At 41.9% G+C, this 262592-nt stretch overlaps 3 protein-coding genes across 7 annotated transcripts; all 3 read right to left on the bottom strand.

The window, feature by feature from the left end:
- Positions 1 to 36902: 36902 nt before the first annotated feature.
- On the bottom strand, positions 36903 to 58092 carry LOC139668243 (opsin-5-like). The gene is given in 7 exon segments (XM_071547768.1): positions 36903 to 36966; positions 38554 to 38789; positions 42197 to 42531; positions 45215 to 45385; positions 50129 to 50248; positions 57787 to 58017; positions 58020 to 58092. Coding segments are annotated over 7 exon segments (1230 nt in total).
- Positions 58093 to 102685: 44593 nt separating this feature from the next.
- ADGRF4 (adhesion G protein-coupled receptor F4) lies at positions 102686 to 115646 on the bottom strand. 3 transcript variants are annotated; one of them, XM_071548245.1, is made up of 9 exons: positions 115430 to 115646; positions 112202 to 112303; positions 111355 to 111391; positions 111051 to 111211; positions 109764 to 110051; positions 107724 to 109088; positions 106295 to 106336; positions 106156 to 106215; positions 102686 to 103676 (listed from the first exon to the last, which is right to left on the bottom strand). In XM_071548245.1, exons 2-9 carry the CDS (start codon positions 112280 to 112282, stop codon positions 103671 to 103673), a joined length of 2040 nt encoding a protein of 679 aa, XP_071404346.1. In that variant the 5' UTR covers positions 112283 to 112303; positions 115430 to 115646; the 3' UTR covers positions 102686 to 103670. The 3 variants fall into 3 exon arrangements, with proteins under 3 accessions (XP_071404346.1, XP_071404349.1, XP_071404348.1); XM_071548248.1 differs by lacking the exon at positions 106295 to 106336; XM_071548247.1 differs by lacking the exon at positions 111355 to 111391.
- A 2220-nt stretch (positions 115647 to 117866) lies between these two features.
- CD2AP (CD2 associated protein) lies at positions 117867 to 217996 on the bottom strand. Of its 3 annotated transcripts, XM_071548242.1 has the most exons (18): positions 217742 to 217996; positions 184175 to 184335; positions 163688 to 163841; positions 158898 to 158998; positions 152270 to 152390; positions 149782 to 149966; positions 146247 to 146355; positions 142348 to 142439; positions 139831 to 139935; positions 137436 to 137472; positions 136998 to 137060; positions 133469 to 133628; positions 131534 to 131676; positions 124384 to 124496; positions 123781 to 123867; positions 122967 to 123148; positions 121279 to 121342; positions 117867 to 120164 (listed from the first exon to the last, which is right to left on the bottom strand). In XM_071548242.1, the coding sequence occupies exons 1-18, from the start codon at positions 217743 to 217745 to the stop codon at positions 120123 to 120125; spliced, it is 1923 nt and encodes a 640-aa protein (XP_071404343.1). In that variant the 5' UTR covers positions 217746 to 217996; the 3' UTR covers positions 117867 to 120122. The 3 variants fall into 3 exon arrangements, with proteins under 3 accessions (XP_071404343.1, XP_071404345.1, XP_071404344.1); XM_071548244.1 differs by lacking the exons at positions 184175 to 184335; positions 217742 to 217996 and adding an exon at positions 178863 to 178970; XM_071548243.1 differs by lacking the exons at positions 184175 to 184335; positions 217742 to 217996 and adding an exon at positions 178711 to 178821.
- Positions 217997 to 262592: the final 44596 nt, after the last annotated feature.

Genomic DNA, 262592 nt, shown 5'->3' with positions numbered 1-262592 from the left:
ATTACCTGCCAAGAACTGACCTGCACATTTTGGGTGCCTAAAGAAGCATCAGATATTAGAAAAGTTTGAGTATATTTTACTCTGCCATTTCATTCACAACCACTTTTGGATTTCTAGCTGTAATTTACATTTCACTTGAGGATGCTGCAGTTGCACTGGTGGATTTGTCTGTATTTGTCCTTTAAAGGAATGCAACTAATTAGTGTTTTATCTAGCAGGCATCTCAGAGGCATGACTACAGCTCACACAGACAAATCTGAGTTTTAGAGTATGGGATGCAAAGAGAACATTTCTGAGAAGCTGAGTTAAGTGCCTTAGTAAGTCGCTTGTGCAGAAATCTCTGTTGCCCTCAGTACCAGTAGTAGCTTTGCTATTGCTGTTGAAACTAAATGGCTCCCATACCCATTGCAGCCCCCTGGGTTTGGACAGTGATCAACAGGGCAGGACAGGTCAGAACAGTACCCCTGTGATCTGAATCAGAAGGAGGTGGAACAATCATCCCTTGACCACTGACAGTTAAACCACCATTGACAGTTCAAAGACCATTCACTTCTTCAATGAGAAACAGCCACAGAAATTGTTATGTGTAAGACTGATCCAGGCTAAGTAGTTTTTCAACTACCATGCAATGACCAGAGACCCACTGTGAGATGATGTGTCTACAAAATTCCACTACATGGAAAGAAATTGTTTCTTGATATTTATTAGTCTAGTATAGTAAATTTACCAATCCTTTTGGTCTAGACTTCCCTGATATAGTATTGAACAAAAGCTTGACCAGGTCTGCATAACATGAAGGCAGAAGTCTTGCTGTACAGGTCATACTTACTGAAGGAGTTAATATCCCAAAAGGTTTGCAGAGTATCCTCAGGGCTTGCTGGATCCAGGTCTGGTTTTCAGCAGACAGTTCAGGAAACAATTTTATGTTAACAGATGATGTGCCTGAAGGTAGCACTGAAGAATGGGCCCAGGGATGGAAAAGTACAAGACCTCATATCGCACTAGAAGTTTCTTCATCCTTTACACAACTGGAGCTGCCCTTCTAATTATCTCGATCTGGGACAGGTTAATTGGAGCCTTCCTGGACGTGAGTCAGTCTCACACGTTTTCTGCATCTTTGCTAATTAAGACAATTTTCACCTTTTATATTTGCTTTAGTATTCAGAGCAGTTTGCCACAGGCTAATTATAATCATCGAGTGATGGTTTTAAAATTTAATGTTTGTGATGACATTTTATCACATTAAATTGGAATCCCATAATGCTTCTTGAGCTATGATAGGCAAGGAGGTCATCTCTGTTCTGGAAGTTATCCACTGTGTGATATTGTGCTGATATTGGGCATTTTCATTCAGAACCATTGCAATCTCTCCTATTCTTCAACAGAGGACATTCTGTGTCCAGCTGATTCCAGAGGAACACAAAATTACTGAGTTCAAGATCCAGGGTGCAAGCCCTTTATCTTCATCCTATAGATGCTCTTTGTGTGATTGGAGAGAAACCCCAGATATGGAGTACTGAGGGGCTGGAAGGAAGAAACCAAGGCAACATACTCTTCTCATCATTTCTCCTCCATTTCCAAATCCTCAGCATTTTAAAGGGTCAATCACTGATGTGGTGTGGAAAGTCTTCAGTCCCCTTGAGTGGAAGGAGCAAGTAGAGGAGCTCAGTCTCATCATGCAGCTGTGGTTTCTTGCAATCAGTGCCACATGACAGCTTACAATAGCTTTTCTGTGAAGACAAAGGCTCTTCCAGATGCTCTCAGGGACTTTCCAGCACTGATGCTTCCCAGGAATAACTTTTAACAGTTCAAAACTTGGCACTAAAGTTCCGAAATATCTTCTTTGATGTGTGGCTGGAGATTTACTGCTTATCATTCCAGCTGCAATCACTTGGCTTTTGATGTAATTTTGAAAAAGCTGGAAAAATCAAAAGCAGGCATAAAGTAGAAGAATCATCACTGATTAATGTAAGCATAGTTTACTTAGACTCATCCTGCAGTGTGCAAAGGAATACATTTGCTGGATTCAAAGTCTGTGCAAACCTATAGCCTTGCAGAGAGTCTTTCTGCACTGAGTAGTTCAGGGATGATGGGAAGACAAGGCAGTTTGCAAGCACAGATGCAGAGCTGTGTCAGCACAGCTCTGGGCAGGAGCTCGTCACTCTTGTTTCAGAACAAGGCTGTGCTGGGAGTAACATACACCAGCACAGCTGTGCCACTTTCAAAACCAAGCTAGTACCTTTACTCAGATCCTCTACAGCTAGCACTGGTATCTATAACCTGGCATAGCTTTACAAGCACAAACATTCCCAATTTTACCCATATCTTTCAAGCACAGGCCCACATCCCACTGGTGTCTGTAGGAGAGAAGGGTGTGCTTATGAGTTTTGTTCATTTTGTTCACACAGGATTTGAGGAGTTTATTGAACTGTAAGTTGCTGGGTATTTAATTTCTTCTAAGGCAGGAATAAAGACCACTGGCAGATGGGATTTGCTTTGTTCTTGGTTTAGGAAAAAAGCTACAAAGCTAAAAATGAAATTTAGCAATGCAAAGAATCAGCCATATCATAACCGTGCCATTGCTTCTTCTTGGCTCCTTGTTAGAGCATTAAAGGCTTCTGGGCACAGATGATAAAATTAAGGCAATAACTCAGAACAAATCTGAATTTGTTGATGTGGCATTTTTTCAGCTCATGTGATGCTGGAGCCTGTTTTACCAGATTTTGAGAGGGACTTGAAAATTTCTTTCTATAGTGGTTTTTTGCAGAGGAAATAATGTCAAATAGAATGATTGAGTCACTATGACTATAAATTTGAAGCTTATGGCTTATGACATCATATACATCAGGCTGGTATTTATTCTATCTTCAGATAAGGTAAATATGGCTCATATCTCTCTGTCTCCGTTCTTTTGTTCTGTGAAGATCACAGTCTCTTCTAAGTAGTTGGCAAAATATAATCCCTTGAGTGTCTGTGTGTGGATCAGCTCAAATTTTATCTGATTTCTTTAGTTTTTAGCCAAAGCACCATGAGATTTTGGGAAGCCAATGTTTCTTATGTCAGTTCAAACTCATGTTACTTAAGGAATAAATATTTTGTTTGAAGGTAATGGTGTCAGCCAAGCAGAAACTGCTTTGAAAAAATCCCTGAAAAATACTGCTAAGCATCTGCATTTTAGGACATCAATAAACTGTGCACCTGTGACAATACAGAACTGTATTCTAAAAACCTCTTCAGGTCCCAGCATGTTTAGAATAATTTCAGAGTTATGCAGCATTTTCTTTCAAAGATACTTGTTAATACCTCTCAACAAATGGCTGGAAGTTCACAGTCCTCATCATTTTCTCAGAGTGTATCTTAAAAGAAAACATCTCTGAAGGAGTCCAGAGCCCTCAGAGTATTAGTAAATCTACAGTAGCAAAAGGGAAGGGAACACTCCCTCCCCTTCTACATTTATAATGTCTAACTCCAGAAAAAAAAAATTAAAGAAAAAATAGAAATTGAACGAAATAGATCTATTTCTAGACCTTTAATTTTTTTGTCCTTTCCCTTCCTGGCAATTATCCACGTTTTGGAGATTGCAGTCATTTCTATTGGCATGAGAAATCAATAAAGAATTCAACTATTTCTTCAGCATCCTCTTTCACCTATGAGGCATGTGAAAGACACAAGAGGAAGCAGCTTCTCTGGCTCCCAGAAAGCCTCCTCTTTTCCCCTGATTCAAACCAAGAAGTCTCCCACTGGCATTTTTCAGAACTATGCTCACACTCTGGCTGCAATCTTGGTTATTTTTACATTTCCACTTTTCTGGTGTGTTCTACAGGTTTCTTACCTGTCCTTCCTACACAGAGGTCCAACCACACCAAACTAGTGAAGCTGCCCTTTCCCACAGATCCCATGCCCTCTGGATAATGTCACAGGCTTGTGATGCATGGAGATGTATATGTTGTTTCAACTCCTTCGCTCCGCAGATGAGCTGCATATTTCATTTTACTTTCTCAGCTTTTTTTTTACCCTTTCTCCTGAGACATGTCATGGAGTGACAGAATGGTTTGGTTGGAAGGGACCTCAAGGATTATCCTGTTCCAAACCCCTGCCATGGGCAGGGTCACCTTCCCCTAGACCAAGCTGCTTAGAGCCCCATCTGGTTTTTCCTTGGATACTTCCAGGGATGGGGCAGCTGCAGCTTCTCTGAGCAACTTCTGCTAGAGTCTCACCACCTTCACAATCATTTCTTTCTAATGACAGCTCTAAAATATGACTGGGGGTAAGAAAGGCAACAACACCAGCAGGTCTGGTGGTATATGCTGTCATCAGGGGTGATTGTGCTCAGCCACAACACTTCCTTGGCTTTTAAGTCAAAGCAGAGCAGGATGTGACCTCTGAGAGCTCCAAATGAAACTAAATTCAAAGTTTGATATGTACAGGCAGCTGACACCAGAGTTGCATCTGCAAAGTACTGTGCTGCATCCACTAGGCAAAATAATTAGTCATTCATTGAAATCCTTTTTCTGCTATCAGCAATGTTTCAGCTTTTGCTGTAAATTTTTAAGATTTTTATTAAGATTATAACTGTGATCATAGAAGTGCAGTTAGAATGGCACATATTTCCCACCCATATTCAGCCACAGAGATGACAGACACCTTTCTAAATGAGAAGATATCCATTTCTGCACTGTAACATTAAACCTCTTCCCCAAATCAATTAGTGCATGGATAGAATACTAATGAAGGTGATACCATTTTTTCTGACATTCCTATAATGGAAAAGCCTCAGTTTAAAGAGAATATAATTGGTAACAACTGACAGCTTGGTAGCATATGAATTTTGTGTATGGTAATTTTCTGTATGTTATTATTCTCTCATTTTTCAAGCATTTGATTCAAGCCCCTGACATTTAAACACTGGTGGCTCTGCTTTCCTTAAGACTTCATTGGGACATACAGGAAGGTCTCTAAATAGGTTTACCATATTATTTTGGCCAACCAGTTATAAATAGCTCATCTCTTTAGCATAAATTTGCACTTATATTCTCAATCAGCCAAGTTTCTATTTTTAATGCTTCTGAGGAATTCCCAGAGGAACAGCTCTTTTAAGACTGCAGAACTGGAAGGGATCTCCTGCTCATAAAATCTAACAAGGAGTCCCTTGACAGCTGGTTCCTGAAAAATGTGATTCATGTGCTGACTTGCTAAAAATAGATGTGGCTGGACCAAAAATAGAAGTTCCAATGTAACAGAAACCCTCCTGACACACTGCCAAAAGTATAAGCAAGCTCCATAAAGCACTAATGACCAAATGTCTACAAAAGTCAGGAAACAAGGTAGAATTTTTAAGGGATCCCTAAATATGGTGCTTGGCTCCCACTGGGGCTCAGCACTTAGGATTTTTTCAAAATCCAGCAGAAATGTGCTTTCATCATTGTAAAGGCTTTGAAAAGCCTGGCTGTACAGCAGCTTTGAGATTGCCTGGTTAGTGGAGCTCCCTAGACTGAGAACTTCAAGAGGCCCATTTTTCAGAGCTTGTATTTTCATCACTTTTGTACCCTGTAAGGGATATCTAATCAAGGACTTAAAAATCCTTAGATGTGATTGAATATCCTGAGCATCTTAATGTTAATGGGAGAATCCAAAAAATGTGAACTTGCTTAGAAATAAAACTAGAAATAGAACCTTGAAATAGACCAGATAAGTTCCACTGCTCTTGAAGAGAGTATTGAAGGAGGAAATGGGAAGCAAAGCCAGTTAAAAACGCATTCATCTTTTTTAAAGTCATTAATTTTTAATAATGGAAGATATAGGTTTCACTATTGATGGAGGTAAAGTCAACTTAAAGAGGTATTTTTAAATCCTGCCAGAATCCCTTTGATGTCTCAACCCTCTACCTTCAACAGCATGAAAGAAAAGCTCAATGCTGTTCCCTAGACCCACACAAAGAGAGACATCAGTCACACTATATAGAGCTCTAACCAAGCTGACCCACTTGCATGGTCAGCTCCTCAATAACAGTAAGTCTGTATTCTGGAAGATAAATCCAGGCAAAGATTGAGTCCTGATTGCATCATAGTTGAAGTGTTCAAAATTAAAATATTTGGGGAAAATTTCCAGACAGTTCTGTGGAAATTGCATGTATGTGGAATGGAAGCAAGGCACAAATGTAGTTGAGAAGGAAGCACATTGAGGCAGCGCATTGGCCTCCTCCCCTCTGTTCTGCAGGTGGCCTGAACTGTCCTGACATCTCAGGTCAGACAGAATGGTTCCACAGATCTCACTAGTGATTTGAGAGCACTCAGCTTGAGCCACAGTCTTTGGGTTACACCTTAAAATGACAGAATTGCTTGTCCAATAAATTAATCATATACATACTGTCATTTCTGTCATTCTCAAGTGGAGACAGTCTGGACCTGGATTTTTGTTTCACTCACTGCAGCATTTGGGATTTGGTGTAAAACTGTGCCCTCATATGGTTTGTGCTTCTTTTCTGAGGCTTGGGAACAGTTGTACCTCAATGCTTGTTGTCAGAAACTGAAAAACACATAAATAGGAGCCGAAATAAGATTGTCAAGTCACTGAGCACTTTTAGCTGAGTAAGCCTGGAAAGAGACTAAATGTTTCCCTGTGAGCCACAACCAGATACATTTTAATTAGCACAAAATGAAACAAGATTTTACTTTTTAATTAGATGAAGCAAGCAGAAGAGGCAAACTATTTCTACACCAAAGGACCGCTATCAAAAAATATTTTTATGGCAATCTCATTTGTAATTAGCAGTTAAAAATGAGGGAACTGTGCAGACCACAGGGATCTGAGAAACTTGACACCACAATAAATACATCCACAAGGTTGTAAGGAATGGCACAGAGAAAATTTGTGATGTGCTGTACTGCTCATGGATTATTATGTCCAGATACCATTAATTTTGCTATGATCAGTGGGAACAAAAGAACTCGAAATTTCTAGAGTATGTGAGGAATCAGATTTGAGGCTTTAGATAAGGGCATATCAGAAATTTCTTTTTATGTCATCTTAGTATCTGACGGACTGACATTCCTAGAAACATAATTCCTTGGTGTAGCCAGAGCAGAGATAAAGCATGAAGTGCAAGATAACAGTGAAGAGTGTATTGAGGCGGTGAAGGGAGATAGAGGAGATAGCAATGGAATAGAGGAAATTGTCAGTGTTAATCTGCATGAGCAGCTTCTTGAAGGACTTGTAAGGAGTTGTGCTGAGTACACTGAATTATTTCATCCTGTCAGAGATTATGTCTCTGAAAGATAATCATGTGCTCCTCGGTGTGCACATCTCTCTGCTTTTGCATATTGCCCACGGTGTTACCTCTGTGTGAAAGCTTTTGCATGACTGTAAGTGAATACTCTGCTAACTCTGAAACAAAATACTCCTGGTCAAAGCAGGCTTGCTTTGGTACTTGTTGAAAACTTTCTTTCTGCATAGAAGGACACAATTACTTATCTGCTGCCAGTGTGGACATTTATTGTCCTTGTGTACGTATTTGCACACGGTCAAGGACAATTCTCCACATAAAGAGATGCTGAGTAAGGTTTTTCCTGTATGATGGGTTTGCCATCATGTCCTTCCCAACCCAAGCCATTCTATGATGACATTGCACTCAGCAACAGAACTTAACGAGTTTTGTCTGTGTAAATTTGAAACAAATGTCAAACAATAAAGTGCTCACAAGTGGGAAGACTCCTTAACTGAGCTGTTGTCAAGTTCTCGAGGCAGCAGTGGGGGTTCTGCTCCCCTCAAAGCTGTTACTCATGAACAGAGCTGGTAAGATTTCCCAAATCACACACAGAGAACTGACTCCTCAACATCAGCTCAACATTAAACCCTGTTTGCTGATGATTTTCAGTATCTTCAAGAGCAAAGGTCTATTTCTCCACCAGGTATTGGTCAGGCTGTACAGCCAAATGGCACATCTCATGGGGTGCCAAGGTGGGAGGTCTATAAGTCTCCCTTAAGAAGGGGGTCAGAGAAGCATTGAATCCCAGGGGAGTTGTGTTGGCATTGAGGGAGAGGTAGCTCAGCTTTGAGCCAGTCAGGCTGCTGAAGGCAAACAGAAGGCAGTGTGCCATGACAGGGAAATATAGTGTAATGTCCCAAGGACAAGAACTGAAAGGATTTCAGTAAGTTCAACAAACTGAAACACAACATTTTGAGGCAAAAATATTTAAATGCTTCATCCCATTTCACACACACTGAAATGAATAATTTATAAACCCATCTCTTTCAGGATTTAGCAATAAAATTGGTAATAATAATTACTAAGTAGTCGAAACCAATAGTCAAATCCAACTTTTCATGCCATTTGTATGAAAAGCAAGTGCTGATAAAACAGCATTTTGCAAGGACAACAAAGGGATTTGTGCTAAACCATTAGTTGTGCTGCAGAGCTTGCAGGGCTCTGCTGTCCAGGATCTCTTGAAACAAAAAACCCAAAGACTGCATCAAGGCAGCTACAGGTTTGGGGAGGGAAGGTGGAGAAAGACACACAGATTTCTGTAGAAGAAATAATGAAAAAGTGTCAGTAATAGATGCCTATAGTATTTCCCCCACTATCCTACCTATGTGGTATTGCTCCACTGCTGGTAAAATTTAACAGACTTGCAACAGATTCATTGTGCCAAAAAATAAGCAGAGATTCAGCCCTCACCTCTCCCTCTTACTTTCAGAATTGTCTTAGGTTTCCTCTTGTGGCAGGTGGAATTAGACTATGCTCAAAACCAACAACAAAATTATAGCAAAAATCAAGGGCTGGGCTGCTATTTCTTCTCCGCTTGAAAGCCTGGGTGAGGAATGCCATGTGCTTTCCCATCTGTGCAGAAGTTTTGCTGATTGCTCTGGATCAAAATGTAAGGGAGGAGGGACACCAGGGACTTTACTTCAGAACAAAATGTTGCACAGCACAAGCAAGAAAAGTTGCACCAAAATTTTGCATCCCTATTCTTGTTTTCCATTGCAGGGATAAATAATGGATGAGCAACCTCATGTTTTATTGCCAAATGTAAATAAATGAATCATTTATTTTATATGTGTGTATATATATATTTAAAGAGCTGTCTGTAATCAAATGGTAAATTTTACTGGCTCATGACCCAGAGTTTAGTTCATGCTCTGTGAAGATGTAAATTTACAGGATGAATCAGCAGAGAGTTCTGCTTTCTCAGCACAAGCATTGCAAAGGGCCGTGTCTCGTGCACCATTCAAACACCTCGTTTTCTGTTTCTGTCTTCCAGCATTTCCCATTATTAATTATCACTGAGCATTAAATTGTCCATTTTTAGTAAAATCCTTTAGATTATGCTTTTGTAGGGGCAGTGTGTTGGTTTAACAGCTGTTTGTGAGGCTCTTTGCACACTTTCATGCCATGACTGTTGCTGGATTATATGAACACCCAAGATTTTGAGTCCTGCGAAAGCTTATGAGAGGATGAGTTATGTGACAGCTTTTAAGACCTGAGTCCTTTTGGATAGAGGCTCCCACTTTGCTTATTCTGCATGTCACTTGTGCTGAGGGTTCCTCCACAACCTCCTGGAACTGCTGGAAGTGCTCCCTTTGGCTGCAGCAGGTTTGTGCAGAAGGACAAGAGTGGGCTATTTCCAAAAGTGTCAGTACAACTTGACTGAAATGTAAGTGACTTTTATACAGTGGTAGATGGATTGAGCAGTGATAGGAGGACAAATGCTAGAACAATTCCCAGGGTAATATCACCTCAGTCAATCTTATATTTTGAGACCAAATCTTTCCCAAGATCCATTCGGTTACTGATGATATTTTCAGGACAAAGAGGAGATAATGTCATGCTTTCTGAGCTATTTTATTTTGATACTTTGTTGTTGTTTTTGAATTTCAAGACATAAATTAGGAAGGGAGGCTCTGTTGCATTTGTTACAAGAAGATACCTTCTGAATTCCAAACTCAATTTCATAATTGAAACTGAGCACCAGCTCAATGAAGTCCAAACTTCAGTCTCATTAACCACAAAGGTTTCAATGTGTAAGTTTTATCTTACACTTTCTAAGTAAACAGCATTTCTAGTTATGAAATATTCAGTATTTTGAACCATGGAAGGGCTGGAAATGCATCCATGTGTTCAGCCAAACCACTTACACACCATAATGTTGATTCTTTTAAGGATGATTAGCTGAAACAAAAAAAAAAAGAAACAAAAAAAAAAACAAAACAAAAAAAAAAAAAAAAACAAAAAAAAAAAAAAAAAAAAACAAAAAAACCCACCAAACAAACAAAGAAAAACTCAACCAAACCAAAACAAACAGATAATTTCATTCTATTTTCCGGACAGAATCTTCTATCCAGCTGTGTTTTCCTAGCTAAGACAAATCCATCCTCCAGCAAATCATGTGGTTTGGAGCCTCTGTGCAATTTCAAGGTGTCAGTTTCCTGAAAAGTATTAAAATCAGACTTTTCAGTATGTTTGAGCTCAACAACCTCCCGGGCTTCTGCAGTTAAACTTTGTCTGACCTTGATCTATGCTGGGAAATAAGTGATGACTGTTTTTGAAACTTTCAACACAAGGATATAAGTATGACACAAGCCTCCAACATTAGAGCCTGGGATTTTTCTGACCAAAATAAGGACATTCCTGGACCCCATGTTTTGGGCAAAAGACAGAAGCAGGCATTTCCTGGGCACAACCTGTTGTGTCATAACAAAGGTGAAAAAACCCAGGAGAAATGAACTGTGCTCTAAAAGTACCTACTTCTTTCTGCAGGTGAGGAAAGAAGCTTGGCAGCTCTAGTTCATGCATAGATGGACTATCAGCTGCACTAGTTCATGCACAGATGACATTGCAGATGTGAGGTAAGGTGAAGTGAGTGTGATTCTGAAGGGATTTCTTTTAGAACACATCTCCTCTGAGGATGACAGCCAGGAGACAGAACAATGGGTACAGCCAAATATCTAGCAAACTTATTCCCAGGGAGTAACAGGAAAACTACAAAGATCAGATAAGGCACAGCCTGAGACCTGCCTGAAGCCTAGGAACAAGAAGAATGTTTTTATGAGCTCCAGGGGGCTTTAGAACAAGCCTGCTGAGAGAACAATCTGAGAATGTGTTGACAAATGTACCTCAGAAGAGGTCTGGATATGTACAGGGGAATCAGCAGTGAAATGTCTACCAAGAAGAGCTGCATTAATGCTATTTCATTACTGATCCCAACCTTAGGATGACAACAATTAATTATTTTCATTAGGGCTTGCATTAAAATCCAGACTTAAACCTATATGTTTATTAACTTGGTGGGGAGGGGGCGAAATCACAGCAAATTATCTAGACAGCATCTAAAAGTTGGTAATTTAACAGTGACTATTTTAGACAGTGTAATATACTTGCTCAGTGTAGTAATAAATTACGTGCAGTTTGCCAAGTAATTTACCCAGTCCTCTTCTCACCATTTCAGCTTCAAAATGCTTTAAATAAACTGTGACATTGTGTAAATGACTGTGTATTTATTTAACTGTTTCTCTTAGACACTAATCATGCAAGCGAGAAAATACTGGGTATTAAATGGACTATGCAAAATAGATGCAAAATCCAAGACTTTACACTCTGTTCTGTTAACTAGATGTGAACGATAAACTGGCCATAATTAAATGAGGAACATAAGGTGATGTAGATACTGTATATTCATTTTTCATATGAGATTTCATTTCATTGCTTGGACACTTCTTTCCAGGGAAGCAGCTGCTTTGCAAACAAACTCTGGGTTTTTTAAGTATCCTCCCTCGCATGTCGGTGCATGGTTGAGTTAAGTAGTGAGCACATCATTTAATGCAGTTCTATAAAAATGTCCAGGTTACAGGGTTGCACCTTTAGTCAAAGTCTCTTTGTGTCACTCCCATGTGAATGGAGCCCTACAGTGTCCATCTGGAGCATCCTGATCCATAGGCATGCCCACACCTCCCAGGCAGCACAACACACCAGCACAGCATTAGAGCACTCCAGTGCAGAACATGTATGTAAACCTGCAAGCTTTACTGTGTAATCAATTTAATGTTTTCATGCCAATTCATACTTGGATTTTTCTTTTTAAAAGGACAGTGTTATAACCATCAAATTTGCTATGTGCTCCCCTGCAGGTTGTTGTTTTGCTGAGATTAGAACATTAAAATTCCATGTATGGGTTTAGATCCAAGCCTGATGCATTTTTCACTCCTGGCAGTGAGAGTCATAGAAAATGATTAATAAATCATCAAATATTAATTCCATCTCTTCAAATCATAAAAGGCTGCAATATACATCTATGATTTTTAAATAAAATTTATGACTATAGGGTTTTTTGTAATAGGTAACATAGTGGGAAGGGGGAGAGATAATCTGATGAATGCTGTTATTTATTTTAACTTTTATATTAGGTTCATGAAAAAAAATATTCTCTCTATAACCTACCGAGATTTATCAGCCTGTGAAATTTTATAATAAAGACTGATTTTCTAATTAAAGATTTGTCAAATAAAGAAAAAAAAGTGTGCATTTATTATGTCTTTGGGGAACAGTCATGTGAAATAAAAGGCTTGAGCTACTTTTGCAAAGAGCCATGACAACACATGTCCTTGCTCTGTGCACATCCATTCCCAGTGCTCTGGACTGAAAGCAGTTGTCAGTGCATGTGGATAAAGCAGGGCCATCTCTCTGACTGATTAACCTGGCATTAATTTCGAATTTAGCCTACTGTCCTGGGTTGAGCTGGCAAAACACCAACTGTCCAGGACAGAGTGAAAAGGGTTCCCTCCCCCCCAACTAGCCAAGGGAAGAAGAAGAGGGAGAGAGGAAAAAAAAACTTCTAAAACCAGGTTTATGCTGAAACTAACTACATGTATTTATACAGAGAACAGAATATTAAGAGGAAACTACAATATAACACACACTTACACAAGTTATGCATATATAACAAGGAATAACTCCCCACTCCCCAATTAATACAAAGACCATTACTCTAAATTCATAAGCACTCCAAAAGACACTCAGCAAGAAAGAGAAAGTATAACAACAAAATATTTCTACTTCCCTGAATGCAAACAAAATGCAAGCACAGGCAACAGGAGCAGGGCCCGGCATAGTAGAGGAGCTGCCAGATGTCCTCCTCTTAGTGCAGCCATGATGGAACTGCCCAAGCCACTCCCACACACTGGATTTTACCCCCTTTGAGATGATGTAGTATGGTATGGAATACAATATTATTGGCTAGAAGAGGTCAGCTGTTAGCTAGCTCAGCCCAGCTTAAATCAGCTGACAATCCTAGGCCTAGCTGAACTTTAAAACCTAAGTTTAGGCCCACCTGGCTAAACCCATAACACCTACCCATTTTTTGATACATGTGCCTGGTGTTCTGGAAGCAGCAGAGCTCTGCCAAGGGATTATATCACTGTTACACTGATGTATGGCAGATTATCCCACCCTTATCTCTCTCCACCGACTGCCCAGAGAAACCAGAAACACAAGGTTTGTGCTGCAATTTTTGCTCCACATGAGATGAATCCAAGCTCTGGAGTTCCATGAGTGAGGTGAAATTCCTCAACAAGTCCTGCCAAAAAAGCAACATGCCACATAAGCTTTCTCATGTGGGAGGGACTTCTCCCTGCCATCAAGACAAAGTTACTGCACACCAGGTACAAACTAAATGTCTGGAAGACAAGATTCAAAACCCCTAACAAATGCAAGGGGGTTTATGTTCTTATTTACTAGAATTTCTCTTGCCATTCTTGTTATCCTTGCAATCACTCACACCCTCTTTGAAGGTCACTATGGTCCACATAGTACTGCTGAGAGCAGGAATTCCACAGAGCATAAATCATCTGAAAAAAACTATCCTATTCAAGGGTGTAAAAATTTTCCACTACTTGATTTCTTGTTGGCCTTGTGCTATAGATTTCTGTTTTGTTACCCCTAAATCAGTCATTGCTCTGGATACTCTCATCATGTCTCCTTTTATAAGCAAATTTAATGCTGTGACATTAACAAACCACATCAGAAACAGCCTTTCAGTGAGATCACATTAGCTAAAAAAAATTTCAAATTCCTATTCCTTTCTTTCCTTTCACTGTTATGAAAATTCTCATGCCACTCCTGTGGCCTGAGACAGAAATGTGTTTTTCAGAAGCACCTGTTTATTTCAGAAATCTTTGGCACACTGGTATTTTTGGCCTTTCAGAGGAAGGTTAATCCCATTGTCTACTTTTTGTTTCACTTTCCCGTCCTCTCTGCTCTTGTTTGCTTGGCTTTTGAAACAATCAGCCTCATGCAAAAGGCATCTCTTTGCAGACACAAATAGTCCACTAAACCCATTTTGAAACACCTACGATATCTTATCTCTGTAAAAGCAGCACTGAGCAGTGGACAAAACATATTGTCTGGAGCACAACGGGCAACAGCTGCAAGGCCGAAAATCAGTTTTCTGACATCCTTTCCAAATTAGTACCTAAAAGATAATTACAGCAGCTCTAAAACATTTAGGCCATTTTTATACCATTTAAGCTTTGGTACTTCCTATTTTTCCTATTTCCTGTTCTTGCCTTTGATTTCACCTTAACCAGATCACTGTTTTGCAAAGAGCCCATCAATTTTCTTTGGCAATTTGTGAATAAAGGTGAGAATTTTTACAGGTATCTGTATAGAGACTGTAACTGAAAACCTCCATCTGTGAGGAAAACAAGTTCTCAAAGGGTGGGATAAATTCTCTTGCCAAGAAGCTGAACCATGACTGATTTGAACTTGATCTCTGTTGTAGCTCCATCCATGTAAACACCCAGGCAAGAATGAATATGGGAATGATTTCCCTCTGCAAATTTTGGTGTGCTGAATTCTCTAAGTTGGTCCCTCAGTCAAGTGAACTGGTTCCCGTCTTGTCTGTTTAACAAGTAGGGGGAAAGTACACTGTGCTTGTTTAAAGGCAAACCAGCAGGGGAAATGAACTCACCATGAGAGAGAGATTATGAGTCAAACCTAAAATTTAATAATAATATTACAATAAAAACACTGACACAAAAGAGAAATTGCTTTCAACTAACAAAAACCCAGCAGTATAACCCAGTGTCCTGGGGCACAAACCCAAGGGGGTTTGTTTGCCCTTGTGCTGAGACCCCTGTGGTTCCCCCAAGTCCAGAGCAAAAGGAAATGAAAAACCTGTTGGTGCAGGCGAGGGCTGTGGTCTGGGTGAGAGCGGTGATCTCCTCCTGTCGAGGTCCTGCTGCTCCTCTGGATCCGACAAGAAGTTACCAAAGTCTTCTCACCCACCACTTATGTACCCTCAGGGAGCACCCAGTCCCTCCCCCTGGGCAGGGACTCACACAATGGGTGATTGACTCTGGGAGCCAGGGGGTGTTGAACTGTTGATGGCCCATTAGCAGCTCCGCCCCCTCAGGCTGAGTGTGAAGGTGCCAATGACTCCCTGGGCAGCTGCTGCTAATGGCCCATTGTCCTTGGGGAATGAATAGAGGGGGTAGAATACACAGCTTTGATCACCTCCACACAGTGTCAACTGGTCCCTCCTGCTCAACTAGGACATACACAAACAGGGTTATATTTGAATAATTTGAAGTTTTATAAGTCAGTCACTTTTTACCATGGCAAGTGAGGAAGGATTTTGCAGTGGTTGCAATCCTGCATCTGTTGTTTCCACTAGACATGAGGCTAAGGGGCTAAGCAAGGACACACAGCCACTGCCCAGACCCCTGTCAGCTGAGACAGCCTTCAAAAATGGGGTCCTCTCCTCACACAGTGCTCTGCATTCTGCATTTATCAGTGTCAGCATGAGTAAATGTAGAGAAAAATTAATGCAGAGCATTTGTTTTCACACCAAAACACCCTGTCTTCAGTAATAAGAGTTGCAAATGAAAAACTGGTTCAATGAGATTGCTCAGCACAGCTTTCTGTGATGACTAAATTCTCTGGGATCTCCAAAGGATCCTAAAATCCGCATTTTTCCGCTATACATTATGTTTAAATATGAATTTCTAATCAAGATATGCACTCTCCTCCTGGTATATATAGAACAGTCCTGAGTTAGTAAGAAATAGCTTTCTGCTCCCGTAAAAATTGAGATTCTTCTCTAGTGGGTCTTTAAATCTTTGTTTCAGGAATTGATCATCCTATTTTGACATCAATGGCCCATACTGAGGTTATTGAGTACAGCAATTTTACAGCCAGCTCCTCTGTTTTTCTTCATGTTTTACAATTAGCCAAAGTTTTAGCAGAAATATCAGCTGGGAAGGAAGTCTCTTGTCATTTCAGATTCATCAGCTGCAGAAGTCACCAAGAAAGGTCAAAACCAAAAGCAAACATATGTCTTCATATTTACATTTAAAACAGGCAGCCCAAACTGCAGAGAGCTCTTTGCCTTTGTTAAGCACAAACAAAACGTTCTCAAGTAGTGAAGTGTGAAGGTGACTGGTAAATCAGCCAACAATATTTTTTGTTAAGTGTTTACAAAAAACAGAATTTAGGACAGGAACACCACTTGTCCCCTGAGAACAGCCTTACCCATGATTCCACCTTGAAAATGGCTCCACATCAAGAAGAAGAAGAAGGAATCTATCTTAGCACCTTCATTCCTTTGTTTCTATTGTTCATCTAGGTGCCAAATCTTCCTTTTATTCCTTATTATTTTATCTCTGAAGACTAATCTTCCTTCTAGGTTGGTGACTTTTTTATTCACTTACACAATATTTATCTTGTGTCCCAATGTGTAGAGCTGCACAGGTGATAACCCAGAGCAAATGTCATCTATTTACCTATTGGGTTTATATTTTAATAATTTTTATTACTTTTATACCTACTCTTTTATTTATTTACTTATTGGTTTTCATATAGATGATCCTCAAGCCAAATTTCACGAGTTTTCTGTTCACATGAAGAAAAAAATATGCATATCTTTCATGACTTGAGATCAAACTTGCTGATGCTGTGCAGTGATCCAAACACTGACTGAAATATATTTCCATATTTTTCTCTTTGTAGTAGCAGAGTGTTATGGGTTCACCTAGGTGGGCCTAGATTTGGGCTCTGAAGTCTGGACTAGGCTGAAGCTGTCAGCTGACTTGAGCTGGGCTGAGCTAACAGCTGACCTCTTCTAGCCAGTAACTTTGTATTCCATACCACATTATGACATCATCTCCAGGGAAGTAGGAACCAGTGTGAGAGTGGTTAAGGCAGTCGCTTCTCAGCCCTCCTCTGGAGAGGACGCACGATGCTGTCCCAGGGGGGATGGAGAGGACCAGGCCCACCACTGGCTCACAGGGTATCTCAGGAAAGTAAAATGTGTTGTTCTGGGTCTCTCCTTTCTGCTTGGGTTTGTCTCCCTGGGGAATAAGCTTCTTCTTAAGTAATGTGTAGTTAAGACAGTAGAATTTGTGTGTTCGTTATGAAGTTGAGGTGGGGAACTTGTTGTTGCAGACTTGTGTGAGTGAATATTTGTACTCTCTTCTAATTGTCTCTTTCTTTCTGTGAAAAATATATGTCGATTTAGTATAAATGCAGTTTGAAGTGGTTTTTTCCTTTCCCCTCTCTTTTCCTCCCTTTCCCTGGTGTTAGGAGGGAGGCTTTTCTCTCTGTGCTTGGGGGGGTTGGCAGTTGCTTATCTCAAACCAAGACACAGAGCCTATCGGTGAACCACTTGCACCATGAGAGTTACAGCTGCACACTGTGTGTTACATAAGGTGGGCTCTGGCTTCTGGACACAATGAGGGATAAAAATGGGATGTATTTGGTCCAAATTTTACTATGTAGTGCCCAATCACAAACCTCCCCTCCCAGTACAATAAGGACATTGCCAGACTGGGGAGATCCCGGTGAAACGTCACTGAGATGCTCAGAGAGCTGGAGATAGAGATGACAGGCTGAAGGAGTGGGGTGTATCCAGACTGTTATAAGGAAAACCACAGGGCAGGTCTCATAGGAGACTTCCACAATCTAATTTGGCTTAAGGAATACAGATGAAGCCGGAGTTTTCCCAGAGGACAAGTGATAATGGGCACAAAACACTTCAAAGGAAATTTTGATGAGATACAAGGTAAAAATGGTTTCACCATAAGGGTAGCCAAATATTCAAACAGGTTGCTTGGAAAACTCTTGTAATTCCCATCTTTGGAGACACTTGAACTCATCTGGATGTGGAACTGCTCTCTGAAACCCAACTGACCCTGAACCCTATTTGAGGATGTGTTTGGATTACTTAATCTCAAGAGATCATCTTCCTCTTCCAAACAAATTAATCTACAATCTCCATAGATTTTCTGGTTTAATACTGTAGAGCTGTGCAGATTGTGCCAGTTAACTTTTGTGGCAGAAAATGGACATTGACACTATTTAATTTTAGTACAGATGGAGCTTTTCTGCTCAAAAAATTGGGCATTGTGGGCCAGAAGTTTTTCATTGTAGTTCCATGTCTTCTGTGATTAATCACAATGCCTATATTTGACATTGCATACACTTATAGCATATATATCTGCATCAAGAAGTCTTTGTGTGGAACAGGAAGTGTTTTTTACATTATTAGGCAAGGCTTTTTCTAATTTTGTTTCCATTGGAAAAAATAATAGCTACTGAAGGAAAAAAGGGAAAAAAAGCACAAAGGCTTTCATAAGTGCTGCTTTCTACTTTGGAAAAGAAAAATGAAAAATCATGAAAAAAAAACAGAATTCAATATATAACCCTTATTTAGAAAAACTCATGAAAGCTCTACCAAATTTCGGAGGTTCTATTTTTAAGTGCAGCAAGGTCAGCTAATGGGTATCAACAAACTCTGATACATTCAACAAATTATATAAATATCGAATTTATATCCAACTGATGCTGTACACAAAGTGCTTTTCAGGGCTACAGGGTTCTGAGATCTCTTGCACACATTCCATTGGAGTGCAGGTAAGGAAAGCAGAGCTCCAAAGCCTATCCCAGAGAAGTCCTCTACTTCTTGGCACAAAGAACTGAGACAAATCTAACAAAGCATCAGTGTAGGTTCATGCACAGCCTATATGTAGCTTTTTATTAATTTTCAACTGAATCAGTTTTCGAGGTGGCCATGAGAAAGTTCTTCTCCCATGTTCCTCTGTTTTCCTCTTTGCTGCTGTTGAGATTGGTGCTGAATTTACTTTGCTTTCCTTGGGGAGATCTGGATCTACCACGTGTGCAGCATCTTCAGTGCTTGAAGGACCAGTAAATTCTTTCACATGTATATGAAAAGACATCCAAGTGACCATTCAAGTCTTTTCCTTCCTAATTAAGACCTGAATCACTGAAGTAGTTAATACATACAATAACCTTTGTCCTGTGCCTTTACCCCCAAGGAACAATGACTGTGATTCATAAGGTTCATTATGTGCTATGTTTGGCACATTGTCAACAGTGCTACCTTTTAGAGAGCCAAGATAAAGGGTAATGGAATGGAAAATTTCCTTTTATCCCACAGCTAGGTCAGTCTGGGTGTATTCCATGTATTAGCTTGCAACAAAAAGGCAGAGTGTGTATCTCCAAGTCACATGCCCCTTGGGAATTTCTGAAGGGAATGCTACCGACACAAAGGAAAAGGAAACAAAGTAATGTCCAGCGACCTGAAAGAATTAGCTCTTTCCTTTTTAGTTGGCCTTGCCAGGTTCTAACTAAAAGCATTATTCAGTCAGATGCTGTCTTCCTTTCTAATGCTAAATATGTAGGTTGAAAAGTACATATGGTCTGGAATTTCAGGGTAAGTAAAGTGTTCATATTTAAACTGCCTGCTAGAAGCCAGCTTGACTGTTACTGAATATAAATTCAAGAAGTCAACAAATAATTTTTATTCTTCATGTCTTACACACCCGAAGTTTTCTCCAACATAAATGGAAGGTTCTAGGTTAGGTAGGCTTGGAGGCTGTAATCAGTTGTTGTTTTCCAGGATTGAGCTTTAGACAGAAAGCTTAGATCCTTTGTGAGAATGAGAACTACTGAAAATAAGTATTTACAGCAATCTGACATTGTAGACAAACTGCAAATTTGCCATTGCTGCATGATCAAAACTGGAGCTGCAGGCTGTATGGATACATTAGCTGTTGGATTGTCACCAGCAGGTTAATTTCAAGAATTGTGAACAAAAGAATTGGTGATGAACAATGATGGTTTATTAAACTCACTGGCAGAAAACAATTGGGGAAAAAAAAAACTCACAACATCTTGAAGAGTCTCCATCCATTAACACTTCTATTTCAGGAACCAGATACTACCCATCAGGAAAAATGGGATCCAAGATCTTGCCCTTGGTTATTTTCCTTTTACTTTGTTGAGTTTGCTACAGGCAGTAGCAGCATCACACTCACTCTTTGAAAAATGCTATTCCCTTGTCTTCTCTTAAGCTTTGTGGTAAATTTTCTGCCTCCCTGTCGCTCTAAAATAATGTGCATGGCCTCAGGAATGTCTTTATCTCATTCCTGCTATATGCTAGGTTATATTCCATTCAGATGGCCTGATCCATATGCATTTGTATTTCCCAGCTAATTACATTGCTCTATTTGTATCATTAGTTTTATTGTCACTGTTTCTAAGAGGCTTCTCCTGCCTATTTTCCAGGGTGTTTTTTTATTTTAATTTTTCTGAGATACCGAGAGGCAGCAAACCTCTTCTGTTCCTAGTCATAATCCCCAGTTACTGAAACCTTTAGGCTTTCTCATTACTTTTAGGAAAAAAACATCTGAAAATCCTTTCTTGATACCCTATAGCAAAACCAGGGTTTTCCCCATATAAAATTCCTGCACATGAGGCATTTGAAGGTTACCCCTGGAATTTTAAATGCTGAATATGAAGCGCAGAGAACTTGACATCATAAGAAATCTTGTTCCTCCAGGTGCAATACCACGTCAACACACTTTTGGGCAGGAGCAGTTTGTCTGTACCCAGGCAGTGCTCTGTCACCTTCTCAGTTCACATCACCACCACAGAGCAGAGCCATATTCTCACTTGCTCATATCACTTTGTCCTAGTTGAGCAGGAGGGACCAGTTGACACTGTGTGGGGGTGATCAAAGCTGTGTATTCTACCCCCTCTATTCATTCCCCAAGGACAATGGGCCATTAGCAGCAGCTGCCCAGGGAGTCATTATCACCTTCACACTCAGCCTGAGGGGGGCAGAGCTGCCAATGGGCCATCAACAGTTCAATACCCCCTGGCTCCAGAGTTAATCACCCATTGTGTGAGTCCCTGCCCAGGGGGAGGGACTGGGTGCTCCCTGAAGGTACATAAGTGGTGGGTAAGAAGACTTATGGTAACTTCTTGTTGGATCCAGAGGAGCAGCAGGACCTCGACAGGAGGAGATCACTGCTCTCACTCAGACCACAGCCCTCGCCTGCACCAACAGGTTTTTCATTTCCTTTTGCTCTGGACTTGGGGGAGCCACAGGGGTCTCAGCACAAGGGCAAACAAACCCCCTTGGGTTTGTGCCCCAGGACACTGGGTTATACTGATGGGTTTTTGTGAGTTGAAAGCAATTTCCCTCTTGTGTCAGTGTTTTTATTGTAATATTATTATTAAATTTTAGCCCTGACTTATATTCTCTCTCATGGTGAGTTCATTTCCCCTGCTGGTTCACCTTTAAACCAGCACACACTTCCATAAGAAACCAGGGGTTTTTTTGGCCTAGTGCTGTGCAAGGAAAAACTCAATGAACCGAATGGACTGTTTGATTTGTCCTTCTATTCTTCTGACACCAGTAATGGATCAAAATGAAATGGGAAAGACTGAGTGACTTAGAAAAACTGCGCTCATAATGAGAAATGTTTTTTTGGTAAAACTCATGTGCCAAATTCATCTCACTTTGTGTAAATTGCAGCTCCCCTCCAAGAGACAGTCAGCTGTCTCCATCTGTCCTTCAACATCCCATTTGCAGAAGCTCATGAGGTTAAGGGGAGTATCACAGTCAGGCCATCTGCCTTTGGCACCTTCTAAGTCACCACCATTGTGCTTCATCACATTGGTCCTATATAAGAGATCTTAATTTCCATATATGCAGCCATAAACCTGAATTTTCATAGAATATTGAGTTGGCATAACCCATAAGTATCATCAAGTCCAATTCCTGGCAGGACTACCTAAAACTAAACTATTTTCCTTCAAGGCACTCAGGTTTGAACTAAAGATATCAAAGAATGGGGAATCAACTCTGTCCTTCTGTTATTTGTTTCAGCTCTTAATCAAGAGCAGTACTTCAAACAGATTGTCCTAGCTTTTCTTATATTTCTTATTTATTTTCTCTATTTGTATACTGCAAATGCAGTCTCCTCTGAAGCATCTGTTAGACTCAGTAACTGGACACAGTAATTACAGTGACTTTGCTCTGGGATGGAGGAAAAATGCTCACATTCAACTGCTTCTGGAAAAAGCTGCCTGTTGCCACCCTGATGATTAAAGTGAGGAGCTGCCACTGCTTAACCTGCTGGTGTGTCTTGGTGTCTCTCCACACCAGAGTGCAGAGGCAGGTCAGACTGGCTGATGAAGGTTGGCTCTGCCCAGGACATGTACCCATGGTCTCCTCTCTCAAAGTAAATCCAACTCTCAGTTGAGCTGAAGCAGAGCCCCAAAAGCATTGGAGACTTTTTCTGGCTTTGTGAGTATTGCAATGAAACCTCCAAAACCAGAAATGGCATGTTCAGGGAGATCTTGAAAATGTTTACTGGAAAATGCTATCATTTTATTTGGATTTTGCCCCAAATTTCTAGCAAAAGTAGGGCAAGCACCCCAAAGAGGATAATGCTAGTAACATATGCATATTAAATGTAGGTATTCCAACTCAGCTTTTGATCCCATTTAGTTGACATTACCTTTAAGGTCAATGTTAGAATGAACACAGTCTTCACTGTGGTATTCCTTGAAGTTTATTTATGCTTCCTTTGCTACTGGCATGCACATGGTCCCTGTTAGCAGCAGAGGAGGTAAGAAATCTTCCTGTGTTTAGCAAAAGGATTTTTTTTAACAATAACTTTCCATTCTTTAGCACTTTCATAGGCTTGAGAGTCTAAATTCTTCTCTTCCAGAAACACTGCTTTGCCAAGTAAGCCTCTTATGAATACAAATCTGTCAGAAGCATCACACTATTCCTAACTCCTGCTGAACTTGACCTCATAGAAGCACTAGGCTTGTTTGGTATATGAAAAGAGAAGAAAAACCTGTCCCTTCTGAGCTGCCCCAAAACTTTCTTTCTATTCATTTGCCACCTTTAAACAAGCAAAGGAACTTTACATAGAGGTAAACAAATATAATAAACCAATCTCTTTAAAGATGAATTGCCCCTTCTTTTTATTTTTTTCTTTTTGGAAGCCTTCAAAACTGAAATTCTAATAAACAGCTCTTCATAACATATCTACTGTCACTTTTTATTTGTCTGAATCATATTTTCCCATTGGTATATCTTTCAGCATTTACCCAAGCCAGAAAAATTCTACTTACTGACATAAACAGGCTTGCAATATTTAAGTAAAGCATATAAGCTATTTAGAAAAACCAGGCTGAGCAGCAGCATTTCAAAAATGAGACTATAATGTAATAAAAACATTATCCTGGCTCGTGTCTGATCAGGGAATAAGAAAATGAATGAAATATTGCAACAAATGAGGACTGGGATAATTTTCCAGGGATGGGAAAAATAAAAGTGGAGCTAGAGAAGAACAGAGCAAAACCTTCTGAAAAGGCCATGTTTGACTACAAGGGTTTATGGCTTCTCTTCTTATCCCAATGAAAGCACTCCCCATGCCAAACCTGAATGGTTCATCAGCTGTCCACTAAACCCTTTTTCTCCAGAAGACTTAACTCCAGTTACATGCCCATTGTATTTCCACAGAACAGATTATCCAGGTTTCAAATGGCAGAGCTTAATGCATCCCTGAGTGTCCCTGTCACTGATGTTAGCAGCAATAAATGTGGCAGACTGGGGATATATTCCCAGCAGAGCTGTTATAGTGCTTAATATAAGCCCCTATATGCCTACCTGTATGGAAACAAATCTGTTACTTGATGATGTCTCTTTCTACTCAGCCATTCAGGTGCAAACCTTTCTCTTGCTGTCCTTCTTTGGTGAGATACAGCTTTTCTGTAAGTAGCACTGCAGGGTTGACTTCTTTCTTCTGTTTCTTCAACTACTGAAGCAAAACCTCTGGAAGCAGCAAGCTCTAGCAGCACAAATGTGTGAAGTTTGATACTCAACATGACTTTTATTATGCTATACCATGCCTTGATACCATACAGCCCTTGTTGGTATTAATCCCAGCATCACCTCTGGAAGGTTGTTTGTCTCAACCCAATCTCCATATACAGATGAAAGATAAATGAGTGACAGGAAACTGTATAGTTACCCAACAGCATAGCATACTATGGCCCAATCTAACAATATAAACAAGTCAAACTGACACTGAAACTGAGAGGAAGCTTTGGGATAAAGGTAGTTCTCTGATGAGATGGAGACAATGGCAGCTAACAAACAAAATACAGGGGTGTTGGAGTGCAGCCAGAGCATTACTGCGCTGCAGATATTTTTGCTTGCCTGTCTTTGAGAGTCATTGTGACCTTGGAAGGGTTTGCAATGCCATGAAGCCTTCCCACCCCTCCAGCTATGCACAAGGGGAGAACAAAGCAGATGTAAAGCCAGCTTGATATACTTCTATTTCTGCTAGGTAAAGGTCAGTCAAAGTATATCCAATGTTAAGCTTGCAATCATGTGTCCTGTGCTCTGAGGTTTCTCTGTCCATGTAGTGCCACGGCAGTGCTACATTAGCAGAAAAGATGCAGATGGTGAGTGTGCAGCTCCTGCACATGCACAAATACCTCAATCCAGGCCATGAAGAGGTGTGACCAGTGGATAAGGAACTGCATTCCACTCTTTTAAACCTCTAGTCTAGTTCAACACACCATGGAACTTGGCAGCATCATTTTCTCACTCTCTTTTCAAATGTGACATGACTTGCTGTCTGCTCAAAGATGACTATGATTCATTAGGGCACCACTGACTACCAATTTCTATGCAAAACTCCACATCTAAAAATCAAGTGCATATTTCACACCTCTGGAATATTATGCATTGGATGAGAAGGAACAGGAATAGAAAATGGCAAAGTTTCAACCTCAGACTTTCTTATTTAAGCTGGCTGTTTTATCTCTGAGTCATTCATGAGGCCTTTAGCCATTTTTCCATCTCCTTTCAATAATCATCAATAAGACTTTATTTTTTTTGTTTATCCCCAGATCTACCCTACTGTACATATGGACAGAGCAGCAAACTGCTTTCAGCTAGAATATAATTTTCTTCTCTTTTTCCTCTTTGTACTTCTTTATTTTTCCTGCTGATTTTCTTCTTTATATAATAGTTGTTCCTGTGGATTCCTGAGCACAAAACTACATCCTGTGGCTATTGATTCATACAAAACTCTAAGCACCTTTCCAGGAACTCCACTAAGGGATTTTAAAACCCACACAATTATTCCAGGAGAAATTCTAAGTATCACAAGATTCATCTCCATTTAAATGACTGAATCCCTTGCTAAAAGACTTTCTTTCACCATGGTAAAGAAGAACAGTTCTAGGAAATAATTCCAACAGAGACTGATTTCATAGTTTAAGATACTGGTCCCTGAGAGTGAATTCAGCTCAACCCAAGACAAGACAACATCCAGAGAAGTAGAAATTGAGCCTCACATCCATAGGAAAAAAAGTTTGAATATTGTTTTGGGACAGAGCTTTCAAGTTTGCAGTCTTATTCCTCAGACAAGAGCCCCATTTGCATGAAAGTCACCTTTAGACTGAAGAGGAGAAAATATTTATTGGAAAGATACGGGCATGGAGTCCCAATTCCTACTCCTCAGTCTCTTCAGAAGGGCAACTCCCTTTGTTCAAACAGTTAAATAGCAATTGGGCCAGAGAAAAACAGAGAAACTAACTCTACAGACATATGATCAAGCTTCTTTGAAATGCAGTAGACTCTGATTAAAATCCCTTTTCCTAATGGGAGGGAAGGGACACTTGCACCTTCACCATCCACTTGTTCTGTGTGCACCCTACACTACTCAGTATTCTGGAACCTGAATAAAGCTTTCAAAAGTCATAATAGAAAATGGGGGAAACAGTGTTATTACACTTGCTATTTAAGTGAGGTATTTAGGTAAAGAGAAGAATTTTACTAAAGTCTGACATTTGACTCCCATTGGATTTATGTAGCCTTTAAGTCCATCACTGCTTTCCTTCTGACAGTCATATTTTAAGAACAAAGAAATTCTGGAATGCTATTTTTAGCCAGTACAACTGGAATCTAAAGTCCTCCCTATCCATCAACATGAAATAAGAATTAGAAAAGTCAAAATATAAAAGATAATGCTCCTGAGGAACGAGATCAGTGAGTGACCCACTTCAAACTTTGTCCAATTGAGTCATTCCCCTTTATGAGTTCCATGTTGTTCTGTTTGACAGTTAAAAGTAAAGAGGAGTTGAAGGAAAAAATCGAATGCAAAACTGAATTTTTGTTGCCCACCCTGAAATAACCTGAAAGGGAGATGCCTTCTACCAGGTGAGTATCCATCTGTTTGAAGCAGCAGGTACCTAGAAGATAACTTGCCTTCACCACACCACCATACTTTCTCCATTCTGAACCCCTGGGAAAATGGCTGCAAAACTAAAGGTGGGTTCACACAAATGTGTTTTCTTGTTACACAACAATTTTATGAACCTAATTCTGGCCCAGCCAGATTGCCACATACCACAGCCCTGCACTTACAGGGACTGCAGTTACAGACAAGCTGAGGTTTTAAACACTCTGGAGCGGTCCAAACCACTGACTTTGTGAGATTTAGGGTTCCTTCATCACCATGACATAGAAGTACTCATGGTTTACAGTATTTTATTTCAGAAAACCAAAATCAAAAAAAGGAACAAGTTTTAGTTGAATACAACAGTGAAACCAGTATTTCATATTGAGTTTCAAACCCCTCTTTCATTGTTAACTGCAACCCTGGTTGTTTTAACATTCACATGTAGGTGTTAGATGCATCAGAATCTCTTCCTTTTTTAAATCCTAATTAAATTCCTCTTTTATTTTCAGCTTTAGCTCCAGAAAAAGCTTACCATAAGCAGAAAGCACCTCACTAATCTTCAAATCTCCATGGAGAGTGCATCTGTTGTGGTGCTCCCTCTGATCTTCTAGTTTTCCTACTGATCTAAAAATAAATATTTACTCATAATTTGTTTTAAAAAACCAGTTTCTTTTTCAAGATATCAGAGTAACAGCTATGAAAGGAAGGAAGAAAAAAATCTCTTTATTCTGGCTTTGAAGAAGGCTAATAGAAATAACACCTGATTCACTAAGAGAACTATTTTTAAGCCATTTATAAGCATGACCTTCAAAGAAAGACAAAAATCCTTCTTCCATGGCTTGAAATACCTGTCGTTGGATCTAAAGCTGCATCAATTAAATCAAAGCTCAGTACCCTGTTTTGCTGGACCCATAGGATGTATGGAGAAGCATCCCTCCCTGGGGCCATTAAAGCAAGTCTATTCAGGAGTCCTTGAATGCTTTGTCACCTCTGTAGAACCAGACCCTGCCAGGAAGAGCTCCTGTGGCTCCTACAGAAAAGTCACTTTGTCCCTTTGCCTGATCACAAAGTGCCTCTGCACAGTCAGGCAGTGGCACAAATTGTGCTGCAGGATGAGTGCTCCCCCACCACTTAATGATGTGCTGCCAGAGCAAAGCATGTCCTTCCCTTTTCCTCATGCCTGATGTTTTACACTGGGATGTTTCATTTGGTGCCTTCCAATTCCTGTTCCATGAACAAAAAACCTGTACATCTGTTTCTTTCATCCTTTTCATGCTATTTGTGGCCCATCCTGTATCCTATCAGATCATCCCTCTTCCAAAGTGAGTCCATTTAACCTGCCATTGTGCAGGAGCTGTTCCATGTTTTTTAACAGGGTTTTGCTGCCCTTCACCAGATCTCTCCCTCTTCCACCATTTCCTCTGAGACTGGGCACTGGAGCTGTGCATGAACAGTACAGACATCATGTGCCAGCACTTCTGACAGCAGCCTGGCACTATTTTCCAGCTCAATCCCTATGCTTACAGTTCCTCCAACCACGTTTTTTACTGTAGCTGAGCTCACTGTGTAGGCAGAGTAAAATAAGACTGAAACTGCCATATCCAGTCAATTCCACCCAGCATTCAATTTGCACTGGTGTAATCCCCTGTGGTTTCTGAGCCTTGACTGGACAGATTACAGACATCCTCTGCTGAAGGGGAGAGGATGAGTCTGGGAGAAAACCTCTCCCCCTGCCCACACGGCTGTACCTGCTGCCAGCACTGCTTGGCAAGGTTTTCCACCGTGCACCTGTTGTCAGATGAACAGAGAAAGGAAGACAAACTCCTCTCTCCAGTTTTCAACTCTCTTCAGATGTCTCAAAGGAGAACATGGCAAAGCTATTAGTAAGGAGGAGAGTATCTTACTTTCATGCACTATCAGGAAATAGCATGTTAAAAACCTGTCCATGTATTAAACCACTGGGCCAGGATGCCCAAACCATGGCAAATCCCCAATCTTGATTTGTAGGAACCCTTGGCCAGAGCTACCAACTGTCTTTCGTGGTCACGGGGACAGAAGGGAAAAAAGGCAGATAAAGTATTTTTTTTCTTTATTTAGAGCATAATTTTAATCAGAGTGGTCACAAATAATTCCTTAAGAGGAGGCTTGGGTGCCTCTCATCACCCTGAAATTGTCCTCACACTTTTTTTTTTGCAGCTACACAAGTCATAGAATCATAGAAAGGCTTGGGTTGGAAGGGATCTTAATGATCATCTAGTTCCAAACCCCCAACCACGAACAGAGAGATTTTTAGTAGACCAGGTTGCTCAAAGCTCCATCTAGCCTGGTCTTGAACACTTCCAGGGATGGGGAATGCACAGCTTCTCTCAGAGACCTGTTCCTGTGTCTCACTATAGTGAAGAATTTTTTTCCTAATCTAATCTAACCTTACCCTCAGTCATGGTAAAGTATTTTAATACAGACATGTGCAGGTTATGTCTTGCACTTAAATGTTACCAAAAGCAGTCTTGGTGTGAAAACATACAACTTTATGATGAAAACCCAGAGAAAAAACTACAGTAATAGCATTGATCTAGTCTCTTGCTTTATTTGAAAGCAGATTCAGACAACAAAGTGCAGAAAATAAAGTCTGCCCATCATGTCATCCATCTGGTTGTGTGTTTAAAGGAATGAAAAGGGCAGAGAAAAGTGCCAATCACCACTATTGTTCCAGTACAGTGACAGCAAAGTGTCCTCTGATGTTAAGTGCAGCCAGCAAAGGAGGTGCTTTACTGCTTCATAACACAGTGTTATATATTAGCAACATATTAACTCAGCAACATTAAGAAAGCTTGAGAACTTAACAGTTATTGACAGGTTCGCTCCATAAATTTTCTCTTCCATTGGTGATTGCAGTTCCAGGACGTTGCACTGACACACGTGTTGGAAACATTTATGGACACAAACAATTGAATTTTATGCTGTGATTTACAAGACTGTAATAGTTTATGAACTCTCCCACCACTTCGACCTCTGAGGTTCATTAATCACCATACTCAGATCCTCCATTACACTTTGAGCTCCAACGTACTGAAAACATTCAGTAAAAAGTATTCTAGAAAGTTCTGTATTAGCTTCTTTCAGCTTTGAGTGTTGCTTACAACATCAACAAGCCATTACTGACACTTCAGCTGAGTGGTCCAGTAGGCCTTTGGGAAGGTCAAGTGTATATTTTAAGGAATATAATGAAGCAGAGCACGGAGGAAGCTGAAATCACTCAACAACAGGAACAAAGAGGCCTTCAGCCTCCCTCATCTTTATGCTACCAGCAAAGTAGTGCAGTCAGTAGGACCCCTCAGCAAGAGAGACCCTCTTAGCTCAAGCTAGTTATTTACATCAGAGCTGGAGAACCAAATCCCAGACAGTGGTCAATACATCTGGGACATCTTGGGTCCCATAAGACTGAAAAGACACTTTCTCATTTTATTTCTCTCACAGTTTCAGTGCAGTACCCTGATTTCAGTAGGTTTGCTCCTGGTTTTTCTCATCCTTAATTGAGAAAGAAGTCCAGCCCCTTCCTGCTTTCCCTCTTCCCTGAGGATCCAGAGTCTTTGTTGTGGCATTATAAACCAGGTGTAGCAAGGCTGGTGAGGCTGCTGGGGTGGGAGACATGCAAGGGCAAGGAAACACAAGATGCTTATTTTATGTAAGAAACTGTAAAGAGATGTGGACTATGGACTTCCAGACAGGTGTGTGCCTATTTTCAGCAGGAAGGAATCTGACCCCCCAAACAGAGGAGAAATGTAGCTAATACACACCTGTGATTTCTTTCTCTATGATACCAAGCATAGACCACTATCAGGACATCAAATGTGAATACAATTCTACTGCCAACAATAAATAACAGCATACATACACAAAAAATTACACTTGAAATAATTTCTTAATAGGACACACCTTCAGTAGCAGGAATATAGTTCTGTACAATTAATACACCTAAGCTTTGAGATGGCAATAATATTTTAGTTATTTTGAGTCAGTATCACTAAAAGTCTATTGGTATCTTTGTAAATTTAACTCTATTAGAGATATAATTCCTAAGAATGAAAATGTAGATCACAAGCCTCTAATAAATGTTTTCCTGAAGGTAATTTTCTAATGTAATTTCCCTGTGGTTATTCGGTACATTTTCATTTAATCACTCTGAGATTCCAGATTTATTATCTCATTCTCAAAAGCTCGATGGCATAGCTGAAAATATTTTATTCCAACAAATTGTCTATGGCAGTAATTACAGCACTTTATTTCAGCTTGAACTGCAAATGTTGCTGAATGATACCTCTCTGAAAAGCTCATCTAATAACTGCAAAAGCAAAGCCACTTCTTTCATAATAAAGTTTAACTTGGCATCCACACATGCCACTGCATTGCACCAGCTTTGGATTTTGAAACCACTTCATTAGAAGTGAAGCTTCAGTCCATGGCAGGTCTTTTGAAGCTGGTTTCAGTGTAAACAATCCAGCTGTTAGTACAGTGAGGGCAGCACTCGTTGCTCCAGCAGTACAGATAGGTCCTAAGGTGAGATACTACCAGCATTTAAATTAGGAAAATGCTCAGAAAACCAGCTATCAGGACTAAATAGGCTGTTTAAAAGTATTTCCAGTTGCAAATAGTTTCTGTTAGTGGATTTGAAAATCTATTCTTGAATCATGCCCTACCTTCTCCCCTTGAGAACTCTTCCAAAGCCTGAATGTTCCTGTAGTTCAGAAAGTCCCATTCCAGCTTTCCAGGCTTTAAATTCCAGATTTGATTTCTCATTCCATCACCTTCTGAGACTGTGAATAACTCCCTGCCTTCATTTACATTACTATTGCCTTGAAGTTATTTATAGACTGATATAATTTACTCTCAGACCTTTCCTCTTCTAGGCTACTTAGTTTAACCCTGTTCTCCTCTCCTCTTAACTTCCACTGCTTATCCATGATAATTTTTTTTCTTTCCCATTACACATTCCCTAAAGCTTCCCTTAGCTTTGGGGACCAAAACTGCAGACAGAGAGGCAAGTTCTCTATACACTGATCAATCTGAGAAAATGGCTTGTAATTAAGGATTGAGGACCTTCAGGTGCTCCAGAGGAACACTTTCAGGTGTTGCAGACTGACTCTGTGAATGCAGAACCCTGTGGTAAGATTCCTTTCTGGATTTGCAAGATTGGTGCAGAAAGAGCAACTTTCACACCAGTCTCTGATTTTCAGATGCTGAGCCCCTGTGTACTCGCTTTTAGAAATCAAAAATATCTTCACATCTCTATTTTCATGCTTATTTTCTGCACATATGTATTTCCTACGCATACTTATTTCCTAAATATTTAATGTTTTCACTAATGTAAGAATACAGCTACAAAATAAAGAGGCATAACCAAGGAGGTGAAGATGATTCCAGGCAGTTACAAAAGTAGCCCTATCACTGCAAACACTGTGTGCCAAGTAAAGGGGAATGCGAGTCACCCTGAAAAGCAAAGCCCATAAATGAGATGAAGGTCAGTGTGGAATACAGAGTGGCTCAGACTCATAGTAAACATGGTGATGATAATCATGTTGCTCAACAACAGCTCCCCAGGAGTTCTATTTTCAGGGGCTTAAATGTTCTCCCTTGAGGCTGAAGAACTATGAAGACTTGTGAAACTTGGGAAGATGCAGATGTGGAGGAAACCAACCAAACATCCATCTGTCTTGGGAGGAGTGAAGGAGAGAAATGGGTATTACAGTGAGCACTATTTGTTACCAGCTCCTTACCCAGGGCAAGGCTCATCTGGGAACATCCTGAGCTGGGAAATGTTAGCTAAAAAGATGTCAAAGCAGAATTTCTGATTTATCTGAAAGCTCCCTGGTGGAACAAAGAGATAGAAACACAAACATAAAATAAGTAACGTAGAATTGCAGAACTAAGTGCCTGGTCAGAGCAATTCATGTTTATTCTCATGACCAAGAACATCCTGCACACTGGAGGTGGAACAACTTCTAAGAGATACTGTCAGCCAAGAGAAAAAGTTCCACCAAAGTACCCAAGGCATTAACATTCTGCCTGTCATTTCATTAATCATACTCTTTTTCTATGAAGATGTATCAATTTCCTCTTTTGCTTTCAATGCCACATAGCCAAAAATCTTCTGCTATCAGCAATCTTGTACTGTGGGCCATAAATATTTTTAACAAACCAGTCATTGGGTTGAGTTTTTTCCCATTTTTATTACAGGTGTAGAAATAAATTTTGCTACAGTTGCATTCACCTGCATGGACAAATACTCTCTACTCTCTTCTAAAACCTCTCAATCATAACTTTTTTTTTTACTTTATTTATTTCATTTTTTTCTGTCTTAAAACTCCCTAATTTCTCCTATTTCAAGAGTCTCTGCAAGTATTTTAGATCTTTATATGTATTCATTGTCAACAGATTTCCAAGCCTGAAGAAGGGTTTATAATCATTCTTCATCAATGATTGCAAGTAATCAAATTAAAAGTTTCCATATCCACACGCTTCGCATAATTTCACTATCACCTCAAAATACAGAGTATTACTCTCATTACTCTCTTACTCTCACTGGGGAAATCTTCTGTCCAGGTCAGCTCATTATCTAAGTGGAGCCTTACCCTGGGTCAATTACTTCCTTTAAGTCACACACAGTGAATTCAGATGCAATTTTGCTTCTTGCCAGCTCAGTCTGAATGTGCACACAGGCTACATAATAAAAGGGTCTCATTTATAGCTATTATTCTTGATGGCACTGTTTTCATTGAAAAATATGTAGTTTAATGTTAATACATAAAAAGAAGAAGATTTCTTAATATAACAAGGAGGTTGAAATATTGAAAATGCAGTAAAGAAATCTTCCTTCAGAGTCATATTCCTTACTCATTTATCACAACGAGTGGGTTTTATATCACAAAATAGCATAATTTGAATCTTGTAAAACATTTAGAAGATTTCTGGATAAGCAAATTGAGAGATTGTCTTTTGATGACCTCAGACCAAGGTTACATATCTGAGTTTTTTATAATAATCAATTATCAGCCTCAACATACGAAGATGAGAAAACACTGCCCTGAGCATCAATGTCAAATTATTATCTCTAAAACCATCAGGTTAAAACCTTCAAATCAATTCAAAGTTGACCTTGAAAATTTGAATCCATAATAAGACCCCGTATTCCTCTACCAGTGTGATCCCAAACAGAGCACAAACTAATTTTATGAGCTGCTTTATATAAAGGTGAACCAAGAAGGTGCTCTGATTCTCTTTTATCATTGAATCAAATGAGGTCCATTTGCTCTTGGGTTCAGATTCTGCATTTAAATTACAGTACTGCATGTTGGAATGTGTGTCTTGCTCGATTCAGGGAAACATCTTTCACTTCAACACATGCTCTGTATAAACATGTCTCTAATTCCTGCTCTAGTTGGAGTCCTGAACTTTCCTACAAAGCAAGATACTATTCAATAGTGGTAAAACTGAGTTTTCAGGCAAATAGTAATTATGACCTTGAATAAAAAATTAATATATTTAAATCATAGAAAAATAAATATCTTGAAGTCATATGAAACATGTTTCTCATTATTCTGGAAGTTCATATTTAGAGTTTACTAAGCCTCTGAACTCTTCAGGTAGCACATGTATCTAACACATTCTCTATAGCAGAATTCAAATATTTTACCATCTTCAAAAATACAAAATTCAGCCCTACAGAAAGTGTGTATCCATTTCTGAGATGACCCAGCAGCAATTCTGAAGAGAGGACATAATTTTGACAAATAAAGAGAAAAGTTTCCCCAATTTAAACTAGAGGAAGGTTTTAATCACAAGATTTGTGAGTTGATCTACCCTGAAATCTGGCCAGACTGGGGGGGTAATTCCTCCAATCTTGCCAGCAGTGTTGCTCCTGCTAATCTGCATTTATAGGGCCAGGGCCTATATGATTTACATCAGACTTTTGTTATGATAAATACCTATAGATACAAAAAAAGGTTTGCCTGGATGAATAAAATAATACAAGTTGCAGGAAAACAGAGAGAAAGTTGTCAATGGCTTTGTAACTGTCCTAGTTGAGCAGGAGGGACCAGTTGACACTGTGTGGGGGTGATCAAAACTGTGTATTCTACCCCCTCTATTCATTCCCCAAGGACAATGGGCCATTAGCAGCAGCTGCCCAGGGAGTCATTATCACCTTCACACCCAGCCTGAGGGGGCGGAGCTGCCAATGGGCCATCAACAGTTCAACACCCCCTGGCTCCCAGAGTTAATCACCCATTGTGTGAGTCCCCGCCCAGGGGGAGGGACTGGGTGCTCCCTGAGGGTACATAAGTGGTGGGTAAGAAGACTTTGGTAACTTCTCATAGGATCCAGAGGAGCAGCAGGACCTCAACAGGAGGAGATCACCGCTCTTGCCCAGACCACAGCCCTCACCTGCACCAACAGGTTTTTCATTTCCTTTTGCTCTGGACTTGGGGTAGCCACAGGGGGTCTCGGCACAAGGGCAAACAAACCCCCTTGGGTTTGTGCCCCAGGGCACTGGGTTACACTGCTGGGTTTTTGTGAGTTGAAAGCAATTTCTCTTTGTGTCAGTGTTGTTATTGTAATATTATTATTAAATTTTAGGTCTGACTTATAATCTCTCTCGTGGTGAGTTCATTTCCCCTGCTGGTTCACCTTTAAACCAGCACATCAACCAAGTCTGCAAGTATTTTAAAGGATGCCTTCTCTGGATGAATTCATGGGCACAACTTGCAATCATAGCCAAGAAATAAGTTTGTCTTATGCTGAAAGGTCTATAGAAGTGGAAGAATCAACTTCTGGGGGAAAATTAGCACAAAACATTGTATAGGTAACATGGTAACTCCTGGTACCTCTGCAACTTCTCTTAGTTGTTCAAACTTCTTTTGCTAAAACATTGCAGGGCAGGAAGGAGAATTTTCCTTTACACAGCCCAGGAAATTCAACAGAATTTTAGTTCTGCTACATGGTCTGAATATGATTTGAGAAAATAGCAACTGCAGAATGAGAGTGCTTGGACATGCCAACAAACATCAGATTAAACCTTTATGATATTATTGTATAAACCAATATTAACATCACCACGGATCAGCTGCAAAACTTCAGTTCATTATAGCAAGGAACATGTGCCAAACACAATTTTGAAATAACAGTAGGACAAATTAGTGTTAAACAGGAAATATTAAACAGGAAAACAGCTGAAACTCACAAATGCTTTCTTTCTTTAAAGGAACAATTCAAAAAAAGCTTCACCCTTGCAAATTTCTTTTTTAGCAGTTGGCACAAATCTGTGTGGGAGACTGTCTGATTTACAATTATCTTATTTTTAGTAGAACCATATCCTTCCCAAAGAAATGAAAAAGAAACATCAAAATCATTATTTTAAGCACTAAAAATGTGCTTATACTGGACTGGTAATTTCTGATCTGTAGTGATGCCTCTACCTTCATATAAATCCAAAGCAGAAACAGATGCAACACAACAATTTTTGCTTCCTTACTCTGCAGATCTTTAAAAGACACACTGTTTTTCCACTGAGTTCACTAGAAACTTAACAGGCTTTGTTTTGGTGAGACTGTCATTCTCCTAAATTGTTATTAATCCTCATCCTTCTAACACTTAGTGCTGAAAAATTACACTGCAGCTGCACTTGAGAGACTCCTCTGTTACCAACGCTGTGATCTTCCTCACAAGTACTTCTGATCTTAACGAAAACGAAAATATTTCTGAATATTGACTGAAGTCAAAGTGGGTTTAAGATAGCTGAAAGCCACGTGATTTGGAGAGAAGCTCACCAGGGATAACCAGGGCTAATGTGTCCCCAGTGTGTAATTCAGAGCCCTTGTAAGTGAAGCTCTGATTCAGATTTGTCCTCTAAGGAATCCTGTCTCTCATGCTCGAGTTCTCCAGTGACTGCAGTAGGAATGTTGGGAGATTAGCTTTGGCAAACTAAAACTGGCCTTTATGAATACTTTCCTTCCCATAAGAGAAAATAAAATATCCTCAAAACCATCACTTCTGTTAGAGTTAAAAAGAAGAAGGAAAAAAAAAGGCATTTTAAAGCATTTGAAGTGAATACAAATTTTTTATCTAAACAAAATTTCTCTGTTTCTTCTTCCTCTGAGTACTTAAAATATTTGCCCAACTTTAATTGCACTGTTTTGGTCAGGATGGAAAGAACTACATTGTACACAGGACTAGGGAATAAAATAAAACTGTCACCATGCTTTAATTAATTTACAGAAAGAGGAACTTCAGCCAGTAGGGTTGTTTGTCATCAAGTTTTCATTTGCTGTTTGTGAAACGAGTTTTCATGATTCCAGCTGGGTTTCATTCATCGCCACCGAGTCTCTGTCTGCAGATATGGTGTATGTCCTGTGGGAAGGAGGAGGTACAATGATCATTTTGTTCATACCAAGCTGGAAATTAAGTTCCTAATTATGGGAAGAGGTTCCTCCTGATCATTTTACTCACTGCACAGGCCTAGGAAAGCCAACTTGCATTCAGGATGAGAGACCAGGGGAAACCTTCAGAGGGATATCATGGAGGTTAAACACCAATCCAGCCACCAAAGATTCTCTGAAGAATACTCTGGATTTGACTTCCATTTGACTAAAACTGCAGAAGGGTTTTGGTAAACTATAAATTCAGCATCTCAGACTTTTACAGCATATATAAATGCTGTACATTCTGCAGATGGGATAAATCTGAGTGCAAGGTCCTGGAACGATCTGCTAAGACATGCTGTGGAAACTTGCTCGTTCCGAGCAACACAGAAAAAAATGCTGGAATTGGTAAGGAAATAACATGAATGATAAAATGGTCCTCATGACACTAATAAGTACATAGTGAGGGACATATATTTTAGTCTTTGAAGAAAATTACTGGAATTTTACTGTTTCACAGTCACTTATATGTGATATGGCACTTGTGGTCTTTGTATCAGTCTATGCTGATTAACATCCATCATTATCTCATTGTTCAATCACAGAAGTGAGGTACTTGTCTGGTGTAACAGAACTACAAGCACTTTTCCTCCAAATACATAATTACTGTTTTCAGGAACTCCACTCAGGTTCAGCATAAATTTTGCCTGAAAGTTTAAAGATCTTCTTATGAGATCTTATTCCACTTTGATTTGTCTTGTTTGGGGTGGAGTATTTTAATGTTATTTGTATCTACAGCGTGATTAAGGAACTCTTGTCTCTCCCTGCTGACTCTGTGGCTGAAAGGCATAGTGTTAACAGGTTAATTATATAAGGAATTAATACAATTCTCCTCCATTTATTTCACTGGCAATACAGGTCATCAACATCTTCTGGAGGAAACTCGTATGATGACATGAAAGAAAAGGAACAGGAAGACAGGGTTAGTCTAAAACCTGCTAAAACCAATGGGACTTTTTTCCAAACTATATCAGTGGAGTTGCAGCTGGATATAAAAGTAAGGACTGTCTCCTTGCTTCTCTTTATACACCTAAAGTCACTTTACAAATTCTCATTGCAAAGAAGACCCCAAATAGGTCATGGTTAAAAATAAGAAATAAAGTTCACAGAGCTGTGATTCTTGGTATATCTTAGCTTGGTACTTTTCAGACGGGCAGTTAAATGCCTCCCTGACATCTGATCCCATCAGATCTCGGAAGCTCAGCAGGGTCAGCCCCGGATTAGTACTTGGATGGGAGACCTCCTGGGAAATGCCGGGTGCTGTAGGTTCTAGTCCTGAGGACTTCACTGGCACTGTCCAAGCTCGCTCGGCCGTGGCAGATGAACCTCAGGACTGAAACGGTGGGGCCAGTTCTGCGCACGCTGAGCCTCACCTAAAATCCACTGCGCAGGCTGGAAGGGCTCACCCACGTGGGGACAGCCCTTCCCAAGTCTTCGTTCGTGAAGTTTGGCCATACATACACTTTTCAGAACATTGTGTACTTAAAGGTATCCTACTTCTCAAAGAAGAAATTACCTCGATTTCTTCAAAGAGTTCTTCGCCTTCAGTCCTCCTGACCGGCAACAGGCAAACTTACAATCGATGACCTGGTAGATGATTGGGTTGTACATGGCTGCTGACTTTGCAAGCAGTGTTGGTACCACTGAAAACTGAATGGGAACTGAATCCGGCTGTCCAAAGGCTGACCAGACGGAGACCACAGCGTACGGGATCCAGGCAAGGAGGAACCCCGCGCAGATCAACATCGCCACCTTGTGAGAGGAGGAAAGAGAGGAAGGGGTTTATCCAGCACAGTCAGGCTCTGGCAGCACAGCACAGAGCAGGGCAGAATGCAAGGGAATATGCCACTGAATGGAAAAGAAAAATGAAAACTTGTTTCAGATAAATTTACAATATGAGAAAATCTGTCACACATTTCTCTTTATCTAGTGCCTGTTTTATTTTCACCTGACACAGAGCAGTTAATGAGTCTGTCATCACAGACCTTTAAAAATGCCATAAAATCTGGCTAAAATGAGGAAACTAAATGAGATCTCAAATAATAATAATAATAATAATAATTTGACACTGGATTTAAATTATTTATGGAGGAGAGTTGTCTTGGTTTGAGATAAGCAACTGCCAACCCCCCCAAGCACAGAGAGAAAAGCCTCCCTCCTAACACCAGGGAAAGGGAGGAAAAGAGAGGGAAAAGGAAAAAAAACACTTCAAACCACATTTGTACTAAAACTACTACATATATTTTTACAGAAAGAAAGAGACAATTAGAAGAGAGTACAAATATTCACTCACACAAGTCTGCAACAACTTCTCCACCTCAACTTCTTAACGAACACACAAATTCTACTGTCCTAACTACACATTACTTAAGAAAAGACTTATTCCCCAGGGAGACAAACTCAAGCAGAAAGGAGAGACCCAGAACAACACATTTTACTTTCCTGAGATACCCTGTGAGCCAGTGGTGGGCCTGGTCCTCTCCATCCCCCCTGGGACAGCATCGTGCGTCCTCCCAAGAGGAGGCTGAGAAGCGACTGCCTTAACCACTCCCACACTGGTTCCTACTGCCCTGGAGATGATGTCATAATGTGGTATGGAATACAAAATTACTGGCTAGAAGAGGTCAGCTGTTAGCTCAGCCCAGCTCAAGTCAGCTGAGAGCTTTGGCCTAGTCCAGACTTCAGAGCCCAAATCTAGACCCACCTGGGTGAACCCATAACAAGAGTCTTTGAAAAACATAGAATTTTTCTTTTAGTTTAATATACAGGTAATAGTAGAGCTGCAAATGTTTTTGAAAATCTTGGGAAAAAGACCTTTTGAAAATTGGGAGTTTAATTGAGAGTGAGAATGCTGGCACAATGTCTAGTTTTCTTTCTCCTAAACCATATCACGGATTTGTACCCCATTACAATATGTAGAGAGTTTAAAAAAAAATTTCTAGCAAATATTTCAGTTCTGAAAAACACATTTCTGGCAAATTAGTAAAGGAATTCCTTATAATGTGAGGAAATGTAACTGTTATGGATTTGGCCAGGTGGGCCTAAATTTAGCTTTTAAAGTTCAGACTAAGACTGAAATTGTCAGCCAACTTGAGCTGGGCTGGGCTAGCTAACAACTGACTTCTTCCAGCCAATAATATTGTATTCCATACCATACCACATCATCTCAAAGGGTGTAAAAGTGTGTAGGAATGGTTTGGTCAGTTCTACCATGGCTGGAGTACAGAGAAGACGTGCCACATTTGCTCTCATCTGTCAGGCCCTGCTCCTGCTGCCGCTTCTTGCATTTTGTTTGAGTTCAGGGGAAGTAGAAATATGTTGTTATACTTTCTCTTTCTTGCAGGGTGTCTTTTAGAGTACTTATAAATTTAAAGTAATACACTTTGTATTAATTGGGGAGTGGGAAGTTATTTCTTGTTATACTATACATAACTTGTGTAAGTGTGTGTTACATTGTAGTTTTCTCTTAATTTTCTCTTTTCTGTATAAATACATGTAATTAGTTTCAGCATAAACCTGGTTTGAGGGTTTTTTTTTTCCTCTCCCTCTTCTTTTTCCCTTAGCTGGTTGGGGGGAGGAAGAACTCTTTTCACTCTCTCCTGGACAGTTGGCGTTTTGCCAGCTCAACCCAAGACAGTAACCACAAGAAAGTTTAGTATAAATATGAAATAAAAAGTGTTTGGGGCTAGAATTTGCAATTTATGTACTTACCTGAACCAGCCTGTCTGCATTCAGTCATACCTAGTATTGCCTAAGATGACATCAGGCAATAATACAATCTGAACACCTGCCATTACACCTCTGCCATTGACAGGCTATTACTGCATCCAGCCTGGGAACAGCACTTGTGCACTCATTTGGAATAAGGCAATTAGCAGGATTGGAAAAAAAAATCACCAGAAAGCACAAGGATTTGGGGATATTACATAACTTTTTCTGTAGCCTCTTTTTTTGTTGTTGTTGTCTGTCACTGAAGGAACAGTGCATGTGAGCCAAGAATCTCAAACACAGCCTGTTTGTTACAAATTGTGCTGTGGAGTCAAATAGGTCACAAGGGAAACTCATTTGCCATTCTTATATTTATCCCAATATTATGTTCCCCACTGTAAATACAAGGCAGAAGGGACAATTATTAGTGTTTCAACTCAGATCACAATGAAGTTTTACATGATCCCTCCAATGTGGCCAAAGTAAATCTACAGCCTCAAATCAAAAGTTTCCATTGTTCTTCAAAGGAAATTTGCTGAAAAAAACACAAGGAAACAGCGCCATATTGAAAGACCCTTTTGAAAGGAGGTTGTACCAGCTGTATTGCAGCACTGACCCTGCAGGTACCAGCTGAGATCCTCCAAGATGTTTAGACATAATGTTCCTTTATTGCTTTATGTTATATAACTTTCAGTTCAACTCACAAAAAATGGTAATAAAATTTGATCAGCCAAGCAAAAGTTACTGCTTGTCTCTCTCCTGGCAAGGCTTACAGAGGCTGGCAAATCTTTTACAGCTGGGGATTCTGGTTTTGTTCAATACAAGTCTCTATTTTGAGACATTTGCTGGCACAATAACCAGTAATAAGGATCATGGCTGTCACCATTGCCAGAGAAAATAAATTTAATCAGAAAGGGAAAAGAGGATATGGTCTGAGATGCAAAATTAATCTCAGCACTTCAGTGTTTTTTTTATCAGCAGCTCAGGAATGAACCTAAATGATAAATTATTTGCATGAAAACAATTGCAAGGTCACAGGACTGATTTTAGTTTATAAGTTCATTAACAGAGGAATGTAAACTATCTGAAAGCTTTATTTCCCTCAAAATCTGCTCTTTATCTGCTTTCTGTTATAATTTCTGTGCACCTCAAACTCCTTGAATTTATCTTTACAACTGTTTCTGAACAATGAGGATGCTTTATGGTGGGAAACAGGGCCACAGGGAGATGATATGACTTGTAAGGTCGCAAAGGAAAGCTACCGCAGGGTTCAGAGTGAATCCTGATCTCAGGGACTTGAGTGCCCTAATCACAGAATTATCTTCCCACTCCTGTTTTCCCTCAGTAACAAAGGAGAAAGCTACAGGAACACATTCAGAGCATCATATTATTGTCTCCAAACCTGCTTCTGTGACCCAACAAAGCAAAGTGAGGTCAATGTTCCTACCTACCTTGGTCAGCTTCATTTCAAGTACGTGGCTGTTCTGAATTCTGGTATCGTAGTGAGCGACCTCTTTGTTGGACGATTTGACTTTTAAAATTATTTTGACATAGGAAAACACAATTACTGCAGTTGGGAGCAGGAGGCAGAAGAAAAGAATGCTCAGAACAAAAGCCTGTCCAGCCACAGAGGCCTGTGCCAGCCACCAGTCCAGAGTGCAGGAGGTTCCAAAGGGCTCGGGGGCATAGCTCCCCACCCCAGCGAAGGGCACTGTAGCCCAGAATGTAGCATAGGCCCAGATAACTGCCAGACAGATAAATGCATGATGTCTCTTAAGCCACGTACCTGCAAGATAATTCAAGAGTTACAAGCTCTTGTCCAGATGTATTTGGCACAATTGAACACAATATGTCACATGGAAGAGTTCAAGGCCAGGCTGGTCATAATTTTGAGCAATCTGGTCTAGTGGGAGCTGTCCCTGCTGGGGGATGGAACTAGGTGTCTTTAAGGTCCCTTCCAAACCAAATCATTCTGTGGTTCTATGATTCTATGAAGTACAAGTTTGCTCAGCTGTTTGACAACAACTCTGTAGTGTTCACCTTGACTCCTTCCAGCTATTCATAAGTGACCCTAAGCAAGTCCCTCCGGCTTATGTTGTGCCTCATGAAGACACACTCCACTTGTAGGCTCCAGCAGACTTTATTTCAGATCTTTGCTTTAAGTTGTGATGATTTGCAACTGAGAAGGTCCAAACTAAAGCAATACAACCAACCAGCTCAGCATCAGTTGTGGGAATCTTGTATAGTAATTTTGGAAATTGCTTTGTTGTCTCTAACAGTGTATTCATAGTGTGTTGTCAGGTTGAGGTCATAGAGGTTGAACCCACATGAAGGACTAAATCTTTAATTTAGCTTGTCAATTACTCATTATGAAGGTTCACCCACAGCAACTGTTAAATGCAACTCACATTATTTCTTCTTCTTTATGTCATATATTACCTGGCTCAAATTCAATCTCAGGACACTTCTCAACATAAATCATTAACCCAAGTGACTGAAAAATAAGGCTTTACAGGGGGAATAAGATATCCAAGACTTATTTTTACCTTGTCATTCATTTCCAGTACAGCAAATCCTGTCATAAGTATCCATTATAGGTGTTTTCATGTATCCTTGCCCATTTTTTAAATTAATGCTGATTTTATTAAATGCATGCCTGGAGCTGTGGAATGGAATATCGCCTTTCTGCTCATCTTGCACACAGCTCTAATTCATCTAAAAAAGCTTCAGTTTACAAGCTTTCCATCATCACATATGTTCAACAGGTTGGACTGGGATAGGACTAACAAGTTAATATCTGTGGTTTATTCAGAAACTCAAAATATGATGCAATGCTCCTTCTGGTTTGGAAGCTCCAACTTGTTTGCAGTCCCTGACTCACAGGGGACTTTTCACTCATTTCACACTAACATTAATGAGCTTTCTTTCAGAATTACTTAGAAAAAAACCAAAGCAAAGAAACAACTGTAATTTGAATGTGACCAGTGTCCTTTCTCAGTTGATTTTATGTTTGCAGGTCACTGGAAGGAAAATGAACACTTCCTAACAAGTCATGTAGTCATGTATGAGGGCTGAGAAACATAAAGGCGATTTGTTGTGTTCAGGAGTGGAAAAAAAAGGCAACAATAGTTTGAGCATTAAAAGAACACCATTATTTTCACAACCATTGTCAAATCTTAGCAACCTAGTGCCAAAATTTGTAGGTACAGAATCAGGTACCCCAGGTTCCTGATGACTGGTTGAGGCACTATACATCTAATTTAACCACCGAGATGATGACAAATATATTTATTACTCTCTATCATTTTGTAGGGACAACCAAGATCAGTGCTCTTGAGAATAAAGGTTTTGAAGCATGCTTTCCCTTGGGAACTAAGATGTCATTCTAAATACCAGAGTTGGTGACATGAATGCCATTGGGCATGAAATACTTAAGCTCACCAAGTCTCTGAAAAATAGTCAATGATTTGGGTTGTCACTGAATTATTTTCATAAGACTTCTATTGAAAGAGCTGAAATTCCACTTAATGTGAAGGGTATATGTAAAACTCAGCTAAGGAGACCTACCCTGCACTCCCATTTAAGGAAAAAGTATGGACCTACCAAGATCAATGGACATGCCAGGGTCTATGATAGCACATCTGAGCTCAGCACCACAGCTTCTAACTGCTTACACACACACAGGCTTGTTTATACTTCCTAGCTGCAAATATTCCTTATAACTTAATGTTGGATGATTGATATTCTATATCATTATAAACAATTCTGTTTTCTGTCCCCCCAGTCACATGGGCAAGATGTTTCTTACATGTAAGATCACCTTGACTATTCCCTATATTTTGATGGGAATTTAGTCTTTTCCAAAGCAAGAAGAACTTCTTTTCTAAACTGTGACAATATCTTTTAAGCGGAAAGAATGAAGCACATAATATATCATATTCAAGAGATATAAGACATTGATGGATATGGTGCTAACAGCTTTTATTGCTAAATTCATTTCATCCTCTCGGGTTCCATCTCCATTATTAGAGAGATGATATCACATTATGACTTACTGTCCATCCAAATCTGATAGATGTTTTAAATAGCTTGCCACATATCTTAAAATTTAGGCATCTAATAGGGAATACTTCTATGTGTTGGTCCAAAAGACTTCCATCTGTTAATGTTAATAGGCCTCCATAGACCCAAAGTGATTTATCTATGAGGAATTACAAAACCTCATGGCTTAAGCAGACAGCAGAGGGACAACAGTGAAGGTGTTATGTCCAACAAAACAAATTCAACTGGGATTACTTGGATCATAAAAATGTGTTAATCTTATCTATGTATCCCTCTCTATAGTTAAGAAAAACATTCTGGAGAGCTTAGGTATATTTTCAGTGTAGTGAACTCTAGCACTTAAAGTGGTTTCTCTATAGCCATAGATAAAATAGCTATCTCTGTGTGTAGATATATAGTTGTCTTACCATAGGACAAGTGGCAGATTTTTAGGTACCTGTCCAGGCTGACAGCTGTCATGGTAATGAGGCTCCCACAGCCAAAGAAGAAACCAGCCCATCCATACCAGCGGCAGCCTATCCATCCAAACATCCAGCGGTGAGAAAAGAAGGAAATGATACTGAAGGGTTTGCCTACAACTTCAAAGAGGAGAAGAGAATGCCAGTCAGCTGATAAAATCCATCATTGATAAAGCCACCCTTCTTCACAGAGGCAAAACTCCTGTGCACAGAACTAATACAAACATGGAGAGAGGGCTTAGGGCACAGTAGTGGTGATTACTTGAAGCTGAAGGAGTGTAAATTTAGATGAGATATTAGGAAGAAAATCTTTACTGTGAGGCTGGTGAGGCACTGGAACAGGTTACACACACAAGTTGTGGATGCTCCATCCCTGGAAGTGTTTAAGGTCAGGTTGGAAGAGGCTTGGAGCAACCTGGTCTAGTAAGGGTGTTACTACCCATGTTGGGGGTTCGGAACCAGATTATCTTTAAGGCGCCTTCCAACCCAAATCATTCTATGATTCTATGACTTATGTGTCCTCCATCCACAGGACTAAGCTTAAGACAGCTATAGCTACATCCCATAGCACCAAAGCTGTGGTAGGATAAGCCAAGCCTGCAAAATGGCTGGAAATAGGTGCTTTACTATAGACCACAGAAACTAGAAAGAAACCAATATTCCAGTATCGAACATGAGCAAGCTCTTCCTATTATGAAAACTTTAGAGTCAGTGTTAAATCTACATGCAAAACACATGTCAGTATTTGAACAGTACAGGTGATGGTCAAATCAGGGCTTGAAACAGGCACAGATCTAGTCTACATCCCTATTGATTGTCAGTTGAGTGTCTTGAACCACAAGATAAAGAAACTTGTCTTCAAAAAGAACTTTTGCAAGCCTGTCAGAGCCCAACACTAGGATACATGGTGAAGTGTTACAGGAGAAGGAAAGATGCTGCTGTGACTGAGCTGCAGAAGTAGTTTCAGCTCCTGTCCATGGCACACATCATCCAGGTGCCTCTCAAAAAGTCACCTGGCCACAGATATCAAAACCTTCTAAGCTTCCCCCAAAAGCTGGGAAATATAGAATATTTTTGATGCTCTGTCATAGTAGCACTTTAGTTTATTTCTCCATTTGTAAAGTGAGTGGTGTATTATGGAAGAAGTGCAGTTGGGTCAGATGTTGTTCCATTCTCACTTTAAATCAGATTTACATTATTTATACTCTTCGTAAGTATTGCAAAAAGTAGAAGGTTTGAAAATTGCCATTTTTTATTTGGAAATCACCACCACCTCCTAATTATTAGTATTTTATATTTTTTTGATCAAAATCAGGACAAAGAAAAAATCCAATGTTAATGGAACGGAAAGCTCAAAAATTTATAATCTAGGAACATCAGCATGTTTTCCACATCTTTCATTTCTACTTACTAGCCCAACCTGAAATGCTCCCAGGTCTGAAGAAATCAACTGCAACATTCAAACAACATTAAATATTGAACTCCATGTTCCTGTGACTGTATTCCTTCCTGCACAGGGTGGCCAGAGCTCCTCAAGGATTTGAAAACATCTCAGCTGCCCTGGGCTATTTTCCCTGTCTGAACCACAGCATCTGTAACACCATAGCAGCTCAGTGAATTGGTTATAAAGAGGGCAAAAGTGGTCTTGCAAACTCTAATTCCCACGAGGTGACATACTCAAGGACCTTGGAGTACTAATTGACAGGAAGCTCAACAGGAGCCAACAGTGTGCCCAGGTGGCCAAGAAGGCCAATGGGATCCTGGCCTGTATCAAAAATAGCGTGACCAGCAGGCCCAGGGCAGTGACCCTTCCCCTGTACTCTGCGTTGGTGAGGCCACACCTTGAGTGTTGTGTTCAGTTCTGGGCCCCTCAGTTCAGAAAGGATATTGAGGTGCTGGAGCGAGTCCAGAGAAGAGCAACAAGGCTGGTGAAGGGACTGGAGCACAAGTGCTGTGGGGAGAGGCTGAGGGAGCTGGGCTTGTTTAGCCTGGAGAAGAGGAGGCTCAGAGGTGACCTCAGCACTGTCTAGAACTACCTGAAGGGAAGTTCTGGCCAGGTGGGGGCTGGTCTCTTCTCCCAGGCACTCAGCAATAGGACAAGGGGGCACGATGGGCTCAAGCTCTGCCAGGGGAAATTTAAGTTGGATATCAGAAAAAAATTCTTTCCAGAGAGAGTGCTCAGGCATTGGAATGGGCTGCCCAGAGAGGTGGTGGATTCACCATCCCTAGAGATTTTTAAACGCAGATTGAACGTGGCGCTGAGTGCCATGATCTGGTAAAGGGACTGGAGTTGGACCAAGGGTTGGACTCGATGATCTTGGAGGTCTTTTCCAACCCAATCGATTCTATGATTCTATAAACGTCTCCATTTTGTTGAAGTGATCTGTAGGAAATATTTTGAGTTGTTCCCCAAATTATTTAATTTCACATCAAACTGATTCAAAACTAAGCATTCTGTTTTCACTATTATCAGCAAAGTAAAACATTTCTACCAAAACCAAATCTTTCATAAAAGGGCCTTTGCTCCATCTCCTATACCAAAAACATCATGATTGAAAATCCATCAAAAACAGATTTATTTTTAAACAAGGTATTTTCCTTTAGCCTAAGCCTGTAAGGAAATTTCTGCCTGAGCCCTAAAGGTTGTGCTCAGGTCAATGTATGATGTTCTTTTCTCTGAGCAGAATAAATGCACTTTTAATTTTTCCAGCAAAAGCTGATCTCAGTGATTAAGATTTCAAGAAAAACATTAAATATGGCATGGGCTAGGATATATGTTAACAGTCAGCAACTTTACTCATGTAAATGATTGCCTGCTTTAAAGGCAATTTACACAAAATCAAATTTCTCTTCAGCAGTAGGACTTGGAGTGGCTCAGAGCGTGATGTCAGTGCAAAATGAGCCTGATGCAACTTTGAACAAGGGACTGGTGCCACCCTGTGGAAATCCACAGGAAGCAGGACCTTGGCAGAACTTTTTTTCTAGAACAAGGTGTCAAGGTAAGTGTGAGAAATATGAATATTGTGGGAAAAGCTATCCCATCTTTACTCCAACCGGTCCAGCAGAATGAACATATCACATTTCTCATGTGAACAGCTGCCATTATGAAAAAAAAAATAGAGAAGGGAAAAAAAACATGCAAGGTTGTGCCAACCACACTTATTTTTAACTCTAAAGCTTAAACATACAAATAGATTGAGATTCCCCACAGCAGAAAGCAAGGTGACTGAGTGGTATGTTGGTGACAGAGCTTAACAGAGAACCTACCAGCCCTCAAGTCAAGAAGGCTCCCAAATAAGCTGTAATTTGCAGCATGGTTGGGACATATAGTTTATATGGTTAAATTCACAGAATCATAGAATGGTTTGGGCAAGAGTTCTTAAAGCTCATGTAGTTCCAGTTCCACTGTCATGGACAGGGACACCTCACACTGTCCCAGGTTGCTCTAAGCCCTGTCCAACCTGGCCTTGAACACTTCAGGGATGGGGCAGCCACAGATTCTATGGGCAACATTCAAAACATATAGGTAGGGAAATTCCCCTGAAACACTCCTTCTCATTGGAGTGACTATCAAGAGTCAAACATGAACCTTGTAACATAAGACACAGAGAAAGGTACAGAGAAAATGAGAGTATTACAAAAGAGGAAAAACCCAGTCTGTTTTTCTTTCCTTAACTTCTGAGTGTTTCAAGATGGAAATAGCATCTTCATGGCAGAAATGCCAAAGAAATCATTGGAATTTTTCCATGTGGTAGCAGCAATATTTATACTGATGTCTTTCTTCTACTGAACTTGCATTTCCTTCAGAAATCCATGTTTGATCATCAAACTGCCTGGGATTTGCAGGGGTGAGCAGCGTCTTGGCTTTGTGCTGTGAGAGCACAACAAGCACCAGCCTGGGGAGACCTGGGCCATAATTTTATACTGTTCAGTGCTATTTGGGGCATTTGGATGAGGGAAAATGCAGAGACGAGACAGAGACGAGGGCAGGGCTCCCAGTGTGTACAGCACACAGGGGACAGATGACTTTGGGAGCATGGGAATATATTGCCATTTATATTGCACAGGGGAGATCCCCATCCCATGATCAACTGGGTCTTTATACCCATTGGATTGTCTGTCATCCAAAATATCCTTTTCTGAAGGACATCCAGTGCTTCCCTCTATTTGCATGAAGCCATGACCAGCTGAGTGAGAGACTCCTGTGAAGAACCAAAACAATATCCAGAGCCTCTTGACTCTGCAACTCTGTATAAACCTTTCCAAAGCTTCCTCCTCCCATATCAGGAAATCCAGACTGTGGGGATGAAATAAAAATCCTCCCCATTGGCTGCTGTTGCTCTTACTCTACAGATTGAAACAAATGCTTATTTTTCTGATCCAGGGATAAAGGAGGGTGGTCACTGGAGAAAAAACTATTAGCTTTGGTAGGCTGATGGCCACTGGCATTCTCCACTTATTTGGCCCAATGCATTCCTGAGGCACTTGGATCCCTTGTATTGTATCCTAGAGCAAGAAAATATAATTTTCTGTGCCCGTAATACTGAGCTATTTTGTGGTTGCTGTGCCAGGGTGCACATGGAAACTGTCTTTGGAGACCTGCCTGGTTCTGGTATCAGGTGTTTCACCTGACTAATTAAATCAACCCTATTTTTAACTCTGTACTGTTCATTTCTTCCCATCAAATCGTTGAGGAATGTTGTTTTCCATCCTTCCCTGTTATTTATGTGCAAATAAAAGATCAGAAATATCAGTAGCAAAAGGCGTTTGGGAATCTCATGACTTTCAGAGGAATGTCTCTTGCTGCTGCCAGAAAGAATGGTGGGATAGGAAAAACGAGTGAAAACAAAGACATGAAATTACCTGAAATGCCCAGATCACATACTGCTAAATTAACAGTCATTATCTCAGCAGGTCTCAACTTCTTTTTTCGCTTCAAGGACATAAAAATAACATACCCATTTCCCAGAGTTGAAAGGATCCCTATAATAATGAAAAACAGAATAACAATCAAATCAGAAGCTTCTTCAAAAACAGCAATATCCCATCTTCCTGGTGAATTTCCATGATATTTTCAGCCTGAACCAGTGGTCCTATGCTGGACATTTTACTCTAAAACATGATCATCTCATTGTCATTATGCAGCTCATAAAGACATTGACTGCAGACACCTCCCTCCCACAGCAAATGTTATTTTCCCCTCTGCAGCAAAGCATTGCCTTCACCATCTGAGTCCACACAACTATTGACTGAATGCTCACAACAGAAGTCCTATAATTCCTCTGTCGTCATCAACCCCTTTTTTTTCTTACCAACATTTATACAGCCACAAGAATGATATTCAGCTCTCTGCAATTACAAGGACTCCCATCTGACCAACCTTAATTTTATAAAATATTGTAATAAGAAGTTGAAGGATAAATTTCTAATGTATGTATGGCCAAACTTCGTGAACGAAGATTTGGGCAGGGCTGTCCCCACGTGGGTGTGCCCTTCCAGCCTGCGCAGTGGATTTTAGGTGAGGCTCAGTGTGCGCAGAACTGGCCCCACCGTTTCAGTCCTGAGGTTCATCTGCCACGGCCGAGCGAGCTTGGACAGTGCCAGTGAAGTCCTCAGGACTAGAACCTACAGCACCCGGCATTTCCCAGGAGGTCTCCCATCCAAGTACTAATCCGGGGCTGACCCTGCTGAGCTTCCGAGATCTGACGGGATCGGATGGCAGGGAGGCATTTAACTGCCCCTAAATTTCTAATACAATGCAAATTAAGACATTAATATAAAATCTGAAATTTTACAATAAAATTTATTTCTGTCATGATGTTGTAGTTTGGGATTATTATGTAAATTCTCTCCCCTGCCACTTAACTGCCCAGGACAGCGGTTAACAAAAGAAGTAGTTAACTGTTGATGGCTGGGGTGGGGGCAGGTTTGTCTCTTTTGGTTTCTTTTTTTTTTGGATTTCTCGGGAGTCTTGGCTCGGCAGAACGGGGGAGTGGGGGCTCGAAGGAGGCAGGCTGCCCTGCTGGTTACTGCTGGGGTTTTTTTTCCTGGCTGTCTTGCCGCTGCCCACCTCGGACTACTTTTCGTGCCGCGCTGCTGTTGCTACCTGCCTTGGATTTGCTGCTGGTTGCTCGTACCTTTCGGCTTCTTGGACGGGGAACACAGGGGGAAGAGACTGAGTCCATCTGAAAGCTCACTGCTCGTTTGTCTCGCTGGAGAGGGACTGAAACTCACTCTGCAGCCAGCGGGCTGTGACAAGGACACTTAAGTATAACCTTTTCTCCCGGAGAAAAAAACCTGCTGGGTTTTGTTGTTGTTTTGTTTCTTTTGGTTTGTTTTTTTTTTCCTCTCTTGTGGTGTTGGGGAAGTGGATTGTACTAGTCTGTTTACATATATATATATATATATCAGTTATCCTTCTTGTATTAAAATTCCTTTTCTTAAATTTGATAAAGAGTGGTGTGATTATTGTGGAGGAGGCCCCTCCCCTGCTTGTGGGTAAAACATTTTGGTTTTTTCGCCTCAAACCGAGACACATGAGAAAGAAAAAATAATAAAATAAATCTGATTAATCTGATTTTAACTTCCAGGTGGAATTCAGTGCATGAGCAGGGATACTTTTCTTCTTGGCTGACATCTTTTTTTTCCGTATCACAACCCAAGGACCTGCAGGGAATCACACTACAAGTGGCTAATCAGCCGTGGAATTAATCACACTTGTACCAAAATTTGTAGGGTTTCCAGTGCCCTTAAAGAAAAATGATTCTTCACTAACTCACATTTAAAAGAGTTTAAGCTCAGAGTGAGAGTTTTGTTGTGGAAACAGAACAGCACACACAACATCCCTCTCATGAGGCAAGAGTCACACCCAAAGATGGAAAAGCCAAAGGGGCCTTGGCCCATAGAGCCTCACACCGGAGCAGAGGAGACAAGTAAAAAGGAGGGAGACACAGAGGAAAAAAGTGAAGAGCAAAGAGAAGTAGAAACCTCAGTCTCCTGCCCCACCTTTGTCTTTCCAAAGGGGTCTGCAATGGCAATGAGGGAGATTTCGGACAGAAGTTCAGCCTGGGAAAGGGAGAGGAAAGGTGTTTGGTGTTTTCCTTTAAGTATTTTATGCTTGTCATCTTTGTTTCTCCTTACATAAATAATAATTAAATGTTAAGTTTAGGGAGTTGGAAGTTTGGGGATTGGAACTAGATGATCTTTAAAGTCCCTTCCAACCCTAAATATTCTATAATTCTGATTCTAAATTAATCTATCCTCAGTGAGCCTGTTTGCCACTGCAGTACCTGGGGATGGTTCTCCTTGTCTTTAACTCCCCTGGCTTCATCTCCACTGTTTTTTCTCTGCCTATTTCCTCCCTGTCCCACTGTGAGGGTTGTCCTGAATGCTTGGCTACCACCTGACACCAACTCACCACACTACCACAAAAAGGTCATAAATAACCCAACTTTCCTCTGTTGATGAGGCAGCAAAGTCACTCTGTGATGCCTTCCTACTCACAGCTCTGCTGGGGCAAACTCAGCCATATCCTTTATTTCCAACAGACCCCAGCAGCTGCCCAGCCTCCCAGCAATGCTGCCCTCTCCAAATACTGTATCTCTGAGTACCACATAATTCTCATCAGACTATTCTGTCAGGCCAGACCTCAGGAATTGAAGCTAAGTCATTAAATGGGTATTTAATTATTTAGTAATGAACTTGGTAATTCAGTAATTAATAGTCCAGTATTTAAATGGGTATTTAGTTCTTTGCTTTGGCCCATCAAGGGTGTCACATCCCCACAAAATCAAGAAACCCAACCTGGGAACATGCATGAGGCAGAGAAAAAATTGGTTCCCAGGGGCTAAAACCAGACTATTTACCAAGTGACTGTGGAGACAAAAGTTTCACCAAACTCAGGAGAAAAATACCTTGATTTTGAATTTTTTGGTAGTAAATGCAACACTGATTGGACACTTTTCTTATTTTTATATTGACAGTATTGCTTTCTATATTATTTTTTTAAAGGCAGGACAGAAGCTGGCTTACTATTGATCTTAGGTTTTCACAGTAAATTTAATTTCCCTTTGCTGAATTAAATTTAAAGAACAACCTACTCCTATGGCTCTGCAAATTTAATCTGAATTGGAAGCAGACGGAGTTATTCATATGAATTATTTTTTTCCTCACAGCTAAGTCAATGAATCCCAATGTTGCAAGAATTTTTTATACATTTTAATCCTTTTCTCTCTTAATGCCATTTATCTCTCCAGTGATATTTAGGATAACTAGGACCAGCATCCAGTTTGAAATACCTTTTGAAAGCACTTGACATTTTCCTGAAACTTCTTCAACTGACTGGCAGTCAAGAGAGATGTCTCCATCAGCCAAACCTCTAAAGCAATACTTCATTATTAATATCAATGTTCCAGAGAGCCTCAGCCCACTGACCCCCTAATCCTGCACCTGGAAGGGGTCCAGTGGTAACTTCTGTTGTCTTTAGAATCATAGAATCATAGAATCGATTGGGTTGGAAAAGACCTCCAAGATCATCGAGTCCAACCCTTGGTCCAACTCTAGTCCATTTACTAGATCATGGCACTCAGGTCTATGCCTGAATCTGACAATAGCTTAGATGAATTCTCTTTTAATTCTTCAGTGATCAAAACTTTATAATCTCCTTAATGCTCCATTTCCCCTTCTATTAAATGACTTTCCCAGCAGTTAACTGGAGCACTTGCTGGTGTAATCTCCAGTTCTGGTAGGTTGGAACCATGGAAAAAAGACTCTTCAGATACAAAATAAAGGGTCTTTTCCAGGACCAAACAGCTCTGGGAACAACTGCCCATGGCACTGTAGCACTGTGACATATCAGCAAACAAAGAGCCAAGGATGTGATAGCTAAAGTGGCATCTGCAGAGTAAGAGCCAGGCTGAGGCACACAACCCACAGCAAGAGAGGAAAGTGTTTAAAAGTACTAAACTGAAGGAAAAAGCTTCCATTTCTCCAATCTGACAGCAGCACTAAACCACTAGAGAAAATAAAAAAATAAAAAAAAGATAGTTGAGGATTTTGTTTTCAATTAAGCTGTTTCATAACACGCTGAGGAAGTGTGCAGCAACACTTTGCAAATCAATAGTTACTTGCCACAGGGTTTCAAAGGAGCTGCCAGCCAGCGGGTCCCCGCTCAGTAGTTTGTCACCCTGCCTGGCCATGCAGCAAAGCAATCAAGACAGTGATGAAAAAGCTGGTGGGGGAAATGACAAAGTAAAAAGAATTGGATCCCTTAAACCACTTGCATGGTTTCATTATTTTTTTTCTAGACAAAAAAACCCTACATGTGGAAATCAGCTAGTCAGGAAAAAAGATCATGCACTCACATAGAATTTACCCCTGATTGGTCAAGACCCCTGATTTTCTTCAAGGACGAAAGAAAAAAAAATTAAACTCATTTGCAAAAAAATGAGTTTAAACTCAAGTGCAAAAAGATGCATGATAGAAGTCCTGGCTTCCCATCTCTTCACCTGCCTCTCCCTGCCTTCATAATGCCCACACAAACCATCCTTATGAGGGGCCACAAGTTCTTGGAAGGGATCTGGAAAGGAGTAGGGAATGCAGTTCAGTGCTGCCACTGAACTGAACTGAAGTGACGGGTTCAGTCTGAACCACAAGTTATAATAAAAACCCACATATGTAGAATCAATAAGGTTGGAAAAGATCTCCAAGATTATTAGCCCAACCTTGGACTATTTTTTTCCTTTTTTAAAAGAAAGATGTGTTTAAAGGCTACTTTACCCCATCTATTCACAAACAGAGAAGACCTGACATTGGTCCTTCCACCACTTTTCTTTAATTTCCTCTCTTAGTGGCTAAAAGCCATAAGGTGCAGTTGTGCTTTAGTGTCAAGAAAACTTACACTCTCCTTCACACAAACCCCTACAAAAGGGAGAAAAAGAGACAGGAGAGTGGAGGGTTCTGCACTTCTCTTGGCCTCTGACCACTTAATATGCACTACTGTGTGATATAAAATGTCTAAAACATTGCTGTGCTGGTCTTGAAATTATGAAACCAGTTGCTGAAATGGCTGAGGTCACAATGAACCAGCAGCTGCACTATGTGTCCTTAAAAACAGTGCAATGATTGCTAAAGTGAATTAAAAATATCTGCAGAATCAGTGGTGTGTTATTCTACAGTTCCTAGTCCAAGGAAGATGCAAATGCAGCATTTACGTGCATATGTGAAGACTATAATTGGCTCTAATGAGAGCTGCTACTGGAGTGTGTAATGACCATAAAGGTAAAGTAACTAACCAAGTAAAATGCAATGCAAAACAAACACATTAAGAAGTTAAACACAGAGCTAAATGTAGGATATGATGTGTAAAGCTACACATGTTACAGCAGAGCTGTGGCTTTAACTTCCTTGGCTTGAGCTACTGGAGGCAATGAGTCCACCACGAGCTGTCTGATGTCCAACCCACAACATCAGGAAGGTGGGAATCTTGCTGGTAAGTCCAATATAAAAGTCATTCAGACCTTTCTGAATTATAATTTCAGTCTCTTCACATTGCTTATGGAAGTCAGTGACTTTATCATTGGCTTTTGGCTTTTCACTGGAAATTTTTGATTCCTGATCCTTGCCTTAATTTGATTATATACATCTTTCTCAAGATGTTTCACATCTGACAAGGGTTGGTGGTTTTTTGTTGTTTTGTTTTGTTTTTTAAACAGAATAAATCTACACTAAATACAGAGAACATAACAAGGCAACACAGTGTATATTGGAAGGATTCATTGCAGCCACTCAGACATATTTCCTGGGATTAAAGCTAAATTTGCTTAACCAAGTGAATAAAGACCCAAAGTGGGGGCTGTTTTGAACAGTTCAGGGAAGACACCTGCCTGCAGAGCAGCAGAAAAAATATATATGTGAAAAGTGAGGATACAGTGCATGAATACCAAGAACAGCACTGAGACAGCTTCACCTGCCACCTCTGCTACTCTGAATTGTTTTTTCAGTAAAGTCATAAACAGGACAGAAATGAGAAATAAGCACAAGACATAAGTAGAAGATAAATTATAACTTTCATACCTTCACTACAGAAAAAACTAGATTACTTAGATCAGTCAGAGGAAATGCAGTAAGAGAGAGTAGAAGGGAGGGATGTAAAGTAGTGAATGAGAAACACAAATGTAGGACTGACAGACAGACCTTTGTATTTTGTGCAGAACTAACTGAACAAGAGAATGAATCAAAACTGAAATTAATGTCAAGGAATCACTGTGCACTGTGTTCAGCCTGGTGTTCAGCTTTTGGCATCTGGAGCCCAGATTGGCATAGTACAGTTTTATGATCTTAGCTCGGTTTTAGGAGAAAATCACTGCTGAGCTGTGAGAAACTTCGTGAACTAAAGCCATAATACATAAAGAAACATGAAATACATAAGGAAGAATAGAATAGAATAGAATAGAATAGAATAGAATAGAATAGAATAGAATAGAATAGAATAGAATAGAATAGAATAGAATAGAATAGAATAGAATATTCTGAGTTGGAAAGTACTCACATGGATCATCAAAGTCCACCTCCTGGCACTGCTCAGGACAACCTCAACAACCACACCATGTGCCTGAGAACATTGTTCAAACACTTTTTGAGCTCTGTCAGGTTTGGTGTCGTGACCACTCCCCTGGGGAGCTTGTTCAGTGCCCAACCACCCTCTGGGTGAAGAACCTTTTCCTAATACCCAACCTCAGCCTCCCCTGACACAGTTTCATGCCATTCCCTCAACTGTTGAGACAGGTATTGATACAAAAAACATACCTCTGCCCTCTGCCATAAAGCAAAGAAGGTAAATTATCAAGAAGAATGACCAATTTATCCCAAGAAGCAACAGAGCCCAACATTCTTCCTGCTGAATGATCACTCCTTGGCATATGAATCCTTAAGGAAGAAATCAGTCTCAGCTATCATCTGTGTGCACTAACCAATAGGTAATTGTATTTATTCTGCTTGCAAAGTCACTTTGAACATGGCAAAATACCACAGCACAAAAGGATGGGGAGGATGCTAGGCAGAAAATATTGTTCAATATAATGTGCAAATGAGGACAGATAGTGCCAGCAGCTGAGCAAGGTTCAAATGAGCATGTCTCAGGATGTTCTCATGCACAGGCACATGAGAGATGTTTTGGAAACAGACTATAAAACCCACATGGCATAGGGAGAAAACCCAGTTCTGCTCAGAGATGATTAAATGCAAGGTAGTAACCTATCAGTAGGGGAAAAAAATTGATCATTTATTCACTGTTTGCTGGAAGGTCCATGGCTAGTCGCTTTTTGCTACCTGGAGCTGCACTGCCTGTTGACACTAACTGTTGACACCCTATTTCTAACACATTTTCTCCTCTCCCTCCCAGATTCTTCTTTCTACTGTAAAGAAATATTTAATTACACATCTAATGCACAGCAGTTTCTGCCTCCTTTGTGAGAGCTGCAAGCAGGCAGGCATATTTCAAAGACCAATTATAAAATCCTTACCAATTACAGTCAAATAAAAGCCAGCTATGATGTCAGCTTCTCTAGAAAGCTTTGATGCAAAAGGGTCTTCCTTCTGAAGATAGTGTGGGACATATTCTTCCTGGGAGGAAGTGTTGTGATCTGATGCCATCCCACTCATGTCCAGTTAAGTGCCTGAAAAACAAAAGGAGTCTGCAGTAGTTCACATCTGCTGTTGGAAAATGCAAAGGTATTTTTGTTCAGACATTAGTGCATCTTCCCATCTTCATTTCTGCTCTGCCATTTTCCAGGGCATTCAAGGATCCAACTCAAAATTGCATAAAGCATCCTGCCATGATTTATTTCAAGACTTCATCCAAAAATATCATTACTCACATGGAAACACAGTATAAAAATGACATTAAGCTATTAGAGAATGACCAAAGGAGGGCCATGAGGATGGTATAGGGTCTCAAGAGAAAGCCATATGAGGAGCAGCTGAGGTCACTTGGGCTGTTCAGCCTGGACAAGAGGAGATTGAAGAGAGATCTCATTGCAGTTACAACTTCCTTGTGAGGGGAAGAGGGGAGGCAGGCACTGATCTCTTCTCTGTGGTGACCAGTGACAGGACTCAAGGGAATGGCCTTGAATTGTGTCAGGGGAGGTTTAGTTTGGATATCAGGGAAAGGTTCTTCACCCAGAGGGTGGTTGGGCACAGGAACAGGCTCCTCAGGGCAGTGGTAACTGGACCAAGCCTGACAGAATTCAAGAACCATTTGGACAACATTCTCAGGCACATGGTGTGACTCTTGGAGTGTCCTGTGCAGGGACAGGAGTTGGCCTCAGTGATCCTGACGTGTCCCCTTAACTCGGCATATTCTGTCATTCTGTGAGTCTGTGACACTCCTCAGACTGATCCATCTGAGCAGCATCCAGGTGCCACCGTATTGTGGCTTTCAAGCCAGGGCTTTGGAAGGGCCTTCCCTGACTATCTTAAGGATCTTCATATTTCCAGCTTGATCTAAGAGTCATCCAAGACTGAGAATACAAACAAAATAAGAAGGTAATTGTTTGTGCCTGGTTCTCTTCGTTGCTCAATGTGTTTGATGTATACTGAACTACATGTCTTTTTCTACACTCACAGTTCTCCTAATCCCAAGAAACTGGGAATTATCAGAAAGAAAGTCTCAGCAATTTCTTCATATCCTGAGAGGCACTATGCCTACAGATGGTAGCTCTACAAATTTTATAGAAAATTGAAAAATTAAATCTATAAATTCTCCTTACAGTTATTTATGTGTTGGGTTGTAATGCAAATAACTTTTCCTGGCTATGGTTATACACAGCAATTGGCTGCTGCAGTCATGAAGAAGCAGCAGGAGTATTAAATAACAGACTCATCTAGGAAAACTTGTTTTCTTTCCATTTCCTTCTCGGTGGAAAAGGGTTATTGAGGTCAAATATGCCAATATAAATAAAATGAAGCCTAATATGGGAAAACTAGAATCTGGCAGTGTTATGGGTTTAGCCAGGTGGGCCTAAATTTAGGTTTTAAAGTTCAGCTAGGCCTGGGAATTGTCAGCTGACTTGAGCTGGGCTGAGCTAGCTAACAGCTGACTTCTTCTAGCCAATAATATTGTATTCCACACCATATTGCATCATCTCAAAAGGGGTAAGAGCTGGTGTGTGGGTGTGGCTTGGTCAGTTGCTTCACAGCTGTGGTGCCAGCAAGACACTCTGCTGTCCCAGGAGGGATGGGGAGGCCCAAGCCCAGAGCACCGGCTTAACATCATGTTATCTGAGGGAAGTAAAATGTTTGTTCTTAGCTTTTCTCTCTGCTTAAGTCTGTCTCTGAAGAACCAACTTCTCTAAAATGATTTGTAGTTAAAATGGTAGAATTTGTGTTTACTGGGAAGTGGGAAGTTATTTCTTGTTATACATAACTTGTGTAAGTGTGTGTTATATTGTAGTTTCCTCTTAATTTTCTCTTTTCTGTATAAATACATATAGTTAGTTTCAGCATAGACCTGGCTTTGGAAGTTTTTTTTCCCTCTCTCCCTCTTCTTTTTCCCTTGGCTTGTTGGGGGGAGGAGGAACCCTTTTCACTCTGTCCTGGACAGTTGGCACTTTGCCAGCTTCAACCCAGGACAGGCAGACACCCATGAAGCTTAACCCTCCAGGACAATGAAAATGCAAAATGAGGAATGCTTGCATAAGGCAAAAACCTTTCTGCCATGTTTGAAACCACCAAGCTGGAAGCTTTGTAGGGCATTCAGACCCCCAGTTGTTCTTGCCAGTGCTTGGTAGGGCAGGAGTGGCACTCAAGAACTTAACACATGCCTCTCAGGGTTTCCATAGCTTTTGCTGTGGGACCTAGGATAAGCTGTGAAGCTTCAAATTTTGTCCCTCAAAAATCCAATCTTGAAAGGATACTAAGTGAGAAAAAGAAAATTATTTCATTATTTGACCTGCTTGCTATCTCTTCTGCATCTTGAAGACAGTCGTCTCAATAACAGACCTGTATGGCCAGGTACAGCTATGAACACCTAAAGCACTCACAATCCTCTCCCTGCTGTCCATCTAGCTTTGAAAAAGACACCAAAACTAAAACAAAACCTGTATTTATTTAAGGGAATGGAATCATGAAGACACACTGCCACTTTGGACATGGAAGAAACCAAGAGAAACATGAGAGCATAAGGCTCCAAGTAGCACTACCTGTTCAAAGTTCAGCAGCTTCATTGTTTTTCTTTCTTTTCATCTTTTTTCCCCCCCACCAGTAATAAAGGAAAAATAAGCAACAGTTGATTAATTTTAAAAAAAACCCATACATTTCTCCAGATGGCAGAGCAATCATTTAGGTTTGGATCAGGTACCATGGTACAGTAGCCTGGACATAGTCTGAAAAGACCATCTTCTCCAAAACAATGGACTAAAGCATGAATCTGGGAAACAAAATAATCAAAATGGTCATCCTCTCCATCCTGTCATAGCCACAGGTCTTGATCCAGATTCCACTTAGCCTTTAAAAGGATCATGATACTTTTCTATCCCCCAGCTTGGATGATCCCACAACTCTTCTATGGCTGCAGGATTTGAACCATGTGGGAGTCTGAAGTGATGAAAATGGAAAAGCACATCTGGGACCTGTCAGCACAATTTGGGTTTGATACAAATATCAAAGTGTTTAAGGGCATGTTCTTTTGAGCCACACTAGAATCTTCCACTCAGTCATTATCAGGTTGCTCACAAGGACAATATTGCCCAACTTATAAGCACACACAAAAAAAAAGGGGCTTTAAAGAGGAAATTTCAACCTCTGTGTATGTTAAGCCCAGCCAGAAGTCCTGCCATTGGAATTATTAATTTGCATTAAAGAAAAGGTGCAGGTTTTCCAAGCAAATCACAGCCCTGGGTCAGGAGAGAGCCCTCTCTGATCCAATTCCACATGGAAGATTTTGCTGCTTTGCTCAATCTAAGTTTTTTACCTGCTTGCAAATGTTAATGTTGTGACAGACTAGTCCTTTCTAGTTGCTGAAAAAGAAGCATCTTATTGTGGCTTTAAGCACAGAGAGCACATTATTTCTTGGAAATTTTCAACAAAAGAAAAAGGAAATGAATGTCTAACTTCCAAGAAGATACCCAAACTCTCCTCGTTGTTTTGAATCATGTGTTGTAAATTAAGTTTCAGATATAAGAAGATAAAACCCAACTCTACTTGATTTGCACAAAAAGTGTTCCAGTGACATATAATGCAGAGATCTAATAATAGATTCTTTAAAAGATGTTCAGGCAGGAATTAACTGCCCTCCCCCCCCCCTCCAATGAAGCTCTATGCAAGAATCAGATTTCACTTTTAGTGCATAAAACTGAAAAGGATGTCATTAACAAGGCAGAATAATTAGTCCTCTCATAATTCCAAGTCAAGAAAAGCCATAGTTCTGATCAGCATCTAATGTCAAAAAATATGAAGAGGGAAAACTTTTATACTAGTAGGCAAGGCCTAGAAAATGTTGGGGATGTGTATTTTGCCAGATCAATTATTTCAGGAACTAAGATTGGAACTGCTAACTCTATTGGTTTTATTTATACATGTTCTTTTTAAGGTCCCACAGTCTTAAGTATCTGATAAAATCCATAACTGTTCTGATCCACAGTTCCTAAGAGGTAATGAGTCAAAGACAAGGACTATAAAATGTTGTTTCAATAGAGATGCCAGTGATCCATGCTTGTACCAACCCTCACTGCTTGCAAGCTCTGGTGAACTTCTAAAACATGTTGGAAAGCTACAAATAGGAGGTGGAGTAACCCAAACTCAAATTATACCTTCTTCCATGGGGTTTAGATAAATATGAGCACATGCTGGCAAAATCTGAGGTCCTTAATCTAAATTAGTAAGAAAACAATCACTATGTTTATGATGGGCAACCAAAAATGGATTCATTGGTTTATGTAGCCCAGCCAAACCAGTATGAAGTGGGGAAAACATTTTATACCAAATGAAGGAAATATTGACAGCAACCATTAAAAAAAAAATAAACCTCCCTAAAGTTATTTATTATGAGAAAAAGCAGTGTGCAGTATGTGCTATGGGAATTGCAGAAACTGAACTACTGTCAGATGCTGCAGAAATCCGATGTGAAAGTTACTGTGGCAGCGATGCCTTGATGTGTTTGACATGAGAACCCAAGAAATCAAATATTATTTTCAAAGTCACGGGCCACATTGTAATTATTTGTAAAAGTAGATTAATTTACCCAGGAATAAATGGCAGAGTGAAACAAAAGAGGTTCTGGGACTCAGTGTCACCTCATGGAAAGTTAGTAGTTGAGCTCAATTTGAAAGAATTAGTACAGCTAAAGTGATAACATTGTCAACTGTGTTAATGAAGAAAAAAATTTTCTGCTCTCTCATGATAAGTTAAAACAATAAAACTGTAAATAATTTTTTATCTGAGTCAGTAAAAGAGCTAAAAGGATAAATGAGTACCAGCAAATATTATCTTTAAAGAGGAAAAAAGGTAATTTATCCCTTCCTTTAATTTGCCCAATGACATCTATTTCTCAGAGTACCCACAGCAAACTTAGTCATTTCTCAGTGTCTGCTGGATCCCAGCTCATACTGTCAAGTGTCACTTTTTATCCTAAACTTCCCCTGGGGTGTATTTGGAGGAGCTCATTCATAGCCATGGGCTGTGGAATCACAGACAAAGACCCCAGTGGGAATTGCCCTGTCCTCCCACACCCGTCCTGGCTGCTGCACTGGTGACACAGAGCAGAGTCCAGCACATGCAGAGACAAGCACTGCTTCACCCTTTACACACCTGCATCTCCTCACTTGTTTTTCTCTCATTTAATGATGACTGTCAAAACTCTACATCATATTTCTATGACATATACCCTTAGACTCCCTTAGCCATTAGTATTTCCCAACAGTCCACTCCATTTAGGAATATAATTAACAATAACCAGAAAACATATCTCAAAACAACCACAGAGAATGTTCCACTTTCTTTTTTTTTTTGTCTTTAACAGAAATGTTTAACTACCAGGCTGCTGTTTATACAGTAGATTCACTCACACTTTTTATAAGGGAATCATCACTTTGAATTCACTAATGAAAAATTTAATGTGTTTTACATTTCAGGTGTGCACTGTGGTCTATCACGTCACATGACATCACATCACACTGTTGCTTTTGTGCTAATAATGATAGAAAACAGCAAAATATTTGTGTTTCTCCCACAAGAGAGAAACAGAGAGCTTTTGGAACAACTTTTTTTGGCTGTTGATATTAGGAAAACACTTTATGCCTCCCTGTCACAGAAGATCTACCCAAAAAACCTAATGCAACATCACACAGCAACACTGGAAGAGCAGGAGTAAGGGAAAAGCTACACTCAGATCACAGAATTATAGAATGGTTTCACTTGGAAGGGACCTTCAAAGATCATCTCATTCCAACACTCCTGCCATGGGCAGGGACACCTTCCACTAGACCAGGTTGCTCAAAACCCCATCCACACAAGCTTTCAAAGCTTCCAGAGATGTGACATCTACAACTTCCCTGGCAACCTGCTCTAGTGCCTCGCCACCATCAGTGTGTGTGATCCCAAATTCAGGCTACACACCCTGCTGAGACGTAAAACCTCTTTTTAATTAAAGCCCTGGTTAAGTACTTCTATTTCCTTTCAGTCTTATAACTATGCAGTAAGACTGAAAAATGAGCTTTGAAAAACATGCAGTAATTTTAAAAAATGTGACAGTGATAAATTCACAGGTAGTTATGTGAGTTTTATGTGCTTCCTTTCCCTTAAGGGTGGGTTGTCTCTGTGTCTTCAGCTACCTTTATGTTAGTAAGGAGGGCAGACCCACAGCAGTGGATTAAGAGCTGGCTGGAGGGTCGGGCCCAGAGAGTGCTGGTGAACGGAGCTGCATCCAGCTGGTCACCAGTGGTGTTCCCCAGGGGTGTTCCCTGTGTTGGGTCCAGTCCTGTTTAACATCTTTATTGATGATTTAGATGAGGGGATCGAGTCCATCATCAGCAAATTTGCTGATGACACCAAGCTGGGAGGGAGTGTCGACCTGCTGGAAGGCAGGAGGGCTCTGCAGAGGGATCTGGATAGACTTGAGAGATGGGCTGATTCCAATGGGATGAAGTTCAATAAGGCCAAGTGCAGGTCCTGCACTTTGGCCACAACAACCCCCTGCAGCGCTCCAGGCTGGGCACAGAGTGGCTGGAGAGCAGCCAGGCAGAAAGGGACCTTGGGGTACTAATTGGCAGGAAGCTCAACATGAGCCAACAGTGTGCCCAGGTGGCCAAGAAGGCCAATGGGATCCTGTCCTGTATCAAAAATAGCGTGGCCAGCAGGCCCAGGGCAGTGATCCTTCCCCTGTACTCTGCCTTGGGGAGGCCACACCTTGAGTGTTGTGTTCAGTTCTGGGCCCCTCAGTTCAGAAAGGATATTGAGGTGCTGGAGCGAGTCCAGAGAAGAGCAACAAGGCTGGTGAAGGGACTGGAGCACAAGTCCTGTGGGGAGAGGCTGAGGGAGCTGGGGTTGTTTAGCCTGGAGAAGAGGAGGCTCAGAGGTGACCTCAGCACTGTCTAGAACTACCTGAAGGGAAGTTCTGGCCAGGTGGGGGCTGGTCTCTTCTCCCAGGCACTCAGCAATAGGACAAGGGGGCACGATGGGCTCAAGCTCTGCCAGGGGAAATTTAAGTTGGATATCAGAAAAATATTCTTTCCAGAGAGAGTAATCAGGCATTGGAATGGGCTGCCCAGAGAGGGGGTGGATTCACCATCCCTGGAGATTTTTAAACGCAGATTGGCCGTGGCACTGAGTGCCATGATCTGGTAAATGGACTGGAGTTGGACCAAGGGTTGGACTCGATGATCTTGGAGGTCTTTTCCAACCCAATTGATTCTATGATTCTATGATTCTATGATTCAAAGCAGTTACTATTGAGGACCTTCATTTTTCCAAGGCCACACACTTTCCAAGCTCTAGTGCCATCCCTGCCAAAAAAAACTCTCTATAAGACAAGCCTGTTTTTAATTGGCTCTGATTAATAAACATAGATTAAAACCCAGGCTCTCAAAAGATATTTTGCAACAGAAATGCTTCATCTTCTGTGACAGGCACACTTGGACAAGCACTGGGAAATAATCTGGTTATTAAGGACTGGTTTGTTCTTGATGCCTCTGAAGACCAAAGGATTCCGCACTGCAATAATTCCCCACTGCCCAAAGTGTGGGAGCAGAGAGCACTGCACCACAGCCTCCCATCTAGCTCATCTACAGACCATCTTTCCAGCACATTCCATGATGAAAGGTCCCCTGTGCCTGTGAAAACAGATTTGAAAGCGCAACAAAAGAAACCAACCTGCTGCTTCTTAGAGATGGATTCATGCTGCTATCTATGCTGCAGACACTCATCTTTAATTAATACAAACAATTCTGCTTTTAAATAATAAATTCTTTAAAATGGAACTTTTCAACTATAGCCAAGCTCAGGAGATCAAAAATCTTCACTCAGACACCATAAAATGTCAATATCAAGCCTCAAAACTTCGGAGAGTAAAGGAAAAAGTGATTTGTGGATTTTTGTTTGGCCTAATCAATGCAGCTTTGCCAGCCCCTTGCTCCCTGCTCTGTCCTCACCTCCCCCTGGGGCATTTCAATAAGTCTTTCATGGCTTGGCCAGACTCTTCCCCTGATGAAGGCCAGGACACATCATTCCCACCTCTTTCAGGAAAGAAGCTGACCACAGAACAGTGGTAAATTTGCTGATCCCTTCCTCCTATAGGGAGGGCACTGAAAAAGGGAGGAGAAAAAATCTTGGTTGTTCTTGCAGAGCACCTGATGTTTTTCCTGAGATTTAGGCAAAACCAGGGAACTAAACGCAACAGCAACCAAATGGACTTGACCGTTTCCTGTCATTTATCATGGAATCATAGAATGGTTTGGGTTGGAAGGGACCTTAAAGACCATCCACTTCCAACCCCTGCCATGGGCATGGACAACTTCCACTATCCCAGGTGGTTCCAAGCCCCATCCAACCTGGCCTTGAACACTTCCAGGGTTGGGGCATCCACAGCTTCTGTGGGCAACCCAATCTATTGTCTCACCACCCTCGCAGTGAAGAATTCCTTAATATCTACTCTAACCCTTGCCCCTGTCAGTTTATTTCCATCATTTATTGGGCACTGACACTTGGTTTCAGAGTTTTGCAGTCCCCTTGGTGGCTGGCTCACTGCAGACACAGCATAAGACTTTCCATGCTCAAAACAAATGCCAGCCTGTGAGCCTTTTTGCCTCATCTGCCTCCACAACATCACCTGGAGAAGAAAAGAGCCTCAGAGTAACTGCAAACCACTGACACAACTTGTCCAGTCTGTGTTTTGGTACGTTTGTATTTTATCACACACTATGACTTGTCCACTGTCCATCATATATCAGTACTAGCCCACCTGTTTTGTCATCTTCTGAAAGAGACTCTTACTGTCCCCCATCCTCCCAAAGGAACAGAAAGGTCCAGTGGACCAAGCACAGAGGGCCCTCCCCCCCCCACGGGTGCTGTCAAGTCTCATCCCTTCTTCTACTTGATGGGCAATTTTCAGCAAATTGCTAAACCTCTTCCCCAGGAAGGAAAATAGAGTGAATTTGCATCTACAGAGGAGCTGGGGCAATGGACTAATGTGTTCTGGTGTAATGGCTCCCAAGCCAGGGATCTGAGGAAGAAAAATATGTTCTGCTGTTTTGGAAAATTATTGTAAACCACAAGGTGTCCTAAGCAATGTGGAGGCACTCAATGCTTTTATGAAGTACAAATTAACTTCTGAGGTTGAGCAACAACAGACTATGATTTTGCAGGTGATGGCAAACTCAGAGACCTGAAGTTGTGGGGGGAGTTTCCCCAGAGTAGCATCTTCAGAAGAAAATTGATTTATTTCCAATAGGAAGATGGAAACTGAAATTTCAGATTCATCTCAGCAGGCTGTTATGTTTTCAGTTTTTGATGTGAAAAACCACAGGTATTATTGTGTTCAGAATTTATATAGTTAGTCCTCACTATCCAGAGGGCATGTAACGACATGCATGAGCCTGAAGTCATCTGAATTATACAACATATTTGTGGGTTTGTTTTCCTATAGCTCAATAAAACACCAAATAAATAATGCTGTTTGTGGGGTAGTGCCTCCTAATAACCCTGACAGTGGCCAGATATGTATTTGTGTTCAGGAGCAGCATCTGAAGCTGCTGGGGCATGCAAATAGTGGAAAATTTCCTTCTTCTGAAAACAGCTTGATATTTGAGCAAGATGGGTAGAGAATCAGCATTCACAATAGTCATATCTGAATAGGAGGATAGATTTCTTACCTGCTCACTGTGGCTGTTAATAAACCCCCCTGCATGTGGTTTCCAAGAGGTCAGAACCACGATGCTCAGTGGTAGTTTCGAGTGGTGACTTGGGTGTTACATCTTGCAGAAAGGCAGACTCTGGGAAGTTGAATGGAATCATCACAACCCTTATGACTGGAAAACAGGCTGGGGAGTCCATCAAACAAACACCTACCCCTTACCTGATTTTATAGCAGGATAAATTCTAGTTTTCTTGCTACTGATGAGTGCCTATTCCTAACAATGGAAATTTCACACCTTGCCAAAGTAATTTTTTCCCAAGGTTAATTAAATTCTCAAAGAACAAAAATTGAGACCACTCACTTCTTAAACAGCTTACATCATTTGATTAGAAAGACTCATTTTCCTCCCAAATCCTTAATAACAGTTACAAGTAGATGCTTTCAGGGAGGAATAATAATAGGGATTCATTTTAGGGGTGTAATTAATGCAGATTCAATAACCTGATGAATTCAGCCTTGATAAAAGCCTTGTTAATGTAAAAGAGATTATGAACAGGGCTGCACACAAGGGAGGGAAATTCAAATGCCTTGAACAGGTAACACCCATGGAGAAGGGTAGTAGATTGACGAGTGTCACTGCTTTGGCAAGGCTTGGGCATCAACAGTGCTTTTTAATGACTTCAAAAATTTGAAATTCTCCATGATATTAAACCACAACTTGTACACGAGTTGCAAGAGCTCTAAGTGCAGGAAGGTGAGATGACAACAATAAGATAAATTCAGGAGAACCTGAATTCCAACACAAGTGTTATTTCATTTCACCTGGTGGATAGAAGACATTCAAGAAGCACTGAGAAAAACTCAATTTGGGAAATTAGGATGAAGAACAATGTAAATTTTTGGTAAACAACAGTAAGATTTCCTTCTGCTTGTCTTTTAATCTATAAAACCAACCTAACTGCAAAGCATTGTGCACACCAACACCACAATAACAGGCTGTGTCCACAGCAGAGGACATTGCACATGCCCTTGCCAGGCAGGTGGCACCTGAAATGCATCCACAGCTTGCCCAAGATGCAGAACACCTTATACCAGGGGCCCTGCTTAGATTAAAATTCATCTTTGGATCTGAGAACTCTTTGCAAAGTTCCTCAAAGTCAAAAACCATTCTACCAGGAGAAAAAGATCTGTGCTCCTGCTGTATCCCCAGGGAGCCCTCTGACACATCAGAATTTCCTTACATCCATGTTTGAGCTCACCTCGCTTTTGAATTTCAAGGCACTCACCCCTGCTCTTGTCTGGGGCAGACAGTCCCATATTTTCTTGCAACAGTTTTCCTGGGAGTCCTGGTAGTGAGCAGATCATCTGTGTGAACCTGCTGCAGCAGAGTAATGTGCCAGGGACCTGGCTCTACCCCTTTCCTAATCTTGCAGAGGAAATTTGGCTGTCTCTATAGGCCTGAGCCAAAACAAACCTAAAGAAAACAGAACAGACATTTCATAGGACCTGGAGAGGCTGCAAAGGTTTTATTGAATATTTCTATGGCACTGACAGCCCAGCAGCAAATAAAGCATTTCACACTCCTGCTTTCCTGAGGTTGACTTGTGAAAAAATCATGTGCCACTCAAATATGGGAGCTACATAATCAGCAGAGACAATCTAGAAGTAAATGAAAAGGACTCACAACCGAGGACAAAAACCAGTCTCAGTAACACAACAAGTGACATTTTAACCAAGAAAACTGTACCCCAATTGTAGCACCACAGGAGAGCAAGCAACAAGGAAAAGCCACAAAAACAAGACCAGCTGAAGAAGAACAGAAAGGCAATGACAGTTCACAAGATGCAGCACCTACAGTTTTGGTTTAGGCTCCTGGAACACTTTTGGGTAGAAGTTTCCTCCCTCGGAGAAAATCCTACCCCTCTGTTTCAGCATCACTGTCCATTTGCCCATTAAAGAAGTGTCCTGGAGAAACACAAACCCCTGACCCTATACCAGGGAGAAGCAAGTGGCCTCCTGGCAAGCCAGTGTATGAAACCTCATCTATTCTGTTCTCAAGTAAAACATAAGACCTGGAGCAACCACATGTACAGCTGTTTTCCAACTCATAAACTTAATTAGAGCGGCTCAGTGATCTAAGTGCAGTCAGATAACGAGTCAGAGGCTGGGAATGCAATTTGGAAATGCTGATTCCATTTCTCTTGCTCGCTCTGGTGGATCTTCTCCTTCTACTACAGGCTGAGACTGATGTTAAAATTGTCCATTTGTTGCCTGTTTACTACTGAGGTAGTACTGAGAGGTGCAGCTAGACACCCAGAGAGGTGAAGAAACACCCTCCAGCTGCATGGCAATATAAGGATGTGCTGCTGCCTGACTCTCAGGTGAGTACTCCAGTGCTGTTTTACAATTCAATGTAGCTGAGAGTTCTGCTAAATCAATAGAACTGGATTTTCTTTGGTGCAAAGTGCCCTCATAACACTGTGCTGCCTTGTCTAGAGTTGTACACTTCCAGGCAAATAATTCCCTTCTGTCTATGAACAAAGGGTGTGAACTTTCTCTCTTGCTCTAAGGGAGTGTTTTGGAACAGTCATTTTAATTCCTTACTTTGAAATCAACCAATAATCAGTATCAAATCAATACCAATCAGATAATTGGTATCAAATAAACGATATTTTAGGCTCCTAAAATTGCCCAAGGTAACAGGATCAGTTCTCTTCCAAATTCACTTTGTAATATAGATAGTGCCAGATTTGTGCAGAACTCCAAAAAGACTAAAGGAAATACCAGTCCAGAAGTGACAATATTCATCAAAATGCCATTACACTGTCCAGTCCTGTTACACCAAGAAATTATCCCTGGTTATATCACACATGCCTGGAGACTCCAATGCCATCAGAACTGGTGGAAGAGAGAACGGAATAAATGCAATATTAAAACTTTCAGAGAATATTTCTGAGTTTCCCAGGTGCATTTCTGAAGGCTGCACCCTAAAATCATTATTCCTATGATGAAACATTTTATTCTACAGGAAGGAGAAAAGTAGAATGGAAATCAAAGCAATTCAGTGTGAAATTAAGTATCTGTGAAGCTAATAAGAAAAGGAACCTAAATTAGAATACAGTGAAAATACATAATATAAACACCTATGCATGCCATTTTGCACCTGAATATTATTTTGCATGTACACATCTACTCTTTCTGCATCTTACAAGAACAGGAGGAGAAACAGGACGTACCTTATTAATGAACTCTGTATAGAGCATCCACTCTAGAGCCCCACAGCTGCATTTATTTTAATGTCTGGACTGGAGTGATCTGTCAAAGCATAAATCCACAGTGCTCTTGGTGTTTCAAGTTTTAGAATTCAAGAGGAAGAGGGGAAAATCATACTGGTCCTCAGTACAAGGAGATCTCCCTCCTTTTCCCCCTTCCCAGCTCAGACTCCCAGGCTCTGGATGCTGTGCTGTTCCTTCCTCTGTCACACTTCCCAGTGGAGCTGCTGTCGATCATCCATCTCAGCCCACGAAATTCACTCTCTGTCTGTGCCGATCAGCTTTCCAAAGAGCAGTGACACCTCGGAGAGGGACCCTGACAGTGTGTCACTGGCAGGGGAAGGGGCATAAGCTAGACCCAGCCAAAATGTGCCAAAGCACAAGTCACATGTTGCTGGGTCCCTCCTGCCAGCACAGTTGCAATCCTTTTTATCAGCTGCACCATAAAATGGAGAATGCTTTTAAACTTGAAGGTGCCTTTCCTTATAGAGTTATTCTTACTTTCTGATCAGAGAGGAAAAAAATCTGTAGTCCTAAAAGGTGCTTTCACAGAGGTAATAGAAGCATCTTTTAGTATTGTGTTTCATTTTCCTTTCCAGTCACTTATAAAACTGGGCTGGGTAGTAAGAATAAGTGTGTGTAAATCATCATCACTGCCCTGAAAATATTTACATTAACTGAAGACCTGACATTCAACCACCACTGCAGCAAAATTACATCTAAACTCTGCAGAAAAAGTTTACAAAGACAAACCACAGGAATAAGGCAGATTTCTGAGTCTGTACAGCTGAGCCCCACAGAGTCAGTTCTCTTTCATGAGCTGCCTGTCAAGAAGCAGTTTCCTGGCTAACACAGCAAACTGACTCCAGTCCTTGATATGGAAAGAAAATTGCAGGGAATATTTTTGGATGCTTTGTAATCCAGCACTTACCCTATCACCTTTCTGCCAAGGGCTAGGAATTAGGAGGCTGCAGAAGTCACTGAAAGATTTTAATAAACAGCAGCTTCACTTGACATTTTAATATCAAAGACAAATAGAGACTATGACAGTTTTTTTGTTTCATTTAAAAGGAAAAAACCTGTGAATTTCCTGGGTGTCTTTCTGTGCTTGCCAGAGGTGGAAGGATTGTATAATACCAGTAAAAGAGGAAAAAGGATTCTCTCCTACAATGGTAAAAGAAGATAAAAGGAAGCAAATGATTTCCAGAAATACGAAGATTTTTTTGAGCCACAGCAGAGCCTCACAGTAAGGCTGGATACCATACAGTTACATAAAAAAGAAAAGCAGCTTGTTTTCTCCTTTCCTAATGAAGGAACTGGGAGTATCCCAGTTTTCAGTACAGACCTGCCTTGGTCAGTTCACTGCAGCCTCCTTTGGCACACACAGCTCCTTCAGCCCACAGGCACTGCCTGTAGATTCCTCCTCAAACAACAGAACTTTCTAACTGACCCAAAATCCAGACTACACCATCAAAAAACCCTGTGTGCCAAGTGACTCCAGGCCAGTTCACTGCAGAATTAACAGGAACACGGTGATTTACGCTCAGCTGGTTTGAAGCTGCTTTGCAGAAAATGCTCATCGTTAATGCCATCTTTTATTTAGGGGGTGAAGAACCACAGAAAGGTGAAAAGTACATGATTTTCCAAAGAGAAAACTCACTTGAGGTAACAACTGCAGTCTTCTGAACTGTCAGTGTGTGCCAAAACAATTGTAGACATTAGGAAAGCTCCAAGCCCTCCAAAATCAGTCATATGCTGCTACCCTGCAAGTCTCCAGAGACCAAAGGAACTGGCTCCTTTGCAGGTGGGAAGTCCCAAGGAGGAATGACACCTGGTGTCCCTCCTCTCCTCAGCTCCACTTTTCCACATCGGCATGGAGCAGAGCAATAAACAGCAGCAATTAGTGAGGGTTGAAAAGAGCATAACTCAGGATGGTCAGGACATGGTAAGGGCAAAGAATGGTTGAAAAGGAGAAAAAGAGAAAGATGAGCATCATTTAGAGCATCACCCAGAACCCTTAGTGGTGGGAGATAATAGAAACATGGTTCTTCTCCAAACAGTAATTTCTTTAAAGTGGGCTTTGGCAGTTGCTAGGGATTCAAAAACCAGTAGATGTAAAGCATAAATCAAAGTCCTTCTAGGGGCATGTCACATATCTCAAGAAAAAGAGTTTCCAGAAATCATGTCCAACAGCTCATGAAAGGCAGCAATGGAGGAAAATTGAGTTTATTTTTCAGTGTTGGTGAGAGGACATTGCCACTGTTAGTAACAGATTGTTGATGTCAAGTCTTCATCTTAGCTCCCATCTTAACTGGCCTTGACTTGCTTGGCTAACTGGTCTTGACTTGTTTTCCTTACCTGAGCAGCAAAGCAGTCAGGGCACTAAACTCGTAACAGCAAAATAAGATAAATGGTCAGAAAAGGTTATATTTTAGCCACAGTCCTTGTTCAGTAGCTTTAAACCTTGAACTTGTTCATATTTGGTAAGATTCAGTCTTATTACCTATGGCAAAATTCCAGCAAAGAACCATATGTGAGTAAACATCCCAGCATAATATAGGATCCTGGATGTCTGGGAAAGAAGGTCAGTAACAAAACCAGCATAAAAATATCCCCAAGCAAGCCACAAAACTGGGGAGTATTAGGAAAAAAAATTGTTGCCATCAGCAGCGATGTCAGCTCGGGGCACTGACATCTTGTCATGGCAGCCCTTGGTCAGCACCCACAGGAAATCACGGGCAACAGGAATGGGAAAGTAGCTTGGAGAAGAGGGACAGCAAGGGGGAAATGCAGCCAGGATGTTACTATTAATTTAATTAATAATATCACTTCCTTTTTTTTAATTAAACAATTTGGATTATTTGCCCATGAGTGTAATTTTTATTTAACTAGAAGCAGTTTTATCTTATTCAGCTTTATCTTATTTAGCTTTATCTTATTTCAATTAGACTAGAAACCAATTCTTCTGTTTGTTTATAAGGTCCATAACAGGATTTTGACTGTACCAGGCCAGGCTGAGGATGTAGTACAAGTGCTGCAAACTGTTTGATGAACTAGTTCAGGCTGAGTGAAGGAATGACACTTAAGGATTTAAGTTGTTGAAAAAGTTTTTCAGGCATCTCAGAGAAAAAAATAATAAAAACAACAGAAGGTTTGGACACTGTTCCAGTGACTGAAGAGAACTAAGTAGCTGCTGGTCTCCCCAATCTTGGATGTACATACGTAGTAGCACCATGAGAAAGAGAGAAATAAAAGCCAATATTGAACATGCCTGCAAGAACAGAAAACTGAATATCTTATTGAATTTTTTAGGAAAAAAAAACATACAGGGGAAAAAAGGTACAGGGAAAAATATCCCTCAGCCTACTAGTTCATTCATTCAATTCATTTTTCTATTTTTAAAGCAGCTTTCTAAGAGATTATTGATTTAATGTAAAAGCCAGTAAAAATAAATCAGAATGACAGTATTTCTATTCCAGATACACCACAGCACTGTAAAACATCTCAACAACCAACATGAAGCCCAGTGGAGCTCCATGTAAACTGCACAACACTACTCAGTCATCTTGGTGTAACAGAAAGAACATCAGCCCAGAAAAGACATGGCCATGTGCCAGCTGCAGGGTGCCTTAAATATCCAGCATATTTATTCACATGGGTATTAAAAAATATAAATCATGGCTTGCTGCCTAATGTCCCACTGATAAACTGAGATAAAACTGAATTAAATCTCTTCTCTGCTTGTGGGATTTTGTTTTGACTACACACAATGGGGTGAAAGAAGGGAATTTGAGTGCAAAAGCTTCATCCCTCAGGATGTGTCCATCCAAATTAGTCCTATGGCACTTGTATTCTCTCATTAAAAGATAAATGTGAAGACTCATTAGAGGGCAAGGCTGTGTGAGCCTCCAAGTCATACATTATGACATGTGACACAGTGAATTAACAGTTCCAGTGCAAAGCTCGAGGCACAGACGAGCCCAGGGGTGGTGGGTGCCATCCTCTCTTGGGGGCTCATCTTCTACCTGCCAAACATGTTAACTGAGTCATTGAATACTCTGAATCTACTTGTACCATTTTGGATGATATTTTAAATATTACTGCTGGGGCAGGATTTGCCAAGTGGAGCAATTGTGCACATGTCCAGATCTTCCCTGTTGACATGACAGTGGACGAGCTCTGCTGCCCTCACCATTGAGACCTTCTCCACAGTGCTGACCCACTGAGAGAGACACCTTGCTCAGCTACTGTGTAGGATAATAAGAATTAAAATAAAATCTTAAAACACCTTCCTCCCTCCTTCCACCTTCTTCTTGGGTTTAACTTCACTCCGGATTTTCTGGCGCTCCTCCCCTCAGTATCACAGGGAAACAGGCAAGGAGTCTTCATTAGTTCAGCACATGGTGTCTCTAATGCTCCTTCCTCCTCTGGGGCAGGACTCCTCACACTCTTTCCCTGATCCAGTGTGGGGTTCCTCTCTTGGGACACAGTCCTTCAGGGTGAGTCCTTCCCACAGGCTGCAGTTCTGCAGGAACTGTTCCAGTGGAGATCCCTCCCTTGCGGTGCAGTCCCTCAGGAACAGGCTGCTCCAGAGTGGGTTCACTGCAGGTCCACAGGTCCTGCCAGAAAACCTGCTCCAGGGTGGGCTCCTCTCTCCATGAGGCCACAGGTCCTGCCAGGACCCTGCTCCAGCATGGGCTGCCCATGGGGTCACATCCTCCTCTGGGCATCCCCCTGCTCTCTCATGGGGTCTTCCATGGGCAGCAGGTGGATCTCTCTCCTCCATGGACCCGCTTGGGCTGCAGGGGCACAGCTGCCTCACCAAGGTCTGCACCATGGGAATCTCTGCTCCAGCACCTGGAGCACCTCCTGCCCCTTGCTCTGCACTGACCTGGGTGTCTACAGGGCTGCTGCTCTTACATGTTCTCACACCTCCCTTCCAGCCACTGTTCCACAGCAGCTTTTTATCTTCCTTCTTAAATATGTAATTACAGAGGCCATTTTACCTCACTGTAGAAGGCATAGCTGAGGGTTGTCAAGTGAGTTGCCCTCTAAAAATGTCAAGTTTTCTAAAACTAGAGAACTAGGTCTAAAATCCCTAACTCTAACTTTTCCTTATGTGTCCCTCCAAAACAACCTGTGCCAACCTCCACTGCAAATGTAAGCAATGTCTCCTTTAGCACACATGCTAAGAGATTTCTCTTACTAAGGCATATATAATCTGTGTGATCAATCAAGCCACTAATTCTGTCCTCTGGGTGTGCAGGACTTGCCAGAGACAACTTCAAACTAGGCCACCTGCTGACAGTTTGCTCAGGCCATCTGGGTATGTGTCACTTCAAAAAAAGGCCTGTCTCCAGCAAGGAGGACACCTTGGGATCCTTTGCTTTCAGCCAGTAGCTCCCAGTCTCCCAAGAGGAGGAACATGGATTGCACAAAGCAAAAGAACAGCCAACAAAGTGCAGGTGGCAGACTTCTGGACTTAATTCTATGGCAGACAAAGGTAACTGTATATGCAACAAGATTCATCTCACCTAACAGGACTTGGTGAAACATTAAACATCAAAATTTAAATATCTACCAGCCTTTAATCTCTAAGCATCAGAGAAATAAATGGAAAACAAAGAAACCTTTTCATCATCGAATGATTCAAAAGAGGAAATAGGTAAAAGAAAAACGGGAAAATGCACTTTGATTAAAAATTGAAATTAAAATTTCTGATGTTAGATACCTTCTAAATACTCATTTTTGCTTTATTTGTCCCTGAAAATAAATATTAATTCTGAAAATTGAATTAAAGTTAATCAGTTGACTTGCTTCTCAGGTTCTTAAGGAAATGAGGAGTACAACATTACACTGCCTAAGTTTTCCCCACTAACTTTTGAACCTCAGAACCAGAAACTAATGAAAATCTCTAATTATATATCTTTTAATGTTTAAAAAAAAAAAACAGAAAGAACATAGATAAAGGAGATTCAGAACCATAGGCAAGGCAAGGGGAACCACCAAATTTACAGTTTGGAGCAGCTCCCTTCTTTGACAGCAAATCCCTTCCCTGTCCATCTTTACCTGGAGAGATGTGCTTGGGTTTGTATCTGCCATTCTTTCAACTACAAACTTCCCTGCTATTGGTGCAAGTTTTGTCAAACTAATCTAGCTTAATGTCAGTCGTTTTAGCAAGTGGTTTTGATAAGATTCCACCCAAAACGTTTGTCCTAATTAGAACTGGGAAAAATAAGTCTCTGCTTGTGCAGTTACCATTGCTCCAACACCACCCTTTAGCAACAATAATACTTTAACTTTGTGCTTCTCACTTCAGCTCCTATTTGTTTCATTTTTGAATGCACTGGCAGCCTGGTGGTTGGTTTATGTTTGCCTACATGTATGACTACAACCTTTTGAGTCAACACCCAGAGAGGATTGAGACTCTCTTGGTATCACACGCACACACAAAAACCTCAAACCCTTTGCAGAACCTTACAGAGAGTGTGAACTTTGAAGTTCAGAATAAAATTCTTCCAATTTTTTTTCACAATTTCTTAATGAACCCTTCTTGATTTATATTTAGGGAATGTGATTGGACACATTTCTTCACTGAAAGGGTTGTTGAGCATTGGGACAGGCTGCCCAGAGAAGTGATGGAATCACCATCCCTGGAGGTATTTAAAAGGTGTAATTTAAAAGGCATAGATGTGACACTTGGGGATGTGGTTCTGTGGTGGGACTGGCAGTGCTGAGTTAGTGGTTGGGCACAATTATCTTAAAGGTCTTTTTCAACTTAAATGATTCTGTGATTCTGTCAGAAGCAGAATTTATTGATGGAGCTCCACATCCTTGAAGCAACATTGTTGTATCTTCACTTAGGCTCCAGCTTTCCTCAGGTCCATTCTCCTGGGAGAAGGAGGGGAAAAAACCAGAGGGAGGGGTTTTATCCTCCTCAGTTGATTTATGCCCTGTCTTACACATTCAAGTAAAAGCAAAGTTTTGTGCTACTTACTTGATTCCCAGGATCTCACACGAGTCTTCACTGGAGTCACTGTGTCATCCACCACAGTGAATGACTGTGCCTTGTGCTTTCATGATCTCCAACAAGGGTCAAGGAACTGCAACAGTCAGATCAGCCAGTTTAACACAAGGATGACTCAGCTGAGGCCACCAGCTGAGATGTCTAGTGGCAACTACATGTGTAAATTATATTTTCAAATCTTTCTTTTCTCTGAGTGCTCTTTGGGCACAGAAAACAATAGAAAACACAAACTCTGTCCTATAAAGCAGATTCTCTTGAAGAGAAGAGGTGATTCCAAAAGAGAGGAAAAGGAAAATAAATGAAGAATGGGCAAAAGTAGCAGTAGAAGAAGGAAAAAACAAAGATACTCACACTAGTAAAAGAAAGAGAGAAAAATCCAGAAATGGGTTGGAAGATGAAAGGTATTCAAAGGGGGAAAAAAAAGAAAGAGGAAGCATTTCTGAAAATACATCCTAATTCATTTAAACTGCATCTTCTATGGTGCAACAACCCCCAAATCCCTTTTAAAGCCTCAGGGTAGGTACATCTTCCCTTTTCAACTCCCTGTGCAGTTCCCTACCTCAGTCTTGTCTATCATTTGCCTTTTCTCCTCTCTACCCACTCAGTTCCCAGGTACTGCTGCTTCCCTGTGCATGTTACACATTTCAGCCCTTGGATGAGTCTCCTCATCTCCCCAGTCCCACGGGTGTCAGGCTGGAGTTTATTTCCTGTGCGCTATTTACTTAGACTAAAACCAAGGAGTTGTGAGGTGTTCTTGAGACTGTTGTGCTTGGTTTGGATTATGGCCATGGTACTCTGACAACATGGATTGTAGCAGCTTTGTAAGAGCAAGTGTGGGAGCAGGGAAGTCTCTGCATGCAGCAGAGTTGTAAGAAGGCTCTATCATCAAATTAACCCTTTTATACTACCAAAACTCCACAACTTAATTAAGGGGTTTTATGAAAAACAAAGGAAACATTCTAAACATTCTAAAGAAAATATTCTGTTTTCTCCACTTGAACATGCTTTTGATAAATGCAGGTTTAACATCAAATATTTCATGGTATTTTCAAACTTCAAATACAGATGGACGAGTCACATTTTGTATTTTAATCAGATATCCAAAATATTTAACTGCTTCTTTTTGTATCAGTACAGCAGTATTCATCCATTTTGCACCATTTGAGCCAAGATATAAAGAAAAAGAACCCTACAGAACAGGAAAAGCTTCCCAGTTGTGAGGAGACACTTATGAAATACCTCAAGGATCAGGCCATGTCCTAGTTCAGCAGGAGGAACCAGTTGACACTGTGTGGGGGTGATCAAAGCTGTGTATTCTACCCCCTCTATTTATTCCCCAAGAACAATGGACCATTAGCAGCAGCTGCCCAGGGGGTCATTAGCACCTTCACACCCAGCCTGGGGGGGCATGGCTGCTAATGGACCATCAACAGTTCAGGGATACCCCATGACTTCCAGAGTTAAGCACCCATTGTGTGAGTCCCCAACCAGGGGGAGGGACTGGGTGCTCCCTGAGGGTACATAAGTGGTAAGACCTTGGGAACCACTTGTTGGGTCCAGAGGAGCAGCAGGACCTTGACAGGAGGAGACCACCACTCTTGACCAGACCACAGCCCTCGCCTGCACCAACAGGTTTCTCATTTCCTTTTGCTCTGGACTTGGGGGAGCCACAGGGGTCTCAGCACAAGGGCAAACAAACCCCTTTGGGTTTGTGACCCAGGTCATTGGGTTATATTGTTGGGTTTTGTGAGTTGAAAGCAATTTCTCTTTGTGTCAGTGTATTTATGGTATTATCTTTCATTAAATTGTAACTCTGACTTATAATCTCTCTTGTGGTGGGTCCATTTCTCCTGCTGGTTCATCTTTAAACCAGGCCATTATAAAGAAAATTGGACTGAACAGTGAAGGCCACAGGAGCTGGGAAAAGGGAAAGAGCAACCCAATAACACTTTCACTTACTGAGTACGAGGCAACAAAAATCGAGTTTGATGTAGACAATTTTTCACTTTCTTCAATTTTTGAGACCTAAAGACAGATGTCCCTCTATCTATTGCTGGGAGGGAGTGTCGATCTGCTGGAAGGCAGGAGGGCTCTGCAGAGGCATCTGGATAGACTTGAGAGATGGGCTGATTCCAATGGGATGAGGTTCAATAAGGCCAAGTGCAGGTCCTGCACTTTGGCCACAACAACCCCCTGCAGCGCTCCAGGCTGGGCACAGAGTGGCTGGAGAGCAGCCAGGCAGAAAGGGACCTTGGGGTACTAATTGACAGGAAGCTCAACATGAGCCAACAGTGTGCCCAGGTGGCCAAGAAGGCCAATGGGATCCTGGCCTGTATCAAAAATAGCGTGACCAGCAGGACCAGGGCAGTGACCCTTCCCCTGTACTCTGCGTTGGTGAGGCCACACCTTGAGTGTTGTGTTCAGTTCTGGGCCCCTCAGTTCAGAAAGGATATTGAGATGCTGGAGCGAGTCCAGAGAAGAGCAACAAGGCTGGTGAAGGGAGTGGAGCACAAGTCCTATGGGGAGAGGCTGAGGGAGCTGGGGTTGTTTAGCCTGGAGAAGAGGAGGCTCAGAGGTGACCTCATCACTGTCTAGAACTACCTGAAGGGAAGTTCTGGCCAGGTGGGGGTTGGTCTCTTCTCCCAGGCACTCAGCAATAGGACAAGGAGGCACGATGGGCTCAAGCTCTGCCAGGGGAAATTTAAGTTGGATATCAGAAAAAAATTCTTTCCAGAGAGAGTAATCAGGCATTGGAATGGGCTGCCCAGAGAGGGGGTGGATTCACCATCCCTAGAGATTTTTAAACTGAGCTTGGCCGTGGCACTGAGTGCCATGATCTGGTAAATGGACTGGAGTTGGACCAAGGGTTGGACTCGATGATCTTGGAGGTCTTTTCCAATCCAATCGATTCTATGATTCTATATAAAATGCTTTTGAACCATGAGCACAAACCTTCATTTAATAGGGACACAGTATCTACTTCTACTGATTTCTTGTACACTCACAAATGTGACTTCCTTGGATGTCATTAAAGGTAAATCCAAAGCTCTGTGTGTTCACGTCAATGGATGGATGTGAGAAGTCTCTCTGTGAATGTGGTCCAGCACAGACTGCAGCCTGGAAACACCTTCCTCCAAAATGAAGCCACTTTTCCCCTTACTGTTTGGCACCTTTGCAAAAGGTGTGACATGCAAAGGCCGCAGTGGCTCGCTGAGGGGATTCCACTTCAGTGGCATCTCTGCCCTGGTGACTCTCTGCAAGGTGCCAGGGCTTTCTTACTGGTTCTGCAGCTCCAGAAGTGGTGCCCAAAAGTGTATAAAATGGGAGTCTGCCTCAGACTCCTGACAGCACCTGTATGCCACCAAAGGAAGAGAAAGGTGAAGACAACATTGCCAGCTGTGCTAGAGGACTATCCAAGAGATGCCATCACCACAAACAGGCATGGAACAGGTCCAGCCTGGCTATGCTGTTTCTACACCTGTGTGCCAACCACTGCAAAACCACTTCACAGAAAGTACCAGCAAAGACTTTTTATGTAATTTTTCTCTATTCTATATAGATAATTTTGTTTACCACAAAACTGGTGGTACTGTCCTAAACTGGCTCAAGAATATAAGGCAGTTGTTTTCCCCTGCAAATGCAAGGTTATAATTCCCTTAATTCTCAATTCTCCTTCTTTAAGTCATCCATACTTTGTGAACGGATAATTAAAAATATTTAAAAAGTGGCTCTTGGGTAAACTCTGATTACTGGCTATGAAGCCCCCTGTGATAAACTATTCTCTGGCTGGTAGAAGGCAGAGTAAAAAAGAATGAATGAGTGATGCATGGAAGAAAATTTGTCTGACCCACACCTGTTTACCTGAAATTCAAGTGTCTGGTTCTTGGGCTCTGCCTAGGGATGCATTGGCCTTCCCAAAGGCAATTTGCCTCATTGTGTGTGTGCAAGACCTGGCTGAAACAATGCATTTTCTTTTGAAATATAGATATAATGTAAACATGTATGTAAGATATAAAAATATATATAAAGAGAGACCATATCAAGAGAGTATTTTCAATACAGTTAACACATGGTTTAGAGACTCAGATAAATGAAGAAGGAAGAATGGGGAAGAATGTTTGGAGCTATGAAATCTCACCACCCAACACTGCAGGCAACCACTGTGTGAGCTGGTCATGCTCTTTTCTTTTCTTTTATTCTGTACTCTTTTATTTTCTTTTTTATCTTTTCTTTTTCCTTTTCTGGATATTTGTTCCTCTTGGTTTTACCATAGGCCTATTCCCAGTGTTCATTCAGGGATGATTAGAATTCCTTGTCTAACGTCCAACCTGCTCTGGTAACTTTCCCTGTTACAGCATTTATTTCCCCAGTGTATTACAGGAACCATCATAATTTCAACCTTAATTTTGTCACAGAGATAAATGCATTACCTTGAGTTTCTTCTGAAACAGAGATTCCCTATTTCTAGGATCACAGTCACTCTCATGATCTGTTAGTTCATCCATCTTTAGTCAACATGAGACACTTCATCCTAATGAGGTTTTATACATATCACAGCCTGAGAGATCCAGTCTCCTTATGTTGTTTTAAACATTTCTGTGATATAATTTAGGAGATCTTTTGAATTTTTGGCAGTAATGAACAAGGGTCTGTGTTGAGTCCATGGTGAGAGAGTTTTTCTTATCAAGATAAGCTGAGCTCAGAAAACAACATGAATGGAGTTTTTATCCCTATTTCCTAAGCCACACCTTGTCCTTGGTACATTATCAACCCCACTCCCTTTCCACTTATTTCAGACTTCAGGATGACTCGCTTTTCATTGCTGGGAAATTATTCCCTGGCCTGAGTCTGCCACCTACACTTAAGCTGAATTTATGGCCCAAACAATTCAGCACCCAACTGACAAATCCCAGCCATAGGCCAGGAACTATTCCCAAAAGGTGGCATGAAAGTGGCCACACTGTTTTGGAGGCCAGAGTTCCTTTGTAGAAGTGAAACACTGGGCTGGCACCAGGACCAAAGAGCTGCTGTGATGCTGTCAAAGGTTCCTAGTGCACATGCACCTGACATGAGCTGTTTTATTCTTCTCCTGATGATTACTGAGGACAGGTACAGACCTGGCATATTGCTGATGGCTTAAATCAGTCAAAAGCAGTATATTTCCCTTTGGACTGAGAATGATTTTCATCCCTATAACAGTTAGATGTGAATGTAAGGAACTACAATTGTAGAAATCATCAGTTCCTGAGAAAATACTGACTTTTAAAATTCCCAGTCTATAGTGTTTATGAGCATTTTGTCCTTTTAAATATTAAAGCCTATTTTTTTATTCTTTTCTGAGATGGCAATTAAAATAATATCCTCCAATAATCCTGAGTGGGATTTTTAGGTCATCCCAAAGCAATATTATGTAAGATGTGAAAGGTAATAAAACCCAATCAATTCCTGCAAATAAAATCTCCTTCTTTGACTAGTCATTGTGTTGATGGTTGATGATCTTAAATATCTCTTCCAGCTTAATGATTCTATAATTCTTTGAATGCACTTCTAATAAAATAGTTACTCCTCCATTTCTTACAAAGGGAAGCAGTACAAAGAACTTAAAAAAAAAAAAAAAACAACAAACCAAAGCAGTCTAATTGTTCTGAACAGGGAAAAATTGGATTTGAAGGACTTTCTGATCATTAATGTGATAGGAAACAAGTGTGCCTTTGTTTCTATAGAAGATACGCCCTGGTGACAACAACAAAAATGTTGTCTAATTCTTGAAACAGGCAGTAAATTAATTGTGCCTCTTCTCAACAAACAAAAGAATTGACTTTTAATGACTAATTCTTAGAATCATAGAATTGATTGGGTTGGAAAAGACCTCCAAGATCATCGAGTCCAACCCTTGGTCCAACTCCAGTCCATTTACCAGATCATGGCACTCAGTGCCACGGCCAATCTGCGTTTAAAAATCTCCAGGGATGGTGAATCCACCACCTCTCTGGGCAGTCCATTCCAATGCCTGAGCACTCTCTCTGCAAAGAATTTTTTTCTGATATCCAAATGAAATTTCCCCTGGCAGAGCTTAAGCCCGTGCCCCCTTGTCCTATTGCTGAGTGCCTGGGAGAAGAGACCAACCCCCACCTGGCCAGAACTTCCCTTCAGGTAGTTCCAGACAGTGATGAGGTCACCTCTGAGCCTCCTCTTCTCCAGGCTAAACACCCCCAGCTCCCTCAGCCTCTCCCCATAGGGCTTGTGCTCCAGTCCCTTCACCAGCCTTGTTGCTCTTCTCTGGACTCGCTCCAGCCCCTCAATATCCTTTCTGAACTGAGGGGCCCAGAACTGAACACAACACTCAAGGTGCGGCCTCACCAATGCAGAGTACAGGGGAAGGATCACTGCCCTGGTCCTGCTGGCCACGCTATTTTTGATACAGGACAGGATCCCATTGGCCTTCTTGGCCACCTGGGCACACTGTTGGCTCATGTTGAGCTTCCTGTCAATTAGTACCCCAAGGTCCCTTTCTGCCTGGCTGCTCTCCAGCCAGTCTGTGCCCAGCCTGGAGCGCTGCAGGGGGTTGTTGTGGCCAAAGGGCAGGACCTGCACTTGGCCTTATTGAACTTCACCCCATTGGAATCAGCCCATCTCTCTTGCTTACACTATACAAAGTATTGCAAAGATAATGCCATTATTGTCTTCAAATTGTGAGCTACCATTAAATCCAAAAAGCTTTTACATAAATCAAACTATGGTTAAAGGTGGGGATTTAATTACTTCAACCTGCACAGAAGCAGAGAATCTATTTTCTGATGTTGTAATACATCTAAGATATTAAGCACATATTTAACATGAGAAAATTCAATGTGCTTTTAAATTATTTTACTATGACACATATTTTTAAGAAGATGATTGATGCTCTGGGTCTGAAGTAGATTAATTGAGAGATGATAAAATGAAGAGAGTAAGAATTACATATGAATAAAATTAAATCAGGCCTTGCAACCATTTAAGATTCTCATGAGATTATATTCACTAAGAGAGAGAGAGACCAAAGGAGAGGTTGAGCACTGAGTGACTGCAGCACAGAGAGGTGAGGATGTAACCATGGCCATGGTATGCAGATAAAACTGGCTCAGTCTTGTAAATGTCAATGAGAACACACACAAATTCTTTTTCTAAACCCATCGTTTATGATGTTCTCAATGTACTATAATTCATACCATCAGAAGAATGGAGAAAACTTCTAAGCAAGAGCCCTCTGCACTCAGTGAATTAATTTTACAGTCTTCACACTTAGAGAGCCCAATGCCCCAAATAACAACTGACTAAAGTTCCAGTAAAAAATGTGTGACCTGAAGTGCTACTCCTCTAAAAACATTTTCTTCCTAAAGGAATAAAAGATTTGAAAACATGCAAACCCAGGATGGTGGATAAGCCTTCACTTCAGCCGTTTCCAACCATTCTATTTGTTTATTTTAAATCCCTTGCTGTTTGCAGCCTCTCCCTCTAAATGGAAACACATGAGTGTTATGATCTCTACTGGAGAACTGGGAGCTCCCAGTCAGCAGGCTGGACCTTCTAACATGAACTGGAACTTGGAAAAAAGGGTCTGTCCAAGAAGCAGAAAATGCTTTAATGAGTAACTTCTTTAGAATTGTAAAAACACCATTTCAAAACAAAGTTCCCTGGAAGGCACAGGAGACAAGATAATTACTGGAATGATAGCTGGAATTTTCAGAACTTTGAGAGCAATCCCTTGAGGACTGGTAAATGACTAAAACCTTCCTACTGAAGGAAAGAGGTTAAAAAAAGACTCAGGTGTACCATGACACACAAACCAGCACTCATACCACAATGAATATTTATGGTACTTCACTGCACTATTCTAATCAGTGCTTTGATGAGGTCCCTTGTATTTCTATGCCATGAAAAGAAAACTGTTTGACTTTTGCCCTGTCACAAGCAAATACAGTTGTCACTAAACCACCCTGTCCTAGTTGAGCAGGAGGGACCAGTTGACACTGTGTGGGGGTGATCAAAGCTGTGTATTCTACCCCTCTATTCATTCCCCAAGGACAATGGGCCATTAGCAGCAGCTGCCCAGGGAGCCATTATCACCTTCACACTCAGCCTGAGGGGGCGGAGCTGCCAATGGGCCATCAACAGTTCAATACCCCCTGGCTCCCAGAGTTAATCACCCATTGTATGAGTCCCTGCCCAGGGGGAGGGACTGGGTGCTCCCTGAGGGTACATAAGTGGTGGGTAAGAAGACTTTAGTAACTTCTCATTGGATCCAGAGGAGCAGCAGGACCTCAACAGGAGGAGATCACCACTCTCGCCCAGACCACAGCCCTCGCCTGCACCAACAGGTGTACCATTTCCTTTTGCTCTGGACTTGGGGGAGCCACAGGGGTCTCAGCATAAGGGCAAACAAACCCCCTTGGGTTTGTGCCCCAGGACACAGGGTTATACTGCTGGGGTTTTGTGAGTTGAAAGCAATTTCCCTTTTGTGTCAGTGTATTTATTGTAATATTATTATTAAATTTTAGCTCTGACTTATAATCTCTCTTGTGGTGAGTTCATCTCCCCTGCTGGTTCGCCTTTAAACCAGCACACACCCCTATCGGGATAATCCATTTAACTCATCCTCTGGCAGCTCCACACCAGCCCTGAAAGCTGCAGCCTCTGGTGCATCACTGGAAACACGCCCTTCTGCCTTCATGTGCACAACTGAGAACCTGTCTTGTGATTTTATTTTGGTTCATTACTGCATTATGGTCCTCTAAAGTCCCAGTAAAATGGGGATCTGTTTAAACTTGCAAAGGTCTGGCTAAAATCTACAGTATGTGAACTGCATGAGGCTGAGATGTGCAATATTATTTCTTTCTGAATTACTAATTATTGCATTATAACACTTGTTTCTTATTTCAGATTGCAAACCTGACGCAACTACCCTTAAGCAAAACCATATAGGTAGGGGTTTTTTTTCTTGATCTCACATTACTTGATTAAAGGATTCCAGACATTGCAAGTTTTCTACTTCCCCTCCAAATTAATTTTAAAATTGATTAACAAGTAAATTTCTCTATATATTATACCATACATTTAATTGCAGAGTGCTTCCTTCTCATTCAGTCTCCTGAAATATAACTAAAATATTTCTGTTTCTAAGATTACTGTTCATAAGTCACCATAGAGAATACTAAAAACAAAGAGATACTTCCCTATACCTTTGTGATTTAACAGCTTTTAACAGCTTTGCAAAGCATAATTAAGGGGGTTTTTTTAATTAACAATTTGCCAGCAAAATTAGTGCATGCAAAATTCATGCTAAAGTTCAAGATGATCAGCACATAAGGGTGATTTTTCTGAGAAAAGTTCGCAGCCCAAAATTGCCTCAAGAATTTTAATTTAATCAGGTCACACTGACATTTTCCCCTAAAGAGAAATCAGACAATAATAGGAAAAGTCACATCACAATTCTAATGAAAATAAATACCAATAGCATAAAATGTTCAGCTCATGTGGGCATTTTACATGTGCAAAGGTGAAGCTGTGCATTAACTTGCCAAGACAAGAAGATGGTTCCATTATTCTGCCTAAAGAATTTCCTAAAACATTTTCTCAGCTAATGCATGATTACATCTTAGACCACAGCAGACAGCCCCAGTGACAGAGGATTTCATAAAATCCCAAATTGCACAGAAAATCTAGTAAAATAATTAAGAAAAGGGGAGTTCTCAGAGTACATTTAGTGCCAGAGGCAAATCAGCAGAATTGTACTTTGCTATTAAGAAGAAGAGACAAATGTGTCAAGCTGGAGGAAGGGGGTGGGTTCTGAATTAATTGTAAAGGGTGTCTTGGGCATTTTTTTAGATTAGATACAGTTTGGCTAAATTTCAGTTAAACCTCCAGTCAGACAGGTACTGAACTGGTGTCAGTTACTCTAAGTTGGAAGAGCCTGGGACAAAAAAAGGGTTAGAGTGAAAAAAAATGGAGTGAGAGAGGATCAGCTGGCCCTCTAAAATTCTGCTGATGTTTGCCCATACCACAGGAAGTAAAACTGGAGAGGACACTTGTTATTGGTGTTACACTTGTAGTCTGTGGTACGACTGTACTGCTAAATTCACCAGATTCTCTCCAGGCATTTATGTAGAGCAGCCCAGTCCCCACCAGTGAGGAGCCCAGTGGGACATCAGTGCACAAGCAGAGTTCTGGTAGCAAGTAAATCTGGCAATGAATGCTTTCATTGGGAGACTGCTGACTTACTCTTTTCATAAAGTGCTTGTAAAAATGCTCAAAAATTTGAAAGAACCGCAACTTTTCCCAAGAAAATTGAGACTACAGCTCCAGTTTCATCCAAACACTTTGTTCTGTCACTTTTAGAAATTTTAATCATCAGTCAGGATACAGAAAGAAGAGTCATAGCTCAGACTGGACAACATGCACACCACAAGTGAACAAATCCACATGTACTGGCCATATAGTTTCTTTTGCAGATGATCCAGGACTTCATTTTCCTTCTCCCTTTCCATCATCTGGCCTCCACCCATGGTACCAGCAGTTCACAAAACTGCCCATGGGAAAAAAAATGCAGTGAGTTCCTGGAGCATTTCCAGGCTTACCCCTGCAGTAGGACAAGACAAACATGGATTTTTTTTCAAAACAACTGCATGTTGCTCTTAGAATGCTGCACAGTCTGTCATGCAGCTGAGGGAGGGCCAGAAGAGCCTCTGGAAAAAGCTCAGGAAAGCACTCAGCTGCAAATTCCTCCATTTGCAAATTACTCCATTTCCTTAAAATTTCCTTGGGGAAAAGGCAATAACTTGTATATAAGAATCCCAGAGAGAGGATGGCAAGGTGCAGGTTGGAAGCTGGGTGCACTTTTTGCCTGCACTTGATGCCAAAGGAGTTTTTGTTCTGATTTTCACATTTTAGGAACACAGTAGTTGTAGATCTTTAGAGGGTTAATATTTCTAACAGTTTAAGTTTAATGCCTTTCTATCACTACCCCTGTCCCAGAACAGGGAGCTCAAATTCCTTTAGTTAATTAATCTTGTTTAGACTCCTTTCCAAGGTAGAGCTGAAGGATATCAGAAGGCCTACAGAATGAAACATAAACACAGGTCTGAGTGACCCAAAAGCCAGAACTGGATGAACTCCAAGAGACCTTTGTGTGCCTGAGGAAGAAGAGCTGATGAAGACAGAGGGTCTTGACGACCCCAGACCCAATTCCAGGGGTTGGTCCAGGGGTGGGACTGGGGCTGGACTGAGAAATGTGTAAAGCAATGACTGGAGGGATCTTATTATAAAAGCCATGGAAACAAGAACTGGGGCACATGCATGTCATCCTGTATTCCTGTGGGCTGTAGGCCCTGTGATATTAAAGGACCTTTACTTTTTATCTTACCCTCCACTAACGTGCTCAGAGTCCTGTTTTTGGGGGAAGGGTCATTCACGGCATCAACTAGATGTAGCTTGGGGGCATCACCTCATCACCCCTTACTCTAAAAAGTTTGGGCAATATTTACAGAAAGTACAAAGCCAATTGCACATTCTGAAAGTTCCCTGTAAAACACAGCTGAATTTACAACATATTTCATACCAACAGTGTCACAGAACGGTTTGGGTTGGAAGGGGCCTTCTGACCATCTGGAATATATCATGCTATACATCATGCCATAAATAAAATTTTAAATCATCACCTGTTTATGCAAAGTCCATCATTCTATTTTAAGATGTCGAGTCTCTCAACTCTGCAAACTCCCGAGCTCAATTTGTTACCTTCTCATGTATGAGGCAGTTTCTTTGATAAACATTGGGAAATAAATGTACTGTTTAAGGTAAGTAGCTTAATGTTCACAGGCTGCATCTTTTGGCTCATCACAGGAAGTTTTTCTGCCCAATGATACAGGAAAGAGGAGCTGTAAATGTCACTAAATCATCTCTTCAATCCTGAGCAACGGGCTGGTGCTTGCTAGAGTTACTTCTGGTATATTTGGGTAGTGCAGGAGATGCTCAGCAATGAGCATGGATTATTACCCTGCACTCAGAGAGACAGGAAGTGATCATAAGTTATTGAAAATAGGCTGTATTTGATAATCTCATGCCTGTTTTCTGCTATACTATATCTGTGAGGAGTTGGGCTCAGAGAGATGGAGAATTGTTTTACTGGGGAGAACACATTTTTCTTACAGACTTCTGTAACAACCTCGCTAAGATCTGAGGCTACATAGATCTCTAATAACATTCAGAACTGTCAGTATCTGAAGAGAAGATTTAAGGTTATGCCACAGTACCAGAGATGAAAAGGCTGTTTTTTGGTTTAAGATCTGGTCAATAAAGAGGGCGAGTTTGGGTGTTTGGTTGTATTATCCCTACAAATATGTAATTCTGTGGTTTAAGAAAATTACCCTTTGGATGTGCTCTGTGTGGCAGATTCTGGTTGATAAATGAGGTTCTTCACGAGATGGAGAGCTCAGAGCTCACACTGGAAATTCCCTGCAGGTCTGTGCTCACACTCATGAGAGGGTGAAAAATCTATGACATTAAAATGACAGACTCCATTATATTTGCACCTTCAGTGGCTGTCTTGTCAGGAAAAAGAAAGTGTGAATGTGCTGAGCAAGATGACTTTGACTTTCTAAAAAGAGCTTTTATCCAGGTCATGCAAAGAGCCCAAACTTTTAACTGGTTGCTGATCCCTGACCACGGGGATGCTCACTCTGCCCTGGGCTCCTCTTTGGCTTCACACAGGGCAAGGGCAGAGACTTAGACCAGCTATTTCCAAAGGTTCTCAGCTCACACCAAGCAGGAAAAGATGCTTCAGAGATGGTTTTTAGTTCTGCACTGAGCACACATGCATAAACGAGCTGAAAACTGAGAAAAACCTAAAACCACAGCCCATCTAAAAGTCTATCAGAATGTTCCTGCAGTGGCAGAAACAGCAAGTAAAAGGGTAAGAACAGCCATTACTGGGTTCCCACTACAGCCAGGAAATACTGCATGAGGACACCAAGTCAGATTTTCATCTCAAATTCAGCACTGTCAAAAGATACACAAAAATGGTTTTCATGGATTTCTCATCATGAAATTACTTTTAAAAAAAATCCTTTGGTGGACTATTTCAAAGGGGGTAAAGGTTCCTTCTGTTCCCCCTAGAAAATTGTTTTTTTGTTGCTAATGAAACAGCAAATATCTAAAACATTCAGCTTTTTAACCAAAAGTTATGATTTGTTTGTAAGCAAAATGTTTTGGCTTTATTTTATTCCACATTGTTTTCATATTTCCATGTTCTTCCACATCCTTTCCATTCCTAAAAGCCTTCAGTCAGCCTTTAGGGAAAATTTCTTGCCTTCACCTCAGCCTCTGAGAAATGTCTGTATCTTTAGGGGGGGGAAATCATAGAATCGATTGGGTTGGAAAAGACCTCCAAGATCATCGAGTCCAACCCTTGGTCCAACTCCAGTCCATTTACCAGATCATGGCACTCAGTGCCACGTCCAATCTGCGTTTAAAAATCTCCAGGGATGGTGAATCCACCACCTCTCTGGGCAGCCCATTCCAATGCCTGAGCACTCTCTCTGCAAAGAATTTTTTTCTGATATCCAACTTAAATTTCCCCTGGCAGAGCTTGAGCCCATCGTGCCCCCTTGTCCTATTGCTGAGTGCCTGGGAGAAGAGACCAGCCCCCACCTGGCCAGAACTTCCCTTCAGGCAGTTCCAGACAGTGCTGAGGTCACCTCTGAGCCTCCTCTTCTCCAGGCTAAACAACCCCAGCTCCCTCAGCCTCTCCCCACAGCACTTGTGCTCCCGTCCCTTCACCAGCCTTGTTGCTCTTCCCTGGACTCGCTCCAGCCCCTCAATATCCTTTCTGAACTGAGGGGCCCAGAACTGAACACAACACTCAAGGTGTGGCCTCACCAACGCAGAGTACAGGGGAAGGGTCACTGCCCTGGGCCTGCTGGCCACGCTATTTTTGATACAGGACAGGATCCCATTGGCCTTCTTGGCCACCTGGGCACACTGTTGGCTCATGTTGAGCTTCCTGTCCCTCAGTCCCCCCAGGTCCCTCTGCCTGGCTGCTCTCCAGCCACTCTGTGCCCAGCCTGGAGCGCTGCAGGGGGCTGTTGTGGCCAAAGGGCAGGACCTGCACTTGGCCTTGTTGAACTCCATCCCATTGGAATCAGCCCATCTCTCAAGTCTATCCAGGTCCCTCTGCAGAGCCCTCCTGCCTTCCAGCAGGTCGGCACTCCCTCCCAACTTGGTGTCATCAGCAAATTTGCTGATGATGGACTCAATCCCCTCATCTAAATCATCACTAAAGATGTTAAACAGGACTGGACCCAACACAGACCCCTGGGGGACACCACTGGTGACCAGCTGGATGCAGCTCCGTTCACCAGCACTCTCTGGGCCCGACCCTCCAGCCAGCTCTTAATCCAGGAGAGGGTACACTTGTCCAGGCCATGAACTTATTGATGTTAATTCTGATCTTTCTTATTGAGTGCAGGCAGCAAACAATCACAAAACTCTAGGGCCACAGCCAAACAAGCTCTAACAGGTACCACATCTTTGCTGCTGGCCACAAAGTGGTAAATTTTAATCCTAACAAAGGCATTTGACTTAATTGGTTGAGAGGTTTATCTTTAATGATTCTACATATCCAAAGACATTAAGAAACAAGCTAAATCATTCCATGCATAATCTCTGTTGATGTTACATGGACAGATGTATTTTTTCCTGCACGCAGAGAGGCTGCGTGGTGTATTTTGATGCATGGGCATACCTACATACACCTTTAAGTCTAGTGATAAAGCCAATAGATCAACAACTTTCTAACTTTACAGCACTTCAGTAAAAAAAAAAAAAAGAAAAAAAAATGCACTGAGAAAGATGTTGCTAGAGAAAATAAAATCAAGAACTTCATCCAAAAGCTGCTACAGAGGTGTGTAACCTGAGACAGACCAACTCTCCCCAGGATACTTCAGGGGCAAAAGCTTTCTCAAAACTAGTAGACTTGGTGTCTTTCAAGTCACCTTTCACCAGAACCAAGACAACGAGAATGAGGCAAAATTATTAACTAACAATAATTCTGCAATAGCAGGTTGCATGGAGACTGGGGGAACTGTAGTGACAGGACAAGGACTAATGGGTACAAATTGAAACAGAGGACATTCAGGTTAGATATTAGAGAGAAATATTGTACTGTGGGGGTGGTGAGTCACTGGCACAGGTTGCCCAGAGAAACTGTGGATGCCCCATCCCTGAGAGCATTCAAGGTCAGGCTGGATGTGGATCTGGTCTAGTGGAAGGTGTCCCTGGCCATGGCAGAGGGGTTGTTAACAAGATGGTCTTTAAGGTCTCTTTCAACCCTTAACAGTCTGTGATTCTAAGAAAGGGTTTAGGGTCACTGACTGACCCAAGAAAAGGCCAGAAAAAAGTTGAAATTCAGATAGAACTTGCCTCAAATACAGTTTTCCAAACGGGTATTTTATGGCAAAGATGCTTTTTGCATTCCTAACTCGTATAGTTTCTGGGTTGAATCAATGCCAAGATGATCTTTATATAAAAGCAAAGCTTCAGGCTTCTTCACATCAGAACAAAGAAAATTTTCAGTAAATGCCCCTATTGCTCCTTCAAACTTTCAGGGTTTTTTTCCTTATGGGGATGACTGCACTGTTGAGCAAGAGAATTGAGCAAAGCCCATTACATTTGTTTTCTGCTTTTCTTGGTTGAGTGGTTTATTTTTACTGCAACAATGAAGCAGCTTTGGTCTGAAAACAGCAATAAAACATTGTGGAAATCATGAGTCTACCCTGAAGAATAATCCAAGAATTTGTTACATACTATCTGCTTTTATTTAACGTGTCACAAAATCTGCCCCTGACCACGTGACTTGTTTTTATTTCCTGGGAACAATGATTTAGTTAAGTCAAATCATATCAAGCTAACCAGAGGTCAAGCCCAGAGTTCACCAGTTGATAATATAATTTTCAACAGGGTTTCTTTCATAGAAAGATGTGACTTCAGATGGAGTGTCTGTAGAATACCCTTTTCAAGAGGAAGCCTTTGAAGTCACTAACATTATTTGTTATTATCATCATCATCATTACCATTCTTCTTCCCCTTCTTCACACTCTGGCATCATGTAGGTTCTTGAGCCATGGTCCAGGACTCCACGATGCTGAGCTCTGTGCAGTCATAACACATTACAACTCTATGATCTTGAAAGACCTTTCCAACCTAAACAATTTCATGATTCAATAGCACAAAAGGCAGTGTTCTCAACAGTTATTTTTGGTACTTAGGCCAGGCTTGTGTTATCCCATTTTACCAAGGGAGAAGTTAACCAAGGTCAGAAAATAAAGCTACAAGTGTGGACCCTCAAGAAATAATATCCAAGGTTATAGTTAATGCCTTAAATAATCACCTACATAATTGATTGGACTGGTCAACTTTTATGAAAATCAAGTTATTGACAACTTTCACTACTACAAATAGCATGAATGGATTTTTCTGACAGAGTATAAAAATACAGTAATATATAAATCCTTATAAAAAGCACTTGAGTAGACCTACATTTGAAAGTATTAGTGTCTTGATGCAGGAATTTTTAATTAATTAAGGCATTAAGATTCTAAATGAGTTGAATATGAGCTGTGGATTCTCACAGCCCTGATTACACTCAGCCTGATTTGACCAGGACATGATCTGTAAAATATTTTGTTTCCTGTATCCTGAGCAGGGAATTGCATAGCAGGACTGGGACTGCAAACCAGCATCAGACCTTTCCTGTGGCAGACTGGTGGGGGTTTTTTTCCCTCTAAAGAGCAAACTGAGTTTTCAGCAGCTCTGCCTGTGACCAATACTGCTTCAGGGTTGGAGCCTCTGTCCAATCCTTCCAATGTCAGATAATACTCCCAGGTTTCCCACACATCTCCTTGACAGAGGATGCCAGACCTGGAGCTACTCGTGGATGCAACAGCTGCACTGATTTTAGAAAAGGAGGATTCAGGCTTGCATCCTCTCACCTCCTGAGGTTCCCCAAGGGAACTTACAAACTGGGAGTGTTATGGGTTTAGCCAAGTGGGCCTAAACCTAGGCTTTAAAGTTCAGATTAGGCCTGGGAATTGTCAGCTGATTTGAGCTGGGCTGAGCTAGCTAACAGCTGACTTCTTCCAGCCAATAATATTGTATTCCATACCATACTACATCATCTCAAAGGGTGTAAAATCCAGTGTGTGGGAGTGGCTTGGTCAGTTCTGCCATGGCCGAGGTACAAGCCAGACGTGGTCCAGCTTCTGTCTTGGAGCAGGCCCTGATCCTGCTGCCTCTGCTTGCATTTTGTTTGCATTCAGGGAAGTAGAAACATTTTTGTTGTTACTCTTTCTGTTTCTTGCTATGTGTCTCTCAGAGTACTTACAGATCTACTGTAATAGACTTTGCTTTGTCTTAATTGGGGAGTGGGAAGTAATTCTTTGTTATATATATGCATAACTTGTGTAAGTGTGTGTTATATATTGTAGTTTCCTCTTAATTTTCTCTTCTCTGTATAAATACATGTAGTTAGTTTCAGCATAAACCTGCTTTAGACGTTTTTTTTCCCCTCTCCCTCTTCTTTTTCCCTTAGCTGACTGGGGGGGGAGGAACCCTTTTTCTCTGTTTTGGACAGTTGGTGTTTTGCCAGCTCAACCCAGGACAGATAATTGGTGCATTGGCCGGGAAACAAAGGCCACTAGCAAGTGTCCCAGAAGGTTGGCAGGGCTCCCGGGAGCTTTGTTATAGAAACATTCCTTGATTTCTGCTTTGTTATGGTACATCAGGACAAATGGTACATCAGGACAAATGGACAGCAGTCCTGCTAACCTCTGCAGAGAGATGACAATACTGTCATCAGAACAATTACATTTTAGGCATATTTCAGCTGAAAGCCGTGATCACTGGAATTACACAGCTTTCCTTCACATGTTTTCACCTCTCTGCAAACTAATATCCATAGAAAACCTGGAAGCAATTCCTGTTTCTCACTCAGCCTGTTTCCCTTCTCCCTTTTAGCTCCATGTTCCGTTTCCATAAAGTATGTGTATTTTTAAGGATCTTGTAGTATCCCAAGTGATCAGGAGCACATGGCAGCTATTACACAGTTCTACCATTCAAGTAATTTGAATTCAAGTAAGTTGTGGATGCCCCATACCTGGAAGAGTTCAAGGCCAGGTTGGACAGGGCTGGAGCAACCAGGTCTAGTGGAAGGTTGGAATGAGATGAGTTTTAAGGTCCCTTCCAACCCAAACCACTCTATGATTCTAATCTAGGATTTTGACCAGTGAAATGGGAAGCATTCCTTTAAAGAAAAAGGAGTCATATATTCATCAGGAGCATCCTGTTTCACATGTTCATTCCTCCTAAACACTTCATAGTAAAGCGTCTTAACAGAGGCTGCCTTCTGGTGCTGCTGACCAACTGTAGAGCTTCAGATTACCTGGAAGAGCAATTTTTGGACATAACATCACCTTCTGCATCACCCTTTCCTTTCAGTTTCAGGCACCTGCTGTCTCCCATCACCACAGAGCCAACACTCAGACATTCCAGATGCCCTGGGACAAAGCCCATCCACGCAAACTACCATGGAACTACAAGCCAGTGGACTTCCCATCTCTGCTATGAAATATTCAAAAACCCTAAATATTTGTACTTTTTTTCATTGCCAACATTGCAATTGAATTGTTTTGTATTTGTTTCAGATGTCAACCCCTAATTTTTATGAATTTTCTTGTATTTGCAGCTCAAGTCTCAGTAACTCAAACTTTTGTCTAGACTCTCCTTTTTCCTTGCAGGTTTTGACAAACATTAATTACAGGAAGAAGGTCCACATTTGTGCTGGTTTAAAGGTAAACTGGCAGGAGAAACAGACAAAAGAGATTATAAGTCAGAGTTACAATTTAATGAAAGATATTACAATAAATACACTGACACAAAGGGAAATTGCTTTCAACTCAAAAAAACCCAGCAGTATAACCCAGTGCCCTGGGGCACAAACCCAAGGGGGTTTGTTTGCCCTTGTGCTGAGACCCCTGTGGCTCCCCCAAGTCCAGAGCAAAAGGAAATGAAAAACCTGTTGGTGCAGGCGAGGGCTGTGGTCTGGGCGAGAGCGGGGATCTCCTCCTGTCGAGGTCCTGCTGCTCCTCTGGATCTGACAAGAATTTCCTGAGGTCTTCTTACCCACCACTTATGTACCCTCAGGGAGCACCCAGTCCCTCCCCCTGGGCGGGGACTCACACAATGGGTGATTAACTCTGGGAGCCAGGGGGTATTGAACTGTTGATGGCCCATTGGCAGCTCCGCCCCCTCAGGCTGGGTGTGAAGGTGATAATGACTCCCTGGGCAGCTGCTGCTAATGGCCCATTGTCCTTGGGGAATGAATAGAGGGGGCAGAATACACAGCTTTGATCACCCCCACACAGTGATAACTGGTCCCACCTGCTGAACTAGGACAAGATTCCTATTAATTTAACACAGCTTTTAATCTGATGGATGCATTTTTGTACTAAACTAATTCTTCTGATTGCAAAAATGGAAATCAATACAAATTCAATACTGCAACTCCTCTTCTGAAAGGGAAAAGACAGGTCAATCTATCTAGCGTGCTCAAAAGAAGCTTGAAAGGTGGTTTGATCACATCAGAGAAGAGAAGGCTCTGCTTAATCTCAGCAGTTACTTCTGGCCTAAAATATAAAAGCTTAAAAAAAGTATCAGTGAGTCTTTTCCCAAAAGCAGACATTTTGAAGACACTTAGGGCTTGGCAGTTTGTTCTAAAGGCAGTGGGGATTTTCCTGCTAATCAGCACAGTTCAAAGTCAGCCTTCAAGTCCTGTCTTCAATAGATCTTTTTGACAGAGCCTGACACACATTATACTCCAGTAGCTTTACAGCTTATTGATAAAAAAGTCAAACTCCTCTGTTCTACTGCCCTGTTCCTGCTCTGCCCAGCAGTGCCTCCACTTGCAGCACAGGAGATAACGAGGGGATTTCTGCTGCACCTCTCCAGCTGTCGAGACAAATCCCTCGGGCTCTCTGCAGCAAGCAGGGATTAAGATAACATTTTGTAATAATGCAGAAGCCTAGCAAGAAATCCAGGCTGTCCCAGAGCTCCCAAGCCAACCATCTCAGCAATGTGGGAGATTTTTCAGCAACACAGCAACAGAAATAAAGACTGCATGAGTAACTGTCATTTCTCAGGGGAAAAATGGATCATTTACTGTGGAAATGATAGAGGGTGATGTGATGGATCCGATGTGATCTGAACAGGTGAGTGATACTCCAGGTCCAAATTCTGTTCCCTGGTCCCACAAAATGTCAGGATTAACTGCTGACATCAGTGGAGTATTTCTAGCAGAAAAAACCCCAGTGCTTCTCAAAACACTCCCTCTACTACTAATTTACCCTTCTTAAACAATAGTATTTAAAGCCACACAAATTCAAGCTAAATATAACTCCATACACCAATAGGCCAGTAATTGCAGGAGTCTGCCTTTTTTCTCCCCAGAGAGGCTGCAGCATGAGTAAGAACTACACTGTAAAACTCAGCTTGCACTGCCTAAGGGTCAGAATGATCATGTTAATCAATCCGTTGTTCAACACTTAATCCTCAAACAGCCCAAACACGTGATTTATTACTGGTCTCAACCTGAAACAAAAGCACACAAAGGGTACACACACATCTTATGTGTGGGTTGAACAGCTGTAATTAAAGACTAATGCTTAAGTAAGCAAGAAAGCACTAGGCTTTTCAAGTTTAGCACTGCTGAGCAAATAAAAGTGCCTTTCCATTGACTGGCTACAGTTAAGTAAATAAATAGACCTCAGATGACTTTTTCCAGTTGTGAAAAAGAGCAACCCCAGCACATGGCTGCAGTAATTAATGGCAGAGGAACTATTTTTGTCAAATCAGAGGAGTCATGCACCTTTTCCCAAAGCCTTAACTGGCCTCAAGGTGTCACTGGAGCTGGGTTGGGTTTCAGATATGGTGGGAACCTGAAGGGCCTGAAGGATACAGTGTCCAACCACATCTGACCCAAAGTGTAGATTACATGTAAACAAGTTTATAAGCTTTACACCACTAGAAAAGTTTTGCTGTTGTGCCCAGATGGAAGACAAATACCTCTAACCACAGTGCTCAGAGCAAAACTATGGAAAGGTCTCATCAAAAGTGAACAGGAAAGGTAAAATTCTAAAGAACTCCAACGGCATTTTACAGAATCACAGAATGGGCAAGGTTGGGAGGCACCACAGTGGGTTACCTGGTCCAATCTCCCTGCTTGAGCAGGATTATCCAGAGCACATGGCACAGGATTGTGTCCAGATGGTTCTGGAATATCCCCAGTGAGGGAGACTCCACACCCTGTCTGGTCTCTGTTCCAGTGCTCAGTCACTGCACAGTAAAGTTCTTCCTCAAATTCAGGTGGAACTTCCTGGACATCAGTATCAATTTGATATTGATTATGCCCCCCCTGGAAGAATGAAAACAAAAATTAATCTGCTTTATAGCGAAGAATATGTTAGAAATTGTAACCACATAATCAACTTCACCCTGCCTACAGGACACAGAAGGGTCATCTGACCTGGGGGCCAGGGAAGGGGAATGCTGTTGGTTTTATAATTTTGACATAATGGCATTCACAGATGTTCCAAAAATAGTCACATAGTGCTGTTGACCTAAAAACAACCACTGAAACTGGAGCCAGAGAAGGAGGCAATGCTGCCAAGGGGCTCACTCCTGGGAGCACACCCACTGGGGATTTTAGCAGCAACTTCAGTGTGAAGCAGGAGGTAAATAAGGGCTCCATGTCCCAAACTGTGCTTTCCACTTGAAATGAGATTTAACTTTGGGAGGACATGACCCTACAGACCCTGCTTGTGCAGTCATATGCTTGGCCACACAACCAGTGCTATAAATCTATGGGGGAAAAAATGGGATGTCCCATTAATTGTGACACCTTGTGAAGAAGGGCATTAGGGGTTTTCAAGTCTGACCACTTTGGCAGGCAGGGTGGAACTGCTCCAAAAACAAGCTCCTGCACATCAAGGGGTCTGTCTCACACAACACTTATGTTATTAACCTGTTGCTATGCAGATAATTTAGGAAACAGGCAGAAATCCAACTCTAGGGATTCCCTCTCCTCAGCTGCAATTAGAATTGGGCCATCAGCCCACGGCATTTAGAAAAATGCCAATTTTCAACCCATGAAGGACAACTACAGCTTTCACCTCTCAGATATATTTATTGATTAAAGGCTTCTGGACAGTTTAATTTTGGGGTGTTAAAAATAGAAATTCAGTGCCCATCTTCATCCTGTACCATTAGCTGGTTTTCTGTAAGGCCCCATCCCCAGCAGTTATTTTTAAATACCTAAATGATCATAAAACACAAGGTAAAACAATTATATGTGTCAGCAGCTGAAAAAAAGCACCATACTTCAAATACCCTTTAAAAAACAGCAGACAAAACAGATCTTTTTCATGGTGCTATTGCCCAGGCTCAATTCCTGCTGAATTTCCCAGGATTATGGAGGGAATTTGTGTAATATGGGAAGGTTCATTCCAGACAGTCTATAAATCCTAACAAATTGGTTTTTGACATGCACATGTGAGAGGAGGGCAGGTGTCAGGTTGAGGCAAGTTTTCTTCAATTTTCAGGTGCTATGAAAAAATCCAGACATTTCATTAATGAAATTTCACTGTTAACAGTGAAGCAAATGAAAAAAAAAAAACAGTTGAATTAAATATGGTCTTGAAGAGTGGTAGGAACATAACTCTTTTAAATCCATGGAAGTAAATTCAGGTGTGCAATAGTTGTTTTCTTCACGCTGCAAACTGCACGTGGTCCCTTTCCTTCAGAGGGGACAAAGGAATCATAGAATCGATTGGGTTGGAAAAGACCTCCAAGATCATCGAGTCCAACCCTTGGTCCAACTCCAGTCCATTTACCAGATCATGGCACTCAGTGCCACGGCCAATCTGCATTTAAAAATCTCCAGGGATGGTGAATCCACCCCCTCTCTGGGCAGCCCATTCCAATGCCTGAGCACTCTCTCTGGAAAGAATTTTTTTCTGATCTCCAACTTAAATTTCCCCTGGCAGAGCTTGAGCCCATCGTGCCCCCTTGTCCTATTGCTGAGTGCCTGGGAGAAGAGACCAGCCCCCACCTGGCCAGAACTTCCCTTCAGGAAGTTCCAGACAGTGATGAGGTCACCTCTGAGCCTCCTCTTCTCCAGGCTAAACAACCCCAGCTCCCTCAGCCTCTCCCCATAGGGCTTGTGCTCCAGTCCCTTCACCAGCCTTGTTGCTCTTCTCTGGACTCGCTCCAGCACCTCAATATCCTTTCTGAACTGAGGGGCCCAGAACTGAACACAACACTCAAGGTGTGGCCTCACCAATGCAGAGTCCAGGGGAAGGGTCACTGCCCTGGGCCTGCTGGCCACGCTATTTTTGATCCAGGACAGGATCCCATTGGCCTTCTTGGCCACCTGGGCACACTGTTGGCTCATGTTGAGCTTCCTGTCAATTAGTACTCCAAGGTCCCTTTCTGCCTGGCTGCTCTCCAGCCACTCTGTGCCCAGCCTGGAGCGCTGCAGGGGGTTGTTGTGGCCAAAGTGCAGGACCTGCACTTGGCCTTATTGAACTTCATCCCATTGGAATCAGCCCATCTCTCAAGTCTATCCAGATCCCTCTGCAGAGCCCTCCTGCCTTCCAGCAGGTCAACACTCCCTCCCAGCTTGGTGTCATCAGCAAATTTGCTGCTGATGGACTCAATCCCCTCATCTAAATCATCACTAAAGATGTTAAACAGGACTGGACCCAACACAGACCCCTGGGGAACACCACTGGTGACCAGCTGGATGCAGCTCCGTTCACCAGCACTCTCTGGGCCCTACCCTCCAGCCAGCTCTTAATCCAGGAGAGAGTAAAGGAAGGATCCACAGCTGCAAAGGACACACAGGACACTGAGCAACACCTTCAGCTGACACAACGTGACCTGTGTCAGTCTTTGAACTGCTTTTTAAAACACAGGAAATAAATCAGGTGTGCAACACCACCATGAAACACCCTCCTCAAGTATGAGGAGAACGGAGGTAGCCCTGATAGTACTTGCAGAAGGATGTGCAGGGACCTGAGGAAGATGCTACTGATGTAAAACAAGTTAACAAGACAACAATACATGTAATTTATCTGGGGAGGCAGGGGGGAAAGAGAAGGGAAGAAAAAACCCCCTAAGCACTTCAAGCTACAGCACAGAAGATGCTGCTTGACAATAAAAAGCAGAGTTTGGGGTAATGGTCTTTTTTCATTTATGTTACAGCAGCACATAGGCCCAATTTTACCTCTGTTTGAATAAAGCTCTGTGACCTGCAAGTGCAAAGGATGAAAGGGGCAGGGATAGACTCTCAAAACAAGACTACAGTCTGAGGAAAGAAGGAGAGGAAGCAACAGAGTCCTGAGGACAAGAACTGTCTCATTTCCCAAGGCAGAGCTCTGCCCTCCACCTTGTCCCACTGGGACATCTGGCTGTGGGTTTTATCATGGTATATGTCATGGGCCCCCCATCCCTCAGTTCATTTGCTTGGGCACTTTAATCCCTCTTCAGTAAAGGCATGCTGATGACATTAAACTGTATTATTTTTACTAAATCTTCTGTATTTCAAATGTATATGAAGGCAGATGGGGGTAAGTGATTTCTGACTTCAGTAATACCAGCAAATACCACAGAGCATTCACTGATCAACACTTTTGGTAGAGAAGGATAAGTACCACTTATTAGTAACAATGACAAAATCTCAACTTTATTTCCATTTGAAACCATCAAGTCACCCTGATGACAGACAATAATGTTTCTATCAAAGTTTTCATTAGAAAGTGTTTCTCAGATCAAGGGCAGATTTCCTAATGAAACCAGGTACCTCATCTCACATGGAAAAAAAATTTTCTTGCTTAGGACATCACACAGGAAATGTCCATTCCCCTGATGCAACTCTGAAAAATATTCCATGCCAGCTTTCCCACATCTAAAGAGGGAAACTGATTTATTTGCAGAGTCCTCTTTATTGTTTATCTCTGTCATTATCTTGCAGGATAGGGAAAAGAATGAAAATTCTGTCCTGACAGACCAGAAAAGGACTTTGTACAATTCATCTGATGCACAGTTACAGAGATGGAGAGAACAAATACTGAGGTGGAGAGAACAGCTGTAATGTAGAATGTACATCGTCAGTCTGGGACAACAAATGGAAATGATGAATACAGTGACACCAAATAGAATTAGTTTTGCTCCAAAGACAACCAAAATCAGCTAGATAACATTCACCATTTCTATATTATCTTAAAAATTAAATAAGTTTAGAACAGCTCCACATACTGTACAGCTCCTTATTGCACTGACATAAAAAAAAAAAAAACAAAAAAAGAAATTGAAGCGCTGAAATGGCAAACAAGGACAAACTCTCCTCAAAACAGTTTTCACAAAGGTGAGAAACGAGCTCTATGTATCAGCATGGTTCCTCCAAGGGTTGCAGCACCACTGATGGTTTTCTGCTCCTGACAGCAGGTTCAGGGCCTTTTCTCTTCTGTTTTTCATGATGCTTCCTGTGGTTGTGCTCCCAGACAGTGCTGTCCATGCTCCGAGCTGGGCAGCCACTTCAGCTCACCTCAGACCAGGATTTCTGTGCAAGAAGTGCTCCCTTTCTTCTCACTGGTCAGATCCACTGAAGACAACTGTCCACTGCTAGGACTAGGAGAAAAAAGAAATGAGCAGCTCAGATTACAGATACTATCCATGGAGGAGGATGCTCTGTTTCAAACAGGAGGTGGTTCATCATACTGTAAGAAATGCCACAAGATGGTCAACTTAAAATCTGAGGCAGAAGAAAGGCTCCTATGAGCCTGGGGAAACCTGAAGCAAGAGTCTGCATAACCCTTTCTAGATGTTTCATATATTCACCATTAAACCCCTGGACACACAGTCTCATTTTGGGTCACTCACTACAAGAAGGACTCTGAGGGGCTGGAGCGTGTCCAGAGAAGGGCAACAGAGCTGGAGAAGGGTCTGGAGCACAAGTCTGATGAGGAGCAGCTGAGGGAGCTGGGGGGGCTCAACCTGGAGAAAAGGAAGCTCAGGAGGGACCTTCTCACTCTCTACAACTTCCTGAGAGGAGGTTGAAGCCAGGTGGGGGTTGGTCTCCTTTCCCACGTAACAAGTGATAGGACAAGAGAAAATGGCCTCAAGTTTCTCCCGGAGAGGTTTAGATTGAATATGGGGGAAAAAGTCTTCACTGGAAGGATTGCCAAGCATTGGAACACACTGCTCAGGTCAATTGTGGGATCACCATCCCTGGAGGGATTTAAAAGACACATAGATGTGACCCTGAGGGACATGGTTTAGTGGTGGGCTTGGCAGTTCTGGGTTAATGGTTGGACTCAATGATCTCAGAAGTCTTTTCCAACCTAAACAATTCTATGATTCTATGATTTTGAACCTCCCTGAAACAGGATCACTTTTTTTTTTTAAATAACAATTACTTCAGGTGTGACAAACCTTTTCAGCTCTCATGCATCAAACTCCATGTTTACACCCAAGTTTACAAAAGTGGATGACTAACTTTCTCCCCCTCTGTTACACCACAATAAACACCTACACATGGTTTCTTTCACCCAGGTGAGTGACAACATCGACCCACATTCTTAGGTATATCCAACCACAGTTTCCACATCCAGTTTTGTCCAATGAGATCACTCAATACTTTTATTAAATATTGCTGTGTCATGGGATCAGTGAAATGGCCACCTGTTGTTTCCAGAATGTTATACTGGTGGTGACTTGAGACAATTTTAGCTTTTCAAACTTTCAATCCTGGCCTAAAGTTTAAAGATGTGAAACACCTTCACTGTTATTTGGATCCTTGATCTGCATAAGCAAGAAATGTAATCTCAATTTATTAAATCTGGAGCAGTCTTAGAAACTTCCTTTCTTTTCCCTCTTTTAGCAGAAGTTTGGGGCTTAGTGGTTTTGTTTGTTATTGGATTTTGGGGGTTGTTTGGTTACTTTTTTTTTCCACGGGTGAGTTGTCTTTGGTTTTTTTAAGGGAAAACTTTCTGCAATGCATTTAAACTTAGCACTTAACAGTAAGGCTGGATGCAACTGAAGAGTAAATTGGAGAGGAAGGATGCAGAGGAGCCAGAAGTTGCAGTTTCTCCTGACTGAAATGACCCAAATACTGGTATCAGAAGGGAGGCATTGTTTCCTTAACTCCTCTGTTTTCCCCTCATAAACCAAGTATATTTACACACATCGTTACTGAAAGACCCTCTGCAGCCTTCAATATGAAATCACAACTGGAAAAAAGCAAGGAAATTCTTTTTCCCAAGTCCAGACTGAACTGACACAGGTTCTTTCAGCAGAGAGCAGGAGCACTGCAGATGCTTCTTGTGAGAGAGCTGAAGAGGATTCCCTTTCACAAACACGGTGTGAAACCACTAATGCCTTAGTACCAAAAGAAACCTCAGAACAACAGACAAAAGTTTTCCAGCAGAGGTAGGAAACACCAAGTCAGTGAAGTCAACCCATCAATTCTGACCAAGTTTTCCAAACTTGTTTCCTTAAAGTTTCAACACTTGCTTTGAATGAAATGTCCTGATATTTTAAAAACCTTAAGGTCTCATGAGTACACAACATCAATTAGCACCAAACACATTGTCTGGGCTCTGAGTTTCCATTCATCAGCTGAAAGCAGAACAATTCTCTGACATCCTGAAGCAGCCCTGCTGGCATACACATCCACATTTTTGTGAAGGTAGCAAAGAGGTTATTACATTGGATTTTAGACTCCTAATTCTGTTCCTTCCTTATTCAGTAACCTTAAAGTAAGTCTTATTTAAAAATGGGGGGGAAAGTCACTAGAATTGTGTATCTAAAGGGCTTTGACACCTACAGGTGAAGAGATTAGTTTAAAAAAACATTTTAAATTTTGTAACAGCAGCAAAAAAATTTTGTAGCAGCAGTAAAAAAAAAAAATCCGTTGCCACTTCTGATATTTAGAAGCTTAATATCCTCCATGTGCTGTTGAGATACCTGTATTTCCTTCAGCAAGCATTTCCCTTAGAAAAATGTTAAACAAGGTAAGATATAGGGATGGTTCCATTCTTTTCACACACAAATAAGGTGTGTAAATTGGTAAATCAAACCATTAACAGGAAAAAGAAATATACTTTACCTTTTCTAGACCCCACTTCTGTCTTGATGAAAGGTAGTTTATCCTTAAGGCTTCTCTTGTCTGTGGATTTAAATTAAAAATATTAAAGGGAACAGTTTCTCAGGGTGTAGAAAATGTTCATATAATCCATAATAAGTACCTTTCTGTCCAGAAGTGTCCCAAACAACAGGATGAAGAATCCCTATGAAATTGCAAAACCAGTTAACAAAACCAGCATAGCCACTTGGTGTTTCTTAAGCACTTCTAGATGTCATTCCCTTACAGACAGAACTCATCACCTGTGATTCAGGTAACAGCAATGCACAAAATGGGTTTATCCACCCAGGTCATACTGGCTCTTGGGAACATTGGGAAGGGATATACAACCTGTGTTAATTTTCACTACGAACTGGACTGATACCAGAACTTTCTCAGCCCACTTAGTAGCCATCTGAGCCAAGAAGAGCTAAGGCAGACTGGGTGTACAACAGTCTGCCAGGTAACATTGGATATTTATCCTGAGAAGTTAATCAAACCCATAGAAACAATCATGGAATGATTTGAGTTGGAAAGGACCTTAAAGATCATCTTGTTCCAACCCCTTGCCAGGGACAGGGACACTTTCCACTAGACCAGGTTGCTCAAAGCCCTGGCCAACCTGGCCTTGAGCATTTCCAGGGATGGGGCAGCCACAACTTCACTGGACAACTTGTGCCAGTGCCATCTTAGAATCACAGAATCGATTGGGTTGGAAAAGACCTCCAAGATCATCGAGTCCAACCCTTGGTCCAACTCCAGTCCATTTACCAGATCATGGCACTCAGCGCCACGTCCAAGCTCAGTTTAAAAATCTCCAGGGATGGTGAATCCACCACCTCTCTGGGCAGCCCATTCCAATGCCTGAGCACTCTCTCTGGAAAGAATTTTTTTCTGATATCCAACTTAAATTTCCCCCGGCAGAGCTTAAGCCCATCGTGCCCCCTTGTCCTATTGCTGAGTGCCTGGGAGAAGAGACCAACCCCCACCTGGCCAGAACTTCCCTTCAGGTAGTTCTAGACAGTGATGAGGTCACCTCTGAGCCTCCTCTTCTTCAGGCTAAACAACCCCAGCTCCCTCAGCCTCTCCCCATAGGGCTTGTGCTCCAGTCCCTTCACCAGCCTTGTTGCTCTTCTCTGGACTCGCTCCAGCACCTCAATATCCTTTCTGAACTGAGGGACCCAGAACTGAACACAGTACTCAAGGTGTGGCCTCATCTTCAATGGCAAGAGAGAATTTTCTGTGTAGTTTAATAATTGATAAGGATGATACATCTTTGCAGTTACTGGACATTGACTAGTGTATTATATGTTTCACAGAAATTCATCATCTCAATTCTTCATCACACTTCAAACCACCTAGTTTGCCCCACTGCCCCTCCAAGTTTACTAGTGCAGGATGCCTTGTGCAGGTACCATGGCAAAGGGCTGTGTCGAAAGGAAAGCTTACCTATCATTTTCCATGCCCAACAAGTGCTGCCAGCCCCTCTTTGATCTGCTACCCCCAAGGCTCAGAGTCTGAGCACACACTATTCCCAGTCTCCCTGAGTTTACCTGGAAGGCGTTCAGCAGCGCAAAGGTGATGTGGAATCCCAGGGAGCGGCTGTCGACAATCGTTGCTAATCCAAACCCCCAGGTGAGACCCAGAAGAGGTGTCAGAAGGGCAACGTTTTTGCTGATTCGGATCATGCTGCTCAAATCTTGTGACTTGCAGCCTTCTCCAACAGAGGATCTCCCAGTCTTCAGCACAACCACCACCACCACCACCAGATTCACAACAATGATGCTCAGAGCAGGTACAACAAAGGCCAAAAGGGCTTTGGTCTCACACCAGTTGAGCCAGCAGGCTCCACTCCTTAAATATCCATTTTTTGGTTCAGTGATAGCAACAGTGAGAATAGATATGACCAAGGGACATCCATATCCAATCAAGAATGCTGCAGCTAGGAACACAGATCTCGTTATCTTAAAAAAAATTAGTAGTAATCCATAGAGAATCAAGAGGCCCAGGGTAAACATCCAAAAAAACAAGGCAAGATAGAAAAAGTGAAGGAAAAAAGTGGCTGCTACACACAACTTGTAGTTCAGGGCTGCATTGTGCACAATAGCTGCCAAGATGAACAAAACATCAGCAACGAGAAGAGATGCAGCAATGTTTACCAAACAGAAATGGCGCATGTAGGTTATTTCAGTTTTTGTGACATGGTGCCAGACAACGGCCTCGATGACCAGGCAGAGAACCAGGCTGAAAATGGACAGGCCTAAGCCTACCCGAGTGATGTAATCCAGCACCGCACTGCGCAGCGTGGTGGGGGACATCAAAATGGAGAAGGATCTGTAGGTCCGGCGCTGGTGGGTGCAGACACAGACCACGCTGCTGACGGTGTCAGACTGAGTCCTGCACGCGCTGCTGTCCCACCGCCTCTCAGCCGAGTGCCACCCCACACACTGGGCCTCCACGTGCTCCAGTTTATTCACCTTTTCAAAGGTGAGCAAAACTCGTTGGAGCTCCTCTGGCAGAGACACGGACAACACCATCCCATTCACAAACTCAGGGTCCAACCCGGTGCTCTGCATAACGGCCCCGAGCGTTGGGAACGCAATGCTGATGGCTTTGGAAGTCCTGGGTAGCTTCAAAAGCTCTTCTTCTGGAATCACCACGTGCCCAGTGATGTTGCCTGTGTTGTTGAACTCCATGGAAAAATCAAAACTGGTTCCTGAAGTATTTCTGTGTACGCTGTAGCCTTTTGTAGCAATGAAGGGCTCCTGTATGCTTTCAGACCCGTTCCTTAGAAGGAGTCTCCCAGCAAATAAATTCACTGAGTCCAGTAACTCTGAGCCAGCATTTCTGTCCCTTACAAAAGCCCAGTTGGAAATGACGGAGCTGTTCAGAATGTGGTTTGCTATCCTGCTGTAGCTCTGAAACAAAAGAAGAAACCAACTGTTATTCCACCAGCAGAGCCTCCAGAAAGGCTCATTTAATTCAAGAGTGATTTTTATAAAGGGAATATTCCTTTTGGCAGTGAACATGTTCCCCATGATCCATCCCAGTGCAACTCAAACATCTCATTACTAGAATTGTCCTATGCTCTTCATATCATAGATCAAAAGTGAAGTAAATATAAAGCCAAAAATCAGGACACCCTAGTTCTATTCCAGACACTGACCTGCTGTGAAAGTCTGATTTACATCAGACTCCCTGTATTTCTCCCCCCACCTCTTTGATTTCTGAGTTCATCAGGAAAAGACCCCAGTTTCTGTTGTGCAACACATGACAACACAGCTGCAGGTCAGCACCTCCAAGTGTCATACATCAAAAATTAATTCTTCCTTGTACTGCTACTCCATGTCTACAATAGCAGGTCCTGAAAACTTTTGCTTTTAAAAAATTTAATTCCACAGTGTATTTTCATCACACATGAATAAGTTAAGCAGTTTCTCTGACAACAAAACAATGGCTCACTCTGGGAACTCTTTCCAGGTGATATCTGTGTGACTTCCAGCCACCACCTCATTGGACATTTTTGGCCAAAACACTGTATGGATGCTCTGGAAACCTCAGCAGCACCTCCCAAAGCCCTTAAGGGTAAATACCTGCATTTTTGCTCTAGTGACATCCTCTGATAACAGCAGGGAAATCTTCTTTAGCAAATTCACTATATCAGCAATGTTTCCTGGAATGGCCGGTGAAGACAGGATATCTGGGATGATGCAGGAAAAATCAGCTTGGCAGCTACTATTCCCATGTTCATCAGCACTAAAATGTTTTGGTCCATCTCCAGGCTTCCCATGCCCTGGCTTTCCTCCTCCTACAAAAGGAAGATGTTCTCCAGCAACACCATGTACTCCAGAGCATGGAAGCAGTTCACTTTCAGATATCCTCTGGAGGGAGGAAAATACATTTAAGACAATTAATGAACAGAATGAAAATGAAGCTACAGTTACAACCAGGCAAGAGGTCCAGTGCTGGGTGTGCAGAGAATGTGCTGGATGGACTGAAACTCAGGACCAAAGCTCACCTGGGAAAACATTGTGCTTGTAGAACACAGAGGAAGTAAGGGGCAAGAACTAAATGCAGTGCTTTATTCTTGAAGTGACTTAAGTTCTTGCAGCTGAGGAGAGTTTATCCTGGATCATGTGATTATTACAGACATTGGTGTTGCTCTTTTCTCAGGTTCAGACTGGTGCACCCTTGCCTTGGTTTAGAGCCACATGTGAAACATCAGCCAAGTGAACATGGCAACTTTGTTTCTGAATTGTTTCCACACATGCATTTTCCAAATTTATTTTATTTCACTTGATTTAAGATGGTGAAAGGACAAGAGCACAGGTCTTATGAAGAGTGGCTGAGGGAGCTGGGAGTGTTTAGCCTGGAGAAAAGAAGGCTCAGAAGGAACCTTACTGTTCTCTACAACTCCCTGAAAGGAGAGTCTAGCCAGGTGGGGGTTGGTCTCTCCTCCCAGGCAAGAAGCAACAGGACAGGAGGTAACGGCCTCCTGTCACACCATGGGAGGTGTAGATTGAATATTAGGAAAGATTTCTTCATTGAGGTGGTCAGGCATTGGATAAAGGTGCCTAAGAAAGTGGTGGAATCACAAGCCCTGGAAGTGTTCAAAAAACATGTGGATGTGGCACCTGGGCACATGGCTTAGTGATGAACAGTCATGCTGGGGTAATGGTTGGACTCAATGCTCTTAGAGGTCTTCTCCAACCTAAACAGTTGTATGATTCCATGAAGTAAAAGCCTGTTATCAAAGTGTTCTGTGTTTTGGGATTCCACCTTCTTCCATCTGCTCAAAACTGAAAGCATATGGAGGGAGGAGCAATCTTTGCAAGAAATTATGAGTATAGGCCAAAGAAGGTGCATGACAGTTTCCTCACCTGAAAAAGAGACTGAACATCCAGGTTTGCACAGGCATCTGACAACATTTGCCACTTTCTGTCTTCACAGACAAAGCTTGTCTCCCCATGGAAGGAGGGAGAACAAGGCTGAATACAAATAGCTCCATTGTCTTGGCAGGGAATGAGATTTATGCAGCCATCTGAAAAATAAATCAAAGAGATACCGTAGTAAGGTGTAAGACAGCATGCCACAGTCCATGAGGAGAATATCAGGGGTGTAAAGTATTGATAACTGAAAGCATCTGATAAAGAATGAAACAAGACACAGAGTTATTCACTGTACCTTGCTCATTACCAGTCTTTGATTCCCTACCGAGAACCTGAAAAATAAGAAGTGGAATGTACATTGAATGATTAAAGAAATAACTTAAAAGACGATTTCTTAGCACAAACCAGAAAGGTTTTCAAGGATAAAATAGTCCTTCTTAGGTGCAGAATGCAGAGCTCATGGCCCCATGGCTTGTACAGACCAATTACAGAACTCTCTACTTAGTTTTCACTCTAATGATGCTTCAGTTGGATCCTTCTGCTGACATGGCACATTGAGCTTGTGCACAGGCTCACATGACTCCAGCAGTTACTCCTCAGTCAAAAAGCCTCTATTAGGCTCCAGTATTTCTCATGCTGATGAGAATATGTGACTTGTTGATGTGATCTATATGACTTTTGCCATAGGATAATGCTACAGTTGTACGAGTACCAATAGTTGCTTTGTTCCTTTCCTGACTGGGAAGCAGCACCAAGGTCTGTCTGTAGAGCTCCTGCAGGCAGGAACAGCTGCTGGAACTGTGTGTTGTACAGCCTGACACAATCCAGGACAGCTTCCATCACTGCTTGATCAGCTAGGCCATCATCTACAACCAGCCAGACCTTCCAGTACCTAAAGAGACCTACAAGAAGGCTGGAGAGGCACTTTTCATACATGAGGGCATGGAGTAATAGAACAAGGAGGAATGGCATTAAACTAACAGAGAACAGGTTTGGATTAGATATCTGGAAGAAATTCTTTACTGTTATGGTGGTGAGGCTCTGGCAGAGGTTGCCCAGACAAGCTGTGGCTATCCCATCTCTGGAAGTGTTCAAGGTCAGGTGGGACAGGGATTTCAGCAACCTGATCTAGTGGAACTCACCCTGAGAGCAGTGTGTGGTGTGGCCAGGAAGAAGTGCACAGCCCAAAGGAGCAGGCAGTGGACTACCCTCGCATCCATCATTGTGCATTTGCTGCTTTTCTCCTGGAAGAAAGTTGTTAAACAAGTTTAGACATCTCTGTTTCCACTTTTTGAATGCAGTCTGATTATCACCAAGATAGCAGCTAAACCTGTGCCAAAGACTGTCCTTATTGGGCTTGAGAGGTGATTTTTAGGCATTCATAATTTTTTCCCTTTACTGAGAACAATTTTTGAACCATGTCTTAAAAAAAATAGACAAAATCTGTCCAACACTGAAAGTTACTGCATTACAAATTTACTGCAAACTGTGATCTGGAGACCTTATGAAAGCAGTTCAGCCAGTGGGTCCTTTTTGAAGTGATTGAAGTCAGCTTTGTCTCCACTGGGTTCAGTGTGGCTGCTCTCCTTGGGCAGTTCCTGAGGAGACCTGCCATGTGAGGTAGGAAACTTGGGCACTCAGGGCTCAGATATCAAAATCTAATAAACAGGGATCAGACTGAAGAGTTTTTTCTTCTGCAGAAAGATTGAAACCTCTATTTCCTCCATGAAGTTTCCCATGGTCCTTGGTAAAAGCTAAACATCCTGGGATGCAACTTGCTACAGGCATATTTATTGGGAGGAAAATAATTCAGTAAAAGGAATGAAGGAAAAACAATGTGTTAGACCAAACCTGATTGTTACATGCTTTACATGTCCCAGGCAAAAGCAACAGCTGCTCTGAATTCTACAGAATTGAGACACTGATCTTTTGTCACTGGATGTGTAAGTAGATTAGGTCATTTACTAAAAAATTGAAAATGTAAGACCAGTGAGCTAAAACACCAAAGCACAAAACAAATGCTCAGTTGCAAAGCAGGATGATGACTGGATTTCAGGAGATGGCAACATGAAAAAGCTCATCAAATCACCATGCCTTGATAAAAGCCACTCAGTTTTCCCCCTGATACGTACTGATCAGCACAGATGATGCTGATCAGAAGCAGAGGGGTCCTGCACGGATGGAGCAGAAATGTGTTTTCCCATCCAGAAGACTCCAAGCTCTCACCATCTGACAGCATCAAAGGCCAAGCCACATAGCTGGCTGCCCCTTTCATCTGTTTGTTCACTTCTCCATCCTTTTAGATCTGTGGGTTTGTTACTTAATTGTGAAATGATCATAAAAGTAAGAGCTCGATGGATGCACTGAATTTCTAAGCTAACTCTAAAGGAGAGCTTTGTGATAGAATCTTAAATTCAACTGTTAATTGGAAACACATTTTCTAGGTTAAAAGCTAGCAACCATTAGCTCATCTAAGGAAATAAAATACATAAGGAAAAGCAAACCAAAATACTTGGATAAATATTGCCAAAGAATGGGAGATGGCTGGGAAACACCTTCAGGTCTGAGGCAGAAGGTTGTCTCTAATTGTTTTCTGATTTCTGCAGTCATTAAATGTTGATTGCATGCTTGTAGCCCTGATTCCATTCCACAGCTAGGAATCCTTGAGCTCATCATGTTTCACCATTAATTAATTCACATTCATTTCGTATTTAATCACCAATGGAGCTCCACCTAGGGCTGTTACCTTTGAGTGAGGCAGAAATCTGGGACACCTGCAGGTATCTCAGGCTCACAGAGATACTGGGCTGTGTTGCCAGCAAAACACTGATCTCGCTTAGCTGCATTACTTGACTCATTGTGGAAACCTCCCAGTCTCACCACTGCAAGAACCTGCCAAGGAAACTACTGTGCAGCAGTAGAAACTTGGAGCAAAACAACCGATACAGAGGCAAGTCACTGTCACTTCAGGAAAAAAACAGGGATATAGAGACACAGGGGCACATGAAAGCATATACAACTAGTTCTCTTCCTCCAAAACATCCAGTTATAGCACTTCAGACAGAGGACAACTTATCTCTAATTATAAACTATCTACTGCCATTATGCCTGCCTTTTTAAGCAGCTATAAACATGTTAATCTTCTCTTCCAGAGGATTCTGCTCCATCAGGACACAGGCATATGGGCAGCTGAGTTGCCAACACCCTCTCACATGAACTTTCTAGCAAGAGGACACTTCCACACCTGCAGGTACCTTCCACCCAGCTCAGGAGATTGTCACCAGCTCATTACAACACTAACAGAAGGAAAAGAGCAAGGAGTGAGTGAATAGACAGTGGTTACCAACGTGCAAAGAGCCTCTTAAAAATAACAACAACAAAAAAGGAAACTGATCATGTATTTTAAAAGTCATTCATATGCTGATTAATGCATCATAGTCTTAAATTCAAATCCTTTACTCTGTGACTCCTGTTGGTTTAACATTGAAAATCCTACAAAAGTATTCTTTCCTCTACACTGAGCATGTTCTTTGCTTTTAACTTCTGGCAGGATGCACTGCACAGCAGTCTGGCCCCAGGTAGGCACAGCTACCAGAAGGCTCTGCCCAAGCAGTGACAACTGTGGCAGCTACACAGCAACACTGCTGGACCCAAGGTCTCTGGCCAAGGGGTTCTCCACCACCTGGTGTCACTTCTCTCCCCTCTCCTCTATTCCAGATGACAAACTATAGTTAAGTTTAGAGGGAAAATTACAAGCATACATACAAAATTAAGATTTATACTGACCTTGCCATAATTAGCTGGACAAATACATTTTCCCAAAGAACAAAAACTTGCACTGTGTGTATTCAACATTTATTAAAAATATTAAATGCATTTTTCCAGAACCTCTTTTAGGGCTTGAATGGCTATGATCACTTGCCATTGCTACCATGCAAGTTGAGGCTGCAGCAAGATACTTTAGTGTTCATCATGGTCATCCAAAGATGAGAAGTAAAGCCTTTACTTCTCCCAGAATGGTATTAGTTGTATTTTTAAAGGAATCACACTTGGAAAATGTGATTTTAAGTAAAGCACGTTCTGAGAGGAAAGTTTTATTTATAGTAACTTTAACCATATGAAAACTCCAGATTTTCCTAAAAGTCATGACACTGTGATTAGAGACCAATTACAAAACTTGAAGAAAAAAAAATCAGAGGTTAAGTAATTATTTCCACAGAGGCAAAGAGAATATAAACCTGAGGAAGCAAGTTCAAAATAAATACAGCCATAGCAATTAAACACAGTTTAATTATGAATGAACCAATTTCACAGACCACTGATAATTCCCAAGCAGTTCTGGAATAATGAAGTTTTGTGAATGTACTCACCTTTTTTAGAAGTCTATGTTCTACTTCAAGCAAAGTTAACCCAGCCAGAGATCCTCAGGGTATCAGAGGTGAGTGTCTAACCATTCATCTGCTGCCATAATGCCCCAGTCTCACAGCCTTACCCAGCACTCCTTGGGTTCTCTGATTCATTTGGAGTATTCCCATGAAGAAATAACCTGAGGCTTCAGCTGCTTCTTTTCTTGTCTGACTGGATTAATGTTGAGGAATCTGTAGATGACAAGGAAGGTATTGCACAGCAAGATGACAAAACAAGTTGCAAACACACCCACAAAACTGCCAGATTGTCACCTTTGCCAAGAGTACACTCCAATGAATCACACTTGTGTGGTTGGTACCCTTCCCCTGGAGGAGGCAGCTTCTGCTCTACTGTATTTCAGTCAGAGAATGGTTTGGGTTGGAAGGGACCTTAAAGATCACTCAGTTCCAACCCCCTTGCCATGGGCAGGAACACTATTCAGTAGATCAGGTTGCTCAAAGCCCCACCTAACCTGGCCTTGAACACTTCTAGGGATGGAGCATCCACAACTTCTCCGGACAAGAGATCTTCTAAAAACCTCAAATCAAAATCTTATCAAGTTACTGCATCAACCTTTATAAATCCAAGATCACACTACTGACAGGAATGCAGCTAAAAAGCTCAATCAGCAAGTAATAACCTTTTCTTTAGGGTTACTCCATTGTAAGTGGTGACAGTTGTCTGCTGAACCTTTGTGCCACTGTTGGCTCTCCTAAGTATCACCTTACCTCCAACAGCCAGATTGCCAATAGCCAGTAATGTACAGCTAGAAGTTTAGCACAACAGATGAGCAATTCCTAAAGGTCTTTCTGCTAACAGGGCTGCTTTGAAAGAGCTTTGGTCACCACCTTTTTCCACATTCTTGCAATATGTTTACAGGGTTTTCTGAGATACTGTTATTTTGTCTGCTGCCACTACTTTAGCCATTCCTTCAGTAACAGGCTTGTCCCCAGTTCTAGCCTAAAGGTAGGCAACATTTACTGTTCTGATACAGCCAGCCTCACATCTCACATCAGCATCAAGTAGGAATTTAGCCAAGCACAATTAGACACAGCCAACACAACCCACCTGCGAAGGTTAAATTACTTGTACCCGATAAAATAACACATAGAGAAGAATTAAAAAAAAAAAAAAAACAACTCTAAGTAAGAAGGGCCAAAAAACAGATCACCTGAAGATATGGACACCTGTTTTGAAGGGCTTCTTGCCCATGTCACCTGGAGCTGTGCTTCTACACACTCCCTAAACCTTTACTATGATGTCAAAACTGAACGTCCTTTGATTGTCAAGCACCACCTTCAGCCTGAAGGACCCAGAGAACAGCACCCTGCAACATGCAGATGGAAGGAAAAACTGTGAGTCTGTGCTCCCAGGGGGAGTGGAAAGATATTGAAACTGTGACTTCCAGCAAAGATGGCACTCCAAACCCTGAACCAGAAGCATCAGTCTCACGCTTTACAAGTTGGGGTTGTTTGCATTCCTCAGGCTGGGAGGAGTGTGCCCAGGCACCCAAAGGGAGTGGTTTGTCTTCTCAGCTCTTGCAAAATCCAGTTACTCAAGATCTATGACCAGCTGCTTCAATGCTGTGCTATATGCTTTCTCAGAGACCAGAAACATCTTAGGTAACTTTAACAGCAGCCAAAAGGCAGCTGTGAAACCCTGTTTTTACCATTTCCTCTGAAAACATTTAACAGACTTCTGAAAATTTTTGACTTTTAAATAAATACCTTGTATTCATTAAAGTTCAATCAATACTTTGCTACACAGCTAAGGACAAACCTTGCAACACATCACAGGTTTCAATCAGAAACTTCACTATGATGAAGCAACATCAATGAAAAAAGTCATCTTTGTGAAAAAAGTCAAATAAGTAGACCTGTAATTTTGTTGTGTGTTTGTTTTTTTAACAATACTTTGTATGCAAACAAAAGCTTTTTAGAGACTCTTCTTGGGATTGAACAAAAACCTTAGCATTTAAAAACACCCTTTTGTTGTTCTGTTCCTCATTTAACTTTTCCCTCATCTGTATCCCTATTAAACATCCCATACCCACCAGTCTTCAGTTCTTCACTGTACACTTAAATGATTCAAACATGCATTTATCCATGTTACTTAGTGGATCTTAAAAAGAGGTTCTGAAGATGCACAGTATGGGATGAAAGAAGAGATCCTGAGAAGGTAAAAAATTCCCAGGTAGATTTGCAAAATAACCAGTAGGTTTTCCAACTATCAGCCATCCTGACAGTCAGGAACCAGAGCATCCCCCAGGGAGCAAATGAAAATCAGAAAGCCTCAAAGAAGGACTATATAAATACTTTGCTCCCACCCTCCAAATGCCTCCTGCAAAGAATGTAATGGCACACAAAATCATTTCTGAACAGAACAGAGCAGACATTTGAACAGGTTTTTGTACTGATTTTATTTGCTGAGTTTGGGATAGCATGCATCATTTTACAGCACTGGTATAAAGTCAGTGAAGCACACAGCTCTTAGGAACTTGTACTGTGGAATGTCTTCATTACCCTCTCCCCCTCCACTCCAGTATATAACACTAGCTGAAGACAGGGCAGACATATATCAGGGCAACTTCCTTATGGCTAAAAATATTCATAGCAGCGGCTTTTAAAGGAGGATTTATTAAATCAAGTCATTGCACTTGGGTCATTTATTGCTATAGCGAACAAAGGCCATTAAATAACAAACATCTTCCATTTGTGGCTTTAACTGATTGTCTTGTTCGGTTCCTCCACTACAAGCTCACACACAGGCACAATTTCTGCAGAGCAATCCATCCCAACATTTGTTTTGTGCTCCAGTCACAGTGAGGAGCTGGGTATTCCATCAGCTTCAATCCTTGCTTTTCATCATCTGCTTTACAGATATGACTTCTAAGCAAGGGTTCAGTGCCAGACAAGAAGCATTCCTGCTGCACATGATTCCCCAACCTAAACACTTGGCTCAGCCTTTCATCTGTGATGCATTTAGGCAATTCAAAGTTAAAAGCATTAGTATTGAATCAGCTTATTAGCAAATTGACTAGGAAATATTACTCAATACCTGCATAGTATATTAATCAAATTTCATGAACTATTTGAATCAGCAATCAACAAACACCCTCCAATTGGCTTTTGACATTTAGTATTTTATAATGCATCACCTGTGGAAAAAGTACACTTTCAAGAAGTAACAATTCCATGTCACTTGAGCAAGTGACATACTAAATAATTACTAGATTTATGACTACTTCCATGAATAGAAGCTTAATTCCTTCCTTTATTGATGAAGCTGCCAAACTATGTGGCATCATTTTGTAATTTAAATTACAGCAGACCAAAAGGAGATCAGCTGATTACTAACAGAACCAATGCATTTGCCTGGCTTTCTAAAGCTGTGTGTTTTTTAATTCTTTAATCAAATGAACACAGCAACAAATACCATTGTTTCCCATCACTTTGCATATAATTTGTATATTATTCTGCTGCAAGTGTTGAGCTTAGGGGTTAAAGATAATGATAATCCACAATATCTCAACCGTTTTTCATAAAATAAAGACACTGTCTTGGACACCAGCACAATGATGTTCCAATCACTCATTAAAATACAAAGAATGTTATTAAATTCAGAGGTACACAGTATAATGAGAAAGGTCATGGCATAAATATATAAATACTGAGAGCTTTTAAGAGTATCAAAGTTCCAAAGGGATTTTATTTGGAGACATATAAACAAAACCTGACTATTGTAAAAACAGATCAAGATGTATGTTGAACCATTATGAAGACTGATGATTTCAGTTTAGATACACAGGTGCACAGACGTTGGGACTTAAGGTTTGCTTTTCCATGCTGTTTGCTGTAGTATTTTAGGCACAACAGGTTAAGACTGGACTCAAGCCTTGTTTCTGTATTTCTTGCATTTTGTCGTTTTAAAAGTTGATTTTTTTCATAATTTCATGGTTCAGTCTTAAATCCCTTTTTCAATCCAATAGTGCAAGTGACAAACCGTTCTGCTGAACTGCTTGGATTAGATCATTCGTTCTCACTACAATGCATGGGAGTTTCACCTGCTTCATTGCACTAACACATTCCTATCTCATTACTCAACTTATAAACAGCATAGTATTAATATTCTCACTGCAGACAGGCACAACTGCATAACCCTGGGTGAGACTGCCAAAATTATACAAATATCATATATTCCCTTTTGCATGTAGGGGAAAAGTAGTGACTACAATTACAATACAGTTATTCCACCCCTCCCAATAGACTATTTTACAGATTAGTCATAAAGATAGATCACCCTATTTATAGATCTCTTTAAAAATTAAGCTACAGGTATTCCATAAAAATCTATTAAGAATTCCCTCTCCTTTCTATACAGATTCAGTAGTATTTTCTAGCAAACCAAAAAAATAAGGTCTGCAATTCCAGCACAGTAAGAAATAAGGCCTCTTTTATATTGGCAAAAAAATTACACCATTATTCTGTTCTGTTTTCTTATTTCTCTGAATATAAGACTATATTCCTTTTTTTTATACTATATTTTTTTCTTTAAGACTGTAAGAACACCAGCATCCATTATTATGAAATAAGAGTCAGTTCTCCTCGTGTTCAGCTTTGAATTCCTGGCGAGTTAAAAACATTGAGTCCATTGCTCTCATGTAGACATCACTGCTTTCTTCAATTTTTCTATTTCAAGCTGGAAAATGGACATTTTGAAAAGAAAGAGTCAGTATTTAAGTAGCAATCAAGGAAAGTCTTCAAAGCTTTCACCAAAGGTATAACCTTTTCAAATACCCTGAAGTAAATAATTCTGCAACACTGCTGCATTTGACAGCTCAATGTTTACAGTTGATTTTCTATTACCATGTTGCTAAACAAACAGGGACATAAAATCATTAACAATTTGCCTACAGTTCTGATACATCTTGTTGGGTAAATTCACTCTGAGTAAAGCAAAGCTGGGTTATGGAAACACTTGACATGTGACACTGCACCATCATCACCTCAGAGTAACTCCCTAAAACAGCCTTCATAACCAAAAACTGTGCCATGATTAATTTGTATTTCTTCAAACAGACTTAGAGGATACTTGGAAGTTACCACTTCTTCATCCCCACTGCATATTTGAGGTAACTGCATTGATGGCTTTAGAGATACATTAGAAAGAGGACTCTTCAGAAGTTTTTCTCAAGTGCCAAAAGTAGCTTTGTAGTCAGTAAGATGTACTACTGCACAAATAAAATGCCCTTTTGTACCAGACTGAAATAATTTCCTACAATGAGCTCATCCTATTAAATACTTAATGGCATCATAATGCAATGCAGGTAGTGTTCTTCATCAATAAACTGGGGAGTGGTGTTTATTCGTAAGGATATTTTTCAGATGCATTCTGCTCTTTTGGCAAATTATCCACACTTAATATTTAAACAGTTAATCAAAAATTTAGAAGTTTACTTTTTCCCTGTTTTTCTTTTGATTACCTAAAGTAAATTTGTCTTTTAATCTTAGAAAAGCAAAGTATTAGTTGTGTCTCTTGGAACATGTTCAGCTGGACAAATTTCTTGCAACACTAAAGTCTTATCTCAACACCCACACATATTGTTACAAACAATTTTCCAGATAAAGAAAGCTGAACTTGCCTCTTCTATATAGATCCAACTGCCTTGTGAGGCAGTCACTCAACTCCACACTAATACAACAACACAAAAAAAGGCTGAACAGGCTTGTTAAGACTTCCTATGACATGGAATTCCAAAGCAATGCCTACACACTTCTGAACTACCCACCCCTTCCCAAACTGGTAACTTTACCTCCAGATTACTTCGCAACAGCTTCTCTTCTTCCAGATCCTTCTTTAGTTTTTCCAGTTCTCTCCTAATAGTAGAGATCCCAGAAATACAAGTTAGAGGGGAGGAAAAAGCCTTCACAATCACTGAAGACACAGGCATTGTTAAAATCTTACTAGTGGAATTCACATAACAAGGTACATGCCCACTAGTGAACTGTTACTCAAATCTGTTGGACCAGGAGCTTCCACCAACTCTCAACACTTCTATCACTGTGCACCTATGCCTAATTTTTAATCACAATTTTAGGTAGCCTACTTTGAAGTTTGTCCTGTTATTTAACGTGGAAAGTTGAATTTAAGCTAAAATAACAAATTACTTAGAAGATAAAGTTCCTAATACATGTTTTGTTTCATAACTGTTCAAGCAAGAACGTGCAAATTATCATCAAATTTCTGAAGAACTAGTTCATTAATCTTCAGAACTCCTAATTTCTTAGTTTGTTCTGGAGACCAACTAATCCTTATGCTTTATAATCTCTCAAGAGGTCACTCAAAAGGTAGTTTAATTAGCACTAACCATTATTTAAATATTGCCAAAATTAGTATCTGAGCCATGGAACTAAAACCAGAACAGGTAAGTTTCCTGCAGATTGATCTTTACTATGTTTCCTCAAACACCAGTCAGAATTTTTTCTCCATCACTCTCTAACCACAACCCTTCCCACACACACACGTTGATGGGGTCATCATGATGACCAGGATGAAAAGCTCAGTAATAACTTTCTCTATCACCAATCATGTCAACACTGCAATTACTTATGTTCTTACTGATGCCAAAAGGGTTTTTGTTCTGATTTTCACATTTTGTAGATTTTAGGAACACAGTAGTTGTAGATTTTTAGAGGGTTAATATTTCTAACAGTTTAAGTTTAATGCCTTTCTATCACTACCCCTGTCCCAGAACAGGGAGCTCAAATTCCTTTAGTTAATTAATCTTGTTTAGACTCCTTTCCAAGGTAGAGTTGAAGGATATCAGAAGGCCTACAGAATGAAACATAAACACAGGTCAGAGTGACCCAAAAGCCAGAACTGGATGAACTCCAAGAGACCTTTGTGTGCCTGAGGAAGAAGAGCTGATGAAGACAGAGGGTCTTGATGACCCCAGACCCAATTCCAGGGGGTTGGACCAGGGGTGGGACTGGGGCTGGACTGGGAAATGTGTAAAGCAATGATTGGAGGGATCTTATTATAAAAGCCATGGAAACAAGAACTGGGACACATGGATGTCATCCTGTATTCCTGTGGGCTGTAGGCCTGGGATATTAAAGGACCTTTACTTTTTATCCTACCCTACACTAACGTGGCTCAGAGTCCTGTTTTTGGGGGGAAGGGTCACTCACAGCATCATTACCACAAAAAATTATCTATTTTACCTTACAATGAAAGCACAAACTGAGAAATACTTTCAAAAAGCTCTAGTGAATACAGGAATGCAAAGTAGGAGGGAAAAAATGTGTACAAACTGCAACAATATTCTGACAACAAATTTGTACGTATGTAGGACATGTGAGTTGGATCATCTTTGAAAGGAAAGTTCTAAATTAATATTAATATATTATTATCATATAATAGTTTTCTTGAAGTCTGGCATTAAAGACTTTTATAAGATGTCTATCCATCCCTTTGCAGATTAAGAAAGAAAATACTTACCCATGTTCTTTCTTCAGTGCATCTATTAAACCCACCAAATCATTAATCTGAGTCCTGAGCTCTTCCACAGAAATTTTTTCATCATCTGTTTCTCCTTTAAGTTGGATTTCTCCGGGTAAAAAGTCGAGTATGACAGAACTTGGTCTCTGAGATGAAGTAGTAATTGGGCTGAATGCAGATGGCTGAAAAAATAGATCAGTAGAAAGTTAAGAAAGGAAATCTTTATGAACTGACCACTTAGAGCACACAGGCTGTACTAGGATGACAGCTAAACATGAACAACTTTCCTTGATTTTCTACCTAAAAGGTAAAAAATATTGTCCAGTTCAAACATACTACTTATTATATGAGACAGTTATTTTATATTGCTCTTGATTAAAGATTTCCCTCAGGTTCCTGTGGTCACTAAAAAAGTACTCACATTGCAGTTCTACACACTTAAAAATGTGTTTTGATGGAGCCCACTGGATCATTATTAACATTATTAACAAACTTGTGAACTTTGCTTATCTGCTCAGTTGTTCTGTCTGTCAGGAGACTAAAGGCTGAGCAGACATGGAAGTTCTTTGGGGAATACCACCTGATTTCATGTGGCCTGATACAGTAGCTCACATCAGAACTGATGCACTTCTGCTAAAGTGGAAATGAACTTCACACTAAATTTCTTATAATAAACTAAATGACACAGCTCCCTTGCACTTAAATACAGTCACTGGCATTTAGATGGTTGCATCAATGTGTACTGAAAATGTGAGCAAGCTGAACAGAATGCCAAGCTGCCTGGTACTCCTCTAGCTCCTTGGTATCATCATACCTTTTTTGTTTCAACTGGCTTTGGTTTGGCACTTTCTTCTTCTTTCAGCACCTTCAAATTTTTCTCTGGACTCTCATTTTGACTTGCCTGGTAAACCATTCATAAAAAATGGAAAGGTTTTCAGAATTAAAAGAAAGTAAAGGTAAATTAAATCATAATAATAATAGTAATCATTCAAAAAAGAACTGTCCCATGTTTCTGAAGATGCAATAACAAAGGCCAAAAAAAGTAACAAAATTGAAACTGCTAGACTAGCAGATTTCTCTGTATCTGCCAGTCAGAACTTTCCTTCCCCACTTTCGAATAAACACAGGAATCTTGGGCAGGAATTTCAAGCATATCTGCAATACTGAAATCTTTGATGCCTCTGGGAGCCTGTAGGTACTTCCATAAAACACAGATGGGCAATAACTGTAAATGGTAAGTGGCGTGACTGAACTACACAACATCCAGTGACAAAAACAGATTTCAAGGACTCTGCACCACCTCTGTGGCATTTGGCTCTCTGGCAAAAGGTTCACAAGACTGTTTCCCAGTGCAGTCCTGTTTCCTGGGAAGTTAGTTAGCAGCTCACCAGTAGAAACACACTCCCAGTATACTCACAGGGCTGCTGTTGAATCGTGAGGGCAGTCTCCTGCCAGGCATCTTGGGCCGGTTTGCAGTCGGGTGTGACAGATTATCTGAGGTAGCTATTACATCATCAAAGCTTAGCAGATCTAGAAAAAGATGAAAAGAAAGACCACCATCAAGACCAGAAGGTTTGCTTTGTTCTTTTTATCACTTTAATTTCTTCTAAAGACTAGAAAAAATTATCAGCATTCTTATTATTTCAAATTTTCAGCATATAGAACTTGTGAGCCACATGAAGCAACTGCATGATTGACATATCTGGGAAACTGTATTTTCCCCCCTTGAAAAAAATTAAGAGATAATTCAAGTAGGATTTAAATTTAAGTTACTAACAAAAGTGGCAGCCTAAAACAGACCTAACAGGTAACTGCAGGAAAATATATTTATGACTTTCTTTAAGAGCTGACATATTCAACTACTTGAGAGTGTATTTTCTAGTCACTAAACTTGCAGGCAAAGCATGAAAAGGCAAGTTTAGTGACTAAGACAGCAGTAAAAGCAACATAGTGAAGTACACACTGGTGTAGTGCACACATTGGTGAAAGCAAGTTAATGGCATTAACTGCACAGACTTCTCTGCAGGGTAGTTTTTCATATGCAGTATCTAAAGATAATACACAACTGCATAAAGTCTGTAAGAAAACACTTCAAAACTCCATTCTCATAGGTCATTAAATCCTACAGATCTCTTTGTTCTTTAGTCTCTTTATGCTCACAGCTCTAGGTAAACTCTCAGATCAACAGAAATGCTTTATGTCCTCTGGGAAGAGGCAATTTTAGGAAAAAAACTATTAATAGAAAGAACTGAACATAAGTATCTAATAACATAAATACTTCACCTAGTTAACAACTTGAGTTCTTAACCATTTCACAAAAAAAATACATATACTTACCTGGGAACAGATGTGTAGTGAGACTGAGCTGTGAGTTTTATTTAAGCACTGACATAAGATTACAGCTATGATTCATCATTTACAACCCAAATTCATCACTTCTTATACAGACTGTAACTAAAATGCCACAGCATTGACACCAAAAGTAACATTTAAATTTTGGGTTCAATTTTTTTTGTGACCTCTGATTCTTACATGACATTATCATTTAGCAAACAGGACCAATAATGGTACTTTCCCTACATTCACATTCATTTTGAGTCTATAGCAAGAGGTCAGATATGAAAAAAAACCCTACAAACACCAAGTCAGACAACTCATACACCTTCAGCATCTGGATGACTTAAAATCATCCCATTAATGCAAGTTTTACTCACACATTGCCAAAGTTAATTTATACCTGTAGGTCCTAAGTTTTGCACTGAATGTTTTATTCTGATTTTTAATGTCTTCTCTGCATTAACATCCTTGAAGTTCTTAAAACCTTTTGGACAGCCCTGATCAGATCTACTTCATCACTCACTCCCTTGCTGAAATGAAAGCACTTAGAACACTACCTATTACCAATCAGTTTTGCTGCTTTTTACTTCTATTAAAAAGAATGTCAAGACAATCTTTTGCAAACGTGCAATCATATCTGCAATTAAAAAAGCAAGGAAGAAAATAAAGAAGGAAGAAAGCGAAGAGTGAAGAATGGCAAGGGGCTGATGGAAAAGAGGATGAGGGGAAATAAATGTGAAGGGATTTCTGTCGCAGTCTGTGCCAACAAAATATTTAGTTTAATGCAAGACAAGCAACAGTGACCAAGGTGTGCATCTGTGTGGGTCTTTATTCAATTATCCGTAATCCCAGAGCACTAACCCATCACAGAATGACAGAATGGTTTGGCTTGGAAGGGACCTTAAAGATCATCTCATTCCACCACCCTGCCATGGGCAGGGACACTGTCCAAGTTCAGCAGGAGGGACCAGCTAACCCTGTGTGGGGGTGATCAAAGCTGTGTATTCTACCCCCTCTATTCATTCCCCAAGGTCAATGGGCCATTAGCAGCAGCTGCCCAGGGAGTCATTATCACCTTCACACCCAGCCTGAGGGGGCGGAGCTGCTAATGGGCCATCAACAGTTCAACACCCCCTGGCTCCAGAGTTAATCACCCATTGTGTGAGTCCCCGCCCAGGGGGAGGGACTGGGTGCTCCCTGAGGGTACATAAGTGGTGGGTAAGAAGACCTCGGGAACCTCTCGTCGGATCCAGAGCAGCAGCAGGACCTCAACAGGAGGAGATCACTGCTCTCGCCCAGACCACAGCCCTCGCCTGCACCAACAGGTTTTTCTTTTCTTTTTGCTCTGGACTTGGGGGAACCACAGGGGTCTCAGCACAAGGGCAAACAAAGCCCCTTGGGTTTGTGCCCCAGGACACTGGGTTATACTGCTGGGGTTTGTGAGTTGAAAGCAATTTCCCTTGTGTGTCAGTGTTGTTATTGTAATATTATTATTAAATTTTAGGTCTGACTTACAATCTCTCTCGTGGTGAGTTCATTTCCCCTGCTGGTTCACCTTTAAACCAGCACAGACACCTTCCACTAAACCAAGTTTCCAAAATGTAAATCAGGATTTACATTAGTTAGGTATTATTAAAAAGCTAACAAAAAACCATACATGCCTTTTCCCCCATCTCAGTAATTCCTGACTTTAAACAATCCTTTTTTTGTCGGTCTACAGAAATGACAAATCATTTGGCAGGAAATTTAAATAAGACTTACAAATTGAGTTGCTGTCATGATTGTAATGCCAGCCCTATCTCAATGAACAAAGTAAACATCAGGCATAATAAGAATATTAAGAACTTACTAGGAATAATGTAATGTTCTGAAAAAAGATCACAATATTTTACAAAGCTCAACAATGAAGGCTGCTACAGTCTTGAATGTGAATTATTTAAATATAGATGGTAGGGACAACACGAAAGCTAAGGATTTTTTCCATGTTTCTAGGGGGTTCTAAAGGAAATTGTTACACCTCAAAGAATTGCTCAGCATTAAAATATTACCAGCAGATTACAGTCAGAGGGAATTCTGACTGTACTTACATTTTTACCTCTCCATTGGTATAGGAAAGAAATTAAAATAGAGGTTGGTGGGCATTTGGGGTTGTGTTTTTTGTGGTGGTGGTGGGTTGGTTTGCAGATACATGGGGTTAATTGTTTTCCTTTTTAAACAGCATTTTTATTTACTTTAAGAGAACATTAAACCAATAAACCATTAAACTGCTAAAACCCACTGAGAGTTCAGAACCATTTCAATCAATGAAGTGATTTATCAATTAAGATTCTTACAACAGCCTGTGAGTAACTCTTAAAGGAAATCCCACCATAGTGCCAAAAGAGCAATACCACACATCTGGGGATACTCTGGGCCAAACCAGGATTTTAAGGCTGGGCAAGGACACCCTTCCTTCTGGGAAAATGAGCTAAGCTTAAACAGTTACACAGGATGGACAAATGTCTCTCCTGCAAGCTTACCATGGATCCATGACAGAACTGTTAGGAGCTTTGGTATCATTAGGTCAGAGATTTTGTTAAGATTTGTGAACACTTCCAAGTGTATTCATAGTAGTTTGCCTTAAAAAGCTTTCACAAAAAGAAGCAAAGCTGATGGGGTTTCTAATGAAATTATGGTTCCACCACCTTACGTGGTTGGTGTTTAAATATCCATGATGGAAGTGAAACTCATCCAGTATTTTAGAAGACAAGAACTCACATTAACCTGCAGAGTAAGAAGGTGGCAGCCCTTTCTCCTATTTCTCATCTTGCTGAGATTTCACCTCCCAAAATTCAGGGGACAGAAATAAACTTTAAAATATTTAAATGAGCAGACAAGCAATAACAAGGTATTTCCTACAATTAAGAATGTGACTAAAACAGAACTTTCAACACTGCTGTGTTACAAGACTCATGATACTAAGTAGGCAACACTAGTGGATCCAGTGCCTAAAGGCTTCATAATTGCATAATTTATGTGCACAGAATGGCAAAGCCCTTCAACCTGCATATACCAGGAGTGCTAAAGGTACAGAACATATTTCACTATAAACAAACACCAGGTTCGGCTTATCAACAGCTGAACTGTAAGTTTTTTCTTATTTTGTTTTAAACTCCACAAGTTCCTAATTGAAAAGAATACTTAAAGTAACTTCTTTATCAGCTGAGGAAAACAGGCATTCAAATAAACAAAGAAAGCATTTTAAATAGAAATCCCAAAATTCTACTACCAATAACTGCAACTGAAAATCACGCTTATGATGTTAAGAAGAGGATATGTGTATGGCATAAAGCATTTGGATTTCCTTAGAGATTGTTATCTTACCAAAATGGAGAAGGGTAGGGTAATTTCCTGACACGTAAGAAGGGAAACATGGCAAACAGGATAGGAAACAAAATCTGGAAAGAAAAGTCAAGGAGAGGAATGTCTAGAAAAAGATTCTGAACAAAAAAATTATTTTACAAAGCAGGAAAAAGAAACATTTGTAGAAGAAACAGAATTGCTTTACATGTTCAGCATGCCAGTATTACAGCTTTAGTCATTTACAGTACCTGAATGCTAATCCATCAAAGAAACATTTATGCATTTTTTCCAAATAACACTTCAAGAGGAGCTGTTTCAAAGTGATTGATGTTTCTAAATGGTTTTGAGTATTTGTCCTTATCTGATGGCTGGGGACCTAATTTGGTATGGAGTAGGTTGCTTTTCTCCTTATGGAATATTTACAGCTTCTCCTCATGCTACATTGAAAGTGGCTCAACCTACACCACACTAAGTTTGCAAATGAAGTTGCAAAAAACCCAGAACCCTTGATTTTCAAAAAATTCATTCACTTCAGGGTTGTAATCTAAAGGTGGTGGGAGGAACTAAAAATAAAGACTGGTAAAGCAGTTGCCAGACCCAGCCATGCATTTTCCCTTATGTTTTAGTATCTATTCTGGTTCAGGTAAGATCAAACAGTCTTAAACTTTATAAAAGGACCCAAGATCTTTTGAGCTTTATACAGCCTTGGCTGCAGAGAGCATTAAGTCTTTAGCAACAGAATATTTAGGTAGAAATAAAGCATGAGATTCATTACACTTTATTGGCAGGAATTTGGACTAGTCTCTCTCCACAAGGGTAATAAAACTAAAAGTGACTCATGGAGATTGTTTTGAGGAATGTCAGTTTGACATAATGGAGGATTTTCGAAACTTTTCTTTAATAGCAGCTCCTTGACCCTGTGAGTGCTGCTGCACCCCAGCATGGACTGCCTGAGCCAGACAAGAGTCACTAAACAGATCTCACCCACAAGCTTGTTATGTAGCTCTGTCTACTGCACCATCTAGGTATTAAAAACTTTAATTTCTCCATAAGCTTGTACAAACTTATGTTAACAAAAAATTCACAAATTACTTTTTTTTTAATCTGTATAATATTAAGGGGTTTTATACATATGAACACCTAATATCACAGCTACTACATTAGCACTCTGGTTATTAAAAGATGTAAAGATAAGTGCACCTAAAAGAAAAAGATATTCCATCCGTTTTCATAGGGAGTTTTTTCCTGAGGTTAAATGATACTGTGCTATACAGTCACAGAGTCACAGAATGGTTTGGGTTGGAAGGGACCTTAAAGATCCTCTTGTTCCAACCATGGGAAGGGACACCTTCTGCCATGGGTAGGGACACCTTCCACTATCCCAGGTTGCTCCAAGCCCTGTCCAACCTGGCCTTGAACACTTAAGGGGATGAGACATCCACAGCCTCTCTGGTCAACGTGTACTAGTGCCTCACCTCTCTCACCATTAAGAACTTTTTTCTAGAATCCGATCTGAGCAGTAGGACAAGGCTTATTTTTAAGGCTGGGTTTGCATTCCCCTTTCATCTCTCAGCTTATTTTGGCCTGAAAGTCTTCCTTCCACACCCTCACTCAAACCCATCTCTAAACAGGGGCAATACTTAAACTGCCAATTCAGAACCTTTAAAACAAGGCATATCATAGTACAGGCATAGATTTCCTGGGAAATAAAAAAAAAGTACCCTTGAGGGCAGCACTGATAATATCTGCAGTATTTCCAGGATATATGATTACCTGCTGAAGTCCAGCTTTTTGTGGCTCAGGAAAATACAATTCTTGTATTACAAAGATACAGAACTAACCTTTACTCATAGAAAGCATTTACACTTCGAAGCACATTTTGAAGTGCTTAATAAAAAATTAGGAGTACTCTTTTCTATTCATAAACTGCTTCAGTTATTCTAATGCATTATTTTTATCTTCCAGACAAATTTATTACATTTTAGAACCAACTATTCTACAACCAGAATATAATAATGGGCCTAAAAATCAATTAATCAAGTTATACTATTTTAAATGTATTATTACTAAAACCCACTCTGAGATGAAAAGTTGCATTTGATACCTGTAAGACAAATATTGTAAGTACAATTCCCTAAAGCTTTACCTGCTGTGGTAAATCACACAATAATATTGAGTTTAGAAAAATATGCCCACAGCAGGTGATCTCTGCCTAAGAGACATACAAAGGTCTCATATCAGTTGCAATGGCAGAAAATGATAAAATGTAACAGTATAGTAGCTCATAGTCTGATCATAAAAGGTGGGTGCTTTAACCAGTATTAGGGTTTTTACTGGATATATCTAGAATGAAAGAGATGCCAGGTTCAGCTCAGGGTGCATTAAGCAAAGCCGTAAGCATGAAATTCAATGTACAATGCTCCATGCTGGCCCAAATTTAAGGTATGATAAAGTCATAATCTAGAATAGCTCTGAACTTAAGAAGGCTGAATGTAACAGCATTACTAAAAATACAAAAGTTATCTAGAAAAGCAAGTTATCTGAAATGCAAGGGCAGAACAAACAGAACCAGTCAGTAAAAAAAACTTCATAAAAACTCAAGATAAAAGTGGCAGCTAAACAACATGCATTCAAATTAGAAGAACAAACCATGATCTGAATTTCCCCCTTCCTGTCCACTGTTACAACCCAGAGCTCATCAGCTACATGCAAATACCCTGCTGACTCATCCCTTCCTGACTCTTACCTTCAGCAGTGCTGAAAAGCTGCACTTCCCACTGAACAGGCAGAACTGGATTCAGTGGCATTTTGAGTAAATGACCTAAAAAGCTTATTTCAACACTGTAATCCAAAGAAAGACACAAAAGATCGTTTTATTCTTTTCTTACCTGATTCTTTAGAGCTCTTTACCACAAGTGAATCTACCTCTACTGATTTTGGTCTAAGTGGTAATGGTTCAGAGTCTAACTTTGGTTTTGCTACTGGCTCAACTTCAGATTTCGGTCGCAGAGAAACAACTTCTCCATTGGTTCTGTCATAAGAAAAAAAAAATGACAAAACATACCAAGTGAAGAGATGAACTAGTGTAACAGTGAAACATTCCAAGAATTAGAAGTATACTGAAAAATTTTTGGAGATTTTATAATTTTCTAAAGCCTTGATTAGAATCAAGTTTTTTTGAAATCAGTTCTATTCCTATAAAAGCCAATTCTTCTGTTCCAGCTCTTGCAGAGTTGCCAAATGTGTGCAAATCCCTTGTGAAAATAATCCACAACTTTTACTACAGGGCACACTTTGGCACTTCAGTCCAAATATTACACTTCAGGAAACAAGTGAGCTGAATAACATCTTCAGTAATATTTCTTGAAATAATTCTAAATCTGATTCCTTGAAATTAAAATATCTTCCTGTACAGAAAAAAACCTGACAAGAAGAAGTTATTTCTTCCTGGGTACAGAATAAACTACTCTACATATATGGCTTTTATTCTACCATATATTCTTTGCATATCTGCTCACATCATTCAGACACAGAAGTTAAAAAAACCCAACCAAAATACCCAAGGATATAAAGCCCTCACCAAAACAAACAAACTAAAACAATTCTTGCCATCACAGCCCTTGCTGACTGGTCTTGATAACCTCTTGCCCTGTATGTGCCACATATAAACTGACCAGTTGTCACCATCAGTGCGTTCCTGTCATTAATTCCCCTCACAAAGCCTTTATTTGGAAGTTTTATTGCAGCAGAGAAAGCAACAGCAGCCTTATCTCCTTAGAACAACATCAAAGTTTCAGACACTTAAATAGTCCTAAGACTTAAAGGTTGCAGTTACTAAAGGCTACAGACTTCTGTTTAACTGCAGATGTATATCCCCTTTAGAGTAGTAACTATTTCATAAACAAGAGAACATGACTTGAGGTTTAAAAAAAAAAATCTTTACATCTCCAAAATACCAAGTGAATATAATATAACACAATTCTATACTGAAAAGGTATCTAAGGTGCAAGCCCTTTGATGTAGCAGCTCTCTGCTCCTTTATTTGCACAAGGCAGAGCACATCATGACTTTACTTTCTCAAGGTTCTTTCAAGTCAACTGAATATCCCAAGGGGACACTTACCCATCAGCAATTTACTTACAGTTCTGGGTAAGGATCTACCAATACTTTGATGGGAAAAGAAAGGAAAACTGTGTTGTATTGTACTGATGCAAAATTAGTCTTAGAGAAACACTACAAATAACTGTTTCAAATTCATGAGGGGAAAAAAAAAGTGGATCTGAAAGAATTATTTGTCCCATAACCCAGCTGAGAAGGCTCAAGAGACTGAATGTGCTTCTGTGGTGAATATGAAAAGAACATGAGCCACACTGGTGCCTTTAGCACAGGTACTACCTATGCTCAATTCTTCCTTTCCATGTATCTCGTCCTACACAAAGTGCTGAAACATTGAACATGGAGGCAGCTCAAATCTTCAGGGTATTTTTCAACACAATAATAATTCTCAAGGGCCATATCCCCAGATTCTGTAGCTACAGCTTCTGCATTGTGGGGCAAGCTTGAAAAAATAGCCCCCAGATGTGTGACTTCATGCTGTGGTACTGACTCTGAAGTGGATTTAATGTCTTGAAGAACTTGAAAGATTTAAATTCACATTGATAAAGACTTGGAAAACTAAGATCCTGGTTGGTGTAGGCTAAAACTTAATCTTGAATCCTTTTCACCCTTAAAACACACATTTCTTCCCACCTCATCTGTGAAGGAAGATCAAAGAACAAAGCAAATAAAATACACTCAGTGTATACAGCTTAAATCATACTGACTTGGGTGCAGGTGATGGCAAACCAGGCTTCTCCGGACGCTTTGGGTGCAGAAGTCCTGCTCTCAGCAAGCTGTTAGTCTTGCTTGGAGGAATAGGCTTCTTGGGTGGTACTTGAGGAGCTTGTGGTTTCAAAGGCTTCTGATCCAAAGCTCCTTTTTCATCTGACAAAATAAGTTACTACTTTAAAAACCCCATGTTGTCTAGAATTGTTACACTACTGATCAGTTAGAAAGCAACTCTTGTTGGAAACACCTTCTTTGAAGATCCAAGTGAAAAACAGACAGGCAAGTGTCTTGAGTGATGCCTTATCAAAACACATGAACTACTTACTGAATTTAAAAAGCATTAACCTAAAGTAAGCAAAATGTCTCTCTACTGACAAGAAACCACAGTGAGAAATTATGGATCACATTATCACACCACAGATGGCAGCTAAGAACCAAGAATCTCTCTGTACTGCTACTGCTTTATCTTTCCTATGAATTCACCTTATCTCCTTTTAAAAAGATAGGCTTTGGGTTTTATTTCATTATAACCAGACCTCTCCCACACACACGAGCAGCATAATTATTTCTGGAAACAAAGGGGGGAAATTAGTATTTATCTAAATAGCTGAATTTATTTTAGATAAAATCTTCCTTCCTATACATAAACAGAATTAACTATGGATAATCAAACCAAAACAGTAAAATTTATTTTCAGTGACTGCATGACCTAATTGAATACTGTCCAGAGGAGCTGACATATTACATGGGACACTATAAAATTCAACCTACTTCACAAACATTTGTTGAATACTTTTCAATCTATGTTCTCAAATCCTACCCTGTGAGATATCCAGAGCATACCTTCTACTTTTCCCTGTAAAACTATGCTACAGTTCAGTCAGACATGTACAAAGTACTGAGGATTTTAAAAAAAGTAATTGTTAGGTTACAGCAAGGGGTTACAGTTCTTTACAGTTACTGCCCTTTTAGAGCAGTAAATCAGTAAACTGGGATGAAGAGTGACCTTCAGCTTTAATTCTCCCCATCCTCCCTTCCTATGACTTTGCTTTTAACCAAGTATTGATCTAATGTAAAATCTTTGCATATGGTATGGATTTGGCAGCAGGGGTAGATATTTGCCTCAGCTCCATGCCAGCTAAGTGCCTGAACTGCCAGGTCTGTGACTGATTTCCTTTGGACAAGTCCTGCAGCCACTGTCAGTCCTCCAATCCTAAAATGGGAAAGGGACAACTTTCTTTCACAGGAATCTCTGGAACCAAACAGATCACAGAGACATTTCTGTCAAAATCATTGTCCAGGGGAGAACTGCCCTCCTGTTTTGGGACACTCGAACATCAGCAGGAGATACGAACAAAAACCTAAACTGGTTGGCAACACCTTCCAGTCCCTATTAGCATGGAGTTAAAAAACCAGGACACTGGAGTAGTGGAAGGACTTGCCACACGGTGGTGCTGGCTGCCCTGTGTAAAGCATCCCTTAGCAGTGCCAGCTACTCCTGCCTCCTCACCCAGCACACAACATTTACATTTTTAATGCCCAACAGCAGCCAGGATTAACTGCAGATCAATTGGCTTTATTTCAGCTATGCTGAGCACAAGCTGAGAATTACCCCTTTTGCTTTGAAGAATAAGTGAGTTCATAAAACCAGGCAGAAAAAGTGCTGCCATCAACTCACATTCCTGAATTATCTGTCAGTTTTCCCTTCAACTACTCCCACTCAAAATATGAATATAAAATCGTCTACAGCTAAGTGGAAAAAGTTAATATCAAAGGCCAAAGTTCACTATGAGCACAGAAATTGGACATTTCTGCTGGACATAATAACATGCTGCTTTCTTGGATTTGCCTCCTCAATAAAAAAGAGGATTGGATTAAAAATGAGCAGTTTAGTAATGGAAATAAAAATACTAATCTGAAGACATTTGCAAATGGACAAAAATCCTACATGGCACCACTAAGTGTCCTTTATAAATAGAGAAATAGTCAGGAGTACTGCCTTTAATTTGATCACAATTAAAGGCAGATTTATTAGTCTCCCAACAGGCATAAAAAAATTACATGGTTTGATAGCTTGTGATTAGAGCTGCTCATTTAATACTTTTTTTTACAAAAACTAATTACAGAACAATTTCATACTTAACAAGTTTAATCACTACTATTAACATGGTTACTCTTCTACAACTACAGCTGCACTGATAGAGGGCACATCTTCCAGTAAAACACAACTGCAATCTAAAAAAGTAACTTTTAAAGCATGACCTGAAACTGAAAACAGGACAAACTTTTCCTCCATCATTTCCTGTACCTCAGTAAGGGATGGTCCTCTACCTTAAGTCATTTTTCAGAAGCTTTCATGTTCCAAAGTATTTTGGATGGTGTCACTCAGTGGTTTTTTTCCCCGTATTCCTTCCTGAACAGCTGAGCTCAGCTATGCAAAGGTTAACACCACAGTGCAAACAGAACCAGTCTAAAATTAAACTAACTTCAGTTTAAAAGAATTTAAAAAGAGACCAGTGATCAAAATTTCTGGAATCATACAGTTGACCTCAATTCATACCTGGAGATATTGCTCCAACAGACAAAAATAATTGCTTTGCTCACATACAGAGCAAACAGAGCTGACTTTAAAAAGGATGGTCCATAGACAACACCAGAGAAGGTGCGTTGTGTAAAACAGGGGTTATCAAAACTTCCCAAGGAAGCCAAGAAATCTATGGAGCAGAAATCCTGGTCAGCCACAGTTCACCATTCACAGAACAGTCTGGGTTTGTAATTGGGTTAAGCTGCAGTAACATCAGAATTTCTTCTACAAGGCCCAACCAGCACCTATGTTTAAGCTTCTCACTTTTAAACACAATCAAAACAGTTTGACTTGGCCAGTTTTTCAAACAAGTAAAGAAGCCTTTTAGAAATGTGTTGGGGTGACAATAGTAGCTTTTCTTTTGAAAAAAAAAAAGTGCCATTTAAATTTCTGGAACAGAGCAGTAAATGTCTCCAAATTCTGTGAAACGAAAACATGGAATCCATCAAGAATGAACAGGAAAAGAATTCTCCGTTTCTGAGCATTGCAACTGTAACACGTCTGCAAGTGTTGTAACTGTTCTTCAGTTCTTTTAAAATATTTTTGATCAGAGACTGATTCTGGCCAAAACCTTCAGAAGCAGCAGTTAACCTTTTCATTTCTAATAACTTACTACTGCTACTCAAAACTGCAGCCTCTGTCACAGAACTGCCCATACATGAATTTAATTTAACTATGTTATTGTGCAGTGCAGTGACCAATTTTCAGAATGTAATGCAATAAATAAGAAATAAACATTTCAAAAGAGTGTAGCTGTTGTTCTACCCACTCCAAAGATATTTCTGTAGTATCACAAACATAACAACCTCAGTAGATGGTATCAAGAGTCTGTATGATGTCTCCTGAACAGGGAGCCTATTGCCAGAGTAGCCAAGCCAAAAAACTGTAATTTGCTTACAAGAGCAGGGTCTGAAATCTACTGTGAAGAAAACCAGTCTCACCTTTTTCTTCAGGCCTCAAAGAAGGGAATTTCTTCTCTCCAGTTGGCAATTCAGGCCTTGGAGCTGAATGAAAAAGCAAACCATTGACATTTCTCAAAGAGCTTTAATTATCTTGGTCACTAACTAAAAATAAGACACACACCAAGCTGTGTTTATATTTTCTCCTTTGCAAGGAGTGTAATGCTATTTATAAACACTTATTTGAGCACAGAAAATAGCAAGCCTGTATTAAAATGTTTCCAAAGTAGGCTCCATCATAATTTGGAAAAATATACAGCAGCAGCAAAATACACATGAAAAGTAACCTTAAAGTGTGACTAAGGGTGGCTGCATTACTTGGAAATACAAAGCTACTTCTGAATGTTCATTTGAAGTCATGCACTGCTTCTGAAATTTAGTATTTCCTCACACATTTACCACCATACACATACTGCATACCTGGACTTTTAACTGGAGGTGGTGGTTTCTTTGGCTTCTGCAAAATGAAGAAGAAAACAAACAAAAGAAGAAGAGTTAAACAAGCAAACAGATATTCTCTATCCAAGACAGCCTCATTTGTGTTCTGTCGTGCATTCTGTAACTTCGAGCTTGTTTATTAGTTGATTCCAAAGTATTTCACAAAGGAGGCAATCAACTCACAGACAAGAAACACAAGGAGCTGGAATAACTCTCAGCTCTCTCACAGACAACCAGTTGCAAAAACAGGAACAAAAATGCAGGTTCCCTGAAATCAGATCAGTGTTTCAGTAATGTGCACAAGCAGCAGAGGGACAAAAAACTAATACCCAAGTATTACAACTTTCCAAGTCCAAAGAATTGCTCTGATCATGCTCATTTTAATTTCAGTATGTAAATCTCAATCTTAGTACAATGCCATTTTAAAAGATTAACTATGTAATTTTTTGAACCCAAAATTGTCCCTTTCACTAAAACAAGTTTCTAAATTAACTATCAGAATAATCACTTTAATTGACTTCTAAATTACAAGTGTTTGAAAAAAAATTAGCAGCATTTGTCTTAAAAACACTGCAGTTACTTGAAAGGTACTGCTTTGAGTTTCCTTATCACTGTATATTGAAGTGGGAAAGAGGGTAAAACTACTCTAGCCATTAAAAATTTACAAAGTATCACAATGCAACAGTTTGTACATGGAAATTGACTGTTTTGAAACACAGTCACTCATGACTTTCACCTCCCTTAAAGTGATTAAATTGAATTTCAAACTGCTGCTGGACAGGGGCTGGCACCTCTCAGGACAGATCTCAGCCACTCATCCTCAGAATCTGATGCATGAAATTGCTTTAGAAGAGGTGGCTTGTACTAAGGACCAGTCTCACTAAAAGAAGAACACTAAAGCCTACAAAACCACTTGTTCTTTATACACACACTGCTGAAGAAACCATATGGGCTTAATCTAACACAGTGCCTCAAAAAATGCCTTAGTTGGTATTTTTAAAACAGTTGCTATGGATGGATTTCACTTGTGTCCCCACTGCTATTGAATAAGCTTTTCTTAAAGCAGCAAGATTTTATTCTGACAGGTGAAATGTAATTAAGCAAGGAGGGGAACCCATATCCCATTTCTTTCTCTAGTTTCAGAGGATACAAAAGCAAAACTTAAGTAACAAGACTGTATTTTCTTTCTTTCCCACAAAAGCAACTACATTATCCAGCTGTGCAGCATCGCTGCCCCCATTGAAACCAATTACACTGAGAGTCTGACATCAATGTGCCATTATATGATTCTGATCTGCACTTTTATTAAGCTGATATCAAATAAGTCAATTATAACAATCAGCCATCCGGTGCCTTGAACCTCAAAGCTGCTCAGTGCAAGGTGAATCCCTGCACTGAGGCACAGGGCACAAAACAGAATAAAGGATCAAAGCAAGGTCTGTCTACAGGAAATGTTGTTTATGATAAAATAATGGATTTTTTCCCCTCTCTCAAGGGAGCAATTCTGCATTGTGAAACAGTGGCAGCATCCACTCCTCAAATTGACTCACTTCTATGTTGCAGCATTTATGCCACCCCTGCACAGTTGAGAATCCATCTGAAAAGAAAGTACTGACTTGGGCTAAGTAGATTTTCAGTGTATGTGAGGCAACCAGGTTAAATGATAAATCAGTAACTCCTTGTCTGGAGCTGAATTCATCCCACGTGGAGATGATTTGTTTGTGAATTAACAGAACTGTCTTTGCTACAGAAACCTGACAGAACCAAAACATCACATTAATCTCAAAAAAAGAATAGTTAAATGAGAAACAAAATTACAAGATCAAGGAGTATCACATGAAAACAGGAATTTCTACAAGTTAGCACATGAAATAGTGAAAAAAAATCTCTATATCCCATCCAAATACTGTCCTTCACATCCCATCCAAACACTACCCTCCATACACTGTAACCTACTGGTAAGGCTTGACATGGAAAAGTCCCAGTCAATCCCACAGGAATCATTCAGCTTTTAGTAATTAGAGTTACTTTAGGACTTCAGAAGGAAGATACCAACTCCTCATCATCTTTCAAAATTCAGTAACCAGTCACACATAACATCACATTATCAGAGCTATATCCTCTTCTGTATGACCTAATCATTCTCATTAATTAGAGTTCATCTGGAAAAGCACGACTCAGGTTAATATTTATGGCCAGGGTTAAGCACAAAGATTAACCTTTACATCTTTCTTCTTTGATACAGCTAAGTGAAGGTTAAGGTAAAACTGCCACAATTATAACATTTTATGCAGCATTTTATGCTGAGAGTTTCTTTTGTCTTCGCATTTTCACCAATACTTTTTTGTGATACTGAATGATACATATAAGCACTTACAGGGAAGTCTTTATCAGACTCTTGTATTTGAACAGCAAAGTTATCTGGGAAGACTCCTTCTTTACCATTGAGTTCTCCTTTCCACCAGCCCTGCTCTCCAGTGTCCTAAAATAAACAACAGGTCATTTCAATCAATATTTATGTCTCACTCAGAACAAATACAGTTACAGGAACAACTTTTTTCCTTTTACACACAATGTTGCTCTGAAATACCGTGTTGATGAACACCTTGGCCACCTTAGGAATGGGAAACAGCTACAGATCAGATCAGATCAGGTTTGGTCAGTTTTTGTTTTCTAAAAAGCAGGATGAAACAATATTACATCATATATAAGATAAGGGTGTAAGGATACGATCTGCAAAGGGAAGGAAAGAACAAAAACTCAGTTATGACCCAATGCATATTTTTCTCAGCTTCCTTGACCAGCAAGTTATTCAGTAAATACTTCAAATGTTATTGGAATGACACACAATTCTACTAAATAAAAGTGACTCTGACATGTTGATCAGGTCCACTGATCTGAAAAGGGTGAAGATGCAAAAGGATACACCCTACTGAGGGAAAAACTAACCATATTAAGACTTAAGAAAATAAAATAATGGAGAATTAATTCAGTGGCACAGAAATCCTTACACAACGTTCCCGATCAAGGTCTTTGTAACACAAAGCATGATGTTATTGGAGTACTTGAGCAGCATAAATAACAGCTTTCCTCTGTACCCTCAGGTCTAAAACTCTGCAGATGTCACTCCTGCATACAAGTCCAAGTGGATCACAGTTTGCATGTGCCACCATGAGCAGCACCAAGTAGGTCACCCCAAAGTTCAGTACACAGGGGGTAATTCAGCACTTGGCTCAGCTGAGACACTAAACAGGGGAAGGAGTAGGGGAAAAATAAAAGTATCTTAAAAAATCCCACCCTATATAAAACTAAAGGACAAATCAACATAATAAAGACCTGAATAGGTAATTAGTGCTGAAAATAACTTTGCAAAAATTTTCTTTCATTTTTCCCTCTGTCAGCCTTTGGATTATGTACTAGAGTCCAATTTCTGAATAGTATGCAGTTGTGAATGGGATAAGGCAGCTGCTGCTAAACTCTGTTTAGCCAGTGCTGAAATGTGGTAAAGAACCAGAGACAACTCGTGGAAAATTATCATCTGCAGAACAAACAGAAAAGAAATGGCCAAGGGGGACAGGCTTTACACAAAGTCTAAGTGCTAAAAGAAAAATCCCAGAATCACAGAACGGTTTGGGTTGGAAGAGACCTTAAAGGTCCTCCAGTTCAAACCCCCTGCCATGGGCAGGGATGCCTCTCACTGGACCAGGTAGTTCAGGGCCCCATCCAGCCTGGCCTTGAACACCTCCAGGGATGGGGCAGCCACAATCCCTCTGGCAAAATAACTTCACACTTGGCACTGAGGCAGCCACCTGGAAATTACAATAATACACTCAGACTTCAGAAGATGGTTTTGGAGGGAGAGCTCTGCTCTGGACAGCTCTTTTTGGCTCCAATTTGGACCAGCATATGCTTTGGATAAATTGGTTTAAAAAAGACAGAAAGGCAGAAGATTTAGTGAAGATGGGGCAAAGACTGCTGTGTCTACAAAATATGCCTTTCCTAACTACTCTTTTTCACTGAATTTACAGTCAATGATGCCCATGATATCAATTTTCTTGTTAAGAAAAGTGGCCATCTCTTCCAGAAAATTAAAATCCTTCTAAAGAAAAAGAAGTGCCAGTATTCTGCAACTGCGTGAAAGTTGAAGATTAAACTTTCCACTTTTTTTAGGAAAGTCATTATTCCTTAATACAGCAGCATATAAACCAGCAAAAGACTGCAGAGTACTGCAGGGAAATTAGATATGGGCAGGTTAATTTCCTGTTTAGAACTGTCTCTGCAACAAGATGGACCTATCAAAAAGGTGCTTTCAGCATTCAACACAAATGAGAACATTCAACTAAATAATCACATTTCTCTAAAAAGCCAGACAGTATCATGAACTTCTCTATGGTTATTCTGAAATACCAAGTACCTCTAACACCTGGACTTCATTCTCCTACTGAAAACATTTGCTCAGTTTTTTTCCTAAAATCTACATAAAAATCAGTAAATACAGATCTTAATTTCTCACCTTTTGACACAATAATACTTTTCAACTACCACCTCTAGACCAGCCTGATTTATCACCAGAGAAAAAGAACAAGTCCTGAAGGAAAAAGAGCTATTTGCAAAGCTTTTCCAGTTTCCTCACTGAAAAGGCATTTGGTACTGAGTGATGCTGATCCCATGGCCTTTGAGGACTCCAAGATAACCTCCACTCTGGAACAATCTTTGAAGTCATGTGTATCTCCACCAAGTGCAGAAACAAAAAGTTGACTCTCACATGAGACAAATCAGTCCACAGGAATCTCTAGACCAACAGACCCCTCTGCATTCATAATTAACACCTTACCTACTTGTACAAAACCCACAAAAGCTACACACATTGTTAGAGCAGACCAAACTTTCTTACCTTACTGATTATTTGAATGATCTCGCCTTCCTTAAAGCTGAGTTCATCATTTGAGCCTTCATAGGAATATATTGTCCTGCAATATTCCTTGGCTGAAACAAAACAGTGCCATTAATTTGGATACCATGGGTAGTAACACACATAATACCAGCTCACCTATGCAGTCTGAGAGCTGAGAAATAAAACACTGTGATCACACTTCCCTTCTGAACCAGCCACCTGAGACTGCTTTATGAATGTTCCATATGTTGTTCGTATTACAAGGAAAATAAGATTATGTATTTATAGAGCAATGGAGATAAATCTTTGTGATGTCAGTATAAGCCTCAAACCAATTTTTTCACAGAAGAACCTAATTCAAGTCCTCTGATTTCAGAGGGAGAAAAGAGGAGTTAAAAGTGTAACAGTTTAAATTTAATAGCCCATCTAGCCCTCCCCATAGCATTATACATTCAATTTTGATGCACTTTAAACAAAAAAATGGTTTCAAACTTAAGAGTTTATAGATATTTTCTCAAAATTGATCTAAATTTCAAATTTTCATCCTAATTAAATACAGGCAACAGTTTTCAAGTGACATCCTTCATTAACATGTAAAAACTACAGAAAATTTCAGACTTGCTGAAATCCTGCAGTGAAACCAAGGAACTGAAGCAAAGGCATTCCTTGGCTAAGCACCTGAAACCAGAGCTCATCTGAGCAATCAAAGCAGTCACAGCCTCTTCCACAAAAGCAGAAAGAATAATTCTTTTCATTCAGTACAGTTCAAAACTAATCCTTTTAAAAATTGATAAGCATTCAGGTGAAAAAGAAGGAGGATTTGTTTTCCTTTCCCACACCAAAACAAAAACAACATGAGAAAGGCCAAAATACACAAATAGAGAATGTTTAACCCCAGCACACTAAAAATAATTCAGTGAATAAAAAGGTTGAATTTCTGTATATGAAACATTGGGGAAGAGGAAGCAAACAAAAAGGACTCCAACGTGCTGCCATAACCCATCAGGTGTTTGGCACTGACAACACACACAGGTTGAGCAGCTGCATCACCCCCACAGAGCAGCACAACATCAAGTCATCGTGAGAATCATCTACAATTCTTAGTGACAGCCTTTGGCTGGGCGGTAGGAAAATAAATCTGTGAGTTGCAGTCAAATCTTTTTGCTGCTGTTACATTCTGTTTAATACAGATATACATCTTTAGTTTAAAAATGAACAAATTGTATTCTCAAATAAAAATCTACCCTAGTCGGTGACAACCACTGTGCTAAAATGCCAAAGTCTGCCAAGCTTCAGAGATAGACAGAATCATAGAACCATAGAATCCATTGGGTTGGAAAAGGCCTCCAAGATCATCGAGTCCAACCCTTGGTCCAACTCCAGTCCCTTTACCAGATCATGGCACTCAGTGCCACGGCCAATCTCAGTTTAAAAATCTCTAGGGATGGTGAATCCACCACCTCTCTGGGCAGCCCATTCCAATGCCTGATTACTCTCTCTGGAAAGAATTTTTTTCTGATATCCAACTTAAATTTCCCCTGGCAGAGCTTAAGCCCATTGTGCCCCCTTGTCCTATTGCTGAGTGCCTGGGAGAAGAGACCAGCCCCCACCTGGCCAGAACTTCCCTTCAGGTAGATATATGGAGATATCTATGTGGATGTACATAGTCATGTAACCACGAGAGTAATCCTAGGTACAAAAACTTGTATTACTTTGCTGTCTTATCTAGTGATCAAAAATGCTCAGATATAGAGTGACTAAACTGTGGTTTGTAGAGAATTACAGAACCATAAGAACCACCACGTCAAAGATATGAATGTTTAAACTGAGGTCCAAAAAGCAAAAATCACAATGACTCTAAAAGAAAAAAAGAAAAAAAAAGTCAGGTACACTACAAATACCTATCAGTTTTGAGGATTTCATTCAGGAGTAATAGGTGGAATACATTCCATTACCTCCGGATTCTGCCAAAAGAGATGCATTTCCCTACTGCCTGGGGAGTTGGCCAATATAATCCTTTATCTCCTCTCCTCCTCCAAGCACTTCTCACATGCATCAAGTCCCACAGCTGACAAAAAATGGTGCCAGAAAGGGAATTTTTCACTCTTCTCCCCCAAGGCTGGAGACAGGGACTTCTGAACCCTGCCAAGGCCCCCCACGTGCTGGGCTGTGAACTCCAGCCTTCAGCACCACCAAAAACCCAGCCAAGTATGTAAAGAGTATGCACAATTTGCCACTTTAGCATCTTATTTTGTCAGCCTGGTATTCTGCCAGTAGTTAAGATGAATAAAGTGTCCAGTTTAACTCTGCAGCATTTAAACTTCAGTAAATATTTTTAAGAAAAGAGGAGTCTCTTCCAAAGAGTTCAGACTAACAATACAGTAGCAGAAATCACAGATATTGTATCCTAACATAATGGGGGGAAAGAAGGGTCAAATTGTGATTATTTTACTTTTTAAAGAAAATATTTTTACATACTTGAGCCAGAGGCCAAAAGAAGCTTTCAGAAATAGCAGAACCCCACTGAAAAATAAGCTACACTAGTCTAAACATTTCAGAGATCTCTGTTTATCTGTCAACAGATGAACACAGTTTATTTCAAACTTGGTCTCTCAAAACTGAGGATGAGATACATAAACTACAATATGGTCTAAATTAAAATAAAAACACTAAGAAAGAAAAACAAGTTTGCCTTCTAAGGTTGTAAGATGTTCTTATATGGTGTCTATAGGGTATTACCAAATGATGTTCTCCTACAGCTTCTATTACTACATATTTAAGTTCTTCTCTGATGTATTTGTTTCTCTGGGAAGCACAGACCCACTAGCAGGGCAAACAATTCTGTACCAATTTGTATGGTTTTAGCATGAGATGCACCTGAAATTATGAAAAGAGCTAAATACTGAATATTCTGGGTATTCAGCACTGAATGCTCAGATTTTTTAGGAGAGTTGGATTAATTTTTATGCAAAGTTTTAAGCAAGTCAAATTTCACAACTCTCAGGGCTGCACATTGTCTTGCTGGCCCTTACAGCAATAGCACTGGAATGGTTTAAGAGCAAGATGTTGCAGTTTTCTTATTTTTACAAATGATGCATTCCATAGAAAGCAGACCAAAATAACATATTTCCACATAAAACAAAAATATCCTTGAAATTACAATACAGAAGTCGAAAAAATGTCTCCTGTGGAACTGGGGAAATGAGCTGTCTACACATCACATAATCAAAGGTAATTTTTTATGAGTTGGCACTCCCATAAGATGCTTGGGGTTGGCTTAATAATATCTCTCCAGATAAAACTATGCAACTTGGTAACTAAATGAAGTTATAAATTCTTTGAGATGATAAAAAAGCAAAATTAAAAAGTGCTATAAACAACCACAAGGGAACTGGATTATCAAGGGAAAAGACTTGAACACAACACAGGCAGCATCTTTTAGATGTAAGAAACTGCAGAGCTATGAGAGCACAGTACCACATCCCCAGTAAATCCTGAGCCTAGAAAGAAAGTCACTTCTATAACCTCGGGACAGAAACTGTGCTGGGAGACTGTTCCATGGAAACAGATCATTGGAACACAAAGCCATGCAGAGAGTAAATCACTGAACGTGTCAACAGAAAGTTAATGCAAAGGGACTGTTGCAATAAAACTTCATACCCCAGACTGGCTTTGTCCTGGGAGACAACTCCAAAACTAGTTTTGATTCTTTTTCTACAGAAATGTAAGCAAAAATTCCTTTTGACTTTTTTGCATTTGCAAAACTCCTCAAAGGTACAGAACATGATACAAAACCCCAGTATATAATAAAGTTCTATATTTTAACGCCCAAAAAATTGACAACCAAATACTTTAAGAAAGGACTACAAATCATAGATGTAAATGTCCATCAGCCTTACCTTTTGGTTTACTTTCAGCTTCTGATTTTATTACTTCTGGTGAGTTTTCAGCTTTTGTTATACTGGGAAAATGAATCAACTTTGATCCAGGAGGATGGGTAGGTAATGGCTGTATGAAGGGAAGAGAACTTTGTTAACAAAAACTCTTTACAGGTTTTATTTTTTATTAGGCTACAGAACACACTCAATTTTTCATTAGCTGAGGTGATGCACATAACCATCTCCAGGAGATTCAATGAGCTTTTGCATGAAGCATTTCCCATTAAGCCCTGTAGTTACTTCTTTACAGACACTGCAATTAGACTTTGTCTACTGACTAAAGACAGAGCACAGCTTTCAAGCTGGAAGCCAGTCTTAGGACAGGGCCAATGTACTTCAGCAACTGTATTTCTGCAGTTCCAGGTGTTCTCTCCCATTAGCCTGAAAATTGCCTCCTCCAGCACAAAACACAAGCAGTTATTTAACAGCTCTGCTCAGAGGAACTCCCTGACCATGCTTAACTTCGTGCTGGAATAAGGCAGGAATATTCAGCACACACCACCTCAGAAAATCAGTTTTAACTACTCAGCCAAATGTAAGAGCACGTGAAGACCCATCCCAGCTTCCCTTCACTCTTAGCAATTTGTACAAAACAGAACAGGTGTCACCAGACTTCTACTGAATGAAAAGAATACCATGAATTTGAGAGTTAACATCTAACAAATAAATGTTACAGCAATTTTTTATTATTTTTCCCCAGAAGACTTACTGAGCTGCCAGACAGATTCTGGCAGCCTCAGCTGCATCTACATCTTCACAGACCAAGGAGCTACAAACACAGAGTGTGATCTTACAGTCAGTACTTACCTGAGCTGCCCTAATAGCACTACTGATGTGAAAAATCCCACTGCCTTTAGTTACTCTGTTCATTTTCATTTAAAGTTCAACTTTGCAGATTTTCTACTGTCAGAGAAACTAGAATTACTCTCCCTAAAAGCAGACAATGCCTGTAGGCTGGTGTTTGGTACCTCTGTCATAGCATAGAGGAAGCCAGGCTCACTTGGGATGTTCCTGGAGGACATATGCAATTTAACTCTCTCCAGAATGGTATATGAAGGAAGCACTGAAATAACCCACCTATGAGATTAAACACCTCCAGCATGGAAATAGTTCTCTACATTTCTCCCCTTCCAAAATGAGATGCAATTAGAAGTAAGAGAGGAAGTTTAGGCAGGCAGTGCATAAATAGCCTGAGCCCAGGCAGGATGTTGGGACCAGCTGAAACAATCTCCTGCAGCAGCAAAAATGCCCTTGAGCACTTCAGATACATCAGTGCTCAACCATCCTGTGCTGAACAGTCTCTGAAATTCCCAAGAGAAAAGATTCCTCTCTACTCTAGGCAGCTTTTTTTCTTTCCTTACTGACTTAAAGACCGAATGTCCTTCCAGCATCTGTTCATCTTATCCCAAAGCACATTAAGCACAAATCTATTTTCGCAAGGCATTCATGGGAATTATCTCCCTTGGGCTCTCCATACTGTTCTGTAAGTCTGTCCACCTTTGGAAGTCTGTCCACCTTTGGCATAACTCCGGCAACAAGTGCAAGTGGAATATTAAGTCCTAAACTGAAATGTTTATGTCTTTGTCATTAGGCTACACAGAACTATTTTCTCACTTCATTTCCTCTCTTGCTGAGCTTTCCAGACAGGCCAAACAGCAAAACACAGCACCAGCATGTTTTATTGTTTATAAACAGTCAAAGACAACAACTCAAAAGGTCTGAGCAGACCTCATATTAACTGAGCAGTTTAGACAGGCTCTTAATACTCCCATGTAACAAGGTAGAAAGCAGGGAAATATCCTTTGGAACAATCAGTCTCATGACAAGAAGGCAAAGTGAAAGCTTGGTCCTGAGTCCTAGTCTAACAGCATTCACATGAAGATGCAGTGACACCACAGGCTCCCACTTCAAGAGATAAAGTTTAGGGAGATATGAGGAAAATCAATGTGCCTTCACGGAATAATAGAATGGTTTGAGCTGGAAGGAACTCAAAACAATTACCATCCAAGTCCAACTCCCCTGCCATGGGCAGGAACACCTTCCACTGGATGAGGTCACTCAAAGCCCCATCCAGCTTGGCCCTGAACAATTCCAATGATATGGCAACCACAACTTGCCTGGGCAACCTCTTCCAGCATCTCACCTCTCTCACCCTAAAGCACAACTTCCTTATCTCCCCTCTTTTCTTCCTAAATCTCCCCTCTTTCAGTTTAAAGCCATTGCCCCTTGTCCTGCCACCACAGACCTCAGCAAAAAGTCTCTCTCCATTGCACTGAAAGGATGAAACAAAGTCTGCCAGGAACCTTCTCTTCTCCAAGCTAAACAACATCTTCTTCATGAGGTAACGTTCCCCAAATCTTAAAAGAACACACTCTCACTTTTGGAATCACTGATGTTTTGTCTGGCCCAGAAACAAAGAGGACACACACCATGTCGTTGTTCTTAGTACTGACACTGAGAGAAAACACATTCAAGAAAGCCTCTGTCCTTACCCTCCTTCCAGGGACTCAACTCACCTTTTGCCCCACACCATTACAGTTATTTCCATGGCAGCAGAGGAAAATCAATCAGTCAGCAAAACAGCATTACCCATAACAGACAAAAAATTGACATGGACAAAGGCTTTAAAAGCTTTCTTGAACTCATCACCTGAGTCAAATCTGAAACAGTAGACTATCTTGGCTGCCTTTAATTTATCAAAAGCTAAAAATCTATATATAAATTCTTGGAATAAACAATGCATAAGTTCAAGATAAAGGACTAAGAATAGATGTTGTGCTTCCAAGGGGTAAGAGCACTCTCAGGTTCAGATCAAAGTATAACTCATATGACAGCAATTCCACTGTATTATCTGCTCTCTCCTAAGCTCCAATAAGTTCAGTGTAGAGAATAAAACTGCTCCTTTTCTCAGTCACTCATAAAAAAATGGGGAAAAGAAAAAAAAAAGATGAAAAATTCCAAAGCTGTATTTTTCACGCTGTATTATCAGCAGTTTATGGAACCAAAAGCTTGGCAACATTCACTGAAGGTAATGGTGGTTGACACCTTGAACAGCAATCTCAACATCCACCAAAACTTGGGGAAAAACCCCCTCAAACACATCCCAAAATATTCCTTGTTTTAAAAGACAAGTTTAACTTGCACAAGAAGACTGAACAGTCTTGTCCCAGACCACGCACAAAGTCTGTTATAAGGAGAATTATGAAAGACCTCACACTGTAGATGTGTTGGAAAATTCATTATGTCTTATACCACATGGCTCTGAAATGACAATTTTTCTATCAGTTTTGTTTTCCATCTCTAATGTTTTAAATACCAAAACATTTTAATAGACCTTTAGGAATAAATATTCAATATGACTTCCTATGAAAGAAGCTTGAGAGGATTTGGGGGTTTTATAGGCAAGAGCTCTATGAGATGAGTATGGTCAAGAGTCCACATCTCTTAAATTACTGTTACAAGAAACCCCAAAATAACAACAGGTACTGCCACAAACCTTGTCTTGCTTTTTCTCTTCTGACTCACTACTGGATAATCTTGTCTTAAGTTTCACTGAGCCTTCTTTAAAGATATCCCCAAACCCAACACCTCGGATTTTCTTTGGCTGTGCTGGTCCACATGCAGGTTCACCTCCATTTCCTGGAGAGGTCACAGGTGAGGTAGGACTATTGAAAGCAGGCTCTGAAAGTAAAATAAGAAAGTTATTTTAATCTCTGAAATTATTTATTTGCTTACTTATTATTATTTATCATTTCTGTGGAAACAAGTGGAAGCTACACAGCTGTGTGCACTCCTCCTGTTAAACAGCTTTTCTAGGAGCATCACTATAGCTGTAATACCTCACATTTGTCCTAGTCTGATATTTAACCTAAGACCAACTGAAACACCAATATTGCACTGATTACTCTGGCAATTAAGTCAATAGATCACTAATATTTTTTGGTATTTCAATTATCATTCAGACTCCACAGCCTTTTAGTATCAATGTTTTCCATTAGTTTTATGAAACACCACTTATGTATTCTCTGAAAACAGGGTTTAGTCCAATATTTAAAAGCATCTCACTTGCAGAGCTGCAGCTGCAGAAAGTGGTGATCAATAAAGGTCCCTAGTGAATCCAACCATGTTCCAAGAGCCACAGGAAAACACAGTGATAGTAGTAAATGACACCTCTCAAGGCACCAAAGTGAAAGTTTTCTTTTGCTAAAAATGCAAATAGATAATACAACTATTTAAGATTCTTCTAATCTTTCAGTTTTAAGGGACAATATTTATCCACCCCCTCAAAAACATATTTCAGAGACCTTAATTTTGGTGATAAGGAGCTTTGAGACTTGTTTAATTTTTATTTTTTTTTTAGGTTATGGTCAAATCTATTAAAGTTTACAAACTAGTATTCATAGGTAAACTATTTCTACATGCAGAATTTGAAGGGAGTCATGTGAAAACAGACAGCTTTTATAAATCCAATTCAAAATAGCCTCCACATCTGTTAGCATTTTAGTTAAGTTCTCTTCAGTCTATGCATGTTGGGAAACCACAATAAAGATTAAAGCCTCTTCCCTGTATCGTAAATTAAAGATATTTTGACACCATGAAGGTACATTGCTCTTGACTTCAGTTTCTCACCTTTTCACCACTCAGCTGTTCTTCACTTAGCTATATCCTCCTCAGATATCTAAAAGGATAGCTGGACATTTCATTGGTAAGCAAAGCCCAGGTTACATGTTTGAATTACCACAGCTGAGTGAATAAGGCAGTTACTGTTTCCCAGAGTGAGGAAGGAACTAAGAGATACTCAGGGTCCTGTCTGTGAAAGTCCTGAGCATTACACATAAACCCTGGGAGGCTGAGGGGCAAAAAACCATAAGCTGTTAGTTACTGACAGAAAATACAGTTACTTCAAATTACTGTTCAGACTCACTGATCTCATTATTCAGGAATTAAGACCAACACATACCCATTTGTAAATTCATCTCATCAGATCCCACTCAACTCAGGGAACTTGACCTCCAAGGACACAGTCACTGAGCTATTTGGGACTTAACTCTTGTTTTATGCTACAGAAATTATTTCTGCAATTTACAAGGGAAAAAAAAATCCAAGCCAGACTCTTCTTCCCTATGTCTGAGCAAATCCTTGTTTGAAACAATCAATACTGAGCATCTTGTAAATGAAGGTGCACATTACCACAAAGTTAAAAAAAAATCACTTTTTCCCTTCAACAGCACACAGCTGTCTTTAAGAATCAATTAACTCCTGTTATGATGTTCCCAAAACCCACTCCTAATTCCAGCAGTATCATATCACAAGTCCCAAGACTTCCAACAGGTTTCTGTAGAGTGAAATATTCCTGAAGTACATTTTCCAGGGAACAAAGTTATTGCCTGTAAAACACAGACCTGCCTGGCACCACTCAGCATTCAACTGTTCATCACAGACTGCCTGCTTTTGTCCCAGCTATAGTCATGGCCAGAAAGGTACAGCTAAAGTAAATTCTGCCTTAAAAATATTTTATTGTTAGTTTAAAGCATATGAAAAACCAGGGCTCCCTTCCCAAGCCCCATTTTAAGTTGAGGCTCTCCCTAATGTTTTGATAAGTTTTAATTCTCAAATGACTTGGTTAAACACTTGAGTTTTCTGTTTTAGAGAACTCAGGTCTGTGAGGATAAGACTGAAAAAGGCACTAAACAAAACAAAAAAAACTTATCTAATACTAAAAAAGATCAACTCTGAATGTAATAAAATTCAGAACAAACATTTGCAAGATCAAGACCTTGAGTGCAATTTTATTTGAAGTGAACTGGGAACAACACAGGTATCTTCATACTCAGTATCAACACTTTCTAGAATGAAACTAAACACTTACTGTTCTCTTAGGCAGTTTGAATTCAACTTTTGTTGTACTATGACCATAATACTCCAAATTAATATTCAAGCTCTAAAATCACTTTGCTGATGGTTTACAACAAACACAACACCACCTGTGTCATCCAGAGCGTCCTGTGTTTCTCCATCATCCGTTGATTCCAATTCTTTCACAAAGTTTGAAGGGAACAACCCTGCCCTGCCATTCAGTGTTCCACTCCACCAGCCTTCTTCCACCTGTATAGAAATATTTCACACATTACTGAGAGACCAATAAAACAAAAGGAAATTCCTATCAATTCCCTGCATACTTCACTTATAAAACTCTACAAACAACTTTGGGAAGGTTCAAATGACCACGATTTCTTTATAAAGAAACTATCAAAGATGTAGGAACAGTAAAAAAGAACAGGCAAAAAGAACAGGCAAACAATTTACTGTCACTTTTGTCACTACAGCAATGATCCTAAAACATGAGATTAGTTCCATGCCAGTTAATCCAGAAAATGAACAAAATGTTCATCAACTTTTGAAAGGTAAAATGGAGTAACAGGCACTGCATATCCAAGAGAAGAAGAAAATAATAAACTGCTTGGGGAAATAAAGGTGACACTTTTAGTTTGGCTTTTCTATGGGAATTTTTATGTATTTTGCTGTCCATCTGTCTTTTCCTGTCCTGTCCAGTTTCCACCAGCTCTGCTCCCGCTGGCCTCGTATCCACTGGGCAGCTTCACACAATTTCAATCAAGAGACACAAGTTTCAAAGCTGTAATTTCTACAGATAATATTTGGTAGAATATAGAAAAGTCTTCAAGGACATCACAGACTAATGGAGAGCTGTCCATTCCTTCTAGCAGGAGGCAGCTGGCTGAGCAGGCTCCATCTGTGTCACAGGTGCAGGGGCCATCCCATCTGAGCTGGCCAGCCAGGAAAGGTAGCTGAGTCCACAAGGATTTTGTGGATTCTGTTCAATGCCAAAATTTGTTGGCTTTGCTCTTCAAAAAACAACTCATTTTTGCACTGGAAATAAACTTGTTCAGGAATTAGGGAACCTAATGACTAATGCTTAGAATCATAGAATCATAGAATCGATTGGGTTGGAAAAGACCTCCAAGATCATCGAGTCCAACCCTTGGTCCAACTCCAGTCCATTTACCAGATCATGGCACTCAGTGCCACGTCCAATCTGCGTTTAAAAATCTCCAGGGATGGTGAATCCACCACCTCTCTGGGCAGCCCATTCCAATGCCTGAGCACTCTCTCTGGAAAGAATTTTTTTCTGATATCCAACTGAAATTTCCCCTGGCAGAGCTTAAGCCCATCGTGCCCCCTTGTCCTATTGCTGAGTGCCTGGGAGAAGAGACCAACCCCCACCTGGCCAGAACTTCCCTTCAGGTAGTTCTAGACAGTGCTGAGGTCACCCCTGAGCCTCCTCTTCTCCAGGCTAAACAACCCCAGCTCCCTCAGCCTCCCCCCACAGCACTTGTGCTCCAGTCCCTTCACCAGCCTTGTTGCTCTTCTCTGGACTCGCTCCAGCACCTCAATATCCTTTCTGAACTGAGGGGCCCAGAACTGAACACAGTACTCAAGGTGTGGCCTCACCAATGCAGAGTACAGTTTGTGCTTGAATTCTTGGTGTCTTATTTACACTGAAATACTCCAAAATTTAAGGGAAGGTTTATCAGGAATAACCCACAGTACAAAGCAGAACAAGTAAGAACTGGGCATGGAGAGGTGACAGGGTAAAACAACACCAACAGACTAAGAACTGTGCTCTTCAAATTTATAAACAGTTTTCAAAAGTCTGGAAAAATGCAGTCTCTTTACCTAATGGGCACTACTTAAAAACTGTAAGACAAATTTTCTAAATCCTTCCTTTCAGTTGCCTTGTTTACAGGCTGGAAAGCTGTTTTTAAGAAAGAAAAGCAATAGGGAAATTAAAAAAGCAAACCAAACAGCAGTTGTTTACACTGTCTTTTTTTAGCCTTGTTTTGTAGGTCACTTTGCCTGACACACAGGCACAGTTTAAACGCCAGCCCACCTCCAGGCAAGCAAAGCTTATCCAGACCCTGGCAGTGCAGAGACAGGCAATGAAAAGAGCACTGTTATTTTTAAAGGCATCCTGGTGCTCAAATACAGCTTTGCTGTGGATGGTTCAAACTCAGAGGCTGCTCCTCTGACACCTATTTTTTAAGCACAGACGACTGGCAATTGCTGCCCGGGCTCTGGCACCTCAAACTTTACATAACACATGACAGAAAGCTAAAATACAAATGCCTTGAATCACCCAGACCACACCCAGGAGCTTCAAGAAAGGAACTTTTAATGCTTACAATACAGAAAGCAACATAAGCATCCCTTTATTCTTCTGCCAAGAAATACCATCAGCACAGCACTTTACAGAGTTGCAATGCAAAGCAAGGCCAATCAGAGAAACTCAGGAAAACACCAAAACTTTCCTGAGCACACTTGCTTCAACCTCCTCATCACACTGCCTTTAACTAACTATACTTCTTCTGGTAATATAGTTTGTATGTTTAATTGACACAACCCCCCCAGGTTTAGGAAGAACATCTGCTTATCTGTTGGTGCCAGCAACACAGATGACAATTTCACAACCCTTCTCTTCTGTTTCAAAATTGTACCAGATGACACAACCTCCACAAGAGGGAGGTACAGCTCTGGTACATACACACAACAGCACTCTTTCTTTTAGTGTGAATCCCACCAAATTATTTCTATCAAAAACCTCAAGACTTCCAAACAAAAGACAAGGACATAGGCTGAAACAAGCAGTTTTGCCAATATAGTTTGGGGTTTTTTAATAAAAACTTCACTAATGATGCTACATCAGATTTTACTTTGCTTGATAACACAGTAGGTAAATATTAAAAATATAATACTAGAAAAATAAATCTGTTATTTAGTACTGTTTCTGACAAGAGTGGGGGAAAGGTATAAAGCAGAAACAAAGATTTTACAGCAATGACACAATTATCACATGCACTCTGTGCGTGTTTTTCACATGCAGAACTCACATATTCTATAAATAAGAAACTTTGTGGATTCAGCCTGCACATAGCACAAGAGCCTTCTACCATAAAAGCTGCTTCTGCTCTCCTCAATAATTGTAGCTTTATTTTTGAACCCATCTGCCTACCTTTGTCCTAGTTCAGCAGGAGGGACCAGCTAACCCTGTGTGGGGGTGATCAAAGCTGTGTATTCTACCCCCTCTATTCATTCCCCAAGGACAATGGGCCATTAGCAGCAGCTGCCCAGGGAGTCATTAGCACCTTCACACCCAGCCTCAGGGGGTGTGGCTGCTAATTGGCCATCAACAGTTCAATACCCCCTGGCTCCCAGAGTTAATCACCCATTGTGTGAGTCCCCGCCCAGGGGGAGGGACTGGGTGCTCCCTGAGGGTACATAAGTGGTGGGTAAGAAGACTTTGGTAACTTCTTGTTGGATCCAGAGCAGCAGCAGGACCTCGACAGGAGGAGATCACTGCTCTCACCCAGACCACAGCCCTCGCCTGCACCAGCAGGTTTTTTCATTTCCTTTTGCTCTGGACTTGGGGGAGCCACAGGGGTCTCAGCACAAGGGCAAACAAACCCCCTTGGTTTTGTGCCCCAAGACACTGGGTTATACTGCTGGGGTTTTGTGAGTTGAAAGCAATTTCCCTTTTGTGTCAGTGTATTTATTGTAATATTATTATTAAATTTTAGGTCTGACTTATAATCTCTCTCGTGGTGAGTTCATTTCCCCTGCTGGTTCGCCTTTAAACCAGCACAACCTTTGATTTCACACTGGAGTCAGTTTTAAGGACATAATTAACAAAAAAACCTCAAGAGCTAAATATTAAAGTATTCTCAGGTAACGTAGAACTGATCCCCTCATGGAGCTCATTTTACCTTATTTTCCCCATAAAGAGGTAACCAAATGATCTTCCTTTGAAGTAACAGCTACAAGTTATTGGCGCATATATATACATATATATATATATATTTATATACGTATATGTATATACATATATATGTGTATATATATATACACAAATATATATATTTTTATATATATGTACACACACACATATATATACACACACACACATACACAGAGATATGTGGAAGTGAATCATCTCACAACAGAGAAGACAACTTACCAAAGACAAGTTATCCCAGCAAACTGCACAACCAATGGACAGCATTTTCTACCACTCTTCACATTTCTGCTCCATCAGTACATTTTTTCGAAGCAGACAGGCCTAGTCTACACCTGACAGGTCTATTCAGGTCTATTCTAATTCACTGTAAAAAAGTGTGCAAACAGCTCTGTACTCATAGTAAGCTGCAGTAATTTTCCACCTGGTTGCCTTTACCTAAAATTTGCTTAACAGTTTTTCTTAAAAGTAGTGAAGACTGGGTACTACAAACACATATATAAAAGTCATCAGGAGAGGTGTAAGCACTAGCAGAAAAAAAAATTAAAAGAATAAAATATAATCTTGTGCTTCCTTATGAAACCAAATGAGGAAATGCTTTGACCTTTCTATTTTGTTTATTCTGCCCTGACTGCAGCACAGGCACCATCTGCAAGTTAAACTGCTGAGGTTACCCAGGAACACTCCTTTACAAATGCCCCCACAATGGTATTTATGTAACTGTGAGTTTAGTGAGCAGGTTTCACAAGTCACCTGCTCTGTTTACTCAAAGATATTAAATTCTGCTAGGGCAAATGCATCTAAAAGCTTAACTTTTTCCTTGCTAGGAGAATGGAATAGTCCTTCCTGGCAACTGCCAGGTGACCAATCTCTTCAGGAGAGGGTCATGCACATGAAAAATACAGTCTCATAAAGCTATTTAAGAAGAAACACCAAATGCATGGCTAAAAAGAAAGGTTCATTCTCCTTCCTCAGAGCCTCAGAAGAGGTAGCTAAGAAGAGAAGGGACCAGTGAAGGTCAGTCTGCCATGCAGAACTTTTCCACCTGGTTCTGAAAACATTACTTCCATGATCAGTCTAATCTTTTCCACAGATTTCCTGACAGATTTCACTTTTGGAAGAGACACTCTTCCCACATTCTCAAGCTTTCCACAACAGAAATAGCTATTGAATGGAGGAGATACAGAGAAGCACATAGGTAGGAATAGATAAGGAACCACCACCCTCAAATACCCCCTCCAGGCCACTGCCAAAGTCTGAACATCAAGATATCTTTAACTGTATTTCTTACCCATGGAAAAGGGAGGCAATAGAAATAAAAACATGCTATTGAGTGCATTTGTATGCTCCATATTTTTATGCAAGTGGGTTAGAGTATATTGTACTACAGATACAGGCTTCAGCACTGGATATTGTTACTGTTAGTTTAGTGCTTCAGTGAATTTACAGGAGAGCATAAAACTGAAAAATCAGGTCAAATAACATTCCCCTAAACCAAGTTATAATATATCAAAGGCAATTATTTTAGCAAAAGCATCCTAAAGATAACAATCACACAGACAGGACCAAAGAACAGTAAAAGTCTTCCAAAATGAATCTGTTACAGATCACAATTTACTGCGGTGATGATCAAATACTTCTTGTGTGTGTGTGTGTGTGTGTGTGGCTCGGCTTCACGAACGAAGATTTGGGCAGGGCTGTCCCCACGTGGGTGTGCCCTTCCAGCCTGTGCAGTGGATTTTAGGTGAGGCTCAGCGTGCGCAGAACTGGCCCCACCGTTTAAGTCCTGAGGTTCATCTGCCACGGCCGAGCGAGCTTGGACAGTGCCAGTGAAGTCCTCAGGACCAGAACCTACAGCACCCGGCATTTCCCAGGAGGTCTCCCATCCAAGTACTAATCCAGGCCTGACCCTGCTGAGCTTCCGAGATCTGACGGGATCGGATGGCAGGGAGGCATTTAACACTGTTATGGGTTCACCCAGGTGGGCATAGATTTGGGCTCTGAAGTCTGGACTAGGCCGAAGCTGTCAGCTGACTTGAGCTGGGCTGGGCTAACAGCTGACCTCTTCTAGCCAGTAATTTTGTATTCCATACCACATTATGACATCATCTCCAGGGAAGTAGGAACCAGTGTGGGAGTGGTTAAGGCAGTCGCTTCTCAGCCCTCCTCTTGGGAGGACGCACGATGCTGTCCCAGGGGGGATGGAGAGGACCAGGCCCACCACTGGCTCACAGGGTATCTCAGGAAAGTAAAATGTGTTGTTCTGGATCTCTCCTTTCTGCTTGAGTTTGTCTCCCTGGGGAATAAGTCTTTTCTTAAGTAATGTGTAGTTAGGACAGGAGAATTTGTGTGTTCGTTATGAAGTTGAGGTGGGGAACTTGTTGTTCCAGACTTGTGTGAGTGAATATTTGTACTCTCTTCTAATTGTCTCTTTCTTTCTGTGAAAAATATATGTAGTTTTAGTATAAATGCAGTTTGAAGTGTTTTTTTTTTCTTTCCCCTCTCTTCTCCTCCCTTTCCCTGGTGTTAGGAGGGAGGCTTTTCTCTCTGTGCTTGGGGTGGTTGGCAGTTGCTTATCTCAAACCAAGACAAACACACATAATACTTCTTGCAAACATCTAGTATTCACTGATTCAGGATTAGATCCTGAAAGAAACAACTCCTAAACTATTAGCTTTAGCTGCCAAAGCAGTACATCCCATGCTATTTTTCCAACATGCCTCTAAATCAAGCAATCACGCCCCCAAACCAGCAGATTGACCTCTGGCACACAGAGGGACGATCAGCCCTGTAAACCAGCTTACCTCGTCATTGATGTCGATCACATCCCCCAGCTTGAGCTCCAGCTCATCCTCATTCTGTGGGATGTACTCGAAGAGCACTTTGCACTGCCGCTTCTTGGACCCTGCGCCGAGGGGAACAGCACAGGTAAGAACACTCACAAAGGAATACTCGTCTTTCCTACTCTCAGCTCCTGAGGATCAGATCATAGAATCATAGAATCCATTGGGTTGGAAAAGACCTCCAAGATCATCGAGTCCAACCCTTGGTCCAACTCCAGTCCATTTACCAGATCATGGCACCCAGCGCCGCGTCCAATCTGTGTTTAAAAATCTCTAGGGATGGTGAATCCACCCCCTCTCTGGGCAGCCCATTCCAATGCCTGATTACTCTCTCTGACCAGGAGACCCGTAAGCCATCCCAAAAAGCTACGTAGCTTTGGATGCTGGTTTTCCAATTTGTTTGTCACGTTAGTCTAGCAAGCCATAGCTAGGATGGAGCCTGGAAACAGTCTGCTGATTCCAGACTCTGCACTGCCAGTTACCAACATGCTCTAAAGACATGTTGACTCAAGAAAGTCGGGTAAAACTCCACTACACAACGATTTGACTATTTCCTGACCCAAATCTGCAGGAACGACAGCTGCTTCCAGTTAGCACCTGCTTTGAAGAAAATGTGCAAGTTTGAGCTTCCAGTCTTTAAGCAATCCTGAAAACAGTGACATGTTTTGTTGTGCACTGATAACTCTTCTGCCCTCTAACACAGACCTCACTAACCACAGCTCTGAGGTAATGCCTCCATTTGCTGGGCTCATATTTCAAAATCCAAACTCTTTTGAATCCATGAATGCAAAAACACTCCCTTTCCTCAGTGAGTCAAGTAATTCAAACAGTGTCAATTAGCAGTATTTGACAAAAGCAAAATTAAAATTAAGTGCAGTCTTTAGATGTTTGCTACATATCATTAAAGCTCTGCAGGCATTAAAAAGACAAAATGACATCCCCAGAGGGGAGAGCACTGAAGTGGCTTCCAACAAAACCCCTCCAGGCACAGCAGTGTGAACCTACATTGACTAATTACTGTGCACATATCCTAGAGTGATGCTGCTGCTGAAACCAGAGAGTTTATGCATTTCTCCTTCAAAGAGGCCATGCCTTCAGTCTTTTCCACAACAGAGCAGCCAGCATGCTTTTGAAGGCAATTATCAGCCTGAGCTATGACCCACACACGTTTCCTATCCTCCTCAAAAGCAATCTGCATCAGTTTAAATGAAAAAATGAATCAAAAGCTTGACATGATAATGCCTAAGATTATGGGAGCTGTATATAATTTCCATGCTTTCTCTCCTACTTTGTACTCCACTCCTTCCACACTCAAGCTTCGGCAATTAAGATTAGCTGTGTAAAAACATTTCAAAACACAGATACTGCCTCCAAGATTGATCCTTGTCTTATTATAGCAGTGTTGAAAGTCCAGAGTCAGACATTTAGAAGACAGCCACACCCAGCATCCTCAGTGCAAAACACGCCAGGCACCTGAGCAATATTCTGCATCTAAATTTCTGCACGAGGCCTCATCAAATCAAGAATTTTCTACATGCTGGTATATGATCTGTGCAAAAAACAAATAAACCAGAAATATGAAGCTCTACGGGTTATTTCTAATAACACATAATGCCCACATAATACCCCCTTCTTCTGCCTCCACTGGAGCTCATGCATCAGCCCAGAGGGATTTTTCAGTTTACAGTAATTGCAGTAAACGGTTCACTGGCCTTTACTGCCTCCTGCAGAGCTTTCAGGGCTTCTCCTTTGTAGATTAACTGATACCAAAAAGAGGCAAATTAAAGAGTCACAGCCATTTGGTATAAATCTGATCTCACCATTCCTTTTTAATGTTGTAATTCTGTCTAAGTCGGGGAGAAACCCACAGATGCATTTCACATCCAGAACCCTCTCTCACCTGGAGTACAGATTCAGTGATCCCCAGTTTAGGAAGTACTGCTTTCCAGTTTTGAACATCCCTAGATTAACCTAGGAAAGTTAATGGCATACAGCTGTGTCAGGGGAGGTTTAGGTTGGTATTAGGAAAAGGTTCTTCATCCAGAGGATGAGTGGGCACTGAAACAGGCTCCCCAAGGCAGTTGTCACAGCACCAACCCTGACAAAGTTCAAGAAGTGTTTGGTCGATGCTCTGAGTCACAGGGTGTGACTCCTGGGGTGTCCTGTGCAGGGCCAGGAGTCGGACTCGATGATACTGATGGGTCCCCTCCAACTCAGGATATTCTGTGATGTTAAGGTATTCAATCCAACTCAGGAAACAGCACTCCAGGTTCACTGGTGCTGCAGGACTGCTGGGCTGGCAGCCTGCAGGCAATTCTGTCCCTTTCCAAAACAACTTGTCTGGCTTCAGGTTTTGTTTGTTTTGTACAGAGTAAACCAAATTTAGCCCTTTGTTGCAGTCACTTAACACACCTTCTGTGTTTTCCTTCTGCTGAATAAAGGCAGACATCTAACTGATAGGAATTCTGCCTGCAGCTTGCCACCCACCTGGCACAAAATACCTGAATTCAGCGAGATCTGCACATGAGAACAACACAAGGGACTGAGCAGGCAGAGACAACCTCCTCATTGCACATGGAAACTTGCTATTAAAAAAAAAATTAAACATTTTTTTAGCATTACAAACCTCTTTTTCCCAGGTGAGGAACCAGCAATGTAAAAACAACTAAGCTCTGAAAACCTTTTGAAGGAAGCAAGTGATTGCCCAGGCACAGAGCAAACAGGATCTGCTGGAGCTGTTTAAACAATCTTTCAGGTAAAAGGGAACAACCAGAAAAATGGAATTGCAGAGACTGTCGTAGCACCAAGTAAACAGTTCTGTCCCTAAAGGAAGGTGCCTGCACACCGTTTTCTTCCAGAAGGAAGAGACTAGACAGAGTACTGTGGAGTTGGAGAGCAAGTTGTACCTACTACCCTGGCCACATGAAGATGAGACATGAGATATGGGATCATTCCAGGGTTAGGGAGACCAAACCAAGTAGCTGACAGCTGAACTGGTATCAGATCATGTTCACAGAATCCTGGCATATCTTGAGTTGGAAGGACTCACAAGCATCAAGTCGATTCCCTTTCAGAGCATTTATCCAGGAATGGCATTATCCTTTCAGGCTAGATTTTTCCAAAGGCTGCTGATGTAAATATCCAACAGGCATATACGTGCTGTTGCCAATATGCACGTACAGATCAGAGTCACTAAAAAGTGATTTGGAACCCTTAGTTGCTTAGAACAAAGTATTTGCATATCTAGTGGTCCCAATTCAGGGCTTTCAAAGACAACTAGGGGCTCTTCTCCTTTTATGGGCAAAATCTCAAAACATAAACATACCAGAAACAGTAAATTCTGGATTCTTTCTTTTTAAAAAAGCAAGCTTAAATTATAGATGCCTCTAATCCCTTGTAAGAGAGAGGAAGCCAGAGTAATTTAGAGCAATGTCTTGTAAGAGACTGATATGTCCAAATACAAATCACAAGACAATTTGCTGCATGCAAAGAATGACAAGTTTTCTGCTCTACATTTTGGTTACCTTGATTTAAAAACTGGGATTAAAACATAGAAACCACAGATACAGAGGTACCAACGCTGCACCCCTGACCATCCTGAGGGTTGCTGTTACAACAAAAGGAAAACCACTAATTTTGCTTAGACATCACCAGCTTCACTTTATTTCACACCAGAAGCAGGCCTGCCCTGAGGAATCTGAACTATTTATGAACTAGTTACGGGTTTAGTCAGGTGGGCCTAAACTTAGGTTTTAAAGTTCAGCTAGGCCTGGGATTCTCAGCTGATTTAAGCTGGGCTGAGCTAGCTCACAGCTGACTTCTTCCAGCCAATAATATTGTATTCCATACCACACTACATCATCTCAAAGGGTGTAAAATCCAGTGTGTGGGAGTGGCTTGGTTAGTTCCATCATGGCTGCACTAAGAGGAGGACATCTGGCAGCTCCTCTACTATGCTGGGCCCTGCTCCTGTTGCCTCTGCTTGCATTTTGTTTGCATTCAGGGAAGTAGAAATATTTTGTTGTTATACTTTCTCTTTCTTGCTGAGTGTCTTTTGGAGTGCTTATAAATTTAGAGTAATGGGCTTTGTATTAATTGGGCAGTGGGAGGTTATTCCTTGTTATATATATAATTTGTGTAAGTGTGTGTTATATTGTAGTTTCCTCTTAATTTTCTCTCGTCTGTATAAATACATGTAGTTAGTTTCAGCATAAACCTGCTTTTGAGGGTTTTTCTTTTGTCTCCCTCTTCTTTTCCCTTAGCTGGTTGGGGGGAGGAGGAACCCTCTTAACTCTGTTCTAGACAGTTGGCGTTTTGCCAGCTCAACCCAGGACAGTGTTGCCTTGTCACAAAGCCTTGAATCTGCAGCAAAATTCATGTTTTAACATTTCTTTTAAAAAGGTCACAGGAAGAATTTTCATTTTCATGAACAGGCCTGGAAGTTCACATTCAGGCACCTGATAATACAAGCAGAGCTCTCACGTGAAGTTACAGAGCTCTCTGGCACCTGGAAGGGGTCTAAATCCTGTTCTCAGGAAAAGTCATCTGGATCACTGCTGTTAAAGCTACATACAGACTTTCTGGCCATACACTCAGAAGCAAAATTTGGCTTCAAATCATAGTTTTTTCTCCTATGTTTCTACTTTTCCATATAACCTTAAAATTAAGTCAGGTATTAAATAATTAATATTTAATTTTAAAAATGCACATCAGCAGCTTAGGCAATTGAAGGAATTGGAAAGACTACATACTCTTCTTGAAGCCTTTGGATGGGGGATGAGGCTGAAATCCTCCTGCTGGAAGCCCATAGCTGCTCATACGCTGCACAAGACTGGCTACGTTGCCAGATTTCTCCCTCCTGAGTGGCACAGCATCATCCTTGGGCTCTACATCCTTCTTAACTTCCTGAAAAGAGAGATGTAAAAGACTGAGAGGCCACTTAAATTACTCAAGGGGTCAGTGATTTTAGACAGACACTCAACAGACTAACAGATTTCAGGTACTTACCATTTGGGGTATAACATATTACACTCAAAAATCGTGGCATCCTGCAACCAAACATATCAAAGGCCTTAAGAACTTGACCCTTTGTAATGGTTTGACCCATGGCTTCCTCAGTAACCACTGTATCTAAGGAAGTTACAAATATTCCACACGTGTCTTCCACATAGCAGTGGAGGAGTGTTTTTTTTGTTCTTCCCTTCCTTGGCTGAGGAGCTGGTGGGAGGTGGTTGGAGTCTGGTCCCTCCGGTTGTTCGTGGTTTTCCTGTCCTGGGTGAGATTGTTTCATTCTTGTTCCCCTTCCTTGAGGTTTTTTTATTGTGTTTGTTTTGATTCATTCGGTTTCTTTAGGTTGGGTTGGTGTCTCCCCTATTTTCTGGCTAATCAATCCCCTTTTCTCCCTTCCCCTCTCCCCTGGGGGTGGGATCTTATGTATTGTGTATACAGTGTGGTTTGTGAATGTTAGTAAATATAATTTATTCTTTTTATTCAGTTCAGTTTCTTTAGAGTGCATTTCTTTTGAGTGGTTTTTTTTTCCTTTCCTTTGCTGGGAAAGTTCTGGGAGGGGAAAAGGGGGGCCAGTCCAGGGTTGGCAGCAGCTAGGCCGAACCTGAGACACCCTTGCATAGAATTTGGTTAGTAAACAGGTAAGCTGATGTGCTCAGAAAATTTAGAAACAGGGGCAGCATTTTAGCCATCTACTCCAACTCTAAGAAAAGTAGCTTTGAGCCCAGGAGTCCTGTATTACAACTCTTATGTCACAGCTCATATTTGAAAACATTTTTAGAAGTATAATTACGTTAATGACAGATCCATAAGGTAGGCCAATAAAAAATAATTTATTATATATAACAGTATTAGGTGATTATCTCTGCCTCAGGAAGCTCCAAGGTGTTTACAGATAAGATACAATCGCATTGCTGAAAGACACGAGTTGAAAAGAAAGTGAGATACAACAGACAGAGTGGGAGCAAGTGAGGGGAAAGGTGTAGGAGGAAAATAACAGACATAATTTTTCTGGTCATTGTCTCTTACCTTCCTATCTTTCTAAATTAGGATGGAGGCATTGGAATTGAATGTGCCAATCAAGACTAAGAAGCCTATAAACAAGAAAAGCATCAGTTCCTGACAAAAAGGCCAAGCACACAGCAGTGACTCTACTGCATCAGCTCATTCAGGGAGATTTCCAGCGGAGAAGAGATACCCTGAACTAAGGAAACCATCACTTTGCCCAAGAAACCCATTAAGTCGGATCAATGGCCCATCTAGTGCAAACAGCTCCCAGCAGCCGCAATCCCAGAGGCCCTGCAGAGAGCCAGGCTGCAGCTCAGAACTTCTCACGTTCCCAGAGCACCCATCCATAAAAGTTTCATCAGGGAGATAAATCACCTCCTCTCTCCTTTTTATGTCTGCAGCAGGCCCTGTCTAATCCCTTTCTGCACGCGTGGTCCTGTCTGACTCCACAACATCCTTGGGGATAGACACCAGACACTTGCTCTTTGCTACATAAAGAAGCTCCTCTCTCTCATCTGCTGTAGGCTGATCCCTTACCAGTGCCCCAGTGTGTTCTCCCCACCACTGCATTTTGTTTGTCACAACCTCCACAGCTGTGTCAACTTGGATCATATTTCCCCTTGTTCTGTCTTCTCAAGTGAGGAGTTCCAGCCCCATCAGCCCCATGTCAAGCAGCTGCTCCATCCCTTTAACCACCTATCCTGTCCTAAGAGGGGCCTGTCTCCACCCCAGCCTCATCGGATCTGATGACCCCTGGCATCCTGCTGGTGTTTTGGGCTATCACTGCACCCGGAGCTGAGGAGTTTGGAGAACTTTAAGTGACAACACCAGGTATTAGTGAGCTGATGCTCAACCTGCAACTGGCAGTTCCACGTAGGCATGACATGGATGAGCTTTTCCTACACACATTACTTGGCATTTGTCTCCCTACAAGCCACCCTTTTTGTCTGTCCAGCCCCTTGCCATTAGCACAGCACTGAACTACACTGGAGTTTAACAGCACTCAGAAAATGGAGTGTCCACTTTTAAATCCCCTCTCCAGATGACCAGAGATGCTGAAAAAAGCCAGTACCACAACTGGTTCTGGAGATCCCATTAAAGACTCTCCTCTATCCTCACAAGTCATTTATAAGTCCTTTGTTTCTAAAGTATCTTCCAATCCATAAAGGAATTTTTCATTCAGTCTCACAGCAACTTCATTCCTTCAATAACTTAATGGAGAACTGTATCAAAGACTTTCCCAAAGCCCAAGTGTGTTACATCCACTGAATCTCTCACATTTGTGTGCTTAGCTAGACCCTCAGACCACCAACTTTTCCACCACCACAGCACTACAATGTCTGGAGGAAAGCAAACACCCATTGGTACTTTGCAGCTTTTTGTGACCCACGACAGAACAGTTCTTGCATCCACCATCAGCTGACAACTCCACTACTTATGGCAGGTGTAACAGCAATAAAGTCTTTAAGAATAACTGGAAGCAATATTGGCAAGGCATAGATATACATTTACTCATGTCGTGTGAACTCTTAAACGTGAGCTTTAAGAAAACAGAACCCATGCACCAATGAAGTGCCAAAACCAGCAGAAACATATTGCCCAGGACCTGCCTGATGCATTCTGGAACATTCCCAGGTTACCCACTGCAGTTTAGCTGGAAAACTCAGCAGGTCTGAAAACCTGCTGATGCTTTTGAAGATACGAGGAACCTGAAATCAAATAGACCAAAGCACCTTCTCACTTCTCAAAAGAGCAGAGCAAGTAGAAAAAGCAAAACTACAGCCAGCACAATTTTTCTTCCCACTCATCTACATTATATAAAAAAGGCTTTTCAGAAAACAGTCAATAGTTCCTGCTGTTACTCTCCTTTATCCACAGTGGTCTCTGCCCCGGAGATCTTAGCTCTGCTCAGATCCCATCTTCCAAGTCAAAAAAATAAACAACCAAAAAACCCATCAACCCTCCAGAATAGCACAGCATCCTGTCCCCCTCCCATCTGAACAGACGTTTCACATTTTAAAGACTTTGTCATTCTCATGTTGTTTTTCAGCCAGTTATTTGCAAGTCTGATAAACCAAAAGCAATTTAAGTTTGGCTACATGTCCTAGTTGAGCAGGTGGGACCAGTTATCACTGTGTGGGGGTGATCACAGCTGTGTATTCTAACCCTCTATTCATTCCCCAAGGACAATGGGCCATTAGCAGCAGCTGCCCAGGGAGTCATTGGCACCTTCACACCCAGCCTGAGGGGGCGGAGCTGCTAATGGGCCATCAACAGTTCAATACCCCCTGGCTCCCAGAGTTAATCACCCATTGTGTGAGTCCCTGCCCAGGGGGAGGGACTGGGTGCTCTCTGAGGGTACATAAGTGGTGGGTCAGAAGACTTTGGTAACTTCTTGTTGGATCCAGAGGAGCAGCAGGACCTTGACAGGAGGAGATCACCTCTCTCACCCAGACCACAGCCCTTGCCTGCACCAACAGGTTTTTCATTTCCTTTTGCTCTGGACTTGGGGGAGCCACAGGGGTCTCAGCACAAGGGCAAACAAACCCCCTTGGGTTTGTGCCCCAGGACACTGGGTTATACTGCTGGGGTTTTGTGAGTTGAAAGCAATTTCCCTTTTGTGTCAGTGTTTTTATTGTAATATTATTATTAAATTTTAGGTCTGACTTATAATCTCTCTCGTGGTGAGTTCATTTCCCCTGCTGGTTTGCCTTTAAACCAGCACACTACAGCTGAAAAGTTTGCCACCTCCAAAAACACCCTTCTAGCTGTTTTACTGACAAGGCCATTCTGCTCATCTGAAAAACTTACTGGTACTTGAAAACTTGCCTAGAGTGCTTCTGCCCTTGGATTTTAAAAATTATAAAATTTTGCTAGGCAATTAATACAGCCTCTAAAAACTCCAAGCTGGTCCAGGAACTTCCAGTTAAGCAGTTTCTCAATTGTGACACTTTCCAGTGAGGAATCAGCTCCAGGCTGCTTCCCCAACTCTGCACTTTGCACAAGACTTCAGGAGCAGCTGCTTCAATGCTTTGCAAAAAGCAGAGATGCAAAAAAGGACTTGGGGAAGCCTCACACAGGCAGTTTGGTCGAAAACATGACCTCTCTCTTTTTCTTAATTTATTAAAAGAAGGAAAAACCCCAAACCAAAACAAACCAGCACCAACACATCAATTCCAAACCCTAGAGCACAATGTGAGGTAAACTGCACCGTAATCAATAATTTGAACTAAACACAAAAATATACTTTTAAGTCCAGAAGTAACATCAAAAGCTGCAACATAATAGATAGGTTATAAACAATAGGAAATTACTTCACATAAAAGCAGTGCCTCCTACAAAAGACCAAAACCAAAAGAAGGAATGTTTGAGTAACTTTCTTGCCAGGCTCGACTCAATAATTGAAATGGTGATAGGTAAGAAATACTTGAAAGTCTAACACAAGATAATGGTAAATTTTAACAGAAAGTACAGTGGATTAAATTTATGAAATAGAGTCTAAAATAATACTGTGAGCAGTCATTACATGCAGACAGTATCAGCTGCTGAGTTGCAGTGTCAGTTGGTAAAAACTTGGCTGTAATCATGCCAAGATCATGGGTTCAATCCCCTGTGTGGGCCATTGACTTATGAGTTGGACTCAATGATCCTTGTGGGTCCCTTCCAGCTCAGAATAGTCTGGGATTCTGTGATTGCAGCCAGATTCAAAGGCTGAAGATTTACTGATGAAGAATATTACCAGCAGAAGCCAGAAAGAACAACCAGACATTGAGAAAGTGCCATTGAAAAAGTCAATGATAACACAGACAAGATATGAAAACTGAATTTTGATACACAGTTAAAAGAAACCATTCTACTCCAAAACATGCAAAAGGAGAGAGGTTACAAGGAAAAGTCCAAGGTGACCATGTGGTAAAAACAGGAGCAGAGAATGGCAAATCATCAGATTCACAATGAAGAGATGTGGCAACAACCACACAGGAGAGTAGGGCCACAGCAGAGAGTGATAAATCTAATTCCAACAAGGAACTACAGAAATAGCCAGCCAGCAATGCATGGATAGGACAACAACCACTTTTTCCATATTTAAACTACCATCCTTTAACATTCTTGTAAAGCAAGTACTAATGTTTTTTTCTTATTAAAGAGGAACTGCAACATTAATTAGCCTTCCTCAGGGCAATAAAAACCACATTAAAATCACACCCATTTAAAGTAAATTCAGGAATTCCTGTCCTCCACACCTGCATGTGGTGTACTACACCACAACTCTGTAGTTCACATCAATCCTCTAACAGCAGGAAAATGCCCCAAGGTTCCTTTTCAAAGGCACATGTGAGGATCCTCTGAGAAACACACCCATCACCCTTGCCAGCAACTTCATCCTGGGCATCATAGTTATGACTCTGAGATTCTGGACATATTAAGATTTCACAAAGGAAGTAATCTCTAAACAAGACAGTTTAGGTCTCTGAAAACTGACACTAATCAATGCAAATATCAATAAACATTCCATGAATAATGAGTCTGGAGTTCTAACATCTCTGCTGTAACAGCTTGTTTGAACTTCAGTGGTTGGAAAATGACAGTGCCCACAGGTCTCACTTTTGAGCTACACCTACACTCAACTTGAACATATCCAAGGCTCCTATTCATTGGCTTCACAAGTAATATAGTTTTCTTTTTTTTGGTGTGTTTTAAGTCAGCCTCATATATCTAAACTATCAGAGAGACTCTGTGTTGTTACAATACCAACAAAAAGCTCCAGGACACTTCAGCTTGTTCCGAGATGAGGTGACTGCCAGTTGCCAACTAGCAAAACCAAAATGAAAATCTGCCATTAACTGCAGCTGGAAATTTTAATATTTTTATTATGACAGTCCACTGCAGTTCAAGGCTTGTCAGTGTTTCCATCAGCAGCACAGATTTTATGCATTTATGACTTGGCAGTACAAGGTCAATACAGACTGTCTCTTGGCATAAAACACACTCAACTGGGAAGTAACCACCCACTTCTGTGGCAAATGACAGCCCTGGTCATAAAGGTTTGAGGTTTTCATAATCTCCACTAAATGTATGTTTTACAACACTTAAAAAATTTTCCAAAATCACTACAGGCTCATATGCAAAAACAAGCATAAATTTATCTCAGTAGCCAAAAAAACCCCAAAGATTGGGGTGATCTTAAAGAGAAGTTGGTTTAATTGCACCTGTCACAGTTTAACAATTCCTCACAGAAATGCACATGTTTACATATAAAAACTTCAAAATCATTTAGGTACAGCAACATACAAAGCAAGAATATCCTTTATATGCAGATGAAAATCCAACACATCCAAATTCATCCACAGCCTCATGATGCTTATTAAAATAAGCAAATAAGGGGCGGTGCTGACCTACTTTTGAAGCCAGTGAGGAGCTGCCTTCCCATCATCAGCTGCTTGTCCACCCATCGCTCCAGCAGGGACAGCTGGATCCCCCCCACCTCCCTCGCCAGGAGCCAAGACACTCAGATCAGCAAGGCAGTGGAGGCAGAGAAAGCAGGTCAGATCGTTTGAAAGGCCATGAGTTAAAAATATGAAGTCTATTCCTGAATTATAGGGCACAGGAAAGTTCATTATCCAACAAATCTAAATCCTCAGCTATTTTCTTCAGGCATAAACATTAAGACTTGAGCTACTCATCTCAAACTATTTCTGTCATTATACAAAGAACAATCATCCTTAGAGTTCTTATATTAATTCCACTCTAACATCAGCCTGTACAAAAGTGATGTGCATTTCTGTTACTGGCTGAGTACATTTTAAAGCAAGACCTCGAGCAGCAGAAAATGGTCTCAGTCTTTAAAGAGGCTGAAATGAAGAATACACAAAGATATATGGTTAAACCCCCACTTAAAATTATCTCATCTCTCCCCTTTAGAACAGAAAAACGGAACTCATGGACTGGCAAATTAAGTTTATTATTCCCTTTTTACTGAGCAGAAAATAAAGAACTCGGAATTGAACCTGTCATTTTAAGGAAGAGGGAGGAATTGGAAGCTTGTAATAAATCTATAGACAATAGTTTCATTTACACAAGATCACAGCCTTGAAAACCCCATCACTGAAAAATAACACATAATGTGACTGTATATAAATACATATAAAAATCTGAACAGCTGCCTACAGAGGAGATACTGTCAGCCTTAATCTGTTCAACTGCAGTGAAACATCACAGTTCCTGGAATACAAAACTCTGCACATAACTAGTTATTTAAGCCCTTATTACCTCTCACATTTACAGTTTTAGTTACAGCAACAGACAAGCAGGCACAGGGCAGCCTTATCTTTTACAGTGCCACTCAGTCCAACCTAAGATATCCCACATCCCTTCATTTTGCCAGTCCCCCCTCCTTAACTAGAGAAAATGTGATTTCTCACTCTCAATGCAGGTGCTTCCAGAGGCAAAATATGTAATAAAGGCAAAGAAAGATGACTAAGGTACAACTATTCCTGCCCCATTACTCTCCATGAACTAAAGGCACATATCAAGAAACTTTGTGGACCAAAATAGCTGAGAAACTCCTGAGCTCTTTCCCCGGAGCATTCAAGACACAGAGCAGGTTCCACCTCCCAACAGAGGAGCTCGGCTGGGAGAGGTCAGAGGTTGCCCCGACTCCCCAGAGGATTAAATGTTATTCTTGAAAACAGAAACTAACTACCTTAAAGATTAAAGCAGTTACCATGTGAAGAATGGGCAAACTCGATAACCTTTGTTGTGCAGGACAATTTACCTTCTGGAGAGTTTAACAAGTTTCATGGATTGATTTGTTTGGGGCCTAATTTATGGCTGAAGTAGGGACTGTGTAACCATAAATCACTGGGTTTGTGTGCTGAGCCACGATCACACCAACCAACAGTAAGGCAGCATCACTCCTTGTCTTTGCCTCTTCCAGAACTGAAACTGCTTCATAATCTGACTTCTGTGCATCCCAGTCAAAGGCACTTCTGTTCCTGACTGAGGCTGAAAAAAAGTCACCAGCTGACATGAATCTCCAGTAGTTTCCACAGGAGCTACAGACACATAAGGCTGTGGGAGCAGCTCTTGCTGTAGCTCCCCAAAACAGTACACTTTGCTCCCAGGCCATCATCAGCTGAGCCTGGCTTTGGAAATCCCTCTAAACATTCCATCTAAATATATGAGAGTTTTACACAGAGCTATCAATTCACATTGAAGTTCTCACATGCTTCAAACATGAGTACAGAAATAAAGGACGCAAAGTCCTGGGAGATAAATTTCCATGCACAGAATCCACTGGTGTCTTTTGGCATCACTTGATGGCAGAGAAGAGTTTCATAAATGGTTGGAGAGGAAGTTAAAATATTTACATTTGTGTCTGCTGCAGATTCAAATCACAATTTCTAACTTCCTCCCCCAAAAATAAAGTATAATTAGCTACAGAAGTGACTCAAGACAGGCTCACACTTCTCCAGTTTGCAGACAGAGCCCCAGCATTGCCTTTATTAAATCCCACCCACGTCACGTAACACAGTTTATCAAGTTACCAACATTTTTAAATGTGTTATAATCCATGCTAAATATAGATCATATAATCATCCTGTCTTCCTGTGCAGGAAGAAAAACATCATCAATCAGGCAAGGTACCTCTTCTTTCCTACCATATGTAACACATGGAGTGAACAGGATCTCTAGAAAGCATAAAAATGATGTCCTGAGTCGCTTCAGACTCACAGACAAACTTGAGCCATCAAATAAATGTAATACTTGAAGGTCAAGAACAGAACAAACAGCTGGACTTTTCTACATAAGGAAAGCTTATCTCTACAGAGGGAATGTAGAGGCAGGCTTGGAACTTTAGATCTTGATATAAATTTATACATACATTATACACACAGACACATGCATGTATTTCTATACATTTAAATGACTCAGTTTTGTCATGGAGAACTGGATACCTATAAAGGTTGTGCCAAGCAAGTGTCAAAACAGATTCTGACATGAAGTTTTGTTAATATGTGCAAAATACAAGAGACCTAAAAACATGCAAACAAAACACCAAAGCTGAGATGCAGGAAAGCACAGTAGCCAACTCACCCAGTCTACCAGCAGCAGTGCAAAGAATCCTAAATTAACAGGAGCAACCAAAGGAAGCACAGATTTACATCAATGTTTTCCAACTATTTAGTTAAGAAAAGTTAGTTTTAAAATACTTCTAAAAATATTAATAATATTTTATGGTGTTACCATGTTCACAACCAGATAAAAACATCTTAAAATGCTGATTGTATTTTTTTCTATTTGCTTATATATATACATGAAAATTTAACTATATTTCTTGTAATTGTTTTATAGAATAAGTTATGTTCTGTCAACCACTAGCCACAAAATAATGCTTCAGATCAACAAAACCAGGAATCACACGTGGCAGAGGGCAAGACATAGATCCAGCTCTGGCAGCACGTGTGTTTTATCAGCTTCCCACACACGGGAAGGCAGGAAGACATTCCTTTCCCTTCTCCCAGTTAAGTGCCTCTGTTGCTGGGGCACAGAAACATGGGATCCATTAACCACTACAGGTCCCCTTTGATGTTCCCTCAGCACATCTCTTGTTCCCTCTCACCATTATCCTGCCTTCCTGCATCCACTCTGTCATACTCAGCTTTCTTCTTTTCCTGCATCCCTTTTCCAGGACACTCATCTCTTTCCATTCCCTGTAAAGCCTTCAGCACTTCACTCATGGGCCTCAAGTTAAAACACTGACTCATCTACATCCCTTCACAAGTCTTGTCCAAGACACAAAACTAAATGCTTAAGAGAATGTCAAATAAGGGCTAAAAAAATAAATCTCAGAAACTCAGGGGAGATAAAAACAGGTTTAAAGTTCAAGTTTTATCAAGGATTCACACATTAACTTAACATTTTTAACTGAAAACACATCTTGCTTTTTGCTCCTGTTTTATAAGCAGCTACATCACCATCTGTTTCTAACAATGTAAAACCTTGTAACAGCAAGACCAAAGCTAATGAACTCACATATATACACCAAATTATTATTTTTAAAAAGTGAAAAGCATCCAAAAGGCTTGGCAAGCCTAGAAAATATTTATCACATTAAACTTTTAGATCAGCTCACAACATTGGATAAACCCAGTGTTCAAGGAAGGAAAACATACACTTGAAAATAAATTTAATATTGAAAACATTACAGTAGAAGAGCAGTGATTTGGACAGGTCATCCAAAATGATGACCCATCTGAAAAGAAAATTCACAAATAGTGCAAATGTTAGGATATAACAGGCCCGATGAGCTACCCCCATGCAGGTTCATTGCCAAGTTCGCATGTTGGTTACTTCATTCCACTTCAAAAAAAAAAAAGAAAAAAATCACAGATTTAATATTAACTGTGTTGGGCATACACACATGTTGATTCATAAGACATAAGGCAAAGTACTAAAATTACAGGACTGAAATGCACTCCCAGAGCCTCCTGGGATGTAACAAACATTACATGTTACAGTATCTGGATAACTGACCTTTTTGGTCTTATTACATGTGCTAATCTTCTCCGGGGACACCCCGTTGTCACGGGGGAGAAGCTTGCGTGCCCTCATGAGGTTGAGAGCTATGCTGGAGGTGGTTTGTGCCGCCGGTAGGGTCTCCCATGCCAGACAGGTCTCAGCTGAAGGGTCAGACAAAGTGTGTCCACGGGCAGGATGGGCTCGCCAGCCATCTGGCAACCATCCTAGGAGAAGGACAACTCCAACCCCAAACCTGGGCAGATGGAGCTCGTTTAGCCCTGTACGGCCATCCATCTAAGAGAAGGATACTCCAACCAAACCTACATCCTGAGGTCACCGTCCAAGCTCGCTCATCTGAATCCTCGGTCATCTACCGCCACCACCTGCAGCTTCTCGAACGCTTCCATCAGCGCTGCCTCCGTTCAATCCTAAACATCCACTGGTCTGATTACGTGACCAATGTGTCTGTTCTTGAACAGGCAGGGGTCACCAGTATGGAGGCCATGCTGATGAGAACTCAGCTGAGCTGGGCAGGGCACCTCTCCAGGATGGAGGATCACCCACCGCCTCCCAAAGATTGTGCTCTATGGAGAACTCGCCACCGGCTGCCACAAGAGAGGAGCCCCGAAGAAGAGATACAAGGACTCCCTGAAACAACAGCTCAGCCTTGGCCATATTGACTGCCACCAATGGTCCACTCTGGCCTCCAATCAGGATTCATGGAGGCACACCATTCACGACGCTGCTGCTTCCTCTGAGAATGCACGGAGAGTCAGTCTGGAGGAGAAAAGACAACGCAGACAGAACCGTTCCTTGCCAATGTCACCCAGGGAGACGTTCCGCTGTGCCTTCTGTGACCGGACCTGCCTATCCCGTATCGGCCTTTTTAGCCACCAGCAGCTTGCAGCAAGCCTGGGTAGTGCCCTTCTCATATCTTCGCTCGCGAAGCCTGGCCATGCTGGTGATGATGATGATGATGATGATGATGACATATGCTAATTTCAGAGTGCATATTTATGGCCGTATTTTAGGGTTCTGTACACAGGCAAGTTATAAACTTAAAAGTGAGTTTCCTGCACCTGTCCAGGCCATTACTGCAGACCAAGACACTGACAGTGCTTTGTGCAGTTTACTCAGTGATGGTTGCAAACGCTCTCTGATGGAGCACACCCTGTCTGAAGCCTCCAGCCAGGGGATGGTCTCCTTTCTCCCATGCTCCGAGAGGAAGTTATACAGTTACGCATGAATCAAGTGCAGCAACTAAATAAGGAAGGCCAAAAGAGCAGACTGCTTCATGTGACCACAGGAATAACTACACGTATAAACCTGTTGCCCCTTCCATACAAATTGCTGCACCCAGTGGGAGCAGCTTGGAGAGTACCCAGGAGTGTGCAGTTACCACACGAGCAACACCACAAGTTGATTTGGCGTTTAGAAAAGCAAGAGGCACGTGCACAATCAGGAAACTTGGTTAACTCAAACCACAGTGATTAGTGTGTTAAGCAGTATTCACACAAGTCATCAATCCCACTTTATCCTGCCATCCTTTGGAACAGCACCTTAGATTCCCTTCCATACCATGTCACTGAGTCAAAATTTAGAAGCTCTTTCCATTTCTACCACACTCTTGACAACACAGTATTTTCAAATATAGAATATATAAATATATGTTAAAATACTACAAGAAACACACGTGTTTTCCTCATTCTGTGCTCACATTCAGCCACTGAAGACTGATTCACAATGCAACAGATTTTTACTCTTACAGTGGAAGAGTTTGCAAATCCAAACTGAAATCTTCTTGGCAGGTGATTTTTTTCAAACATCTTACAGCACAGTTGCTCATCTAGAACAGGGGAAGGCCCACATCATCTTGACAAATTTTCTGCAGTTAAACAGTTCACTTTTGAGGAAATCACCTGTGACACTTCAAATCTAATAGCCCATCAAGATAAATAATTCAAATAGTCACATCACCTTCAAGATCTCTCTTTCTAAACAACAAGCTCTGCCAGGGGAAATTTAAGTTGGAGATCAGAAAAAAATTCTTTCCAGATAGATTAATCAGGCATTGGAATGGGCTGCCCAGAGAGGTGGTGGATTCACCATCCCTGGAGGTTTTTAAACTGAGATTGGACATGGCACTGAGTGCCATGATCTGGTAAAGGGACTGGAGTTGGACCAAGGGTTGGACTTGATGATCTCGGAGGTCTTTTCCAACCCAATCAGTTCTGTGATACTCACACTGCCTTGGAATATGAAATAATTCACAGATCCACAACCAGCACCAACAAAGGCAATAATTCCTGTGTGGACATAGTGAAAGTATGAAAAGACAAACTAACGCACAGGTGCCCAAAAGTGGCTGTTCTGGGTGAGCTGTGCCAGCAACAGCAGCTCTATGTGTGAAGTCTCAGACCATCTGCAAACTCAAACCATCATCCAGACTTCCCCTCTTCATGCCAGATACAGTCACTTCACAGAGGAAACTCACAGGGTCAAGGCCTGACTGGTATGAACCCAAGCAGTCAGCCCAGTGACTCAGCTGGAAAAGGGACAGGAATAACAGGAATCCATGATGAGCTCTGCACCCCAGCAACAACTCCTGTGTGACTCCATGCCTACAGATCAGTGCCATTGGCTGTATCTACCAAGGTTTTCAGATGTTGTTGGGGTTTTTCTTCTCTTATTTTTAGAAACATAGTTTCCCCATCATAAGTAAGGCTCACTCAAGCAATTTACCTTGACATTCCAATTGGAAAACAGGCGTTTCTTTGTTTATTCAGGCCAAAACAGCTGGACAGTAGAGACCAGTCTCTCACCCTCCAAGTACAGGAATCATTATCACCATTCTCACAAATCCCAGACGAGATTAGTGGGAGCAGCTCAGGCAAACCCATAAGGCAGCCCCTGATATGACATTCTCCTCCAGTGGCCCTGTTTTCTCCAAAAGCCAGAAGAAAAATCAGTAGGAACAACAGGCAGCACCACAGTGTTGGCAACAGGCCTCAAAGCACGAGCCCGAATGCTCAGCTTCGCTCCTCACCAGGAGACAAAGAGCCACCTTACACCCATGTTTCTCTCATATGTTCAGCACTGAAACCAAAATTACTTAATATGGCTTTCAATCTTGCATGTAATCTTTGTTTCTGAAGAACAAGAACTGCCAGCTTCGAGGCAAACATCGCCCTCTCACAGGCAGGGCTGCCTCCTCTGCCCGGGAAGGCAAGGACACCTCCGAGCTCCTCGGTGTCACCTCCCTGCACAACGTGCTGCAGTGACAGGTTCCTCCAAACAATAATAAAGCAAAGGAAAAGGCTGTATAAAGGGAAATATCATTTGACCAATAGGACTGATAATTCACTGCATATCTTATTTTCTCCAAGCCTTACCCGGATGCAAAGAATTCAGGCAGAACACTTAAAGGAGCAGACACCAAAATTCTGGAAATGGGCATTTTATTCTATTCCTTAAATACATTCTACTTCAAACTAGATGCATATGGCTTAACTTATATATGTTGTTTAAAAGTTTAGTTATTAATCTGCTTTTTTAATTAATGTTACTACACTTTTTAACTGTGTCCAAGTTAGAATTAATCTAGAACAGACCATCTGTGTTGTCCACGATCCCTCCCAATTCCATGATTCCTGTTTAGAGTTCTGGGCGAGGTCAATCTACTATTTCTGAAAAGGAATTACGGAAGACGCTACGCTTGGAGGAGCTTTCAGCCACAACCTCTCGCAGGTTCACAGCACACTTGGTGTTTAACAGCATCCCACCAGCAAGAACACAGGAAAGAGGCAGCAAAGACAGGCTTAAGAAGGTAGGGCAGCTGTGCTAATACTCTAAAGTGTTGGTCTGGGGGCAATGTTAAGGGCAGGAAAGGGGCTTGGGCTGTGTTTTGTTTACACAAACACATAGACCAGGAAGTTGAACAGAAAGAATCCTCTAAAAAGAAATCATCCTTTTAAAAAGGAACTCTTCATGCAGACACCATAACTGTCTGCAGTTTCTAAGTGTCTCAACACACTAGAGCAGGGCAGATAAGCTAAACCAAGCCCAAGTAGTCTTATTACACAAGACCAAGAATTTACACTATATATTAAACAAAACCTAAAAATCATACTGAAACCACAACTTTTAAATTTGTGCTGTTCACATCCATTACCCTGAAACACAAAACCTGTTTACAGCATTTGATGTTAAGAACATATGGAAAATAAAGCAAGCTTACCACCTCCAAGGACATATTTGCTCGAACACGCCCAGTGTTGCAGCGTTTTTTTTATTTAGGGGGAGGAAGAAAAATGTCACAGTGAGCAAAGTTCACGTGTTAACCTGGAAAGGATCCAGGCTCAGCCTTGGAGAGGGAGCAGCTGCACACACCTGTGCAGGCAGGAAGCTTTCCCTGAACCAGCTCTGTCGCTGAGCGGGCGGCTGAGGGGCTGCATGTCCCAAACACGCTCCAAGAAGTGTCCAGCTTGTTCACCAGAATGTCCCTGAAGCCTTCTGGCAAACTGAACTGATGAAAGCTACTAATTAATCCACCTGCTGCTCCTCCTCCCTGATCCCAGTTACTGCCTTGAGCTTACGATTGAACTGGTTTTACTACTGTGAAAAACCTATTACACACAATACACCTGGTTATAAAACTAAGATAGCAATAAATGAAATAAAACAAGGAACTTCAGTCCTTAAAAACCTTCACCTATGGACAGAAAAAAATCTCCACAAAATGAGCAGATGGATGCACATCAAATCATGACTTCCAGCTTATCAATACAATGGGTGTCTGGAGAATGAACAGAGCTACTCAAAATGAACAAACAAAACTGGGTCTTAGTCCTTTTAGTCAAAGTAAACAGAAAAAAAAAAGAGTTAAGATTCATTGGGCCAGAGAAAGAGGGAGATCCAGGAGAATTCCTGAAGGAGGGGAGTCCTGGACTCTTGGTCTTAACTTTCAGAGAACTGTTCCTGTACATTATATAAAGAAGTCTACAAACAGAAATAAAACCCAATCCAAAGCCAAAAAGCCTTTCACATTCCACAGACCTTAGCATGTCCAAAACCCTCACACATTCCAATTAACAGCACTGTTGCACTGATCAAACTCACACTGCAGGTGAAGGCAAGTGTGCACATTTTACACTGTGATGGATTTTAGAAAGGAAAAGCCACTCTCAAAGAAAGCAATAAAAGTCTGCTAGTGGCTAATTCCTCTTAGGAATTTATGAAGTTGTTTATTTTAAACTGCCCATACAGGAAGAAGAACAAAAATGGAAATAACAATGTCAGAAACAAGAACTGTAATTCAAGCATTTCAACCCCACTCAAACCAAATAAACACAGTTCAAACAGGAATCTCAAACCAGTTTTCTTAATTACATTGCACATGTGCACACTCCAAAACCCAGCACTGCAATACAGGCAGAAAATCTTTTAAAAGCCCTAGTACTGAAAAGTGAATTCAAGGAAATGAGTTTCACAAGTACACAGTGTAATTGTTTGTACTTTTCTTTTTTTAACCTACTTGTTTTCAACTACAAAGTCATCTCAAGCTGCTCCACCAACCCTGAGCTCTGGTTTCAGGATTGCTTTGGACATCCCACCCACTGACTTGCCCCCAACCTTTACATTCCACCCACTCCCCATCCAATGCAGTGACACTGCCACACTAGTACATGAGGATGTTCTGGAGGCTTTATGGGGTTCCCCTTAGCTGAGTCTACCTGATTTCTTCTTTCAAAGCAAAACAATTCAAGTGGATGTCAGCACCAGGAACTGCACCTCTTGGGACAGACTGTCTCAGATGGCCAGTTAACCTGTCAAGTGATGAGCTCACAGAAAATGCCCACTTCCCAGCTGGCACCAGGAACCAGGCACCACAAAACTCTGATCCTTCTCCAGGACCTCACCATCAATAGGCAAAATGTTTGGGTAGAAGCCAGTAGGACTCAAACAAAAAGTTATGAGAAGATGACATAAAGTACCAAGGATCAGCATTACAACAGTATCCATAGGAAGCTTCCACACATTCCCTTCTCCACTGGAGTATTATAAAGTCATATAGAGCTCAGTTCACCTACACTGTACAATGAAATAAACCATTTGAAAACACAGTCTCTGTTTCCTTTGCTGCAATTCTGACAACAAAGACCCAATTGCTACTACAACATGGAAAATAAACCTGCTACCACTATGCAAAATTACTTTGCAATATTTAGAAGACTTGAAAAAAGAAAAAGGAAGACACAATCAGAAAGAAAGGAAGACATAATTAAAAAGCTATTTCCTGCTTTAACAATGTCAAAATGAACTTGACAGCACTTGGTCATTCTTCAAACAGAAGAGGTGTGTTTGTCCAAAGCACGCAAAAGTCAAAGCATGAGGAGTGGCTAAAAATGTCAGTAAATCCAGTGTATGAATGGAGCCCAGCAGGAGGGAACAGAAGGGGATTGATCTGCTTCAGCAGTGGTGACAGAGTCCAAATCTGGGGCAGCCAACATATCCAGGCAGCACAGAACAATAATCCTTCTGCTGCCATTTTGCTTGTCCTTCAGAAGTCCAGACCCATCCTCGTGCTCCCTGACAGCCAAGGCCACTTTGCAACAGGCTCCTTTCCTGCCCTTAGACAGGATGAGGAAGAGACAAACTAACAAAGTTAGCAAAACTAAACTAGCTGAAATTAGCACTTGCTCCAGTTCTCCTGCAGTTGATGAAAATCAAAAGCTTTTATTTCTTCCAAATAAGAACTTGACTTCTGCAGTAGCATCAGACATTGCAAAAAGAAGACATGTCCATCTCCGCCCATTTTTGTTTGTCGTATTTATTATGTTTTTAAATATTTTACACATGGAGACAAATCTGGTGGATAACACTTGTTCTTTCAGCTTCTAATTTTAATCTTTCTCACATCAGTACAGACTATAACTGGCCTCTGTTCAATTCTTAACAAACCAAAATACACAGCATCAAAAACCCAATACAAATTTAACCATGTAGTGGGTTCAGTCCATATCCCCATTTAATTCATGAAATTACACTCCTAACAGGAGAATAAGATTATCCTTTCAGGAAGGAATAAATATTCAAGTACAGTCCCACAATTTTGCAACCAAATGTGTAAAACTTGGTGCAACCCTTAGTCCTTTCCACAGCAATGTGCCCTTTCTGGTCCCATTTCTGTGAACCTGACCTGGGAGATCCACTCCATACAGGTGAGGTTCCTCCTCAGTCCTCCTGGCCTAATGTCCTTCCAGCTCTTCCCTCCTCACTGCATCTTTCAGACCTTCATCCTCCTTTCCCCTTCATGTGGGTCATGAGAAGTTGCCAATATTTGTCCCTCTTCAGCATCCTTATTATTACCCCTCCCAGACGTCATGGTGAGTTACTGGTCACAGAGCAAATAAGTAAATCCATTTCTCAAAGGACCTTCCTCATTCACGAGGCCAAAGTACACCCATCCACACCTTGAGGGTGTTAACATCATGCCAGGCCAAGCAGTCAGGGGCATTTAACAGATCCTGAAGTATGATCGAACAACCTGCTATGGCAACAAATGAGAACAGTTCTGAATGACGCAGGAAAAAAATCCCACTCTTGAGCAACAGTTTTCCCAGAAACAATCTCTCAAACTAACTCTGTCTGTAAATTAACTTTCAAGAAGAAACTACAATCAAATTCACTTTCACTTCCCCAACAATTAATGCTTTTCCGTCATCTCATCCTTGCACAAGTTTTCTACCCTAAATATACCATCTTAGAAGAAAATATTCCCAGAATCAGCCTCATAACTGCACTCAGCTCCAGCATCAAAGAGGAAAGTTACCCCTGTTTTCAAGAAACAAAAGTGATAATTTTCTTCTGCAACTTCATTTACCCTTCCCCAAATCCCTATGCCTTCTACAAAAGTGTCCCCTGTAATTCAGGATATCCAACCACGCCATGCACATACTGAACAGCTTTAGAGTTAAAAATACCTGCAGCTGTGGGGTCAGGATTGAAACAAAGTTTATAAAAGCCACAGCTGCAGAAGAGCAAGAAAACACCTAAGATGTTTGGTAATTAACGTGGAAACACATCACATCTGACCCCCCTTTGCTGCTGAGTAGAAAGGCAGCCTTGATGACTCAAGTACCGGAGAAGAGTCGTGTCTGATGCTTTCTTCCTAAACCACACTTGAGTGCTAAGAACCTCATCAACACAGCAATCATCAAAACACCACTCAAGATCAAACTACTATTTACACAGGACTCAAAATCCAAAACGGACTTTGAACTAAGCCACCAACAAATTGAAAATATTAGACAAGAGAAAGGCATCCATAAAAACTTGTCCTTGGCAGAAGACCCACTCAGAACAACTGATTATTCCCATCAAGTTTAAAAGGAAAATACTTTAAACCCTCTGTAGTAGATCAAATAGGAGTAATTTTGCTTTTTCAGTTAGATGAACAGAAAAATTGTCAAATTTAAAGTAAGTAAGTGTGAAGTGTTTCTAGCACTGCCTAACTTTCCCCTCAGGTTTAACAAATGGAAGTATTGCAGAAAGATACACTATAGTTCTGGTGTGTAAACAATAAATTTCACTTCAAAAGTTACTAAAAATGTCAGAAAACATAAAGAAGCAAAGCAAAACGTCTCCAACATTTCCATAATTTAGATGGAAAAATATTTGCAGCTCAGCAGACTGTGAATTTCAGATGTTAGAAGTAGAATAGCACATCAAGATTCTTTTCAAACAGCTTCACTCTAAGTAAATAATGAATTTGTACACAGTCAATATTACATTTAGCAAATTTGAAGAAAAAACAGAAAAAATGTGGAAGGTGCAGACAAGAACTTCACATAATCTTAGGCCACAAACACAGAACGAATATAAGAAGTTAGAAGGTTAGAGAAGCAAAATCTCACAGCAAAGGACAAGTCAGTTGCACAGGACTGAGCGAGACAGGGATCCCAGAGTGGGGGTCATATTTACAGAGATGAGGAGTAACCCAAAGACAGGACAGTGCTGCAGCCCAGGGGGCACTCACCTCACACCCTTCCCATTTCAGGTGTTTGCTGCTGACAAATGGGCAGTCCAGTCAGGAAGCCAAACAAGCAGAAAGCCAACCTGCTTTTATAGTTACCTTTTAGCTGGACACATTCCCTTGCCCTGTCCCTTTCATGGTCACAAAAAGGGCAGTGCCAGCAGTAGGGAGTCCAGGTTAAGGTAGAATTGCTCCTTCAAACAAAGAAGCTTAATCCAGGCACCAACACAAACACAGCCTGAAGATGCAGCTTCTCCTCATGGCTGAGCTAAGGTGTGACCCCACTTTGTCAACTCTCTCATGACCTGATGTCTTCTGCAGGGGTAGCTTTAGGATTTTAAACAGTCTTGCTCTTTTTAAATCAGTTCATCTCACTAAAGCAGACAGCCATGGCTCCAGACAACTTAGTGCACTGCAGAAGCAGGAGAGGGCCAGAATATACAGTATAAAGGTACAAACCAAAAGAAATGCTGAAGTGAACAAGGACAGCAGAACTCAAACAAAAAAAATTTCAGAAGTATATTAAAAAAATGTCATCACCTAGAAGGTCTTCCCATTACAAAAAAAATCATGCTGTTATACAGAAGTGATGTGCACTCTCACAATATCAGTAATAATGAGCCTTCCACACAACCACAGTAAGAGCCAGCAAATGCAGAAAACTCACCTTCACAAAATTGTCAGGGAACATGCCCCTTCTGCCATTTAACTCCCCTTCTAACCATCCTTCTTCTTCCAGTTTTTTCACATTCCTGATGATTTCCCCAACTCGGATCGTTAACTCATCATCATGCACTGCAACATAGTCATATTCCACGATATAGTCCACTAAAAAAGAAAAAAAAACCCACAGTGAATACAAGCTAGACTTGGAAATGTAACTTGAAAGCCACGTATGTGCAAAAGGCAGACCTAACAACAAGTGCTAAGAACAAGTGTTTCCCTCACAGCAATGCTCATTTGTGAATTGTAACGTTACCAATGCTTTTGGAGAGGGGTAAAAAACACTGGACAGCTGCCTATTAAAATAAAGTAAATGTAGTAATATGACACCAGGTCATACATGGTGGGTGGGTTTTTGCTCATGTGTGGTGAAAGGAATTGTTGGCAGTGGGTTCCACCCCCCACCCCACCCCCCCCAAGTCCCAGCAGAAGATTTACCAATAATGACTCACTGCCCACAGGGCAAGTGCTTGTTACTCAGTGCATGTCTGGGGCCAAAGAGAGAGAAAGGTTCACACACTGCATGCCTGGTATGTTCATGTGATGCTTTTATCTTTCTCACAGCAGAACCTGCTGCTCCATCTGCAAAGGCAGATTGCTGCACACATCATGTTTTTGCAGGTTTGATTCAAGCAGTGTAACAGAGCCAGAATGTGTGTCACTGACAACATCATACAACCCCAATTGCTCAGACAAAGGCACTCTCCTTCAGAGTCGTCTGGTTTGTATGAAGTAGAATAAGCAAGTGAGCTTTAATTTTGATACAATTAAGTTTACTCAGAGAGCCACAGCAATATATTTACATATTTGTCCATCTGTTGCATAAGATCCATGAGTTGCTCACTGACAGCTTAAGGCTTGTTTGGCAATGAAGACTCATTTGTTCATCAAGAAATTCTGTTCATGCCAGGAATTTCCACAAACCTGCAGCAGTCAAATAATCTTCTCTCACTCAAATTCAGTCAGATATCCAAGCACTGCCAAATGTTAACACTGTTCTCACTGAAATTTCCTCCTCTGCAGATCACAACAAACACACACAACAACGACAGCACAACAGAGTTAAAGGACAGAAACTCTGAAGGGTTGAAGATATTTGGGTTTTTTCTCAAAAGTTACTCTATAAGTGCATAATAATATCCAACAATTAATTCAAAAATGAAGGCATCAAAGGAGAAGAAATAGTATTTCCTTGGTATTGAACTTACAGCTCCATTTAAACCAGTGTATAATTCTGATCTGTGGGCAATTTTGATCAGAAATGCAGCTACAGTCGTAATGAAGCCTTTACCCCTCTGCTACCTATGGATGAAGTCAGAAAGCCCCTAGTGAAAAACAGAACTACATGAGGGTGCCACGAATGCAAGAGAAGCTTAAATGATCTGTGTGGCAAAGTATTTTCTGAACACACTCATTAACAAAGGAACCAGTTGAACATAGAGATCAAGATTTAATTTTGCTCTTTTTTCCTTTAAGAATATATTTGTTTTCTTCCTTGTGAACAGAACTCAGCACCAGTTACCTGCTCATGATAAATACTCTTTAAACTTCTAGCATACACTTTTTGTACTATATATATTTATTTTTGCCAAATGTATTCTATAAAGTTGTTTCAAAGCATCCTATTCCCTCCTTGCTGCCTGCAGCCAGCAGAGTAGTTTTGTCTTGCTTCTGCATTGAATTGTGTTTTGAGTGGCTGACATGAAATATTGCCAAACATACAGGGAATTCTGGCAGTCACGATTCATAAAGGCAACAGCCACTCATCACAGGCATCTGGAAATAAAAATGTCATCTTCCAACCAACTCGACCCAGCCGTTTTGGAAACCTACAAACACGTAACAATGCAGGAAATATCCATGTCACATATTTCTCTCACAGAATCATAGAATCATAGAATCGATTGGGTTGGAAAAGACCTCCAAGATCATTGAGTCCAACCCTTGGTCCAACTCCAGTCCATTTACCAGATCATGGCACTCAGTGCCACGGCCAATCTGCGTTTAAAAATCTCCAGGGATGGTGAATCCACCACCTCTCTGGGCAGCCCATTCCAATGCCTGAGCACTCTCTCTGGAAAGAATTTTTTTCTGATATCCAACTTAAATTTCCCCTGGCAGAGCTTGAGCCCATCGTGCCCCCTTGTCCTATTGCTGAGTGCCTGGGAGAAGAGACCAGCCCCCACCTGGCTAGAACTTCCCTTCAGGGAGTTATAGACAGTGATGAGGTCACCTCTGAGCCTCCTCTTCTCCAGGCTAAACAACCCCAGCTACCTCAGCCTCTCCCCACAGGGCTTGTGCTCCAGATAGTATATTCCAATATATACAACTACAGGACAGCTTTACAAAGTTAAACATGGAAAATGGATGAGAACAGAGGGTCAGTCATGGTAAATGCTCCCAGCATTGCTGACTGTTGACTGGAACTGCCGAACACCTGGTCCTTTTTCCACAGCAGTAGTAGATAATCACTCACACTGTGTCAACATGAACCAATTCTTTTGAAAGCTTATTTTTTCCCTTGGGAGAACATTTCTGCAGTTGTGTTTGAAATGAACAATATGGTTATTTTAGTCACCCTTCCAGACTGTAAAACACGAACTCGGGTCATGCCAACAACCAACAGAGGATCTGAAGAACCTCCCCGTTGTCATCCACGTGTCTCTGTGTTCTGCAGACAAATAGCAGTAGACAGACATCAGGTTTTTATGTTTGAAATTTAGGTGCTGAATTTCCTCTTGTATTTGTCAGTGATACTCAGTGTGACCTCAGTTTCATGGTTAAACAGATAAACCAGATGTAAATTCTGTTGCCTCATCTGTGAAGTGGAAGGGATTGTGAAGAATGTCAGGATAGTTTCATCCTATACCTTTTTTCATATGATGGCACAGAAACAGCAAGAACCTACACATCTCCCACCCAGCTACAACGTGGCCCTCAAGAAAACTTGGCAGTGGTGCTGTTCAATGTTAGCAAGTAGCACTTGCCAAATCATACAGGTCATTCAGACTGCAGTGTGATGGGCAAGAAACTGTTTATTGCCAAAATACCAAACCCACCTATCTTACCTCTCCTCCACTTTTAACACTGCTTTCTCCATTTAAACCCCATTCAAATCAATTATCTGTAGCTTAGAAGTCCATAATGACCAAGTACTGGATAAAAAATAGTCTTCTCAAGCTTGGGCAGGAACACTGTGAGGTTTACTGTGCTTTTTTAGCACATCCAAAAGCACCAAAGCTCACTTGAGAGGGAAACAACTTTATCCCGAGTTTCCACAGGCAGCATGGTCCATCTCAAACCACCTCCTACACTGCATGCAAAGAAAGTGTCTTTCTCCTAAGACTCTAAAAAACAAGGGGCAACCTTGTTTTGGCAAGAATTCAAATATAAAGACAGCACCTGGAACATGCTTCCAACCAAGGAAAGAGGGAAGGAAATAAAACAGGTGGCAAGACAAATCACATTCAGGTTGACAACAGCAATAGAGAAAATAAATTATAACAGAATAAGAACTGACAGAACAGATTTAGAAGCACAAGACCAGTGCTCTGGTAGCAGAAGAGGGCTTAGAATGTGTGCAGTGAAGAATCAGAGGGAATTGAGCCAGTGCCACCAAAAACAAACTGATGAAGTACAAGCCAGAGAAGTATAAAGTGATACAGACTGAAAAATGTCCAAAATGCCAGGCTCAAAGTGTAGTGATTAACACAAGTCTGCAGACAATACAAAGCTGTGGAGAGTGGCTAATGGACCAGATCGATGTGCTGCCTGTTCGGAGGGAACTCAAGAGGCTGAGAAAATGGACCATCAGTGACCACCTCATGAAGTTCAAAGGGAAATGCCAAGCCCTGTCTCAAAGGAGAATCAACCCCATGCACCAGTACAAGCTGTGCACTGCTTGGCTGGAGACCAGCATGGCAGAGAAGGACCTGGTGGACACCAAGCTGACAGGAGCCAGTAATGCATCCCTGCAGCAAGAGAGGATCAACAGCACCTGGGGCTGCATTAGGAGAAGCACCGCCATAGCATCCTCCCTGCTGCTCTGCACTGGGGATGTTACAAATATATTTGTAAATCTAATTGTGGAAGTAGTTATGCTAAGGTTTACGGGGTTTAACTGGGCCTGTGGTGAGGTAACTTGAAACAGTAGTGGGGGCCCAGAAACTATTGGGAACTTGCTAGGAACAGCAGGACAATAATTAAAGCAATCAGTGAAGTAAATAGAACCTGAGGAAGAAAACAAACTGTTGCTTAAAGATAAGATTAGAATCAACATATGTAAAAGGTTTGGTGATGGGGGCCTAATTAACCAGAATCCTGTGTTAGACGAGCGTGGTAGATTTTTAACCCTTGGAGACGGACATCAATTGTATACATATAACCTATGTAACTGATTTATGAACGAGACCGTGTGTCTTTGTGCACGTACAACGCTGTAGAAAAAGTATAAAAGCTGTCTTCAAGAATGGCTCGTTGGAACCCTGGCTTAGGACAATAGTCCCCAGGTTTCCCGGGCCCAGCAAATAAAGCACCGCATAAACTGATACTCTGTCGGTTTGTGTTTCTGTGAACGGGCAACAGTTTTCTGGCGCCCAGCGTGGGGCTCCGAGGGCTGCTGGGGCGGTTCGCGTCCTGATCCACTCCAAGCCGGCACCGAGAATTTTCCTCGGGGAGTCATCAGTTCGTGCCCGGCCCCGCGCCCGTCGGACAACTACATAGAGGTGAGCCCGAAGGTGCTTTATTTTGAAAGGGGGGTGGCTTTATTCTGAAAGGGGGTGGTAAGATTGGTTGGTTGGTATTGGAAGCCTGGGCACCGGCCGTAAGACACGTACATAGGAATCGTGCAGGTCCGGTACTTGCCATTCGATAGCGACTAGAATTGGCAAGTTGGGGATATAGGTTGGTGGTTAGTCGCAGCGTCGTACGTGTTTCTGTTATATATGTTGTCATTCAGGAGCTGTGGGATAATGTCTTCTAACGATAAGGATATTCCCGAGGATTCCCCCCTCGGGTGTTTGTTGAAGCACTGGAAAACGGGGAATTTTGAACAAACTATGAAGAAAAAGAACTTGATTGATTACTGTAATCATGTTTGGCCAGAATATAAAACGGGGGGAATGCAATGGCCATGGAATGGTACAATGACTATCATTTAAAAGGAAAAACTGAATGGTTAAAAGAATGTGGTATGCTGGTTTTGGAAACTATTAATAATGAATGTGTGGGTCGTAAAGAGCGAAAGTTGCGCTTTATTGAGCCCCCGGAGGACGATGTGTCGTTGTTGGTCTCCCCTAGTGCACCTCCGTGTCCCTCTCTTGAAAGCCTTAAAATAAGAAAAGACCTCTGCTCCCCCCTCTTCAGACGAAGAGTCGGAGCTAGATAATAGGGGTGATGTACAAAGAACCCCATTAGCTGGACGCACACGCCGGGGAAGGCAAAAGGGGAAGGAGGGGGACGTGCGACCTAAATTGACGGCACCTCTACGGGAGGCGGTGGGGGCAGATAGTGAAAGGGTTATAGTTAAGGTCCCGTTTTCACCTAGCGATTTGATGATTTGATGATGTTGGTTGAAGGAATTCGTGATGGTATTCCTAAAACTTTGAATTGGTCAAAGCTATACTCGGTGAGACAGGAGAAGGGGGAATCTCCGTCGGCACTTTTTGGAAAGGTTGAAGGATACTGCTCGAAAATATACTAACTTGGATGTAGAGTCAGAATCTGGTAAACTTCAGCTGGCCTTGATATTTATGGGACAATCGCAGGAGGATATTAGGAAGAAGTTGCAAAAGTTGGAAGGGGAGGAAAAGACATTCCTGCGGCCGCTTGATATTAAATTTGGGGGGAAGGAATTTGATCATCAATTTTTATATATACCGAACAGCCCAGAGTCACTACTTGGAAGAGATTTGCTTTCGGTTTTACAAGCAAGAATAATATTTGATAAGGATAGGGTAAAATTGGAAATACCAGAAGAAAACTTAGCAAAATGTTTATGATTAAGGAAGTAGAACCAGAGACGATACCAGAGGTGACAGAGCAGGCTGTGGCTCCGTGGGTGTGGGAGACGGGATCCCTGGTAAATCGAAAGCGGCTGAGCCGGTAGTAGTAAAACTGAAGGAAGGAGCGCAACCGGTAAGGGTGAAACAATACCCAATAAGGCTTGAAGCAAGAAAGGGAATAGCTCCAATGATTGATCAGTTTGTGAAATTGGGAATATTAAGGGAATGTGAATCAGAATATAATACCCCTATTTTTCCAATAGTGAAGCCAAATGGAAAATACAGACTGGTGCAGGATTTAAGGGCAGTTAACGCAATCACTAAAGATATATATCCTGTGGTAGCTAGTCCGTATATGCTGTTAACATCTGTCTCTGAGAAATTTCAGTAGTTTACTGTAATTGACTTGAAAGACGCCTTTTTCTGCATACCCCTGGCACTTGAGACTCAGCACATCTTTGCATTCGAATGGGAAAATCCAGACACGGGACGGAAGTGCCAACTGGCTTGGACCAGACTGCCTCAAGGATTCAAATGTCACCTACTATATTTGGTAATCAGCTAGCCAAAGAATTGGAAGAATGGAGAACTACCCAGGTAAAAGATTCACCTTTTTCATATGTAATTCTACAATACACAGACGATATATTTCTGGGAGCTACAGAACGAGAACTCTGTTGTAAACTGACTATTGATCTATTGAACATGTTGGGGCAAGCGGGATACCGAGTTTCTAGGGAAAAGGCACAGTTGGTAAAACAGAAAGTTATCTACCTGGGTTGTGAAATTTCCCAAGGGGTACTAGATTGGGAACGAACCGCATAAAAGCAATCTGTGACATTCCAGTGCCTCGTAATCACCATGAGTTAAGATCTTTCCTAGGAATGACTGGATGGTGCCGGCTGTGGATCCCTAACTATGGACTAATGGCTAAACCATTGTATGAGGCTGTAAAGAAGCAGGTGTTTACATGGGAGCCAGCAGAAGAAAAAGCGTTTCAAGAATTGAAACAAGCCCTTAAGGAAGCGCCGGCCTTGGGACTGCCCGACCTGACCAAGGATTTTCAATTATATGTGCATGAGAAACAGCAGCTGGCGTTGGGAGTCCTCACCCAGAAACTGGGGTCGTGGAAGAGACCGGTGGGGTATTTCTCTAAACAGCTGGACGCAGTGAGTAGTGGTTGGCCGGGGTGCTTGAGGGCGGTAGCAGCTACCGTGATACTGATACAGGAAGCTCGCAAATTGACTTTGGGAAAACATATGACAGTCTATGTGCCCCACATGGTGATTACTGTGTTGGAACAAAAGGGGGGACATTGGCTCTCCTCAAGTCGTATGCTCCAATATCAGGCCCTGCTAAGGGAGCAGGACGATATCGAACTAAAGCTAACCAACCACCTTAACCCGGCAGAATTTTTATTGTCTACTCAGGAGGAAGGGAAATTGGAGCACGACTGTGTCGAAGTGATTGAACAGGTTTACGCTAGTCGCAAGGACTTAAAAGATGAACCATTACCGGACCCTGATTGGGAACTATTCACAGACGGATCCAGCTTTGTGGAAAACGGCACCAGGTATGCTGGATATGCAGTGGTCACCTTGCGACAGATAGTGGAAGCAAAAGCACTACCACCGGGTACCTCAGCGCAAAAAGCTGAAGTTTGGGCTTTGGTGCAAGCTCTAATTTTAAGCCAAGGAAAAAGGGTGAACATTTGGACCGATTCTAAGTATGCCTTTGGAGTAGTGCATGTGCATGGAGCCCTGTGGAAAGAGCGTGGACTGCTTAATTCACAGGGGTCTTCGATAAAACATCGAGAAGAAATCCTCCAGTTGTTGGAAGCTATTTATAAGCCTACCGCAGTAGCAATCATGCATGTTAAAGGGCATCAAAACGATTCGGGGAAAGAATTTCAAGGTAATCAACAAGCAGACCAGGTGGCGCGCCAGGTTGCCCGCGAAGTATGGGCTCAGATGGCATTATTACCAACCCGGGAAAGCCCTGCTGCATCTTATATGGAGACAGTGCCTCATTATTCTCCAGAGGACGAGAAACTTGCACAAATGATGTGTGCACGGAAGAATATCAAAGGATGGTATGTAACCCCTGTTGGTCAAGTGATACTGCCGGTAAAAATCATGAAGCAGGTGCTTGAAGTGGAACACAATAAGTGCCATTGGGGTGCAGAGGCGTTAGTAAAATTTTTAAGGAATGAAATATTCTCAAACCAGATGTTAACATTAGCAAAGAGGATCAATGCCATGTGTGCGGTATGTATTAAAAACAATCCAGTGGTAAGGAAACAGGTAAAAATGGGTATAATTAAAGTGGGGCCACAGCCTGGGGATTATTGGCAGGTGGATTTTTCTGAGTTTCCTAAAGCCCAACATTTTAAACATTTGTTGGTTTATGTGTGTACCTTTTCAGGATGGCCAGAGGCTTTTCCCTGCAGGACTAATCAGGCAAAGGAGGTGGTTAAAACGTTGTTAAAGGAGATTATTCCGAGGTTTGGAGTGCCTTTAGGAATTTCATCAGATGGGGGACCCCACTTTGTGGCTGGGATTGTTCAGGATCTTTCCAGAGTTTTGGCAATTTCCTGGGATTTACATACCCCTTGGAGGCCTCAGTCTAGCGAACAGGTAGAATGGATGAATCAAACATTGAAAAATCAAATTACAAAAATTTGCCAAGAAGCAGAAATCCAATGGCCGCAGGCATTGCCTTTAGCTCTGCTAAGAATCAGAATTAAACCCAAGGAAAGGGTGGGAGTTAGCCCATATGAGATTTTGTATGGGAAACCCTATCATGCTGCTACATATCAGGGGGACCCTCATTTAACTGGGGATCAAATGTTGCTTAATTATGTTTTGGCTCTGAATAAAACTCTTACAGCAATCAGAGGGATGTTGCAGTGGAATCGACCTTTACCCCTGGAGAATCCAGCACACGATATTCTTCCGGGTGACCAGGTGTATGTGCGAAAGTGGTCTGAGGAGCCGTTGAAGGAGAGATGGGACGGACCTCACCAAGTGATCATGACTACATATACCGCCGTCAAGGTTCAAGGGATCGACAACTGGATCCATTACACCAGGGCGAAAAAGGTTCCTCTGAAATGGACAGTAGAACCACTGTCACTCACCCGATTAATATTGCGAAGTCAGCCCTGATATTATGGTGGTGGATTGTTCCAGTGGGAGGGGTGGTAACGTTGAAGTTCCAAGATCTTATGTAACTGTACGTGAAGGGAACGCTGTCAATCTAACTTGTTTATTTATTTGCGATCAGAGAGTTGGTTTCCGAGAAATTAAAGCTAGATGGAAGGCTCGATGGGATGGGGCCGATGACGATCAAGAATTGACTTCAAAATTGACTTGGGATGAAAGGATACGAAGGGGCACTTCTATCATGCATATACCGAAAGCTACAAAAATGTGGACGGGACACTATACATGTACAATAACAGTTCAAAGTAGTAGGGACCAGGGAAATGTAGAGTTACGGGTGATAGGATCCTCTGATCAGGAACCTGTCACTGACTCCCCGAATTCAGGGGTAGGTTGGGAAAAGGAATATGGACATCGTGAAAACTTAGTGATAGGTCTAATTAGAGATTTTGGTTTGATACAAAATGTATCTCAAATTACCGCCTGTTTACCTATGCCCCGGACTGCAAGTGATCCTATTCCGTGGGGGATAATCCCCGTAACCGTTATGCCATTATCAGGCAAGAATTTTTCATGGACATGTCATAAAGTATTTGGAAAAGTACCTCAACCAGAATCGAAAGGGGCTGATATATGTTTGACTAAACGGGTAATGACAGAAACAGAGTGCAAAAGGAAACCTACGTATTATGTATGGCTAAGGGACACAGGTAGATGTTATATCGAACCCCCTTTTGATGAACCCTGTGATCATGCCCGTACTGGGGCACCACGACAAAATATAAAATGGGAAAAACAACAATATACTATAGAATGCTGGAATGTTACTCATGATGTTGATATCTGGAAAAAAATGGAAAACTACTTGGGGTTCTAGTATCTCGGAGCATTATAGCTATATTGGCAAGGTGCAGTGGTGTATACAGTGGACGGGAACAGAAGATCAGTCACACCTAAAGGTTTTTACCACTGAAACCTCTTCCAGGTATTTTCATACGCAGCTAGAAGAATGGAATTGTACCCAAGTATTTACATGCGACACTCCAGAGGATCAGATAGGACTTGTTCCCGTAAAAATGGTATTGAAGTGGGGATGTGAGTGTAGAAGATATAAACATTATATTACTATAGAACAGGAAGAGAAGGCTGTTAATTGTAAATACTCAACTGTACATAGCCCGGGAAATTTAGTATGGGTACTAGGACACGGGCAATGGACAACTCACTTGCCCTTAGATGGACTGATTACACAAATTACTTTAGGAATTCCTACATTATGCCCTTTTTGGAAGGAATCAAAATTAACTAAGGAAGAAAAACAACTACGAAGTAGACGAAGTGTGGATCAGGATTTGCAGGACTTAGGATTAGATAAAGAAGGTTGGCATGAACCCTCAGGGGGAGTTAAATTTGGGTGGGCTCTAGAATCTTTGTTTGCACCAGTTGCCTCCTATCGGAATAGGGAGATGTTGTATAAATTAATGGGTCAAACTGAAAGATTGGCAGCAGTAACCAGGAAAGGATTCAAAGCTATAAATATCCAGTTGCAGGCTACTTCTAGGATGACTTTACAGAATAGAATGGCTTTGGACATGATACTTCTCAAAGAACACGGTGTTTGTGGGTATTTGCATGGTAGAAATGAGCACTGCTGTATACACATCCCTAATGTTACTCAAGATGTCGAGAATGACATTCGTCAATTGGGACAAATCGAAAATAAGGTATGTGAGGTAAAAGAAGAAGCAGAACATAACTGGATTGGACAAATCTTTAGTTCCCTAGGAATCCAGGTCTCTGGTTGGCTCTCCTCGATTATACAGTATGGAATATCAATCGTAATAATTGTTGTGGCAGCTTTAATTGTTTATAAGTGTCTTTTAGGAATGATTATAAAAGAAAGTCAGCACACACGCCAAGTAATCAAGGCTGTCACTCGGAAAGAAATGATTATACCAGGAGCTTTGAAGCCTAATATGTCAGCTCCTCCGCCCTGTTCGGAGGCAACTATTTGAATGATTGAGCATCCTTGCGAAAAAGAAGCTCGAAGGATGCTCAAAAGGGGGGAGTTGTTACAAATATATTTGTAAATCTAATTGTGGAAGTAGTTATGCTAAGGTTTACGGGGTTTAACTGGGCCTGTGGTGAGGTAACTTGAAACAGTAGTGGGGGCCCAGAAACTATTGGGAACTTGCTAGGAACAGCAGGACAATAATTAAAGCAATCAGTGAAGTAAATAGAACCTGAGGAAGAAAACAAACTGTTGCTTAAAGATAAGATTAGAATCAACATATGTAAAAGGTTTGGTGATGGGGGCCTAATTAACCAGAATCCTGTGTTAGACGAGCGTGGTAGATTTTTAACCCTTGGAGACGGACATCAATTGTATACATATAACCTATGTAACTGATTTATGAACGAGACCGTGTGTCTTTGTGCACGTACAACGCTGTAGAAAAAGTATAAAAGCTGTCTTCAAGAATGGCTCGTTGGAACCCTGGCTTAGGACAATAGTCCCCAGGTTTCCCGGGCCCAGCAAATAAAGCACCGCATAAACTGATACTCTGTCGGTTTGTGTTTCTGTGAACGGGCAACAGGGAGATCCATCTGGAGTGCTGGGTGCTGTCCTGGGTGTCCCAATACAAGACAGAAATGAAAATACCAGTGTGAGCCCAAAGGGCCACAAAGATCATTGCATGACTAAGGGTCTGGAGTATCTTCATACAAGGCACAGCTGAAAGAGCTGGGAGAAGGTTCAAGGAATTTTTATTGATCAGGGTGCGAAAAAGACTGAGTAGTGCCCAACGAAAGCACAAGCAGCAGTGGACACACAAAACACACAGATTTTACTTAAACATAATATAAACACGCCCTATCATCCAGCCATGACATTTCCCAACACAGAAAACCTCCCAGATGGTGATTTTTGAAGGTTCTCATCCATTTTCAGGGGCAAGAGACTGATTAAAACAACAGAGCTAAGGAAACAAATACAGACTGGACATCTTTGGGGGGCGGTGGTCATAGCAGGCTTTGTGGGAGCACTTGGTTTCCAGTGAGAGGACAACTTTACTAGGGAAACAATAAAACAGACCAAGCACATCAAAGTCAGTTAGTCCAGTCAACAACTACAGACTACGTTGTTCCCCACAGCAAAGACAAAGTGTCCTATCCAACCCCAGTGCCTCTTTGACAAAACAGCTCCCACTGCCAGCCAGCACAGCAGTGCTGCCTGCATGAGGCATTCAGTCACTGCTGCCATACGGGGACTCTCCACATCCCCAGACCTTATACAACTGGCTCTTCTGCAAACCACATCCCAGCGCCAAACCACAAGGGAAGGTTCCCAGTAAGCATGGCCATAAGACCCACCTTCACTGATTCTAAGCAAAGGGAGTCTTCAGCTACTCAGACTCTTTCTGAAGTTGGCTATTACAGATAAGTAAGGCCCTCTGGCAGCCCTAAACCAGAAACCAATAAATAAATGAAGGAAGAGTGAGAAATAGACCAAAATTCTACCCTGCCTGCATCTTCAACAGAAATAACCATGTGTCAGACACTCATCCAGCAAAGACCACAACCTCACATTCTTGGCACTTTGTTCAGGATATTACAATACTCTCAGAATCCAGTAACCTTTCTGTACTAGCCAAAAAAAGATACAAACTAGATATAAAATACATCCAGTGAAAAACACATTTTAATAGTTTATAAAATTCAAATTAAAAAAAAGAGGATTCCTTGGATAACTGAAATCCTTCCTACATTGGGAAGCCTTGCTGAAACTTGCAGTCCAACATGAGGTAGCAAGAATTGCTGCTGTGTTCCATGAGGGTCTCTTCAGGCAGGTTTTAGGTCAGTTCAGATTCAAAGACATTTATTGGAACGTGAGCCCTGGAAAGTTGTGCAGCCTCCAGAAGCACCTTGGCAGCAGAACTGCAGTTATACCAGAAACTGAGCTTTGCTTTTCCAGTTTATTGTAACAGACAGTTGCTAGGTGCCTGAAACTTTATTAGTACTGTTAATTCCACTTGTACATTCATCACAGTAAACCCGCAAAGTTTAGTGTCCTATAAAACCAAGACAACAATTCTGCTATTATGCATGAGTATATACACAAAGTTCATAGAATCATAGAATCATAGAATCGATTGGGTTGGAAAAGACCTCCAAGATCATCGAGTCCAACCCTTGGTCCAACTCCAGTCCATTTACCAGATCATGACACTCAGAGCCACGTCCAACCTCAGCTTAAAAATCTCTAGGGATGGTGAATCCACCACCTCTCTGGGCAGCCCATTTCAATGCCTGATTACTCTCTCTGGAAAGAATTTTTTTCTGATATCCAACTTAAATTTTCCTTGGCAGAGCTTAAGCCCGTGCCCCCTTGTCCTATTGCTGAGTGCCTGGGAGAAGAGACCAGCCCCCACCTGGCCAGAACTTCCCTTCAGGTAGTTCTAGACAGTGATGAGGTCACCTCTGAGCCTCCTCTTCTCCAGGCTAAACAACCCCAGCTCCCTCAGCCTCTCCCCACAGGACTTGTGCTCCAGTCCCTTCACCAGCCTTGTTGCTCTTCTCTGGACCCGCTCCAGCATTTCAATATCCTTTCTGAACTGAGGGGCCCAGAACTGAACACAACACTCAAGGTGTGGCCTCACCATCACAGAGTACAGGGGAAGGGTCACTGCCCTGGGCCTGCTGGCCACGCTATTTTTGATACAGGACAGGATCCCATTGGCCTTCTTGGCCACCTGGGCACACTGTTGGCTCATGCTGAGCTTCCTGTCAATTAGTACTCCAAGGTCCCTTTCTGCCTGGCTGCTCTCCAGCCACTCTGTGCCCAGCCTGGAGCGCTGCAGGGGGTTGTTGTGGCCAAAGTGCAGGACCTGCACTTGGCCTTATTGAACTTCATCCCATTGGAATCAGCCCATCTCTCAAGTCTCTCCAGATCCCTCTGCAGAGCCCTCCTGCCTTCCAGCAGATCGACACTCCCTCCCAGCTTGGTGTCATCAGCAAATTTGCTGATGATGGACTCAATCCCCTCATCTAAATCATCAATAAAGATGTTAAACTGGACTGGACCCAACACAGACCCCTGGGGAACACCACTGGTGACCGGCTGGATGCAGCTCCGTTCACCAGCACTCTCTGGGCCCGGCCCTCCAGCTTACAAAGGTATTTCATTTTACAGTAGACAAAGTTTACACTAGAGACAAAAGACCACAGAAGGTACAATCTTACCCTTATAACTATCATACTTTTCTTTACAACTATTTCAAAATCAGGTGCTCCTTCGAATTGCTTATCCACAGAAACATTCCCACTATTTGTGAGCAATAGGTGTTCCAGCTGTTTTAATAGTAATACCATAGTATATGTTTGGCCACTTAAGACAGATCTTAATACCAAGAAAGTAGTTCAGGTCATTAAATGCTGAACAATGAAACCACCTTCGTAAGTGTAAACATAAGTAATGGTTTTAAGAATGTTTTCTTTCCATTTCAACATCATATAATTCCCTGTTACCCTGACCTGAGTCACTGATGACAACCCATATGGTCTAATAAAGAGGCCTGGTGGACTCCCCATTGCCCTTTAAAATTCTAGTTCCTGCTCCCAAAACTGTATGACTTTTGCCTACAAAGCTCTCCTGTACAAAACAAGCACAAGGTGAGCACCAGGGTTTTGGCAACCAAAGACAAGTCCCTCCTGGCCAAGAGCCTCCACTGCTCCACAGCTGAGCTCCTTCCTCTGAATCGGCTCCCATGATTCACTCTCCTGTTTACACAATGACCATAATAACCAGTTCCCCCAAGATCAAAGCAGCCCTTTGGGGTACAGATGTGGGTTTGGTCTTCCTCAATCCGAGCAGAGAAGCACCTCACGTTTCCCACTGCCAGGAAAACCACTCTGAGTGAGCACAGGTGTTGTGCAAAAGGGTCCTTCCCTTCTGTTCACACCCCAGTAGCCACATCCAGCAGAGAAGCAGCCTTGGGACTGAAACCTGAACAGATGGAAACATACAGTATTTCCTACTTTCCTTCTCAAGGTGCCCAATAAAGCTGTATCACCAATGCAGAGTGGGAAACCCAAAGCTGTAATTCCAAGACATCCTAACCCGAGGATGCTGTGATAACATGCTCTTTTCTGTGTGCATTCACATGGTCCCTTCTCCCTGCTCTGCATGTAAGATTAGTAGTTATTTATACTACTGATGAATCAGATAAAGAAAGCAGCCAGAGAGAAAACTCTTTAGTGCCAACTTTCTGTAAGTTTATCTTCCTAAGATGTCTCACTGCAGGGTCAGAGACATAGCACTGCTCCAAATCCATCTCAGATCCACATATACACCACTGTTACAGCCTAGATCACACTGCTCAGTGAAGGTCCAAACCACCCTCATTTATGGTGCTTCAGTTCAGTGCAGAGCAGTCTCACAGCAAGTAATATAGATTTTTTTCCCCCATTAAAACTAAACCCAGGAATACTTCTCCTATTGCATGTTAATCTTTAATAGGCATTACATCCCTGGGACGAGACTAAAACATCCAGAACTTGCAATATGATTGTCAGGTCCCTCACACCAGAAATTTCCCCTACAGATCCACTCATCTTCCCCCTCACCACTTGCTGCTTTTTTGCACACAGCCAAAATCTGTCATGAAACCACATCCTAATATAATGGATAAACAATACAAGGCCACTGGATTCCAGTCAACTCTGAAGGCAGGGAAGCAGTTCCAAACTGTTATGAAACTGAACAAGGAAAGAATATAATTACCTAATGGAGACCATGAATTCTACACATATTTTACAGTGCAACCTTCAGTAAGTCATTAGTTTTAAGTTTTACCATACAGAAGAGCAGACATTTCCCTAAGCTGAGCCATCATATTCGTGTTCCACGTGGAAGACTTGCAAACAATTGAATCATAAGGACTACTAAAAGCATTAAAAAACACAAATAAGATGTTTTATCCTCACAGTAGCTCAAAAAGAAGGTCAGGTACCCTCTGTATGACTCGGGAATAGCAGTGACACACAGCAGAGCCATTTCTAACTCTGCCTCCTCCCGAGTGAGCCACATCAGTCGTGCCAGCTCCGTCCTGATAAGCCGCTCTGTACCAAAGCAGTCCCACTGCTTCCTGCTCCTGAAGCTTTGATCCTGTGTGCCAGCCAAGCAAACTCTGCTGCCACAAGGAAGGGATGTGGCAGAGGAGGTTCTCTGCAGTTTAAGATGATGTTGACCTCATTGATTCAAATATTGACTTACAGTCTTGTTTTATGCAAAATGCCCTGAGCCAAGGCAGTTAAATCCCTCCCTGACATCCGATCCCGTCAGATCTCAGAAGCTCAGCAGGGTCAGCCCCGGATTAGTACTTGGATGGGAGACCTCCTGGGAAATGCCGGGGGCTGTAGGTTCTAGTCCTGAGGACTTCACTGGCACTGTCCAAGCTCGCTCGGCCGTGGCAGATGAACCTCAGGACTGAAACGGTGGGGCCAGTTCTGCGCACGCTGAGCCTCACCTAAAATCCACTGCGCAGGCTGGAAGGGCACACCCACGTGGGGACAGCCCTGCCCAAATCTTCGTTTGCGAAGCCGAGACACACACACACACACACACACACACACACACACACACACACACACACACACGCCCTGAGCCATCAGGATTCTTGCATTAGTTTATAATACAACATAATGTCAATGGAACTGAAATATTTTCATGCCATTCTATGTACATTTTGTTTTAAGTGTATACAATTAATTCCAAATTTGCTGTAAACCGATTATTTCAGTTGCAGATTATTTTAAAGACAGAGATTCTAAATCTGTACCATTTATTAGTTCTGGTTGCTGGGCAAACAAACAATCCTTTCAAGCACTGAAGATGCCTTAAATACATACAAACACACAGTGCTGGACCCAAGCTGATTCTACATAAAACCAGCACAGCTGTGTCCACCCAGCCCCTGGAAGCACCACGAACACCCCGCTGTCACCCAGCAGGGGCTCAGTTTGGATGCAGGATTTGCTCTCTTTGAAGCAACTTCATGTTGCAGTGAGTAGGAATCTTCGCACTCACTTCAACACACTCCACATCTCAGAAAGCTCAGCAGCTCAAAGCAGCATTAAATGAGTGATGGCAATCAGCCACTATGATGCAGTCAGACCAAATTCCCAACAAGGCCCTTCCCACTTTTCCAGCACAAGAGCTGAGCAGTCAGAGCCCCATCCCCGCCTCAGTCAACATCCACAGTGCTGTGCCAGGGCAGATCAGTCTTCCAGCCCCAGCTCCCATTCCTCTACAAAATTTTAAAAAATCAAAAAAACTCTTTTAGAAGGGAATTTAAATATCAAAATCTCCTCAAAGATCAAGAAACTGTTATCAAGAAAATATGTAATTTTTCCGGAATAAAATCTATCTTTGCTATCACAAGTCACTACCAGAAAGGTGTGAGAGTTTACAAAATCTATTAAAAACTTACTAAGTACCCTCCAGTGCTTACAGTGAGGGTATTTTAAACTGCTACAAAGATAGCTTTGAGGAAAAAAAGAATGCAGTCGGAATAAACATGCACCATGAGAAAACCAGAAACAACCAAGCCAAAAAAAGGCAGCAAAACAACTTCAAAACATATTCTTTGTCTCACAACATCTAGTATCTCATTTGGGCCTTTGTTTCCCCAAACTCTGGCATCAGCAGCCCAGCCACTGTCAGCTTCCTATTTTGGCTAAATGCTATTTGCTTCAAGGAAAAAAGACTACCACTGGATAAAGGAACAAGCTGGAATAAAAGGGAGTTCTATTATTTTCCTGAAGTATGTGGTTCTACCATATTTTACCTTTCTAATGACAACTGAGACCTTATCTCATCCTTCCAGTACATAAAAGAGGCTTATAAGAAAGATGGAGAGACTTTTCCCCAAGGTCTGTAGGGACAGAACAAGGGACGCTGGTTTTAAACTGAAAGAGGGGAGATTTAGATTGGACATAAAGCAAGAAATTCTTTAGTGTGAGGGTGATGGGACACTGGCACGGGCTGCCCAGACAAGCTGCAGGTGTCTCATACCTGGAAACTTTCATGGCCAGGCTGGATGGGGCTTTGAGCAACTTGGTCTAGTGGAAGGTGTCCCTGTCTATGGTAGAGGGGTTGGACTGGATGATCTTTAAGGTGCCTTCCAACTCAAACTATTCTGTGATTCAGACACAAAAATCTTTAATTTTACCTATGTGTTGATAGACCACACAAACAAATGAATGTGTTGGTAACTGGCTTTAACAAGTTCTTTTTCAGAGACATCCTGTGAGTTTCACAAATTTTGTGTAATCCACAAGGTCTCCTGGATCCCTCACTGAAGTTTCTTACACTATTGATTTTACATTTACAGCTGGCAGGGAACTGTGCAGAGGCCAAACTGAAATTAACTTCAGCCACCAAACACTTCTCCCAAAAAATACCTTCTTGTTGCTGTGCCAGTGACATCCCAATAGTGAACTCTCAGACAGTACAATCCCCAGCCAGCCCCAGGTGCTGTTAAAAGACTGTGATAAGGCAACTTGAGTAAAGCTTTTCTTTCTTTATTTTCCTATCTTGCTGTTTTCCCTTAATCCATCTTAACTTGCTGTATGCTGCATTACCCCATTCTAGTACAAACATTTTCTGCTTCAAGCAACAATCCCTCTACATAGAGTTTAGCTAAAAAAAGGAAAATAAAAACAAAAATAGCAGTCTAGCCTTGAGATAGAACCAAGTCTCCTGGTTTTAGTCTATTAGCAAAAAACTTGTCCATCTGGAAGCTGCCCTGGATCTGCCTGGCATTTTCAGACTGGGCAAGGCAATGGTGCATTCTCCAAGAAATGACTCATCGCGCATTTTTAATAAAAAGTTCATGTTGAATTTTACAGCCCAGTAAGAATGGCTGAAATAATTAGGGCAATGAACAAATGAAAACAGTTAAAAACGTATGCTCTTCCTCCCAAATTATTTCAGCTAATGAGAAACTCATTGTATTTAAACAGCCACCAGCCTCCCGCATTGGCTCAGGTACAATTAGCAGGATACTTTGAGAATCAAAGCAAACAGCCCAGCAGAAACCCTGCCCAGCAGCCTCTCCTGAGAGACACAAACCGCACAGGCCTCATTTGGCTACTCCAGGCTCCTGTAATTTTCTGGAGTGCATTGCAGTGCTTACCATTGTGTATGAGAGAACACAACTGAAAATTAAACATTTGTCAATTTTCACTTTTCTAAAGCAAATCATCTCCACAAACACCGTGGTAATTGCACAACTCTACCCTGTAGATGATACGTCACCATTACCAGCCAGCCTGGAAAAAAAGCATTTTAGGGATACATCCTTCACTGCATGTTTATTAAATCAACTCTAGAAGCATCCCATCATGTCTCCTCCAGAAGGAGGACATATTATCAGAAATACTTATCTTAAACTCAGTCACAAACTTAATAAATGTTACAGTTGTGGATTTGATTCAGGCCCTCATTTCTATGAGCAGGAACTGCCAGCCTGCTTCCTTCACATCAGAAGACATGAAATGGGAGGTATTACAGTAAAATCTCTGCCACCTACAGTTATTTGATACTACTGTTTGATTTGTAAAGACAGAGGGGGTCAAAAGGTTTTGCCTGGGAAGTGACGTTAAGCAAAAAGTGATGGTTTGTGCTGCCTGTTATTTCCCTCAGTCTGAGCTGAGCTCACTGTAAGAAATCAGCCTGGGAATGAGAGGTGACACCTGCAGGAAAGGCAGCAAATGTCTTCACAAACAGAAGGGAAAAAATGCTACTAATTCACCATGCAGAGAAAATCAGGGCTCTCAGAGGGCACAGGGGACTGCACTTTAAAAAAACACACCACATTTTCTGAAGTCATGACTCATTGTTCCATAGATAGATTTACGCCTCTTCCTCTGTTCCTTCCCTGAAGTTAATTTTATAACATCTATTTGGCAAAACATTCAAGGTGAGTCACAAAATACCAAATTACAAAAGCTGTTAAAACAAAGCCATGCCAAAAAACCTCTGAAGAACAAAAGGATTGTATCTCATTTAGATTTTGTTCAAATCCATAGCACCAAATAAGCAGTGAAAGGAACACAGGGTCAACACCACAAGTATAAGTTTTTCCTTAAAGCCTCCACAAGATAATTAGCTCACAAAAATATGTTTGAAGCTGAAGACTGTTGCTGATCTTAGAATTTTTCTACAAAGTCATTCCCCTAAAGAAAATAATAATTGACTTTTATTAAAGTTTCCTTCCTTGATTATAGCTCCAGGTTATAATTCATGAGTTACAGAAACAGGAAAGTCTCTGAAAGCCTTTTGGGTTTAAACCAGAAGAAAACTCCTTTCACGCTCTGCAAAAATGCAGAAATGCTTTGACAGACAGACTACTCTTTGGCACATATCTAATTCTGAATGACAATTTGTACTTGTGCAAACATGGCAACAATCTGGCTTTGAAATAAATTTATGGAAACTTAAAAGCATCATTCAGAGCATGCACAAAGTGTTCCCTTCATCTTTAACAACAGACATGATGCAAGAGTCTGAATGGGCCCAGATCAGGATCTTGCAAAAACCACAAAATATGCTTAGCATTAAAAGAGGGACAAGTGTTCCTGTCTGACTCCATGCTGTCAGGACAGTTCATACTAACTGTGGCATTAATAAAGCTGATCTATGTTTTAGTGTGGATATTTTAGTCCATATCATAAACTGAATTGTTGATTGAAAAGTACAGAAAGAAATCCTTATGCAATGGATTTTTACAAAATGTTTGTCAACACAGCAAATGTTCAACAGCACCCTACAAACAGAGAGTTTTAAAGAATGTAAAATTGTATCATTAGCTCAATTATGTTCTAAAATTTCAGAGATCAATCCTTCAAACCCACATGTAACACGTATTTAGAAGGATTGAAACAATTCCTATTAAGATCTGACTTCAGCCTGCACAGCTTGCAGTGCTTCCAATCACTGGAAAACAAGGTTTCAAGGGACCTCTGGGGGTTACTTATTCCAACCTGGTCAGAGCAAGGTTAATCTCAAAGTCCTGTCAAGTTGCTCAAGGCATTTCCCAGATAAAAGTCTTGAAAGAACAGAGATTGAAAAGGCCAACCTGGGCACCTTTTCTGATACTTAACTCTCATAATGATCTTTCACATTAAATTCAATAGGAATTGAATTGTCCTAAACTGCAGCCACCGATCCAAAACTTTTCCCTGTGTCTCCACAAAGAGCACATCCCTCTCTTCTCCAGGCTACACCAGTTTCTTGCACATCAGTCTCCTGACCACTCTCAGCTCTCCAGTTTGGTTGCACTCCCTCTGCATTTGCGGGGACAGAAGAGCAAAACTGGACACAGAGTGGGGAACAACCACTCCTCATGACTTGCTGGCTACTATCCTGCTCATGCCACCTGGTAAACAGCAAGGCAGTTTGTTCCCAGATGCTGGACTATGCATTTGTCTTTCAGAAACAACACCAGGTTTCTGCAGCCCAAGTCCCCCAGTACTACTGCAGCACATCAGTCATCCCCCACCTCATTCACTGTGGGGGTTTTTGAGTATCTGATCATAACCTTGAGCACTTGAAAAAACCAGGGCTATGTCAGCATGCCCCTCTGCCTGTCCTCTTGATTCCCTCACAGTAATTCCTTCCCTGTACACCCATCTGGCTGAAACACGTCAAAGAGTAGCACCTCTAAAATAAGAGCTGCACTTTGGGGTTTTTTGCAGAGTCAACACTGAAACACCCAAATTTCAGTCCTTCCCGATAAAAGACTTCAGGACTGCCCCAACACTCTTGCTCTTTTAACCTGATGGCTGGCTAATCACCAAATATGCATCTTGGAAGCAGCTACAGCATGTGCTGTGTCTTGCAGAGCTAATTGATAGTAACACAATGATTGGTATTTGAAGAATTTGAGGAGGGAGCAGAGGCCTTACAGGAGGTTATGAAAAGCTGTCTGGGGCAAGGTATACCAGTTGCTGAGGTCAAGAGACAAAGCACCCAAAGCAAGATCATAGAAAGCTAAGCCTCACCTCCACTGTTCTCAATACACTTGCTTGAAGGAGTAGCTCAGAATTCAGAACCAGAGGAAATTTCCCTTAACTGTTCCCACATTTCACAACTACAGGCAAACCCTGGTGACCCAACTACACACACACATAAAAAAATGTAAAAAGAGGAGAAAAATCAGCAATATGACCTCAGCTTTTTCAAAAACCGAGGTCAGGATTGGCCACTTCTGTCGCTGCTCCGAACTGCAGAAGCACAACAGAGCAGTGAACAGCAGGATCCAGCAACCCTGTCTTGATAGGAAATCAGCACGGTCTCCTTGCTGCATGGAGATGGCAGGCTGCCTCTTATTCTACTGACAGCACATCTCCTGTTTCATAAACAGCTTTATTTCATCTACTGTTCACCCAGCCTGAGGCTTCCTGCTACTGGCTGTCTACCAGGGCAAGTTTTCTTCTACAAGCCACGTATTAGATGCTGTTTACATTGCAATCCACATACGTGTCTTCTAATTCTCTCTCAGGAAGGACTCAGTATTAAGACTGAAAGAGCAAACTCTCTTCCCACAAAATAAGCATCTAGTAAGATGAAGAACCATTGAAAATTAGAGGAAGCAATTTTATACACTCTTAATTGTTCTTTTACTTGACAACCACCACAGGCAGTTAAATGCCTCCCTGCCATCCGATCCCGTCAGATCTCAGAAGCTCAGCAGGGTCAGCCCTGGATTAGTACTTGGATGGGAGACCTCCTGGGAAATGCCGGGTGCTGTAGGTTCTAGTCCTGAGGAACTTCACTGGCACTGTCCAAGCTCGCTCGGCCGTGGCAGATGAACCTCAGGACTGAAACGGTGGGGCCAGTTCTGCGCAGGCTGAGCCTCACCTAAAATCCACTGCGCAGGCTGGAAGGGCACAGCCACGTGGGGACAGCCCTGCCCAAATCCTCGTTCGCGAAGCCGAGCCACACACACCACATTGGTAATTCCCATACAGCCCTACAGCACACAATGCACAGGAAATGCCTTCAAGCTCTCCTAGAGCCACAAAGGGTTTCAATCAAGAGAGTTAAATTCTCCTACTTGCACCACATCCTTGCCCAGATACTGGTAGGCAGTAATAGCAGTTCTTGTTATATTTAGGGTTCTCATAATGGAAATGTTTTAATGTAATGCTTTTTACTATCATCTTCCACTTCACAAACACTCCCTCCCTGTGCTGAAGGACAATGTATATTTTCAGTACCACATGCAGTTTGAGATAGGCAAACAAAGCACCACATTTGATTTTCAAGAGCAAAACAGGACAGTTCATAATAATTAAAAAGACTGCATTCTGCTGTTTGCACTTTTCAGGAGGTTCTGCTGTAGGTCTCCTTATCTACCATACCCACCATACCATGTGATGAACATATTTGCTTTTATCCTCCTGCCTACAAAAGCCTTGCTCACCTCAGCACTTCCACTGCCCCACTTGAAGGACAGATCTCATTTCTTCACCTGGTTTCAGGATAGCACTAACTCAGCTGAACTCAAAGTGTTGTTTGGGACACTGAGGTTTCAAACAAACAGCCCACCCACCAGACGGTCACCTGAAACCTTGTCAACACTCTCAGGCAACCTGCAAATCCTGCTAAATTTGTCAAATCTACTAAAAACTGAACAAAAGAACACTCTTCAGTTAACCACTTCAGAAGCAAAACAGGTGGGCTCTGCTTTTCAGGAATGACGACTTTAGTCACTTACAGAGAACAGTTTTACAGTGACTCCAGCAACCGTAGGTTGAAGGAATGACCCTGCACAGTCTCTCCCTACTCATTTCCATAGCACTGCCTGCTCCCTTGTGCTGGTCTCACAGTTATGGGACTCCAGGGTGTGTCAGCCAACTTTGCTGCCAAATCAGCCAGATGGTTCTCCTCCAGTTGGATTATTCTGGCCAGCATCTTAAACCAGATCACTGCATGGACACATGATCACTAAACCTTCCAAAAGCGAAGATTAAAGAGCACACTGATATCTGCATCCTCCAGGGGACTGACCATATCAAGAAATGATGGATCTAGTGTTTCTCCTGGAAGTTTGTTCTAGCAATCAATAACATCCCCAACAGAAACATCTGGATGTCACACGAGTGCAAACAGCAATGTGACTTACCTTATGTTTTAGGCAGGCTTATTCTAGTGAATCTTGCATTTACTGGTTTACTAAATAAGCCCAACTCCACAAAAGCATGTAAGTGATGGGAATGCTGAAGTCCAGACCCACTGTAGAAAATCAGGATACAGAAGGACAAAGCTGTATTTTTACATATTATGCTCAGTCATCTTGTCAAAACACACACAACATTACTGAGGACAACCAAGACCAAAATCCACAGAAAGACAAAATGCACCTCAATTACAAATTTTAGTTGTTTAGGAACTATTTTCTCTTTAAAGGTATTATTAAATCAATTAAAAATTGTAAGGTAGAGGCAAAGTTTAGTAAGAACACTTAGCTGGCTTAAAATGGATCGGGGAAGGTGAAAAAATAAGCACTTGAAAGATCAAAGAAATAAACGCGCCATAATCAGTTTGCTGGATCACAAACACTTGAGAGTAATTAAAATAGACCCTCACAAGAAACTTAGGAAACTTCAGCACGGACCAGCGCAAAGTAGCTGCAGGTTAAATTGGAAAAGGAAAAACACTCTCTGTTCCCTGGCTCCTGAAATGCAGAGCCATCCACTCTGTTGCCCAGGAGCTCACAACGGTGCAGGCACAGTGAGGCCATTCAAGGTGCTGACACGATGGCACACCTGGCTCAAGGGTTTCCTCGGCACCAGCCAGCTCGTCAGCTCACACCCACCAGAGCCTTGGCAAGCTGGAGACAGGCAGGGAACAGCTCTGGCCCTTTGGAGCAGCAGCCTGAAGTTATCTCTGAAGCACAGCCTGAAACTGCACCCACAGGATGACTACAGGAGAAACACGACTACACACAGAGCAGCCTTAAAACAAATCCACTCATAATTCAAGATACAAGTTCAGAGTTAAGTGATGTGATTCTCCTTTATTTCATGAAAATCAACAATTTCATTTCTTCAGGCAGCAAAGATGGAGACTTTTATCTCCCAGTTCCAAAGACGCATTGAATGGAAACAACTTGAACCAGTCTAAGAAGTTTGCTTTTATACTTTTCCCAAAAAATGAAGCAGCAATGCAACTTGGAAAAAAACCAAAAAAACAAACTAAGGGAAATTAGGTATACTGATATGTTATCAATAAATCCACAATTGAACTGGAGAGCTAAAACTGGAAGACAGAAACTTCTACCAGGCACGACTTTGCCAATTGCTGTGACTGTGCTGCAGCTGACACCACTGTAAGCAGCATCTGCATCCTCCTCTTGCTTCCATTCGCTCCTTTTGCAACCACGAGTTTAGTCCCAGTTTCTGGAGAGCCAGCCTGGCTGAAAGCTAATTCAGGAAGAAAGGAAAGGTTTGGATCATCTGGTTAGTACAAGACAAGGGGACAATACTCACTAGACAGAGGTAAATGAAGGACAAGATTTTACCTCAGTGCCAGCTTTAAAAGATCAAACTACAGACATAGTCAAAAATATTTGCTAAGGCTGACCACTTAGTAATTTTATCCAAGAGTGTCCTGGATTGAGCTGGCAAAATGCCAACTGTCCAGGACAGAATGAAAAGGGTTCCTCCTCCCCCCGACCAGCTAAGGGGAAAAGAAGAGGGAGAGGAAAGAAAAACTTTCAAACCAGGTCTATGCTGAAACTAACTACATGTATTTATACAGAGCAGAGAAAATTAAGAGGAAACTATAATATAACACACACTTACACAAGTTACATATATACAACAAGGAATAACTTCCCACTCCCCAATTAATACAAAGCAAAGTCTGTTACAGTAGATCTGTAAGTACTCTGAGAGACACATAGCAAGAAACAGAAAGAGTAACAACAAAAATGTTTCTGCTTCCCTGAATGCAAACAAAATGCAAGCAGAGGCAGCAGGAGCAGGGCCTGCTCCAAGACAAAAGCTGGATCACATCTGGCTTGTACCTCGGCCATGGCAGAACTAAGTCACTCCCACACACTGGATTTACCCCCTTTGAGATGATGTAGTATGGTATGGAATACAAGATTATTGGCTGGAAGAAGTCAGCTGTCAGCTCAGTCCAGCTTAAATCAGCTGACAATCCCAGGCCTAGCTGAACTTTAAAGCCTAAGTTTAGGCCCACCTGGCCAAACCCATAACACATTCCACCCCTTATTCCATACCGTATTACATCACTCATATCTTAGATCTATCTATTCCCACGCTTAAACAGTCCTTGTTCTTTCCAGGGCTGTCTTCCACCCCTCCATATTGTAGGCAATAGTGCATTAGGATGGGGTAGGTACTCCAGGCAGGAAAAACCAGTTCATCATTGGACACTAACACCAGTTTAGCTCAGGTTTTCTTCATCTGATGGTTTATGTCCTGCAACACAGAACTCAAAATGCAAGTTACCTTTTTCCTCAAGGTTAAATGTCCTTGAGGCACACATTGGGATCATCCCATCCCCTTCTCAGGGGTCACTATACCCTCATTAGGGTCACCATCCCCACACTGGGATTACTATCCCACAAACAGATGACTTGAGAGACTTCTTTAAATGGTAAGTCAGGCAAGTTTCCAGGAACTCAAGCAAAACTGTGTTATTTAACATTAAAATAAAAATCATTAGTAACTCCCATCCACAGAAATGTATTCACAGCATCTCAGACTTTGCCACTGCAGAAGCAAAAATAAATCAGACTACCTAAGACTGCTTAATTCCAAAACCATTTACATATATCTCTAACAACAAAAAGTATCATGTTTATGGTGATTTACTTACTGTTAAGAAACAGTGTAAGCTTAAGCCATTTAAATTATTTACAGTAATGACTTATCCAGTTGAAGCAGTAAAAGTGATAAAACTAATTTTTGAGGTTTTTTGACAGTACTATCAAATTTAAACTCAATTTACATTCACAGCTCTATTCAGCACCAAGTGAGGAGCTCCAACTGCAGCCCTCACCTGTAACACCACAGGTCACCAGAGGAAAATGGTTCACTTTTTAAATTATTAAAAATATTAGATTCTAATTTATTCTGCTGAAAGCAATCCTGCCTAATACCTTGAGCATGTTATAGGGAATATATATTCCTTTAAGAAAAGTTAATATTCTAAATTACCTCATTATATTTTCTCCAGTGTACTACACCCCAAAAGTGGAAAAATTTAACTCATTTGGCAGACAGACATACTGAGACTTCTCCTCCAGTCTGATTTAGAACTCTGGCAGTGGAAGACCTTAAATTTTTATTTAAAAATATCTACAGTGCATTGTTTTCTGTGTTCAAGATTTCTGAAAAAGCAGCATTTCATACTGATTTTATATGAAGAAAGACAATTCTGCATATGGCTAAAGCAATAAAACACAATCCCACCCAAAAACATTTGCTGGCATTAGTCAGGGAAAATAAATAGCTGTGCTGGCATCACATTATTCAAATGAACTGAAGTCTGAAGTTTATGTTAAGAAACACAGAATAATTTAGGGCAAAAGGAACAGTTATTTAACACAGCAAGGGATCACTCTGGAAGAGGCAGCTGGAAAGGCAGCTTTAGTGCTGCAGCTCTGCTGTCACCTGAGCATCGGGACAGCCACGGGCGGTGCTTGGGCTGGGCTGGGCCTGCACCATCACAGTGACAGTGCTGGGGAAAACTGTTCCTCATCACCACATGTCCAAGATAAAGGACACCAAAGGTTCAGGCATCCCTCCACAGAGAGCCGTGAACATTTTTAGATGGTTAGCAAATTCACAATTCAGAGAAGAAGAAAAAAGCAACATTATAGGAAGGAAAATTCTCAGTAAAGAAAAAGCTGAATACAATGTAACTACATTACAGAATGTAGGATGCCTGTTTACAAAAGACAAACAAACACCCACTTTAAAAAGGACAGAAGAAAAAGGTTAAACCCCTGCCATGGACCAGAAACATGTTTTAAGTGCCCAAGTGGCCATCACAGGTTAGATCAGAAATTGCTACCCTCCAGACCCACAAGCAATGAATTTCACTGGATCAACTTACCCACTTCAGTCAGGATTATTTCAGTCATTTTAAGTACTTACAGTGCTGTTCTTTCCTAACAAATCATTTTTATCAAGCCAGGGTGGGGAACAACCAGACTAGCAGTCATATGTGACAGCATCTCCAAGAGAGCAGTGCTGATGGGAAGAGCAGAGCTGTGACAGCCGGAGCAGGACAGACCGGGCAGCTCAGCCCCAGACTGCACAGTGAGTCTGACCACACATTTCCTGTGTTTATGCAACAAAAAACTACTACGGGGAAAAAAAACAAACCAAAGCACAGGCAGACAATGGAGAAAGCCAGTGAAGGTAAAGAGAATTCAAGTGGAAGATCCTGCCCAGCTGAAACCAAAAACTCTAAGAACTGTTAGGAAAACAAAAGAAACCCAGGCAGCAAATATAATTACACCCATGAGTGGAGTTACGTCTTTAATAACACATACACAGTCCTGAACAACTCTCCTCAACAAGACAAAAGCAAAATAAAAACTAAAATAATTATCTGGTAAAGGTGACCATCAGCTGGAATGACTGACACATGAGAAAAGTAGATGTAGAGAGACTTCCCAGTATGAAGCCACCAAACAATCATCCACCATTTCTCAAAAATACTGTCACACAGAATAAGGAGCAACTTTTGAAAAAAAAATCCTCACATTGAAAGCACATTAAACAGGGACTTCCACTGTCAGAGGCAGTTGTGGCTGGCAAAGCCACATTCTTATTTGCGTCCCTTTGCACAAGCCCCTGATGGTCCATCCCTACCTACAAAAAAGCTCTGGTGAAACCACAAACACCTCTGACAAAGCCCATAAATTACTAATTGTCAGACCATGGGTTTTGATTAAAAAGAAAAAAAATCTCCACCAAAGCCAAACAAGAACAACTTGCCATTTCAAACCTACTTTCCATATCCTTTTCCTCCCTACTTGCCCCACAGTCAGGACTCTCCCCGTGCAGCAGCTCGTCCATTCTTGGGAAAAAAAAACAAAAACAAAAACAAAAACAAACAAACAAAAAAAAAGGCAAGAGTTGAACGGTCAGAATCTCTTGCACTTTCTGATGTGATTTCTCCTCTATCTTGAGCCAAACTCAGTATCAATCCACCCTTCCCAGTTACAGTAATTTGGTTTCCCAGTAGCTCAGGCACCTCTCTTCCTGAGGTCAACTTCACATCCTCCTCCCTCATAGTTTTGTCTAGAGCAAAGAAACGATGGCAAGAAAGCCCTTTTCTCCACTTGACCAGTGCAAGTACAGTTGGTCATCATTAGGCTTATCAAGAACTCAAGCACAGAAAGGTTTAACAACTTGCACTTTTGACTGAGTCATTGTACTCTTCAATAAAGAGTGGTTGAAGTTCAACTGGACATCCCATTTTACATATTTATTGGTAAAAATACCAGCAGGACTGTTTGTCTATCCTATCCCATTTGCTTGGGGGGGTCCAGAATAGAGGTGGTTGGGGTTTTTTTGGGGGGTGGAGGAGGGAACAGGATTGTTGGGGTTTGATGAGAGTTTTGTTTTGTTTTTAAATGAAAGAACAAACCTTGAGGTAATGTTCTAATAGGTTGTTATGGGTTCACCCAGGTGGGCCTAGATCTGGGCTCTGAAGTCTGGACTAGGCCAAAGCTGTCAGCTGACTTGAGCTGGGCTGGGCTAACAGCTGACCTCTTCTAGCCAGTAATTTTGTATTCCATACCACATTATGACATCATCTCCAGGGAAGGAGGAACCAGTGTGGGAGTGGTTAAGGCAGTCGCTTCTCAGCCCTCCTCTTGGGAGGACGCACGATGCTGTCCCAGGGGGGATGGAGAGGACCAGGCCCACCACTGGCTCACAGGGTATCTCAGGAAAGTAAAATGTGTTGTTCTGGGTCTCTCCTTTCTGCTTGAGTTTGTCTCCCTGGGGAATAAGTCTTTTCTTAAGTAATGTGTAGTTAGGACAGTAGAATTTGTGTGTTTGTTAAGAAGTTGAGGTGGCGAACTTGTTGTTCCAGACTTGTGTGAGTGAATATTTGTACTCTCTTCTAATTGTCTCTTTCTTTCTGTGAAAAATATATGTAGTTTTAGTATAAATGCCATTTGAAGTTTTTTTTCCTTTCCTCTCTCTTTTCCTCCCTTTCCCTGGTGTTAGGAGGGAGGCTTTTCTCTCTGTGCTTGGGGGGGTTGGCAGTTGCTTATCTCAAACCAAGACACAGGTTCTTGTAATACTACTGGTGAATACTGAAACAATCTGTCACTGTCTCCACCACAGGATGTTAAAAGCTTTGTCTGCCTACAAACCCCTTCTAGATTGCCTTGCTGCCAACACGAAGATGAAGAAAGCAAAAGGCTTCATGCAAGTTTAATGTCAGAGGAACTTCTTTATACTTATTCTGTTGGCAATGAAGAACTATGTCTGGCTTCCTAAAGTATTCCAAAGTTATAAAAATTTCTGAAGGTCAGATAGAGAAAAATCCACATGTCCTGACTCATGAGAACCAAAAAAATCAAACCTCGTACAAATTTTTGGAAATAAAAAAGGAAGGAGCAGGCATATAGCTAAGAAGATACTGACAGGAGTTCAGTAGATTTCAGTGTTTCACTTTGGAAATTTAATTGTCAACTGTTGCTGGAGTATTTCTTTCTTAGTTCTAAAACTATGTAACAATTCGCTGCAAAGGGCCTCTGAAAATTTAGCTCAACTTACCTGATAATATGAAAGTTGTACAGTCAAATAATTTTGTAACTACAGTTAGGACAATTATCAGTTATTGAGCCACATAAGTAAACCAGACAGAAGTTACAATGCAGCAATACACAGAAATTTACCTCCCTCCAGATGGATACCAACAATTCAGTCAAATAAAGTCTTTTTCCCCTAAAACATCTGAATGCATTTTTTTCCTTTATATAATCTGTTTCTCTGGCTGTTTGCAGAGTCATATATTGAATCCACATGATTAATCTAGTACAGAAGGCAAAGAATTATAATGATGGGGGCTCAAGTGTGTCACTGGGCATTACCACAACTTCATATGGTCTCATGTGTGTCACCCTGACAACACCCTCTCTCCATCCTTCAGGCTCCTGAGTGACACGTGCTCCTGAAACACTAATTTCCAGCTGCTAAAGGAACATGAAAGAACCTGTTCCAAGCCATTTTGTACTTCTGCCCTTCCCCTTTTGGCTCCTCCAGAGTCACACTGCCCTGTTCTTACTTTTCCATAAATCTCAGAAATCCCTAAATCTGCCACAGATACTCAACACTCCCCTCTATGCCACCTCTTACATGTAAAATCACTTCCAAAAGCTGACATAAAATATCATCTCTTATCAAGAACCAGCCCTACTCTGACGCCAGTAATAAAACTATCAACTAATCAACTAATGACTTCTCAAGGTAAAATGTGAGGCCACCACTAAACACAGTGAGTGTAGAACAAGCTACAACTAGTTCTTTTTCCACTCTTGTTTTAGGAGATGTTTTACTGTACATTCCTCTCTGCTCTTGATCACAAGAAAGCAACACTTGGAAATCTGAATAAAGGACAACACTCCCAGAGAAAATTTGTTTAAAAAGCTCAGGGATTATTCCACAATCCTTTATAGAGGTTTGCCAGCGTTCTGGCAGGAACTGTTCTGTAACTGCACAGACACACAAACTGTTATGGTTATAATAATCCATGCAATAGCAATATTTGACACAGTGTGTGCACTCACTCCATTCAGTCCCCTCTGCAGCAGTAATAACATGCTCCTACTTGTTATCAGAAGAGGATTTCCTTAAGAAAAGGAAATTTCAGGAAAAAATATGTAAAACAATATATACATGGTTTTATACCATACAATAATCATATATATGTACAGTCATAAAGTGGACTGAGTCCTTTCTTAAGCCTTATACAGTAGACTAATGATTTTACTAACTCAGACACACCATATGTAAATCTTGAGGTATTTCACATTTCATCATTACAGTTTTTCACATCCCATCCTTACAGTCCGAGTTCAAAATGTTTAATTAGCATTACTAGACCTTTACACTTTAGGAACTACCATTACAGGCCACTGCAATGACCCGGACAGACACCTCTCACTTGCAAATAAGACAACACAGACCAAAAATAGACAGCAAGTTTTACCTATTTGTTATAGCTTGAGCAATCAATAAAGCATCAAAAAGTGAGCTCTTTAGAGTTTGGTTTGTATCAGAACTTAACACATCCATTTTACTTTATACCTTCAGAGTTCATTTTTAGTGTGCTTTGCCCACATTACGCAACTTTCACCGAGATGGAAACACCGAAAGCTCATTCTGGTAATCAAGAGAACACAAGTCAGGAGGAGCTTTTATCACTTCACTAACTGCACGTTTGATCTGCGCACCCTGCACCTCTTCAGTTTTACGCGTGATGGGGAGAAAGAAAAGCTGTCCAAAACCCAGGCATCCTTCCACCTCAAAACCTTGAATCCCTCTCTAACACAGCACAACGCACTCAGCACCACACAGAACACACGGACACCCCTCCAGAGCACGGGGAAATGATGCTACACGGGACCGAGAGCAAGGGGTGCAACAGGAGACAGCAAAGACAGACAAAATGGTCAGTGGACCTTTTTGAATGTCAGTGGGGGAACGGTCTGTAAGGAAAGAGAGTTGTCAAGAGCGGCGTTTAGGTCACTCATTCACACCTCCCCACGCCGACGCTCTCGCATTAAAAACCAGACCCAGCACAACCGACTGTTTCCAGTGTAAACCTGAACAGGCACACCACGAACACAGAACACCCCCAGTCGCCGCACACACACTCTCTTTAAGCCACCACCACCACGGTGCACAAATGGGTGCAGGCGCAGCCCAAAACAAAATCGAAAGGGGTGAATTTAACCATAGAAACTTTTATTCTCCAACCACGCTCCCTCCCAGCAGCTCCGGGTCAGTGTTCGCTGCACACCACGCTCTCCACACGGAACCCCACGGAAGCCCCGGCCCTGCCGCAGCCCCCCGGGATCGGCCTCTCCCGGGGGCGACCGCCCACCGAGCACCTGCGGGCACCTGCCGGGCCCGGCGGCTCCTCCACCAGCACCCGCCCCGGGGCACGGCGGGGGCTGTCCCGGGCCCGCGGCCTCCCCTCACACAAAGCGCTCCCCCCGGGATGGGGAGGGAAGAGGGGGCCGGTCCCGCCGCGCTCCCTGCCGCGCTCACCCATGCTGCGCCCGCCCGCCCGGGCTCGGCGGAGCGGCTCCGGGTCCCGCCGACGCGCTCAAGCCGGGCACGGCGGCTCCATCCGTGAGCGCTGCGGGCGTGGAAGGGGCGGCTCCGAGCCGCGGGCGGCCCGGGGCACAGGCGGCCCGGGGCAGAGGGGCCGCTCGCCCGCCCCGTCCGATCCGATCCGGTCCCGCCGCCACCGCCGCGCTCCGCTCGCCCCGGCTGCGCCCGGCCCCGCCCGCCGCGGGGGGCGCCAAGTCCCGCGAGAGCCCCGCGCCGCCGCCTCCGCCCCCCACGCCGTTGCCAGGCGGGCGGTGACGTCACCGCAGAGGACACGCCCCCTCGCGGGAGGTGGCCACGCCCCCTGCGAACTGACACAGACAGGGACACGGAGACACACACGGATGGACACACAGACACACAGACAGGGACACACAGACACACACGGACATGGACACACACAGACACACAGACAGGGACACGAAGACACACACAGATGGACACACAGACACACAGACAGGGACACACAGACACACACGGACATACACACACAGACACACAGACAGGGACACACAGACACACACGGACATGGACACACACAGACATGGACACACAGACACACACGAACACGGACACACGGACACACACGGACACGGACACACAGACATGGACACACAGAGGCACACATGGACACAGACACACGGACATGGACACACACACACACAGACACACACACACACAGAGACACACACGGACACAGACACACGGACATGGACACACAGACACACACACGGACAGACAGACAGACACACACACACACACAGACACACACACGGACACGGACACACAGACACACAGACACACACACGGACATACAGAGAGACACACATGGACACGGACATACACAGGGACACACACGGACATACACAGACACACAGGGACACACGGACACACACAGAGACACAGACACACACACACGGACATACAGACACACACACGGACACACAGAAACACACACGGACACAGACACAGACACACACACACAGACACACACACAGACACACAGACACACAGACACACACACGGACACACACACAGACACACAGACACACACACACACACACAGACACACAGACACACACACGGACACACAGAAACACACACGGACACAGACACAGACACACACACACAGACACACACACAGACACACAGACACACAGACACACACACGGACACACACACAGACACACAGACACACACACACACACACAGACACACAGACACACACACGGACACACACACAGACACACAGACACACAGACACACAGACACACAGACACACACACGGACATACACACACACACAGACACACAGACACACACACACAGGTACAGACACACACACGGACACACAGACACACACAGACACACACACACACACACACACACAGACACACACACGGACATACACACACACACAGACACAGACACACACACACACACACGCATGGACACACACACACACGGACACACACACACACACGGACATACACACACACACGGACATAGACACACACAGACACAGAGACACACACACACAGATACAGACACACACACGGACACACAGAAACACACACGGACACAGACAGACACACACACACAGACACAGAGACACACACGGACATACACACAGACACAGAGACACACACACACACACACGCATGGACACACACACACACGGACACACACACACGGACATACACACACACACGGACATACACACACACAGACACAGAGACACACACACACAGATACAGACACACAAACACGCACACACACAGACACACACAAAGCCCCCGTCTCGTGTCCCACAGTCCATCACACAGCCCATAGTCCTCACATACCCCTCATATAGCTCTCACATAGCCCTCACAAAGTCCTCACATAGTCCTCACAGCCTTCACATAGCCCTCACATAGCTCTCACAGCCCTCACACCCCTCACAGCCCTCACATAGCCCTCACACAGCCCTCAAACAGCTCTCACACAGCCCTCATACAGCCCTCAAACAGCTCTCACACAGCCCTCACACAGCCCTCAAACAGCTCTCACACAGCCCTCACACAGCCCTCAAACAGCTCTCACACAGCCCTCAAACAGCTCTCACACAGCCCTCACAGCCCTCACATAGCCCTCACAGTCCTCACACCCTTCACAGCCCTCACATAGCCCTCACATAGCCCTCACATAGCCCTCACATAGCCCTCACATAGCCCTCACATAACCCTAACATAGCCCTCAGCCCTCACACAGCCCTCACATAACCCTAACATAGCCCTCAGCCCTCACACAGCCCTCACACAGCCCTCACATACCCCTCACAGCCCCCTCATGAGCCCCCACATCACCCTCCTCATAGCCCACTCCTCATACTCTTCACATACCCCTCATCAGCCCCCTCACAGCCCTCCCTCACAGCCCCTCATCACAGCCCTCACATCCCTCTCATAACCCTCTCACAGCCCCTCATCACAGTCCCCTCACATTCCTCCTCACAGCCCTTCATAACCACTCACAGCCCCCTCACATCCCCCTTTGCATCCTCCTCACAGTCCTTTACATCCCCCTCACACTTCCCAAAGCCCCTCACAGAACCATAGAATGTTTCAGGTCAGAAGGGTCCACAGTGGGTCATCTGGTCCATCCTCCCAGCCCAAGCAGGGGTCTGTGTCCAGACAGCTCTGGAATATCTCCAGTGAAGGACACTCCACACCCTCTCTGGACAATTTGTTCCAGTGCTCAGTCACTGCATAGAAAAGAAGTTCTTCCTCATGTTCAGGTGGAACTTCCTGGGCATCAGTTCCTGCCTGTTCCTCTTGCCCCATTGCTGGGTGTCCCCCCCCCCCAGCAGAGCCTGGTCCATCCTCTGTCCCCTTCCTGCAGACAGACAGACATGGGTGAGGTTCCCTCTCAGTGTCTCTTCTGGAGGCTGAGCAGGCACAGCTCCCTCAGCCTTTCTTCATAAAAGAGATGATCCAGTCCCTTCATCATCTTTGTCACTCTCTACTGGACCCACTTCAGGAGCTCCAAGTCTCCACTGTATTGAGGAGCCCAGAACAGGACACGACACTCCAGATGTGCCTCACTGCGCTGGACTAGAGGAGCAGGATCACCTCCCTCAGCCTGCTGGCAATGCTGTCCTAATGCACACCTGCCTTCTGCTGGCCTTCTGGCTCATGGACAGCACCAGTCCCCTCACTGCCAAAGCCGCCCTCCAACCCTACCTACTCACCAGTGCAGAGCCCCCCTCCTCCTCTGGGTCTGGAGCAAAAGTCCAGTGAGGAATGGCTGAGCAAGCTGGGGAGAAGCCTGGAGAAAAGGAGGCTCTCTACAACTCTGAAAGGAAGGTGTAGTCAGGTGGAGATCCAGCTCTTCTCTCAGGCAACTAGAAACAGGCAGGAGGACATACTCTTAAGTATGCCAAAGGGAGGTTTAGGTTGGACATTAGGAGGAATTTCTGCACAGAAAGGATGATTAGACTTTGAGATGGGCTGCCCAGAGACAGTGGAGTCACCATCCCTGGAGGGATGTCCAGCAAGGACCGGGATAAGGCACTTAGTGACATAGTGTGGCTGTCAAGTGGTGTTTGGTCATGGGTTGGACTTGGTGATCTCAGAGGTGTTTTCCAACCTCTTTTGTGGTTCTGTGATTCCTCCTCTGCCGAGTCAGACTGAGCTGCCCCACTGCTGCCCCACTTCTCAGTCCCTGCCATGGAGCCACCCCCACCTCAGGGATGATGCCCCTGCCCACCCAGGGATGGGGTCCCTGCCCCCAGCCCTCCACAAGGCTGAGACCCTCAGGCTGCCCCCTGCACCCTGGGACTTCCTCATCTTCTTCCCCAGAAACCTCCAGTCTCTGGCCTTATCCAAAAATACCACCCTGTGAAGTCTCTTTTGGGCAGAGCAGTCAAGATTTGAGCTCTGTTGTGGCTGTGGGGGCCAGGCCATTCCCCTGGCCCATGGAAGGTGACATGCAGGGAGACCTGGGGAGGAGAACAGCCACATCCGCTTGGCCAGCCTCATGAACCTCATTGCATATTGTTTATGGGCTTGTGCATTGCTTTTGAAGAGTTTTTATAGGGTAAGTGTATTTTTGGTGGATTATTTTTTTAACTTCAGGTGTACTCAGGAAAGTGCTCCATGCTATATCAGGCTGCCACTGTTTAGGGTTTTGTGGGAAACTCGGGAATGGGTAAAACTACTACTTGGAAGTGAAGTGATTTAAAGAAAAACCCTGACCCTGAGGCCAAAGGAACAAGTAAACATGGTCTGGTTTTGATGAAAATCAGGGAATATAACACAGCAGGGCTCTGAAATGAAAATATTCTGTCTTCCTTGCTGCAGACATCCTTTTATGAGTGGTTCAAAATGAGCCATTTCAGCCAAGCTCAGGACAAAATTAGCCTGAAAAGAATGTCAAGTATTTCCAGGAGTCAGCTTTTGCTTAGCATCCTTCTCATGGAGCATAAACAGAAAATGAGTCAGATAATGAGCACTGAAGACAAAATGTGAAGTCTGAGTGTATAAACAAGCATATACCACATTGTATTATGATATTTTATCTGTTTCACCATACTTGGAGGCAGGCTGCTTCCATCTTTTCTGACAGCAGAACTGGTAATGTACAAGTCATAAGGAGAATTTCCTTGAAGCAGGTGCAGTGTTTGATGCTGCTAAATGGCCCCATGGTTCCCCCCTTTAAAGGAAAATTATTTTTTATAAAAATAAAACCTTCCTGCATGCCCAGTTTTACAGTACTTAATAATTTACAAAATTCAGAAAATAAGTTCCATGAAGATGAATTATCCTCATCTGTCTGCTGTATCATTTTTTCCACTTCCTTTGTAGAGCTACAGGCCAAAAAAAAAAGGGATCAAGGATGAGAGGAATTATAAATTTCAACTGATGACGCAGTTTTTAACTTTTTTAACCCTGCCACAAAGCTGTGTGCAGGAATAAGAGGTGAAACATTAAAATGTGTGCAGTGAACATGCTTAATGGTGTTTGAAGGAGCTCCACGCAGTCTTCTTTCTTGTCCTAGTTGAGCAGGAGGGACCAGTTGATGCTGTGTAGGGGTGATCAAAGCTGTGTATTCTACCCCCTCTATTCATTCCCCAAGGACAATGGGCCATTAGCAGCAGCTGCCCAGGGAGTCATTATCACCTTCACACCCAGCCTGAGGGGGCGGAGCTGCTAATGGGCCATCAACAGTTCAATACCCCCTGGCTCCCAGAGTTAATCACCCATTGTGTGAGTCCCCGCCCAGGGGGAGGGACTGGGTGCTCCCTGAGGGTACATAAGTGGTGGGAAAGAAGACCTCGGGAACTTCTCGTCAGATCCAGAGGAGCAGCAGGACCTCGACAGGAGGAGATCACCGCTCTCGACCAGACCACAGCCCTCGCCTGCACCAACAGGTTTTTCATTTCCTTTTGCTCTGGACTTGGGGGAGCCACAGGGGTCTCAGCATAAGGGCAAGCAAACCCCCTTGGGTTTGTGCCCCAGGACACTGGGTTATACTGCTGGGGTTTTGTGAGTTGAAAGCAATTTCCCTTTTGTGTCAGTGTTTTTATTGTAATATTATTATTAAATTTTAGGTCTGACTTATAATCGCTCTCTCGTGGTGAGTTCATTTCCCCTGCTGGTTCGCCTTTAAACCAGCACATTTCTGGAAGCTGGTCTGAAGTGGGGAAAAATCTCATTCCAGTTCACATTCATTTACTCTGACAGAAACTAGCTTTGCTTTTCCCTCAGCCTAGAACATGCTGGAGAGCAAAGCCCTGGTTCTTGGTTCTTATGTTGTGGACTAGCAAGACACTGGCTTTTTGAATTTCTGTTTTATTTCCACATGCCTTGGTAACTGTGATCAGTTATCAAAGTTTCTTAGGAATACAAACCCTCAATTTAACTTCAAGCCCATCAGCTCAGATCATAACACACAAGCATCCCACTGGAGTCCTGTACTTTAGTCTCCATCCCCTTCCAGTACCAGTGAGGTAGAAATGGGATATCTCCTGAGGGAGTCCCTGTGGCTGCTGAGTCCAAAAGTCTCTTCCTCTGTGGATGACTGGCTGATGCTGCTGAATCCATCACCTGCAGCCCTGAACAGTTTTCTGTCTGAGACTGGGTCTGTGGTCCATGAGGTGTGTGGCACTGACAGCTGTGTCTGCCTTGTGCTTCACTGAGTTTGACAAGGCTTCACTGCACTCAGAATCTGCTCATGCGTGAGACTCAGAGCAGCACGGGGGCCTGTATTTAGCATCCTCATGCAAGTTGATAGCTATAATACGTGTAAGAAAAATACATCTGTGCCAGATTATTTACTATTTTGGCTCAACTGTTAAGCCACGTGACTACTTCATTTCTTTTGTGTATGCTCTGTTTGTTGTCATGTGCTAAGTGCTTACTCAGAGAATCTTAGAATCATAGAATCGATTGGGTTGGAAAAGACCTCCAAGATCATCAAGTCCAACCCTTGGTCCAACTCTAGTCCATTTACCAGATCATGGCACTCAGTGCCACGGCCAATCTGTGTTTAAAAATCTCTAGGGATGGTGAATCCACCCCCTCTCTGTGCAGCCCATTCCAATCCCTGAGCACTTTCTCTGTAAAGAATTTTCTTCTGATATCCAACTTAAATTTCCCCTGGCAGAGCTTAAGCCCGTGCCCTCTTGTCCTATTGCTGAGTGCCTGGGAGAAGAGACCAGCCCCCACCTGGTTATAACTTCCCTTCAGGTAGTTCTAGACAGTGATGAGGTCACCTCTGAGCCTCCTCTTCACCAAGAGTTGCCTTCTAAATTACCGGTGGTGAGTTCCTTCCTCACTTTCTACTTCAGTAAAAGCTGAAAACATTTAACAAGCCATTTTCCCTTGGATATTAGGCAATGATTGGTATTTATGCAGTCCTTTGAAAATACAGTCGTGCTCTTATACTGATATACAGGAGACACTGGATCTTGATTTTTGTTTAATCTCTTCTTTTAGTTCAAGCAGAATGTAGAGCATTCATGTTCTGATGCTATGGATTTATAAATGTGCAGATTTGTTTCAAAGTGTTTTCAAATCCAATTAGATCCCACAGAATAACATTACTTCCTTACTAATTTGTTCAACAAAACTTTTTAAATGAAAGCTTAGCTATTTAAATGCTTTATGACTGAGCTAAATGGAATATCTGAATTTCTTGTTTGCTTTTGGGAGAGGAAGAGTTGTGATATATTTGCACATCAAGATAATATTCACTGTTGATGTAAGTAACTGCTATCATTTTATTTTACAAGAGAGATCATTGTATACAGTCTGGCATGCAGGTTTACAACACAAAGTAAGAATGATATGATTTGTGATTACTGGAGCTGATTTTTTTTCCCTCACAAAACACCTAGGAATAATAAGAGACTCTTTCCCTAGTAGTGCTACAGTGAACATTTCACTTGAACTCTTTTGCCACTGTGGTCATCTTGAAATTACTCCTGTTTTTCCAAATAAAGAAACCTAAACCCGGAACTTTCAAAGCTTCTTTCTAGACCACAGAAAAAAAATAAAGGAACTGACTTCTTTAAAAAAAATCATGTGTCGGCTGTTACCATGTTGTGGTTTCATGCACATTTGAGTGGCACATGCACTGCAATAACTCTACATTCCCCTTTAACCAAATAGTTTGCTCCCAAACATTCCAGCTGAGTCAATTTTTCATGCTTTTTAATTCTCTATTGCATTTTTCATTGCAGCAACTTCTTGCACAATAATACCCATAAAAATTGGTTGGAAGCAAACAGCCTGTAACACTGAGATAAACAGTTTGAATTGTAAAATTCCACCTTTTGTTTTCAGCAGCAGTTCCTACTAGGTAACATAACATTACTGAAAAAATAGACAAGTTTGTGTTTCAGAAGTTTAAAAATTATTTGGATGAGAAAACTCCCTCTGCTGGTTTGAAGAATCAGCAGATATATTTCATTTAAAAACATAAAAACTGTGGGAAAATACTAATTCAGCATACACAGTACTTTTGTCTTCACTGTATAGGCAGTGGAGAGAGAATCTGCTTATTTCACAGAATAAGGCACAACTCTTTAAAAAATGAAATAATAATTAAAAAAAAGAGAGAAAATATAAAAACACAAAGCAGTTGTTTTATTGTTTTGAACATTAAAATGGTATCAAAATCTAGATTTTCAAGGAGGAGGAAAATTAAGCTTGCACACTAACATTTAACCTACTATTCCTTTTAACTATTGGGAAGGTGGCATTATTTTAAAAAGCAAGAGGAACTTTGTCTTGCTTTTCCTGCCCCTTACAGACATTCTATTATTAGCAGCTATGCAGGGCTCACAGGCTGGGCCCTTTGCAACTCCAGCACAGCTCCCTCCATCTAGGTGAAGAGTTCCTGGTCATCTGTCTTGCAGAGGGTTGCTAAAGGAGGATGAAATACTGTGTTACTACACACAGCCAGTAAGGAATTTGGGGTGCCAGTTTTCAGGCTATTGAATGAGTCATGCTCTAGTCTTGCATTTTTCAAACTATGGAGTGTGGATCAATGCTGATCCATAAGCACTCAGGATCTGGTCGGCAAAATAACTGGAAATGGCTTTGTAAACCAACTTTGTAAACACTTTGCATTCTCCCACACTGAATGAGCAATCAACCAAAATGAGGGAAATTAAATGGACACTGGAAGCTTACCCTAATCTGTCTTTAACTGCAAACTGTTGTTGCAACACCACAAACATGGTTTGTTGTTTATTGATTAAAGTCTTGGTTGAAAAGGTTGAGGGACATCAGTCAATGGAAACAAATTCCTTTATTTCGAGTTTACCCACTCTTGATCTATTTCCTCCATTGTTATCAACCTCTTCACTTGATCCCATTCTCTTCTCTATAATCAGTTTGTGCCATCTGGTATGAAATACTTCCTTGGTTAGGCAGTTAAATGCCTCCCTGCCATCCGATCCCGTCAGATCTCGGAAGCTCAGCAGGGTCAGCCCCGGATTAGTACTTGGATGGGAGACCTCCTGGGAAATGCCGGGTGCTGGAGGTTCTAGTCCTGAGGACTTCACTGGCACTGTCCAAGCTCGCTCGGCCGTGGCAGATGAACCTCAGGACTGAAATGGTGGGGCCAGTTCTGCACACGCTGAGCCTCACCTAAAATCCACTGCGCAGGCTGGAAGGGCACAGCCACGTGGGGACAGCCCTGCCCAAATCTGCCTTCGCGAAGCTGAGCCACACACACACAGAATCAGTTCTAGCCTTTAGTAGCAAGTACTGTTCCTTTTGCTTGTGTTATTCCTTTGCCACATGGCACAACCTCCTGTACCTTACTCCATTTTGCTGGGCTTAGGACAAGACAGAGAGCTAGGACAAGCTTCAGTTCTGTGGCCTCCTTGTGTCATATAAAAATATGTCTTTCAAATAGGGCCCAGTGTTGATTAAAACCTTGTTATGATGACAGCGTGACCAGCACTAAATACTTTTTGAAGTCCTGAATGAAATATTAGAAATGTCACTTCTGTTGCACATGTGTGAAATAAAGTACTTGTAACTGTTGAATCTTCAAAGAAAAGAATTGAGGGGGAGAGGGAGGTGTATCTGAAGTTCAGTCTAAGTATAGGCAAAGATTAATCATGTTTCTGCCATGAGGCCACTATAGCAGTAATCACATACCCTGATGGCTATTATGAATTTTCCTTGACACCTCTTCTGAGGATGTGGTTCATTTATCTTGGTGTCCTGGGTTGAGCTGGCAAAACGCCAACTGTCCAGAACAGAGTGAAAAGGGTTCCTCCTCCCCCCAACCAGCCAAGGGAAAAGAAGAGGGAGAGGGGAAAGAAAACTTCCAAAACAGGTTTATGCTGGAACTAACTACATGTATTTATACAGAAAAGAGAAAACTAAGAGAGAAGACTATAATATAACACACACTTAGACAAGTTATGCATATATAACAAGGAATAATTTCCCACTCCCCAATTAATACAAAGCCCATTACTCTAAATTCATAAGCACTCCAAAAGACACTCAGCAAGAAAGAGAAAGTATAACAACAAAATATTTCTACTTCCCTGAATGCAAACAAAATGCAAGCACAGGCAACAGAAGCAGGGCCAAGCATAGTAGAGGAGCTGCCAGATGTCCTCCTCTTAGTGCAGCCATGATGGAACTGACCAAGCCACTCCCACACACTGGATTTTACACCCTTTGAGATGATGTAGTATGGTATGGAATACAATATTATTGGCTGGAAGAAGTCAGTTGTTAGCTAGCTCAGCCCAGCTTAAATCAGCTGACAATCCTAGGCCTAGCTGAACTTTAAAACCTAAGTTTAGGCCCACCTGGCTAAACCCATAACATATTCCACCCCTTATTCCATACCATATTACATCACTCATATCTTACATCTATCTATTCCCACGCTTAAACAGTCCTTGTTCTTTCCAGGGCCGTCTTCTACCCTTTCATATTGTAGGCAATAGTCCATTAGGATGGGGTAGGTACTTCAGGCAGGAAAAAACAGTTAATCATTGGACACCAATACCAGTTCAGGTCAGGTCTTTTTCATCTGATGGTTTATGTCCTGCAACACAGAACTCGAAATGCAAGTTACCTTTTTTTTCTCAAGGTTAAATGTCCTTGAGGCACACATTGGGATCATCCCATCCTCTTCTCAGGGGTCACTCATTAGGGTCACCATCCCCTTTTCAGGGGTCTCCATCCCCTTTTCAGGGGTCTCCATCCCCTTTTCAGGGGTTTCTATCCCCACACTGGGGTCACTATCCCCTTCTCAGGGGTTTCCATCCCCACACTGGGGTCACTATCCCCTTCTCAGGTGTTTCACAATAGCGGATAACCTGGGAAATAATGTCCATGGTTAAATCCACCCCTCGGCCTCGTCCACCTACAGGTGGGCTGAGGCATCCTGGGCCCATTGAGCCAGGAACAGCTCTCCCTTATGCCAGTCCAAGTGTGTTCCTTCATTAGCTTGGCCTTTGGGCACATGAGCATCCACATGATGAATCTCTACAGATTCTACTCAAGCAGCAGTGTCCTGCCACACACCAACAGCCCACATGGGCCTCTCTATGCTTCAACTAAAGAAAACAAAGCTGCAAACAGCAGGGAGTTTGTGGAGAAGCTCCATCCACATTATGCTGATAAAAACCCAATCCACGTGGACATGTAGCCATTAATGGTGCAGCCATATGTGTCGCTGTATGTTTCAAAGGTCTTCTGTTTGATTTTAATGCAGGAGAGTTTTCATCCCACCGTTTGGCTGTACATCACGCTGTACTTAAGAAGAAGTAGAAAAAAAGCAAGCTGTGCACTTCACTGGTTTTTTTTGGTTTTTTGTTTTGTTTTTTTTTCCTCAAATAAGCAACCATCTTCCTTCTTCCTTTTTAGGTACATTTAGCATTTTGCATTTGTATTAAGTCCCCTTTGGCAGCCGCAGTTCGGGATTTCCTTTTATTAACATCTAGCACAAAGAAATCTCATCTTCAGGGTCCAATGGGCTAATGGTTTCCTTCGGCATCTGAATAAATCAACAGCTGTGGCCTTCAGCCATTTTGTCTTTCCAAAGTAAAAGCAACAGAAAGCTGCTTGTTGTTGTAACAGTTCTCACACATGCTCTGAGCAGGGGATATGAAGCCTTTTCTCTGCAGAGATGACTTCACACAAAACATACAGTATTATCACTCCATCAGTAACAGCAGTGTAGCCCTAATTGCAATGATCTAGAGACAGAAAGTTTGCCCAAAAGGTAATGAGTTTTATTAAAGCACTTGATACATCCTCATAAATACTTGTATCATGGTAAAGGCACACATGTTATGTATTAGGGTGCTTGGCTGTGCCACAGGTAAGAGGGTTGGTACCAACTGGAAGTGCTTTTGTGTTCAAAGGAGGGTCACTGATACCCATACAGGCCCTTTGTGCTCAAAGTGTGGTGCCAACAGCAGCTGAGTCACTGACACATCAACTGGAACGTGTCACTGACACTGAACGTCTCTTTCTGGCACTCTCGCCCCTGTGCTAGTTCTAGTGCTCATCTGATGGTTTTGCTCAGTAAGTTCAGCTTCTAAATCCACCAGAAAACTTTTAAAACAGGGAACTGTTAGTCTTTAAAGCACTGTGGACTTGTAATTAAACTATGTTCAACTGGAATGTTTAAAATTCCAAATAAAACTCGTCTATCACCAAAAGGACTGAATGGATGCAGAAATTCTGCACGTATTACTTGCACTCGGGAACCATTTTGAGTGTGGTTGTCTTGGGGGGGGTTGTTGGTTTGTTGTGTGTTGTTTTTTTTAATTTGTCTCAGCTGACAATGCCATGAGCAGTGTGTTCTCATCAACATCCCAGGTTTCTACAGAGAGGACAAGACAAAGGAGTGCAAACACACTTCATGCCTTAAGCTTAGCACAAAGCCTCTTCTCCCTTCACTCTCAAACCATGTCAGATTGTCATTAATTTTCTCAAAACTGGCAGCCTTTTTGTGAGTGCTGTTCAGCCACTTGTGAGTTTATAAATAGCATTCCCAAGGGGCAGTGTGTATGTCTGTGGAATTGCCAGGGTTGACCGACTGTTTGGAAGATTCCATAATAAAATACTGTTTCCCCAGACAATCACACCCCCTCACCTTCAGTTATACTGACTGAACTCTGTGTGTTGCTAAAGTCAGTAGATGCCTCTGTGAGGTGTATAAGTATTTCCAGCAAGCTACTAAATTTTGAAAACATGGTTTCCTGCATTTTTACTTCTGAAAGTTATCACATAAATAATAACTGACAAAAAAATTAGTGCTAGAAAGGACACACATTTCTCCCTCCCTCTCCCTAGAAAAATGAAATCCTAACATTTATTTTGTTTTGTTAAAAAAGTCGGAATTGTAATTAGATCTAATAAATAAGAACTATTTTCATTTAGGAGGGTTTGCTTTCCTCTTAGTAAGGTGCTTGTGACTGTGAAGAAGGGCCCCTTGGCAGCTACGTGGAAGTTTTCACTGATTATTTTGTTGTTGTTCTTATGCAGAGTAGGAACTTAGATGTTTATCTACATTCCTACAGGCTTGTATATCCTCTCCCTGGGGGCACTGAGGTCTGCTGCCAAGAATAGACACCAGGTTTTCTAGAGAGGCACCAAGCTCAGCCTGATACAGACTGAGCATGTCAGAAACACTTATGGCTTCATGTTTTTCCTCCTAAGAAGATAAGTTATTGATGATTATTCATTTTACCACAGCTTATTCCCATAAAAGCAGCAGAATACGAGTTTTCTGTTTCACTCACTGCCTACAAGTGGAAATTTTGACTCTGTATTTCCACTTTAACAGGTACCAACACCTCAACCTGAAGGAGGAAAAGCAGCTCCTATTCTGCTTTCAGAGACAATAAAGTTAGAGAAGCAAACGGAAGGCTGGGTTTATGTCCTGACAAGTAAATGGTTTTTCAGTTCCCATTTTAAGTGTGACAGTGAACTGAGATTATTGCTACTTTTCCCAATAAAGGTACAAAGACTTGTAAGCTTTTTGTGCAGAGGAAAACACCACGGTGCAATTAAATACAGGATAGTTTGTTGAGCTGTTTAGACTTGTATCTGCCCACCGGAAAGTGCAGAGTGGGCGTGTGACAGACAAGGGGAATGTGCTCCAGCAACTCCCTGAGTCGCCAAAAGTGTGTTATCAGAGATACTTTGAAACCTGAGTGGTTTTTCTAAGAAAGCAACATTTAAATAATTCATCAGCTGATTTGTGAATTGACTACTCCTGAATGTGGGCATGGATAACGGATACTATTCCTACTAAAAGTTGAATCCTTTAGCTGATACTCTCCCAAAAACACCCACTCAGAGAATATTTTGCAGATGTGATATTTTCTATTCCTTTTCACTTCTCCATCTGTGTTATTTCCAGCCCAGACTACTTGAAAGTCAGCATCCCTTCTTCTGTCTAATTAATCCTTATGACTTGGCCCTTCACATCACAATTCTTTCCTTTTGAGAAATTCCCATCAATAATTATTCCAGAGATCCTGCAGTACTCAGGAACTCCCCAATCTGTCTTCATTACCTTTTGTCACAAACAAGAGGGAGAACAATAGTTTTGTTTAAACTCAACAGTCTGCTAAAAGACCATATTTTTTCAGAGTGAGCTGCTAGAAACAGAATCAGACTGATATATGGGCAGATGGAAACACATAGGAAATTATCCATCTCAGCCACTTTGCTGGCTGTAGCAGCAAAGCTCTGTGGTAGGAAATCAGAATTCAGAAACTTATTCTTGTTTTAATTTGTCATTAAAGCAATTCATGCAAAGAACATTCTAAAAAACACTTGCTTCTGTAAAAAGAAAAAACAAAAAAGAAAAGTTTTTAAACATCCCATGTTTTTCTTTCAGCGTTTATATTTGCCTCATGACATGTTGCTCAAGACCAGAATTAGGGAGTTTAGTTTTTTTAAAAGAGTTTTCTGACATCCCATATGACTGCTCTATGATCTCTTTTCTTCTCAATGCATGAAAAATCCAAGTGTCATTGTCTGGACTATGCTTTTGAATTTTAAGATAGGCAATGAAGGGAGGGGCATTTCACCTGAGTTTAGCCTCCCTGCCATCCGATCCCGTCAGATCTCGGAAGTTCAGCAGGGTCAGCCCCGGATTAGTACTTGGATGGGAGACCTCCTGGGAAATGCCGGGGGCTGTAGGTTCTAGTCCTGAGGACTTCCCTGGCACTGTCCAAGCTCGCTCGGCCGTGGCAGATGAACCTCAGGACTGAAACGGTGGGGCCAGTTCTGCGCACGCTGAGCCTCACCTAAAATCCACTGCGCAGGCTGGAAGGGCACACCCACGTGGGGACAGCCCTGCCCAAATCTTCATTCATGAAGTTTGGCCATACATACATACATAGCTGCATGCTACAGCTACTCTGCTGATGCACATTCACTTGACAATCTGTGAAAAGGAAGAAACGGGGCACTGATGGGAAACAGTTCATCAGACCTTAAAATAAATGCCTGAGTGATAAAAACCCTGGACAGGTGCCAGCATCTTTCTGGTGGTTGTGGAGGGAAACCACACAACTAGCTCAGATTTTGATGATTAAAGTTTGAGAAAGCCAATGTCATCACACAAATTCCTCTTGCAGCATCGCTGTTATTTCTGCCTTCATGTTCTACTGTTGAAATGTTTTCTGCGCAAACAAGATTAATGGTGCAGTTTGGATAATGCAGAGTTAGATTTGGGTAATGTTTCTAGAGACTTCTTCCGAAAGTGAGACAAGACCTAGACATGGCTGCTTAAGGAGGAAGTCTTGAAATGGGAAGAAACTAATAAAATACTGGCCTAACCCAGCTATGCTCTCACTATTTTATGCCTTTTGGTGTGATAGACAGTTCAAAGGGCAAGGTCCTGCACTGGTCCTGCATTTTTAGCTAGTGGTAAGAAGTTACTTGTTTGAAACTATTGATATGTATTGGGGTCACCTCTTAGTCCCGAGCAGGGGCACAGCGTGGATGGTGGTCAGAAGAACTCATGCACAGCAGACATCAGAAGGCCTGATCAGAAGGCTCATAACTTTGAGAGTTTATTCAAGATAGATTAACAGACAGTTCTCATGGCTCATAGAAGTAGATAGTTCCTAGAAGTTCCTATTACATCATCTCACATCCTAGTAGATCTAACTCTCACACAGTAATATCCACACCTTTTAGGCACTCTCACATCCAACATCCTACCACATAATTGGTTTACCAATTCATCTTACATACACCACAGCCTCTCATTGGTCACAAGCCACCACACACACTGCAAGTAGCTCTGTTCTCTTTAAGGCTGCACTCCAAACAGCTTTCCTTAAGGGATGCACTCACTGTCATCCCCCACAGATATGTCCTGAGAAGAGAAATCAAACTAGTAACTGGCTGTTTTCATTAACAAGATGCAGCTACAAAAATTACAAATATGATTATTCTGCTTATCAGGAGATGTGTTTCCATTATATATGAAAATGTTGATGTCATCGTTTAACTAGTAAGACCTACTCTTGAAAAAGGTTTGCAAAGCCATTCAGGAAAAGTAAATTCAGCTTGGAATAGAATCACAGAATCAATTAAGTTGAAAAACACTTCTGAGGTCATCGACTCCAACTGAGGCTGGACAAGGTACAGAGAAGGTCCCTTCAAACCATATTGAGGTGTCTAAAAGAGCAGTCTAAAAGAAGTTGTTTAGTCTCACAAAACAAAGTTTGAGAAGGGAGGGATTTGCTCTCTGTAAGTACATCCATGGGCAGATCTGAGGGAAAGGAAATGACTAAAGCTTACAAACAGCAGTGCTCAGAGTCAATGGACACAACATGGTGGTGGATGTGCTTTGACTGGAAATTAGAAAGGAAATGTTACTGCAGAGCACTGCCATGATATTCTGGAACAATATTCACATAGGAGTCTGGAAAGAAGCATCATTAACAGTTCCCAGGACAAAGCTTGATCCTTTTATGTAATAGCTGATTATTATGTGATCTGCATTACTAGCAGGAAAAAGGACTTGGTTACATTATTTCCTAAGTTCATGTATATATTGTACACAAACACACATATATGTAATACATGTTCTGTATGTATATACCTACTTGTTTATCTTTCAGAACATCCATGCACAAAGGTCAAGTTCTTAGCAGTCCATGGTAAACAGAAGGCATGGGCACCTGTGTGCATTTATGGGCTGATCCAATGCATTGCACAGCAGGGACATCACTGTTACCATTTTGCCTTTGACACCCAAACACTCAGGAGTGACTGCAATGCATCACACAGGTGTCAGACCCAGCTTAGCAGTGCTAAATCTGAGTCCTGATGACAGTAGTCACTGTAAAGATCACAACGAGATGAGCAGCTCTGCTCGTAAAATCATAAAAATCATAAAATCAATGCTGTCTGCAATCATAAAATGAAGTCATGGAATTGTTTAGGTTGGAAAAGACCTCTGAGATCATCGAGTCCAACTGTTAACCCAGCACTACCAAGTTCACCACTGAATCATGTCTCTCCGTGCCACATCCACTCATCTTTTAAATATCCCCAGGGGTGGTGACACAGCCACCTCTCTGGCCTGTTCCAGTGCTTGGCAACTTTTTCTATGAAGAAATTGTTCCCAATCTACACCAACCCCAGTGCAACTTAAGGCCATTTCATCTTGTCTTGTCCCTGGTTACTTGGGAGAAGAGACTGACCTGCACATGGCTATAAATTTCTTTCAAGTTGTAGAGAGTGACAAAGTCCCAGGTTCCCCCTGAGCCTCCTTCTCTCCTGGCTGAGCCCCTCCAGCTCCCTCAGCTGCTCCTCGTCAGACTGGGGTTAACAATGGGTTATCACAGTCCCACTTTCACCCTGTTTCTCTTTTTCAGGAAGGACAGTTTCAGACTGTCAGAAGGAAGTTCCTAAAGGGGCAGGTAGAGGCACAGACCTGCAGTAATGAACACAACTATCTCTCCTTTCCTAAAAGGAAAAAAAAAAGACTGAAATGAAGAACTGAAATGACTCAGCTTTGGCTGTGTTCCCACAGCATTAACCAGGTGAATTACCACCCCAGCAAAGGAGTGCTTGAACAGTGCTATTTGACAGCTGCTGATTCACCTGTGTGGTCGAGCAGCAAAGTGACAGGTGCCATACAGAAGCCAGACACTTGAACTGTCACCACTTGTGCAAGCTGGTGGCCTGGAGTATCTATTTCTGTGAGGCTGCCAATCCAGCATCTGTCACAAGTGTCTAGCTCATAGTGAGAAACAAAGGGAAGTCCCAATGACACATCTTCCAGCTGCAATCACAAATAAGAGTCATAGGAGAACAATAGAATGACTCTTCTGCAATGAATGAGTGGGTATTATTACAAGGCACATAAAATATGCACAGGGTTGAATTTTAATTCTCCCAAAGACAGCAGACTCCAAATGTGTCTAATTTCAGGAAACTCTGGAGTTTTGCTCTAAAAGGTCCTTGAAGAAAGTTGTAGAAAGGTAAGTGTCACAGCTGTATGTGTATGTGGTAACAGCATTGTAACTTCCATTAGAAATTGTGATGTATGAGATGTAGTAATCTCATTCTTCTGTGCTCCCAGGCTGTATTTGCTGGGAGGGAGACAGAAAGAAAAAAGAAAAAGAGCCATTATGTCATTTTACATGGTGATTTATTGTCTTAGAAAATGAGAAGATCCTTATTCTTTCTACTAATTTTTGTCCTGTGCAGTCCTCAGTCTCCTATTCTTTTGCTGTGTCTTCTTTAATGTGTGTCTGAGGTTTTTAAAAATAACTTATGCTCCCTTGGCTGATACCATTTTTCCTCCTCCTCACCTCAACATACACTATTCATTTTTGTTTAACTTTAAATGTATCCATTTAATTTCACTCTGTAAAACCATTTGCAAAAGAGGTGGTATCTAATCCACAGGTCTGACCTGTGTATCTTACCCTTTGTAGGGAATGCTGATAATCTTTGTAATAGACTTAACGACAGTACTTGTCTTTGAAGCACCAGCTATACACTTCCTGCCTTAAAACCTCACTCAGGTAATTTCCCCAGCTGTCACAAATATGTTATAATTGCTTGTCTTTTTGACTGCCTAACTTTATAAGTCACTTGGTTTTCATACACCAATCAGCCCGGTCTGATCCAAGCAACACTGGGGCAATACTGGAGCAGGAAAACAGAATGTCTACGGTCTGGAAAAGGCAGAGGAGCTCTAGACAGAGAGGAAAACTGGAGAAAAGACAGAAACCTGAGGTTGGAGGGAAGAGAAGGTTGATAAGGAGTTATAGCTGATACAGCAGACACAGGCCAGGCAAACAAATGCTTTTCCCAGGAAATGAGCACAACTGTCCAGAGGAAACTTACCTCATCCAAAGGTTTTGTACCAGACAGACCTGACCTGAGCCTCTGAGACATAAATCCAGTGGGTGAGGTCTAAAGGAGAATGCAAACCCCATACAGAAAGCTCTAAAAGGATGGCAGCCTAGAAAGAGGGAGCAAACAGCTGGAGTCTGGAAGTAAGGAGGGGATGTAGGGAAATGGATTAATGGTCATGTGCAAGGCAGGCATCTGAAAGATGTTGGATTTTCATTTAAGTTTTTCATATTTGGAGAATCTCTGTTAAGAAAATAAAAAAACCAAACCCCAGACATGTGAAAGGGGAGGAAATTACACAGTTACTATAACACAAGAAAAACCTGAGCCAATTCACCAGCCAAAACAGGCCTGGAGTGACAGATTTTTCTGATCTTTCACAGCTTGTAGCTTTAGAACATGAAAGTACATATTAAAAAAAGAGAGAAGGATCCTTTAGGAAAATTTTGTCTTGGGATAGAAATCACTGAAGAAGAGGAGTGAAAAAGGAACAGCTTGCTAGAAAAGCCAGAAGAGAGAAGCTTTACTTAATTTATTGATTGACTTTGAGAAAAGTGTACATGGTCACTACATGCTATTCTGTTTATCTTCTCTCTTTAACAAGCTGCTATCATTTTAAACACTGTGATTCATTTGTGAGATGGGAAAGGAAATTCCCCCAGGTGTCTGAACTGGGGCTCAAACTATTCTTCACAACAGACCTTCACAGATAATCAAAGCCAGCCCTTATGGCTGCCAACCAGGGCCTTCCAGAAGAAAAGGCTGCAGCTGTGTTAAGAGCTTTGAAAGCGATACCTATTCCTCTAAAAACTGCCCCTAAAATCCAAATTTTGGGAAATGATACAGGGCTACAATTCCCAGAATTAAACTTTATTCCAAGAAGTACCAGAAAACAGTGCTAGTTCAGCCCAGGTAGAGAATCAAAAGGACTTAATGGAACAAGAGGGATCCAGCCACTGGTAGATTTTAGAAAAAGAGAGTTTAGCCCAGTAAGATCTAGAAGCTGTAGGTTTTCCCTTAAAAGTATAAACCAACAGCCTCAGAGTATAGTTCCTGCAAAGGGCAATAGTGTAATTGCCTTATGACAATATATTGGTTTTCTGACAAAACTTCTTTTGTGGCTCTGTGGTTTTCTACAGCAGATATTTATAGAAACTAGAGTCACAAAGCTGCTAAAACCTCTTCCTGTAAATTACATAAAGGTCTGTCTCCCAGTATCACTAGGACCTGTTCACAAGCTTCCTATTACTTTTGAGACCTTTATTTTACAGGGTAATAGATATGTTACCATGTGCTATCCACATGCTCAAGGAAAACACTTGCCCATGACAGAAGGCTGGAGCAGACACTCGCAGGCAGAGAGCAACTGGAACAGTGACTGTGAGCCGTTTGTGTTGTCACTGGTGGCTTTGTTGGGCTTTTCAGATCTTTCAAATAACTTACTGAGCAGATTTTTCTTCACCAGCATACCCTGTGTTGTGCTGTTGATTTTTTTCCTGGACAGAAGTGCCTATGACTGTGGCCTTTCTTTAGTATCCATCAAAACATTGTATGCTCCCACCTCACTCAGTATTTTCACAGAAAAGTAGCTGTGCAGCTTTCTGTTTAGATCTGGATCATGTTCACCTTTAGGGGTGAGACCCTGGCATATTCCTAGCAAAATTAGATAATTTAGACTACAGAAGATTCTGAAATACATCTAATGTGCCTGGGTGAATTTTATATCCAATAGAGCATTAAATGGTTGATTCTAGTGTTCAAGACAAAAACATGAGATAAAAGAATTGATCTAATCTACAGTGTAATTCATTAGAAAACTTCACTTATTTTAGTGGGCCTAAACATGCACATTGCCTGGAGTTCAAAGGAAAATGAGATCCAAGCAAAAGGTATAAAAAATGTGGAGAACCCGTTGCATGGTAAACAATCCCATGAGCTCATGCTGTGCCCTTTCTTTTCCTGCCTTTGATGTTGGAGCTCCCATTTTATTCCTGCAGACTTGATCCTGCTGCCTTTGAATTTAGTGGGAAGATTGCTAATTTTCTTTGATTGTACAAGAAACTGACTTTAGATTCTCACATGATTTTTGGAATAAAGGAATTTTTTATGTTTTATTGTGTGATGGGATCCAAAGCTCTCACAGTGGAGGAAGAAAACAGAAGCAAGGCTGTGTTGCACTGGCTTTCTGCTCCCAGAGTTGAGAGAGGAACTTCAACCCCTTTTTCTGTCTGTTGTCCTTTTTCCTCTCATCACCAAAAAGTGAAAGTAGACAAGAGCAAAGGAGCAAAAAAAGGATCAGTGTCAGTAGAAGTAGGAAGAGCAAATGAAGAGTGGAGGAAGAGTGCTGTACTTGGTTGATATAAACCATAGAATCTTCGAATGGTTTAGGTTGGGACCTTTAAAGTCCAACACCCTCCTTGCCACTAGCAGGGACATCCTGGACTAGTTTCAGTTGCTGAAAGCCCCATTCAACATGACCTTGAATGTATAAAGGTGGTGGCAGAGAGGAGGTGGCTCTGACACTTCCCACACTGCACCACAGTTGTAGCACAGTATTTTTGATGGGGAATGGGATTTCAATTCACAAAATTCAGTGTCACCCGGTGTGGATATAAGGGTGACAGCTTCTTCTCAAAGGTGTGTTATTGCTTCTCATGCAGATAGCCACAAATACAAGATGTGTGATTCCTAATTGCTGGAGAAGGGTTTTCCCCCAGGAAAGGAAGGAAAAACAACTGCAGTCTTGGAAAAATGGAAATAACTTACCTTGTCCAGCTTGCATCTTCCTCTGCTCTCTCACATTCAGAAAAGGACAACTTCCCTAGAATATGACTGCCTGTGATTCAGACTCCTGCCACAGCCACTTCCAAAGGTGGCCTCCACCAAATGAGCCATCCCTACTTGGGGCAACAATTAACAAAGGACAAAATCCTGTGAGGCCACTCACAAGAGCAGACTGACAGACTGGCCCTAGACTGTACAGATCACTTCAGATTAAGGTTGGCAGTGCTACAGCAAGGATTAGAAAGTGCCAGTGGAGGCCAACATGGGGCTGCTGCCATCGTTGTCCCACAGGAGACAGAAAGCTCCTGGCTATGGAACGAGGAGCCCAGGGAGATGTAAAATGTCCCGAGCAGGAGGCTGCAGGCACCAGGGAGTGGAAACCAACAGCAGAGGACACTCAGTGGGAGGGAGCAGAGAGGCTGTGAGCATTACACAGCTCATTATGATGGCTGCGACAGTGTCTGGCAGCATCACACTCCTCTAATTTAATTTGGAATCAAGGTGGTTTCCCAACACATTGTTCTGCACTTGAAACCTCTCCCTTAATTCCCCTTTTGTTAATTTATTAACAAATTAGGGTGTTTTCTGTAGCAGATGAAGACATTTGCATTCACAGCTGCACAACGCTGGTTTAAAAGCAGTAACAAGAAATGTAACAGCTCAGATACAGGGTGTCTACTTGGAGAGTAAACATGTCTTCAGTGTTAGCTCAGCTTTTAAAACAAACTTAGTAATTGCTTCCAGAGATAAAATATTTGCAAGCTATTATTACAGTACACTCTCATTAAGGAGAAGGAAACACAGTTGTCTCTTTGGAGCAGGCAGAGTGAACAGAGAAAGCTGTGCTGCATAATTAGCCTTCAAGGACTGTGAGGTACCTGTACCTCTGACAGCTCAGCATTAAAACCTTATCAGCAGAGCATTCATCCCTGCTGCTCTTTCCCAAGCCACCCAAAAGAGGTTGTGAATTTGTTAATTAATTTCTGGGAAACACCATGGATATGACTATGAAAGCAAATAGCCCAGGGAGATGTAAAATATCGTGAGCAGAGAACACAAGCCTGCAAGTGATTTAAGGGTTTGAATATTGTGCATTCTTCAAAAGCAGTGGGAGAGGAGAGACTGTGTCAGCCAGCCCGTGTCCTTACACAGAAAGGTGTTTTTTGTCAAAGGGGCTGTTTCACTTCAAAGCCTCTGATCCCGCAGCTGATAAAAGTGACAACCAATGGAGTTACTGATTCACACCAGGGCAGATTTTGTTGGGAACTGTCTGGAGATAACCGAGGTAGGATTTTGCTTTCTGAAGATCTCTTTAGGGGTATGCAATACAAGGTATTCCTGGCTCTTGTCTACAGAAACATCCCTCACAGACAGCAGCATTTCTGGTCATGATTTTACTTCAACTTCTCATGTCCTTGACATAATTTGGAACAATTTTGCACTAAAAATAACTAGGCAGGAAAAAATAGCAAAAACAAAGAACTCAAACAAGACATAAAACTACATTGTTTCTCCTCTTAAGGGATAATAATATGGTGATATGGCAACAGGCCACAGCAGTAATTGCTCCACATCTACACTGCACACTTGCTGCAGCAGAATAGCACATTTCTGATCACTGGGCACAACCCAAAATTAACTACCAGGAGTTCCATACCACAGAAATCTCAGTTAAAATTATGGTGTTTAAAAAATGAAGAGGCTCACTAGCCCTGAGAGGACATTTGAAGCACACAGCCTGTCTCAGAGCTTCTTGTGTTTTCAGTGGGAACCTGGCACCTGTGAATCCCAGGGTTACTCACATGTTTTACAGTAAACACTTGTCTGGATTAAACCTCTCTGGACTTAATTTTTGGCCAACTGGCTACTCAAAATTTAGAAATTGAGCAACCCTTGGCAGGGCTGATTCTCTCTGGCTGGTTAACATACACTACAATGTTATGATCCCCCACACACAGCCAGAGGCAATACCTACTTTTGGTAGGAACCCTGTCCAGATCTCTTGACCAGAAGGAAGAATTCACATCACACTTGCAGTTTTTCCTGAAATGGTTTGAATCCCCACCTTACTGTACTCTAATTAACTAGATCATCCCAGCAGAAATTCTGCCTCCACCTCTGTGAAGGTAAGGCCCTTATTGGACCATAAATATACACAACATGCAAACCTTTTTCTGACTGGGAGGGGTCTTTATTTGGGACTGGAGCACCTTACGGAACTTTCTGCTGGATTTTTACGTGACTGTAAAGCCACCATTTGTTAAAGAACAAGGAGGGACCTTCAGGTAGCCCCTACTCTCATTGTGAGCATCCTGCAGATGGTCACCATCCTGACATTAATAGGGGAACTTCCCCATTCAGCCCACAGAGAATTTGGACATTGTGAATTCTGCTCCTGTAACATCAGTTGGTACCACCCACCTTTGCAGATCTGCTTTAGGAACATGCTGTGGAAAGGAAGCCAAGATTTTTAGGTTATCTTGCTCCTATTTTTGCCATTCTCAACTCTCTATTGCACAGAAAAAAGGCTTTTCCACAGATGGTGGAGTGCTTGTAGGAATATATTCTTTGATCAGGAGCAATAACTGTACGATTACCCTCATTTTCTTGCACTTTTTATTATGCAGAAAGAGCCTCTGTACAGGAGATGCAATTTTTATAATGATCATCTGCAAGGATTTCCAACAATCAGAACTCATGATCTGCAGGGATTATTTGTAATTGATTGTGAACCATGTCTCATTTGTCCTGCTGCAGAGGAAGCTCAGTGAGTCACTGTTTGAGGTATAACATAATGATTTTTGCCAGATCGACTTCCCACAAAGGACAGCATTTAGTGTAAACAGATCACTTATTGTAGAGCAGGACTAGCTTGCATTGCAAGAGAGGACAGAACATTACACTGAACACAATCTGGAACAGTTCAGTCACTTGGGACTTCAAAACATTAGTGCAAGTGTAATTTCTGTAATTTAAGCTGATTATGTCTCTTTGCAGTGTACAGGAAGAACAGTTATTTTTCTCTTTTCAGGAGTCTTTTTGTGTTTGTAAAGGTTGCTATGATTTTCTCCAGCTGTTCTCTTTTCTAGAATTGTCTACAAGTTTCTAGAAATTGATTAACTGGCTACATCTTTTCTGAAGTGTTTTTGCCCCAAACCAAACCCATGTATTCTATCTGCAGCCTTAGCAGTGCTATCTAGACTGGAAAGGTTATTTCAGCATCTTGCATGCCATACATACATTGGTGGAGCAAATTTCTTTACAAATCTGTTCTGATTATTGTTGATAAGATGTTTCTGTGTTTGGCAAGCGCTGTTTTGTTTCTTTTTCAGAAAATGCAATCAGACCCATCGGTGACAATTCCGATGTACCTCCCTTCCTTCTTTTCCAAAAATAGTCACCATGATTGCTCTTCTCCAGTGCCCTGGAACTCATCTGTCCTCCTCACCTTCTCAAGGAGAATCATTGACATCTCATCCTGCTTACAGCAGCTACTTAAACATTTTAAATAAACTTCCTTTTTCTTAAATGACTACTGAAGGAAAAAAAGCCTTAAACCTGTCACCCATTATTATTTTTCCCTTCCCATCACAAGTTGGACTAAATCATATTTCATGTCTTTGGAGAGTGTCCTCATGTTATGTTTCATTCCATTTCCTTGTTGTATCTTATTTTTGTCACTATGATTATACCAGTCAAAGGAATTCATTATGCCCAAATCCAGTTGATTCAGGATTTCTGTCTGTCCTAGTTGAGCAGGAGGGACCAGCTAACCCTGTGTGGGGGTGATCAAAGCTGTGTATTCTACCCCCTCTATTCATTCCCCAAGGACAATGGGCCATTAGCAGCAGCTGCCCAGGGAGTCATTATCACCTTCACACCCAGCCTGAGGGGGCGGAGCTGCCAATGGGCCATCAACAGTTCAATACCCCCTGGCTCCCAGAGTTAATCACCCATTGTGTGAGTCCCTGCCCAGGGGGAGGGACTGGGTGCTCCCTGAGGGTACATAAGTGGTGGGTAAGAAGACTTTGGTAGCTTCTTGTTGGATCCAGAGGAGCAGCAGGACCTCGACAGGAGGAGATCACCGCTCTCGCCCAGACCACAGCCCTCGCCTGCACCAACAGGTTTTTTTCTTTTCCTTTTGCTCTGGACTTGGGGGAGCCACAGGGGTCTGAGCACAAGGGCAAACAAACCCCCTTGGGTTTGTGCCCCAGGACACTGGGTTATGCTGCTGGGTTTTGTGAGTTGAAAGCAATTTCCCTTTTGTGTCAGTGTATTTATTGTAATATTATTATTAAATTTTAGCTCTGACTTATAATCTCTCTCATGGTGAGTTCATTTCCCCTGCTGGTTTCTCTTTAAACCAGCACACTGTCACACCTGGCACCAGCTTCGCATATGTCTGATCAATAACGGTAAGCACCTCCCTTTTAAGCAATATACCACAGTATTTTTGCAATCTCTTCTATAATCTTGTTTAATAATAGACAAGCAAGAGAGCAACATTTTGCCTATTGAAAGCACATTTTATTCTGTTTCAATACCTGAAACTTAAAAGATGATTAAACAGCTGCTTTAGTTAAGGTTGGATAAACCCAAACTCAAATTTTTTTTTGAATATTTTCTGAATGTGTCCCACAGTAACCAGGAAACAGTATTTTGGCAGTTCTGAAGCATTTCCATAATACTGTTTTTCTCTGTTGTTTTTTGTTTCTACTGTTGAATATGTTTTTATTTAAACAGAATTGAGAGTTTTGAGAGTAACTTTTGTACCATTTCTCTAAGCATGGTTCAAAGCACAAAGTGAGCCTGTTCTAAAATGAACAAAACTGTAAAAGGCCAGATGCTTGGCTGCCTTGGGGAGCTGAGGGCAAAGCTTGAGCCACCTGGTATTTACCCACCACCGGTTTTACTGCTGCACACTTCCCATCCTTAAAATCCTCTTCAGTCATTAACTGGTTTCTCACAGTTCAGCAATGCAGGTAAAGTTCTTTCTCCTGCCTGGCAGGAAGAGACAAAGTGATACAGTGAGTTAAAAGGCACAGAGGGATTCACCATCAGTGCCCTCATTCAGAACATGATTTAATTAATCTTTACATGGTGGTAAAAATGGCTGCATCTTTCTTTTCTCCTCAATGAGTCACCCATCTCTTTCACATTTTCTCATCTATATTACACATCTTTCTCTTCTTTTTACAAAAGAAATTCTGTTTCTTTTTTTTTCCCATCTGTTTGGTCTCTTCTTTCCCTGTGAAAGCTCTGGCGCAGGGGAAAGGATCCTGTGTCATGCTCTTGGATAATCTCTTCATTTCTTGGCAGACAGTCAGGTAGAAAGCAAAGCAGAGAGCTTTGGCACAAGGCAGAGTCTGAGTGTTTGGTTGTTTGGGAAATTTTTTTATTGTTTCTGAGGGATTTTTTTTCCACATCTCTTCTAGAGAATGTTTCACTTAGGCCGTCCTTTAGTCCAGGGAGAGAATAGGAACCCATTATATAAAAGGCTGAGGTTTGATGTTACAGCTATTCACAGGAAAGTGGGACTTTCCTTTTATTGTTCACAACAAACATTTTCCCTCATGAGAAGCATAATAGAAAGGCAGGTCTGAAGTTTGGGGAAAAAAAATGTTTTGCCCAGCTTTAATCAGATATGAATTGCCTGTGAAGTTGTTACAAGAAGTGTATTGTTTGAGCTAAAGAACACCAGCTGATACTTCCTTTTCTTTTTGGATGCATCATTACAAAATAAATACGGGAAAAGAGAAAGTGTAAGTATTCTAATGTTTCACAAAAGCAAGTCAACAAGCAAACAAAACCCCCACAACAAACCCTGTTACAAATACCTAGTGATAACTTGCAGAGCTGGGTCTCTGCATAAGGTCTGTCTCAGCTCTGGGTGAGCTGCTCTGCTCCTGGGTCTGTAGCACCTCTTCGTGGGGTGAGCCAAGAAAGGCGATTCCTCCTCTCTGGTTGCAGGACTCGGTGTTAGCCAGCAGTCATTTCCACCTGCCTGGCAGCTCTGGCATGACACTTCTCAGACGTGTCAAGACTAACTCTTTAACTGCCAGTTTTCCATCATCTGAAGGAAATAAATCGCTGTGCTTTTCAGTGTCAAAGGTGATCCAGAACATAAAAATTTCAGCACTTTCCAAGCCTGGAGTGCTATTAATCACAGACAAAACTTACCTCAAGAGTCTCCATCCATTCCCACCATGCAGCCCCTCCTTGAAATCATCACAGAGAAGAGTGGCTATTTCCTCATCCTGGCAAAGTCAGCCTTGGCTGATTCTGAGAACCTCCTGGTACAGGGAAATGATGCAGAAGGAGCAGGAGAACCTTGGGCTCCCTCCATGCCCCAAATCCATTCTCTAGCTTCTTCACCCATGCTCCAAGGTGTCTCATGAGGGTGGCTGAGCTTTGTTTTCTAACCACAGCCACTCGGTTTGGGTCAGGATCACAAAGCCAGTGTCTCCAGCCCAGTCTCAGAGCAGAGGAGTGGGATGCTTAGCCATGTGGCTGTTTTTCTGTATCACAGATAGCTGATGGCATTAACACACACCATCTGCCTCGAAGGACTGCATATGGACTATATATATATGTGTGTGTGTGTGCGGGATACAAGCAAATGCAAGAATACAAGGATTGCGTGGAAAGACCAGTGTGGAATAAGGGGTGGAGAATGTAATAGTTTGATCAATGGCTTCCTTAGTAACCACTGTATCTAAGGAAGTTACAAGTATTCCACACGTGTCTTCCACATAGCAGGGGGGGAATGGTTTTGGGTTCCAGGCTTCCCTTCCTTGGCTGAGGAGCTGGAGGGAGGTGGTTGGAGCCTGGTCCCTCCGGTCCCTGGTGGTTCTCCTGTCCTGGGTGAGATTGTTTCATTCTTGTTCCCCTTCCTTGAGGTTTTTAATTGTGTTTGTTTTGATTCATTCGGTTTCTTTGGGTTGGGTTGGTGTCTTCCCTATTTTCCGGCTAATCAATCCCCTTTTCTCCCTTCCCCTCTCCCCTGGGGGTGGGATCCTATGTATTGTGTATACAGTGTGGTTTGTGAATGTTAGAAAATATAATTTATTCTTTTTATTCAGTTCAGTTTCTTTAGAGTGCGTTTCTTTTCAGTTTTTTTCCTTTCCTTTGCTGGGAAGGTTCTGGGAGGGGAAAGGGGGACCAGTCCAGGGTTGGCAACAGCTGGGCCAAAACTGTGACACACACCCACACCTCCACACACACACCAGGTGTTGTTCGGGACTGTAACTCCTTTCTGGTAGAAGCCATATCCCTGCATGATGCTCATCCTGGGTGTGCAACACTTGGAGTTTGCAGGATTGTTGAGCCTCAACTGACTAATCCCATGTCCCTGGTCTGAATTGTCTTTGACACCCTTTCTGTAAAGTAGGTATTTTTTAAATTATACAAGGTAGGTGTGCTCTCCTTCTCTACTTACCTCATGTATAATGCATTCCTGAGGCACAGGGCACAGTGTTTTCAGCTGATCTTGGACTTTGTCTTCATACAAGGTGAACCTGATATAATTATATCAATGTTCTTACACATTTCATATTAATTCAGGAAAGGTCCATGAATGAACATGTTTCTTTCAGAGTAAACGGAATGGTCAGCAAACAAAAGAAATAACCTCTATGGGAAGGTACAGGAGAAGAAAAAAGCTGGTCTAATTTAGGCAGATACAGAAAGGTAAAGTTTGGAGGCATGAAAAGCTATGCTAGACCCATATTCCTGGAAAGTCACTCTCTGTACTGGAGAAAAGCTCGTGGAGAATTACACAATTAATGCACGATGTGCTGAAGAAAGCAGAACTAATAAATGATAAATTGACTGTGTGTCCACAGGGAACAAAAAAAATGAGTCAGTGTTCAGATTAAAGCACCACTTCAGGCCCTTGTGTTTCAGCAGGAGCTGTTGACAGGTGTACATTCAATTTCATTTCAGTAACATGGTTGAAATAATGAATTTATTGTATAAAGTAAAAGGGGAAAAAGTAATTTCAAGAAAATTATTTCCAAAAACCCCTTGAAACATTTTATCAAACCTTGTCCTGGTTTTTCCTCAGTAGTACCAAAGGGAAATTTCACAGGATTTATGCTTCATTTAAAATTTTTAATTTGATATCTGTGCCATATTTTGTAAAAAGCCTATACATATTTTTCTCCAGCAATATATTGGATATTCCTGTCATATAGGAGAACACACTAGTAAAACTCTTGGTTTAGGAATTAGATGACACAAAAAATAATCATCTATTATTTGTGCCACCTACATATGCCAGTGGTGAATAAGGTTATGGGATACTCTGACAACTGATGGTAAGTTTTGCATCATAAATATTTTCAGTGTAAATGTTTGCATGTACAGATGTACTTCTAGAAGTTTACCTTTACAGCTTCATGTCATTTTGAAGTCTTCTTTCTAAGATATATGTTAAATTCAGTCAGTTAAAATTGGAAACTTGTGAACCTCTGAAGAACATTAAAAACATTGTTATTTTTTTAATTATAAAAATGCTTTCCCTATTCAGAATGACTTAATAAACTCATAACAAAAACTAAATGGTGAAATTAAGATTTTTTACCTATAATCTAACAAAATATAATTAATGTTGACATGCACAACCCTTAACTAACCGCAGAGTTTTTGCAGAACCTGATGTTTGCAATGGAAAATTTCTTGTAGGAATATTACTCTAATATAAGAAAGAACAAGTGTTAAGGAAATGCATGAATAATTCTCCTCCCAGCATGGCTCTCTAGAGAGATGTGTTTCTCTCTGTGTATCCTTTCCTATGTGTGAATATTGGGAATGCTCTCCAAGCAAAACTGGAGGCACAGTCAGCCTTATGCAAAAATTTCTTTCCATGTGATCACAACCCCATTGAAATGGCTACACGGCCCATTTTGCACATCCATCAGGACCAGCAGGATGGTTGGTCCACAAAGCTCAGTCTGGTCATTGTCCAAGACAGTGACACATTACTTAAAAACAAACAAACAAGTTGAAAACCAGGTCAAACTTAAGACCTCATAATAATTCTCCTAAGGAAGGAAGGATCTAGGAAAAAGTCCTCCACATTTTTCCTTGGTTTCTTGGTCAAAGTGCTCATTCAGAAAATATTTTAGATGGAGAAGCTGCGTGGAAAAAGATATTTGAATGGTCAAAGGAGTTGTATTTATTACACCAAGTTCAGCATAGCTCTCGAACATGGAGGAGAGGTGGTCACAAGAAGTCTTCACCTTTTCTGTACTCCCTCAGCCTGCCAATGTGATGAACCAAGCAGGAGAGCATCCCTTCACTTGATTTCCCTTGGAGCTCTGCACATTGTCACAGAATCACAGACTATTCTGAGCTGGAAGGGACCCACAAGGATCATGGAGTCCAACTCTTAAGTCAATGGCCCACGCAGGGGATTGAACCCATGACCTTGGCATTATTACAACCAAGTTTTAACCAACTGAGCTAATCTCAGGATTTTGCCTGTCCCACAGCCTCTGTCCAAGCACATGAAGACAAGTGCCAAGCCCTTTTGGGTGGGTGAGCAATGTCACATGCCCACAAGCACTCTGGCCATGCAAGATATCCTTAGAGATAAGGAGAGAGCATCTTCTCTGGGTCTCACCTCATCCCATTGTGCTTCTGCTGAAGCGTGGCCACCAGATACATCCCCCAGCCATGGTTGGGCTTGATGGTCTTAAAGGTCCTTTCCAGTTCAACCAATTTTATGATTCTGTGATTTTATACATACAATGTACCTATTTGGAGCATTGCACATTATCACACCCCCCCCCTCAAGGCTGGCATGGCAAACCTGAGGCATCCCACCATGCAGAGCTGTCAAGTTTAGATAAGGTCCTCATGCACACCTCTGTGTAGGCTATATCCAGCTGATTTGTGTGGTGCAGTGGGTCAGGGCCAAAAGGAATCTGATATTGTTGATGGTTTTCTTGAAGTGATGCAGTTTAACCAAGGGAAACTGAGTGAAGCTCACCAGGAAAACTGAGGGCTTCATGTAGATCAAAGATGAAAGCTGAACAAGGCTGGCCACAAGGAAATATGGGGGAGGTTGTTTGAAGTGATGTCCTGTGCTTTCCACACAACATTTGCTTCTTGTAATCTTGGTGTTCTCCACTGCACTCTGGCAGAGGGACAAAGAAGAGACAGGAAGTTGATCAACAGCAAATATCACAGCAGCTTATGGTGACCCAGTCTCTAATGCTCTCTGCTTTTCTGGGAATGCAGGGAGGTCTCAGCAGGGCTGAAGGGAAGCAAGTGGCCCTACAAACAATTTGCCTCCTCATGTCTTTGATATAGAGCAGAGTTCTGTAGGAAGGGGGTCAAGTGAAAATTTAAAACAAGTCTGTGTTTGCAGTTCAGACCAAGCTGATGCAAAGAAGATAAGAAGACTAGTCCAGCCCAGACTGATGCCCAGGCTGCCCAAGGAAGTGTGGAGCCACCATTCCTAGAGGTAATTAAAATATGTGTAGACATGGTGCTTAGGGACATGGGTTATTGGTGTGCTTGGTGATATTAGGTTGATGGTTGGATAGATCTCAAGAGTCCTTTCCAACCTAAATGATTCTATGATCTGCTGTCTGACTTGCTCCAGTATTTTTCTGATCCTAGTTTTTACCAGATCCATATTCTCCTTACCCATACATGACCTCTCAGAAGGGGATAATGTGATTTGTACCTTCTCACCTCCAGCATCATGTCCCTTTGAGTGTCTCCCATTGGCAGCAGGCTGAGAACAACACTGTCACAGTGGGCCTGTTGTTAGATGATGCTGAAGGATGTTTCTGACTTGTAGCTGTTCTTTAATGTAACACCACATAAGACAATAAAACCTTAAGAGGGAATGGGGTGCAAGAGAGAGATGTCAGTCAGGCAAATGAAGCACTACGGTGACAGCTGCCTTAACCAAATTGCTCCAGAAATACTCTGTTTCAGTCCAGACTTGCTATGGGGCCATAAAAATGCCTAGAACTACAAAAATAAGTTGCAAGTAAATAACCAACACACAAAGGGCATTCTGCACCTTTTGGTCTTGAATGATGACACACAAAATTAATGCATTTCAATAAGACAGGCAGAGTTAAGGCTCTCTTTTGGAGTATGTAATGTGCTATTTCAGACATGGTTGGTTTTTTTGGAGAGAGTGAACATGTTTATTATTATAATATATAGCAACTGTCCATTCCTGTCAGGATTCCCATATTTGCAGTGTACAGGCACAGAACTGAAATATTGGTTTTATACATGTCCATGGAAGTGTAGATATGCCAACATACAACCCAGGCTTGGGGAAAAGGGGTCAGACATCTGCTCTGTGCGGTGGGGAGGGCCTTTATGTCAGGAGTGTCATGATCCAGTTTCACCTTTTCTGTGTATTCTAATAAGCAAGTAGTGCTCTTCCACCCTGCATCACTCTGGGCAAGCCAAACATAGCACAAAGATCTGTCTCTCTCAGCCGTTTTCTTTTAAAAGCCTTCTTCTTCCCTCTCTGTTTTTGCTTGGGGAATGGCTATTATGACTACTAACTGTTTGAGCCTGGTCATTACTTTTTTTCATCTTTTTTTTCTGGTTTCATTTCCCCTCTGACAAAGCATCACAAACTGAATCTCCGGGGGACCTCCAAACTGCAAGAGCAAGCCCAGGTCCTGCTGGGAAAGATGCTTTCAAATGCAGATGTATGCAGTGGACTGGTATCAGAAACAACTGGAATCATCAGTGTGGGCCAGGACAGGAGAAGAGGAGAGGTGGGCCATTCACAGATGATCATCTGGGATGTGATGAGTGTCAACTACAGCAGTCACACTAAGGTTCAAGATCAGGTTGGATGGGACTTTAAGCAACGTGATCTAGTGAAAAATTTCATGGCAAGGATGTTAAAGGTGCCTTCCAACCCAAACCATTCTATGATTCTGTGATACTCTCAAACTCCCTCCTGCTAATGTGCTGCTGAAGGCATCCACATTTTTCCACATTTTGCTCTTTCTGGCTGTAAGCAGAGCTGTTAGCTCTGTTTTCCATGAAGCATCCACTCTGGAAAAACCAAGAATCACAGCATCTGTTTATAGCTACATAGAAAAGGTGCCTTTCTACCCCAAAGGCATGGAGCACTTTGAAAATGGGAATCATGGTCGTTCTGAAGCCTGTTGTTTGCACACAAATAAAGAAGCGAGCATTGTCGTGGAATAAACACACAGCCTGCTTTGCAGACTCAGGTCAGGCAGAAAGGGTTTGTTTCTGCAGCTGCAGGAGAGAAGGCAGAGCGGCAGCGTTCCGTATGATCTGATGTAAAATAAAAGTGCTGGGGCTTGGATATATCTACACATAAAAATGGCCCCAAGAAAGGGAATGGAAAAAAACTTTGTTAGAGCAGATGTACTCCTGCCTTCATGGTCCTGTGGCCTCAGCACACCTCTGTTCAGCCTGTCCCTCTTGCTCCAGACACTGCTATGTCCTTGATCAACTACCAGGCCTGCACCCACATTTTGTGTTATTTTACATTGCTGTGATTTCCAAACAGAGCTCCTGTTTGATGAGGGAAGGTCTGTCTCCCAGCTCTTTTAAGAAATACTTCAAAAAATGTTTAATTTCTTCTTTGTCTTGCACGACAGATTCATAGCTAAAGATGGGGCAATATTACAACATTTCTTATAGAGAAGAGCAAGTATCAGGCTGGCAGTATAAAACAATTCCTGTGCTGAGCTGTGTGCAGGAGCCAGACCATACCGGCCGTGCTGCCCACGGACTGCGTTGCAAGAAACCTCTCAAGTGCATGGACAAAGTTGGAAAAAAACCTGGACGAGATAAAATAAATAATTCCTTGCCCTGCATCCCCGCCGTCAGCAGATGGCTCTGCAAGCCGTGGCGCTGCGTGATTAACCATTGCGCTGTGGGGGCAGCTGCGGCTCGGCGGGAGCGGGAGGGAGCGCGGCTGTGCGCGCTGCTCCGCTCCTTGCCTTCAGCCTGGGGAAATTTGAGGTGCCCCAAAACCTGTCAGAAACCACAGATTTTGTCTAACCCTTGTTCTTCCTGGAGTCCTTCCCACCCTGATCTCGTACTTTTTTAACAAATACCCACCCGATTCTGTTCACTCTGAAGGTCCAGCCCACGGTGAGCGCACAGTCTTTCTTCGGTCACTCCCCACCTGAGCGGCGCTTCCAGGTCTGCAGCTGAACGCTGATGGCATTCGCAGGGTGCGGACACCAGAACGACAGCTCGGCAGCCCTGCCCCTCCTACTTGCAGCATCCCGGACACCTCACCTGCAGTCACATGTTCTGCATCACGCCCCGGGCAGCGCTGGAGACCATCGTGCACCGTCAGGCGCTGAACAGGTTACGTCAGCATCTGACACCTGTGTGTGTGGCTCGGCTTCGCGAACGCAGATTTGGGCAGGGCTGTCCCCACGTGGGTGGGCCCTTCCAGCCTGCGCAGTGGATTTTAGGTGAGACTCAGCGTGCGCAGAACTGGCCCCACCGTTTCAGTCCTGAGGTTCATCTGCCACGGCCGAGCGAGCTTGGACGGCGACAGTGAAGTCCTCAGGACTAGAACCTACAGCATCCGGCATTTCCCAGGAGGTCTCCCATCCAAGTACTAATCCGGGGCTGACCCTGCTGAGCTTCTGAGATCTGACGGGATCGGATGTCAGGGAGGCATTTAACTGCCCTATCTGACATCTATCTGACATCTACCACACTGCAGAAAATACAGCTCAGAACAGTTGTATCATGCCCAGTGCTGGAAGCCTCTAAAGGTCCAATCTGCTTGATTTTTTTCCTATCTGGCAACTCAATTTTACTGGTGTTTGTCTCCCGTGACTGTGCAGAGTCAAAAATTGCATTTTATAGATAACACAATTAGGTTGGGGATGCAAGCCAAAAGCACTCTTATGGAACAGCATGGGCTTGGAACATCAGGGAAAAGGCGCATCCTTTCCAGCTAAAGTGCTTTGCAGCAGATTGCTATGGAGATATTGGGAAGATTTGTCATGGGTGGCAAACGTCTGGGGAGTTTAAATCATGTAAACAGATCTTTTACCTACACAGTAGCATCCAGGCTGGACAAAAGGGGCTACAGCTTTGTTTGGTATCCAAAAAAGATGATCTTGTTCTCTAAAATTGGAATCACAAGATTATTTCGATTGAAAAACACTGTCAAGTCCACCACTAAACCATGTCCCCAAGTGCCACATCTACATGCCTTTTAGATTACTTTGGGGATGGTGATCCCATTCAGCCCCATAGATTTCTGTTTGTCTAAGCAGTGTAGCAGGTCACTGGTCATTTCCCCTTAGATGATGCAGTCTTTGTTCAGCTCCTCACCTCTCTCTTCCAGTTTAGTGGCCTGGGTACCCTGAGAACAACTGGATTTACACTTAAAGATTGAGGCAAAAAAGTTATTAAGTATCTCAGCCTTTGTTACTACGTGTCCCCTTCCATCCAGTAAAGGATGGGGAGTCTCTTTAGCCCTCCTTTTGTGGAGAGAAACATTTATAGAAACATTTTGTATTGTCTATTACTGCCATAGCCAGATTAATTTCTAGTTGGGTGTTTTAATTTTCTCCCTGCAAAATCTCACACCACCTTTTTAGTCCTCCTGAGTTACCTGCTCCTTTTTCCAAAGCTGGTAAACTCTTTTTTTTCCCCTGAGCTCCAGCCACAGCTATCTCTTCCGCCAGGGTGGTCTTCTCCACCTGCTCTTCTTTTGTCTCATGGGGAAAACTTGCCACCTGTACTTTTGGATTTCCCTCCTGAAGAATCCAGCTTTTCTATTCCCCTTTGCCCTTCAGGAGTTTGGTACTACACCTATAACAGTGTTTTGTGTCCTCTTCCTTATCACAAAAGGAATGACTAATAAAAGTTTCTGAAGTTGCTCCGGTCGGAGATGGCACCATTTCTACACTGAAGAGGTGCAGAAGGATTTTTCTTAGGGCATTGAAACTGATTTGCAGGAGGCTGCCGGTGAATAGGGTGTGTGGACATGGCATCTGGGCTGAAAAGACCTCTTCTTTCCCACACTGAGCACCTTCAGAGCCCTTCCATCACCAAAAGACACACATTGTTCAGCATTTCTGAGCTGGAACCTCACCTTAATCTGAATCTACAACCCTGTGTCCTAGTTGAGCAGGAGGGACCAGCTGACACTGTGTGGGGGTGATCAAAGCTGTGTATTCTACCCCCTCTATTCATTCCCCAAGGACAATGGACCATTAGCAGCAGCTGCCCAGGGAGTCATTATCACCTTCACACCCAGCCTGAGGGGGCGGAGCTGCCAATGGGCCATCAACAGCTCAACACCCCCTGGCTCCCAGAGTTAATCACCCATTGTGTGAGTCCCCGTCAGGGGAAGAGACTGGGTGCTCCCTGAGGGTACATAAGTGGTGGGTAAGAAGACTGATAACTTCTTGTTGGATCCAGAGGAGCAGCAGGACCTCGACAGGAGGAGATCACCGCTCTCTCCCAGACCACAGCCCTTGCCTGCACTAACAGGCTTTTTCATTTCCTTTTGCTCTGGACTTGGGGGAGCCACAGGGGTCTCAGCACAAGGGCAAACAAACCCCCTTGGGTTTGTGCCCCAGGACACTGGGTTATACTGCTGGGTTTTTGTGAGTTGAAAGCATTTTCCCTCTTGTGTCAGTGTTTTTATTGTAATATTATTATTAAATTTTAGCTCTGACTTATAATCTCTCTCGTGGTGAGTTCATTTCCCCTGCTGGTTCACCTTTAAACCAGCACACCCTGTTATCAATATTTTGTTATTTCTTTTTAAACTCTATTATCTTGCCTCCCACTACCTCCACTTCTCTATTTATTTCTTTAATGTCTGGGTGTTTTAATTTATGAAGATAAAAGCCATGGAGAAGTGAAGTGAGAAAATTTCCCACTTGAATTTCCACAAAAGGAAAATCCTTGACCCTGAGCTGTCAGAGAAGATACTTGCATGGTGGCAGTGTGCCTGGTACCAAAGAGGGATACAAAGGCCCCATCTGTATGAATGCAATGTACAGGCACTGGTGCCCAGTTGTCTGCACCCTCATCTTAGTGGGACAGTCCTTGGCACACATTTGGCCCCAGCTCTGTCCACACAATTCCTAGGGTGCATTCAGGACTTAACCCATCCCCAGCAGCAAACTGGGGGCACACACTCCTTTAAAAGGCAAAATGTAATAGTATGGATGCAGCCTTGTTGTACCAGAAAACCTCAAGGTCAGAGAAAAGGCAGAGAAGACTCTTATAAGACAAAACTGAAAGCAATGATGTTTCAAAATGGAAATAAAAATGTTCTCTCTCAGCAATGCTGAGTTTTGGCTCCCTTGACAAATTCTAGACAAATCAAGGCAAGAGTGTGCTCATTTGGACAGACAGTGGCTGAAGGCCATTCCTTCAGGGAAGCTGGCACAGCCTGCCCAGCGCACAGAACAAACCATGCTTTGCATATTCCCACCTGCCCAACACAGCCCAGCATTCAGCAGGGTCAGCTTCTCCAAGGGATGTCTCAGGGGCACTGTGGAGCACCATTTGAAAGGGAAATGTAAAAAGCTCCAGCTCACAAGCGCTATAAAAATAGCTACATGCATCTACAGAGTCCTTGCCCTGCTTTTCAACTCAGGCCCAAGTTCTCACTGGAGCTACAGCTCCCCAAACAGATCTGACTGTGCAGAACCTGTGCCTACACTTGGCTGGGCAGGACAGTAGTTTGGGCATCCAGGTGCAAACCCACCTTCACAGAGGAGTTTGTTTGAAACGTGAAGTTGTGAGATAGAGTCAGAAAGGCACCAGCTGCTTTCCCATCTGTCCCACTTGCTCTGCTTTGGTAGGAGGCACAGTCAGAGTGATGTGACACAGGAGCAGTGTCAGGCACCATGACTGGATTGAGCAGAGCTGGCACAGCCCCACAGCTCCAGAAGGGCCACCCAAGCCATGAGCAACCTGCTGTGCCAGGACTGTCTAGGCCTGGAACACCCCATGATCCTCAGCCTTTCCATGCCTCAATTCTTCATGCCTGAGCACAGGGAAGGAGACATCCTTGTGCCATTGCATCAGGCTGTGTAGGAGGAGTAAGTCAGGGCTCAGCAACCACATAACTCAAACCAGGACAGCCTTGCATAGCATAAGGGCAGTGCTTTAGTAGCCTCAGGAAAGAACAGCAGTTCCTCTTCCTCTTCCATCTCCATGTGTCCTCCAGTTACTCCTTTCCTCTTTCTCTGGTCCCTGTCTCCTTCCCACTGAGCTGAGCTGCAAACCACTGCTCTGCCTTTGCCTTTGCAGGCTCCAAACTGACGCCATGGTCAAAACCTGCACTGGGGCTCCTCTCCCCAGGCTCAGTCTTGTTAGCTAAAAATCCAAGCAAATAGGAATTGGCCTCCTTGCTATGTTTTATCATTACTCACCCAGCTTGGGCAGGATGGGACAGGGTAAAGGTTGCACAAGGAAGATGTTTGATATGTCAAGGGTCAGCCTGGAGGAGACTAAAATCTTTGGAGGATCTATTGCCTAAGGATGCCTTCATGACACATAGGAACAACAAGGAGTCCTGCTCTCTGTACTGGTGCTTGGTGTGCCATACAAAGGCACCCCAAAAGCATCCTGGGCTGGGTTGGTTTGTAAATGGCAAAGCTTCTCATGCACTTACGAGTTAAAGGTGTGTTTGATGACTAGGTTTTAACATGTTAATGCCTGCTGTACCCTGCTGGGCAATGTGTTCCACTATTTTAGAATTAGGCCCCAAGAGCTGCATCAAATCAGAACTAAAGCATAATAGCCTATGTCTGAAAACATTAATGTGCCAATTTGTTTCAGGACCCTCACTGAGTTAACACTCGAGGACTAAAATCTGTAATCAAAAACTCAGCTGAGACTCCTCTTTCCTTAAAACATCTCTCTCCTTGAGCATCATCTTCACATCAGCAGCAGGGAATGCATCAGCTCCTTCACTGTTGAGCACAGCTGTGCATGGTTGTCATTATAAGTTCAGATATGGAGAAGCTGATATGAAGCTGTCCTTCTCAACAGTAAAACCCCTATCCCTGTTTACTCCTTACATTTACTCCTTGCAATAGTCCCCAATCTCAACTCATTACTCATCCAGCTTAGGCAGGATGGGACAGGGTGAAGGCTGCGCAAGAAAGATGCTTGATGCCATGTCAAGGGCCAAGCTGAGTAAGACTAAAATTTTTGGAGGATTTAACTGTCACTATTCCACCAGTCACACTTACTCCTGGCAATAGCCCCCAGCCTCAAATTAGCATTGGGACACACTGGGCTTGGGGACAACAAGGACCTGTGGGGTGGGAGAGCAGAGGCAGGGGTAGTGGATTTGGAACTTCTGCTCATGGCAGTTCCTGCACGTGTTGGATGGTTGGAAGACATCATGTCTCAGATACTCTCAGCAAGAGGAGTAGTGGTGGGATGGGGGTTTAGTGGCAGAAGCTGGCTGCCCATGAGTGCAGGAAGGAAAGAGAAAAAACACACTGGAAAGAAATATTTGTTCATCCGTACAAGTCTCATTTCCAGCCTTGTCTGCACCTATGTGCTCTGCTGGCATCATGATAATTGCAGGTTGGCCTGGCTCAATGCCTCTGAGGGGTGTGCAGTTGGTTATTCTCTTTCCTACTAGCCCTCCTTCCCCTCTCAATGACCTCTATCACTAACCACCTTCAAAATCTCACGTCAAATTCAGAGGGTCTCTATAATAAAATAACAAATCCAGTAATAGGTAACAAGTCTCCCCATACCTGTTGTATTGAATGGAGGCGTCTGCCATGGTCTGTCCTGGCAGCTCCCACTCCCCTGAGCAGTACTAAAGCCCCTGGGAATCCTGTTATTTTTATCCAAAAGCTGCTAGGTATCTTGGAAGCCAGATTCCTCTTCAGAAAATTCTGTGTTTCCAAAACAGAACTGCAGGATTTTGGTTCCATTAAATGTTATTTGAGGTTTTCTTCTAACTCTGCATGAAAATAACTCTGCAAATCCCAGCATAATGTCAAGGAAATGGGGCTTCTGGCTCAACTTTGGCATTGTCACCCCTTTTACCTCCCCTCTGTTGTGCCTCCAGGTGCTGAGACACAGAGGCACGACTGTGCTGGGTGTAGGGAAGACATGGAGGCATCACTGTGCTGGTGTAGGGAAGAGATGGAGGCATCACTGTGCTGGTGTAGGGAAGAGATGGAGGCACCACTTTGCTGGTGTAGGGAAGAGATGGAGGCACCACTGTGCTGGTGTAGGGAAGAGATGGAGACACCACTGTGCTGGGTGTAGGGAAGAGATGGAGGCACCACTGTGCTGGTGTAGGGAAGACATGGAGGCACCACTGTGCTGGGTGTAGGGAAGACATGGAGGCATCACTGTGCTGGGTGTAGGGAAGAGATGGAGGCACCACTGTGCTGGTGTAGGGAAGAGATGGAGACACCACTGTGCTGGGTGTAGGGAAGACATGGAGGCACCACTGTGCTGGGTGTAGGGAAGACATGGAGGCACCACTGTGCTGGGTGTAGGGAAGACATGGAGGCATCACTGTGCTGGGTGTAGGGAAGACATGGAGGCATCACTGTGCTGGGTGTAGGGAAGAGCTGGAGGCACCACTGTGCTGGCTGTAGGGAAGAGATGGAGGCACCACTGTGCTGGCTGTAGGGAAGAGATGGAGGCACCACTGTGCTGGTGTAGGGAAGAGATGGAGACACCACTGTGCTGGGTGTAGGGAAGAGATGGAGGCACCACTGTGCTGGCTGTAGGGAAGACATGGAGGCACCACTGTGCTGGGTGTAGGGAAGACATGGAGGCATCACTGTGCTGGGTGTAGGGAAGAGCTGGAGGCACCACTGTGCTGGTGTAGGGAAGAGATGGAGACACCACTGTGCTGGGTTTAGAGAACACTCTGCCAGTTTTCCATAAGAGCAAGAAGCAAGGCTGTAGGAAAGGACAACAAAGTCTTACACTAAGCCAAAGCCCAAGCCCTTCCATATCCTTCAATTGCATTGCTCCCAGCAGCTTTCTTCCCTTCTTCTATTAAAGATGGGCTCTGCTTGAGGCCTTCCCACAGAGGAGCTGCTGTAGGTTAGTGGCCCACATGTCAGAGCCTCACAGGGTGTAGAACAATACAGACCTACCAGAAGGAATGACCCAGTTAGCCTGGAATGGTACAGATAGCTCCAGGCAAAATAATATACTTGGTTTCCTTAACTGGAAACTGAGACAGAGCTGCTAATTCCAGTACTGTTCAATTCTGACACTAGTTTGAGGGGAAAAGAAATATAATTTCTTTTAAAAGCTGGGAATTGCAGAAAGACTGGTTGAATAATCAGTAAGTGAAGTGACAGAGCAGTTGTGCTGTGGCCTGTGTCTCTTCTAATGGCATAGGATGAATATTGCTCCATGCAGTGGGACATACAGGAGAACAAGAAACACAGGCAGTGCCTATAGAATTGGGATTCACTGTGTCTAGAAAAGGATTTGAGGGATTTAGGGGGATCATCTGTACCAGCTCGCAGTGTAATGTAGCAGCAAAAAGGACTGAGACTAAAGAACAGATGGGAAATCTGTGCTTTAGTCAAACACAAGCTGTTGGACTCAACAGGAGGAGCTGGTTACATCTTATAATTCTGTATCAAACAAGAAATCAAAGTAGATGTTCCAAAAGCGTCCAAGTTTTTTATTTGCCATGGGTCACACATGATATTCATCATAAAGAGGAAACTTGAAGCCCTGTGGTAAACATCCATCTTCTGAATCTTTCTCCCTTAAATGAGAAATATCAAACACTTTTCATTCCCTTTCCCTTCCATCCCCTCCCCTTAGAAAAGGAGTGGGCTGGCTGGGAAAGCTATGGTTGTGTGAGGCTGCACCCAGTTCTGGTAATGGAAAAGCTGCCATTGAGCAGAAATTCTGATTACAGCACAACCTTGTCCTGCTGCACTTTGTGCTCAATTCTGCCTGGATCCTACAGTATGAACCTTCTGCAGATCCTGCTGCTGTGGGCACCCCCTGCAATATGAAACATTGGTCTTGCTCCAAAGGTTGTCCTGGTCCCTCCTGTAATTGTCCTGGTTCTCACATAATTTCCTCTGCCTCACTGCCCTGCAGTAACAGTGGGTCACCAGTTAAAGGGACTCAGAGCTAAGATTCAGTTTGGATAAACATCCAAAATGGAGAATGCTCCTGGCGTGCTGGCAGCACTTGTTAACTCAGTGTCAGTGCTGCTACTCCAGGGACGTGGGAAGTGACATGTGGTTCATCTGGGAAGCTTGGCAGCACTTTCACTGCAAGCAGTTCAGCTGTCCTCCTCAGGGAAAGAGTAGGAAGTGTCCTCATTTCCCTGAGCACGAGGCACAGTGTACTTTTAGCATGTGTCCATGAGAGATGTACCTTCACCTGAGACCAAAGGACATTTCCTTCCCTCTCACAGAACCACATCACAAGGGAGATATAGTAGTAATACACATGAGATCAAAGATATGTTTTGCTAGAGGGCTGGAAGAGAAGGGTTATAAGGTCCTTTCTCATCCAAGCCTTTGGGAAATCTGCTGGAGTTGCAGAGAGAGACTCTGTGTTCTAGCCAAGAACTGAGCTGCTGTGAGAGACAGGAGCAGCTCCATGGAGGAGTGCTCTGGACAGTGATACCAGCAGGTTCCTTCCTGTGTGAGATGGACCCTAAAGAACAGGAGTGAAACCACATGAGTCAGCAAGTTTGCCTCCTCAGCCATGGCTGAGTTAAGGTTCTTGGCTGTAGGAAACATCCTCCTTTCCCTGTCTTTTCACATGGCAAAACCTGAGCTAAGGTAACCATCTGCAACAAAAGCATTCCTTTGGTGAGGTCTCCATGCTGACCTGTTCTGGTAGCCAAGGCAAGTGCAGCCTCTTAGTTTGGATCAAGGATGATGTTTGGTTCCAGAAGAAGTGTGAGGAGGAAGGAGGGCTGCTCCTTGTCAGAGACCTGCTGAATGCTCGGTAGTTTTGTCACAGATCCTGTATAAGCAAATCTGCTTGATGAGCATGGTAGGTAGAGGCTTGTATTCCCATTTCAAGGTGTCCAATGTTGTATGTCTGTCATTCCTCAGTGTGGCTTTGGAGGTAAAAACTGGGCAGTGGTGGGGATAGAAGCATGAGATGTTTTCCGGACCACTGATTTCTCAGGGGAAGGGAGGTATCTCCAGCCCAGCAAGTCTGAGAACTGGGATGACGAGATGATGGAAGGGCAGTGGCACTGGCATATCTCCTGCTTGCTACTCCCTGGGAGAGTGCTGAGAGATTTCAACCACTCTATGTGCCAGGACAAGGTGGCACAAGCCAGTTGGGCCATTGATCCCTGAAGGACACTGTGCCATGGCCAGGGCTACAGCCTGAGCACTAGCAAAACTGTGGCTCTGTCTGGGCCACCTCCCAGCTCCCTGAGCATTTTGTCCTCTGATACTGTCTTCCTCTCCCTCTCTATCACACACATTTTTGACATTACTGGTGTTCATTCATTTTTAACGCTGAATACGCTTTTCCTGCTCAAAGCCTTCCCTAAACATCAGCTAATGAAGCTTCTGTGCTCCCCTTGGAGACAGGCATCAGGAATGATTATTCCCATGGCAGGGATTTGCTCAAGAGCATGAAAGAGGCCAGCTCCAGTGCTGGGCTTGAGCCTGGAACTGGAGAGCCCCAGGGCTGTGCTCAGGCCAAATGGGTGCTTGTGGAGCATCCCACTCCTTCCCCTAGGAAGGGCACAAACAAGGGGTGAGTAAGGTCTTCAGCCAGTGTTAGGGGATAAAGGGCTGATGGGCTGTATGGGCTAAGCTGCACAGCTGAACTGCCACAGCAGGCCTAAAGCCATATACCATATAGGGCTTCAGAAGGGTGGTCCTGCCTCTCTGTACCAAACTTGTCAGCTACAACTGCAGAGATGTTTTGTTCCCAGCAGAGACTATCAATCACCCAAATTAAGGCTCTAAACAGCAGATCCTTGGTGAAGGATGGATGTTATTAGCTCCAAAGATCTTCTGTCTGAAGGGCAAAATAAATCACTAGCCTGTTCCTGTTGCTTTGGTGTGCCTGGCCCAGGGAGCTTCCCAGAACCAGGAACTATCTGCACTCCAGCACTAACTGTCTTCATCATCACTATCATTATTATTGTTGTTG

The sequence above is a fragment of the Pithys albifrons genome, chromosome 2 (assembly GCF_047495875.1).
Source record: "Pithys albifrons albifrons isolate INPA30051 chromosome 2, PitAlb_v1, whole genome shotgun sequence".
Lineage (NCBI taxonomy): Eukaryota > Metazoa > Chordata > Aves > Passeriformes > Thamnophilidae > Pithys > Pithys albifrons.
Note: the sequence above shows the minus strand (reverse complement) of the source record. Positions and strands in the feature narration are given on the sequence as shown.

Bases quoted from the DNA above. Each gene is read 5' to 3' on its own strand.
- CD2AP (XM_071548242.1), bottom strand. The intron at 149,967-152,269 runs GTGGTGTTGTGT...TTTTACTTTCAG, and splicing joins GGACGCTCTGGATGACACAG to AGCCTGCTTTCAATAGTCCT. The intron at 133,629-136,997 runs GTGAGACTGGTT...TTATTTTGTCAG, and splicing joins TTTGAGGCCTGAAGAAAAAG to ATGAAAAAGGAGCTTTGGAT.
- ADGRF4 (XM_071548245.1), bottom strand. From the start codon at position 112,282: ATGATGGATGCGAGGGTAGTCCACTGCCTGCTCCTTTGGGCTGTGCAC. The intron at 111,212-111,354 runs GTACAGTGAATA...TTTATTTTTCAG, and splicing joins AAAGACTGGTAATGAGCAAG to ATGGCTGCATAAATCTCATT. The intron at 109,089-109,763 runs GTATTTACCCTT...CTTTTGTTTCAG, and splicing joins TCACTAGAGCAAAAATGCAG to AGCTACAGCAGGATAGCAAA.